At 37.8% G+C, this 288,358-nt stretch overlaps 5 protein-coding genes across 11 annotated transcripts; 2 read left to right on the top strand and 3 right to left on the bottom strand.

The window, feature by feature from the left end:
• Positions 1-16,429: 16,429 nt before the first annotated feature.
• On the bottom strand, positions 16,430-57,201 carry TTC8 (tetratricopeptide repeat domain 8). Of its 2 annotated transcripts, XM_036384582.1 has the most exons (15): positions 57,007-57,200; positions 51,096-51,125; positions 48,062-48,182; positions 43,790-43,853; positions 43,488-43,647; positions 42,007-42,096; positions 38,255-38,299; positions 31,798-31,883; positions 29,668-29,755; positions 26,059-26,169; positions 23,338-23,477; positions 21,968-22,142; positions 20,568-20,690; positions 18,674-18,757; positions 16,430-17,034 (listed from the first exon to the last, which is right to left on the bottom strand). In XM_036384582.1, the coding sequence occupies exons 1-15, from the start codon at positions 57,112-57,114 to the stop codon at positions 16,918-16,920; spliced, it is 1,542 nt and encodes a 513-aa protein (XP_036240475.1). In that variant the 5' UTR covers positions 57,115-57,200; the 3' UTR covers positions 16,430-16,917. The 2 variants fall into 2 exon arrangements, with proteins under 2 accessions (XP_036240475.1, XP_036240476.1); XM_036384583.2 differs by lacking the exon at positions 26,059-26,169 and having other exon boundaries at positions 57,007-57,201.
• Positions 57,202-68,840: 11,639 nt separating this feature from the next.
• Positions 68,841-167,034, top strand: EML5 (EMAP like 5). Of its 3 annotated transcripts, XM_054515128.1 has the most exons (42): positions 68,841-69,210; positions 88,416-88,575; positions 90,994-91,092; positions 91,655-91,723; positions 94,887-95,072; positions 102,323-102,458; positions 103,815-104,016; positions 105,111-105,248; positions 105,956-106,212; positions 108,182-108,394; positions 109,292-109,459; positions 110,774-110,880; positions 111,206-111,324; positions 116,926-117,112; positions 118,830-118,935; positions 120,200-120,293; positions 122,135-122,235; positions 122,430-122,632; positions 123,731-123,842; positions 124,757-124,884; positions 126,561-126,702; positions 128,481-128,633; positions 129,467-129,598; positions 130,876-130,964; positions 131,674-131,850; positions 132,702-132,903; positions 134,552-134,678; positions 142,015-142,093; positions 143,188-143,317; positions 144,110-144,208; positions 146,076-146,096; positions 148,950-149,123; positions 150,043-150,251; positions 151,443-151,600; positions 153,543-153,657; positions 154,144-154,332; positions 154,531-154,703; positions 155,953-156,115; positions 157,029-157,132; positions 157,507-157,660; positions 158,489-158,589; positions 158,909-167,034. In XM_054515128.1, exons 1-42 carry the CDS (start codon positions 69,014-69,016, stop codon positions 158,943-158,945), a joined length of 5,910 nt encoding a protein of 1,969 aa, XP_054371103.1. In that variant the 5' UTR covers positions 68,841-69,013; the 3' UTR covers positions 158,946-167,034. The 3 variants fall into 3 exon arrangements, with proteins under 3 accessions (XP_054371103.1, XP_054371104.1, XP_054371105.1); XM_054515129.1 differs by lacking the exon at positions 146,076-146,096; XM_054515130.1 differs by lacking the exons at positions 142,015-142,093; positions 143,188-143,317; positions 144,110-144,208; ... (10 more) ...; positions 158,489-158,589; positions 158,909-167,034 and adding an exon at positions 136,269-136,532.
• Positions 167,035-167,533: 499 nt separating this feature from the next.
• ZC3H14 (zinc finger CCCH-type containing 14) lies at positions 167,534-189,618 on the bottom strand. Of its 2 annotated transcripts, XM_036384354.1 has the most exons (17): positions 189,506-189,618; positions 188,717-188,759; positions 185,341-185,455; positions 182,304-182,344; positions 181,960-182,155; positions 181,182-181,602; positions 179,604-179,764; positions 178,428-178,528; positions 177,590-177,745; positions 176,074-176,148; positions 175,481-175,637; positions 173,720-173,943; positions 171,493-171,613; positions 170,423-170,559; positions 169,348-169,442; positions 168,387-168,493; positions 167,534-167,815 (listed from the first exon to the last, which is right to left on the bottom strand). In XM_036384354.1, exons 1-17 carry the CDS (start codon positions 189,539-189,541, stop codon positions 167,809-167,811), a joined length of 2,193 nt encoding a protein of 730 aa, XP_036240247.1. In that variant the 5' UTR covers positions 189,542-189,618; the 3' UTR covers positions 167,534-167,808. The 2 variants fall into 2 exon arrangements, with proteins under 2 accessions (XP_036240247.1, XP_036240246.1); XM_036384353.1 differs by lacking the exon at positions 167,534-167,815 and having other exon boundaries at positions 168,388-169,442.
• A 4,818-nt stretch (positions 189,619-194,436) lies between these two features.
• On the top strand, positions 194,437-238,491 carry PTPN21 (protein tyrosine phosphatase non-receptor type 21). 2 transcript variants are annotated; one of them, XM_036384344.2, is made up of 20 exons: positions 194,437-194,833; positions 198,223-198,596; positions 208,196-208,365; positions 210,982-211,079; positions 212,687-212,754; positions 213,201-213,271; positions 214,596-214,683; positions 214,886-214,974; positions 217,360-217,447; positions 218,143-218,222; positions 219,327-219,428; positions 219,962-220,022; positions 220,601-220,685; positions 222,790-224,255; positions 226,521-226,658; positions 228,304-228,525; positions 229,653-229,781; positions 230,095-230,329; positions 230,991-231,151; positions 231,972-238,491. In XM_036384344.2, the coding sequence occupies exons 2-20, from the start codon at positions 198,417-198,419 to the stop codon at positions 232,098-232,100; spliced, it is 3,660 nt and encodes a 1,219-aa protein (XP_036240237.1). In that variant the 5' UTR covers positions 194,437-194,833; positions 198,223-198,416; the 3' UTR covers positions 232,101-238,491. The 2 variants fall into 2 exon arrangements, with proteins under 2 accessions (XP_036240237.1, XP_036240238.1); XM_036384345.2 differs by lacking the exon at positions 219,327-219,428.
• An 8,188-nt stretch (positions 238,492-246,679) lies between these two features.
• Positions 246,680-280,322, bottom strand: SPATA7 (spermatogenesis associated 7). 2 transcript variants are annotated; one of them, XM_036384711.2, is made up of 12 exons: positions 280,234-280,322; positions 271,228-271,314; positions 270,453-270,545; positions 269,517-269,564; positions 261,558-261,691; positions 254,780-255,252; positions 253,680-253,746; positions 253,157-253,227; positions 252,419-252,472; positions 251,059-251,136; positions 249,620-249,677; positions 246,680-249,258 (listed from the first exon to the last, which is right to left on the bottom strand). In XM_036384711.2, the coding sequence occupies exons 1-12, from the start codon at positions 280,271-280,273 to the stop codon at positions 248,764-248,766; spliced, it is 1,698 nt and encodes a 565-aa protein (XP_036240604.1). In that variant the 5' UTR covers positions 280,274-280,322; the 3' UTR covers positions 246,680-248,763. The 2 variants fall into 2 exon arrangements, with proteins under 2 accessions (XP_036240604.1, XP_036240605.1); XM_036384712.2 differs by having other exon boundaries at positions 269,517-269,561.
• Between the last annotated feature and the right edge of the window lie 8,036 nt (positions 280,323-288,358).

The following is a 288,358-nucleotide window of genomic DNA, read 5'->3' as shown; positions in this document are numbered from 1 at the left end:
CCCAAACTGTTTCATGTTGCAGCATTCCCAGGCACTGCCATCACAGCAGAGGCTCTGCAGCAATGTCAGTCTGTGTGGGAGGGAGCAGGGGGCTGCTTTGCACTCGATGTTAATGCTTTTGCTTAAGCATAATCCAGCTGAAGGTCTTTTCAGTACAGCAGAGTTCAGTGGAGGACTAGCTGAGTGTGCTGGTTCAGAGGGCACTAATGCAATTGTGTGATTAATTCAGGTCTGCTCTCAGTGGAGATGGGCAGCAGGCACAGCCACTCCTGCAGTGCTCCCTGTGTCTCACCAGGATGACTGCTGGCCTCTGAGAGAGCCTTCAGAGCAGGCAGGAGTCACTGCCCAAGGGTAAACAGTGAATGCTATGATGACACTCAGGTTTGAAAGACAGTCACAGTGGAACAAATGAGGTAATTTCTTAATAAATATTTATTTCAAGGAAACATATTTGGCTTAATCCTTTTTCCACTAATGCTAATAAAAGTTATGCATTGACAAAAGGCACTGCAGCATTTGTAACGGATTTTGACATCTGTGATGAAAGGTTCTAAATAATAGCTAAGGATTATGTATTCCTCAGTGGGAACATGAGTTAGCCTGCTGGATAAATTAATAAACACATTGTTATGTAAGTATGGTAAAATGTTGCTGATGCTTCATGATTAAACTTGACATGCTGACAAAAGGAAGCTGAGGATTTGGTTCATTTTACTTTATTTTATTTTAAATTTTTAAAAAAATATGAATTTTCAAAATTTTGATACTTGTAAGCCTTGCTTGAAAAATCTTCAAGTAAGTTCAGTTAAAAGGCATTAAATTTCCGAATGGACACAACTATATTCAGCTCTATTTCACAGGTAGAGAAATTGAGGCATGTAGGAGATCACTGAGACTTCAATGTCGTGGGATCTGTGAACTATAGGCTGCACCCCTGGTCATTAAAAAGTACAGAAAGATATTTCATTGTTTTAATCATGCAAAAATCTCAAAATTATCTCACAAAAAGAAAGGGGCCTACCTGGTGTAAAAATGTCAGAAAGCAGATATTCTTCAGGTTTTGATGTTTAATAATTGCCAAGATTTACCATGCACTCATCGTGGTGTATCTTATATTTTACCCTAGATATCACCATGAATGCTGCAAGCATGGGAGATCCCAGGGGGCTTTTTTGGCTGTGTGGGTGGACACAGGTCCCTGGCTCAGGGGGTTTCACCATTGATCCCACCCAGCTGTGTTTGCCCTTGGACACACTGTGCAGCATTGCTGGCAGGTGCTAAAGCCTGTGCTTGCACTCCAGCCCCAGCACTGCAGCTCTGCCTAGTGCTGCTGTGATTAAGCCAAAGACCTTTCTTTCTCTCTTCTTTCATTGAGATCCCTGACCTGATCACAAGTATTTGTACAGTGGTCCTCATACTGGCACTTGAGAATCATTTAAATACCCCTCATGATCCCAACACTGAATTCTCTAGCACCTAAAAGTGATAACTGTTGATAACACATTTACCAGCATTAGATTGTGGTACATAAGAGATTGATGTTTGCTACTAAATGCTGGAGAGTCTAGTATTGAGTATTTATAACAAATCATGTTTTTCTATATTTGTAAATACTATGATATATTTATAAAAAATAAAATTAAAATTTTCATGGAAGTAGTTCTTTTACTGGGTGCAGCCTACACCACTTCAGCAAGGAAGCCCATAGCAATGACTAAGTGAAATTAGTTATCACCAACTTCCTGTGCTTTTGTCTGAGTCTGTATTGTATTTTCTGCACTTTCAGCAACTCCAATTATTCTCCTGGACTTGGACAAAGTAAAGATTAAAAGATCAGTTTTCAGTGAGTGATAGTTCCCTTCAGAGCTGAAGGGGATTTGGAGTTTGTGTTTTGTCTTTTTTTTCCTTCATTTTTCCTTCAAATTTAATGATCTGTAACTGAAAGAGTTTAGCACTCTACCTTCTGTTCTGTCCTGCTCTGCAAAGACTACCTTTGGTGTCCATGCAGTAAGCTGTCAGCCTTTTCAAAGGGTTTTTTTTGTAGAAGCTTTATACAATGCGAATGTACTTTTGTCTACAAGGTCACCTTGCAGAAGGTGACAAAAAACCAGTCACATTAGAAAAGAATGTCCTTGGGAAATAAGGTCTGTCTAGGAGTGGTGCTCAGGGATCTGCTCGTTCCCTGTCTTTCCGAACTGTTTTATCCACTTAGATGACTCATGAGGACAAGGACTGTCTCATACCTAGCACAGGCAGTGCCAGTCTCAGCTGAGTCAAGGGCTCCTCCATACTGGAGGCAATAATGTGCTGTTGGAGCCTGCTAGCTATGAAACAGCTCTGAGATCAATCAGGTGGATAACTAATCTTCCTTTTCCTCTCTTAGATACAGATAATGCAGATTCTGCCTTCCATTGCTGCTCTGGTATTAGTAGGAAGATTTATTTAATACCACAGGAAATTAAGCCAAAGATGAGACTGAAACTCATTTCAACATAGTGAAGACTTTGATACTTCTGCAAGTCTCTTATACTTAAGGCTTAAAGCACAAAGAAAGGGAGATGTCAGTGTCATGGGCTGGCACCTCCAGCTCGCACTGCATTTGCTTGGAGGTAAGGAAGTAAAAAACCGAGGGTGGGATAAAACTGAGCATTTCTGTGCTGTCTCTTTACAGGAGAGAGGGATGCCTTCCAAATGCATTTTGTCTTCATCTCACCGTTGCAATCAGTGGTGTCAAGTGTGGAAAGAGTGTCTGGCACAGCTGGAGATGCCTCCTGGAGGTCAGAGCCTGTGGGTGGCTGCAGACAGCAGCCTGGCTTTGTATTGGCATTTAAACAGGTCCTGCCTTAGGTGTGGGGTGTGAGAAACTGGACCAAAATCAGCCAAGAACAGTGATTCCCTTCTCATGGTACAGCAGCTACTGTGCAGCTTGCTTCCCTGCGTCATACCCTCTTTATTCCTTTCCAAAATGACTGCAGACAGGAAGCAATTGCTTAAGAAATATTGTCAGTAGGATAATCTCTGTGCTACTGACCTTCTCCCAGTCTTGGGAGGCCTATCGAGCCTCCTGCTCGGCCCTGCCAAGCGCGACATCAGCCTGCGTGAGATCAGTGTCTTCTCCACCCAGCCCGCGATGCTCCTCTGCCATTATCACCACTCTCCATTCCCCCCCTCCGTGTCCTCCCGTCTCCCACCCCCCGTTCCCCTGGAACCCCCATCTGGGCTCGCCCCTGTCCCGCTCCCGCTGCGCCGCTGCCGCGGGCCGGGCTCATCCCGGCGGCTCCGCGGCCTTTGGAGCGCCTGGAGCGCCGGGTGTGCGCTGGGAACATGTTCCCCTGCACGAGGCAGCGCAGCCGCAGCCTCCCGTCAACTTTTGACCCTTGCTTAGTCCTCTGCCATCCCTGGCAGAACCCAGGGCACGGTTATACGCCTGGGTTTAGTTACCGGCGTCTGGAGATGCAGGGAACAGTGTTGCAGCTCTGATTACACTTGCATGGAAGAAAAATACTCTTAAGGCAACAGCTGCTATTTTCTTTTTTCTTTTTCTTTTTTCCTAGGCTGTTTCTCTCTTTATTATTGTTATTATTATTATTTTTTTTTTAATTTGTCATTCGGTTGCTACTGAGGAGCCAGGTGTGAAAGGCTATACATACCCCTTGAGTAATACAGCATGGTGCTTCCTGAGCTGTGTGAGAAGTCCCTGTCAAGGATAAAGGCAAGGAAGAGCACAGAAACAGAGAAAGGTGGTTGCAGTCCTTTTAGGGGAGAGGATAAAAGGCAGAAGCAGCATGTCCACATGTCTAACCTGGAGATTTAATGACAGAAATGATGCCTTCCCTGAGCCCAGCAGAAGAAAAATTCCTCCCCAGCCGAAAGCTACACAGAACACTGTCCATTGCTTTGCTCCTACTAGTAAATAGATAAAAATTACTTTCCAGTGAGTTCCAGTGCAACCTTCAGTGCTTCAGTCAGTGCTTTGCTTTTCCTATTTCCAGCACTGCTGTTGTGCTGTAAACAATTTATAAGCTTCAAAGCCTTGCCTAGTAAATATTTTCTAAGAATTATTCTTTCACACAATATATTTGTAACACAATCATTTTCTTAACAGCTCCTGTCACATTATTACATCAACCTCAGTAAGTGACTCCTTTGAAAAGCTTCTCACACGAATTTGAGTAATTTCATGAAGTTTGGTGGTGCTCCTTTATCCTCCTCTCCTTGGTTCTTTCCCCTGTTTAACCAGAGCATTAATGGGGAGGCTGAAGCCCAGGTAAGGTGTCTGTCTGCTTCAATCTTTGACAGAGGATCGTGAAATCCTTCCTGCAAACAGCAGTTTGAATACATGCCCCCCCAGTAACAGAAACCTCTTCTAGCTGCTTCTTTCTTGGACTCCAGTACAGCTTCCCTTAAAAGCTGCAGCTTCTTAGCTATTGTGAGTGCTGACAAGCAAAAGTCATGAAGATGTGAACATCCCTAGTGTGTGGAAACGCAAATACCCCTTCTTGAGGGAGGCTAAACCAAGAAATGGCACCCATGCCTCTCCTCACCTGGATTTAAAGCCTAGGTGGCCACCAGTCTCTCCTGTGCTTGTGTCAGGAACAGCAAGCCACAGTTCCCTCAAACCCAGGGGTATCCTGGTGTTCCCCAGGGGCTGCCACTTGCCATCAATGAGAGAACAAGCTCAGATTTCATCTGAAGCCAAATCTACAGGATGTTTCTTGCTGTTACAGAAGACAGAAATCTCCAGATTCCCCAGAATATCACAGATCCAAACAGCTTTCTATTTACAGTTGCTTGATTTTGGAGGCGAGGCTGACTCAGGACTTTGTGTGCTTGACTTGGCAAAGCCCACCAGCTTGCACCAGCCTCAGCCTCTGAATATTTGCCTGCTTCACTTCAGACATGTATCCCTGCAATGCAGATTATAGAGAGGACACACTGTTACTTATTTCTTCTCTCCTGGAAAAATATTTTCCTTTCGTATAGTTGAATGGCATCTAAGTAAACATTTGTTGTATTTTTGTGTCATTCTGAAACACAGGTTGATTCTGCAGAAAGAGCAGCACATAGCATTCAGTGTTTGAATTGTCTATTTCACTCTATCCAGACTCCATAGCCTTAAAACAAATGTGCCACATGACAGCATAAACTCACTGTGGAGAAATAAGACTAATTCTATTTACTGAGTTGGACAAATGGTGTTTACAAAGTAATTGTTTGATTCTTTTAATTTCTTGTCATATCCTGTTCCATGTAAACTTGATATCCTATTTTTTAAAGGCACAGGTGCCACAACTTTAATGACTGTGACACAGTATCTCACTACCCTGAAAAAAAATCAACAAAAAAGTTTGAAGCTTATTGTCAGCTTTCATGAGAGAACTTGCAGATAGAGCAGGAAAGTGCAGTCAGGTTCAGGAACCTGATGAGGAATACAGAGAAATGTTAAATAAATTATTACTTATGCATTATTAAAAATAAGTCACACTTCTATAGCTCCTCTCAGATAATGAACTCAAATCCATTTATTATTCATTTTACAACTCCATGTAGGTGAAGGAATTATGCCATGTTGGTTTTATGAGCAAAGAGCTGAGACTTTGTAATGTGATGTGTTTAAAAATGATGTAATACCTGGGAATTTTCCCCAAAGGACATTCCAACAGGTAAGTGAGGTAGACAGGCTGGGTTAGTTTTTCAAGTTTTAGCATCTGTAGCTGGGACCGTGTGTCTGTCTGTCCTGGAGTTGGTTGGAGTCTGGTCCAGTGGGGTCTTCAGATTTGCTCAGTGGGGTACTGACCCAGCACCTCTAACGCCATAGGACTCCATGGGCTGTCAAACTCATCATCCTGAAACTTGGAGTTGCTAAAAAGACAAGTGCAGTGCTGTGACTGAATGCTGAGGATTCCTGTCACTGTTGTTGAAACCTGAAAAATCATAGTGCTGCACAGCAGGGGCAAAAAATGCCATAACAGAAATGCTGATTTAACTCATGGATGGGGAGCTGCAGCTGCTGAGACTGGAAGCTGTTCTGCCACGTGCTGAGGGGATGCAGAAGGATGGACTTGTCTGATCTGCTAACACGTGTCGAGGAAAGCATTCAGCTGCTGCTGAATCCAATGGAAAATTAAAATCCTACCCCAAATGATTTTCTGACATGGTATATTCCCAGAAAAAGCAATGACATTTACTGGCACACTGACAATAACATGAGCGTTGCACATAACACAACCAAGTGTTCTATCAGAGCTGAAGTCAACTGTGCAGCCCAGATTACTTCCACTTTTGTAGGCTGCACTGCAGAGTGCTGTGGGAAGCAGTATTTTGGGAAGCATAATGAGAAGATAATCTGAGCCCTGTGAATGCAGGAGAACGTGACTTGCCCTCCTTTCCCCTGCGCTGCTTGGGTTTGCAATGGCAGACATTTCCTTTTCCCAGCTTCCAGCCTTGTTTTATTTCTCATGGGCAATTGAATCAAGTTGCACTGTACCTGTGGTATCCTATGACTGTGCTCCTTATCAGGCAGTGGCAATCCTTCTGTGAAAAAACACATCTCAACTGTGACTGTGGTCACAAGGGTTTTCAGGATGAAGAAGAGACGAGAATGTTGACTCCATGATCAGAAGGCTTGATTTATTATTTTATGATATATGTTACATTAAGACTATACCAAAAGGCAATAGAAAGGAAAAGGTTTCTTCAGAAGCTAGCTAAGCTAAGAATAGAAAAGATTGAATAACAAAGATCTGTGTCTCAGACAGAGCAAGAGCCAGCTCTGCCATGAGTGGTCAAGAAATCCAAACACCCACAGGAGACCAATCATTGGTCTACCTGTTGCATTCCACAGCAGCAGATAACCATTGTTTACTTTGATTACTGAAACTGCAGCTTCTCACAAGGAAAAATCCTAAGAAAGGATTTTTCATGAAAGATGTCTGCGACACTCAGCCTTTGCTTACATCACTGCCCTGGCCCAGATGAAGGTATTCTGTGCTTGGTACCTTCTGCATCTGCTCACTGCATCACACAGGGAGCAGCAGTGAGATCCTGAAGGCAGAGAATGCTATTTTTGGTTCTGCACTTTAACTGGGAGTTTTTCTTCCTTCTCCCAAAATTGTGTTTATTATCAGATCACGTTTCAAAGAGGCAATGAATTTCTGCATTTAAAACACTTCCCCAGAAAGTAGTGGGCTTTCTTGATAAAGAGGCAGGTAGGAAGAACCTGTACTATTTTAAATCCCCCTGTCAAATTATGTTGCTTCCTTCTCATGTTGCTGCTATTTTAGCTGTTCCAGAGCTTGTTCTGCCTGTATTCAGCAGGAGGTGCATGGAAGTTGTCTCCAGCATTGGTCTGTGAGGGGCCCAGGGAGTGTCAGGGAGAAGATGATCATGATGAATGCCCACCTTCTCCTGGGGCCAGCAGGCTTCCCCCAGGAACTGAGATCCAGATGGTGACAACAGGTGATTTGCTATTCATATAGCACTAGAAAAGCTGTCAGGACTCCAGCTGCTGATGGATGAAACTCACACAAGGGGTTTTCTGACCATAAGTTATAGCTACACTAAATAAACAGTTCCCTTTCTCAAACCACTATCCTTTTCACAGGAAATTTTTTGTTAGCTCTTGTTCTGCAGCCTTCTATTGACTTGAGGGTTATATATGCTGCAAAACCTGCCCATAAAATGGATTATATGAATCACAAAACCATCAAGGTTGGAAGATACCTTCAAGGTATAACCTCACAATAACCTTGTAGTCCCTCTCAGGTTACCTGCCTCTCCTTCCAGAGGTGATACACTCTATCTCTCTGAGCTGCAGCCGAAGTTCTCTGAAGATTTAATGAATATTCTGATATTCTTCATAATCTGGTCAACAGCCAACTCTTTTCTCTGTGTGTACGTGGAAGAGCATGAAGAGAAGTCTGTGCCAAGTAATGGCCATATGAATAATTTCTTTGACACAAAACTATTTTGTTTCTTTAGAAAGTCTTGTATCCCTATGAAAGCAGAAGCTACCCAGGGAGCACATTTTCCCTCTGGGGCAGTATGCTCTTTTCCTATATTTGTTTCACAATCTTATTTACTTTATCAGGCATTTATAATCACTTCTTAGAAGTTTTCTGACTCCACCAGCAGCTATTTTGCCATCCCGCACTACATATTTTCAGAGTGAACAGTTGCCTATATTTTCTGTATTTTGTAATAAAGATATGGCAAGGAAACATTTATGCTTTTTGAATAAATAGAATGGATGTAAGATCTGAACAACAGAATGAGGCATGGGTTCAGGATTTGATTGTAGTTTGAGCAAGTGAAACATGACATTAAGATTAGAAGGGAAATGTTTGCTGAAAATAAGAAAAGGTTGCCTCAACTTTTTGGAATTACAAGATGGTATTCAAAAGAGGTATTTTTATACCCACCAGGGAGCCATACAGGGTTTATGCAGATTTGACATTTTCTTCTTTCTTCTCTATTTGTATCTGGAGCCCAGGGTGAACAACCTCCTGTGTGTTTGCTCTTGTTAAATATCTTTGTCTGGGCAGCTGTTTATTCAGGCCCTGTGAATAAATAAAATGAAGAGGACCTCCTGCACGATTCAAAAATAAATGCTATTTTCTGAACCCCGACTTGCTATTTGCGCTGTTAGCATTATCTTATTAGACAAATAAATGGCCTCATTTCCCTCCTCAAGAGCACATTAGTTTTGCACTTCCAGAAGCTGCAGCAAGTGAACTTTGCTGACATTAATGGGAGGTGACGGCAGGCGAGGGAAGATGTTGCCTTTGTCCAAGAGGAGGAGAAGCTCTGAGAGCTCAGCGCGCCTGCAGCACTCCAGCTCCATGCACAGATTTTATTCTCAGTGCTTGTGAGTGTTACTGAGGGAAATCAAGACAAAATCCTTTAGGAATTCTGTCCTGTCACCCCCTGCACATTGCCTCTCACCATTGCTTAGGGAGGATTATTCATGGGAAAACATCAGTGGTCACTGGGTGGAAGCATTGAAAAATGGGGTCAGATGACAGAAAATGCATTCATTTATAATAATTATCATAGCAGCAACAATTCCATTAGCCTTATTTTACAAGTATGGAAATGGAGACATAGAAAAGCACAATGTGCTGAAGCTGGGAGCCCTAGCTGGGCCTCAGATGTCCATCCTCCCCTTTCTAGGTCTCTATGTTAATGACTAGACCAAATTCTGTGATCCCAACATTTGATTGTTCCCTGATATTCTTTATCAAATATGACTAAAACTTGTTAGGGGAGCCTCACACAGCTCTGCAAGGTTCAGGAATCCCCACTGACCCTCAGCTGTATTTGTGCCACCTCTGGAGAAGCATCAGGCAGTTTGGATGAGTCTTCCTCCCCTGGCAGCTCAGTGGCTGTGGTTGCATCACTCAGCTCACAGGAGCCCTGTTTCACATCCCATTAGCACGTTCAAAGGCTACTGCACTGAACTCCACCCTGTACCTGTGTTTTATCTCCTGTTCCTTTTGGACAGTCCAGCACTAGGGAGGAGGGTGACAAAAAGGACACAATCACAGAGACAATATGCCACAGTGTAAGGAGACATGAGAGCTGCCAACCAGAGAGTGGAATGGCATGGAAGAAGCCCTGTGTAAGTCATACACACCAATAATATGGAATTTACTGCCCCATGGCTGTAACTCTGAACCACAGGTTGAAGCCCCAGTGCCTGTTGCTCATGCAGGTTGTAGGGGTTCCTGGCTGGGCACCTGCTCTGCTGCAGAGAACCTGCACTGTGGAGGAGATGGGGCTGGAAAGGCGCCCAGATGGCAGGTCTCATGCTTAGCAGGGGAGATTTGACAGGGCTGCTGAGAACTCAGGGAAGATTACTCTAGGCAATCTCTATCCTCATTATACATTTTAGAAACTGCAGACATTTTCAGTGTTCTGGAGTTTTCAGTGTGTTAGAACAGGAGGCAGTTGGGACAGATAGAAGTTAATGCTCCTCATGTTTACAGCTGTGGTCTTCTCAACCTCCAGAACACAGGAAAAGGACATCAGATTAAATACAGGTTATCAGGCTGAAAAATGACAATTTTCCTGTTAATCAGCATGATCAATTAAATGAAATTTAATTTGCTTTTCAAATGTATCCACAGGACAAACCCAAAGCCTCCAGATGTCAAGCCCAGACAAAATGGACTGTTCTCATTTCTCTTCAAGTAAATGGCAAATCTGAACAACTTCCAGAGTTGTTGGTAGTTGTGTTGCAAAGCTGGCCTTGGCATGGTGACAGCTCGAGCGGATGGAGATGAAGCCTGTCTGAGGAGTGCATGTCTTTGGGAAAAGCCAGGCTTTCAGTAGCTGGAAGAGGAAGAGAATATTTTGGGGTCATATTGACCAAATTGCCTGAAAACAGAACATGAAGTCACAGAGAGTGCAAGTGCAGCAAGGCAGGATGAACACATCCCGAGAGAAAAAATGAAACTAGGTCATAAAATCTGAGAAAAGAGGAGAAACCACACTTATCATTCATTAGCAATTCCCAGGTTACTTGGCATCTCAGATCAAGTGTCTGGTTCAAGGATGGATTTCACAGAGATCAGAATGGTTCCCATTTTCAGCTCAGTTTTAAAGAAAACTAAAATTAGTATTAAATTAGTTTTAAAGAAAACTCAAATGCAAGTATTACTGCAGAAACTGAAGGAATTTCTTACACTAGCTGCCACACAGCTGGGCTGTAACTCCCAGGAGAGGGGGACAGCTCTCTCCTTTCCTCAGCGGCAGCAGTGTGCCAGCCAAGGGAAGTGGCAGCCTCCAAGCCTTTGGGAGATTTGCCAAGCGTTGGGGCACCCACATCTCTTAACAACTTTATTTCAAGAGTAAGAAAAGCCTTAAAACAAGGTCCTGGGCTGTCTGTTGAGGTTTATATCATGTGTACCTTTCGCTGCTTAAGGCTTAATAAAAATCTGCCTTGAAGCTTATCCATGTAGGAGAGCAGAACTGACTGCAGCTGGGAGCACCACAGGGTGGTTGACTTCTTGCCTGGTGAGATGCACTCAGCCTGAGAGTGCTTGTGTTTCTCAGCAGCTATGAGGGGCTATTATATCTATAGTTTCTCTGCTGGAAGCAGTTTTGTCATCTAAGTAGAGATGAAAACATTAGTACAAACTCCTGAAATCAAGATTGATGAAAGAAAATTGTTCTACTATACAGGTATAATCAAGTGATGGGAAGCACATCACTGGCACCTGCTATGGATATACATGGAGAAAAGAGCATGAAAGAAGCCCTCATCTTTCTTGTATTTAGCTCCTTTGCTACTGTTAAAACAGATTTGTTATGTTTACCACATCTGATTATATGAACTCCTGAAGGGACCGAAAAGTGTTATGACCATGTCTAGAACTGACATTCAAATATCCATGGTCACGAAGACAAGGATGGCACAGCTCCCAGGAGCATGGTTCTCTGAGAATCCATTAAAGACAAATAGATTTGTGGTACACCACAAACTATTTGAAGCCTGTCAAACTACCTGCTGTGCTGCTCTGAACCTGAACTAAAGTGGGACTTCCAGAGGAGAAAGGAGAATTTATTTATAGTATGTACATCTCAGAATCCCACATAACAAGAGTGTTTGTTTTTCCTCAGGGTGCTTGAACAGACCTGCATGGGTAAAGTTTGTCTGTTTGCACATTGTTATAAATGATATTGAGTTGGAACAGAACCTAATCTTGACAAAGTTGGCTATGTTGCTATGGGATAAATTCCAAGAGGCCCAAAGGTTCCTTTTAGTATTACATAAAGATATTGTTTTCAATCTAAGTAACACTTTTCCAGCTTCCTCTAACTCTTTCTCATTCGAGAGATTTGTGCCTGAATTACCATGTTTTCCCAGAAATGACAGATATTTAGCCTGGAGGGATTTTGCTTACAACTTCTGTTACTTTACAATGTGTCGTTGGCTTAAGTTGCAGCACAGTAGCGCTCACCAAGATAAGATGATATGAAGTTACAGGTGATGATGTGACAGAGCCATAGGCTACCCCAAGAAACAACTCTCTTTTCCCTTCAGAATCACCTGCCATTACTTAGACTTTTTTCAAGAATTTTAAGTTTTGATCTAACAGGAAAGGTGTCTATTCTGGTAGTGATTTTTTTTTTCATTTTAAAGGCATTGGAGCATCTGAAGCATCAGCTTAATTAGAGTCACTTTCTAGATGGCTGAGTATGTCTAATTTTTTCCCTTAAGAGGATGTTGTATTCTGGTAGACTGTGGGAGACTTGTCACATACATAACGCCAGTGGTTTGAAAATTTGTGAACTCCGCTTGTAATTGCTTAAAAGTTCATGTTTGATAAATGCATACACATTGGCTAATAAAGATTATAAAGACTGTCAAGAGTGTGGCTGGTAAGTGTAAAGAAGATCAGTAATTTATAAGTAGCCACATTTTATTTGCTATTATATTAATTATTTTTGCTAATAGACATATACCCCTGCAAAACAGGATCTCCCATTCCACCCACACTTTCAAGTGCCATGTTTAGACTGGGGTCTAAGGTACTCTTGGAGAATTACTTCCTTCACTGTCTACAGTAACTCCCTTACTTAAAGACACAGGCTATTTGAGGATGTCTTCCACATATGCAATAATGACAGCCAGGTCTGTACTACTGAGATTTTTGATAAATGTGGTTGTCTACTTATTAGCCTACCTTCCCAGGACTTATACTGAATTTCAAATCTCACATTCATTCAGGTAGCTACCATTGAATACCTTAATAAATCAATGCTTAGTAGACAGCACGTTAAGCCTATCCATGAGACACTGCAGGACTGCAGGCAGAAGTCAGGGGCTATCAAAGTTTTTCTACTGGGCCTCCCCCATCAGTATCTCTGAAAGAACTAACAATTACATCCTTGAAAACTAGGAAAGGTATGTGCATCTGTTTGTTCTACCAATTAAAAAGACAGTCAGTGACCATATAATTTACAACACTGTAGTTTTATCTGAACCCTGAACTGTTGGTTTATGGCAATTCACAGGAATAAAAACAGTCCAGGGCTGCTTTTAAATTGGCTTTTGGGTGGTTTCTCATGCACCATTATTCCAGTCTCTTGATGGATGACCCTTGGTTACCATGACCTAAATTTATTGCTGTAAAGGATAATTAGTTAATATGTGTAATACCTTTAAAGGTGTTTGGTATTTTTAAAGTATATAGACTTAGAAAAATATGGAAATGATAGTAGTATAAAATTATACCAAAGCTCAAATGTAGAATCTTGGCAATTACTTTATAGTTATGTAAACTGAATAAGCTGAAAATGAGATGAAACTGTTGGGGTGGTCTACTTGCTGCAACCAAGCTTCCTGGCTCTTAATGACTTTGCCCTTTCCATAGTGCTGAGCAAGGTTTGCATCCTGCTGTTTCTTCTTGTGTCTCATTTCTAATGGCTTCAAGACTAATCTTTGTCCCACTATAATTGGTTTCACTGGAAATACCTGTCAAAAAGCAAGCAGGAAATGGGCGAAACTCCCACATTTTTATGGGTTTATATATTCTTATACACAAGTAACAAAATGCACTATGTGTTGGGAAGAGTTTTTTACAATGAACTCATTGACTTGAGTTCCTTTTATTTAAACATATTTTAGTCAGATATAGTATCTAAATAGGAAATCTTATTCAACTAAATCTTTATGACCTTTTAGTAAACTGAACACAAGGAGAAGGCTGTGCACTAAGCAATTGCTGTAAGTAATCAACAGAATGAAAGTACATATAGTACCTGTACAGCTCCTTCAGTTACTCAACGTAATTCAGGGTATATGTACTTGATAATTTTGCAACAAAAATTGCTTTCATGGCACATCTTCCAGATTTAACCTGTTTACAGATGCTTCTGAGCATATGCAGTTTCTGAGCACTCATTAACTCTAAAAACTCTGCTCTTCAGGGAAGCTAGTAACACCACCTTAACAGCACAGGAATTCAAATGCTACTGGAGAGTGACTGGAGATACAAGTCTGTAAATGACTTGAATACCAAATTTTCTTAGCTTTTGCTTTATTCATCTTCTAAGGCACAAAGAGAAACTTAATTTTGTTCTCATTTGCAGGGAAAGGGGCATTTTGCATTCTACACTCACTACATGCTCTCTTGTCCCCCGTGGTGGTGGGATAGCAGTTCAGTACTAATCTGTGACCCATTCTGAGCACCCACTGATTGAGGGTGTGTTAAGCCTGGAAAGAAATGAATGAGCTTGAAAGTATCCATCAGAAAGAAGACAAACATGTGGTAGGTAGTGAGAGATACTAAATACAAAATCTTTCACAAAACCTGATGCTGCTCCAGCAGGTAATGGCTACTTGAGTACAAAATATGTTTATTAGAAGCTCCTGGCTGAAAAAGCTTGACTTACGTCATACCAGAGATAAGACTGAATGATCCCAAAATCTCTCCCTCTAGCCTACAAAGAAGGGAAGCAATCAAAGCAAAAAATCCACCAGCAGTAGCAATAACAAAATTGGATAATTATCCAGTCATACACTGACTGAACTGGCACCTAATGGCAAACTGTCTCTGTCCTGTACAACTTTTGAAGCTGCTTTTTGCAGCCAAAATCATCCACAATCCTTAACTGTGAATTGTGATTCATTTCAGCCAACAGTTTTGTGGCTGTAACAGCTGTGACTATAACATCTAGCAGAAGAATGAAATTCCTTTAATAACCTAACCCTACATTATCACTTTTTAATTGGATTCATCCATTAGAAAGACCCCAGAAAGAAGGATGGTCATGAAGGATAAAACTGATGGCAACAGCCATAAACTGTATAGACCTTTCCTGCAGGAACACAGAAACTTCAAGACCCCTTACACACCTGCTTCAAGCTTCCTTCCAGGCAGCTTTGCTGTGGAACTGTCAGCACTGTAGATTAAACATTTGTGGGTTTTTTAAACTGTACTCTATTCAGAAGTGCTGTTTGCGATGCTGGGGTCAGGGCCCCGGGCCGGCGGTCCGGCTGCTTGTTGCGGCTCACAGCCAATCAACAACAACCAAACAGAAAGATTCTCCGAGCACCAACGGCCTGCTGACTCATCTGTTGCTGCACTGTGCTGCTGTACCCATTACCACGTTTGATTTCATTTGCACCGTGCTAATTGTGAGAAATATACTGTCAGACCCTTGCTTTGGGGCACGAAAGATCAACAAAGCAAATTGCTGCTGCCTTTTAGTGCAATCAAAATACAACACCTAAGATAAATTTGGAATGGCTTGCAGAAGCTGCAGAGTAGGGAGATAAAAAGGTTTTAATCCTTGTTTAGACCTTTGTAATTTTTTTTTGGGGGGGGGAGGGGAGAAGGTGAAGTTTTTTAACATCTGACCTTCATAAAGCATATTGTGTGAAGGATTCCTTAACATACATAATCCTTTTCCCTTTTTAATCCTTTTTTGACATTCAAAAATTCCCAACAGTTGTGTTTAAACCGCTAAGACAATTTTCTTTTCTGGTACTTCTCTAAGTTTAGTAATGACAGCTGGAAAGACATAAATAAGTAGATTAAAGGATGGAACTTTCCTCTAAATTCTTGCATTTTGGCAGCAAGTAAAATCTTAACTAATGAGAATTACTGGTAACTAAGATTTCCTTTTAAATAGATTGCGATGAAGTTCCCATAATATAAAATGAAAATGGACAAAATAAAATTCCATAAAAGATGCTGCATCTATTCAGCCAATAATGCTTTTGCACTTCACACCATGTGACAGCAATTAATGAGTGTTTCTGTCACCTACAGAATGCTCTGTGGGGGAACCTGTGGGTACACTTCTCTAAGCTCCCCAGCATCCACCCTCACCAGCTGCAACCGATGAAGATGAGGATGGAGGAATAACAAATCCTAAAAAATAAAAAGACTCTTAAGATTCATAAGCATGTTTAGGGTTGCCCCTTAAGCTAAAATATTCCCCTGAGATATCAGGGAAACATGAAAAGATTTCAAAGGTCTGTTTCAGGATGTGCCATTTCAGATTGCTTTAACATGTCACATTTTTTAAAGGTCTTCTAAAAAGGTCAGGTTTTGAATTCTTGCAAATTTATTCCTTTTAGCTAAAACACAAAGTATGACAGAAAGTCTTCATTTGTTGTTAGTAGTAGTAGTCCTGCAGTTAGATTGATCCAAATATTTACTTAGCAATAGTGCTTATGTGGTAGCACATGTAATCACCCCATCAATGCCTTGTTCTCAACTATTAGCTCTTAATTCTGTAAGCTTCTAAATGCCCTTCTCCCTCACTGAGATCCAGAATAAACTCCCTCCTGGGTAGAGAGGAACACATGCATTTCTGTGATTTTGTACCAGTTCTGTGGAGTCTCTCAAAATGTTAAGACTATCAACCCAGATTTTCATAGCAATAAGAATGTAATTTAACTTACACACATAAATGAGACAAACCATACAAACTGCATTTATTTAACTCATACAGTACAAGGAATATAAGAAATTTTGCTTTACATATGTATTTAAAATTCTTTTTAAGTATTTTAATTTTAAAACCTAACATTCATTTAGAAAGTATACGATCAAAAGCCAACTTGAAAACCAGTTAGGAAGTATTTTTATTCTGTTTCTTCACAGATTGTCACACGGGAATGTTTAAAATAAATTTTTTTCTGCATAAAAGCCAGAAAAAAAACCCTTTTCTGTAATCTCTTGTGTACATAGCTGCAAAGTTTTCTAGCTGCATTTGAATAAGTGTTATCTTTTAAGATGATAAGAAATTGAAACTCAATCTTTTCTTGCTACTCAAAGTAACACAAGCTTTGCCACAGGAATGCATAAAGTATAGTTCATCTACTTTGAGCTGGTGCTCTCAAAATGTGCATGGGACATTTGCTCTGGCTAGCTTCTTACATAATAAAAAATTAGCTTATCAGAGCATAGCAAAGTGCTCCTTTAACTGTTTCATGAGCTGCTGTGTATCAACATGGCCTGGAAATGCTTCTTCAGACTTCTGAGCTGCTGTGTAACTTCTCTGAAGATCTCCAACCTGTAAAAAACACACAAACTGATTTAGAAAATCCAAGCAATGCAGTGTTTGTACTCTTTGCATTCTGTGCAGTACATTTCTGGTGCTCATAAATTTTAAGCACAGCTGGCCCAAAGAGCGAACAGTCAGAGTAAGGACATTTGGAGGCAGGATTGTGTCACACTTACATCAAGGGATGAGAAAGACAGAAATGTCATTTTAATGGCTGCTTCAAGACATCAGCTTAATGTCTTGAAGCATCCATATTCCATTTCACCCAACTTCTTGGAGAATGGACAAGGCACACACCATACCCAGTGCTTGAAGTATGGAGAAATAAAAAAATAGAAGTTTTGCTTTTAAACTCCATAGAAGTGCTATTGTATAAACAAACAAAACACAACCCATCAGGCCTCTGTAAAAAAACCACTGTGATTTCCTGCTTCCTCACAGAGATGCACAACAATGTTGGAGAACTAAAGGTGCTCCTCTGTTGCTTTTAGAAGAAATTGTTCCCTACTCAGAGAACTTCATTTTTTTCCTAAATAGGCATCATTTTCTGGAAGGTTTAAAAGGAAAGCATCTCAGAAAGTGGGTTCAGCAAAAAAGAACCCAAAGATTTGGGAACACTTCTAGTAAAACTGATTACTCCTGAATGGGAAAGGAGGAGCTATGGACAGCCAGGAGGCCTTTTTTGCTTGTGCATCACTCAACACAGATCTTCAGTGTGCCAAGAATTCTCTGAAGGAGAAAAAACCAAAGTCCTGCCCAGAGCAGTCATGTTCTGTAAACCATGGCCATACACTGAATTTAAGGATTGCATTACCCCACTGCACCAACACCTGGCTGATGTGGCTGGCTGTCTTCTTCTATAACCTGTGAAGAGTCCTTTGTGTAACAAGACATTTGCAGACTAGGATTTACTCCCCAAACAGTAAGTAAGAAATGCAATTATTCAACACCCTCTTGTGTTTCACAATGAAGGGGATACACTTACAAATTAATGGGTTATTCCCTTCTTAATGTGTGCACTTCAGCATCTGTAGGAGTGGAGCTGCCCACACAACACAGATTCATAACAGAATCATGAAGGTGTAGGCACAAGCAAAGAAGCAATTTTTTTCTTGTGAAGAAACAAGAAAAAAATTTCTACAAGTTTCTCTTATTAACAGGAATGCTGGACACTGTTAACACAGTGTCTTAGACACTCTGCATGAAATAGATTATTAACACAAAAAAAATCAGAGGTTGTAAAGCTGAATAACAGATTTTCCTTTTGAGATCAGTAAGATACTATCATTAATGGATATTCTTTCTATCATTACTAGTAAATCATATGATATTATTACACTTCACATTCTGAAAAAGCTCCTGACTGCAAAGACTGTAGATGGAATTGATCATCTTTCAGGCATTTGGACAATTATAAAGTTACTTCATAGCCAGTTGGCCTCATTTTTTCTCAAAAGCAAATATTGGAATGGCTACTTTGACACACTTCTAGGTATTAAAATGAAAATGTAATTTAGCATTTTCCTTCAGTTTATGTACTCTGTATACTTTTTTCTTATCTATCTGGAAGTCTTAGTAATAACAATAAAAAACCAGCTGCCTCACCAAGGCTCAATTTTTAGATTACAAGAACAGGATAATGCATTACCTTCTCTGAGAGTATGGCAACATTGAAATGGGGCTCATACATGTGAGGTGCTAAAGATGAAGCAGTCTGCAGCAAAGCTCTTGCCTATACAGAGAAATGAAAAAAATAATATAGTGACATCTGGGAGGGAGAGTAACAAGAATCTAATGCAATATTCATAATCCTTAAAAGAAATCATCCTATGTTTACTAAGTCATTACTAAGAAAGCCATTTTCAAAAAGGTTACATCAATAGTGTAGGCATAACAGAATCAAATAACATTGAAATGAATAAAGACTTTTAGTTGAGTCAGAAAAAAAATTATTGGGACATACTAAATTAAGCAATTCAATTTTAAACCCCGAGGACAATACATAACATAAATTAAATAAAACTCAAAGTATTTAAAGAACACCCCACTGTATTTATCTGTTGTCTCTGACAGCTCTGTCTTAACCATCCCTGAAACCATAAATTTTATCATATAAATGACAGCTTTCACACTCAAACATTTAAATAAAATTAGGGGTTTTGTTCTCACTAGCAAAATAGAGGCATAAAAAGGTAAAACAAACTAAGTATCAGAGTGTATAGCTTCATGCTGTAAATCCAATGCAGAATTAAGGTCCACTTGTGAAAGATTTTACTAAAAAAACATGCAGAACTTAATGGGGAAAATTCCAAAATGTTTCAAAACAAAAGTAACTATAAACTGTGGCAAGACTGAGCTAGAAACTTATTAAAACTTCCTACATTTGAAAAATCTGAGTACATATAACAGTATTTATGAAAGATCATTGTGAAATAAAATCCAAGATAAGCAAAATGTAATCCCCTTTTTATTCTTCTGTGCATATTTTTATTGCCAAATTTATCCCAGTTTTTAATTATACACGTGATACAAGACGAAAACTGAAAATTTTAAGCTAAAAACTAAAGTAGACAGAAAGCTATTCTAATGGAAAGGCTTTGCAGTGCTAGTTATGAGCAACCAGAACTCCCACAATTGAGGGTATCCTCCACTAGGGAATCAAATGTCTAAAAATTTACTGATTATGAAACTGAAACTAAACCCAAAGTTTATCTATCACTGGAAACATCCAGTTCTAGGTTCATTTCAGTGTTTCCATGGTAATTGCTAGGTTATCTGAATAAAGTTAACTTCTGTCTAAGACAATCTGCTCTTAAAAAGGTATTTATAATTTATTTTAGCTCTATGATGTACACATGAATCCATCAAATTAGCTTGTTCTCATGAGGTCTAAAACAAGCCCACAGTAGTTCTGTCCAAAACTGCCCAAACAACAAGTATTCATTTTCCCTGCATGTGCATAAAAATGGTTGCATTTATTCCACCATGCATGTCAATTATATATCTAAGCACAATATACTCAATATACTCACACTAGGTAAGATGAACCACCAAGCTCATTGATGCAAAGGTGTTTATCAAGAACCTGTTGCTTTCTGACAAAATTCTAATGTGATCTCCTTGCTAAAAAAGCCCCAACTTTCAAGATATAACCTCATTGCTTTTTTCTGCCACCCAACAAAAGTATGTTATCTACATTTATTAACTGAATATACAGTCAGTTGTCTTTTAAGTGAAGATTTCAAAGCACAGGGGTTTGCTTTGGGTATCAATTAAAAAAAAAAAAAACATCTCAACAACTGCAAAGTTATTGGAAACCTTGCTTGTCTTTGATGATTCATTTGGATATGCCAAAGAATAAGCAGTTTAATGGGAGATGGCATGACAATACACTGAAACATGTAAAATAGTCATCCACGGTTTCTGCCTCTAACAGTAAGTTAGACATTCATATGATGCCTCCACCCCAGAGAAATGACATGTTTGTTAAATACAAAATGCTTAAATGAAGCATTCTCCTTAGGCTGGGATTCAGCACTGACCTGTTCAGTGTGACCTTTTCTCATCTCCAGCACAGCCAAGTTGTTGTAAGCTTCTGCATAGTCGTTATTGTTGACTAAGGTCAGCTTGAAACACTGGTAAGCCAGATTCAGGTCTCCTATGCCCTAAAAGAAAGACTGTGTTTTCATTTGTGAAAAGATTGGAAACTACATGCATCTGTTTTGGGTTTTGGAGTATCTTTTCACCATAGTGGAATGCAAATTACAATAAAAACATGCTGATCAGAAATCTATGTGCTTTCTTCCCAGATCCTCTCATTTTTTCTTTATTCTTTCTCTAGACAGAATCATTTCTCTCCAGAAGAAACTTCCATGCTTCAAGTGATATTCACTTCATCTAATTTAACTTTTGGATTATTAAAGTGGCATCTAAAGACTATGCTATCTGCTACTGTCTATAGCAGGGTAAGAAAAACTGAGATGTCTCCAGAGGGGAAGTCATCTTGCTTCTCTGTCTCTACACATATTTAAGTTAAGGAAGATTCACTCCTCAGATGGAGCAGCTGACTAATGCTACTGTAGTGTTAAGACTGACACTGACACAGCATTAGGTTAAACATCAAAAGTGACATGCTGAAAAATACAGGCACATCAGCTCAAATTTCAATCTTTAAGGCAGTAAAAATTACTGTGTTTATCCTAGCTGCAGTACTTGTGCAGTACAAGACACAGTTGTGTGTCTGACTCAAATGATTATCAGCAATCTTCAATCAACTGAAGACAACTCATGTTAGAAAACTCATGTCAAAAACCACATTCAGCAAACTTATTCTGGGCATGTAGCTAAAGAGAAATCCAACACAACTTCTTGCAGAACATCTGGAAAAATGGGCAAGACTGTAAGAAAATTTGTGTAGAAATTTAACAAAGTTTATCACACAACTACACAATATTTCTATAGCTGCCTTTAAGACAGAGGAAAATACCTTCTCAACTATGACCTACTTAGTGCTTTAGTATTGGCTACTTGGTGCTGAATGTGTATCTTTATGACAAGAGAATCAGTCTAATTCTCCATGTAAAACAAATAACAGTTCCTAGAAAAATATCTTTAATTCCTTTTTTTTTTTTTGGTCAGATTAGCTTGTTTTGCAGCCAAGGCCTTCAAGGGCTGGTATATGTTGTAATTTTTTTAGAATGATGGGAAGGTTAAACATAGTGGGGAGTGAGCATCTTTTAGCAGGAGAAAGCCACATTCATTCAGAGCTTTTTCTTTTGCTGCTTCTTTCCTACTGAAGTGCAAATAAACATTCCATTTGTACTAGACTTTATCGTGTACACTATCAGGTTTCATATTTCCAAGAAGGGAAATGACTCCTTCCTAGTTTTTACATTTTTTATAAATTTTACTTATTCAGAAAGATGGTTAATATTTTTCATACCACAGCCACATGTCCCAAGTTGTACCACACATCTGCTGTCTCCTCCTCATTTTCAGCCAAAAACAGTGCCCTTTCAAATGAAGATAGTGTCATATCATATTGCTGGGCATAGAAGCAACAGAGGCCCAGATTGTTAAAGAGCTGGCAGTTATAAACACCCATCTGCAGGAGCCGTCTAGATTGAAAGAAAACATTTGTTTTATTTTTTTTTTATTAATTTCAAGTAGGAGTTCTATTCTAAAAGAAAAAATTCTCTCCTCCTTTCTCCCTATTCTGAGAGGGTATAAAAACCAAGTGTTACAGTCTTACACTTGCTAGTTTCTAGAAGGACAGTGCAAGGTACTTTTTATTAGAATAACAACTGTGCAAAAGTCTGTGTAAATTAGTAATTTCTGTCTTCTTGGCTGGGTCTCATGATCTGACTTTACTGTAAGATAGAGATGTAGCAGACTTTCTCTTTCTGCTTTCCAATCCCTTGACATCAATCAAGCTGTAGTTTATTGCAGTTACTTTATATAATTCTTAAGACTTCAATTTTTTGCTTGATTTCCATCCTTCAGTACTGCTCTAATTAGTAATAGTATATTTAGAGATGAATGTGTATTAATCTTACACATAAAGCATAAATCAGATTTTGATTCACGTTGATATTGTTTAATGTGTCTTTTAAAATGGAGATGTATTATAAAAATTCTATTTATTCATATTTATAGGAATAAACAGAAATGCTATGAGGGCCAGGGAAAAAGAGGGCTGCTGCCTGCAGCATGGCTGTGATTTTCTGAACCTAAAGCACAAAAGAGCTCAAGTCCAACAGAAATGCGATGATAGTGCTCCTGCTGACTTAATCTGCTCTTAGGGAGGGAATGGCAGGCTCCTTTGCACTCTGACTGTATTGGAATAAAAATCAAGCAGCAGTGTTAACACTATCTTTTCACTGCTTTCAGAAAAACACACAGGAAGCCCAGCCTGAATTCAAGTCAGGAATTTTGTGGTCACAACACCCGGTCACTTCAGGTGGAGTAAAGGGCTCCTTGTGCCTTCTGTATGCAATTGAAGTTGAGGGTAAGATCCACTGTTCTCAAACTGCGAAAGAACTTTCCTTGTTTATTGGTTGAATGATAATCTATGTTGATACTTCTACATACTCCTCATATAATGATTACAAGTTTGTAGTGATGTACTTATCACTGTATAAAAAGATACAGAAATTGGAAACTGATTTTATGGTAATATTTGTCCAAATGCTCATTCATACTCTTGTGCCAATCTGCTGATTAATTTTTTCCCTGCATTAAAAAGATCAACACTTTATATTACTTTCTCACATATTCTGTTCCCCCTCCCTCCCTCTCCCTAAGTACAGATACCTGTAAAACCGCAGAGCTATCTCAGGCTGGTCTGAATAAAAATGGTTACTGCCAATGCATGCGATGGCTTCCACATGAGTATTGTCTTGTTTCAACACGTCCTTATAGTACTCTGCAGCTGAGGAGATATTGTTCATTTCCTATACAATTGGACAAAAATTCCAATTACTTCTACTGTTTATCACCTATTTTTAATGTGGAACTCATTAAAATGTTAATCTACAGGGTGCTTTATCTATGCCCTGTAGAGTACCCAACTGAGATTAATTATATATACTCTTAAAGTTCTCTGATTGTACCATTCAACACCACTGTCTGGCATCTTCACAAGCAACACATATATCCATGAGAGGAATGTATAATGATTTATTAGTAATATCTTTACCTGAAATTACCTCTATGCCACAGCTACAACAAGAAATTTATTTGGTTTTTATTTTTTAGAAAAAGAGACAGCCTGTTGTATTGAGTTTGGAAGTTGAAGGGGGACTACAGAGGTGGCTTCTGTGAGAAGCTTCCAGAGCTTCCTCCACATCCAACAGAGCCAATGTCAGCTGGTTCTGGAATGAACCCAGTGCTGGCCTCAAGGCTGAGCTCATCAGAGAAGGTAGTTACATCTCTGTGATAACATATAACATATTTAAAAAGGAAAACCAAGTTTTTGTACAGATATAACTGTGGCCAGGAAGAGAGGAGAAAACATGAGAGCAACAACTCTGCAGACACCAAGGTCAGTGCAGAAGGAGGGGCAGGAGGTGCTCCAGGCACCGGAGCTGAGATTCCCCTGCAGCCCGTGGTGAGGCAGCTGTGCCCCTGAATCCTGTGGAGGTCAACAGGGGAGCAGAGATGCACCTGCAGCCTGCAGAGAAGTTCAATGCAGGAGCAGATGACCCTGCTGTGGGCTGTGACCCTGTGGCAGCTCTGTGCTGGAACAGGCTCCTGGCAGGACCTGTGGCCCCAAGAGGAGAGGAGCCCACAGTGGATCAGGTTCACTGACAGGACTTGTGACCCTTGTGACCGGGGGGACCCTGCTGGAGCAGCACCACGTGCAACAGACATTTGCCCCTCCTTGCACAATGTCTTGTGGCACCCAGAACTGTGCAGTTTCCAGCATAGCAACACAGAGTAGACTGACTTCCCCACACAAGGTCTCAACTATTTTCAGTGTTTTTTAAATCAAGTCATTAATTGCTCTGAACACAAACGAGAATATAATTACATATGAAAATCTATTATGTGCCTTTGAAAACAGGAATTGTGAATTCACCAAAACTTGTACTACCTAGGATATGACAGTTAAGAAAACTGTATTGTATATAAATACATGCTTGGATGTGTGCTACTTGGAAGATGATTTAGGGTAAACTCACTGCTACAAATGACAGTGCACTGAGGGGTGCAAGGCCCTGAGAATCTATCCCCTACAAGAAAAAAAAATTAGAATATCAAACTTGCTTCTGTGTTTATATAGGAAAAATTTCTACCTGTGTGATGTAGATACAATGTGCTCCCAACAAAACTAAAGAAAAAGCCTTTATATAACCTCAGCACTGTATTTAGCTAAAAAAAAAAAAGAAAAAAAAAAAGAATTTCTTGTGATTCAAGGAAATGGTGATAAAGCAGTCCCTTTAAAAATTACGTAGTTTTTTTTAAACCAAAAACTTTCTATAACTCTTTGTACTCTCAAAAGTTAGTGACTGAGAAGAAAAGCTCTGATTAAGATGTCTGATACATATATTCCACTTGTGAGGCTATACAATGAAAGCCACCCTATGCTGCAGTGCAAATCTTTGCTAATGAAGCTATAATCCTTCATTCAAGTGTCAGTGCAAAACTCGATCCTGTCAAATATATTCTGCTCTTTAATAATTCCTTAAAGGGTTATGCAATGTTATGTATGGTTCTGCAAAATAACATCTATATTAAAAACTATTCAACAATTCAGAAAGAAAAGCCTCCAAAAATTATGCAGCTGTTTTTTTCTTGCTGAAGGGCAAAAAGGATTTAATATGAAAATGGATTAAGGCTTAGGGGTTAGATGAGAATGATGAGAACAGGACAGAATGCCAAGCATGAATATAGACACAAAAAAAAATTCATTACTTTGTTTTTAACATTTGTTCTAGAATAGCACTTGACCAATTTTAATGCAAAAACAATACAAAATCGACCGTTTGACGTGAAAATACAGAATTTTAAAATACAAAATACATGGTTACCATGCTAAAGTGAAACTACTTTATAACTAATCCTACTTAATATTACATTTACTTCCTAACTAAGAAACATTCACATTCTAACTGCTCTCAGAGCGTTAAGAGACCAATGACAACACATAGTGCTAATAAAAACAACACAGACAAATAAATTATTTTGCTGTTTAATTTTGCTGGTTGGTGACTTGAGCAGTTTTAGTATGATGAAATACATATGAACTAGCAAGGACAACATCTGGACAATTTGACTTAATATGGACTTGCTTCTGCATGCCAAGGGCAAATGGGATCTCACTGGTATGATTAATTGCTGAAACAAATAAGCCTGCAGGGCTCCCCTGACATTACCTTGTTACCTTTGTGGAAAGTTACCTGTTTTGCATTAGTGACACTGAAAATCAGCACAGTGGGTTTTTGATAACCTTAGTTATATTCAACTGTTGCCTCTTTTCTTACTCAAGCAGCTACATTTGGCCCCTATAAGGATTGCATAGTGGGTGCATACCTCATAGATTCTGGCAATTCCACAAATAAGAGTCACTTCTCCAGGAAATCGCTCTAACCCTTGCTTGAAAAGGTTCAAAGCTGTTACAGGCTGATCCAAGCGCAAATACACCTAGGCAAATAAAAAGTGTATATAGATGTCAACTGTCTGACTTTTATACAGGTTCTGCTGTTTAACAAGGGAGATAAATAAAAGGGATGACACCTCCATTTATACAGGAAACCATTAGCTGAGATGATGAATAATACCGGGAAAATAATGGAGTGAATACTGAATAAATCTGTGTAATGAAGATAAAATACGCTACTTATGATAATTAAATTTACCTAGGATTGCATGATTAATTTGAATATTACTAATTTAAAATATCTTCTTATTTATTATCATATATAATATAGTTTGACACTGAGGTGAATTAAAAAAAAAATCACCCAGTTTAATGTATTTTCAAAAACTTGGGTTTAGGCTTGAAAGAACTGGATCTTCAGGTTGATAATGCTGGCATATCAAAATGTTTTTCTTAGTTGAATAAGACTGCAATGCACAGAGCAGTGACACTTTCAAGTTTCCTTACTGCTCAACCAACCTCTCTGTCACAAACAATAAAGTCCTATGGAAAGAGGGCAGTTTTCCCTCTGTGAGTTTGGCTTCTGTGTTGATTATGAAAATGTGCAGTGTGGATAATAATTGTGTGAGAACTGGCCATTCAATATGTCCAGTGTTGATAGGGACCCCCTCAGCAGCTGTCTGAGAGTACAGCTGTAAAGCCCTCCTGCTGTGGCGTATGGTAAACACAGCTACAGCAAAGGGAAAAACCCTGCACTCATGCTTTGGGAAACTAGATGGCTACAGTGATTTCCCTATCTCCCACTGAGTGGAAAATTATTTTGTTGAAGAAATAGTATATTAATTAGTGCTAATATTTCATACTAGTAAAGAAGAGAAAGAATCTGTGACTGCTGTCCTGATACAACCTTTTTGTGATGAAACATAAAACAAATGTCAGTGTTAGCTGAACACCTGAGAAACCTCTAATTTCTGCTTTTGCCCTTAAACTTCACGGACTTCTGACTGCCAACAATTACAACTGAACATTGTTTTTTGCAATCCCATAGATATATACTGCTGTAGACACTTTCAAAGAATTCTTTTCTATGACCACTCAATGACATTCTTAATTATCAGAGAGCTGACAACTGTGAGTGTCTTCCAGAAAAGGGACTGCCATTCCAAGTTGGTCATTGGCAAAACGTTAAAACACAGGCATTTTTTACACTCATTCTGCTAATGTCACTCACATTTCCTGTATTAAGCTAGAAAATGAATGCCTTCTTGTGAAAATCTATAAAAGAGCAATGGTTTTGGAGGGCATGGTACTTAGTAGATTAGAACTGCATTAATTACATCATTAACCATGAATTATGCATCCAATTAAAAAAATGGACAGTGTGAAACTCTGCCCCTTTTTTATATTTTTATCTTTGTTTATGAAGTATGTTTTCTGAGCATTAATGACTTAAATCTGCTCTATTGCTTTATCTAGAGGCTGACTCCAAAATGCACTCACTTCAGATGCTAAAACCACACAGCCACAGTACTGTACTATGTAATTCCTATATCCAGTGTGATATCACACTATCCAACATCTCTGTAGACAGTAGAGCTGCTCTCTAGATAAATGGAAAAAAAAAATTAAAAAATAGGTGGGGCAATTTCCGTCTACTCACAGTTGCTTTGGGGAGACCTGCTCTTTAAAAGTACTACAGCTAATTATGGTTTATATGCTAAAAGGAGAATTGCCCCATTCTCTTTTTGGTCTCTCTCTTATCTCTTGTAAAAATATCCCATTTTTAGCTCTTCTAGGTCATGAAATACTTTGTAACTTCACAGCATGTCATGACTGCTTTAAAGATTCTTACTTTTTTTTCCATTCTTTTGGTCTTTTATATTTTTGCAAACTACATTTCAAGAGAGAGATAATTTTCAAGAAAATATTATTAAAAACCCAGATAGATGTTGCAATAATGAATATATACAAAAATAACTAGTATCATAGTATCAGTATATTTCCATAGAACTTTATGCAATCTTATTATTTTTTAATGGCTGCTTAACTCAAGCCTGATTTTTTTAGTTCTGTTAAATTGAGCCATATCTCTGTGCCTTACTGTATTGCCTGTCCACTGACACTGAATTATGCTGTGCAATGTTTTATACTTGAGCAAGCTGGTCTATAGAGCGGGAGGTGGAAGTACAAATGCAGCTCCTGCCTGAGCTGGTACTGATGTAGAGGGATGCAAATCTCCTGTAATGAATCACTGTTGTTAATCCAATTACTCTGCCATTTGAATAATTCTGTGCAGTTCATGGAGCGAGTCCAGAGAAGGGCCAGCAAGATGATTAGAGGGATGGAACACCTCTCGTAGGAGGAAAGGCTGAGAGAGTTCAGTCAGCCTGGAGAACAGAAGGATGTGGGGTCACCTAAGTGCAGCCTTCCAGCACTTGACAGGACCCTACAAGAAAGCTGAAGAGGGACTTTTTACAGGGACATGTAGTGACAGGACAAGGGGAATGGCTTTGACCTGAAAGATGGTATGGTTATATTAGATACTAAGAAGACATTCTTCACTATGAGGACAATGAGGCATTGGAACAGGTTGCCCAGAGAAGCTGTGGATGCCCCATCCCTGACAGTGTTCAAGGCTGGGCTGGATGGGGCTCTGAGCAACATGGTCTAGTGGAAGGCACCCCTGTCCATGGGGGAGGGAGGGGGGGATTGGAACTGGATGATCACTGGCATTCCTTCCAACCCAAACTATTTTGTGATCCTATGTAGTTTGTAAATAACTTGTGATAGAGACAGGAAAATTAATAAGCTTCAATGAACTTCAAACACAGTACTGAAGACATGTCTCTAGATAGCAATGATGATTATTTAAATACAAAACATAAATTGCTCAGGAAATGTAAAGCACATATGAATATTTGAATCATCCACTAGCAGTGATGACTTTTGGACAGGCCTGTGACAATGAGCTTATGGGGAACTGATAAAGAGCAACTGGTTTCATCTCCTTCTAGGACACACGGAAGAAAAATGCAGTTTTAGTTTCTCACAGGTCACCTTTTCTTGAATGTCTTAGAAAACATTTAGAATCAAATGTGTATCCTGGTAAAGAAGTAGTTCTGAGACTCAGCTGTACCACTTGTTCTTTTAAAGCTTTTAATGCCTTTATTTTGACAGAACATTCCCTGTTTCAAGGTCTCTGATTGCTTTCTTTAAGCTCACTTTGTTTTGATTTTGCTTGTGAAACTAGGATTTTGAGCTTTGCTCTTTATTTACAGATTTATTGCATTTGTTTCCTAGGAGACCATATATAGCCACATTGTTCTTCATACTGGAACTCAATTTTTTTAGCCACATAATCCTCATTGGAATTTAGAACAAAGAATCCAGTAACATAGAACATTTTTTAAATCTTGTTTGTGAAATCTGGGAGCTCTAAAATAATTTTGTAAACTATCGACTTCCACTGCAACGGTTAGCATGTATTGCCTCAGGCATGGAGACCACACACTTTTAAACACAATGATTTATCTGTGACTTACTTTTGCCAAGTACAAGATGGTATCAACCATGTCCTGCTGTTTAAGGGCTGACTTAAATTGCTTTTCAGCTTCACGATATAATCCCAACCTAAAGAGACAACAGATACATATAGAAGGTACTTGTTTACTGTTTTTTTTTAAGATTTCTCATAAGCTTATTAAATAATGAAGCAGTTCAAACTAAACCAAACATAAACTACCTGAAAGCACACTTTATGACCACATATTTGTGTGCACGTTAACAAAAAACATGTCATTATTTAAAGATAACAAAACAACCATCCAAAACTATATAAAAGACAAATCCATGAATTTTGGCCCCCTCTTACTCATGCAGCCTTCTAGAATGGTGAATAATGACGTACTCATATTCACAGGAATTCCTCCTGCTCTTAAAACAGACAGTAGAAAATGAGCATTTAATGTCTCAACTCTACCCAAACTGCTTCAGACCAGAATTTTCTCGCCCATGGCAAAGATCACACAGATAATCTCCACTGTGAATGAACATCACAGGAGTCTATTTCATCTCAAAGGCATTTGTTTTGTATAATTACAGTCAAATGTTTTTTACTAATCTATAAAAGCTATGTAACTACAAATTAAGAGGACCGTGCAATTTTAACAACAGAAAACGTTCTACTTTCTCATATATAAATTGCTCTTTGTTTCTGTCAGCCAAAGAGCACGTGCTTGCAGAAGAAACACAAAACACAAACAGAACAAGCCAGCTAAAATGAAGAGGCACAGCCAATGGGGACATAAGGTAGTTTGGAATCCTGGAAGCCCATGTACCTGCTTGGGTGCATTAGTCTCTATAACACGATTCATAAAAATTCTGAAAGTAATCAATGACCTCTAAGCTTATGTATTGGGTTTGCATGAGAAGGTTTTGGTAGCTGGGGGATTCAGGAACAGCTTCTATGAGAAGCTGACATGTCTCTGATGTGCAACAGAGCCAATGCCAGAGGGCTCCAAGATGGAATCACGGCTGGTCAAGGCTGAGCCCATTCATGAGAGTAGTGGTGCCTCCATAATCAGCATTAGGAATAATGTAACATGCAGGGAGAATACATTTAAGAAGGAGGAAAAAACAGTACAAGGGCAGGCAGAGAGTGGAGTAAGAATTTGTGGGAAGATCTCTACATACACCAAGGTCAGTGCAGAAGGAGGAGGAAGAGGTGCTCCAGAAGTTCCTCTGCAGCCCTTGGTGAAGACCATGGCGAGGCAGCTGTGCCCCTGCCCTGCAGCCCATGGAGGACTAAGAGGATGCAGAGATCCACCTGCAGCCTGTGAAGGAACCCATGCTGGAGCAGGTAGATGCCCAAAGAGGGCTGTGACCCCATGGGATGCCCATGCTGGAACATACTCCTGGCAAGACCTGTGGCCCCATGGAGAGATGAGTCCACACTGGAGAAGGGGCAGCAGGACTTGTGACCCTGGGGAGGACTCATACTGGAGAAGGGAAGAGTGTGAGGAGTCCTTCCCCTGAGGGAAGCAGCAGAGACAAACTGACTGCAACCTCCATTTCCTGTCCCTCTGTGTTGCTGGGAAGGGAGGAGGTAGAGAAAAGAGGGAATGGAGTTGAGCCCAGGAAGAAGGAAAGGGTGGGTAGTTGCTTTAAGAATTGCTAATATTTCTCATTATCCTATTCTGATTTGATGCTTGTGTATGGGGTGCCAGCCTTAAGCCTCATCATATTTTTAACTGGTACTTCTTGGGCAATACAATTCTGGCAGAAGTGTCTAACATGAATGTTTTATTCTGTATTATTTCATCAATCTGAAGCCCTCATTGACAGATTATTTCTCAAACTAATACTGCAACATTTATTTTATGTGATCTGTTTTAACAATAGTTCTTTGCATTTATTGACTGACTTTTCAAATAATTATTTTAAAATCCATTAACAAAGGCAAAACTGCAACTAATTCAGTTACTCACTATGGATGCCTTTATCTCAAGCAGTGGTCTCCTTGTGCATTAAAGGAGATTCAACTGTAAGCACAGCACTCTCCAACAAAACCCTTTCTGAGCTATTTCTCACTGTTCAGCATTGCCCAACACACTCAGCAGTACAGGTTCTGCACTCACAATCACTCACCACAGAAGAAATGAACAATGGCTTACCTATAGTAGCACTTTCCAATTTGGACCTTCCACCACCAGTCCTTGAACTGTGCGTACTCAGTGGCAAGGGCTGCCAAATCTAGAGCCTTCCAAAATAAACCCATCATCTTAAAATTAATATTTACACAAAGAAAACACTGTAAAGATGTTTGTAAAGAGAAAATGCTGAGCAAAAGTCCAGTTAACTTGAGGTGGAAGCACTGCTTTTTGTTTATTACTTTTACAGTTCAGTGCCTAAAATAGCTGAAAGCATTATTTGTCCCTATAAAAATAAGCAATCCAAACAGTTTCTTCTAAATCAGAGAAAACAGAAAATTAATTTGATCAGACTCCTGCAGTGCCACTTCAGAATACACTATTTGCTTAAGCACAAACACTTTTTCCAAGCTTCCCATCCTTTTTCAGTAAAAGTTGTTAAAACCAAGTAAAGTAAAGAAATAAAAGAAGAAATAAATGAGTTTGAAATACTGCATAAATTTTCATGTCATTGCTAATATCAGGTTGCCATCACTTCTGGAAACTCTCAAACATGCACAATAAGAAATATTTCTTCCTTTAAAAAGTCTATAATGTAAACAATTATTTTATTACAGGAAAAACAGAGAAATATTCTAAGAAACAGATATCTGTTGAAGATGGTGGAGGTCTAAAATCTCTTTTGTCTGGTATACTGGAAAAGCAGGTAAGCTAATCAATGTTCTCTGATCAGCCACCACAGCCAGAATCTATGGCCTTTCCTTTTTTAGCTATAATTTCAACACCTCTGGTAAAACAAATATATGTCTTTTCTGTACCATAACCTACCATAGAAACACTTGTGTTTCTTTTTTTTTTTTAATTTCATTTTATCTCAGAACATATCAAAGCCATGTTATGTTTTTTATATTTCAGGATATCAGTTTTAGCACAGAGTTTTTATAACAAAGAACCAACTTTTCTTGCCTGCTTTTTTAGGTAAACATTTTGCAGACCACAGAAATCAGGAAAAAGTTATCTATTAGGAACAATATGTAAAAGTTATGTGCACCAGTCACCCAGTAGCAGATAAACTAGTAATTCCAGGAAAAATTAATCTGAATATTGAAATGCTGTAAGAGCCCAATTTAGTGACATCTATGCCTATGCTGGGTTTCTGTTCTTTCTGCTAGCAAAATGAGTCTGCAAGCAGTCAATGGGTTTACTTCTGACATAATGAAGAAAAGCCAGTGGAGATAACTTAGACTCTCCTTTGGCTTTGTGAGAATGAAAAAGTAATTTGTTTTCTGTAGCAATTCAAGATAAGTAGTTGCATCAGTGCTGTCCCTAAGATAAAGAGACAGCTGTCATCATTCCCTGCCTCTGTGACAGGAGACAGAAAACTCAGGTAAAACTACAACTCTGAATTCATTGTTTCTTCAAGTTGGGTGGAATCCTTGAAGGCCTTAGATGGCAGCTCTTTTCTTGGTTGCCCTTTGTTTCTCAATATCTTTGCAAATTGCCCAGCAGGGCCTTTGGATGCTACAACTATAACGGGGAATAAGCTTGTATCAAGACAGAAATGGTCTGGGTACCCTTCTGGATAGATTCTTCCTTTCATGGGAAGGTACATAAGCAATTTTGTCCCAGTACTGGAAAATCTGCAAAAGTAATTGATGTTAAAACATTGGTTACTTCTGTTGCATTTACAGATGTTCAAACAATGTGGGTGACTGTCAAATACCGCACCTGCTTCTAATGCAGCAGGAGCAGCCACTTCAGAGGGGTAAGGATCAGACTGCCAATACCATGCTGCAAAGAGCTTTCCTCAGAGCTCTCTGATGGCAAGGGCTCAAGAAGGAGGACTGAGTTTCAGAAAATGATCCCTTCTGCAGCTACACATTCAGGTTTCTTTCTGGTACCCTAATTGCTTCCGATAACTATTTTATGCAAGGCTAACAATTTTGGCTGTGATTGGAAAATGGGAACTAAGACTGCTTTAGGCTTAATAGACAGTAACATCAGCAGTTTATTTGTCAGTGCAGATCCTGAACTCTTCCTGGGGTCTTCTACTAGCATCAAGAAACACAGCATGACTTCATTTTGAAGTTAGCTTTTGAAATTTAATCCTGTTTTTATATTTTCCAATTAATGAAAAAGGAAAGAAATAAGATCTTGTTTCTGATACTTTACAAGTGATTACAACAACTTCAGTCAAAAAAATCCAACCAAAGTTACAAATACTTCTTAGAAGTGTTTCCCTGAGAAGGCTTTGCGCATGCTAAGTTAAAAACTTTTGCTGGTACTACAAAAAAAAAATCTTTTGACAATGTGGCCCTTGAAATATTAGTAAATAGACTAAAATAGTCTTTTAAAAGTAAAACCTTTCAACTTGCCATGTCAATACGAACTGCTAGCATATTTAAATTTCAGTTTGCTGCAAAATTTGAGTTTTTAATTGTACAGTTTGACTACAAATCAATATTCAATCTGCACAATATGTTAATTTAAAATCAGTCTGTAAGAGCAGTAGTGATATGCCTGTCCTGCACTCCTGTGTGTTGCTGGACATTGGTGTAGTCATATTAATATCTGAAAGGGAAAAACAGGATGGATTTGGAATTGGCAGACACTGATATGCCCTTTTAAGGATTTTTGATTGCAATATGTGTATCAGTTCAAAAGGTACACTGCTTGTCCTGAAAGTTTTAATAAACTTTAGGATATAACTCATCATCTGGACATACTGATGAGCTGAAGTTGTTACTGTCTAGAGCACTCAGCATACTCAAGAATGCAGAGCCCATTTCAACAACAGTCTTAACCCTGAGAAGCTTTTCAGAACAAATTTTTTTACTTCCAGTTCTTATGTTTGTGAAAATAAAAATGTCTAAAAACCCTGATACTTGGTGGATTTTTTGTTTCTTTTTTTAAATTTTTTTTAAGAATTAAAATTAATGTAGATTCTTTAATTGTATTTAGCATGATTCTGAGTTTTTTTTTTTTGCCATTATTTCCCTTAGCTAAACTGTATTATAACTAAGACTTCCAAATTATCTACCAGCTGTAACACAGTATAAAACAGCCTGTAGGCTTGTGGCAATTTACTATTATATTACAAAATTAAATTGGTAAATGTACAGTTGTTTGACACAGTAATTTCATACAGAGTATTGTGTGCACCTAGAAATTAGATAGATGGAAACAATAGTGAGCATCTGCTGCTTCTTTCATGTGCTGTTGAATGGCTGTAATTTTCCCAGCAACAATTACTGACTTAAGTCTTATTTGTAGACAAATCAACACCAGATAGTCTATAAAATAGCTGAGGAAATGACATAAGCCATAGTCAATTTAACACAATTTATTTTGGTGAGTCTAGTCTGGATTTCTATATTTTGTAGATCTAACATAATTCCATTTCAAATAGATTTCTATCAGAGAGTATAAATACAAAGTATTGAGAAGGACTAAGGAGAAATGAGAGCTTGTGACTTCTGGCCACAAGTATATAGTGTACAATCTTTGTGCTTCCTCAGGACAAAGTGTTTTGCCATCATTACCCACCTGTGAAAAATGGCAAAATACAATGTCATGGTCTACTGAAAAAAGTAGCAGCTGAACTATTTCTGGACAAGTCTTTGAAACTGCCCTGCTCTTAGAGCATTTAGGCCCTTAAAATGGCTTTTAGAAATAGCTCAAGGAGTACAGAAAGTCAGTTATTAAGTACATGTGTTCAAAAGGAAACAAGTCAAGAACAGTAATGGATACAGAAATAGTATTTTCTTCAGACAAGTGTTTAATTTTTCATTACATAAGACAAAAGACTTTTGAATATATTTTCAAGTGCTGAAAAGCTCACTGCTTCTCTGTTCTTGCATCCCCACGATTCTGATAATTGATAGATTACAGATATATTTAGTTTTAATTTGAACCAATTTCCTCACACTATTTATCCAGTTGAATGCACACTGATTAATGGCATTTCTCAACTGAAATTGCTGAGTCTTTTTTTTTTTCCCTTTCTATATACTGGTTGAATATGAAACAGAAGATAAATAATAAAACTGCCTTTGTTTCTCAAATAATTATGCAAATGAGAACAGTACAGACTGTTCCAGTTCAGCACAGTGACAAGGAAGGGATATTGTCACTACTGCTTTGTGTTTTATTTTCAAAACTGCAGGAAGTAGTATTCTATCCATGCAGAAAGCCTAAAGTAAAGACTTTTCAAACTTAAGTCAATTTCCCAGGGTTCCATGCCTTTCAAGTGCTTTCATCTCATCTCAGGCAGAAGAGTGTTGGGTTTTAAGAAAGTCCATTATCACACAGCAGCAGGAAATACAAAGATGTGAGAGATGTCAGTGATTGTTTTAACAACTGATCAAGCAAGAGCCAGATAAACTTTAAAAAGTTAACATATGTGCTGTTTCTCTGATGAACCCTAAGTGACTAAATTATTTTCAGGGAGATGTAAGATATTGAATTTGTGAAATGCCATTGCTAGGAGAGGTGAATAAACAGTGATGCAGCCACACTTCAGCAGACATTAAAGCAGACATTAAAGTGTTTCTTTTTTTTAAGAAAAATTAATGCAGATGAGGTTCAACAGGAAGAGAGAACAGTTTGGAGAATGGAGTTAGATTGCAAATGGTGTAGAAAGCACATAAGAAAAGAGTCAGTGAAAGCAAATGAGAGAAAGCAAACTGAACAGCTAAAAAATCACTTTAGAGATATGCATTACATTATAAAGACATCTCATTCTGTGATGAGGGAATTCAATTCCCAGCAATAGTTTCTTCCAATAAGATGCAATCATTAACCAAATACTGATCTCTCTCTCATTACACAGTAATGGTGGTGATTAAGCTGACACCTCTTTGCTTGCAAGTATTTATTCAAACAGCTCAGGTGGGTAAAAAAATACACAGAACTCTTCCTGCAAGACAGTGATTTGGGATTCTCAGCAAGGATTTCAAAATACATGCAGTACAGTGCAGAAACATCTTCCAATTTTTTCTGGAGTTCTTGAAAAAATGACTCACATTATATGAATGTATGTGTAGCCTACAGACGCTGCATGTCGTTCAAGTGTAGACACATCTAGCATCGTATCAAGTGTCCCTTTTATTCTTAGTGAACTGGATTTTCAGCAACAAACATAAATTCTTAGCTACTAGTGGGCTAAAACCCAGGTACCTCCTTGATATTCAGCATTGGATTATGTAAATGTTCATTTCATTTCTCTCTGACATTTCTGACACTTGCACTTACTGTTTCAATGATATTTTGGATTAATAGTGCATTACAATTCAATCCTCTTGGAAGAATGCTATGCTATAAATTGACAGTGTACAACTTTAATCATTTGATACTAGATTAAAAAGCTTCATATAGCAGTACATTTGGAAATTATTAGGAGCTATGTCAACAACAGCAAAATATTTTTGGTGTGTGTTATTGATTAACTGGGGAGTTTAACTCCAGATCTAATTGCACACCAGCTAGTAGTGTTGCAGAAAGTTCAATAACTGTTTAGTCAACTATGCATTTATTGACATAAACTTCTTTCAGAAAAACTTGAACATTTTGATTCCATTTCAACTTGGTGCACATATCTGAGATAGCAATGAAATATACCGACACTTCATTAATTCCATACAGAGATCCTTTCCCTGGGTGAACTGCCAAAAAACCTCTGCAACAGTTATCTCTTTCTGAAAGCTTAAACAATATGTACCCAAACTTGATCTTTCCATTCAGAGCAGTAACATATGAACCACAGAAGAAAAATTTTGGATAGGTTAAGAGGGAAACTATAATTAGGAAAATATTTGAAGAATAAATGTTACAGACAATCGTATGGACAATATAATCTTTGTCTTGGTATCACCAAACACCTCAGCATTACAGATTTACATTTCTAGAAAAAGCATCCAAAACCCTACTGATATTTTATTTTTATGTAGTTTCACCAAATACATTTTCTTTTTATTCACCCAAATACATAAGCAATCATCTCAGGGGTAAAAAATGTCAAGGGATGTTCAACAATACCTGTCTTGTCAGGTATTTTCACCTTCCTCTGTTAATGGACAGTCTTTTGTAACTTATACTCAAGCCTCAGGACTCTGAACTTTCTAGGCTACCACTTCAGCTCCAATTCAGCTACCAGTTCAGCTACCACTCAGGCTCCAATAAATTCCTTTAACATGAATTCAGAGACCTTGTCATATTGATCACTGAGGGACCCAGTTTTAAGAATTAGAACATTTCGCTTCTCAAAAAAGATACCAATCCAATACCAGTATCTTGGTATTTGCCAATTTTCATTCCTGACTATCACCCCTGTAAGAAAGGATTTCTCCCTCTTAAACAATTATTAATGCTTCCCTTCCATACTTGTGATGTTCCACCTGGATCCTTAGTTTAGCAGAATACAGACATAAATAACTCAATCATACATAATAAAATCTGGAAAAGGAACATATGAGTTACTTACATTTTTTATGTCATTTTCATGGTGAAAGATATACTCAAACAATGCCTGCCAGAAGAATATTTAAAACACTGTCATATTTGAAGAGAAAAATTGATAATATTCTTTCAGAGGAATATGGAAACTTGATTATGTTAAGCAGAAATTAATTCTTTAGGAAAACAATCACATTCACACATAACAAATGCTGACATTTACATTTAAGACTCCAAGAGACAAAAACTATAGATGTGCTATATTGTTGTCACAGGAAAGCATCCTAATTCCTAATCTGTTGCAAAAGATTAGCAGAATTCTGCTTATCTTTGGTGCTTAACTTCACTTTAAAACATAAAAGGCAACTGTAACTTGAAAGTGAATATATATTTGAGAATCTGGTACAATTTTAATGACTTCTTAACTCTAAAACCAACCAGTGATCTAAAAAAAAACTTTTTGCAATGGACACTCAGGAGCTTACACAGCGGCAAACCTACTTAAATTAAACACAGGTTTATGAAGAATGGAAGCTGAACAAACTTTGCCTTTGGATAAAAAAACTTTAAGCTCTGAAATACTTTGGGATCTGTAAAGGAAGAAAATATTTTAAAAACTGTTTGTAAATTATAAATAAATGCTAATAATACTGTGCTTCTGAAACAAACCATCATAATAACAAAGCTTAAAGAAGTCACATTCATCAGCTGTGCTGTGGTTAACTGCTTATAAGGCCACAACAATTACACAGCAAAATAACTGCAGCTTTTTTTCCTCCTGTATAAAGCTAATTAAGTCATACTACCTTGTAGTTGATCTGCACTAGAATATTAGATGAGTCTATATCAGGCAATGGGGGTGGCATTTTCAGTGAATAAAATGACATTGAAAGATACTGGATAACTAAATGGAGACTGGAAGCCTCTGTTCCCAAAAATATATTATGGGTGCTAGTAACTCAAGGTTCAATTGAGTTGAACCTTGACCTTCTGCATCCAAATCCCAGGTCTTAATTGCTTCAAAAGAACAGAATATTTTTCTAAATTTGTTTAATTCATTCTAAAACACCAGGAGAAAGTATTGCCCCATGAGGAAAGAAATACAGAACAAGACCTCCTAAGGGTTTCCATGACCCTTCTGCCAGATTTTCTTAGACAAAATTCTTAAAATATTTACCTTCAGGAAACGAGAGAATTACTAATGAATTGCCATATCTTGTGAGAAAAATAAACCACAACCTACTTTTCTTCTAGTTTCAGTCAGAAAAGACTCCAAACAGATGATTAAAAGACATTAAAGGATTATAATAGTAACACATTTATAAGGAGCTTAGAATAGGTAGATAAGAAAAGAATAGACAATAAAGAAGTAGTGGAACATTTTCTCCTCTAGTTCAATAACAGAGAAGCATTTGGTAAAAGTGTGTAAATCTGAAGTGACATGAAAGATGTTTTCTTGCACGGCCAGCATGAGGAATTAACTGCTGTTATGCACAGACTCTGACCTTCAAAAGGATTTAAGTGGCTGAACATTCACTTGGATAAAAATATCTAGAGTTATCTTAGTAAGTCTATTAAAAATCCCCAAGCTGAAAAAGAGAAAACTTTCTGTTTCATACCAGAGAACAGTTGCTAACTGGGATTCACCAGAGGCTTTTTCTGGTGATAAGTGATACCTTATACATCTACTATGGTGTTTCCTGGGATAGTCTTTAACATGGTTAATGATAGTCAAAGAGAAGCCACATTTCCATATACTTCAAAATACTGGAAAACCTCAGACAGATAATCTAACTTTAAAAAAGATACAGTCAGGCTACTCTTCAAACACATAAGGAGAAAGTATGTAGGAGGTATTCATATACAAACATGAATAGACTGGCTAATTATGTGAATTCAATAGCTGCAAGGGTTATCACCTTTATGCACTGGGAGAGGTGACAGCAGAAAAGTTTTGAAACTTTAATCAGTTATTCTTAATGGAGAGGGCAGTCTGCATTCTCACCTCCTGCTTTGGCTTTAGCCTTACTGCTCTTTCTTTAAAAAAATGTTATAAATCCATGTAGCTCCAAATTTAAACTTAGATCTTACATTCTGTGTGAAATGTTAATGTCATAATGTATTAGCTTCATAATACTGACAAGTACACTTGCTGCCTATGGATGTTTTTATGACTGTTGATTTACATTTTTTGGCTTAAGCTTCTTTTCATATGAAATTGAAGGAAGACAAATCTGCCACAAAATGCTAATTAAAACCCAAAATTGTTAAAAATATGTATGTTTCTCATTCCTGAGAGCCGTTGTTGAGAATATTTCCTCTGAAAGCTAACCTACCTACTTAAATAGCATGTAGTTAGCAAGCACAATTAAAAGCTAGCTGTCTTCAAGCAGAACTAAGCCTAGTTTTTATGGATATGTCTTGTGCTTCTTAATCCTTCCCAGGTTTCTTTACATTCCCTCTGTTTTCCAGACTGTAATGGATTTATAAAAATGTGTCTGCTGGCTGATTGCCGGCAAGGACATAATTGGACAAAAAGCATGCAGCATTTTTTCAGCACTGATAATGAAATGATTTGTAACTGCCCTCAGATGTTAGTCTGGAAGTCTTTGATTACCTTACCAGACTAGAACTTACTATATTTGATACCTATTCTTCTACCTAGCTTGGCTAAGGGGCCAAGGGACAATGATGCAAGCAGTGGGGGAAGGACACAGTGCAATTACAGAGGATTTATTTCCTTTGAAAACCACACTGAAATGCAATGCCCTACATCAGTCTAGATCAGGCTTTAATAAGGAATGAAATTTCCTGGTTGCTTATGAAAAACTGTTAACCAAAGTTTTGAACTGGAAGAGCAATTTCCACCAGCACATTATCAGATACTGCCAGTTTTCTTAACAGTGTTCACCATTATGTTTCTCAAAATAGACTAAATTCATAGTGGTTTGTTCACCTTTAGGCTGAGAGCCAAATATAACTCCCTAGAGTGTGTTTGATACTTGTGCTCCCTAGAAATAATTCCTTGATACGTTGTGCAAAATGAGCTGTTGGCCTCAGCCCAACAGTTGTTTTTTATGAACACACTATGCAAAGAAAACATGTTCAACCATACAGCTAACTGGTTGTGTTGGGGAAAGATTCAACTGAAAGGCAAGATAAATCTCACAGCTTTCAACTCCCTGCCACTCGGAGCTGAAACCTCTAAGTTGGGTGGATAACCTGCAAAAACCTCTTCTATTGTCAGATAGTTTCATTGGCTGTCAATCAGATGATCTTAACTGAAAATGAAGAAGTATTCTGAACAAAAAATGGTACCTTTTACATAAAAAGTTTTAACTCATTCTACAAAGGCAAAGAAAAAATCCAAACATTGTGAACATTTTTAGGCTGGGATTGCTATCTATTTGTACACAGAACCACATTTCCAGATACTAAGGAAGGTTCTGCTGGTTTTTTGCTCCTGGCTTCTTTTTTATTCTTTTAGTTGCCCTTCATCACTCCTAGATGCACAGCTCAAAATTATTTACCAGTGGAACATTTTTTCCCATACGAATGTTTTTCCTAGATTATACTTTCACCATAACCTTTTTAGACATAGCTTCAATTTCAAGTCTGGTAAACACCGTCAAAAGGTGAGTAACACACTATTTTTCTGGAGTTAGTATCTAAACCACTGTTCATCATTGTTTTTATCCCAAATCCCATGTACAGTTACATCAGAATGACACCAGAAAACAAGAAAAAGATATCACAACACTAACTAAAATTGTTACATACCTTTGCCAGTTTGGGTTTCTGAGCATATTTCGTTAAATTCAGTCGAGACAGATTTATGAAAGGGCCATCTGGATTTGTTATCATTGAAGCCTGAGGGGAAAAAAGAAGCTTTTTAAGTGGGAAGATCCCCTACACTTTTCCTGAAGATTTTCAAAATACTATTAGTATACAAAAAACCACCAAAATTCCAAACAAAACATTTGTAGATTCACTGCTCTACTGTGCAGTACCAACTCTTCCTTTTTATTCTCTGTCAATCCCCACTATTTCCATACACTGCCTAAGCATGTAGCTTGGAAGTTGGGATCCATAACCAAAAAAATCTTCCAAGAAATACTTAGGAAGATTAGTTCTTACCTACAGTAGTGAGAGGATGACACATTTTGCAATTAATGTGATTTTAATATGTATTACATACTCATGCTGGTTGCAGTTTATTAATTTTGCCAACAGAATGGGATAAATTAGTATAAACTATTCTCCTTATCTTTTGAAGTGACAGACACTGAATGCTTATCAATTGTTTTGTTTCACTTATGGTGAAATCATATCACAGTCTTTACATGGTCTTCCATTAATATAAACTTGTCTCAAGGAGCCTGTGAATTTGGAATTTGTTGGAACCCAGGAAATTCCTCTGGCTGCCCTGGAGGACTCGAGACCCTGACAGGGGGGCTTGGAGATCTTGACACAGAGTCAAAAACACCTGTGCCTTTGATTTTAGCCCAGAGGAAAAAAAAATACTAACTTTGTATGAAGATGTACAAGCTACAAGAGTTTGAATAGAATGATAGTGAATTTATCACCGGGTGAAAATGTAGAATTTGGGGGTTTTTAGAATGGGGGTTCAGGAGGCAAGATAGAGGAATCTGGGTGCGTCCAGTCTTTCTCCTTCTTCTTAGCCTCCATCTTCTGCTGTGATGGTGGCACTTTTGGATTGGTTTAGAGTAGGGACAAACTGTCTAACATAGGTGACAGGTACTGGAAAATTATTGTACATAGTGTAAAGTAAGTACACATAGTGTAAAAAGGTAGCGCCGCCCCAAGGCAGTCAGCGTGCCTCAACCTGAGCTGCCAGACAGACCTCGGCAGGTCAGAGAAAGAATGTTATAGATAAGAAAAAATAAACAACCTTGAGAATGAAAGCCAAGGAATTCTGTCTTCTTCTTTGGTCTCGTGGCTGGGAAAAAGTGACTTTCTAACAGCTCGGGGTGATCTCAACACACCAGAGACCCCGTAAGGAAGTTATATGAATCCTGGTGAACATGTGAATTTATGTACATTTTTTTACATAACCAGACTATCAAATGCACAAGAAGTAATATTTTCAAACTCTATTTTGAAAAAATTAAAAAAATTAAAAACACTCGCTTCCTTCAAACTTGAGTTTAGAGGCATCTTTTAACTAAACTACAGTATCAGTGTGCCAGATACTGTGACCAAGAAATGCTCCACTCTGGGAAGAGAGGCAAGCAACTCACCGTGCCCGGCCTGACATAGCCCCCGGAGGCGCTGGTGATGGGCCGAGCTGTGAGAGCTGTTCGGGGCGTTCGTATCGCCTGCTCCATGGTGCTGGGCCGTCCGCTCTGCGTGCTGGGCCTCACAAACCCTGTGATGGGCCTTCCTGACTGAGTTACAGGCCTGGAGATGTCAAGTACATTATCCTTATGTTAGGTGGTATTCATTGATAGAGAATTTGAACAGTTATACCCAAAGCATTTCATTTTCAGAATGATTTGTTCATTTTGAACTCGTTACATTTAAAAAAAAAACTATCACATACCTGACAGCTGGGCTGGGGCCTCCACCTTGGCCAGTTCCAGGAAGTTTCAAAGATGTTCCTGGTCCTACAAAATAAGAGCATTTCTCACTTTACTTTGAGATATTACACCCTTGTCCAGAGGACTTCAAACATGATTGTGTTTTAGGATAAACAGTAAGCCTCAAATTTCTTTATTCAAACTGAGGGGTCAAAGAAGACAAACCCCAAATATTGCATTCTACTAATGATAATTTGAAAGACTTGCAAGAAACCTGCCAAACAATGACAGGTTTTCTTTCTTTCACCCTCTCCATTCTCTTCTCCATCCCACCTGGGGGGAGCGAATAAGTGCCTGTGTGGATGCCTACTGAGATTGACCCAAACAATTGTCAAGAACATCTTAGAAACACCACACAGTGCTAAAGGTAGAAGGTAACAGAAATGATGAGACCAGACCAACTTGAAATGGTATATTTTCTATCTGGTACCCAGACTTGAGTAAGTAAATCTAAACCTTCACCTACAGATGGAGAATGTTATCTCCTGACATTAGACCTACAATTAGACCACCTACAATTTAGAGCACTGTAGAGTGTGAACTCGTCCTTACCCAAAGGTCATCAATGAAAACACTGAACCAACTTGAGCTCAGGTGAACTGATGAAGGGTTCCCCTTTTCACATATTTCTGTTTTAACAGTGGGTCATTAAGAATTACTAGTTCCTGCAGGTAGATTTTCATTCACTGGCATTTGATTGGGCAGTTCTTCTAATCTGCTAAGCGAATGTCTATGAGATGGTTTTAAACACTCAGTTAAAAGCAATATATGAAATCTATACCTTGCAGTCTCTTTACTGCTTGTTACTATGTATAGTAATAAATGAGATTTAAGTTGACACAGACAATTACTGACAAATCACTGTTACTCATCTATGTATTTTCTATATACTTATGAACTGCTTTTATTGCAAATATTTCCAAGAACTGAAGATAAACTGATCGGTAGACAGTTTCCTTTCTTCTTTTTTTCCCAAAACAAACCATAAGCAGCCACCTGACTACAGCTGTATTTAAAGGTAAATAATACAAAAGAAAGTATTAACCATGATCTCCTTGGTAAAACCAACTAAATATGCAATTGTGCTAAAATAAATAAAAAACCCTAGGATTCTCTCTCTTTTCGCTGAACACCCTCAGGATTTCTATTGCTTACTTGCCTTCTATGGTCCTGTAAATCTTGAAGTTTTTACTCCATAACAGAAAGGGTGGACAGTTCACTCAGCAGAGTTTCTAACATGGTAACTAGGCACTCTTCAGTGAAATGAGGAAAGTTGCTTTCAACCTTTTAGACTAGCAGACAAAGAGTTCACTTTCTGAACTATTTTTAAAACTATTGCTGTAATATAAAAGAGGCAAGACATTAAAATTCCTTTTTTCAGACATGTTTTTTAATAACTACAATTGTTTTGAGTTTTTGGTGCACTGGGAGAATGCTTACCGTTCCTTTGACCTCACCCCAGGCAACTCAGTCCTTACTTGGAGAATTCCCAAGCCAACTAGCTATGAATAGATGCAAAAGGCCACAGCAGTGCATGTTGCCATTAGAAGTGTCAGAATTTAGAGTGAAATTTCAGTAGTTAGTGATGACTGCAGATGACTGCTTTAATTCCCCAGTTAATGAAACAGCTGTGATTAGTACAATGCCAATTAGTACAACTTTCTGAAAAATATGCTGTCAAGGTAACACTTTTAAACAAGATTAGAATATTACCTGAGAAAATTAATGGTGTTAATAGTCCAAAAGGAACATAGTGGATTTTTCTGTAAAACGGTGCTCTAGGACATTTTCATTAATAAACAAGATTGATGGAACATTAACACAGCAAAATTATAAGAAGAAAGATATCATTACATATGTATAACGAGGAACCACAGAAAAGTAGTTTTTTCCCATGGATCCTATACACTTTAGTAATTATTTAATAACTGACGACTGACAGCAAAGTCATAATTAAGAGAGTTTAATCTGGAAAGTAAGATAAGGGCAGATGTAAAACTGAAATGGATATGTAACTGATGCAGAAGGATTTAAACTGCTTAATAGGTGAAGTATAGACAATACCAATTGTAATATGAGAGGTGTGGCTACACAGTTTTATGTTTGGGAACTATGACTTTAGTGGAGGAGGATATCCTGAAACATCTGCCACAATGAAGACCTGAGTCAAGACCAACTATGGCTAACACACTTTAACAGCAAAAGGAAAAGCCCACAGTCAGTCAGCACCCATATTTATTAAGTCAAATGTAGAAGTGGAGTAATCACAGAACCAAAGAATGGTGGAGGTTTGAAGGGACCTCTGGAAGTCATATGGTCCCATGATGCTCAAGCAGGGACACCTGAGGACAGTTGCCCAGGACCCTATTTAGATACTTTCTGGATAGCTCTAAGGAGGTAGATTTCACATTCTCCGTGGGGAGCCTGTGCCAATTCTCAGTCACCCTCATAGTTAAAAAGAATTGTTTCTTGATGCTCAGAAGAAACCTCCCGAGCTTAAGTTTGTGCCCACTGCCTCTGATCCTGTCCCTAGACACCACTGACTCTGTCATCTTCACTCTGTTCAGTGATTTCTGTGCTTACTTTTTATGCAAACGTGTAACATTAGAACACCTCAGAGGTATAAAGAAAGTAAAATCAAGGTATGGGAAGAAAAACATGTTTTCTGCATGTGAGTGGATCATTGTCTGGTTTGGTGACTACAAAAGACAAGTGGATTAATAGAAAGGTTTAAGAAATTACTTTCAAGACTCAACTCAAAAATTAAAATATATAGCTCAGAATGAGAAGATTGTTTAGCTTATCAAAGAAAAGATCACTGAATGATTTAATGACAGATTTAACTACTTACTTGGGAAATATACTTTTGAAAATAACTTTGTATCAGGCATAAAATGTTCACAAAGAAGCAGCAGGTGGAGTTATAGTTAATAATTCCCACTAAAGATATGGCACACTGATAAAATCTATTAAATTTAATAATTTACAAAAGACTGCAGGGAGTTCTCTATCTTTGGAAAGTTCTTATACTTTCTGAAAAATTATATACTAGCTCAGGCACATCTAGCAGATTTGAAGCACAAATAGCAAAGTCTTATCTCAATGATACATAAGTGGAGGTTACACTATTGTAATAATTTTCTTTGGTTTTGAAATCTGTGACACACTATCCAGAAGGTCACCTTTTTTCAGCTTCAACATAACATGAATATATTTTTCCAGAATGCCTTATTTCTAAATAATATTCATCAAATTATTTTTCTTGGAAGATAATCTCTACCACAGGGGGCACAAAATCAAATTAAACTCCAAATTTTATTACTATGGTATTTTAAGACAGATATCCATAATTAGTTGATCACAATGTATAAACACATCTCCAGTACTGCCTGACTGTGACCGAGCATGTAATGAAAATTTTAAAAACTGGAAGAAGATAGATACGCAATTACCTACATCCAGACAGACAAGAAAAGCTTTTAACACTTCAAGTGTCAGTTTGGTCTATGTTCAGTTCTTCCCTTGAATTCCTTGACATGTTACATGGTTGAGAGCTATGCTTAATAAGTTACATAAAAACTTCCATGTGAACTGTACTAAAGAAACAGAGAAAAATATAAATACTGCCAAAAAAGTAGTGGAAGACAACTAATTATTGTCCACCTGAAAGGGAATTGATGAAGCTGAAAAATAATTGCATAGAAGAAACAATGTCAGAGCTGAAGAACTGCTTTGTGAAGGAAGAGAAAAATGAAGTAGAGAAAAGCAGAAGAAAGAAAATCAGTTCAGATAATGTTTGCAGGACATGATGCCAAAAGGTGGTATCTGACTGTTGACTGCACTACAGGCATGTGGATAAAATTCACAGTACACTGAGGGCAGATTTTTTCTCTAGTTTCCCACAATGCCTAAAGAAGCCAGAAAGGAGTAAAAGACATCAACATATTGGTGGAAAAATCAAGTGACCACTTGCATCCTCACGACATTTCCTCAAATGTAGAGGAAAAGCTGACTAAACACAATTGAGCATGGTCTGAACTCTAGTCCAACAGGCCTAAGTACTACATCAAGAACATATGGTGGATCTCAACATTGCTATAAAACAATCTAAAATGCTTTTTTTACCAATACTAAATGCTGTATCAGGTCACCTCAGTTTGTTCAATTCTAGATGACAAGAGATGGCCAAAAGAGCTCTTGTTGAATCAATGTATTTAAGTGAAAGTCAATCTTACGTGCAACTTGAGCAATGGCATTTTCATCCAGGATGATCTCTGCGATTCCTTCTTGATCCATATCAATTTCATCCACATACACCATTTCTGTCAAAGCCCGTGTTTTCAGGTTCCAGGCAGCCTGAATAAGGATAAGTAAAAAGTAAAATGTCTTCAAGACACTAAGTAAATAATCTAATCAGCAATTTTTTCATTTCTTTATTATTCACTTCACAGCTTTATTAGGCCTGAATAAGGTATTGACTTAAAACAGCTGAGTATATCCATCCATCTGATGGAGGTATAAAAGGAGACTAAGTCCTTTATTCAAAGCATCAGCTGTAAAACACTGTATAAATAAACACCCCAGGCATTTCAGATTATGAGAGCATTGAAATCCATTTTAGTGACCTGAACTGACAAATTACTACACTGTATGTCTTGGAGGATAATCTGAGCAGCGTGGAAAAGCAAGCATAACTCTAGCCTATGTGACAAGCTTTGTGTAGACTGTGAAGACACCAAATCAGTGGGGAGAAAAAGAAAACAAGAAAAATCAATAGCAGCCATATAGAAATACCAACAAAGTAAGTGCAGGTCCAACCACTTTGATAATTTGATATGCTTGTAATGTACTCATAGAACTGGTATGATATAGGAAGTCACAAGACCAATCCCTGATCTTCCATAAGATATTGAAAAGATATTTTTTTCCAGAGTAAAAATCACTGCCAAAATAATTAGATTTGCTTCCTTTCTCACACAGAGTACAGCAATCTGGTGGAAAAGCATATTAAATATTGGCTAAGGAGACCTTTCAAACTAGAAACAGACTATCTTAATAGAAATAAAGGTCAAACACATGGAAATGTTTGTTCCTTAAGTAAGAGGTATGAGAAGATCTGAAACTCAAGTTTATTTAATAATTTAAGTAATCATTTAATGAGACACTTCTCATTCACCCTGTCATTTCCTCTAGACTTTCCTTATACTTTTATGCAAAGTTGTGTCAATCAAAAAGAAAGTGTATCTAAAGATGCTGAAATATTTAACTATTCTTTTAAAAAGTGCTTTCTTCCAAGCAGAAGGAGGACGTCAGCCAGCTGATTCAACCACAATTGGAAATTTTTGTTCAAGAATGAAGAAAAGGGAATTCAGCAGGATGATCTGAATCTAGGCCAGTCATAATCCAGATCTCCTTTATTTTCTCTTAGTTTATTCTTATGTAGCAGGATGACAGCCTTTAATTAATGTTGAGATTTCTGTTAGATGTTCAACACCTTTAACAGTTTTTCATTATTCTATGAAGTATTTAGTTTGTTGAATTTTTAATACCTTGATGCTACTCTGTTCTTTTCAAAGACATGTATATCTACAGTCAACATGACCATGTCTACAAGAGGAATATTCTCCAATTAGAGCTCTTGCATAGCCAAGCACAGGCTAATTTCCTACTAGAAATAAGAAAATCTGCCTATAGTAATGATCTTTTCCTGGAAATTAGAAGTAGTAACTCCTCTACACTAATTGCTAAAACTGAGGTCAGCTCTTTACATAGGCATAAGTGTATTATCGTAATTTTTCCACTAACTACCATGTGAAAATGTGTTTTTAAAATCAACATGTCTCTTTGTCATTACTGGGCAAATATCTGTCATAAAAAATAGATTCCTTAGGCATCTCTTCCAGTGTAAAGCTCCTAGTCCAAGGCTTCACAGCCAACAAAAAATTCAAATATCATACAGTATTCCTTAATTAAACATCTGTTTGTAGATTACAGATTATCTGCTTTCTCTTTGTGGGTCTGATAATTTTGTTTTGTGATAAGCACCATGTCTGGAGCTTATGAAGATAAACTGCATTTATATGAAAAGGCATTTATAGGAAAAGAAAAGGAAAGGGGAGCTCATTTCTGATGACCCACATATTCACAACATAACAAATTTAGCTTGCTTAACTCATAATCAGAAAATTTACAATACCTAATAGCAATTAAAGAGGTACAGAAATGTGATGCAGTATATAAGTATACAGTATACAGCATGTAAGTCTAAACTCCAGAAAGAGAAGTGACATAGTGTTTTTCACTCAGTTTTTGAGAAGTTTGTAACTGAATCAAGTATTTTCTTCTTGTTCCTGAAAAGTCCAAAAACCAAATTAAAAATATAGACTTTGTTTTCTCTGAACATGGTAACATATTTTTTCAAGAGCTTCTATTCCCCAATAATCCTTTCTATTATAATAAATTTTATTCCATACACAATGAAAACCCCAGAACACATCTACATTGTGAAGGGCAATAATTACACTCAAAAAGATATCCAGCAGTGTTTCAGTGAAACCATTCTCCATGTAAACAACTTGCATGAATTCATGGAGTAAAGACCTGTAAAATATGTTATGGAGCTGTATTTAAAAATGCCATTTCACATTGCATTTAGTCTCTTCTGACTGTAGGCTGGAACCAAAAGATGCCATCACCTGCCCAATACTATTCTTGCCATTGCAATAATCTAGAGCTAATGTGGGCAGAGGGAAAATTAATTAATTACTCTCAGTCTTCTATCACTTATGCAAATCATCATCATGCACCTACAAGGCTTCTAGACTCTGCACAAGGTAAGCAGTGAGCCTGAGCTGCAAGAGCAGGAAGAGCATGGGCAGGGGCCCACCATTCCATGCATTAAATAAAACATGAAAGTGAGTCCTAAGAGCACAAACATTGTTCTGTCTGTGAATACATGTTGTTTTCTTCCTAATCTCATCTGCAGATGAAGGTCATTCAGCTCAAGGTAGATTCAATTTAGCTTTTAGAAAGCACTGAACTGCTGAAAAAAGATATAGGAAAAATATGAGAGAAATAAAATTCTATCAAATATAAAAGCTGCCTGTTCAAAATATCAAAAATCTTCCCCTCATCAAAAGTAATGCCTTACAATACCAAAAAAAATTTCATGCTATTGAGGACATAACTACAAAGCAAGTATTATTCAGTGTATCAGAAAAGCTTCCCAATGATTGTATCTCATGATTGAATTTATGGAAAGAACTTTACCTGAAACACAGTATATTCAGAATCAAGCTCCTGAAAAGAGAGAAAATAGAAACTAAGGAATGGAAATGCCAAACAATAAAAACAACAACACGAATGTGCTTATACTCTGTGACGACCTCATTTTGCACTAAAATTTTCTCTCTGACACATATATCCAAATTTTCATTTTATTACATTATCTCAACTTACACACATTATGAAGGCAATCAATGTTTTGCACAATGAAAGTAAATTTGCAGTAAGTGTATCTTTCTAATACCTTTGCTTTCTTGCTTCTCCTGATCTAGCCAAATCTTAGATTAACATGCAAGCATTATGAAGCTGAAAAATGACAGATTAAAAGAAAATGAACTTGGAAGACATATGCACATCTCCTAAAAATTAACTGGATTATCACACCATGGTCTTTAGAATGTCTACTTAATAAAATCCATTTTTGCACACTTTTTTAGCTGCTGCTGGTGATCACAATGATACCACTCAAGAAGACAAAAGAAAAATCCATGGCTTTTTCATGGTACTTTTATGATGAAAATGATGTATTCATTGCACTTGGACAGTAATATTGCAAGTGGAATAAATGTCAAATTAACAGCCTATTGCACTACCCAAAAAAAACCAAAAGAAAAGCTACCAGATGAAGTTTGCTGTAAGTGAAAAAGCTGGAACTTGCATCTACTTGAAAACTTCTAGTAAAATTGAGTAAATACTGATAGGAAATAATGTAGGTTTATTACAAATTAATGTGTAATTATCATATTTACGTAATATTTAAACTACCTCACTTCCAGGGACTGTGGATGAGTTTTTCCTGATGTATTACTTTAGCTTTGGACAAGGAAGGTAGGAAATGAATGTTACTTTCTCTAAATCACTATTAGTCTTTTGTAGTGCCAGATCATTTCTGCTCCTAGAGGTAGTGAAAAATTTCTTGCATATCTGGCATTGTGTAAATCTATCACAGTTAAACCAACTGTATCGGACTGAATACACAATCTTCAAGTAATTCAGACTATAAAGGGACTTCTGAAGGTCTCTAGTCCAAAGCCCTCAAAGCCAGGTCAGCTATGAGGTCAGCTAAGGTTGTTCAGTATCTTATCCAATTGGATCTTGAAAACTTGCAAGGATGGAGGCTGCACAGTGCCACTGGGCAACCTGTTCACTGCTGACTATCCTTATAGAGAAATGCTTTTCTCCATACCAAGCCAAAGCCTCCTTCACTTCCCTGCACCATTGCAAGTGGTCCCTGGCTCCATTTTCTTGAGAACCTCCTTGTATGTATCAGTATCAGAAGGCTGCTATTAGAGCACACCAATGTCTTCTCCCAGCTCTAGCACTGCCCTGCTGCTGTTTGCTTTGCAGCCAAGACACAGAGCTGAGTTCTGTCCCACCAGGAGAATGGCAATGTCACGATCACCCCTCTGCAGTATGAGGCATGGTCTACTTCTTTCAATTTGAACCTTTTTACTCAGTAAATTATATGACAGCAGGGACCCAGAATACTGGTGAAGGACATCTTCCTTCTCTAGTGTACTGGAATTTGTGGCCTTTAAAGGATTGTATTTGGAGCCAAAAAGTTGTTCACTTGTGTTAGAATGCCTAACACATCTTACACATTGAGTATTCTATGGAACTGAACATTAATTCAGGGATTAATCTCAGTTTACTGTGATGTACCTGGGCCTGACTAAGGCACTGAAACTGGCTTTGCATTTCAGTTGAATGATTAAATGAACTACTACAACTCTTTTATGTATAGCAGTTTTTTTCCTAAAAAACCAAACTATTCAGCTTTCTAAGTAATAAAGGACATTGAGATATTTCAGCTTACATTTTGTTCATCCCATTGTGTCTGAGTATTACAGCACATATGAAGATGGTTTTAAGAACAGTAGGACGTCTTCCATACCATATGTGCTACAGTAACTAATGAGGAGAAGTTTGGAATATTATGTCAACACTGATACAAAAATGCCTTGATGTTACAGATGTGTATCTTACTTTAGGCATTGTTCATTACTTTAAAAAATAATTTAAAAATCAAACGAATTTGCTTATGTAGGAGCACTTATATTACTATAAAATTCAGAAATTTCATCCCTCATGATTTTGGCAAAAAAGTAGAGTTGATCAATAATACTAAAACCATTGCACTCTCATAATTGTAGGTGAGAGTATGCATTGTTCATACATACTAATACATTGTTTCAGTTTTTGATAATAAATACCTTTAGATTTTAAATAACTCTCAAGCAGGTAACGGGATCCTCAGATTAAACAAAAGTATGGAATAACAAAAATTACATTAGAATATAACATATTTTAACATGGGTGGATCCAGCAGTTGCTACACATGCAAGTAATCCACAGGAACTAGATTTTGAGAGGATTAACAAATAGCATTGCCCTGAAAGCTTGTCTCTCAAAACAAAAGCTCAAATTTATTATTCATTTACACATATAAAGCTCCCTTGAAAGTCAAAAGATTGTAAAACTAATGAAGGAACTATTTAATCCAGATCCCTAAATCCACTGAGGGCACTTTAATATTAATATACAAAGTCAGTTTATGTGAATATCAAGAATACTTAGAATAATTAAGTTTTTTGACGCTTATAGCCTGGAAGAGGGAATATTTCACATACCTTATATTATAATAAGGCTTCACTCTACAATTAGTTTTAGGTGAATACAATTTAATACATGCAAAATATTAAAATCATTATATTCTGAAAATGCTCTTCAAATGATTAAGAGCAGAAACACAGAAAAAACCCCAAACCTTTATCCAGGAACAATGACGTCACTCGAATTGTTACTATTTTCATGCATAAACTCACAGTCTCTTGCACCATTAAGTGATTTCAGTTGAAGATGCTTTTTTAAATCATGTTCAATGCCCATAAACATATCCATGATAACTTTATTATGACCTTAAAAAAACAAGTATGCAAATTATAGCAGCTGAAAATTCAATGTGGGAGAAGAAAGGACGAATGAACAAAAGCAAATCCTCATAGAAGACCATTAATTAAGTTAAAGGTAGAACATCTACTATATGTCAATTATATCAGGCAATTTTTTTCTACTGTCAAACTAGAGCAGGCCTGATACATGGGTTCTGTTTATTGCCTTGAATCCTACATATGGAACACAAAGAGTAATCAGATTAGGTGACTAATCAGGATGATCAACAGAGACAGTCCTGGATTGTATTTCCTCTAGGTCATGCTATTACTATAAACACAGAAGACAAGGTCTGTTTGCTTACAATAGGAAATAATTAAACTGAACACCAGTATTTTACATGTTTCTATGACCAAATGCCAGTCACACAAAATACAATTTTTATTTATCCTAAGATAACATAGAAGTGAATTCCACCAACACCATTTATATTTCTAATTATTAAATGAAGAAATGCACAGGACATTTTATAGAAAAAAAAATTCAATCTTCCATAAGATGTAACCCAGTAGCAGCTAATTATTCTTCTATCACAATGTTATTTTCTAAGACATCTTCAGGAAAACTTCATTGATTTTAAAACATTTCAATTTTGCTGTTGTGCCCTTTAAGAATTCAAGATTTATAATGGCACAGTATTTGATACTGCTATGTAAGAAAATTTCTGATTCATGCCTAGTTAGCTAAAAGGTCAACAAAGAAGTTTAAAAACCTCCTAGGGCTTACTGCATCTGGTTACAGGGTTCAAAGAGAGTTCTGCACCAATTAAGACAGCCTCTAAATGTATGAACATGTGACTATTGACTAGATCATCACTAAACTTATTTTTAAGATCTTTATATCATCATTTGCCATGTTCTTAAAGGAGAACTTCTCGTCATTATACTTGTGATCCAAACATATCCCAAATACTAAGCCATATGTACAGGAAGTGGTAAATCAAGACATAGGTCAAGATATACTGGTCAAGAAAATTCCTTACTACATTTTCAAGTGTGGTGGCAAAAATGCACCTACTTCTAAGGCTATTGTAAAAAGCTGGTTTCAGCAGCCCATAGCTCTAGGACACTGCTGCAGATGCAATGGAGCAGGAGTGGGGCTGTCACTTAGCAGATGAGCTGGGAAAAAAGTGCAGGCTTTCACACAGGAAAGGCCATCTCTTTCAGGCATGAAAACACTCTCCAGCTGGGCAATGTTGGTCTTTTCCTTTACTCGCCTGCTGTTACATTACATGTCTTAAAAGGGAGAAGGCCAGTTGCCTGAGCATGAAAAAGCCCTGAGCTGTAAGAGTCACTGTTTAACTCAACCTGGGCATGTCTTTAAAGGACAGCAGCTCCTGTAGCTGAAATTATATCCTAATGCACTCTGTTCAAAGAAGTGAGTCCCTGAACAGTGACAGAGGCGACTGTTCCTACAAGATCCCTCTTTCCCTGGCTGCAGAGGTTGGGAAGCACATGCTTAGCAGAATATGGGACAAGGGGATAAGAACAGATGGCACGGTGATTAAAGCTGTTGAGTATTCCTCATGCTGCACAGCAGCTCACTTAATCCAAACTTTCTGCAAGTGTTGTCATTTGTCTGTCTGCTTTCCTGGTGCCCACCATGCCATACAATACCATTTTATACTTGAGCTTAAGCACAGAGTAGAAATGCAGTTGTCTTTACATTCCCATGTTGAGATCATAGCTTGAAAAATGTTTTACTCATTAAAAACTTCATAAATTAAGAGCAGTGGAAGCATCATGATCTTTACAACTTTTATTTACTGTTATCTGTGCTATTTCAAGAGTTTCTTTCACAAATCAAGTGCTGTCCTTCCATATGCAAAGATCACATATATAAAGACCCAATAATGTATATACATATAAAAAATACAGCACTAGCATGGAACAATGCTCGTCCCATACTAGCAATACTGAGCCCCATTTAGGGGTCAGGAATAATGTTCTTGGAATACTTTCTCCACTAAAAATGTCTCTGCTGATGGCTCCTTGGTGGTGCCTTACAGTATAAAACATAAAAAAAAGAATCTTTTCAATATCTATCCTAAATCAGTTCAAACAATTACTGTGCTTTATATTTACATTATTGTGTGACCATGCAGCTTTCTTTAAAAACTTGTCCTTTGTGATAAAAAGAACTGCATTCAAGATTCTTAAAACATCTGTCTATAGGATGCTTTGAGACTTACGAATTTACTGTAAAGTGTTTAAGACTGTTCATTTACTGTTTTTAAAATATGGCAAAGAAAATGTTTACATCCTTGTAAATATTAATCCAGAAGCAACTTTCCCAAATCCTTTACTCTTAGAGAAGGGTGGGATAATATGTAGGTATTGAAAAACATGTCCTACATTTCCAGAGACTCTGCAGCTGGAAAAAGAGCAGAGAGAAGTAAGCAAATGCCTCCTGTCCCAAGATAGGGCTCGTAGGTGAGCTGAGCTAAAAATGGTATCTCTTAATCTTATGTGATTTGGTCAATACAGCAGCCATGATATCTAAACATCAGTATAAAATCAACAGGAACATCCCTAGCAGACCTGATTTTTAACCTCAGCTGTTCTCCCTTTAACTCCCCAAAATCTTGAGTGCGGTAAAGTTCTCGTTTGGAAGAGCCTGGCCCGGCAGCAGTCACGGCAGCTCTCCGGCACTACCGGCAGCACCGCTGCTCCCTCCCAGCGCTGGGGCCGGGCCGGGGGGGCTCCCCCGGGGCGTGTCTGAGGAGGAGCCGCAGCGCCGGCTCCGGGAGAGGGGGCGCGGAGAGGCGGCGCTGCCCGGCCTCCTGCTCGGGGAGCTCGGCGCGGCCCAGCGCTCGCTGCCGGGCTGCACCCGGCCCCTCCGGCGGCTGCAGCAGGCACAGCGGGCTCCCGGGGTGCCGAGGCAGCCGGGACGCGGCCGCTGCCGCCCCTCACCGCCGCCTCCCGCCGCGGCCCGGCCCCGCTACCTGCTCGCCGAGCGGCCTCTCCAGCAGCTGCGAGCAGACATCCGCGCACTCCCGGAACTTCCTCCGCCTGAAGTAGCTCCAGGCCTGGAACAGCGGCTCCAGCCCCATCTCGCCGGCAGGAGCACCGCGGGAGCTCCGGCCGGGCCCCGGCGCCGAGCGGGGCCGCGTTGCCGCCGAGCGGGGCCGCGCTGGTGCCGCCGCGGAGCCGCCGGGCCCCGCCTCGGCCGGCTGGGGCGGAGCGCCGGGGCCGCGGGGGAGGCGGCTCTGGGCGGCCAACGGGGCCCTGCCGGTCCCGGCCGGCTGCCCTGCGAGCCCAGGCACGGAGCTGCGCCCCGCTCTTGGCGGCCAACGGGGCCCTGCCGAGCCCGGCCGGCTGCCCTGCGAGCCCGGGCACGGAGCTGCGCCCCGCTCTTGGCGGCCAACGGGGCCCTGCCGAGCCCGGCCGGCTGCCCTGCGAGCCCGGGCACGGAGCTCTTGGCCGAGCCCCTCCCTGGCAGCGCCTCTCGTGCGCTTATTACATTGGTGACTGAAAGTAGAGTTTGATCTGTGATAGTGGCATCAGTAGACTTCCGATAACCAACTATTCTTGGCTGTTGTCATTTTCTGTCCTGTTATCTAGAGGAGTTAGAATAAATGCCTAAGCAATAATAATACAGTCCATTAATCTATATTTGGGTAAAATGTCCTTTAGAGCCATGGAGCCCTGGTTGAGAAACGTACAGATTGCTGTGAACAAGTTTTCAGTCTTGCAGACTATCAGTTCCTTTAGTTCATTAGTTTTTGCAAGGATATTATCAGACTGAGATATTTAGAGGTTTAAAAGTTAGAATACAATTGCTCCTAGGTTATAGGTACTATAAAATGGTGATTGCAACCATCAACTGAAGTAAAATTAAAAATGCCTAGGGATGCTTGGACCAGTAATGGCATTTGTGGTGTGAAAATCTTTGAGGGATGAACACTAACAATATTGCTAAAATCATATTGTTGCCATTTAAAGAGATCATTCTGGTTTTATTGCTTTTGCCTCACCTAAACTACCAATTTGTCCAAGATGCATGAAATTAATACCTAGGCTAGCAAGATCAATGTCAGGTATAAAGAGAAGTGGCAGTCCCAGGACTATCACTTATTCAAATATGGGACTAAGTGGCTTGAACTGAAGTAGTAGTTACAGAGAGCTTTGCTTTGGTTGTCCTGTGAACAGTGCACAGGTCTGTTGGGTCTGCCTGGCAAGGCTTTGGGTGAGAGCCCATGCGAGTGGTTTCTGTGACAAGCTGCTGGGAGCTTCCCCTATGTCCAGTTGGCCAAGGCCAATGATGGTAGCACCTCTGGGATAACAATTCAAAAAGGGGAGAAAAAGCCTGCACAACTGCAGCTCAAGACAGGACTGAGAATATGTCAAACAGCTATGAAGTCATCAAGGTCAGTGAAGAAGAAGGGGAACCAGTGCTGCAGACACCAGAGCAGGGATCCTGCAGCCTGTGTGTGGTGAAGACCCTGGTGAGGCACCTGTGCCCCTGCAGCCCTTGGGGGACCACGGGGGAGCAGAGGATGCTTGAAGGAAGCAGGTGCTGCTCAAAGGAAGCTGTGAGCCTGTGGAAACATCACAGTCTTCCAATGTCAGATGGGTAGATACTGCTGTGTAGCTTCTCAGCAAAAGGATGGTTCTGCAGCAATTTTTGTTGGTTATGCTGCTGGGAAGGGTATTCATTGCACTTAGTGATCAAGCTGAACTAACGTTGTCCTGTGGTAGTAATTAGATCAAGATGCATCTTCAGCTTTGTACAATGAGATTTTGCAGTGTTGCAAATGACAGGAAAATCAATTTTCCTTCTTTCCAACCACCCCCTGCAAGGGGTTTTTGTTCTCTATTTGGTTGCAGATAAGGCGTTTTTTTTCAGTTTCTACATGATATATGAAGCCAGAAAAGGTATTGGCACACAGGTCATCCTATGCATATAATCTCTGAAGTCTTTTTCACTGGTAATACTGCTTTTCACTTCTTATATGTGGTGGAATATTCTGAGCTTTCTAATATGGGGATTCTCATTTATATTGATCATTGAAATCCCCAAATTTGAACTTCTAACTAGTATTTTCTCCAAATAATAATCTCTGTTGGTGGCCACAATCCACTTCTCTAACTTACTAAAATCCTGGAATACAACACAGAGAGTCCCTGTGGCTGTCTTTGTGTTCTTTGTAGATCCCTGTATGTCAGTCCCCCTCCAGTGTAACTGCATGGAAGCTAAAGAGCCAGGAATTATATCCAGGTCCTTCTGGAACAAGCTGCTCCAGTGTGGGCCCCCCATGGGGTCACAAGTCCTAACATGAACCCGTTCCAGCTTCTCTCTCCATGAGGCCACAGGTACTGCAAGGAGCCTGTTCCATCACAGGTTTGCCACGTGGCTGGAAGTGTTATCTATCACAACATAGCTTTTCAGTGGCTAATTTTGTGGGATGTTCAACAAAATTAATTTGGGGAATTACACTTGAGATGCACCTGATTAGTAGGAGAAGAACAAATTGTAATTTTTCTGTCTAACATTGACAGAAAAGAAAATCAGAATTTGGTAATAGCAGCATCTGGGAGAGATTGTCTAGGTGGAAAAATGTTTTGCCATGCAAAATGTTACAAGTTCAAAATCTGTTACAAATCTGATTGTGTGATATTATGAAAGATGGAATTTGCCTGGCTTTAGTGCAATATAGGCTCCTCTGCATTTTTTTACCAAAAGTTTTGTAGTCTAGTGGTTAGTCCTTTCCATTACCTTAGATAAAAATGCTTAATTGATCATAACAGTCAAATGTTCTCCAACTGTAATGAATTCCTCCATGTTTACTGAGTCAGTGCTATATTGGGACAATGATGGGTATGTGACATAAGTACACAAATCACCAGGGTTTATTAAAGAAAAGTCATGTGCTTGTCTTGTATAACTATGCACATTCATTGTATTAGAGGTGACCTGACCTTGGCTGGGATGTTTGGAGTGACTGTTGTCATCCTCTGTGAATGGACAGGAAATTTAGTGGTGCTGCTTTATTTGCAGCTTGAGTATTGTGATGGTATCACTGTCACATACATAATTTGAACCTCGGCTTCATTTATTTGAACCAAGAACAAAAAATTCAGAAATCAGAAGTAAGGGTCAGTTCCTCTTCTGTTATTTATTCTTAATTTGAAAACTAGTTGTCTCTGAGATAGGCTGCAATAAAAACTCTCACTATAGTTATTTATAGATGAAAATATCAGGGAGCTCTACTGAACAGAACGAGTTATTATTTATCTTTATTCAGAAAACACATGGGTTTGTATAATTGCTTTTTTAAAAACATAGGTTTTGTGACAACTATAACTGTGTATGGGATTTTAGTGATGTCTCAGTTTACTGTTCAATACTTTGTCACGATTAAATGTTGCTTAGAGATTTAAATCTGCTTCACATTTTCACCTTTTATTTGAATAGTTTTTTCCTTTTTTCCAAGAAGGACACTTTAAACTGATACTGAATACTGGCTCTGAATGGATAGATGTCTTTAATGTTTTTCATCTTTATACACTCCTCTAGAATAAATGATTGTGATGCCTAAAATGCTTTGCATTTTCCAGATGTTTTATAACTTTTCTTTACCAGTCTCTTAATATTTAAACTCTGAGTTTAAATGTATCTCATGTATCATGAGATACATGAATTAGCTTCTTACAAAGTATGTACAGAAGAGAGTAGGACAGGGCCCATCAACACTTAATATACCTTTCATTTTAAAAACATAGCTGCTATGGGTTGACTTTTGTCTCCCATGACTGTAAGTCTCCCATGGGAGTCCTCTGTGCACCAATCAATCATACTTGTTTCTTGAATAAGTAATGATAGCACTCAGCCTTATCTCTCCTCATGAATGCACATTCTTACAATAAAACCAGAAACAGAACCTAAAAATAGATCCTAAAATTCAGTTGGTATCTTGAAATTTCTTAGGCAGCTCTGAGGAGAAATGTCTTGTATCCCTTAGTAGCTAACTCATTTAGATGCAGGCTACTGCTTCTGTGAGTTACTCATCTCTCTTGAGATATAAGATTACAAAACAAAGATGTAGTTTGCAGCTCAATACAATTAACAAGGGCTTGAAAAAAAATATTGAAGTTGTGACACATCTACCTGCAGATTGCCTCAGCTGGAAATGTCTTGCTCACCTTTGAGTAAGAGTTGGTACATTGAAAGTTGACATGCAAAAAAGGTTCATTCTGATGAATCAGATACCTTTGGTATCAGGGGAATTGAGAACAACAGAGCATAGAGCAGGTTTTATTTTGTGTTCTTTGAAGGACCCCAAACAGGACTACAGATCAAGCCATGCCCGGGGAAGGCACACAGATGTTGCAGAAGGGCACAAAGAGGAAGTTCCCTCTATATGTGCTGTTTTCAGCAGGACTTTGACATCTGAAGCTGAGTTCACATATTTGCTTGTAGAACCCATTTCTTGCTGACTGTAGAAAATTAGGAGATGTCATGCAAATGAAATTGCATTAAGAGTAGAGTTTTGTTCTGATGCATGGATTCACTCTCTGGGAAAGTAATTTGTAGTAACAGCTTCAGTTTTCATTCTGTGGCCAGCCAAGAGAACGACATGCATCAATAGCAATTATTGCAATCATAAATAAGAATTCTGCTGTTTCTTTCTTACCATACATGATAACCTAATCATGGTTACCATGGTCTGGCTGAAAAAGGACCATCCAGCAGTTGATAACAGAAATGAGGTGGCAAGAATGTTCAGGTCCTAAACATCAACCTTCCTTCACAGGACTTTATGTTTGTCCTCTGTTATTTATACATTGACTGAACCCAGTCTTTTAATCACACCTACACCTCCTTCAGTGTACAGGATGAATGGGATGCTTTTCAAGTGAGATTATTACCTTTCTTTTTATCTGTAGTGCTTCATATGAGGCACTATTTCTTGTCTGATGCAGATGCTCTGTATGCTGTGCTGAATATAGATTGGTGTTCATAACACTAGAAGAAATCAATGCAGCTATAAAAACCCAAACAGTGGCCTATGAAAAAGGCTGGCCTGTTATTTTCATTGAAAGATAGGCTGCAAAAAATTGCAAAGGATCCACTGATTAACTGGATGTTGAGATTAAAAATACTTGGACTTTACTATTTTTCTCCCTCTTCAAGTTTAGAGCACCTAGACTAACACACTTATTTGCAGTGGATCCCAAATATCGAAGTAGGAAACCTGGCAATAATACCAACTTAGGAGTCATACCTGGAAATCTTGATATAAATATTTTGGCTATACATATCTGTATATATAAATGCAGAGGGGAGAGAATACGGATCTCCTGTTGCTCAACCTACTGTATTAACTACAAAGCCATTCCAGCATCATCATTTGTTATATACCTGTTAGCTCCCACGAAAAAAAAAAAAAGAGAGAGAGAAAAAAATTAGGTGCCCTACAAATCTACTTTCTTCCTTTTAGGAGTCTTAGTCTGATTTATTATTTATTTAACATTTTTAGAGCAAAAATGTGGGGAAAAGATCTATTTTGAGGATGAGTGGAGTTTTATGAAGAGTGACTGGTTTATAAAGCCTTTATATAGGCTTGTGCACAGTGGGTTATGCTAGAAAATTGTATCATGTAACAGTTTATGGCCCCTATTTTCTTTCACAATTGGAAGCACTTGGAAAGAACTATTTGCTGTCCTAAAAGTAGGTTTACTTTACTTCAGTTGGCAGACTGACAGAATTGCAGAGTGACTCTATTCCAGTCCTTAACTGATCTGTTCCAGAGCTTAGCTAAATTTGGTAGTATGAAGTCACAAAATGAAATTAATTAATTCAAGGTCTGCATTCCACTGCTTAATAGTATTATGTTACTTTTTAAGTTTCTTGCCATTATGAGTGTTAACACTGTTACTTTATTTAATGTTTAAATATTTTATTTCCTTCAGTTCTTTGAAAGTTTGTATCATTGCTAGTAAATTATGTCATATTTGATAAACCTGCAGTATTGTATGTTGATGCTATGTAGATGCTATACACCCTTATGGTTAAGATGTTTCATGATTTCTTTTGACAGCTAAGCTTTTTGAGACCTTTTGCAAAGTCAGTACTGTGCACTGTATTTTGAAAACCTTGTCAACTACTGTGTAAAAGGAGGTCAGCTTGACCCCACAATTTTAATCTCATAATTATCATCAGCTAGCTGAAATTTTGGTTAATTCTCCAAACAATATTAACAACATGTTTTGGGGTTGATCTTCCTACACTATCCTAGTTGTAAAGAAAGGATTTAAAACAGGTATAAAAATTATGATTGTGGGCAAAGGTGTTGCTTCACATTGGTTTTGATCATATCATAAAATGGAGCCTAAGATAGCTTACTTTAAAGTAAATTGCATTCTATATTTAGTCATTAGTCAACAGTTGAAATTGATTTTAAGAGTTCAGAATCAGATTTTTATCATAAGTCTATTGATAGAAAATGCCATGGGATTGATTTAACTACCATCCCTTTATGTGCTGCATTTAAACCTTGTGCTGCATGTAAACCTTTAAACCTTGTTGAGGTTGTCCTGTGTTATGTAAAATGCTGATCTTGATACGAGTTCTTCTAATCACCTAGATGAATAATTTCAGTACACACATGATTTTACCTAAAATGCACACTGAAGAAAGCTGTTTAGACCCAAGCTGTGTGTATGTTGATTAGACCCATGGTGTGTAAACACAGTGTCATTTCTGAAACAAACTAAGTGCTCCACTGAGGGGCATCAGGATGCATCTTGGTGTCAGTTTGTTGGCAGTCAGAAACACAGTGGTTTTTTCATTATCTGCAGACTAAAAAGAAATTTCAGCTGATGTTGTTCACTGATGTACTTGCATCACTTCCAAATATCCAGCAATTATTGCTTTCTAATTGTGGATTAATTTAATTTCAATAATAGATCTATCTATCTTATCATCTCTCTTAATATCTATCTTATTCATCCCTTTGCCAGACCTAAGTTGGGAAACCATTACCTGATGACATTTCTAAATAAATTTTCTGTGAATAAATGTGTTATGGCCTTGGTTGCTGTCTGTATTCTGACATGTTCATTGTATTTTCAAAAGGTTGCCTAACATGAATGTTTTCCAAATTAATACAATTATTATAATTATCAAGGTGTAATTAAACTTGCAGAAACAGAAAAAATAATGTCTGTAATATTTAAGTTTATACACATATAATTACTATATTTTAATGTCGACCATTATATAGAGTTCATCATTCAGTACCAAAAGAAAACATGTATTTGTAGTTAACAAGTTTATAACAGAACTTGTTTTTAAAATGGTTACAGAATTGGATGATGCTTCGACATAGCACATGATTTTAAAAAGCAGTTGCATTTTTCTCTTCAAAGCACACTAGCTGTACCATTTTGAAATTGTCAGAATTTTGGAAGTACAGTATAATGTACTCATGGCTTATTGCTCTCTAGCTCATCATTTTCCAGCACCTTGTTATAAAGAATCCTCCTTATGTGATCACACCCTGTACATGCTGCCATCCTGTATTTCCCAGACTCTTTTATGTTGAGACGAGATGTGAAGAAATTAGTAACTTTTTCTGTGCCATTTTCTTATCCTTTTTTCATTCCCTTGCTTTTTGGTGATGCAGTAGACCTACTGATTATGTCAAGCCTTCTTGTTTCTAATGTTATTCTTACAAAAAAATCTCTGTTGTTAATTTAATAAAATATCTTAGTTCTTTAAAAAGTTTTAATCATTTACATCTAGTATGTTGCTGACATGCTATAAAATACCTCATTGAACTTTCATTTTTCTGAAGGGGAATTAACTCATCTAGTGTTTGAGTGTGTGATGCTGTCTTTTTTCGTCAACTTCTTTTTCTTATCCAACAGTAAACAGGCCTTTGTGATCCTACATGTTTGCTTTAGTGCTGTTAAATGGTAGCAGGTAATTCTTATTACTCTCTCTTAAGCAGGTTTCTTAGTTTTGCAGAATATTGTTTTCAGACATTGTGTTCCCATAATAGACTGGGACCTTTTAATCCCCAAGAATGTTGAAATTAATGTTGTCACTGTTGTTCATCGCTTTCATATTCTATAATTACTACTTGAACCAGCTACTCTGTATTACTTAGGACTTAACAGAGAATAATCCCTCATCTTGTGTGCTCTGGAATTAGCCGTTCCAAGAGCATTTGTTTAAGAAATCACTTCTCTAAGCCTTGTTACATTTAGCAGAACATGAAATACCTTGTAAATATATTTGCAATATGCTAAGAAGTATGTTTTCTTATAGGTATGCACTGTGAGACATAAAAATGCTACTTATGGGATTTCATTTAGGAAGGTGGTGTACCTGTGTCACCGTATACTAATGAAACATCATTTGCAGTGATGTATATGTAGGAATATATAGAGCATAATAGGAAAGATATAAACCCCACCACAGGCAGATAAGGCAAAACAGTCTAACTCTTGTGAAGAAGAATAACAAATGTCTTATTTATCTAAAAGGTCATTTGTTTCCCAGTACAGCAATAGTGGCAATAAGGCATACCTGACCCTGCCATTGGTTCAGCCGTCAGACCATGGTGTTGATAACACCCAGGTCGTGGGCTTAAACCCTGTATGAGCCATCCATATAAGAGCTGGACTCGGTGACCCTTGTGGGTGCCTTCCAACGCAGAATACTCTGTGCGACCTGTGACATTTGCTTTCCCCGCGAGCCCCGCCCGGCCCGGCGCGTTTGTTCTGCCAGCCACGATCAGCACCTCGGACAGCGCCGTGCCCGTCCCGCCGGCTCGGCCGCGCGTCCCGGGCTGCGGGGAGCGAGCGGGGGATGCTCCCTGCCCCGGAACAGCTCGGAAAGGTCTGGCCGTGCTCAGTTTCTGCATCTGCCGAGAAGGAGGAACGGCAGGGCTTGGTGTCTGAGTGCTGGGGTAAATGTGCAACGCATACAAGAATGCCACACTTATGGAGGGATGCTGTGGGGCCTTGTGGCTTCCAAAGCATTGAGTGACCACTGTGAGTGAGTGATATGGGTGGAGACATCCAGAGGCCAAGGGAATGATGTGTATCCGAGCGGGAATGCTGGACAGAGCAAAGAGAGAGGAAGAGGTTATTACACTACGCTGCTTCCCATTCCTGTCAAGAATAGATGCCAAGTGTGTAAAATTCCACTTGCACCCCTTGTGCATCAGCATAAGGTTAATAACCTACGACAATCAATAGTTTTCCTCTTGTAATTTTCTCTCAGGCATTGTCCCATTTTAGAGATGGTAGTAAATTCCTGAAAAATCTAAAGAAAATGCTGGCTGTTAGTGTGAAGCATGTGATGTGCAGCTGTTACCCTCCTCACACTGCGTGTATGTAGTTTTTCTGAGTACTGATGTGGGTTCTTCTGTTCACTACACAAAATATGATCTGCAGCTTCCAGTTAGAGATAATGTTGTTACATATTAAATTTTCTTCCTGATTGCTGTTTTTTTTCCTCTCTCTTCAGTTTTAGTTTTGGAACAGGTGACTGAAAACAGCCTATTTACTTTCCCCTACCAAATACTCTCTTGTTCTAATTTCTGAGTTGCAAGTAAGATAATAAGATTAACAAATTTAGTTTCACTGAAGCTAATACTGCACATTAGTACTTAGGAATCTCAGGAAATTCAGAATTTCACTTGAAGTAATACTCTAAGAAAAATATGTATTTATAGATTAGAAGAAAGTAAAGACCATAACTGTAATTACGGGTTTTGTACATTCATGTTTAAATATTTGTTATATAGGCAGTAAATAGAAAAGGAATATATTCTTAATTTATACCATAAAAATACTCCCACTTTCAAATGAGCTTTTGCAACATCAGAAGGAAAATATATCAGATGCCTATGTCTGCTGATAATCAATCCAATTTCCAGAATGAGATTAGGCATCATTATAGACTTTTCCTCTAAGCACCTTTCCCATGGGATAGCAACAGAGAGCAGCCATGCAGAGTTAACATCTGATTAGAAAGAATAATACATTTTCCTGTTCTAAGACAAGCTAGTTGGGAATTGTCCAGTCCATTTCTCTGGCTACTTACCCCTCCTGAAACTTCCAGAGAAACTATGACTCCCCAAGTTCCAAGGTGCTCCAGCTGTTTAGGAAGCAAATAGAAGGAGAAAAAACTGCTTATGGTTTTCTGCAAATAAGATTTGCTTTAGTTAATATATATTTTTGTCCTGGTTAGGGATTAAAGTAATTTTCTTTAATTTGTAAAATTGTATGTTTTGTGGAAGGGTAAGTTTCCTTGGGTGTAAGTTTCAGGCTACATGAATTTCTCTGCAAATTTCTCTTCCACGCTGTGTTGTTTTCATTAAACATGTGGGACTGAAAGCTGCATCTGAGCCTGACGTCACAAACACTGTCTCTGTAAGAGCTTGAGAAAAATGTTGTCTCTCAGTGAAAATATGTTAATATAAAGGAAATTGACTGGAATGCTTAAATGTATGCATTTTTACAAAGGAATTATTTTTTTCTAAAACAATGAAAGGACTAATAAAATATTAAGTTTGTGCAAGAAAGATTTAAGAGAAAAAACTCCCTCTAATTAAAATGAAAATAAGGCAGCACAGAAAAATGTCTCCAGTGCAAACTGACTAGTTAAGAGTAAATATTTTGTGGGAGAACAGTCAATATGAGCAATAATATTGTAGAAGAGCAGAAGAAGATAAAGAAACGTAGATTTAGAAATAAATCCTAATAAACTAAATACATTTGCTAAGCCAAATCTGTGCTGAAAGTAATAGGGAAAAGACCTGGTTTATTTTAAATTGTCAAACCAGACAGTTACTCAGGAGCTTTTAGAACAGAATACAACTCTATAGCACAAAGCTGTTCGCATGATCGTGTACTGTACATTTATTTAGCCAGCACGGTACTCTATAGAGTGACAAAGCTGGGGGAGCACGTTTTCCTGACCAAAACTCTGGACGTGGCGAGGGGGTTCCCCGGCGCTGCTGCCTCATGCGGCACGGAGAAGTCGCTTCCACGTCCGTAAGGTCGGAAAGTGGTGACTTTGCCATGTCAAACGCTTTGAGAACTGAGGCTGAAAAGTTCTGTATGGGGAAATTAGGGCTTGAATGGGAAGTCATTTTTGTGCGGTGCATGACTCAGGCGGTGGGCTGCAAGGGTTAACTAATCGTCATTAAAAATTACAGTTGACATTTTCTTCTCGGATGGCAGGGAGCTGGCGTGCCGCCGGTGCCCAGTGAGAGCGGGGGGTGGCTTGCACGCACGGCCGACAAGGGGCTGGGACTCTTCCAGCCCCAGGGGCTGCCGAGAGCCGGCGGCGGTGCGCCGGGGGAAAGACAAGGGACGGACATGTTCCTCGGAGGGGCAGTAAAAATAAAAAAACCCCTCAGCTTGGGGAAAGGGGAGAAGACAGAGCCGCGCTTGAGAAGGGAAAAAAGAAAAAAAAAAAAAAAAGAAAAGGTAAATATAGGAAAGCCCCGCGACACGCCACAGCGCGCCGTGGTGAAGCGCGCTCCCGTCCGCCCGCTCGTTGCCATCGCTCGGTGGCCGGTCCCCGCTCTGTCCCCGCTCGGTCCCCGCTCGGTCCCCGCTGGGTCCCCGCGCCCCCCGCCGCCCGCCGGGCCCGCCCGGCCGCTGACGGCGCCGCCCTCGGCGCAGGCGCATCCGGGGCGCGGGGGGGCCGGAGCGGCGCCGCGCCCTCGCTCCGCGTCCCGGGCGGTGTCTCAGCGCAGCCATGTCTGGCGGCGCGGGGCGGCGAGGCGCGCTCGGGCGGCGGCGCCCTCTGTGAGGCGGCGGCGGCGGCGGCGGACGAGCGGCGGCGGCGGGCATCCATGTCGGCGGGCAGGGATTAGCGCGGCGGGCACCCAGCCGAGCGGAGGGGGCGGCCGGCCCGTCGCCCCCTTCCCGCGGGGTCTCCGGCGGGAGCGAGCCGTACCCGGCTGGCGGGGGCGGGTGGACATGGCTGACCGGAGCGCGCCGAGCTGCCACCTGCGGCTGGAGTGGGTCTACGGCTACCGGGGTCATCAGTGCCGCAACAACCTCTACTACACGGCCGCCAAAGAGATCGTCTACTTCGTGGCGGGGGTCGGCGTGGTCTACAGCCCCCGGGAGCACCGGCAGAAATTCTACCTGGGGCACCAGGACGACATCATCAGGTACCGCTGGCGCCGCGCGCCCCCGGGCCGCATCCCGCCGCGGGCTCCGACCCGCTCCGGCCGTCCCGGCCCCACAGCCCGGCTCGTCCCCCGCTCGCTCCTCCCTTCCCCCGGGAGCGGGGCGCGAGTGTCCCCCGGTGCCGTCCCGGGCAGCGCCGGTGGTGCGCGTCCCGCCGGTGCTGTGGGGATCCGGGGGTCGGAGCGAAATACATCAAGGACAATCAGCGCTTCCTCACCGCCCCCCCCGCCCGGGCTTCGCCGTGGGTAGAAACAGCCTGGAAATGGCTTTTAGCTGTCGGATTTAATCAGCCGTGTTGTGTGGCCCCCGCTGCCGCCGGTGTGCGGTGCCGAAACTCGTACGGGCGCCTGTGCCCGGCGCGGCAGCCCGAGGGTCGCCGCTCGGTCCCCGGCCGCCCCTGAATGTCAAAGGGCCGGCGGGAGGAGAAGCATTAATCGCGTGTGTTCCCGGAGCGCTTGGGCTGCGGAGGAGGTTAATCTGTAGCAGGTAGACCTTTGTCTGGTGTTTAAAAGGCGACGATTACATGGGGAATTAGTGGCCTGCCTGTAACTCACGCAACTTTTAGGGTAATCTAAAAAGAACAGCCTTTCTGGAGAAGTTGCGGCTTCTTCTGTAGCTCAGTAGTCCATTTGGCAGGGAATGTTACCAGGTGCTGAGTCCATTAAAAAAATTAATTACAAACTGATGTTGCAAAAGAAGTGTGCTGGTATGATTTCTTATATCGTTCCACTCCAAGGATGCTTTTGTAAGCCTAGTGGTGTTGTGAGATCAGTAAGAGAATTTGAGGAGTATGAAGGGCAGATGTGAGCCTGAGTCATCAATCTTTTCCCTTACAGTAGGTGTCATTGCAGATGGATTTTAAATTCTTATTTCCTTTGGTCTTCCTATTGGGGTAAGAGCTAGCAGTAGATACTTTTGTAGGTCTTTTGTATGTTTAAGAGCACAAAATTTGTTTTTATGATGCTTAGTGCTCCCAGGCGTACCTCTGTATGTGTTACTCATGAGTAACAGGTATTGCCTGTAGAGAGCAGAATAGATGCTATGTCTTTCATTTAAGCTTTTAGACACGCAATAAAACTTGGTCACTATGGCCACTTTTTTCCTTTGTTTAAATCTTTTGGAAGGAATTTAAATAGCTCTGAAGTATGGCTGTGAATGTTCCTGAGAAGGGTGTCACTTCCATAGTATATTTCTCCTTGCTACTAAATATGTGAAGAAAACGTTGTCAATGTACCACAGTAGAGTGTCATACTAGGGGTGTTGAGTCAGGAGTTTGAATCACTATTATTTGCATTGCTTAATATTTTAACATTCTCAGTTTAATCCAGGAAAAACTGTTTTCTTAAGAACTGCTAGCCACCTGTGATGTCAGGTGCTGCAGGAAATCCAGATCTGCACCTTGCTATTGTGCTAGGGGAGCGGTGGCTCCCGCTCGTTCTGAGGTCGCGACATTTAATACCATCTATTCAGCAGTGCTTCCGAGTGACACTGTTTGTTTCAGTAGCACTTCTTATAGCAGAAGAATTAAATGGTTTGAGCTACAACCGGACAAGTTTTTTGTTTGCATGTGGTAACAGTTTCTTGCTCAGTCTCTCTCAGTTTTGGTACAGTGTGCTACATTTGGCTAAAATGTGACAGAATTCTTTAGAATAGTACTAAACAAAAAAACCCTACAGAACCCAACAAACAAACAAAAATCTGCTGTAAGTCAGCTAACTGGAGAGAAAGTGTGTGTGGTTTGTGTAAGTACTTTGATTTGAATGATACCATGGCCCATTCAAATATAGCAGCTTCTTCTGCTCTGAATTGTATTGATGCGAGAATATAATTCTAAGTATGATAAGTATGCAGTTAGAATTTTGCATGGTTCTTAAATGCAAAAGCTATACAGAAATATTAGTATGCATAAAGAGGAATGCTTGGTTTAAAAGCAGTGTGGCTATTTCTAATAGTACGATTACTTGGTACTTTCTCTAAAATGCAACGTGGTACCATTTAAATGCCATCTCACACTTTTGCTGACTAAACTTGAGTATCTAAACATGTTAGTTCTTAATATTTAAAGGAGACATAGGAAGGTCAAATATTAAAAAGGCAACAACAAAACCCAAAGCCCAAAAAGCAGGTGCAAAAATTGGATTATGTAATATAGTAATCGGTGTTACTAAATTTTCTCTCTGAAGATAAACTCAACTGTTGTACTGGAAAAGAATGAATGTATTTTGTGCTTTAGCAGTCTCAGCAAGAACTGTGCATGCTGAGATATTTGGGATTTTTTAGTGAAAGCAATGGGAGGATTAAGTGTCTTTTTACAAGTATGGGATCTAATTTGTGAAAGCAGTTCTGGAGTCTGAAAATCTTATGTATTTAAAGAATCAAACTTTCATGAGCCTAGCTCCATAGCTACAGGGACTAAGCATAAATATTGCTCACTACATGGTGATATTATTAGTACTTTTCATTATGAGAACTTTCATGTTGTTATCATTCTTTGGATGACATTGTAATTGTAAACATCAATCAGGAGAGAGGAACTGTAGTTCTTAAGTCAGAGACCATTTCTTTATTAGTAGAAAACAATATTGGAGTAATGGACAGTCATAGGACATTTTCCATTGGAAATTTCTAACACTAGCATTTAGTTTTTGTTCTGCTTTGAGGTTTTACCTGCTTTGTTAATGAAACTCTGTAAACCTGCTGTAATATTTTTATATGATTAGGTGTTTTAACGTGATTTGTTTTCAGTATGAGTGTCTAATCTTAATTTTAATCATGGTGTCCACACCCCAAACTCCTCAGCCTCAGTTAACTGTATAGTAAAAGTAAGAAAGCTCTCTTTCAGTGTTTTGTCCCTCAGATCTATTGAAAACTCTTTTGGACTAAAAGAGGATAATGAGGATCATTTCAAACATCTTTTATTAGTCTGTTTTGGTGGTTTGTTTAGGTTTTTTTGGGTTTTTTTTTTTGGGTTTTTTTTGTTGTTGTTTTTTTTTTTTAATTTGAACAATCTCGGTTGTAGTCCATTTTTAAAAGTACTTTTCTTGCTTGCTGGTGAGCTTTTGCTTTTTATGAATTTTTTTTTTATCTCATCTGAGAATTATTTTCCAGAAATCAACTCACTATTCTGGAGGATACAGTTACATGTTTTCAATCTTACTTGTCTCCCATTACTTATTCATTTGCATATTTTTATGGTTGAGGTCGAGGAATGTATGCAAACACTTGTGGAAAGTATCAGCTGCAGAAATGCTTTGGAAATTTGCCTCTTTCAGGAGTGCAGTTAACTGAGTTTCTTATATTTTCAGGAGTAAATAAGGAGAAAAATCTTGTACATGAAATCTCAGGTGACTGGCTTTGATCTGTTGCCAGCAGCATAACTTGGATGTCTCCTGTGTTTGTGGAAAAGTTCCCCTGTCCAACCATGGCTGTGTATGTGTAGGAGATACTAAAACTGAATGAAAATGCAAGCTATTCCTACAAAGCTACTGGTTTCAAGTGTGTGTTCTTAGGATTTCATGCATCACCAGACAAGCTTGTGATCTGTAGAATGGTTTGCTTTCTGGTAGCTGAGGAAGAAACTGTGTCTTGTTGTTCAGGTTAGATCTTAACTTTGTTCTCTCCAGAATTTTATTAGTTTAGAGGATCATAGGGTTTTTAATGTTGGCTGATCTTCCCATTTCAGAGACACTTAGCGGGATTGTATTTAAATCTGACCTGAATCAAGATTTCAAAAGATGCCCCCTCAGAGTTTTAACTTGTCAGACTGTAAAACTCATGCTCACGTTGAGGCTCCTTATTTGTCTGGGCTAGCCAAAACATATTTATGAATTTTATTTTTTTTGATATGAGAAGATTGAAAATCCTGAATTTATCCACCTTTTTAAATGGCAATCTACTGGCAAAAGCCTTTGATGTCACTAGGACAATTGTCTATGCTGATGTGCTCCAAGGAGACCACTGACATGCTCCAAGGTGACTTGTAGAATAATTTTTCCTTTTGGTGTATTTTTTTGCTCCTTCCCTTCCTTCCCTTCCTCTTTCCTGTGACCATCTTTTTTTTTTTTTCTTCAAAGTACTGGAATTTTACTGGGAATTAACTTTTCATGTGACATTGATGAAAAATAATTGAAATAATAAACCAAATAATTGAAAAATAAAACCAAAACATAAGGTTAAACCAGTGCATCTTTTTGAGAGCTTTAGTAGACTTGGGAAAATTTTATATTCTGCTTTCCATGATTCTTGATTTCAAACTTTAGCACTTATTTGTAATTCTCCTTTTGCACCATTACCTTTATGCTGACACAAAACCACACAACTGTGCCAGTCACAGAAAGAAGAATTATGTTTCTCTGTCAGAAGGAAACAAATGAGGAAGAGTTGTTATCTGTCCTACTTTTTTAATATCCATTATGTGAGCTGGCTGGCAAATAATAGTGCTTTTGTATATTCTTCCTAGAACTTAATCACTGTGACTGCTTGATTAAGATGTTTGTGATACATTTAGGTTTTATTGCTTAAGGTAGTTGCTGGCACATTTTATGCTAGTAAGAACTCTTGAATCTCTGCTGATAATGGCATTTATGGCTCTGCTGTTGAGCAACTCTAGGCTGTGTCTAAGTCAATTTCCCTTCTTGTCTGAAGTCTGTATATTTTTCCTTGTCTTGGACTAAGTTGGGGGAAAGAAATCATCCATCATTTGCCCCAGGACACATGCTATGTTCTGCTTTTAGGGCAAACATAAAATATTATTCAGAAAACATTGAAATTCTTTACTATTAGGAGTTCTAGTACCAGAAACTAACCAATACCATGCTACAAAGGCAGAGGAGAAATAAATGCTTGTACTTTCTGTTTAGTTAAAACTTGGTCATTTTCCCCTTTGTGCCCTCTGTATCCAAGACTGTAGAGAGGTAAATTGCATGTTTACAGAGAGCAGAGCTATATGCAAGACAGGTGGAAAGAATGGCAAAGCATTTGTCTCTGTTCTCACAGAGACAGGCTTTAGCTGATTCCAACAAATTAATTTGCTTGTCTAAATCATGGCTTTTCTTAGGACAATTTTTCTTGTTGCTGTGAACTCTAGGGATTACCTGAACTTTGTTTCCCAAGGAATAAAAATAAGCAGCCAAACCTCTGGCCACTAAACTGAGATCTTTTCAGGCACTTGATTTGAGACTGTCATCTTTTTATATTTCAAATTTCAACTTAATCTCCTTCCTGAGATACTATGATTTTGTTTTTGTATTCCAAGGCAAAATAAACCATTTATTTTAGTGTCAACAACATTTCTTAGCTTCTAGTGAGAATCAAACCCACTAACATCATCTCTTCTCTCTGGTGTTAGTGCTGTCTGCCAACTCTGATTTATCTATTTATTGCCACACTCTGAGTATTATTCCAACCATCAGCATCTAAGGAATTGTTGGACTCTGTGAGCTGCTTTCTAAGACTGCTCCTAGATAATGGTCTCTGGGAGGCAGGTCCAGCCTTCCTCTGTGTGCCTGTCAGCTGTGCTTTGCAAGCAGAAATTCTAGCAGTGCAGTGATTAGTCACATCCTAGTTTTGAATGGCAACAGATCTGTTCTTCCCCCTCTCTTTTCATTAACTATGCAATGTTATGACTTTGGATGACCTGCTGTTGGACTTTTTTGTAAAGATACTCAGTATTTCTACCACCTCATTGTATCATTCTGCCTCTCTTTGATCCCTTTTCATTAGATGCTAGTAATAAAATAAAATTAAAAAAAAACCAAACAAACAAAAAACCAAAACAGACAATTTTCTCAGAAAAAGAGCCAAACATGTTTCACAAGAACATAGAGGAAAGTTATTTTCTTTCCATATTTTGTGTTCCCCCAGTAGTCTGACACCTTAAGAGTTCTCAAAAACCTCAACAAACAGTTGGAGCAATTGAATGTTGGGGTATCTGCTGTCAGGTTTATTGTCTTGTTCTTGTCTGGAATAAATGGTGTATGTTTCTGACCTAACTCCAGATGACAGTCAAGCACAAATGTTAAGGAATGGATACTAAGCACAGCTATAGAATTTTGTCAGGTGAAATTGTATTAATTGGTTTGGCAGCAGATCTGTGAATTTTCACTAGGAATTTCATGATTAGTAACAGAATGAATACTAGGTTGCCACATAAGGAAAAATTTCTAATTATCATTTCTAATTATCATAAAATATCTAAATATCATCATAGCCATCAAAGGAGGCCAGTCATCCCCCATTGTAGCCTCTAATAACTGGAGAAAAACAGGAATAAAATCCATTTTATAGTTATGCTTCAAATGTGAAATGGATCATGCATAGAAACACCTCAAAATGTAGCTTGTCTAATACTTAGGAAACATACAAGGTGCATGCAACCTGGATTATTAGGTATGGTGTTGGGAAGCCAGTCTTTGTTCCCAAGTCCCAAGGAAGGTCCTTGGTAGGAGTATTTCCCTTGACTCAGTGCTGGTGAGGCTGCCCCTGGAGTATTGCAAACATAACTTAAAACATAACTACTGGGTGCCATTCTGGGCTCCTCAGGACAAGAGACATGAGGAACTACTAAAGAGGCTCCACTGAAGGGCCACAAAGATGATTAAGAATCTTGGCCATCCCTCCTGATGAAAGGCTGAGAGAGCTGGGACCATTTGGTGCAGAGAGGAGCAGGCTCAGAGTGCATCTGATCCATGCATATAATAAATAGCTGAAGTGAAAGTGTGAAGAAGATAGGTGGATCCAAGCTCTTTTCACTGGTGCTCAGTGACAAGTCAAGTGACTTTCCAACCAAAAATAAATCCTATAGGCCCATGCTGAACAGTAGGAGTTTCCAGAATTGGCAGTTCAGTTTGAAAGCTTCAGTGTTTTTACTACAAACATGATTTATTACTTTCTTCTTTTTACATAAAAATAATTTTATGTAAATCTAGTTAAGGAAATAATTTTTCAGATTATTTTTTTCTTGAAGAAAATTAGATATGAACTATAGATCATGTATTGGTATGCAATAGAATGCTTACTGTGGAATGAAATACTTTAACAGTATTTTCTGTAAAATGGGCGGGCTTTGGGGTGTGTGCTGGTAGGTTCCTGCTGAAATGTGGCACCTGGGCTTCATTCTCCATTTGCACATGATGAGGAAACCACGTTCTTGCTTCAAAGGATGAAAGCAATGTAATGCTGAAGTCATGTGATGTACCATTCTGAGAGGTCAAATACAGGCACCCAAATCACTTGAGCAGGTTAAATCACCAAGCTATTGTACTTTGTTAATAAGCCATTAAGGCATTTTTCTTTTCTGAATGTATTTTGAGGATGATTTCTCTTTTTCCCAGAAAGTTTATATTTCCAGCTGAAAATCATATATTCTCCTTAGCTTACTCTTTGGACCTATGTATTGTCTTTTATTTTGTTTATACTAAAGATAACTCAAAAAATTAACTCACCATCTCCAGATATCTTTGTGAGCATACTCAGTTTATTTCCCTCCATGAAAGAAGTCATGACTTAAAACCTAAATTGTGTCATAATTAAACTAACCAGTCCCCCTATAAGCCTCTAGCTTCGGTATCTTTTGTCTATCAGTCAAAATGGTATTTCTTACAGCAGAAGCAATTGCTAGGACAAGGTGAGATGATTACCCTGCTCACTGTTTTATACTGTGGTTCACAAAGTCCCAGTTAAGCTCTTTCCAGCTTTTCTTGCTAAGTGGTCTCAAATGGTCAAATATTTAAAAGTCTGAAGGGAAGATTTGGGTGCATATCTTAAACAGATCAGGGGGAGAAATGAAAGACAAAATTATGTGCCTTCTGCCTCTGGAAAACCAAGTTTTCTCAGTAGTTCTAGACCTGTTCTGGAACATGTTATACTGTCTGAAAGATGTTTTTTGAGGTATTTAGTATTGAAACTTCATTAATTTTTTTTTCTTTAAAAATATTTTTCTTGGATTTAGTTTGATAAAATGAAAATATTTTAGGAATACAGAATAAAAACATTCCTGGATTCAATTTGAAGTGAGGCTAGAATAAGCCTGTTGTTTAATACACTTGCATACCATTGAAAACTTTACTTTTCCTAATTAAAACTACAGTAATAGAAATACCAAAAATATCCAGCCAGAACTGGACATTTAAAACATACTAGAAGTTGATTAAAGTAGATCAACACAGCAAGGAGCAAGGCATAGGAGCTTGCTTTCATGCATTGTGCTTTTCATAGCCAGCAGTCACATCACCTTCTGATCTGATTCTGTCAGCGCTCACAGGCAAGGTCAGGTCAGGTCAATACTCAAATGGGGAAATGTCTTGGTGCTGTAGAAAATGCTTCTCTGGATTTGGTACTTGGGTCTTTTTCTCAGAACTATTGCAACAACATGAGGCTCTAGGACAATGTCTGAGAAGAACAGGAAATGTACCCAAAAGCTTAATAATGTTTGATTCCTAAAAATTTTGGAGTATTTCTGCAGAAATGTTGAGGTCTGCCCTAATCTTTTAGGGCAGTAACTTAGCATGTTTCAATAATTTTGAGCTGTTGATTTTTTTATCCCTCTTTAATTTTTTTTAGATTGAAAACCATAGTGTACATGTTCTGTATGACATATCAAAAATTGGTTTAGACTTTACTGTAATTAATAACACAAACATTGTAGGCTTTTAAAAAAAGATGTGCTTGAAACAGAACCTGAAATAATTGCAAAAAGATGTTTCTAGTTTTATGTCATCTACATTTTGGGGTTTTTGAAGTTTAAGCTGACACTGACATTAAGCTAAAATATCCATAGAATTTAGTTGTACCTTTTATAATATATCAAGGGGGTTTTTTTACTTCAAGATGTAGTTTACCTGATTTTTCAAAATACTATTACACAACTTGCAGAATTGTATTTGTGATTTAGGACAGCACTTTTGTTTAGCATCAATGACTTTAAAGGGAAAATAGTGTATTATTCATAAAAGTGGCAAAGGTATCTAATCTGTACTGATAAAGTTTAGGCATATGCTCACATTAAAATTTAGATTTGTTAAGATACACTTAAATTATAATGCTGTTATGTTATGATCAAGGAAATTGGTTTAGTCACAATATATTTTTTAGACTTGACATAAACTATTGGTTTTGCTACATTCACATGGTAAGCAAAGCTACTGGGCACTTGAAATACCTTGAAAAGAAAAATAAAGCTGTAATTTTCCTTGAACTTAGGTAGCAGAGTGTGAAAGCTGCCATAACCATCTTAATAATTTTGTTGAATGTTTGACCTAGTTGGTGTTGAATGTTCTCTTCAAAATACATGTAGTGAAGCTACTTTGCCCAATGAGATTCTGGTGTCTCATCTGGTGTGGTATGAATTTCCCCTGGTGTAACAGTGAAGCACCTTCCAGAATGTTATAGATACATACAAATCACCTTCATTAGGGCACAGATTGCTCTGATTACTCCACTGGCTACAAAAGACTTCCACTTCTACAAGAAATACCCAGTATCACTATTTGCATTGCTGTTAGCTATTACATAGTAAGAGTAGTAGCTGGTAGCTATTACTATAGTAATAGGCTTTGAAAATGCAGTGCTTGGTTTGCACAAAAAAGGTCAGAATCAGCCAAGATTGCCTTAACTCTAGGTAGCAAAACCTATGATTGAATTTTTAAGCCTATCTTTTATATTGCAAAAGATAGAATCCACAAAGGATTATTGTGTGTGCACCATCTGATAACACCACTGCTACTCTGCATTTAAAGCAGGATGTCTTTGTGAGACCACTTCAGTTAGAAAAGCAGTGTTCCTTGTTATTTTACCTAGCTGCTAGAGGATACCTGCATCATTAAATCTCCAAAGAAATACTATAGCTTTTCTTCAGAGTAGCTGTCCTCAGCCTAGTTGTCAAAGACTTTCCTTTAACTGGGAATTCTCATCACTGTTGGGAGGCTTCCTGCTGGACTTCTTTTGAATAAGTTCCTTAAGATGGTGCCTGATGCTTATTTTTCTATGAAAGCCCTGGGTATTCAGATATTACTTCAGAAAATACAGTGAACAATCCTTCCAACCATTTTTCATAGGTTTCTAATTTAATTTCACTGCTTGATCTTCCAAGCTTTTTCAGAGGAATTCCTTTGTAGTGCCTATTGCTTTGGGCTGCAGACAGGATGGATCAAGACTCATAACTGTATGCAAAGGTCAGTTTGATTACTTTGCCTTAAAAGCACATGTCATTTTAGCAAAAAGCCTCAAAAATTCCACAAAAATCACCAAAAAGTCATTCAAAACTAAATCTTCTAGTCTAACAGCAATGTCCAACTTCTAATTGCTCAGATATTCATGGGGTCATCTTTGATAAATATTTTTAGAGGCTCCTTTTTTGGGATTTGAATTCAAGAATTGGAAGAAATGTGTCCAGAGTGAGTAAATGGAGAGAATAACATGAGTGTGAACAAAATGATCAGCTCTAGAGGTGCCTGCAGTAGTGCTTCCACTGATGGTTTAGCCAGCTTGGTGACAGGTTACATTTAGGGAACTCTTGCATTTGCCGTGTGTTGACTATAGAAAGTATTACACCTTAAACTTCCTTTAGCTTTATATGAAGTATATTGATAAGATATTTGGATATTTGGCATGAAATTACATGCAAATAAATGCTTGATTCAGGGGAAAAGTTCAAGTGAAAGAAAAGAAACTAAACTGAGGCAAAGGACCAGACCTAATAATAAAGAAAATGTGTCCAAAAGCTGAAAATTATGTTTAGAAATTGCTCATAGTTACATTAAAGTCATTGTGTTCTCACAATGTTCATACATTTCACTCCTGATTATTGAATGTATTTTTTACTTTACCCCAACTGAGAATGAAATTTGTAGATATGACATATTTTTAAAACAATGTTCTCAAAGAGTGTTTTGCTGCTTTGATTCTTTCTATTTATGTGGTACGTTTCTTGTGACTAAATCTAGTTGGATATTTTAAAAATAACAGTGACCCTTCAATTTTCTGAACCATAGGGTAACTTCAAGAACAAAGCTCCTGTAAATGTCAGACTATGATAAAGGTGCACACAAATATTATATATACATGCCACTGGGGGAAAAACCCCAAAATGTATTAAAATATAAAAATCACTTTAAAGGAACTATGCATTTTAGTTGTGGTGGTGAGATGTCTCTATTTTATCAAGACAGCCTGCATGCCGAATGAGTGGATTAATTCTATGTTTTGGTTAGCTGACAGCAGTATAAACCTTCTCCTGACTTTTAGAACTGTGCTAATCCCTGTTCCCTGTTTATAATCCCTCTACAAGAGCAAGCAAGGTGAATGATGCTTTATCTTAGATCAAGACAAGGCATCTGACAGCATTTGGAAATTGCCTGAAGATTTATTGTGGTGAGTGTGACATTTTAAGGGAAAAAGCCTTCTGGAGTACTTAAGGAAATAAAAGAAATATTTGAAGAACCGGTAAATGTTTGGTTTGGGTTTTTTTTTTTAGATCAAGGTTGCACATTAGATGATATTTGTGTTTTTTTGTTACAGGTTACTCTTTTGTTTACTCTTTTTTCAGTTGCTGTTACTTCTGCCATAGAAATTAATACCACAAAAAATGAATTGCCCTTGAAACATTATTCAGTATTAATTTGTAAATAATCATGATTTTGTCTTTTGCAGGTTACAACATGTTTATGAGTATTACATTATGTTGCATTCCTCATTAGGATTAGTCAATGGATCAGTATTCTTGAGATAAACATCATTTTTAGCAGAAGATTTGTATTTTCTTGAGAGTGTTGCACCTGAATGCTCTTTATCCATCTTCTCCTTTTTATTGGTTTTCAGTAATTAGGTTTGTGACACTACATGGGTGACATCTTTCATTGCCTACCAACTACACATTGACTTCTGAGTCCCTTTAATAATCTCTAGTTTTCCTATGCATCTTTCCTGTTTTATTTATGGTTCTGGTACCTGTGGGGATTTTGTTTGTTTTAGGAGATGGTGTTCTGTGTAAATACTTTTGTGGCCTCTATAGCATATTTATAGGTTTTTTTTTCCTAAACAAGAGATCAGATGTTATCCCAATTTTAAGTGGTATCCTGGTTCCTTTCACTTTTCTGGTGCAAAGTTAGATGCTGGGATGTCAATTTGTGACGAGTGTTAGAGATATCCTTGACTTTTTTCTGTAGGAAAACACCTCTGTCAAACACCTGCAGGACACCTGTAGGCCTGATATACTCAAGAACTGGAGAAATCTGGTGTATCTGCAGTGTCCAGGGCTGGCAAGACAGTGTTTTCTTCTGCTCTAAAGCTTCTTTGGTTGGTAATGAAGCACAGAATGAATGTTGTGCTTATCTCAGCTTTTTTCAATAGCAGCTCTGCCACTGCTGTCTTCCCACCACTTCTTACATTAAGCCAACTGCTAATTCTGTCAGGATAATCTTTCTGTATTAAAGAAGAACTTTTCAAAAATTGTCACTAGTTGTTCTGTGACTCCACTCAAATATTCAGATGGTAACTTCTTGCACATTGGGAAATTTTCATCAATATTTCGTTTTCTCCCATAGGAGAAAAGACTGAATTGCTGTTTAATATACTTCTTCAGAAATATGAAAGAAAATGGTACATTCTGTGATATTTTTTTCTGTGTGATACTAGAAGATCTAGTATAAGTTTTAAAAGTAATAGATGGAAGGTTAATCTAGTGGTTAAAAACTGTTCTAAATCTTGTAGAGAAGAAACAAATTGTAATGACTGGGTAAAGGGGTGCTCAGAGGGTTTTAGTAGAAAAATTTATATGTCAAGCAAGTTTATTTAGTTAAATGATGGTCAGAAGCATCCAAAATAACCTTCCTTTAAAAAGTAACTTTTGAAATAGTCTTGGCTAAAAAATTTGGAGTAAATGCTTCTTTGACCTTAAATAATTTAGTCTTTAGATTTCTAACTCAGCAATGGAATGTCTTTGTGCACTGAAAAATGAGTAATTTTGATTATGTTAAGAACTTTTGCCATGTAGTTTCAGTTTCTAGACTGTATTTCATTACTAAATTTATTTGAAATTAATTCTGTTTATATTTTATAGACATGTTTGTCTCAGTTTCCCCATTATTAAGTGGGTATGGCATGATAATTTTTAGTAGTTTGTTATCAGCTGGGTAGAATGAGAAACAGAGGTTTCCACTTTAATTTTAAACTGGTTTTTTTTTTTGTTTTTTTTTTTTTTAATCTGTGATTATTTAGTAGCTTTGTATGCTTTTCACTACATGTGTTCAGGAGCAAAGGACTGCTTTCTAACTTTGTGGCTGACAAATTCTAACCAAACCATTTACTAGTACTTCCTGATTTGTTAAGGGGTCTCTTTTGGGTCCTCAGATCTGGTGACCCAAAGGAGCTGAACAGCTGCACTGCCTCCTAAGCTCCTGACAGCTGATTGCTCTGTCTTCTCTCCACAGATCTTGCACTTCTGGTTTCCTATTTCCTTTTTTTTCCTCTCTCTCTCTCTTTTTTATTTTTTTTTCCCTTGCTGCTAGTTCTAGGGGAGTCATGTTTGACACTTCATTTGTAATAATGGTTTAAATAATTGGTCAAGTCTGTGCATTGTCGTGTTAGGAAAGAAGGTGGTTGGATTTTTTTTTTAGGTTGGATTCTTACTTATCATCAGGGTCCAGTATGTCCCATTATTGTACCACCAGTTCTTTAATATGAATGGCTATTAAAGAATAGCAGGACATTATCTCAACAAATTTATCTCCAAATGAATCTGGAGTATATGATATTTCTAACTTTCATGTGAGAAGATTTTTTAGCTAGGAACATGTAAGTAATTTTGCTATCTTCTTTTTCAAGAGGCATATTAGAAAAGAATTTTCTTCCTCAGATTATGAAAACCTGGTGATTAAATTGTCACAATCATGTAGAATTTGTAAAAATCCAGCAACCCCACTCAGTCAAAGCATGAGTTCTCCTATTGGCATTGGCAAAATCATTCATATTTGAAAAGAAGGGGAGTATCTTTATTTTTATCAGTTTTCTAGAGATGATGACTTACTAGAAAGCTGAAGCCAATCCCTTCTTCAGCAGTGGAGGATATGACAATGCAAGACAAAAATGGACATTTTCATATAGCATATAGTTCCCAGAATATTTTACTCAGTTCTCATATTTGATGATTTGGGAACTTTGCATCAGTGTTGCTTTAGTCACTCTCTGACTTTTTCCTTCTCTTTGAAGTACATCTCGTTTTTTATTTTTGCCCCCTCCTTGGAGTTCAGGAACAAATAGAAGCCCAATGCAATCTTTAGGAGTCTCTGGGTTTAAATATTTCTTGTTAATCTAAAACCATTCAGATCCAATAGGAGAAAAATATGGATTGTAGTGAGATAAACTGCAGCTGGGAATGACCAATGTACAGTTTGAGTTCACTGTCCCTGTCTCCACTTCAGCCTCTCTTACTTAGAAGTTGGATGCTTGTGCAATTTAAGGAAGATTCAGAAAGCTCTATTTGACATTATTGGCTCTGGGGCAATAACTGTATGGAAGGCTGGTAGTGGTGCTCCATGATGAGCACTGCTTTGTTTGGTCTATGGAAAATAAGCGTGTTCTGACTTGATCTGTTTAAACTTTGATGAGAGATGTTTGCTGATTGCAGCTCTTTCTGCTTTAAGATTTTAAATAGTATGACAGAAATGGTTTGTAGCTTCCCCTGTTATTCTTTCTGGAAAATATGGGTAAAGTACAGCAAATAAGAAAATATTCTCAAGTGTATGTAAAATGTCTGTAAACATACCATGAATATATTTGGCTTTATTTAAGCGTAGAAACAATTTCACACTTGAAATTAACTCTTAATTAAGAGATGTCTGAGATGCTGTTATTTTACTGCAGTATTCTTTTGTGCATTTTTACTGGTGCCCTAGTTTTATGAAGCTCAGGAGTAGTCACATGAATATATTCTTGGATTTTCATCCAATATTGTTGCTAAGGAAACATCATCTTTAATACTGTATCCTTGTCTGCAGCTTGTCTGTATTAATCAATGCCTGCTAATGCTCAGCACAAACCAAGGAAAGATGAAAAAGAATCTTAATTTCTTTTATTATCAAGTAATTTATTATTGACTATTCTCCTTCAGGATCCCCTGCCCCTTCAAACCTACACAAATTGGAGGGTCTTGTCCATGTCTCTAGTCTCATTCCATGCAGACACAACATGGACAGGTTTTATTTTTTTTCATTGGCTGCCATTAGTATTTAATATAATAATCTAACATTGGTCTTGCACAGTGCATGGATCTGGTCAAAATGTTGGGGAATGATTACATGTTGCTCTGAAAGGGAGAAAGAACCTTTCCTGAATGCATTAAAAAGAGGAGCTTGAATGTACTAAAGTGAGAAACACATCCCTTTCAGTAGGCTGTTAAAACTCTACTACTGCATTTCAGCTCAGTTTGAGTATCTGGCTAGGAAAAGACCTGTCATTCAGACACAGTGGTGGAAACCTCAGCTCACTACAAGTCCAGCTACTTGGTTTGTTGCAATAGTGACAGACAAGATTTTTTTCATTTTCTATTTCTGAACTCTTCTGAGAAGTGCCAACTTCTAGAGTCAATTTAAAAATTCACTTGACTTAGCAGTTTGTTAGCTTAATACCTGCTTTTTTCGTTATAAAGTTTGCCTTTTGGATGTGTTCTTACATATGTTACATGTTACTACATTAGATCTAAGATCTGTTGTGGAAGAGCCCAGGTCAGAAAGGCCAGAGGCAAACAAGAAGGCCTGAGGAATTTCTCATTAGGAATATCTGTTTCCTTTTCTGGACAAGCAGCAGTATCTTGTTCATCAGCTTAGTCATCCTTCAAGGACAAGGAAAGAAATCAAGCTCCAGTTTACAGTCTAGCAGTGTGGGCTAGAGGCAAGCACAGTTCCAGCAGTCTAACCTGGAGAGGTCATACCAGCTCTCATCACCAGGATAGTAAAGGGAATTCTCTCCTTCTGACTGCTGTAAAGGGAATATGTGAGCTTTTCTTCTGAGTGCAGACTTTCTTATGCCACTAAGCAATCTCTTCCTTCTCCCTAAGAAAGAAAATGCAAGAGAATATTTGTGGGGGAGGGTACCTAAGCCCGCAAGTCCCACACTAAGAGATTTGAAAGCTGCCTTTGGAGCTGAACCACACCCATACTTTTCTGCCTCATCTCAGGAACTGAATGGATGAATGGCAAGCAGCTATTGCAGATACCATCCCAACAGTTGTATGATTTTGACACCTCAGTAGAGGTGTGCTGAAGGTTATACCCAGAGTACCCAGAGAGAGCTCAAACTCATTGTTTGATCCTGTTAACTGCATCACACCACAAGTTCCTCTGGTCTGTGTATGGAAAGTATTTATTGTGATTTGTTTCTGGGCATCCATTCCAGTTAAGCTCTTTCTGTCTGCACTAGGAAGCCATTTAAAGTGTTTGGCTCAGGGCAGTTCTAGCAGTGAACGTTCTCAAGTATGTGACTGGTATTGATGCTTCTACTCTAGAGGTTAGAACAAGATACTGTATTTTTGTATTGTTTACTATGCTTATAGGGATTGCTTGATCACTCACAGTCCAATGAAAGAACTGAAAAGAGTCACCATATTGTGTAAAATTGGAGTCTAATCCTTGACTTTTCATAAGGACCCGAAATTTTCAAATTCATAATTCTGCATGGTTCCCCATGGGATTAATAATAGCCAAGACTTGATTATTAAGGAAAAACATTGTCTTATCATTCATGTCTAATATCAAAATGTAAATATATGTTTAGTGTTCATTACAGAAATAGTCCCTTGACTTTTTCCATGCTTCTCTTTTTGATCTGCTCTGACAGCCTGTGAGATAGAATACCTACAGGTAATACTTTAAGTTTTCCTTCACTCCTTGGTCTCTAAGAAAAGACATGGAAAGGTATTTTTAAATAGGTGTTTCTTCAGCCACTTCTAACAGCTTTCCTAAATAGTTTCCCTGAAACTCACCATATTTGCATTTTTTTAAGAGCTTGCTGTCTCAAAATATTTATTGTACATTTATTTTCCTCTTCTTTCAATGAATGTCTAGAAAAGTTATTAGCAGTTTACTATATCCCATATCAAGGCAGAGTTTGAGCTCAGTTGTTTAAGCCAGTATTTTGTATTGTGATGTAGAAAGAACAAATATTGTGATACTGCTATTAGTTGTTATTTGCCATTTGTTAATTAGAAATAGAGGAAACCATCTCTGTATTCACCTAATATTCTTTGAATTAAATTAGTTGGAATGCTTGGGCTGAGGACAATGTTCTCCTTTCCCTTGGTAGTGCCTTTAGTGTTGTCCCTTCCCTCTCTGATGCATTGCGTTTCTCTAAAGACTCTTGAGTTTCAGTTAAAAACATACAGAACTGATATTTGGTTCCTGTAAATTGTTTTGCAAGGTGTGATGTGGGGGTGCTTTTGCATGTATGTGTGTCCATACACATACAGTGAGTGTTTTGTTGTATTGTGGTGTGGTTTTTGCTTGTCTGAAAATGCACTATGCACTTGTAGCACAGATCAGCACAGGATTGAAGAGGTGGGGAATCAGACATGAGACTCTGGGGTTTTTCCTATTTTCCTCTTAGTTTCTGTCTCTTTTTTCTTGCTTATTCTTTTCACTTCCTTTTCCAAATTTCTTTATTGTCCATTTGGTCTAATTGCCCCCTTTCTGTGGTGCCATTCTAAAAAAATAGATATTTTGGATGCAGCATTTTTTTCTCCCTCCAGATGTTTTTCCTTTGTCCTGTGAGTTCACCATCTGCCTTTGTGTGCTCTGGGAGATGTGCAGGTGTTAGGCAGGATTAGGTGGCAGAACTGAATTGAAATGTGATTAAGTTTTGCTGCCAGCTCCTTTCTGCAACGTTTTTAATTGTGAAGTTGCTCTGTCAAATAAACAACTCTGGAAGTGTTGTAAAGCAAAGTGGGGAAATATTGGTTACTTTATCCTGGTGCTGAGGGTAACGGAGTAGCCAAGAGTAGAAACTCCCATAGTAAAATGGAAAGGTTCAGGGCTTTTTACCTTTTCACCTTTGAAGTTAGGCATTCTGCTCAGTTTTGCACGTGGAATTCATCAAGCAGTATCAACAAACTGACCTGCTATTTTAAAACAGAAAAAATATGGAAGTGTATTGTGTACTGTAGTTTAACTTCATTAAATATTAAGCATCTTCTAATGTGGTTTCCTCTTGCTCTTTCTGTATATAGAAAATGTGTACATCTTTTGAATCAGAAGATTTTTCTGGTAATTGCCTGGTTAGCTTTAACCTTGCTGTTTTTGTTTATATTTATAACTTCCCTTGTCTCCACCCTTTGAACTTTATTTATCAAAACGTGTGTTCAAGTTAAAGATCATCTTACATTTGCAAAGTGCTCAACCTTTCTCCTTCCCAAATAATTTTGAGAAGATAAATATACTTACATGTGTTGTTAGTGATTCTGTCCACCAGTCTCTCAAGATCATTCATTACCCTGGCATTCATCAGGCTAGGAAATTTTTTAGCCAAATTAAACAGCCAGCTTTGGAAATTATGTCTTCCTGACTTCTGTGTGGTGTTTCTACATCATTCTGGACTGCTGTACCTAGTATATTTGGAGTGTGATCAAGTAGTTTGTTTGGGTTTCTGTTAGAATATATTCTTACTTTTCTGAGTCCTCAGACCTCGTGTTCTCCCATACAGCTTGCTGGCATAAATAAAACAAAGAAATATCTTGCTGACTAGAATGTTTTCAAAAACTGTGTGGAATAAAGAACTTCTGGAGATGTGCATCTCTCTCCATTGATGATTGATGTGTAGATAGTTAAACACCAACTTCTGTTTTCCATTGTTTGTGTTTTTGAATTTTAAGAAATATAGAGAAAGGAAAAGAGGTATTTCTCTCAGTGCATGAAAATCTGACCAAACTTAGGAAACACTTTTGGAACAGAGGATTATTGACTATTTTGCAACTAATTTAAATGTAGAAGGCTTTTGAAGGCTAAATTCAAGAAAGATGTTGGAATGTACTATACTTAGAATTTCACAGCTACTGTGGAATCTGTGATACAAAATGACTTTTTATTATCTAGTATCCATAGGAAAATATTGTAAAAGAACTTTTAAGGAAAAAAAAAATAATGCAACTAACTAGGCAAATACCAAAGTTTCATGCAGAAATATTTTTATCTCTTTTTTTTGGCAGCCTTGCTTTGCACCCCGAACGTGTGTTGGTGGCAACAGGTCAAGTTGGGAAGGAACCATACATCTGTGTGTGGGATTCATACACTGTGCAAACTGTATCTGTCCTGAAAGACGTTCACACACATGGCATAGCTTGCTTGGCCTTTGATTTAGATGGTCAGGTATGTCATTAACATTCTTTTTTCAACACTTGAATAAATTGTTTATCTATTAGAAATCTTGTTGCCTAGTTTTTCTTTAAAAAAGACAGTGTATTGTCTCAGGCTCTATCTCCTTATTCTCAAGTTGAGGAAGATCAATTTGTATTACTAATGAATGCCAAATATTTATATTTGGCCAGAAAATTATAACTTCAAAAGCTTTTTGAATGGAGATGAGGTGGTAGGGAGGTTCTTGTGGTCTGTGGGCCACAGTTCAGAGTTAGACCAAATAACTGGAGACAGTGGCCCTCCCCTGTGCAGGGACATGGCTTGTGCCCAGGGCGATGGTAGCCCTGTTGTGTGTCTCACCTTGGACTCCTTCAGGCAGTGTCCCCTTCTCTTTCATGCATTTTGCATTCACTGGTGGCTCTCCATGTTTTGATTGTTTGTTCAGACTTATGTATCCTGTATCTGAGAGTCAAGAAAAAGGTTTCATTGGATTAGAATTTTTTTGCTTTTAAACATTTTCTGAGTAGTAAATTGGTTCTCAGAGCTGATACCTATAATGGAGATTGTTTCTACCAGACACTAGCTCCTCTGAGTAAAGAGGCTTTCTTGACTGATGTATTGGAAATGGAAAATTTAATGGTTATATTTACATGTTAGGTAGCAGATGAAAAGGTATTAGCTGAGAAAATCCTTTCTGGAGGTGTGCTTTCCTGGTCTATGAAACACTTTTTTCCTTCCCACTCAGCCTTGCAATGTGATACTCAGATTTAGCTGTATCCTCAGCTCCTTTTGCTTGCTAAAAAGGTCAGTGTCTGTTAGTTACTGCTGTTCCCTCAAGTGAGGATGTACTGTAGAGACAGACTAGTTGCTGTCCTGAAGAGAATATCAAATGCAGTTGCATTGAACACAAGAGGAAAGCCCACCTGTGACTTGTTTCTGTTACAACATGATGTAATTATTGTAGAAAAGTTCTGAATCTGTTGAAATGACCTCTCACTTTAGGCAGTCAGCTTTTTTCTAGAACATCATTTCTACTTCAAAGCAATATATTTTCTCTACATTGTTCTTGTTGTGTAAACTTGTGTTACTCCCTCACTTGAATGGCCTTCTTAATTTAAGGTCAAGATACATCAAATTAGGATTGAAATACACTGATTTTTCAAAGATGGAATAGAAAGGTTAGATTTTGTTACTCATGCTACAGGAAGCATGAGTAGAAATTGTATTTAACTTGTTAATTTTTTCTTCTCATAATCTTGGAGTTTTTCAGACAGTAAAGGAATTATGTTATTTAGATTAGGTTTCTTTGTAATCTTTGGGAACAAAGATTACAATTGAAGGTTGGAGTTTGGTTTTGCTTTTATAACTCACTTAGATAATCTATGTAGAAATTGAAGCTAAATTTGTCTTTAATGAATGTAAGTATTAACTGCTGAACAGTGAAAAAAGCTTTGCCCTAAAGATTTGAAAAAAATTCATTTATCAACATCAAGATGGCACAATTCATGCAAAAATGGTACAAAAATATGCATTTTCTTTAAAAATTGAGCCAAATCACTCAGCGTTTTTTTTTTTTTTTTTTAATAATTCAATCCTGTTAGTCTTTCTGTTGAGAATTTCTGTAGGATAAATAGCATTTTGACTGGTTAACAAATACCATAAAAGTGGCTAATTTAGTCAATCATTTGTGTCAAGAAATCTGTACAAGGTGTCTTCACAGTCAGGACAAGCCAGGCTGCAAAGCACAGGAAGATCTCAAAATTTTATTTTTATTTATTTTTTTGGAATAATCTTTTTGTTCATCCTAGTTTTACAGTGTAAATGGCTTCAAGCTCTTTCTGAATAATAAAGACTTTATGAAATTATATTTGGGGCCTTTTTAATTCTGATTTGAGAAAGGATTTGGAAAGAAATATTTACTCATATGTGTTTTGAAGAATCAAGCAAAAGACTTAAAGCGTTTAATTGTTTGTGATCTTTTGTTTGTTTTCAAGAAGATTGAAGAAAATATTTGTTTCTTTGTATCTCTTGACTTATAAAATATATCCTAAATTCTGCAAGTTACATGTAATTTAAGGTAAACACATACAGTTTCATTAAGGTCGGTGATTATTTCTTTTTTGCAAATGTCTCCTGACCACAGCTTGCCCTGTGTGCTATATATAATTATATAGATATGTATTAAACTTTATAGATCAGAAATATGTTGTTATCTAAGAAGATCTTTATGGTCATGATCTTGTACCTGAAAAGATGTATCTGTGTAAGTTTTGGTGTAAGATACAGCTTATATTTTCTTCTATATCAAAATGGAGCTATTGCTTCTATCTCAAATATGTTACACATTTTGTGCAACTCATTCAAAAGAATGACTTTAGATTTCATTAATATATTGAGATATTTTTATTTGTTTGATTTGGACACTTCTAGCGTTTGGTCTCAGTTGGTTTGGATTCGAAAAACACAGTTTGTGTATGGGACTGGAGAAAAGGAAAATTGTTATCAATGGCTCCTGGTCATACAGACAGAGTAAGTACAACTAAATAGTCTGGGCATCAGTGTCATTTCAGCTTGTTAAACCATGTCTGTATGTAGGTACTAGACCTATGTCTGAGCAAAACCCATTTTGTTTTAGAAACTGAATTTGCCTAAAAGGTTGATATGCATAAAGATGTGAAGATATTTAAGATGTGTGCATTTATTTCTGGAATAACTCAATATTTATTTGTATATGGTTTGTTGAGACTGAAAACATGTAGGAGAAGTGCATAATTAATGTACTTCTTAGACCCTAATCCCCATATGGGAAATCAAAATGCAAATAATTGCTTAATTTTTTTAGTCTATAAATGAACCTTAATGTTGTTTTATCATGTGTTTTAATTACTCTAGGGGAAAAAAAGCCAGAACTATATTTGGTATATATTGAAATTTCAGTATGGAATGAGAGGATAAAAAAGTCTTTCCAATAGATGCATTTAAAGCATTTCAGACTCCTGTTAATTTGCTAGAAGTTTTACTGTTTTAACTGTCCTGTGCTAGAAAGACCATCTCTGCTGACTGCTGACATCCTTTGGTTTTTTTTGTGCAGATATTTGATATTTCTTGGGATTTATACCAGCCAAACAAGCTCGTCAGCTGTGGTGTAAAACACATCAAGGTAATGAAATAACTCTTCATTTATAAAATATTTAAGCTGCAGTAATATATGCTCTATAAAATGCATAAAAATAGAATCTAAAAGGAATATAGAATGATAATATGGAAGGTGTTGTGTAAGAACAATATTAGTTCTTAGAACTGCAATCATGAATCACACCTGACTACACTAGATATGTTAAAAGATCTGTCTAGTGAAAAACAGACCCTCCCTGCTCAAAGACTTCATGCCCTGGCAGAAGCAGTGTAGTAGGAATGAAACAGTTGTCAGTAGCATTGTATGTAATGCCTGTAATATAATTTAAAATTTAGGTTCTCTAAAACATGCTGTTTGAAATCCAGAGTAGTGTAAGACAGGATGCACACGTTTAAGGTGACTCCAGGTACTCACGTTTCTGGATCTTGGACAATGAATGAATTGCTGCACTACAGAGGTGAAATTAATTGAAAAACCATTCAGTGAAAAAAAAACATTCAGGGGAAACAGTGAAAGAGAAAGGAAGAGAAGCAGCATTTTCCTTTCTTTTAATTCTTTTCCCTGCTTGTATTCATACCTTTGTCATTTGGAGCATTCTGTATCTGTTACAGGATTCATAATTTGAACAATTGATGTATTTTTCAAGCATGCTCTGTTTGATCCTGTAGCAAATTTTGTGCAGAAAGAACTTTTTTTTTTCAGCAGGGTTATCAATGATTAGGAACTGTGTTTCACTTTGGTCAAAAGTCGCTGTCTTCTCCCATGCACGGTTTTCTGTGTTACCACATCACAGCAGTAGATGGCAGCTTGAAAGTTCTGTATTGCTGCTGTGTGGAGGTTCCCATGGTGGGAAAAATGTGTTGCTTTTTATACAATGAACTTGTAGAGTAATATGTATTAGTGGCCTACTGGAAAAAGTCTTAAATCTGTTGGCTGGATTGCATAAGTCTGATTTGGCATGCAGGTGTTTAGCATGTCAGTTAGAGAATTCCATTAACTTGTTTAAAAATGATCTTTTTTTTCTACTTCTCTTAAAGGACCTTTCTGCCAATAGTAAGCTAATATTTGCCAGCAGTGATTTAGTATATTTAGGATGGCTTTATGATGTCAAAACATATCTATTTAGATAAGCAAAAGTTTGAGCAAATTTTAAAGCTCTACAAAGCCTTTCTAAATAGAAACATTATTTTAAAAATAACTACTGTTTCCTCTGGGAAACCAGTATGGAAAATCAGAATTATAGAGGTATTTAGGCATTTGGATCAGGCAAGAGATTGTTGTTGATGTGTGTTTTTTTTAAACCACACCTTCTTGTTCTTTCAGATATCAAGAATTACTTTCAAGTTTTTAATACAATTGTATTTTTTCTCAGATATTTTATGCAACTTGTAATAGTACTTGATCAAATTATGTAGATAATTCCATGTGAGCTGATGTTGAGGAATTACTTTTGTTAGATCCATCATCCACTTTCACATTGGAGCTAGGTGTTTGATTTATGCAGTGACCGTGTAGTTGCAGCCTTCTCAAGCAACAACATGGTCTATGCCTTGAAATCTGTACTTAAGTTAAAAAATATACTGTCATGGTTTCACCCCAGCCAGCAGCTAAGCCCCAACCAGCTGCTCACTTACTCCACCACTAGCAGGACTAGGGAGAGAATTGAAGAGTAAAAGCTGGAAAACTCGTGGGTTGAGGTAAAGACAGTTTAATAGAGAGAGCAAAACCTGCACATGCAAGCAAAACTCATGAAGGACTTAATTCACTGCTTCCCAGGGACAGGCAGGTGTTCAGCCATCTCCACAAGAGCACACATAAGTAACTTGGGAAGATAAACTCCATCCCCTCAAATACTCCCCCCACTTCTTCCTCTCACTTTGTTCTAAGCATGATGCCATTTGATCTGGAATATCCCTTTGGTCAGTTTGGGTCACCTCTCCCAGCTGTGTCTCTACCCAACCTCCCATGCATCCCCAGCTTCCTCACCAGTGTTGCAGTAGGTGAGCAAAAGACCCCTGGCTGTGCAAGCCCTGCTGAGCAATAACAAAACCATCTCTGTCTTATCAACACTGTGTTCAGCCAAATCCAAGAGACAGCTCCATATCAGCCATTGTGAAAAAAATTAACTATCCCAGCCCAAACCAGTACAACTAGTTAAGATACTGGGATTTGTCTAATCAGTACTGGTAATTTCTGCTTATTTCTGAATTACAGTATTGCAGATACAAAAATCTATTCATGGTAACTTCTTACATTATCCCATAATTATTGAAGTCTGCTTAGATTTTTGAATTGATTATTGGTAACAGAGTGTCTTGCTGTGAAATACAGTTCCCTAAACACATATGCAAGAAACTCTATACGCTGAGACAATGGAAGAATAACCTGCCAGCAGTGCTGCTTTCATGTTTTACATTGGATTACTTCAGCAGCTTCACTTTCCAGTGCACATTTACATGTGTGGACAGGAGGGTTTGAAAGCAAGTGCTTCTTGTTTGCAGAGATCTCAGAAACTACAGTGTTTATCTGGAGACTTAGTTGGCAAGTATTGTGCTCTCACAAGAGACTTTGCATGTCTTTAGTTCAGGATCCATTGGTACATGTTGGGTGACCTAGGAGGGAATTCACCCTTGTGTGATTGCTGCAATTAAACACAAATGATTTATTAGAAAGTTCTTAAAAATCTCTGCCTCAGATGGCTACTCCGTGTGATCCATGGTTCTTGTGAGAAATACATCTGCAAAAAAACCAACTGCCTTCAAACAGAGCAAATAGAGTTTCATCAGAATTCTGCATGCTTAGATGGTATCTTTAAATGTATAAAGTAACATAAACTACAAATACACCATTTTCAGTGTAAAAGTCTTACATCAAAGAAAGATAATTCTATTATGAAATACTTTTCAAAAATAACTGAAAATACAACTGACTCACAAATTATTATTTGAAAGAATTTTAGTTTAATAGCATACTGATATCCCAAAATTCCTTCCCAACTACTCTGTTATGATGATTTATGTTATGGAAAGATAAAGTTGGTTAATAACATAAAACACTGTTAACCTGGAGAACTAAGGCATGGAAAATGGTGATGTCTTTTGCAGGCAAGGTGCTTCTCTTTCAGATCTGCATATGAAATTATAAGGTGTTAGCAAAATAGCCATTTCTAAATCACTTCATGTTGCAGTTCTGGAGCTTGTGTGGCAATTCCTTGACACCAAAACGTGGTGTCTTTGGCAAGACTGGTGATCTCCAGACTATCCTGTGCCTGGCCTGTGCAAGGGACGAGGTGACGTATTCGGGGGCCCTGAATGGAGATATTTATGTGTGGAAGGGAATCAACCTCGTCAGGACAATACAGGGAGCCCATGCTGTAAGTGTCCCTTTCTAAATTAATGCTGAATGTTAAATAGATTTCTGGAAAGCCAGAAAGAGCAATGTGAAGTCACCTTGTCTGTGTTCCTAAATGGTTTCAGTGATACTCAGGATGTCATACTGGAATATTTTTTTAGAACAGTATACAGATTTGGAAAGTGAAGACATGTCAGTGAAAGTTTAACAAAAATTTTCCAAAGTGCTTGGTAATATCTTCTTTTAATTGAAATGTTTAATATGAATATAAAGTGATTATAATTTTGCTATGTAGGTTTTAATTACATTTTCCATGTTATTTTAAAGCATATGGGTTTGTGATTAAAATAGGCAGCAAAAAACCCACTTTTTGGTTTGCTGTCTGATTTGTGCATACTAAACTGTGAAAATCCTCGTTACCTCTCATTTGGTAATAGGCAGTATTTGAATTCTAATTGTGCAAGTATCACTTAAAAACAAAGCCAACCAGGTTCTGTTTGGTTTAACCTATGAAGCATGGAACTGCTAAGGTCACTTTGTGAAGCTATGTGATTTGCTGGTTGAATGTTAATTTTTGTTTTGAAAAGCATTGTACCTTCTTGATAATATTTGAAGTTCCAATCTTAGCAATTTAACATGGTGTGAAAAAACAAGCATATGAGTTCTGATATTGCAGCTTCAAAATTCTAGATAAAAATTATTAACAGTCAATGATTCTTGCTTGTAAGAATGTGTTTGTTTTAACTGGCCTGTTGGGCTGGGTGGCCTGATGTTTGTAACTGAAGTAGAAGAGTCACTCTTTGATTTAATCAGGTGGGGTGGAGGGGATGAAGGGATGAATGTTATGTGTGTGGGAGGGGTCACAGTCAGTTGTGGTAAGCAGACTCTTGGTTTACCAAAGATTTTAAAATACACATTGAAGATGACTGCAGCTTGTTGAATGAACTAATAATTCAAAAGTGATTGGAATGCTTATTCTGTCAGTTGTATAATGACACTGTCTCTGGTTATGAGCAAAGATAAATTATGAAGAACATCTGTGTGTGAAACATATCCCAGACTATATTTTGCATTTGAGATTTATTTATATACATAGAAGTGTATGTATATATAAATAAAAAAAAAATACAGATCAACATACACAAGCATACTGTCCTGTATGCATCTGTAGAAATATAAAATGTATTCAAGGGGGACCAAATTATGAATCAGGAAGTATGAGGGAGTATTTACAGTGTGGAGTTATTCTTGCTCTATAGCTTCAGATCTGGTTTCAGTCTTCATAGTAGGTGTTCAATAGTGTTCTGTTCTCTTCTGTGTTTTCCTGAGATGATTGGCCATTGCGTATGCAGATCTCAATTCCCAGAGGAAAAAGTGTACTTAGTCTCCTGTTGAAAACTGATGCCAAAATATTCTCCCATCCTGTTGGTGCTGTAGGAGACAGCTGTCCTGCATATTAACATACTTGTTACTTGGACTATTTAGACTTGCAACAGTTTATTTCACAGAATAATGCATTGCTTTTCAATTGTTTAAGTATGAAATGACAACTGATAAACATAAGATGATGAGAGCTTGTTGCTCCATTCCATTATGTGCTGTGTCAATTCTGACTTGACCATAAGATCAAATTTGAAGTGCAGTGACATCCTTATCTTCAGTAACATCAATGGGCAGAGCTCAGGTGACCTTGGAGCAGGTCTCATCTAGCCTTCTATTTTTGGCTCTGTCATCTAGGCTCAATGGAATTGTACTTTGCAGTACTGAAAATTAAATAGGAATACTAGTTCATGTCTTTGAAATTCATTTTTACAAGAGTTTAGAATCACTACAAATTTCACCGATTTCAGGGGAAAAAAACCCAATAAAATATGGAAACTTCTTTCCAACAAAATGAAGCCTTGTTTTTCAATTAAAAATTACCTTAAAGGATAATATTGACTACTCTAAGCCCAACATATGGAAACTTGGAATGACAGTATCTCTTCAACCATACTAAAATATTATAATGATATTTTGTGGCTACTTAATTTAATAAATTAATATACTTAATTTTATAAATTATAAATTATGTCCTTCTTGCCCAAAGGAAATGCAAGTGCAAACTACAAGATTTATGGTATATGTCTATTGTTGAAGGGACAGTGTGCACTGTAGTAGGGAATTGATACAAATTTCTCTTCAGTGTGCTAGTGTTGGAATTGTTATCCCTGCATACCTGTTCATCATCCTGCATCATGAGTCCTCAACAGATGTGACATATACTGTAATCTTATTGAAGAAGATGTCTCATTATTTGCATAAATACCATTCTTTTCTTGCAGCGTCACCAGCAGATATCTGAGAAACTGGAAAACAGTTTCTAAAGCATGTTAGTGATGTGGAGAAATAGTCCAGCCCCAGATTTATTATTTATTATTAAGACATTTTCTGCATTAATACAGAAAACCTGTTCTTTTCAAAGGTTGGTTCTCTTTGTTGTGGTTGCCTTAGCTGAAAGAACATTTTTCACTTTAAGAATAATTCAATGTGAAAAATAAGGCATGGTCTCCAAGTATGAGCAACCAAGGAAACAGCAACTTTTAAAACTAACAAGCAAAATAAGAATTCTTAATTCAGACAGATTATCTGTTTTCTGTCATAGCAATACTAACAGAGAGGAAAGTAGAGTTTCCTGAAGATTTCCATCTGAATTTGAGTAGAAACAAAATGTTGAAAGCACATAAGTTAAGAGTTGAAAGGGGATTAGGGAGTTCACTTAAAATAGATATAGGAATGAAAAGTTGGAAAATATGTAAATGAGCAGGATTTAGGAGTAAAGACACAGAATTCATGTGCAGGGAACAATGGATAACAATGGGAAACTTCAATTCTAGATTTGCCTCCTAAACAATAATCTTATTAATGAAAATTTTAATGGAGAGAAAGGAAACAATAACATGAAAGCATGTGTAAATTCACTGGCAATGGTAATACTCCATGAGGTTATTTGTAGGTGATGGATCTGGCTCTGGAAAGTTAATAAATACCTTGACTACTAAAAAAAAAAATTAATAGTTGTCTCATTTGTGTACCAGTGTAAAAACAAATTATAGAATCTTCCACTTACCACCTTATATGTTCTAAATTCAAGGTAGTCCATAGCTATTAAGATATATACAAGATGTTACTTGGATATTAAAATTGTATGCTTAGTTAAAACGCTCTATGTTTTAAAGATTCTTGTGTGCTATGCTTTTGCCTTGCATAGTTAATGTACATAAGATGCTTTCTCAGGAGATGAATAATTAATTTTGAGATAGTCTTTCAGAGGTACACATTAAAGTTGTGCGGATTGATGTCAGAAACTGAGGTTAAATAACAAGCTTGAGGTTAAATAACAGGCACTCTGTTAAAACCATTGCACGCCTATGTCAGTGTGCTGGATACTAATTAAATATAAATGGAAACAATATAATGAACTTAAATGAATGGTTTTAAACTGGTATCATGTACCAACATCACGACCATTAAGTCATGCAGTATTTTCTTCTGCTGCTTAGACTAGTCATTGGTTTCAAAGGAAACTGTCCACTTCTTTTAGCCAATGGGATATATATCTTATATGTATCTTAATGGGAGGTATATGGACCACTATTTTATTTTTTTATAGTAATATGCACATTTTTGAGCTCTTTTCTGGATGATTTGTTAGACAGGAAGATCACATTTCACAGCAGTGTCTCTCCTCTGTAAATTCACTGACACCTATCTTAAATGTTTGCAATCTGTTTCCTTACTGGGAGAGACTCAGGGTGAGTGCCCAACATGGGTGTTGCTTTACATTTCTGTGTCCTGCAGTGTACCTAGGAGTAAAAAGGAGGCACTGGAGTTGTTTCTGTGTTGGTGTAGTGTCTCTGTTCTCCATGTTGCTCAATTGAAGTCAGTTGCTCCTAAGTTTCCGTATGATCTTCCAAGCTTGGTCCTAGTTATAGCTAGCTGCAGTCATCATGTGTTTTAGGAATTGCATAGTCAGAATGGTGGATTTTATACAAACAATCGCCTTTAGATAAACTGACACTTGATTTTTGCAAGATAGGTCCAGCAGCAGTAAAAAACCATAAACTGCTTCAATATTGGAAACTTCTTGGATTCAAGTAGTGGCTAAGTATTCTTGCAGGAGGAATCATCTTTGTCAAATTCTTCTTGTACTTCTCCAGCTTTCAACTATAATTTCTGGTAGATCTGGGCATTTATTTTTTATTTGCTTTCATTCAACTAATTTTTTTTCTTAAATTTGAGGGAACACAGGTGTGATACCAGCTGGTTATGTTGGAAAAACAGTAAATAGCATTCTGAGAAAATGTTGCTGGATTTGAGATATTATTTCCAGAATTTTCACATTCATTAGGAAGTGTAATGAAGAATTTGTAAAAGAAGAATGCAGTCTGTATGCCAAGCTTCATAAGTTTCAAGATGGATGTCTTTGATTTACACCTTTTATTTTCATTCAGAAGCACAGTCTTTGTGGCTCACATTCAATTGGATCTAACAAAGTCAGTGCAATTGTTTGCCTTTCATTACTGCTAGAGGATTTTTAAACATCAAGAATCAAATTATGTTGATTACAATTTCAGGCTGAAGGATTAAAGGAGCACGAAGACTCCAAAGTTGATTTGCATTAACAATCTTGTCAGTTTTTAAAAGGAAGGATTTAGTGGAGGGTTTACTGGCCAGCTACTCCAGTAAAGAATCTGTCTTTTCCCCTTTAAGTGTGAGCCTAACAATTATATGAAATGTAGCAAAGCTCAGCTTTTTCCATTAGATGCTTACAGTCCCCATTAATGAGGGGCATTTTTATAGTTTTCATCTCGTTCTCTTATTCCAGTGGCACAAAGACTGCAATGAGAGTGTCCTATTGCATTTCAAGAGATTGAGCAAGCACATCTGCCAAATCTCCTTGACAACCACTATGTCCTTTTCAAGATAAGGATATTCTGTGGAATGGAAAACAGATTAATGCCGGATCCACTTGATCTTATCTTCAGAGCATTCCGCCAGCTCCCACATTGCCAGATGTCTGATTGTTTTTTTAATACTGACTAATTAAATAATGGATTTTGGAAAGAGTTAATTAGAGAAAAGAAAATAATTCTATTATCAAGATTGCATTCCAAAAAGAGCTTTAAAAGACTTGGACAGAATTCAGCATAAGGTACAAAATGAGCTGAAATTCCTCTAGACTTATATTTATTCCATGGCACCTAGAATCATAGAATCACTAAGGCTGGAAAAGGCCTCCAAGATTAGAGTCCAATTGTTAACCTGGCACTGCTATGTTCAACCTTAAACCCTACCCACAAGTGCCACATTCCACCTGTTTTTGAACACTTCTAGGGATTATCCCTCTAGGACTTCCCTGGGCAGCCTTTTCCAATACCTGGCAACCTTTTAGTGACAAAATGCTTACTAGTATCTGATCTAAGCCTTCTCTGGTGCAACTTGAGGCCATTTCACTCATCCTGTCACTTGTTACCTGGAAGAAGAGACCAAACCACACCTGGCTACAGCCTCCTATCAGGCAGTTGTAGGGAGTGATAAGGTCTCCCCTGAGCCTCCTTTTCTCCAGGCTAAACACCCCCAGCTCCCTCAGCTGCTCCTCATGACACTTCTGCTCACAATAGTAAAAGTTAATGCAGTAAAACAGATAGACACACATGGAGAAATACACTTTGTGCTGTATTTTCAAAAATCTCTAGGCTCCTAAAGAAACAGATGACTTTCAAGATGTTAGAGATAATGAGAGTTAGACTTCTAATCTGCTTATGACTTAAAAATTCCACTACATTTCTGTTTATACACGTACTGCTCCTGAACTTGTGGTTTGTCATAAAAGTCTCTTTCTTGAGAATGGACATGACATGCCAAAAAATTTGAAGTTCTGTCATCCAAGTCTTTCAGATTTCATTGTCATTTGATATCAGAGTAGGCTTCTTTTTTTGGTGAAAGCTGAAAGATTTCTTTTTTTGTAACATGAAAAAATTTTATCCTTGTTACCTGATGCTAGAGAAGCAAACACAATCCATATTTCACTATAAGTCCATTGTGATATTTTTCTTAGTTGTAATTTAAGAAGAAAAAGCGTGTCTGTAGGAGATAATAGTCATGAATACCCCAGAATTCTTACAAGTCACATTGTATCCAATTTGTTCTGTGAGTGTACAGCTCTTTTTTCCCCCAAAAGTCAATCTCTCCTTTGCAGACTGCTTTGATCTTTGCAGTTAATGGACTTCATTACTATAAAATCTGGACTCTCTCTTAAGAACTGTTGGAACTTTACTTCTTTACAAAACTGAAATTTCAGACCAATATTTTAGAAGATATGTGTATATTATTGGCTGGTCTACTTCCTTTTGGACAGGAATTGAAACAGATTTTCTCTTCCATTGTTTCTAATGCTGTCTTGTTTACTTTTGTCGTAGCTGAATATTACATACTTAAAATAAATATAAAGTAATTTTTAAAATTCTCATAGGCTTATCAGATAAAGTTGCCCTTTCAGTAGCTTTGCTTACTGAAATGTATGAGTTATTTCTGAAAATAAGGCTAGTGAGATGTGTAGGTAATTAAAAAAAACCCAATAGTGTGTATGCCATTTAGCTATGTATCATGTTAAATCAAATATAGTGGCTATGTGGCTATAGTATCTTTATTTTAATACTGCATGCATCATCTTTGCCTCTTTGTTATCCTGAAGAAAATGTGTCAAGTGGATTGAAGAAAATGGGTTAGGTTTGGTTTCCTGATGTTTGCCTTTAAAATAAGAATTTATATTAAGTTTTCAACGGTGTAGCATGATCATTGTTTTTCTTAAGTTTTATTTCTAAACTTAAATTTTAAATCAATCATCCTTGGTTTAAAAAATAAAAAAATCCCAGATTTTTTTTTGCATTGTTGTATAGCAGCTGAGTACTAGCAACAAAGGCCCTAAAGCAATCCTAATAGAGATCATGGGAAATCTTCATGCTGACATTTATCAGAGTTGGACCAGGTCCTAAGGCAAGAGAATATGAAACTAAGCTCTTCCTAGGGATGAGAAGCAGCATCACCATGATCATCAGAAGGAAAACATTCCTGCAGCAATTCACTTTCTGTTTATCACTTGTGGTTAATTCTGCTTGTTTTGAGTTTCTTTCTGTTTCTGACTTTCTCATATTTGAAGCTTGTCTTAGTTGCACACTGGTTTTCTCCAATCTGTGTATGTTGTTAAAAGTAACTTTCTTCTCTCTTTAGGCAGGAATTTTCAGCATGAATGCGTGTGAAGAGGGGTTTGCCACTGGTGGCAGGGATGGCTGTGTTCGCTTGTGGGACTTAAATTTTAAACCAATAACTGTGATTGATCTCAGGGAAACAGACCAGGGGTATAAAGGTAAAGATAAGTTTGTTGCTGTCAATATACCAATAAGATAGGAAATTTATCAGTGTTTTGAACAAGAAAAGACTTTAAAACCCAAAGTGTTGTTTTATGTATGTTACCATGAACTATTTGCTAGAATTAGAATAGATCGTGCCCACTAGTATGAAGGCCACAGTTACTTTTACAAACAGTACATATGATAATGATGTAGACACAGATTTAATTTTTAATGCATATTGTTTCTAGAGCACGGCAGTTTTTAACAAGGAACAGTAATGATTTAAGAGAACTTGAGACAGTGAGATCTACAGTGCAAAACCATGGAGTACAACAATTTCATTTGCTAGTTATCCAAATATCCTTTAAAACTATTTGGATGTTATCTACAGTTTTGTGAAACTTAGAACACTGCTTACTTGTGAATATGACTTCAGTTTCAGTTCATGTCATGCTAAAACTTTACATAGAGTGTTTCAGATACAGTTGCTCAGTTGCTGTAATGATTTAGGATAAGAATACAAACATGTACTGAAGCACTAGTGTCACTTACAATATTGCTTTTGTTGGCATTTGGTTTTCTTCACCCCCAGTCACTTTTGTTATTTTCTAATATCTTGCCAAGAATTTGAAAATGTGTTAGAATGTCTGATAGCAATGAGATACTCAGGTCAATACTTATCTGATTACAAGTGAAGTCTTTGTACGGTATATTTGACATGGCATTCCCACCAAGATTGTGAAGTATTGCAACAAGATGGAGCACATTTAATTTTAAATATGCCCTGCAGTAGAGTGGATCTGTTTTAAATTTAAATTTACTCAGCTGCTGCTTCTCAATTTTGATGCGTGTAGCTGAAAGCTGTTTCATTCATTTTCATTCTTTCAGACTTGTTCTCACCTCCAGTTGCCTCCTTTACTTCTGAGGTAACAGACTCTTACCATAAACTTTTGGCTTGTCAAATGCCCATGGCAGAGCAAGCAGTTTTAAAAAAATCTTATATTGAATAAAATGAGTTTTCTGACTCTTTTCCCTTCACTCTTTTTTTTTTAATATATACTTCTGAGGATTGTCTCTATGACCTGTCCTCTTGCTCATTTTCTTAATTGTATTTTCTGCTACTTCACTGTCTTACATCTTGGTATAGCTGATATATATCCTCCAAGTTGTCATGAAAAAGTTTATGTTCCAAGGGCAAGTATGCCACTATCTATGAAACAGATAAAAAGAGTAAAATAAGTAAATCCAGGAATAAGAGAAGGGATATGGACATTTCTTGACATTTTCTTGCTTTTGTGCTTTGTCTTTTGCTACTTTACTCGTTTTACAAGTTCTGAGGATGTATCTCTCAGTAACAATCTCTTCTACAGGTCTCTCTGTAAGAAGTGTTTGCTGGAGAGGAGACCATATACTCGTTGGGACACAAGACAGTGAAATTTTTGAAATTGTGGTGCATGAGCGCAACAAGCCTTTCCTGCTAATGCAGGGGCATTGTGAAGGAGAGCTCTGGGCTCTGGCTGTCCACCCTACAAAACCCCTGGCCATGACTGGAAGCGATGATCGATCTGTCAGGTTAATTTTTTTTCTTATTTAAACTGCATACAGTTTTAGGCAATCAACACATTTTGTTGGTAGCCTAATTGAAATGTATCCATTTTAAAGTTAGTAAAATGTGGCATTGATGTACTCCTACAGTTAAGTTGCCCAGGAAATGAGTGATCTTCAGTAATAAAATACAGTGGAAGTATGTATTTCCCAAAACCCCCCATATATGAAATTTGAAAACATTTTGTTTGAGCTAACACTGAGCACTCAGAGACAAGAATCCTTTAAGTCTTTCCTTTTCAGGAGTTATGTTAAGCATGCACAGCTTGCAATGAAAAAAATATGGGATAAAAACTTACACATTTAACTCTTACCATATTTACTTTTCCAAATGCTGCAAATTAACTTTTAATGTGTGAATTTCCTCAAACCCAGTCCATGCATTGTAAACAGAATATAAATGCTCAAAAAGTGCACCAAATTACTCCCTCCTACATGTTCATCTCTATTTTTTTTTGCTCAAAATTGCCTTTTGTTTCTTATAAGTTAAATGTGTTGGCATTTTTGCTGAATATCTTGAGTGCAACACAGTTAAACAAATCAGTAATTCAATTATTAATATTATTATTACTCTCAAATTCCAGATATGATTGTAAATAATAGATGTAATCTACCTTGTTATAAAAACTCACATATTTGAATATTATTGGTTATAAGGAGTTATCAATAATGAATTCATAATAGGAAAAGTTGTTTATACTCATCAAAGTCTCTAATTGTTATTTAATATTTCTGACAAAAATGATTAGCAAAATAATGGAATTTTTGTAGGAGTGGTCTAAAAGCATGTATTGTCATATGCTATAATTTTTTTATATTCAGAAAATCAAAATTAATCTATCCCCACATTTTCATATTAGAGATATTCCTGCCTTTTAAAATATTAGAATATTTCTTACTGTATGCATAATTCACACTTAGGTTTTAGATTTTCCTTGTGGAAAATTATTTTAAAATAGGGACACTGCCATGTCCAGCATTGTGCAGAAATGGAGGGCTTCATCTTCTCTCTGACAAAGCTGCACACCCATTTTACATGAGAAATAATGACTTTGTTTTAGAATCTGGAGTTTAATAGACCATGCTCTGATTGCCCGGTGCAACATGGAGGAGCCCATTCGCTGTGCCGCCGTCAGCACCGACGGAATCCATCTTGCTCTTGGCATGAAGGATGGCTCTTTCACCGTGCTTAGAGTCAGGTATGGTACAAAACTTAAATATAGATATGTTATTAATGTTTTGATCTCTTGTGGCCATGCACGTGGTCACTTGTGTTTTTGTTTTAAATTGTTGAGAGTATTCAGATTTTTTAAATGTGTGCTACGTATGTTCATGTTGTTCTATAACAACCCATTTGAAAAAGTATACTGGTCTATTTGCAGGGAATGGCAGTGTTCTAGGAAATGTTTTACTTTAGGTTTTATATTTATGAATTATCCTTGAACTACTAAGAAATAAATTTTCATTACTTTGTAAATTGTTTCTACGTGTTGGAATTCTGCTGTCAGCACATCATGCATACAAAACAAGTAGTGCCTTGTGCTGCTGTGATCCCACAGTTTTAAAGGGAAAATGAGATTTGTGTCTCATGTCAGTGAAGTTTTCTTCCATGGGTCAATAAAGATCTCATAATTTACTTGATGAAATTTTCTTGTGAACCCAGCTCGAACAGTTCCTTTTGTTCCCTGTCCTACAGCCCAGTGAAGCACCTTCTTGTCTCACTGTTTCCTTCGTTTTTTTTCCCCATGAAGCCCTAACCAACTCTAAAAACAGCAGTGTTGTGGTTGCACACAGGACAGTTAGGTTCAATATATAATTTCACAATCTTGTTCGTTTTTTAGACTGGGAACTTGACAGTATGATGAGGCTCTTCTCTACTTATGACATGCTTTCTTTCATACTACAGAGATATGACTGAGGTTGTTCATATCAAAGACAGGAAAGAAGCTATTCATGAACTCAAATATTCTCCAGATGGGAATTTCTTAGCTGTTGGCTCCAATGACAGCTCTGTGGATATATATGGTGTTGTTCAGCGATATAAGAAAGTTGGGGAATGTATTGGATCCTTAAGCTTCATCACACATATGGATTGGTCTTCAGACAGTAAATACTTACAGACCAATGATGGCAATGGAAAGAGACTTTTTTACAGAATGCCAGGTAAGGTTCTGGGTTGCCTTCATGCTATTTGTTACTTATAACAGAAATAACATATAGTCGTTTTGTAAAAAAAAAAAAAAACAAATGTAAATCCTGGTTCAAAGCACGGGGTATAGATGAAAGATTTTGTATGTTCATAAGATTATTTGCCACATTTGAGTAAGTGCAGCATTTTTCTGTCAAAGTTCCTGAAATACTTTTATCCTTATGTGTTTAGTCTTTTTTCCAATGTATATTTTTATACTAGAGATGCTACCTTATAATTTATTTTATTTCTCGAAAATAAATTTTTGCTCCCACTTTTTTAGAAGAATTAAAATGCAGCATTTAAATTAAATTTTGCAATAGCTTAATAGCTTTGTTCTTATAGAGCTTGGATAATAAATAAATTATTATTTTATTGCACTGAATGGTTTTTAAAGTGTGTGGACTAATAGGTATGTTGCAGCTCAGAAGAGGCATTTGGTTGTCTAAAACTATGCAGCAGACTGAGGAATTCAACTTAAAAGAGCTTTTACAGTGAGGAACTTTGTGATAACCCTATTATTGCAAGTGTTTTCAAAACAGTTTTCTTGAAAACTTGACTGAAGCGTCCCACAGTCTTGAAATAATTTCTGTTAAGGTAGTTCCCTCTGTAGAGGACATGCACATAGTGCTACCTCAAAGCTTGAAATTGAAGTAGTCCTTTTTAGAATATGCCAGTGGCAGTATTTATCACAACCTTTTACTTCTGTCTGTTGCATACACTCTTTACATAATATTCTGTATTCTTTCCACTCATCTTTGTAGTATTTTTATTTGTAGTAACTGTGTATTATCACCACTTTTTATCTCGTCCCTTCATTCTTATACAGATTTATAAGGATTTATGCTTTGCTCTGTACATTATTCGCAGATTCTTGGAGCTTTTTATGATTCTCTGCTGAAACATTCCATTCATTCTATGCCCAACTTTGATTCTGTGCATTGAATGCAGCAGAAGATGTGTAAGAAAAGATTGTGAGAATTTAATTAAACAGTAACAAATAGACACAGAATGAGCAATTTGAAGTTGTAAGACAGCTTTCAACCTGGAGTTTCTTCATGTGTTAGAATGTGGGATTGTGAAACCTTGTTTATGAAAAAAAGTTTATCAAAGTCAGTGGAGTTGGAGGAATCTCCCATACATTTCAAAGTAGTGATCAAATTGTGTAACACTTGAAATTCCACAATGAATTAAGGAACTCAGAGTTGTCTGGCACAAGACCTGCAGGACTTAGTTATGGATATAAACAGTATTGTTGATCATAGTTTACATGGGTTAGTGATTGAAAGGCTGAGAAGTGGATTGCTGTCCTGCTCACCTTCTGCAGGTGTGTTCAGTCTGACACACAGCTTTCACCTTTGCTTTCACTGTTCCTGCATTGCTCCAGCCCTTGGCTTCTGGCCTTTCCAGAACACACAGAACACACTATTTAATGGGCCTTTGGTCTGACTCAGTTCCTCACCTCTTACCTTGTGAGACTGGATCAATTTCACTACATATAGAGCTGGTGTGAAATAATGGAACAAGGATCTAAGCACAAAATAGGTGGTTTTAGTAATTTGTAGTGGCCAGATGTGAGTTTTTCAGTTCTTGCTCTAAATAATCCAAGTTTCTACAATCATTCAGCAACAGAATTTTTTATGAACTTTATCTTAGAATGATTGCATGTATAAACACTTAAAAAATAACACAGCCTCAAGCAGATACCAAGAAATAATAAAAACTATAAAGTACCAAACCTGTGATCTTCTGTTAAATAGTCTTGAGAAGTCTTCTTACTGATACTGTTGGTCATAATAGGCAATACTAGATCAGGGCCATTTCAGAAGTCAGTTTTTAATTCTGTTGTACTTGGTTTCAATTTTTAGAGAGTTTTTAAAAATGTTGCATTCTTTAAAATTGCGTGAGCTAATATTGAGAAACGGCTCTTTATTTTTTGCTTAGGTGGGAAAGAAGTAACAAACAAGGAGGAATTGAAAGGCATTCAGTGGGCATCATGGACCTGTGTTTCTGGCCTTGAAGTTAATGGAATCTGGCCCAAATATTCTGATATAAATGATATAAATTCTGTGGATGCGAATTTTATTGGTCAAGTTATGGTTACAGCTGATGATTACGGAATAGTAAAGCTCTTTCGGTACCCATGTCTAAGAAAAGGTAGTGCCTTTTAAATTCAATTATATGCATATTTTAAAATTGTGACTATTCAAGAAAAATGTACTAGAAGACTGGAAAATGAAATGGTTTTTCAATATAACTTTTTTCAAAAAGAGTTCAACAAAATGTGGGAATACCAGTCTTTAAAAACAATACCCAAAACATTAATTTAAATACATAAAGGTTGAAGACATATCCCAAGACCTATCCATGCAGTTGTAGCCAGCATTAAAATTGAATGGTGTGGAGAATTAAGTTCTTCAAACAGCTCTGAAACAACGAAGCCTTCCTGATCTAAAAAGATTGCTTATAATGGAGTGCTGTTAGGAACTTCATTTCAGTAACTCATCCAATGACTGTGTTGTGGTTATGTAGCCATGAAAACGTTGACTGGATGTCGCTGTACTACTACTACCAGTTCTACTGCTAAACGTGGGAGGAGATGAATTGTCAGAAATGCTTAGCACTGACATTGTACATTGGGAACTTGTGCTACAAGCATGTATATGGGGGTGTTTTCATAGACTTAAATATACATGATTTAAATAACTGTATTTTTTTCAAAGTAGAAGTAATAATTTTACTTTGTAAAAAGTAAAATAAAATTATTACAGTGAAATTTTTTAAATCTCTGGTACACCTCATACGGCATTATCATATGTCTTCAGTTCTTGTGTTTGACTTGATTAAGTTATTATATTTTGGAACCTAAACTAAAAAATGTATCTTATACACACATTAAAATTTGTGAAAACTGCAAAAAAATGTTGCTATTGATTAAAATACCAGTGTTTATTAAACACTACTTTTTCTATGGGTTCTTTAATATGATTTTATGGGGTGATTCTGAAACATTTATTTCACAAATATTGAGGGATATTTTTATTCTTGTTCTAGGAGCAAAGTTTAAAAAATATCTTGGTCATTCTGCTCATGTCACAAACGTCAGATGGTCACACGATCACCAGTGGGTTGTCTCCATCGGGGGAGCTGATCACTCTGTCTTTCAGTGGAAGTTTGTTCCCGACCGCAAGCTGAAGGACACTCTTCATATAGCACCCCAAGGTAAGGAAATAACTGAAAGAAACACCGTAAAAGGGTGGAAGGCAGGGAGGCTAAAAGAGAAATAAAATTCTTTGGTGATGGTATTGAAATGAATATTCAAAATTGAGAGTCTGCTCAATTACAACAGTTGTTGTTCTTTAAACTTTGGAGGTGCCTGAAGCACCTGATAGAGTTGTCTGATATTTGCCAGTACCCTGTGGTCCTGGTTTGGCATTAATTGATCTTTGGTGAGGATTTAAAAAATCTGTGCACTGGCATTTGGCCAATGGTCAAAGCATCACACCTGTGTGTTCAGGCTAGCAAGGGTAGGAAAAACCTTCACTGCTGTGACTCTTTTACAAAGAAAAATTTTAGAAGTTCAAACATAGGATTTTCTGAATTCTGTATATATATATATCACCCTTTACTAAATTGGCAACAACTGCATGCTCAGGTGTCACTGGAAAAATACGGTTTTATACTAATTGTTTAAAATTTTGAAGTATTTAGATGATAGTGTAAGTATTATAGCTGATTTTTTTTTTTAAGCAGAATATAGATGTTTAGTGTTTGGGAAAAAATGAAGATCGTGTTTCTACTAGTGACTAATTAAACAGTTATTCTCATGAGGTTCCTAAAATCAAAACAGTTAACTGAGTGCCTCCCTTGGAAATTCCTAAAGGAATTCAGAGAATCATCTGGGGAAATGAGACTATAGTTACAATAAAATAGGCTGTTTCACCATTTAATTGCTCAGATCAGATGAATATGTATCAGTGTATATTTAGCATACAGGTAAATACATACAGATGCAGTTCTGAACTTCTCAGTGAAAAATGCACAAGGAAACAATAATAGGCTCTTCCTACATGTCGAACTTTGTGTCTACCCTTTTTCTCTGCAGTCACAATAAATCTTTCCTCTTTCTTCCTATCTATAATTTTTTCCCTCCCCCTAACCTATTTGAAGAATTTCTACTTGCATCAGTGGCTCACTTTAACATAAGTTTCTCCTTGGACCCTTTGTTAATTTTGTGCAAGTCTTAGTTTCTGCTTTATACTGATTATTTAATTATCTTCTTTTTCCTTTCCTCCTACATTAAAGCTCATGAAATTATTTTAGTTAATGAAAGCTAACTCACTCCAGCACCCAAAATTATTGTATTTATGGCTTATTTCCTATGTAGCAGCAGAATTGTTCCGGTCAATTATTAGCATGTTATGTTGTAGCTGATAAGCATTGATAATCAAATCAGAAACTTTAGGCTGTTAGCTTAAACTTTCTGGCTTGTAGTTTAGGTTACTTAATTTTTTATTTCTGTTTTCTTGGTGACAGAGAGTCTGGTTGATTCTAATAGTGATGAATCAGATTCAGATCAGTCTGATGTTCCAGAGCTGGACTCTGAAATTGAGCAAGAGACACAGATCACCTATCGTCGACAGGTAAAGATTTTAGTTTTCATGGCAGTTGGAAGCTTCCTAGTGTTTATGTTGGTCATTTATGAAGACTGTTGAAATCTCAGGACTGAGGAGATGGCACGAGAACTGACCAAAACCTTTAGAAGTTTTCTTACCTCATGCATTCAAAAGAACAAGCTTATTAAAATAGAATGATTAATTAATAATTACAACTAAGATATTAATTGTAACAGAGAGAAAAATTATTACTTGTAATCCTAGAATGCAATTTACAACCAAGTTGCACTATAGAGTCACCAGCTATAGGTATTGGAGGGTTTTTTTCAGTTATATATGCTTTTTCTTAAAGGTTTACAAAGAAGATCTACCTCAACTTAAAGAGCAATGCAAAGAAAAAAGAAAAAGTGCAGCTTCTAAGAGACGTGAGCGAGCCCCAGGGAACAGTATAAGACTACATTTTGTTCATGGGTATGCAAACTAGCATTCTTTAAAATATACAAGCAGACTGTTTGATTTTATAGACTGGTGTTTATAATTTAATAATATGATTAAAGACTTTTATGCCTGTTGCTTTATGATTTACTGTTTTTATTTATATCTATAGAAATAAATTTACACAAAATAAATAGAAAGCTTTCATGCCAGCATACTAATTCTACACATGAATTCTGAAGTGATTTTGAACTCAAACTTTAGCTGGTACTTGTTGCTTGAATACAAGTGACTAAATAAAGTATTCAGTAATCTCACCCATACTTTTCACTATCTGGAAAGCAGTAGTTCTCTTTGATGTATGATTTTGATAGCTAGAACAGAAACTTCGTGTAGTTGAAGATGACTGGGTTCTGGACAGTGGTATTTCTAGCAGTGATTTATTTAAAAAAAAAGTATAAACTGTTTGTACCTAGTTTGAAACAACTTACATGTTCCTTTCTTAATTTAGGAATTAAATGTAATTCTTACTAGGTCTTGTAAGTTTGTTAAAAATGAGTTTATTCTTTTTTTGGTGCTATTTTGAGATGCAGAATGACTTTTGGATGCATCCTTGAAATCTTACAGTTTCATCTTTAGTATTAGTAGCTTTTCATAATTCTTCATAAGTGAAGAATTTTTTATCAGAAAAAAGAAGTGGTATTTTAAGCAAACTGTTACTAGATGTTACTACATTAGAATAATGATCAGAAATATAAATTCTCTTGATATAAAGCAAAACCAAAACCTTTATTCAAGTAAGACGTTGCAAGTCAAGTTTTCCTTTCGAAAGATACCTCTTTGCAGGAAAACAGGCTTCTTTTCAGATCTAACTAAATGCAGGGAGAAGTTACTGATACTGCCTTTATAATGGCACTTAAACAATTGTAGTAGGTTCCACATGCAATGCTTAATAAATTAATTGGCTAAGAATAGTTAATATTCAAATCAGAAACTTTGTCTGCAGAAGACATATAGTAGCTTTGAAAATTATGACAGCTGGGAAGCTTGGTACAGAGCTGGGATTTTTTATTTCTCTTTTTGGTGCTCCCAAATTCTCAGTTGAAGATTTTTATATCTGTATAGAGAATGCATTAAGGTGGGTAGCTGCTGTATGTAGTCTCTAAAAGTTGGTCTAAGGATAAAACCAAATGATCCTGAAGAAGATGTAGCACAAGCAAGGGCCCTGGATCTTTGGTATTATTGTTATTTCCTTCACAACAGAAGTGAAGCTTGACCAGAATATCCAGGAATGACCAGAAGTAGAATGTCCTGTTGAGTTCTGTCTGGTTACCCTATGGGCATCAAGAAAACTAATGAAGAATCCATGCTGAACAACAGATTTTTCTCAATGTCCAGGCTGTTAACTTTAAAGTGACCCACATCCAAGTGAGTAATAGGCATATTCTCTGATTCAGGAAGTCTGCTTTGCTTCATCTTTCTTTAGCTGCAATGGAAATGTCTTGGATGTTCCTTGAAAATGTAAGAAGTGGTGCTTTTTTTTTTAATTAGGGGAATCAGAAGCGCTGTTTCCTTTCTTTGTTTTTGAGCTTGTTGGTGTTGTGTTTTGAATTTGTCAACTGCCGTGAATGACAAACTTTTAAAAATCTCTTGATAACTTGTAAGAAACCTCTTAAACCTCTGGTTACTTCCTGTTTTGGAAGGTAATAAAATTCAGAGTATGTGAGCCACATTCTGACTAACATGGATGAGGAAAGGACTTCTATTAAGAGGTTCAGTTGTGTCTTTCTCTAAGAGATCTGATTCAGTCATGATCAGAAACACTTTGTTAAATTGGTGTACAAATTTGGCCTCTTTTTGATTATTCCTGTATGGTGGCTCAGAAACATGAACTATTCAGAAGAACCTTTTTCTTGGACTCCATGCTTATTATGCTTTCTTTTTGCTGGCAGGAAATAAAGATGCACATGTAATACTCACGTCCCGTATTCTCTCAGAGCGATGCTGTTGATTTCACAAGAATGATTTTTTTATATTTTTGAATATTCATAGAATCATAGAATTATTTTTCATTATTCAAAGTATTTAAGCACAATCTAGTTTAAATTTCAGGATATTCAATAAACTAACCTTACCATAAGATCAAATTTGGTAGCAGTTTCAAGATGACATGGGAATGCTCTGTAAGGAGAGCCTTATAACATCTTGCATGGATTCCTACAAATACCTGCAAATAGCATCTGAAGGGAATAGCCTGTGAGTGGGTCCTCTTGAGAAAACTACTGCTAGGCAGAATATTTTTTTTAAAAAATTAGGTCTCCACCTTTGTACTAAAGACTCTGTTCTCAGTCATGTTCATTTTGATATTTGATTCTTCTAGAGATTTTGAGGGAGGATTGGACTACATGTGGAAGCTTCCCACATATATTTTGAGGAGTAACATGCAAATTTTGAAACTCTTACAGCATTAGACAAGCAATGGACCTTGACTCTTTTCCCAGAGAGGACACTACTTGTGAAGTTGCCTGTTAGCTGGATATAGATGTGTAACTTTCAGATGTGGGTAGGGTTCAGCTTCAGGTTACAGAATTCACAGTGATGTTCCCAAAAGGAAATGGTTTTATGTGTATATCTAAACTTCCATCACAGTCATTGGAGATTCAGTCAGTAATCAGTGGAGCACAAGGAGTGATTTGGCTCAGGTAAAATGCAATACTGGTGGTTGGCCAGCTGAGCAGCCCTGCAGGTCCAACTGACTCTTGACTACAACAGTGTTGATTAAAATGTAGGAGTTAATGTATCTAACAAACCTGTGAGCACCTATGTTTACATGTCTGAATCTCAAATTGAATGCAGCCCCTGCTATTCATGACTTTGGTAATAGCAATTTCTTTTCCCTGTGTAGCACTTAGGAAGCTACATCTTCTGATAGTTACTGTATCATTAACTTGAATCAATCCTAGATAATTAACTATGGCATTCTTATTTTTATTGTGCCCTGTTATATATTATTCAGTAACAACAATACAGAGCTTGCTTTCATTATTATTTAATTTATCGTTGCTAATAAAGATGCCTTGTAAATTTCTTTGGTTTGTTTTCTGCATGTGAATAAATTATTTCTCTTAATGCTTTTTCAGAGATTAGCTAGTAATCTCAATTCTAAATTGGGTTAATAATATGGAGATGTAAGTATTTTGGAACAGTGTAGAATATTCTTAGGGAATGATCTTCTACATTGCAGTATGCTTTTCATTGCTGTTTAACCTAGTCCCATCACTTTCCCTCTGGTAAAAAGTACCTTTATTTTCAAGGAGTTAGTAAACTGACCCAAATGTATTTAATATGGTGACAAAGAGTCTTTGTTGGCACTAGTTAAATTTTGGCAAAATATGTTGTATTTTAATTGTAAACGATTGTACTAATTTTTGTAATAACTAGAGGAATTTAACTAAGATTAACTTCTATCACAAGAAGTTATGAAAAATAAGAACTATTTTCCTGCATCCTAGATACATTTTGGATATTTTGAGTAGTCCTGTGATACATGGCAGTAACGTACTCAGTTCCATTAGGTTTAATTTAGGGTATATAGGCAATTGTTCTGATGAGCTGGGAAAATTCTGAGTTTCTGGGTTGTGTGTAGGAGGACCTGAAACCCTTTTGCTGTCTTCACACTTACTTTTATAGGTGACTGCTAAGCTTGCAAGAAATTCCTCAATGTCCAGTATTTCTTTCAGCATGCATATTTTCATAGATGTTGGTTTTTGTTGTTTGTTTGTGTTTTTAATATTTTCTTTAGGGTGAATATTTGGCCTTTTTTTTTAATTACTTTGTGCTCACAAAGAAAATCTAGTATGTTTAGCAGTGCACAGTGCAGAGTGAAGCACAGGAAAATGATGTCTGAGCAATAATAGGTTCGGGTATATTTTTTGGCATTGTGCCTGCCTTTATAATCCCTGCCCCTCACTGAGTGTTGTCATGTACTTAAAATGGTGATGTTGCATACTATGATAGGTTTTTTTGTTTCCTTTTTTCATAGTTACTGTAGGTCATTGTATATTCTGTTCCTTAGAAACCTAGTGGCTGTATATCTAAGAAGGCTGCAAGCAGACAGCACTCTGGGTTAGGCAGAAATCAGCTTCCCAACATCTGCATATGCTGCTGTGGGAGGAGGCTGTTAGTGAAGGATGAGGGTGGAGGGAGAACAAAACAGGACTGAAGAGCCTGCAGTTGTATTCTGAGTCTAGGTGGTTGGTCACTTTGAGAAGAGCAGGGAGACATAGCTGAGCCTCAGATCAAATGTGAGGAGAGATTCTGCTAGAGACCTTGAAGGGACAGTAACTCAGCAGCCACTGAAAAGTTGCTGGACTAGGACCAAATCAGAAGTTAAGAGTCTGCTTGTGAATACCAGTCTAAACAGTGAGTTGAAGGGAGCCCTATTTAAATGCTTTATTTCTCTGCTATCACAGTTTTCACCGGTTTAAGAAGTTCACTTCTCTTTTTTTGTGATCTAATGAGACCCAGCTTTGGACTTCACAGTATGGCAGACAGTACAAAGCTGGGAGGAGAGGCTGACAGACCCAATGGCTGTGCTGCCATCTGGAGGGACCTGGGCAGGTTAGAACTGGGCAGGGAGGAATTTCATGATGAATATTGTATTTCAGGAACTTGCATCCTATTTTGGAATTCTCATTCCAAAATGAAATGCAAGTTCATGAAACACAATATTCTTCTTCTGGGGAGCAGTTGGCCTGGATTGTCTGCTGGTCTGTTTAAAAACTTTGTGTGGTGATCTTAGTAATTTTTTCTCTAATCACATACAATGACATAAATACCATTTTGTGTATTGTGGGTGAGCCAACGGAAATGTATTATGTTCAAATCTGTTCCAAGTATGTGCTCTGCTGTTTTCCAGTGATGCACAGATCTAGTGTTTACAAACATGGATTTGGGGTGTTTGGAATATTCATTAAACTGAAGTTGGTCAGCTGCCTTACAGATTCATTACTTCCCCAGTGCATATGGTTGCACTGTGTACATAAGGAAAGATGGATGTAACTTCATGGTCTTAGTCACACCTAGGAAGAAATGAGTGTACAGAGATAGTGTATACAGACCTTAGTTGGGAATTGGCCTACTCATGCCAGTTCCTGTATCACTACGAGAGCACAAAGTTCAGAAAAAGAAACTGTTCTATAAAAAAAGGCATTTTTTTCTCTTATCAAGTTTCCAGAAATGGTCGTGTTTTGCTGCCTGATTTATGAGCAGTAGAAAATAGCCAAAACTAATACGTTGGACATTCTTTACTTAACTACATGTTGCACGCCCAACTTCTCCATGTGGTTTGAAAAAATTGTTAGCTATTACTTTCTCTTGTAAACTAGCTGTGGAAAGTAACAATCAAGTGCCACTTTTAAACTAGTGCTTCTAGTACTGATGTCTGAGTAGTAAATTAGATTGATAAATTGATGTTCCTTTAAGAATGGGAAGTATATTCATAATTTTAAAACCCCAAAACAGGAATTGGTAAGTAACGGTGAGTTTTACACGCACAAAATTCGCCAGCATGACTTGATGTCAGTTTCAGTATAGATGTTTATGGCTTTGGTGGACAAACGTTTTTTGTTGCCTCAGTTACAGGGGTTATGACTGCCGGAGCAATCTGTTCTACACGCAGACGGGTGAGATCGTGTACCACGTGGCGGCAGTGGGGGTGGTGTACAACCGGCAGCAGAACACGCAGCGCTTCTACCTGGGCCACGACGACGACATCCTCTGCCTTGCCATCCACCCCCTCAAGGACTACGTGGCAACAGGCCAGGTGGGATTCGTCTTTGTCCGCAATAACAATCTGGAGTTGTTACTACTGAATTTAGAAAGGTCTTGGGGAAAGAGCATCCAGTGTACATTTATTCAGATGAAGGACTGCATTTCTGTTGCAGATGGAATAGTGGTAAAAAATTGACACAGAAGTGTTTTTTACATTTATTTGTATCATGGTAAGAGTATAGTCTCCATAGTTTTTCTGAATATCATTTAAAACTAAGAATAGATTAATATTTTTTATTTGGCATTATGTTGCAGCTTCTTGACAAAAGGTAGAGGAAATGTGCAGATAAAATATATTTTTTTAACATCTGCTTTGTGAAGTTATCTATATTAGCATTGCATTCATTTACTATTTTACAGTATGAAGTGAGCAGTTGTTGTTACAGTCTGGCATTCCATTTAATGCATTATGTTTTTCATCATCACCTATACACAAACTGTGTACTGATTGTGCATACCACAAAGGAGTGTATGTTGCTTGAATTCATTTTATAATACTAATAATAGTTAATTTTATCTTTTGCTAGATATTTTGGATAAATTATTTTCACTCATGTTTTCAAACAAACAATTCTTCTGGTAAATATTTATACACTAGGATTTGAAGGTTTGAGCTGATATTTCATGGTTTTTTATTTATGCTTATCATTTTTATCATTGTTGCTCTTGTTATTGTATAATAAATTGGAAAATATATGAACTAAATTTTTTACTAAAAATAAACTTTTGTTTCTTATGCTCCTGATTTCTATAAAAATGTTGAGATTAACGTAACTCTGTGGGTCAGTTAAGAAATTAGCCCTAAATATAAGAATTGAGTTGATTTAGTTTTGGAGTAATAAAGGCTGTGAATAAAAATGTCCCTGAATTTACAATAACTTCTGCTGTCAGCAGAAAGATACACTCCATTATATACTACTTTATACATACACATTGCATATTGTTGTATACTATGTTACACGAGGAAACTATTAAAATTACAGGAGGTAAAGCAGTAATCAAATTCCTCATAACACCCTGGTTCAGAGCTCCCTGATAGTGGATGTTCTGAAAAGCTTTACGATGTTAAGTTTGTGAAAAAAACAGAAATAGATCCTAGTTTTTTTCTGAGACTTAAATTAAAGAGAGTTTTGTTCTGGTTTTGCAACCCTTTTATTTGTGCAGTGTGGTGCAAAACCCTTGGTATTGCAAATAATCTTTAAAGTGCTGGCCAATAGTGCTTTTGTGCATAGTTGAAAATTATGAGTTATATTGCATTTCTTACCAGGTTTGTTGCCTACACTACTGCATTTCTGTGCCACAGGTGTCAGTGTATTAGAATCTGCCTTGTAATGACAGCAGGGAGCAGCAGAAGTCACCTTGATTTCTGAAACGTAGAGAAGCTGACATACTAGCAATAAAAATAGCCTTTTATTTTTAGACAGGGAATGATTGATGAAAAATTGATGGAGTAAATATGCTACAGTGCAATCAATGAAGAGCTTTTTTTCTCCCCCCCATAGGAGGACTTTAGTTAATTGTGAATAATGTGCCTAAGTCAGCTGGGAAATGGTCTTTGGGAAGCAGCAAAAGGAATAATATTCTACTAGCCAGACAACAGTAATACTAGGCAAATTCTATCACTGTAATTTTTCTTCAAATACTTTTTAAACAACTGTGTGAAATAACTGAGAAATGAAAAAAATGGCTATGAATATGTATACTTTCAGGTTGGTCGAGATTCCTCAATACACATTTGGGATACAGAAACAATAAAGCCACTCTCAGTATTAAAGGGCTATCACCAGTATGGTGTTTGTGCTGTTGATTTTTCAGGTAATAAGTATTTATTTATTTATTTATTTATTTATTTATTTACACTTTCCCTTTTCTGTGTGAAGATACAAGATAATCAGTTCTACTGAGAAACTGGGGGTTCCTTTACATTGCAAATTTTGTATTGAAAATGTTCTCAAGTGTTCAATGTCAAATGAGAGTTGCTGTGTTATAATGAACATTCATTAGGAAAACCTCCTTTGGAGTCTTGCACATAGGAAATGCAAGAACAGCTACTGTCCTGTTTAACAGCTGAACTGAGCACTTCAGAATTTCTTTTGGTTGTATGAGGCAGGTGTACAGATCTGGAGTGTTGTGTCTGCTTTACAGCTGTGTAAGAAGCTTTTTTGAGCAAATTGATCAGGTGTGCAATTTTTTCTTCTTTAAATGAAATCCTGAAAGCCATGTGGAAAGCACACTGATACATTCAGGAAGTCCAGTCAGGGAGTTCTGTACAGAAACACAGGCTCTGTCTCCACTTGAAACTAACAGAAGAATATCAGTTAAATCCCTTGAGATTTTTACACCCCCTACATTGAATTCCTGTACCAATATTCAATTTCCTCTGCTCCGCTAGCTTCTATTCATTCTTTAATTGTTTGGATTTCTTGGATAAAATCTCTGAACTCACAGCAACAATGTGTGATCACAAAGATGAATGGTTTGAGGTTTTTGATGCTTCTTACTTTGGTTTATCCTTTTTCGAGATATGAGTCTCATTTCTCAAATTCTGGCATGGACATATAGCAATTCCAAAAATGGATACCTGTCAGAAAGTCATTGATCTAGAGTGAGCACAAACAGCTTGTTTATTGTAAGTTTATGTGGAATATGTGTCAAAACTTTTCCAAGACTTCATAGTACTACTAAGTTTAAGGGCATTTCACAAATTTGATGGTATGGCTTCAGTGCTTTCCTGTTCAGAAATGAACAGAGATTTTCAGAGTGAACATGAAATTTTCACAAGAACAACCTGTAGTGAATGTTTTTGTGCAACTATGTCAACAGCTAACAGAACAAGGGATTTAATATCAACAGAGAGTTTCTAAGTTCTAATTTGAGACAGGATAATTTAAAGTGCTACGCTTCATCCAAGTTTAAAAGCAAATGGATAAAAAAACATGCCTCTAAAAACATCATCTGCTTATTTACTTGTTTGTAAATTCTTATTATATTTGTGAAGTTATAATATTTTTAATATGGTTTCTTATTATTGCAACATAGTTATCTATCTACTCTCTTAATAATAAATGTATTATTCTAGCGGATGGGAAACGATTGGCTTCTGTTGGCATAGATGATAATCACACTATTGTACTCTGGGACTGGAAAAAAGGAGAAAAGCTTTCAGCAGTAAGGTAGGAATTTAACTATGTTTTAAACTCTGTACCTAGATTTACTATCAAATGTCAGTAAGAAAAATATATTCATTAAAAAATAAGAGTTCTCTAATAAATTAGCACTTTCTATTACATACGTGATGCAGGCAATAACATTTATGTAATGTTAAAAACTTTCTGTGGAAGAAGTAAATGAAGGTCTGATAGTCAACAAGAACTATTACAGTGGCTGCTCACCTGGTGAGGAAAGATGGCACAGGAGACATTGCTGTGTTCTGAAATATTTTCTTTAAAACTCTATGCATTTGTGTTTGCCCTCTTAAAGGTGGTGATATATGGCATGTTCAGATCTTTTTCTTCAGAGGTCACACCTTTCTTGAAATAGCCATTTGCAGTTGTTTTGCAAAGGTCTTTTTTCTTCAGGGTTCTTTCCATTTTCTTTCTGGATCCGGACCAGCCTAACCTAGCTTTGAAGTCAGCTCTGTTTTGAACAGGAAATTGGTCTAAGTAACATCCAAAGGTTAAATATTTCAAAAGTTTCTTTGTGTCTGCCCAGATTATTTAATACATGTTTTTTAAATTGTTTTAATCTACAAGATAGGATCCTATTTCTAAGTTTGAGTAATGTTATTTAAACCTTCGACTTTTTCTTTTCTCCTAAGGATCTATTGCTTTAAATAAAGCAGTCGTGTGAGTGGGTTTTGTCCCATTCTGTCTGGATCCAGTGCTTATACTCTAAACGTTGTTCTAGGTAGATTTTAAAAAGATGTATTACTCTCTGCAGTACAGCTAAAAAAGTGTCAACTTCCCTTTCATCCATTATTGCTCTTTAATTTAATTGACACTCATTTTATTTTTAAACACATGTTGAATTTCTTATCCACTGAAGAAAGAAAATTCTGAATAGATGATGTAGATAAAGAAGGATATTCCATTCCCAGTTACTTGTCAAAAGCCCAGGCAGCTTGGCTTCTCTGAAGATATTTTTCTGCCTTTCACCTAATTTTTTTTTCAATTCTCCCACCCACAAATTGTAAGAATTGATTAGAATTTTTGAGAGCAGCATCTGTACTTTGAAGATGACTGTGAGTTTGGAAAGAAACTGTTTAATGCATTCAGCCACTAGTTCATCTAGTGGTCTGAAAGGACAGGAAATAAAAGATTATTGCCCCTTTTGAACAAGGAGCAAAAATCAGGGATTGGGTGCTCTTCTGCATTTTAAGTAAAGAAAAACAATCTATAAGCATTGCTTTGCATAGATGGCAAACATAGTTGAAAGCTGCTTTTCAAAATGTGGGACTGAAGCAAAGCATTAGTTTTATAGAAGCTTAGTAAGAAATCTAAAACATAAGAGGTCTTAATGTTTTTAGAACGAACTGTAATTTCCATCAAAGATGTAATAGCAGCGCAATTTTTTTTCTAAAAAAACCAGAAAAAAATCAGCTAAATGGTGAATGACAATGGCAGTTTGTTTCCAAGATAAACAAACTTAAAATAAGATTTTTAACTTCACTCCTTTAAGTATCATTATGAGCTGTCAAAGATCTAAATTCCTTATACCCAAACTTAATGCAAATACATTTTCTTTTGCAAAGAAAATGCCTCCTTGTGCCTCTTTGAAGTAACATAATTACTCATCTGCCTAGGAAACTGAAAAGTAATGAAAATAGAACAGGACACAGTATGTTGCTTCTTTAGTTTTCTACTTCCTAATTATAAACTATTAGTAATGATTTGAAAGTAAATATTAGCAAGATAGAGCAGGTATACATAAAAATAAAACAAAAAACTGCTCCCAACCCTATTTAAAAATATTAAGAGTTACACTTATGTTTAAATGATTTTGCTTTGCATTTCAGGGGAAGCAAAGATAAGATTTTTGTTGTTAAGATTAATCCTTACATGCCTGATAAATTGATTACAGTTGGAATTAAACACATGAAATTCTGGCGGAGAGCAGGTAAGAACACTTTTCAGAATTAGAACATATTCTGTTACCAACAGTATAACTATTTACTATAGTATTAAATCTCATTTTTTTGGGGAGCATGGTTGCACTAAAAGAAAAGGACTTGTTGCTGTGGGTATGGTTATATAGTTCTTGTACTATAGTTCCAAGCAGATGTCTAATGACTTGTTTTTGGTCTGAACCAGGAGGAGGACTAATTGGGAGAAAGGGCTGCATAGGTGCATTGGGAAGAACTGACACAATGATGTGTGCAGTGTATGGCTGGACAGAAGAGATGGCGTTCTCGGGAACCTCCACGGGGGATGTGTGTATTTGGAGAGATGTGTTTCTCATAAAAACTGTCAAAGCACATGATGGTCCTGTGTTCAGCATGCACGCATTGGAAAAAGTAAATAAACTGCTCATTGCTTTTTTTTATGTCTGGACAAAGAGTCTATGATAAAGCCAAACCTTTCCCACACCCAGGAATCCATGTCCTTATTTTCATTACAGAAAAGCCTTGCGTGGTCCAGATTCAAAGTAGTGTTTTATGCAGTAGTGCAAAATAGTGTTTATGCAGTTTCTTATTATGTAGCATGCTGTTTCTCAAACCCTTGTGGCCAGTGACATCGTAGTAATTTTCATAAGCTCTTACTAAATAATAGCAGGAATTGATTTAAGCATCAGTATGTTCAATGGAATATGTGAGCTTGTGAGAGAGATTATGCTTGTACTATTTTGTAGTGTAATTACTGTCTACCAATAGATAAATTCAGTCTGTAAATCATTAAGTACTTTCTCCAGATTCTTGGCTTCTTTTTAGCCCAGGAAAGCCTTTAAGCATGTACTTAAATATGGATGAGTGTTCCAGTTAGATTATTTTTTGTCTTTAATGTTATGTGTCTTTAATGTTATGTTGGTGTTTTGCTGTGTTAGACCACGTCACTCCACCTCCCAATATTTGCATTTCAGAAAAGTAGCATTGGACAACACATGTTATTCATACTACAAGAGCTGAGTGCTCCAAGGGAAAGAACTAATGATTTCAGTATTAACCATACCTGTTGCTTTGTTAAATACCTGTATATAGTTTTTAAAGACAGGATGGCACAAATGTGCATATATTTTAAAAATATAAGCATTAATCAAATTTTTGCAGTACTAAGTCTTGTTTCGAGTAATAAGAAGAAATGCCAAAGGGATATGGAGGCTAAATATCAGGGAAAAACACTATAATATGTTGGTTCTTATTTTTCTAGAATGGTAGAAGCATACAGGTTAGAACTTCTAAGTCCAGTCCGGTGTACATGCACTGTACAGAACTGTGCTGCCTTCATCAGGAAGAGAAATCACTCATTCTGTTGCTCCTGTTCCTTTCATCTCTAACATCTGTAGCTCTGTGCATTAAAGTGTTGTATAGTCCATTTCAGTATTGGCAGAAATCACTGAAAAAGTAAGGAAATATAATAATCAAATATAACCAGTGATCTTTATTTCTTTTCCCCAGGGGTTTGTCACTGGAGGAAAGGATGGGGTAGTGGCTCTCTGGGATGATACCTTTGAACGCTGTCTCAAAACCTATGCCATCAAAAGGGCTGCTCTGGCTCCTGGATCCAAAGGTAACACAGACCTTATCCTATGTTTTGTTCTATTTTTAAAGTACTTTCTTCAGAAATCTTTGCAAAATTGCTTTCCAGGTAAGAGGCAATCCACATTTGACGTTATGAATACTAAAATAAATTTTTTAAAGCTTCATTGATTCTACGTAAGTAATTTTTCTGTTGGGAGTAGAGTTGTGTGTTGTAGGGTCAGTTTGCACATTTGGTGGGTACAGGTCATAATATTTAGTTTACTATTAGCCTAAATTAATTGGTCTAGCTGTAAGTTTCTTATCATCCAGGTGTTTCTTGCTTTGTTTTGTTTTTATTAAAGTGGGAAGCAAAAACCCTCTTATATTCCTGATCATTCTGATCTTGCCTTATCTTTTTTGTTTCCGAGAAAGGAAGGAATTCAGAATTATGCTTAGTTTTGCAAGGTATTAGTAGCTAATTTTCTGTAAATGCATATGTCTTTTGAAATAATTAAAGAACATTTTCATTCCTATTTTTCCCATTTCTACCACTTATTCTTGATCTTAATACTAATTTACAGTTCCCTGTGTTTTCATTCTGGATAGTTTTTTCTCTTCCATCTCTTTTCCTTAAAATTATGTTCGCTAGGTTCTAAAGTAGATGATTTGAGGATTTGTGTCTCATTCTCATACCTTGTTTACAAGAAGCTAGAATTGGAGGTACCATAATTGGAGGCAAATAGTGTTATAATTGATAACTAACATGCACAGAGTCAGGCCTATTAAACTTCTTGATGTATTGCTGATCCCTCACAAATTAATCCAGACATTGTTTTGTGCAAGAACATTTTCTACAGTAAGAGAGTAGATTTTTCTACAGTGAGAATGTAATGTGCATAAGTGTGAAAAATCCTCTTTAAGGTATAATTAAGAATCCTATCTTCTAACATTTTAATGTTCTAGGTCTCCTCTTAGAAGATAATCCTTCTATACGTGCCATATCATTAGGACATGGTCATATTCTAGTGGGCACAAAGAATGGTGAAATATTGGAGGTGGATAAGAGTGGACCAATAACTCTGCTGGTTCAGGTATGTGTTAAATAGCAGTCAAATATGTCATACCACTAGCATGATTTTATTTCTCAAGTAAAGACTTGTGCAATAAGAAGCACTTTACTAATGAAGTTAGTGAGTTACTATCACTTTTAGTTAGACTAGACCAGTATGACTCCTTAATGAGCAAGATAGAACATAGAATTTCATTAATAGTTTGTTCAATGGGTTTATCCTTCCAAACAGACCAAGATCATAGATCTGTTTTGGAAAAATAAGAAAAGTGTCTGAAATGGTAGATCTTCCTCCAAATTCCTTATTAACTTTTCTTGAGTGCTAAATAAAAGTTGTCTCCTTGTCATTTGTTTTGAGATTTTACTTGTAATTATGTAAAAATAACTTGTCATACCAAACAACTGCATTTTTAAAAGATTGACTACTAAACAGATTTTTACATTGCATCAATGTATTTTTTTTTTCATAGTTAAGTAAAAATCTCTGGACTCTCTCCTTTCTGAGTGGCCAGTGCAATACATGAAGAACTGTATTTTTTAAAAGAAAATGTTAGAACCTAAGATAAAGAAAAAAACTTGTTCAGAATAGTTTGGGTTGGAAGGGACCTTTAAAGATCATCTTGTCCAAGCCCCCTGCAGTAAGCAAGGACATTTTCAAATAGATCAGATTGTTCAGAGCCCCATCCAATCTGACATTGGGTGTTTCTGGGGATGGGGCATCTGCAACATCTCTGGGCAAGCACTTCCAGTTTTACTGCCCTCGTTATAAAAAATTTCTTTCTTCTATCTAGTCTGAATCTAACCTCTTCTACTTTAAACCCATTACCTCTTGTCCTGTCACCTTACTAAACCTAACTAAAAAGTGGTTTAGTATTATTTCTCATAAGCCCCCTTTAAGAGGCTGCAACAAGACCTCCCTTCTCTAGACTGAGCACCCCCTCCTCTCTCAGCCTGACTTCATAAGAGAGGTGCTCCAGCCCTTCCACCCTTTCTGTGGCCCTCTTCTGGAGCCATTCCAACAGGTCCATGTTCTCCTGTGCTGAGGACTCCAGAGACAGACACAGTACTGGAGTCTGACCAGAGTGGGTTAGAAGGGCAGAATCACCTCCCTTGAGCTGCTGCTCAGTTTCTTTTAATGCAGCCTGGGATACAGTTTGCTTTCTGGGTTGCAAGTGCACAGTGCCAGCTCATGTCCTGTTTGTTGCCCACCAAAACCTCAAAGTTCTCGTCAGGGCTGCTCTAAGTCCATTCTCTGCCCAGCCTGTGTTTGTGCTTGGGATTGCCCTGACCCACATGCAGGACCTTGCACTTGGCCCTGTTGGGCTCCATGGCACGGGTCCCCCTGCCAGCCTGCCCAGGCCCCCCTGGATGGGATGCCCTCCCTGCAGCCTGCTGGGCACCCCACTCACTCACCCCACAACACCCACATAGTGCCATCTGCACACCTGCTGAGGGTGCACTCAGTCCCACTGTCCGTGACATTGACATGTGTGTGAGGATTATTTTGCAGAAGCCTTCTGTAATACAAATTACTATAGTTTTGCACAAGTAGCAGAGTGAATTTTTTCAGGCATTCTATGGTTTTATTCAGATATTTATTATCCTCTAAATAATGCATATTCTTTCTCTCTTTTTTTTTTTTAACTTTCATATTTCAATTTAAATTAAAAAGAAATCCAATTCATTGTGTTTTTTCAGGGTCACATGGAGGGGGAAGTTTGGGGTCTAGCTACTCATCCTCATTTACCTATTTGTGCCACTGTAAGTGATGACAAAACCTTAAGAATATGGGATTTATCTCCTAGCCATTGTATGTTAGCTGTTCGCAAATTGAAAAAGGGTAAGATGCTTAGTATGAAAAAATATTTACTGATGCAATTGAAATTTACAAGCATTATCAATGTTTTGAAAGCAGGACTTGAGAGCAGAATAAATTCCTTTCTTTGCTCAAATTATTTTATTAATGCTATGTTCACTAGTTATGTAGCCCTTAAGCTAATGAATCTGCACAAAAAATTCTGTGTAGTGCTGTTCTGAAGATTATTTGCAATTGCAATTATTTAAGTCAGTGAATTAACAACAAAATTGAGTCAATTACATAAATGCTATGTTGCTATGTTGCTTATAATATTCCAAGGCTTTTTTTGAGACTTTGAATCTAGAATTTTTTGGAAGAAATGTTTGGAATAAATGTTTGTAATTTTCTTTGTGAATGTTTGAAGGATCTGGAATGTCAAGAAAAGAGAAATCATAAAATTTTTACTTGTTGTTTAGGTTATAAATAAATTCTATTTTGACAGATGGAAAATCTGTTTTAAGTGACATCATATAAGGTGATTTTTTTCAGGATTAGATGAGACTGGCCCTGACAAGCTTGTAACTCTATTTATGCTTTGCTAGATAAAAGAATACAGTGGGCTTTATCTGTTTGGCATTCAGCAATGCAGTTTGATTCAAACATAATGGGAAGCTTAATTGAAGATTATTTAGATTGACAAAGTAAATGTAGAAGAGTTACAAGCTCACATAAGCAGGGATTAAACAAGAAAGTTTCTAGTGGGTGAGCTCTGCTCAAGTCTTAAAGCTGCTATTTCTTAATATGTTTAAGAGTACTTTTGGCAAAAAAAAGTCTCTGATGACTATTTGCTGATGAGACACATTTTGAGATATTTTGGCAATCTTAAAAAGTTCATGTGTACTGTACAGAAAAAGATCTATGCTTCTGCAGACTGAGTAATGGAATTGAAATAAAACTTGTTAATGATAAAAGGCAGATCCAGTGACTGTAAGAAAAATGTCTGTGTAGGTCAGGAGTAACTCAAAGAGCAGAAGGCTCAGGATGTTGTTGAATGCAGGGTGACAATGACATGTGATAGTGAGGTATTTTCCCCAAGATATAAAGCAGTATTCATGTAAATTACAAGACAAAAATCAGGATATTTTTGATGTGCATTTCTCATCTGTGTTCAGCTGAATACAATTAAACTAAAAGTTGAGAATGGAGGAAGGAACCACAGGATAATGAATGCAAAACCTTGTAATGAAGCCATCTAAGTAAAACATTGCTGTCTACAGTTTATTCAGGTGAACAAGTAGTAGGGGAAAATATGTATGTTAACAGAAAATTCTGGCATGAAAATAAATCTATATAGGTTGACCATACATAAACCTAAATTGGAAATGAAACTGTTTTTCAAACAACACTGGCATGTTTCTTGGAGGGATTCTATGACTTAGTGTCTTATTGTTTGTGAGGGCAAATGACTGAGTTCTGTGAATCCAGAGGGTCTTTTCCAGCTCCTTATCAGAGCAAATCGTAACAAACAGCAGCACCAGATACAAGGAAGGAGATCAAGTTAGAAATATACAGACAACAGTGATTAATCTGTATTACTAATGTAGAACAGATATCAATTAATATGCAAATTCTAACATTCTGGGCCTGTGTACCTGTTTGAATGCTGTCACAGCTTGGAAATTATGTTGGCAGCATCTGGAAAACTTCCTTGGAAGTTTTCTAGGATAAGAATAGCTTTCCTTTACTAATGGAAAGATAGATCTGAAAGAAGGATAATGCACTGTAAATGTATCTGAATGCAATTTCTTTATTTCTCATAGGAGGCAGATGTTGCTGCTTTTCTCCTGATGGAAAAGCATTAGCTGTTGGTCTCAATGATGGAAGTTTTTTGATAGTTAATGCAGATACCCTGGAGGATTTGGTCTCTTTCCAGCACAGGAAAGATGTTATTTCAGAAATCAGATTTTCTCCTGGTGAGTGATTTCTTTTTTAAATGAAAATTTTATTACCAAGGTTGTTCAAGTAAGATTTATCACATTTAAGAGATAAAAGTAGTGAAGATTTGTAGTATTTTTTGATGTAAAAAATAGGTCAGTAAAACTAATACTAACATTTTAAAAAATAAGACCACGGTGTGAAGTCCTGTGTTGCTTGTTTAAGGATGAGATTATTGGAATAGGTTTGCCTATAGTAACCTCCTGAGTACAACAGCCAGTTTGAAATTGTGAATATTCAGCAGCTCCCCAGGATTACTCTTTATGACCTGCATAAGTTTGGCACATCACTGATGTTAGTCTTATCTAATAAGAATACTTGAAACTGATGTGTCAGAAACATCTTGCAACTTTTTTTTCTTTTTTTTCCCCCTTTAGCACTCTCAGTGAGACTAGGTTTTTTTTCCCAACATTATAGCTCATATTTTAGGGACTCAAAATGCATAGCCTACTTTAATTAAAATTCTCATCTGTTGGAGAAATTTGATGCAAATACTGATACCAATTCCCCTACAACATTACTTTCTGGTTCCCTAAGGCTTATCATTGTCTGAATTAAATTGTCTGAACCATAAATACTTAAAATTTCAGCAAATGGTTTTTACTGTTTGAAAATGTAATGATACATAGTTTTATGTTTCATGCTGATTATGTGATATGAAAATCAGTTTGTCAGAGAATATGTGTAGATTAGTAAGCTGATGTCGAAGACTTCAAAGTTGCATATGGCTAAATTCCAGATTTTACTTGTGTTTAATATGAAGAGCACTAAAATTTTTTGAAAATATTTTGTGTTTACTGATGTGTTTTAGGGGCTGGAAAGTACTTAGCTGTGGCATCCTGTGACAACTTTGTAGATATTTACAATGTAATGAGCAGTAAAAGAGTAGGAATCTGCAAGGGAGCCTCCAGCTATATCACACACATGGACTGGGACATAAGAGGTAAGAATCATTCATTGTAAACATGTACTGGAAGACTGATTACATTATAGACTAATAAAGTACATGTATAGTATGGATTTGTGGTATCACTGGCAGATTTGATTTTTCAGCTTATGAGTATGCTCTCACAGCATCTGAATAAATATTAAACCCATGATTTTTTCTGCCACATACATATTTAGAAGTTGTGCAATTTGAAGTAAAATGGTTTGTCTCTATAGATTGGTTTGTTTGGATTTTTAAAAAATCTTTCCTGTTTATCATTTGACTTCACAAGGGCACTTAGAACAAGGGAGAAGGGCCTTAAGCTGAAGGAGGGTATGTTTAGATTAGATATTAGGAAGAAATTCGTTACTGTAAGTGTGCTGAGGCACTGGAAATGGCTGCTCAGAGAGGTTGTGGATGCCCCATCCCTGAAGGTAGTCAAGGCCAGGCTGGATGGGTCTCTGAGCAACCTGGTCTAGTGGCAGGGGGTGGAACTAGATGGTCTCTAAGGTCCCGTCCAACCCCAAACATTCTATGATTCTATGTTTCTACTCCTTTAATAATATACTGTACAATGGGCTTGTATGTGCAGCTCGGGAATACACATCCTTGTCACACATAGCAGAAAGACTGGATTTCCTGTGTTCCAGGTTATTAATATATGATTAATGAAAATACTAAATTTAGTCCTGCTTCATTAAAAAGCAAGGCTGTGCAATTGGGTGATCTATTTGTTCATGTTCTTATTCCTCTACATAATAACTTCTGAAACAGTCTGATTGATTTTGAAAGAGTGTTGTAAGTTAGCTTCCTGTGAGGACTTTGAAAAGAAGAGGACAGAAACATTGGTGAGAATTCCCCTCAGAAATGAAGTTGTATAAAGGTGTAAAGAAGTCAGCTGCTTGGGATCAGCTGCTGGCCAGGCAACATCTGTGCTTCTCCATCCCAACAGCATCAACAGTCAGTAATCATAAGCAAGCTTTGAATTACACCCAGTACTTTTTGTCTACCATCTGATGGGACAGCCATAATAAGGAGAGAAAAGTGATGCATTAGTACAATTTTCAAAGAGAGGAGAAAGGGTTGTGAATTTAAGAGGTCAAAGGACTTAGATTTCTTTAGAAGACCATACTTCCAGATCCATTATTTATGTATGCAGTTTTTTCTCATAGAAACAAATAATTGATGCAATGCTGTTAGCAATAAAAAATTCAAACCAACCTCTCTTTTTTCCTTCTGTAAAATGGAATCTTCTATGTTAACATACAATATCTATATCATATGTTTTATAGGAAAACTTTTGCAAGTCAACACTGGTGCTAAAGAGCAGCTGTTTTTTGAAGCCCCTCGGGGGAAAAAACAGACTATCCCAAGTTTGGAGGTGAGGAACTGTACTGCCTTCTTCACTTGCTTTCAAATTAGAGTTATGATGCAGCCATAAGAGGGAATGATGTATAAAACTGTAATTTTAAACTTTTAAAGTAATATAAAATGTAGAGGATTTCACATTTTTCTCTTCTATTAAGAAACAGACATTTGGCTGATTTAGTAATGAAAATCTCACTAGTCTTCTGTGTGCCTCTTCTGGTGCCTGAACACCTATGAAAACCTATTGCAGATTACTTAACCCTAACCTTGCTGTGGAAAACCTCATGCTTGTCTTTATAGAACAATGAAATACAGTTTACATAATACATATAGGCAGGAGTAGTATACTGTACTTCTTTTGTTTTCTCAGATAGAGAGTATTGTCATAGGGCAGAGAGCAAAAATGTATAATTTCCAAATTATATTTTCCATGGTATTGAAAGGCAGTGTTGGAAAACATAATTTGTTTCCTTTAGCCTGAAAGGGCAGCTAAGGTAAAAATTTTCAAAATACTACTTTAAGTTTTGGAATTGAAAGTTCATAGAGGTAAAATTACAGGTCTCAAATGAAATTCTGGATGGTAATAAGATAAATGATTAATATATTAAAATATACCTTTTAGATGTGAAATGTCTTTCAGTGCAAGGAATTGTTCTTGAAATTGGATATGGAAGAAAAATGCCAAAGAAATATTCTCTGTCTCAAATGTGTTGGTTTTGTAGGTGGAAAAGATTGGCTGGGCATCATGGACAAGTGTTTTGGGCTCTTGCTGTGAAGGGATCTGGCCAATAATTGGTGAAGTCACAGATGTAACTGCTTCATGCCTCACTAGTGATAGTAAAGTATTAGCCACAGGAGATGATTTTGGATTTGTGAAACTGTTTCGATACCCTGCTAAAGTAAGTATTTTTCAGCTGTTTATGGAAAGTATTTATTAACAAATCTGCCTTTTCAAAACTGTGAAAATTCGTCACTCAGAAGAAAGTAATGCTTTTATATTGTTCTCATTTTGATCAAAGAAAGCATTTAGTATTACATTGCAGTTTGCAGTGCATTAAACTTCCAATGTGTAAGAATGATCATTCCAGGTCAGACTGTAGAGCCATCTCATGCAGTGTCCTGCTGCTGACTGTGGCAAATGAATAGGAACAACTTTAAGAATGAGAATGCTTTGGAAGACAAGGAACTTGTATTTTTCACCTACATTGCATTCTTGATTTTAAGGACCTTGACTCTGTCCAATATTAGTAATTTTTTTCTAAGATGAAGACCTTTAATAGTATTTAATCACACATCATAGAAAAGCCATTCCAGAAGCACACTGTATTTTTACTGCTCTTCAAGTACCTCTAGTTTTCCTATATGTTTGGTGGTAAACATGTCTTCAATTTTGACATGTTACCATGCTGAGGATGGTAACAGTGCACAAGTACTGACTCAAAATATTCTATGTGAATTTTATTCCAACTCAGTTAGATTATTGTCTTTCTTAGAAAAAATGATCCAGTGTTTATTGCTGGAATCTGTTTATAGACTAACTCTTTCATGCTTGATATGAAGATAAAGTTAACATGTAATGAAGTTGCTATAGGAGGCGCACTTGGCAAATTGTGTGTTAAAATCATATGAAATACATAACAGCTGAAGCATGAACTGTAAAGAAGTTAGGTGATGTCATTGTGCTGGCAATTTCAGTTTTTTCTAGCAGACTGGGTAAATTTGATCTTTGCCTTCTTTTTCTCCTTGTCAGGGAAAGTTTGGAAAATTTAAGAGGTATGTTGCTCACAGCACCCATGTGACAAATGTGCGTTGGACCTACGATGACAGTTTGTTGGTCACTGTTGGGGGAGCTGACACCTCCCTGATGCTGTGGACTTATGAGATGGAAGGACATCGGGACAGCAGGCAGTGTGACAGTGAGGAGTCTGATCTAGATTCTGAAGAAGATGGAGGTCAGTAAGAATTCATACAAGTAACTGAATTATGCTATTTCAAGAAGACTTTATTAATGGAAAACTGAAAATTTAGAAATAATTTATGGATTGTTTCTATCTTAAGTAGCAAATACTCTTCAAAAATGTTAAATGAAATTTGGTTTTGGGGAAAGGACTGATAAACTGCTGTGGAGAAAATTATAATGAACTGTTTGAGTTACTGCTTTGAGTCAGAGTACATAAAGGGACTCTTGATATCTTCTAAATGAAAAATATTAAGTATCAATTATACATAGCTACCCAAAAATCTATGTTTAAAATCATCACAGTTGGAATTCGGTCACTAATTCTTGAAATCTGTATGATGTGAGATCATAGTTATCTTGATGTTGTAGCATCTGCTTCCATAGCATGGAAGCATAGGACACTGAAGTAGACTGATGTTTATGTACCTATTTCAAGGTCACAATATCAGTAGTTACAAAGTGTTAATTCTATTTTCTAGCATTAACTTCTGCTGGTCTTTCCATACTTATGTTTTCTTTTTCATGTTATAATTCCAAGGGTTTATGGCCTCCAGACTTGTTTTCTCCCAAGTGTATTTTCTCCTCCTTGTCAATTCCTCAGTGTTCAGGAATTTTTAAACTATCACTGCTACTCGTTAAATAGTTCTGTGCAATGAATTAACTTCAGCTGTCACTAAAACATGCTAAATGACCAAAGAAATACATTAAATATTAAAGACATATTAAACATTCATTGGAAAAGAATTTTAATCACTGTATTTCTTCTTAAAAGTACTGAAGAATACACAAAGTAACTTAATTGCCCATGGGAGGATGTCAGCCTTTAACTTTCTTAGTCAAAAATTGCAATCTTCAGACTTTCTGTTCAGCCTCTGCTTGAGACTTGTTAGAACATCTTAGCCCTATAATCTCCCCAAGGCTCTGCTGCTTTACACAGAACCCTCTTAAGCTGTGGGTTCAAAAGTACTCTAAAAGAGAGCGAGGTGTGTGAAGATTTACAAGAAAAGACATTGACATCTTTATCCTCAGAAGTTTCTCTAGGTCAGGTCCTATTCATTTCAGTTAGAGTTAAGAAGTATTCACCATCACATTGTTGGCATTGGTAGTTTTGATCTTTGAAAAAACAAAATAATAGAGAGTAAGTAACAGCCCTGTCACAGCTTAGCTTTTCCAACATGTTTATTTTACTATAGTAAACAACATCTTGGTGTGCCTTGCTGGCCCTAAGCATTGTGTAGGAACCTTGGGCAGACCTGTAGATTTCATGGTAGTGGATGGATCCTGAAATTGAGAACAACCAGGCACTGAATCTTACAGGTTTTAAGAGCAGATGCCAGGTAGTGAGGCTCTTTGTTAGTGGTTGTAGTTAAGGCCAACCAAGCAGAAATGGAGCTTTTAAAGTCCCTTGACTCATTAATAATTTTTTTTCCACAAAGATGTTGTAGGGAATTCTTTTTCTTTGAATTTGTTTTATTAACAATGTTCATGATTCCCAGCGACTTTCTTTCTACTGTGTATCTATGTTACTAATAATCCATGCTATAATTGTTTTTGTAATCTAATACATTGTTGAAATTAAGATTAAATGGTTGTTCTTGTACCTTATTTTGGTTTGATATTCTTCCCTCTGGTTTTGTTAGGTTATGACAGTGATGTGACAAGGGAAAATGAAATTAATTACACCATCAAAGCCTTATCAACAAACATTAGACCAATGTTTGGAATTAAGCCTCATCTGCAACAAAAGGAGCCAACCTTAGATGAAAGGTAATTACTTAATTACAATTCTAGCCAAGAAATCAACCTGAAAAGACAATAGTAGAACAAAATTATATTGGAATATATGATTCTTAACTTAAAAGGATATGTATAAAAAGAATCTAAATACCTCTTTAAAGAAAAAAAGAAAGGTGACCCAAAGGACTAGGCTGTACTTATTTTCAGAGAGCACAAAAAACTAAAAACTATGTATGCATATTTTTATGTTTGGGGAGTTCCTTGAGATGATTGAGTTATTTGCTGGTGTTTAATAATATGTTTTTTCTGAAACTGAAATACTGACTGGTAGTTAGTGATGGCATTATAGGCATGAGCCTGTACAATTGTTTTTGTGAAGGACAGCTCTCAGGTTTTTGGTTCTGCCAACAAACTGCTCTGATGAATTCAGCTCTAATTGCTCCTTGCATTGCTTCAGTCTCTACATAATTTCTAGTTTTCTTTGAAAAATTCTGTCCACAGTGGTTCTGCAGTTTTTGTTGATGCATCTTGGAAAATAGAGTTGGTTGCTTGGCAGCGTTAGTTTTAGATCTTGGTTCACTGTTATATGCTTTAGAAGAGAATAGGATGGGGAGTAGATTAAAATAAACCCCGAAAATAAAGTAGATGCAAAATAACAGAAACAATTTATAACATCTAGAACATGATCTGTTCTAGAATCTGCAGCTGAGCTGAAAGTTGTTTGTTGTCCACTAAGTTGATGTGGACAGTCTATGTGAGGGAAAAGGAAGGAGGAATTCCTAATACAGCATTTGGGGAAGATATATTTATATATATATATTTCCCCACTTCCCCTAATACAGAATGGGGAAGTGGGGAAAACAGTGGGGTACAACAGGGCTGTGAGGATCTGGGGAAATGGAAGGGTAGGAAGTTTTGCATAATACATATAGGCAAGGAATTCCAATACATATAGGAATGTGAGGAGTTCTGTGGTAATGCTCAAGCCTCTTTCCACAGTGAAGCTGGGCAGGTCTGTGATACCCTTGTTGAGAAATGCATTGTGACTTTGGTGGGAGTTTCATATCATCTTTTGTTTTTAAGTTGTGTTGCTGTAAGAGAGAGTGTATAAAGCTGTGGTTCCCTGTCTTCAATTTATGAGAAATGGTCTTTCTCTTTTTAATTAGCTGTACTTGATGTGGAAATCAAAAAGTAATAATGTGCATGGCATGAAAGCTTTGATTAAAGATTTTTTTTTTCTTTTTAATGAAACTGTAAGACTCTTGTGTTCCTTTCAAAAGCTGTTTCTGGAAGCTGAGTGAATTGTGTTTTTCAGTTTCAGATAAATTACTAAGAGAATTAATTCTGTAGTAAGGTAATTAAATTGTGATTCAGAATCAAAAAAAGATAACGAAAAAATTCCATTACCTGCACTGTTGAAAAGTTTGGGGCCCTAAAACTTCAAAGACTTTTTTTTGTGAAGAATAAAACCAGGCTGTGGTTACTGTATGGATTTTGACTTCTGTTCTGATGTTAATATTGTATAAGATTGGTAAATGTTTTAGAAATGTTTTAGTTTACTGTCATAGATACTAATTTTTATTTTATTTTTATTACTCTCTATTTTTGCTTCCTATGAAGGCAGGGGGTAGTAAGGTAAGTTCATGTACATGAAGTCCAGGACTAAATGGATTTTAATAACTTCAGCTGCTTGGAAAAGTAGTTACAATTTGCAACAGAAGTGAGGGATTTACCTCTTTACTATTAAATAGTAGCATGTTAATAGGTACAAAAGGGTTAAGGGACAAAACACAAGTGCAGCTCTCACTCTGAGCTGACGTGAGTGAACACTGGAGTGTTCTGGAGGAGGTGATCAAAGCTCATCCTCCTTTCCTCAATACTTTGGGGGGGGCTAAGGAACAGCTTGACTTCCCTGTCTGAGCCAGAGATCTTGCCCAGGTGTTTGTGGGTGTCTGCAGCACACACGTAGAGGTCAGGCTGGAGCAGTGCAGTGAGCACATTGCACTCTGTGAGCAGCACCCTGCTGGAGCTGATGGAGCTTCAGGGGGGCAGGGACCACTGCTGCCTTGGCTGCAGCATTTTGCCAATGCACCTGTGCTGCTTGAGGGTCTGAGCTGCTGGGTCCACCTCCTGCTCATGCAGCAGTCTCTGGTGTAGGGTGCCTGCATAGGCTATGAACTTCTGCACCTGCTCTGTTTACAGTATGTGCACATGCAAAAACATGCTGTTAAATTATGGCAGCACAACAAATCCTTCAGACTTGTAGCCTTCCACCCTTCAGACTTGCAGACTGAGCTGCCTCCATGACTGGAACTCCAGATTTCTTTCAGATTCAGTTGGTCTAAGGTTTGCTTGCAGTGTTAAATGCCAGCTCTGCTAATGATATAGTATTCTCTAGCAGGGAAATTACCATGCTATATCATTGAAATTGCAGTACTTATTTTAGCTTCTGCTGGAAATACAAAATGGCACTGCTGTGAGGCAGCACTTAGGTTGGTAATTTGAATTATTTATCATTTCTGAATAATAATGTTTATAGGTAATATTTTTATGTGAAAAGATGTGTGCTGTGTGTCTAATTTGGTTGTGAAATAACATTATGGATACTCAGCAGCACAAAACACATTTGAAAACTGTTTCTATCCTTTACTAAGAGTTCTTTCCTAGTATGTTTTTGTGCTAGGTAAATTACTCAGAAAAAAGTCTATCGTGGTTGATTTTGAAAATGCTTCTGACTCTGCTACTCCCTGAATTGCACAGCACTGAAGGTTGGGAGATGCCTCTGGAGAATAATGCTCCATTCTTACTCTGTTCTTATACTGCCTGAAGCTGGCTATTTGTGGTTGTGAGAGGGGCAGTGCTGTGATTAATGTACCTTACAGACAAATGGCTGTACCAAGAGATCTCAAAATTAAATAACCAGGAATTTCAGTTACAATTTTTCACTGTTTTACTGTGAAAAATATCTGGAGGTATTTTAATTTGAAGAATTGCATGCTATTGACTGCAAAGCCTGTTCAAGCTACATTTGGATTTTATTGTGGGAAAGGTTTAGCTGTTTCCTATGTGAATAACTAGTGCATCAGTCTTGTACTGAAAAATAAAGTTAAAAGTAAGTAGAAGACATCCAGTAAAATCCATTGTTTTCTGTATGGGAAAAAATCAGTCTGTAAACTGATGAGTTGTTAACGTTGTGTTCTTAATTTTCAAGATTTTTTTTTCCTAAATTATTCCTTAAATTATTTTGCTTAACTTATAAGTGAGAAAAACTACCTAGTGTTCACCTAGTGAAGTTGTTTAGTGGCTCTTAAAAAAAGAGCTTCTCAAACCAGTGGAAGTGTACCAGCTAATCAAACTCATGTAAAGCACCCATGCATACTACAGGTATTAGGAAATAATCTGTGCATGCCCACATGCCTTAATTATTAATGAGGGGTTTTGGCTAGCCAAATAATAGGAGTATTCCATCATACATGACTGAGGAAACCTATCCAGTGCAAAGTATCTTCAATTAACATAAACTGAATTAAATAGTCATGAAAAAATACTACGTATAGTAGTGCTCAGAACCCCACACATTCTGGTTAGCTGAGATAATTTTATTTTAGTATAAATTAATGTATTTTTGTGACTAAACTTGGACATCTGTCTTTAATAACGAGTTGACTTTTCCATCCATCAGCTTATTTCAGGAAGTTAAACCTGCACAGCCTTTCTTTGAGTTATTCAGGTGTTGTGTTTGCTGACTCTGAGCACTTGGTATAGTTCAGAGGGGTTTTTTTTTTCTGCTTCTGCTTTTTTTCTCTATTTACAGCAGAGTTCTCCCAAAGAATTATATTCTCATGCCAACACACGTTCATAATTCCCATTTAAGTGAATGGGAGTTTTATAAAAATAATAGATTTATATAGTCTATGAAGTGACTCATCCCCTTGTAAAAAGGAGTATACAAACCAGGAGGTCAGCAATAATTATCTATACGAATAATTCACTGGCACCTAACTTTTAGCCAAACTTGTATAAGTAATCCTTTTCTCTTTCCCGTCTGCTGCTGAAAAGAGGTTCCAGGTAATGCTTTTATTTTCCTATCTAATCCATCTTTTACTGCCACCTCCCATTCTCCTTAAAAAGCCATCTGTCATGTTGGGTGCCATATCATGCACCTGTCACTCCTCAGAATATTGCTGTATGAAAAATCTGAAATTTATATATATGCACTGTAGTTCTGTTTCGTACAATGAGCTAGATGCTGTTTTACAATATGAAAACTCCCAACTCCATGAACTATCACTTTCCAGTGTTTCACAAGTAGTATTCTTCAGTAATAAATACAAAGATTAGCACTTTTTCCAGCCCCCTAGTGGACAGCTGTTTTATATGTGATTTGACAGTCTCACCTGATGTGCTAAGGTTTATATGTTACTGAATTATTTGAGCATCAGATTCCCTGTATCTGCATTAGTGAGTTTAAAATGGCTCTTACTGCTCACAGAGCACATGAAATAATTATAAGTAATTTTTTGTCCAGAAGCAGTACTTAAAAACTACCAGCCTTCATTATCTTCTAATGGAAACCAGACCTGTGTGAAGTTTCACAAATGACTTTGAAGAACTTGCCAAGAGTAAATGGAAAGAAGTCCTCCTTACTATTAAAATTCACTGTGTACTTTATGCTTCCCAACACCTTTTGGGGAGGGCAGAGCAAGATGCTTCATGCTGAAGAGTAGTGCAAAATCAATTGCTAAGTTCTCTGCAAGTCCCCCTAAGTATGAAGTGCAATTTTGGTGCTCCACACAGGAAGGGACTTTTTTTCTTTTGTACCAACTACTGTTATTTGCTCTATCAAATAGTGCCCAAAATAATACTTGTATTTTTAAAACAGAAATAAATATTGTAAATCACACTGTTATAAATTACCACAGAACTAAAAGAATTGGTGGTAATTTACATATGCTATATAACAGAAAATCATTCCTTGTTCTGTTAGTAACTTTAGATACTCAGTAACAATGAGCAAAATATGGAATGAAATACATCCTGCAAAAATGGGTAGTAATATTTAAGCTATGTCTAAAACTGTGAACAAGGTAAATTTTTGTTTCAGAAACTACTTCAAAATGCTTGTACTTGATATTTATGTTTTCATAACAAGAAACATTAAAATACATATACCAAATAGCTTTAATTTTTGAAAATAAAGTGGCAATATTGAGGTATTTATTTCCCTTATGATAGATGGCTGGAATTCTCTTTCCCCATGCTAAAACTGACCCTATCCATATATGAATTCACCCCAACATGTGTGAACATGCTCTCTTTTCCATCTTTTCCACGCAGTTTTTGAGCATGCAGCAAGTTATGCATACAGGTATATGACCACTCTGTGTTGTATATGCCATTAGTCACTTTGCTGCACATTACACAGCAAATTAAAAATATTTTCAGCTCTCACACATTCAAAAAATGACTTGGAAAATGTATTCTCATATCCTTCAGCATTCCTGAAATTTTTAAATCCTGAAGTTGTTATCTTGAAACTTAATTGGGAAGAGAGTCCGTATGTGCTTGTAATTTGCATTAGAGTTCCACTGCTCTGGATCAATACAGAATTAGCCTTTCCTGGACAGATACTTGGAGAAATTGTTTAGGTGACTTGTGAGACAATGCAGCTGAGTGAAAGTTCTCAGGTTTTCCTGACCAATGCACCTTCACTTTATTTACTTAAGGATGATATCAACCTGTGTTTATTTGTATTTGTAGAGCCTTTAAGTATAGATGGTCTTCTCAAGCAGTTGTAAAATGTGAGATTGTTTTATCTCTTCTCCCTTTCTAACACAAGGGATTTACAGACAGCAAATGTTTAAAAAATGCCACATTTTAGAACCAAGCAGCAGAGAAATATTCAGTTCCAGTAAAGTAAACCTCTGTAAGAATCATGTCCTTTCAGTTTTTACTGCTTTCACCAAACTTCAAATATATTCTTCTGCTATATTTAATTTTTCTCCATTTTTCCACCTACAACTCACTTTTCCCTCTGTGTTTCAGGGACAGAAGTTAATTAGGGCCAGGATAGGAGAAGAGGAGAGATATGAGGTTTGAGTCCTCTGTGTCAAATATGAGGCTGACAAGTGAAAGAAGGGCTTTTTATGATGTGTTTTGGTAATTTCTAGAGGAATAGTAATTAGACTGTTGCAGAATTGTCCATGACAAATGAGATATTGAAACATAAGTCTTTTGAAGCATCTGGAGTGATCTCTTTTGTTCTAAAGTTAGGCAGGAACAATGAAAAAATAAATCCAAGAAAATCATATTTTATTTGAATAACTGAAAAAATGCTTTTCACCTGTCCTTCAAACTACACAGTGTACAAACAAATCATGTTCTATCATTCTGAGAAAATACAGTCATTATTTTGAATCAAAGTCATCACTCAAGAGCAGAGATGAAAATAGAAGTACTTCACATAAAAAGGAATATGAAAGCAACCTGTTGCTTCATGTTTGATATTACTATATCACACTGCCTACTGGATAAATAATCTGGATATCACTGAATTTATACATAGAATTTATTGTAAAATGAATTGTTCCTCTTAAAGATCAAGCTTAAAGGACTGTTACGACAGACACAAATGCTGTATCTATGGAATCAATAATCAATGCTCCTGCAAATTTCTAGGAATAATTGTGAATATTCAATAAATAAAGCTTATTTGTTTGTATTTCTTTGTATAGGTAGAGTTGAATGTAATGTGAGAGATGTTATGGATACTTGTTCAACATATCTAATTGAGAGTTCCTAATTAAATCTGGGCTATTCAGAACAGTGGAACATAGGTTGTGGCTGTTACTCCTGCGTTTGCGTGGTCTTGGTTTTCTTTCACATAAGCTTTGATCAATATCACATTTCAGTTGATGTAGGAGTGGATGGGCAGGTGTATCTGGAGTTCTTTACAAACTATTACAAAAACAGGAAAACTGAGGGGTCTGCTGAAGGCATGTGGGAACAGGCATTATTAGATTAATCAGGTAAGCCTCTCTTCAGTAAAATTGCTGCAGAGAAAATGAAAGTACCTTAAAAACATAGCTTGAAAAAGCAAAGAAGATTTTAAAAGTGCTCAGTCATTTTAAAACAAGATTTTGCATTAACCCCATGGATTGTTGAAGAGTTAGAGAACCTAGCATGTTCAACAAAGGATTTTTAGGTTTTGTCCCTCTCCTTTGACAGAGGTCTTTATTTTGAAGATGAGCATGAGTTGAGTAGGACAGGCTGTAAGGTTTCCCAAAGCCTTGGCAGGTTGGAAGGTTACTGTTAGCATGGAATGGGTGACGGACAGCCTTCTCTTATTCACAGTTCTTTGTTTCAGACCTCCAGTTAGTAGGGCATTGCCACAGCCGGAGAAACTGCAGACAAATAATGTGGGGAAAAAAAAGAGACCCATAGAGGTAAGAACAATGGGGCTTTTCTCTTCTTCCTTTAGGATTTTGTTTAGCCAGAAACTGACACACCTATGAACACGTTAAATGATTGTTTTATTCTAAATATAGCAAAGGTGGAAATACTGAATAGTAGGTAAAGAGTAGAAAAAGTGGGAGAAAATTTTTTCTTGTGAATAAAAACGAGACTATTTTTCTTTTTCTTGCTAATGAAATGGAGTATAACTCAATTCTTAGTAATCATGAGACCTTAGAACTGGCTGTAGAAAGCAGGATGCCTTGTATAGATAACTGGATTGTTAAAGGGTGTATTGTTGCTAATAAAACTAAGCAATAAATATTATTAAATAAATATTGTTGCTAATAAAACTAACTTTTTTTTTAATTCCAATCTTCTTAGAATTTATTTTAAAACTTCCATTTAAATTCATCATTATAAGAGTTTTAAGAATAATTTAAAAATTCTATTAATGATGAGTTTGGCTTCAGCACCTGTTTTTTCATTACATGGCAATTGCAAATAAACATACCAATTTTTGATTAATCTGAAGTGAAAATTTCATCTAACCTTGGAAAATTTACCATTCTTTACCAACCCAGGTATTGTTGATTCTGCAAAATATTGTAGCATAGTAAACAGCTTTTAGACATCAGCACTCTAGAAGTTTTAAGCTGTAATTTGGGTTTCTAGATGCTGGCTGCAATTAAATTGTGGACCAGTGTTTGTCATTATTTGTTTCTTAGTGTCTTCTGCATTAAAAGAACTTTATTCTTCACTGCATTTTATTTACTTATGTTCATGTGTATGAGTATCTCTTTCAGTGTATCTATATATATGTCTGTGTGTACTCTATGCACATTCTGCAGCATCCCCCTGAGAGGTGAAAAGGGTGACACAGCTGTGTGTGACAAGAATGAGCAGCTCTGTAAACTGACAGGGAAGGCACCAGCCCAGTTTCTGTTGCTTTGAATGTCACTTACTTCATAAGGAGATAATTAAAAAAATTAAATCCTACAGAAGAATGTGAAATTCATAACTGCTTTAAGAAATTCATAACTGCTTTAAGGTTTGGTAAATCTACTGATGTGAATATCTCTTTTAGGACCTAATTTTGGAGCTGGTATTTGGGTACCGAGGCAAGGACTGCAGAAACAACGTGCACTATTTGAATGATGGTGCTGATGTAATTTATCACACTGCATCTGTTGGCATCTTGTATAATGTGGCAACAGGTAGGAGAAAACCCACTGGAGGGAAAAGGTTTCTTCACACTCATGGAGTTACAGTTTATAAAGTAATTAATATCCTTTAAGTATTGTAAAAGTATGTGAAAAAAATATTATTTGTTCCTAAAATTTCAGTCTGTAGAGAATATTCATAATAGCTATATAAACAAACAAGTGTACTGAGATGCTCCTGGAGGCTGAGCTTTAAGGAAGTAAAGATTTGGTTTTTTTGGTATTAGCTTTCTGAAATTTGCGTGTTGAAATGATCACGGAAACGAAAAGAGCTGAACAATGTAATTGTTATTTACATTACAGAATTGTAATTACAATTAAATAACAATGTAATTAAATAACAATGTAATTGTTATTTACATTACAGAATTGTAATTAATTCTGTAATGTAATGAATAATTGTAATTTTTTTTTTCTAAGAACAAGTTAACATTTTGATTTGGTTTACTTTTCAGTCATCTGTATCATGTATATTCTTTCACAATAACCCAGTTTAGATAACTTGGACCTTTAAAAAAGTACACAATGCCATTTGGAGATATTTAAGCAACTTCATGTGCAAAACTTGAGGGAAATGTCTGGAGTTACTGAGGGCTGTGTGTTGAAGTTCAAATAAATAATGTGGAGTTTCTTTTTTCTGGTCTTAAGCTTCAAAATGCAACATGACCATAATGATGTTTTCTAACAAATACTATGAAATTTTCAAACATTGGCCACGTCTATGTGTGTATAAATGTTTTAATTAAAGTTGAACTAGGGTTTGATTTATTTTTTTCTTACTTTTAGGCTCTCAGTCATTTTACCAGGAACACAATGATGATATTTTGTGCCTCACTGTGAATCAGCACCCCAAGTTTACCAACATAGTGGCAACTGGCCAAGTAGGTATGTTTGTATTTTTGTAAAAAGAATTAACAGCATGCAATCAGGACCTTGTAAATTCATGATAAATCATAAAATATTTGATTATGCTATCTCCGTTTGTATGAGTGTTACTCAGTTACCTGTCCTCTTTATATGTTCCTTTGAGTGTAATTGAATAAAGTTGACAAAAAATATTGAGGCATGAAAGATTAAACTTATCTTTTGCTTGGAGTATTATCAAAACTATTTTTTCAGAAATCTTAAGCCCCATTAAATTAGTCTGGTTGTATTGAACTATCAGTGTTAGACTGATATTGAACTATTGTGTTAGACCTTCTGAAGAGTCACTGCCCTTCCAAAGAAGCTGAATAGAGCTAACCTTCATTTCTTAAAATACATGTCAGTCTTATTAGGTTTTACCTCATCAGATAGTTTTATAATACCTACTTGGTGGTTGGATATGTTATAGTTGTAATCTTAAAGGCAGAACCAAAACCCTAATGGGGTTCCCTACAGATAAACTGAGATATAGGGGGAAAATGTACATATATTTCATAGTGGCATAAAGGTCTATGAACTAATCAGGTTAAAAAAAAAAAAAGAAAAAAACCCCCCACATTTTGCATTGGCATAGCTGGTAGAAATTGCTGTTTCTAGATTTTGTAGAAGTGATTTTTGTAGCCCTACAATCTGGTTGTAGTTTTCGTATCTTCCATTGGTTCTCAGCAGATTCAAACCCACATTATTTTCTTCAGGGCATAGAATACAAAAAAAAACCCTTATTTGATTTCAGCCAAAATAACTTTTTATTTCCTTTAGGTTTGTTTTAGAAGTTTTATATAAATAAAATCAGTTCTGCAGAGTTTATTACCTGCTTTCCTGTGTCTATTGGATTTTTAGATGCCTGTCTCATTAAAATTGACTCATTGATAGTAGTAGCCTCTTAGCTAAAATAGCTTTCTTTCCTGGTGAGTTTCTTGCCTCACATCATTTAAAACAAATTTTTAATGGAGATTATTTAAATGGAAAAAATCATCATCAGATATTTGTCTATGGTTTGAACATTTGCAGAATTACAAACCTTTTATTGCCTTTAAGAATTTGCTTTTTCATCATATTTCTTAATCTGTCCCTGTTTGCCTTTCTGTAGTGGAGGAATGTGAAAATTTTTCTTCTACAGTGTTCATCTTACCTGAGACAAAATACAGGACTTAATCCTTTTTTAATTTTCATAATCATTTCTACATCAATTAGCAGTAGGACAATTATTAACTGTTTTGTAATGTGGATTAAGGCATACCAATCAGAGGCAGGTGACACTTAGAAATGACATATACTTTTAAGCCGAAAATTAAAAATAAGCTGGAAGTGAGATATCTTAAAACAGCACTTATTTTCTGATTTTGAAGGGATGTTGAGGAGTGTATATACTCTATAAAGAACTGCTGCTACTTTTCCTATTCATATGGTTGGCACAAATTGTGTCACCATCATGATTTAAAAAGATTTATTGAATCTTCAGGTACTCACATACTACTTCTTAACATTTTTTCTCACTTATTTTTTAAAAATATCAATGACATGAAAAAATATGTTTTTCATTTATTTTGGCTGAGAGCGACCTAACATACACCAAAACTAGATTTTTGTGTTGTAGTTTGAAATAGAAATCAAAAGATATTCAATATATTCAATCTATGATTTATTTCTGATGTGACCTCCTTTTATCAGTAATTACTCATCTTTAACAGCAGTACTGGTGCTGCTGCAATGCAAAAAGATGACATCAAGGTGTGTGTTAAGAAATTACACTGAATGTGGCATATATTTTCTTTAGCACTTATCTTATTTCTGATCTAATTATTTTTCTGCTGCTTTTCCATTACAGGAGACTCAGCAGATATGTCAGGTAAGGGAAACAAAATTTTAACATCTTCAGGTATAGTTAGTCTATCTGGTAGCCATCTGCAGCTTTATAGAGGCATAAGTGATGTGAATTCATTTTTAGTTTATTAAACCCCGTGTATCAGTCATATTACTGTCAGCACTGAATAGAAGTCAAAACAGCTCAGCATACTGTAAATATAGAAAAATTACAAATGTTAGAACACACTTAAAAACTACTCTTGTTGAAGCATATTCCCTTCGTGCTGCTTAGTGATTAGTGAGTTCTAATACATACTGCTGCTGTAGCGTTCCTGGGTATGCTTGCCAGTTTTGTAGGCATATTGGGGCTGACAACATTTGGTTTAGTCCTTCAATTGAATGTAATTTTAAACATGCATTTCTAAAGTAAATTCTACTGAGGAGGCCTAGGTGACTGAGTGAAAAAACAAATCACCTTTCACATTTATGTACAATTGTCATGCAGTTTATTACCATTGATCCAAAATGCTTTTTATGATGTCAGTTTAATTTTTCCTCTATCATTTTGGGTCTTTGACATTTTGACGGTCTTGACTGAGATATTTTTTATTAATATTTTTTTTTCAACTGTAATTGCAAAAACTCATCACCATCATGTGCGAATGAGTTCATTGTTGAGTAGCCATAATTGTCTTGTGAAGAATCTTCAGAGATGCATAAATGTGGTCATGTGTAATAGAAAGTGTAATAATCTTCATGTGGATCTAAAGCTTGTTCTGTAAGAACAAATGTATATTGACATCTTTAATGTGTGTTGACTTCTCTTAAATATGGTAAATGGTGCTTGCTCTAAGGATGGCAGGAAGAGTATAGGTACCTTTTCCCACACTTCTAGCCTGTATTATAAAAAAGCAATGATGATATGGATATTTATATGGAAGAACATCTATAGTACTGTATAGAGTGGCTGGACACTTTCCCTGTCTCACGTGCCTTCTTCCTACTGCAACTTCAGTTTGAGCTTGTGTATATTACCAAATTCTGTTGATGCTGCCTGAAACGAGCACTCTTGAATTTTTTCTTCTTTCTAGAACCATTAGTCTGGAATCCAAGCTGCTGCCTGCTTTCATTAGAAAGTTGAATAGTTTTACTTAAAATTTATTGATGGCTTTTGGCATCCTTGCCAACAATTTTTGCTTTTCTATTTCAGATTTTCAGTCTTCTACAGTGACGCAGGTGTTCTTGTAGCAGTAATGTTTGTACTAGGCTGGAATGGCAATTAAAGTTTCCTAATGATTTGGTGTAGATTTGGTCCACCTTACTAAAGATTTTTTCTGTCCTGCCAGCCCACGCTAGCTTTATCTAACTGCTCCCAGAAGGAGATGATGGCTTAGAACATCTCTCTTGTGAAAGTGTTGAGTATACAGGCAGGATTCAGTTTCAGGACAGAGACTTTCAGAAGGACTCCATCACATGGAAAGACCTCAGAGTTCATGTTCTCTGTCTTGCAGATCTTGCTCTGAATGATTTTGTCAGTTCTTATTCAGGAAAACTAGGGGAGAGATTCTGTTTGCCACCCAAAAGAAAACTTTTGGCCAAGGTTATAGAGCATGTGCACTATTCAAGGGTAATGCAGAACTTTACCAAGAGGAGGGTTGAAGTGTGAAAACAGTTCAGAGCCATAATAAAACTTTCCCTTCCCTCAGTTTCCCATAAGAACAGCAAAGAGTTTGCTGACAATTCTTGGGAAGTGCTAGTTGCTGTCAACTCCTGCCCTTTCTGTTTTAATGGCATAGCCATTAAATGATCCTGCTGTGGTACCTCTCAAAAGGTAATGCTAACATCTTGTTGCTGACATGAGAGGAAATTCAACTGGGAAATAAAAGAAATGAGGAAGTATGTTCTAAAGACTGTTTCAGAACAGCTGTGGAATTGTGCTTAAAAACTGAGTTTCATGTGGCTGAAATTTTGCCTAAGTCCCTGTGCCTACTGTTTCCCATCACATGCATGCCTTTGAGGGCCTAGATTTATCTATTAGAAACATGAAGCATGAACCTGAAAGAGAATTTAGTTTGTGTGAGTCTGGATCTGTGACAAAAGCCAGTAACCTTAGGACTCTGCAGTCAAATTTATTAGAGATCAGAAGTGAAGAATTTTGAGAATCTTACTGTGCTGGAAATGCCTTAGATGCTGCTCAGAGATTGTAAACTATATATGGATGGCAAGATCTTTTGAGCAGGCATTGCATTTGGGGAAAAAACAGCTGTCATCATGTTAGAGATAATCACATACATTAGTAGCATGGAAAGACATTATTTCCTGCAGAGAGCTCGCAGTCTAAACAATGCAGACGCAATACCGTAGTTCTATGTCGGTAAGCGAGCTGACAATTTGGCTCATGCTCTCCTAAGAGGACAAGCCTTTCAGACAGGTGGCCATTTTGTAGAAAGGAGATTTTGGCCCTGCACTGTAAACTGATTTCTCTGTAGCCATCAGTTGTCCAAAAGCCCCATGGAGAGGTTACATTCTTGATGAGCAGCTTTATTTATGAAGGTTTTTGAGTTAGCATGCTGCTCTATGTTTTAATAAGAGCAAAACAGGAGACGACAACTCTTGCTTTTAGAACTTCTGCTGTGCTACACAGGTCCCATAGCAAGTTAAGTAACAAATTAACACCTCCGGTAATGGAATGTGGCCAGCTTGTTCATCCTACCTAATGATCCTGTTTGTCATAAATTGTTTTCCAAATGGAGGCCAAAATCTCTTTTTTTTCCTTTATTTTCCCCCATCTGATCACAGCAATTTTGTCTTATAAAAAAGCATTAACTGCTTCAATAAGGAAATCATTACACATTTTCAAAATGACTACTAATGGCATGTTTTTCTATTTGTGTAGCTACAGCTCCTTCTATTCACGTGTGGGATGCAATGAACAAGCAGACGCTGTCGGTGCTGCGGTGCTACCATTCCAAGGGCGTTTGCTCCGTCAGTTTCAGTGCCACTGGCAAACTGCTGCTGTCCGTAGGGCTGGATCCTGAACACACCATTACCATTTGGAAGTGGCAGGAAGGTAGGAAAGAGACTGGTTTTGCAGAGGGTGTTTACATTGTTAGAGATATGTTGGCTCGAGTCAAGAGCAAGTGTAACTTTAAAGCATCAGCTGATTAAAAATTATTAAATAAATGCTGTGCACTATGCTCTGTACAACGAGATCTAAAATAGATTTGTTTACCCATTCTAGTGACTGCTGAATATATCTCCTTTGAAACTATTGTGTAAAGGTCAAGCTAGTTCACTGATTTCCAGTAAGAATAATGTAGGGATTTCTTTTCTTAAAAACTGTCATTATTATTATTATTATTATTATTATTATTATTATTATTATTATTATTACTATTTTATTCTTCTCTAAAGTCTGATTACTGACTAGGTTGTCATACTCCTGAAATTATTCCCAAAAGTTGCAAATTGCAGAAATAGGGTGCCAGGATAACTCCTCTATGCATCTTATATAATTGTTGCCCTAAGCTATGCTACATGTTTTCAGATCAGCTTTGATCTGTATTTCTGATTTAGGCTAAAGAGATTTGAGCTCCTTTCCTTGTCTCCTTTCTGCCTGACAAAGGCATGCCCAGATTATGGATCTGATTCTCTGAGTCTCTCCTCTCTCTTTGGGGATTGCTGTTGATAACTAGTGACTCTCAGAATTTTAAATATCAGCTATTAAGTTAATAACAAATGGTCTTTCATAGCTTGTCTGAGATCCTGTGGGGATGGATACAATGTCCATCTTATACAATCTAAGCTAGGATGAAGGATGTGTGGTCAGAACATGCCTGTGTTCATCTTAAGGGTTGATGCACATTCAGAATGGCAGCTAAGGATCCCAACTGAGGAATCTTCATATGGGTCAAAATTATTTTAATATTTTTAACCAGAAATATGTCTTTTTCTCAGCAAAGTCAAAATGTCCATTTTCTTTCTGCCAGGTGCCAAAATTGCCAGCCGAGCTGGTCATAACCAGCGTATATTTGTAGCAGAATTCAGGCCAGATTCAGATACACAGTTTGTTTCTGTGGGAGTAAAACATGTAAGGTTCTGGACACTGGCTGGAAGAGCTCTCCTCAGTAAAAAAGGGCTGCTGAGCTCCATAGAAGATGCCCGCATGCAGACGATGCTGTCTGTAGCTTTTGGAGCGGTATGTACTTCAACAAACCACCTGAAAATGCATGAAACCAAACTTTTTTTACCCTTCTGCCTTTATTCAGTTCAGTGAGACTTTTATAACCTGGTTAATGAGTGTATAAATTATTTTACTAAACTCAGTTTAACATTACTAATACTTACCTGCTAGTTAGAACTAGTACCAGCTTTCTTTATAAGTAGAAAAGACTATGGGTTTGTATGTTTTCTGGAAAAAAACCACAGATGCCTTGAACTGATAACAAACTACTTTAACTTTAAAACAAAACTGAGTCTAGAGTGCAAGAACCAAACAGTAGAAATGAGGCTGATTTTATGCCCACCTGAAAGTGATGGTTTTGTCATTTGTATGTGCTACTGCTCATGGGTGATCAGAGAGCAGCGCTGTCCTGGGGCATTCATTAATGTCAGATGCTGTAAGGCAACTGCATTAGGGGTTTCTTTTGCTTTGGGGGTTTTTGGACATGTGCAGGCCATCTTGCTAAGTTCCACAGCACTGCTGGGTCTGGAGTTGCTCTGCATGAGCAGTACTCATATCTTCAGCTGGGCAGAAAGGCACAGATTCCTTTTGTGAAGTGGTCCTCTGCTTTGATTGTCTGTATTTCTGTCCTGTTTGACCATCTGACTGTTTGGTCCAGAGTCAAGTTACGCTAATTTTGATTTTTGAAACTCTAACTGGGCTGTGGTTGCCTTTTTTTGCTACAGTATCTCTTTTACACAGTGGTGTCTCTCTGATTTATATGAAGGTCTTACAAAACACTAAGATATTTTCCAAATGCTAACTGTTATTGATGCCCAACCCAGGTATTAGTCAGAGGTTTGGGAAACCTCTGTAAACTTTCTTAGGAAGAGACAGGTTCTTAGTGTGAGAATCAGGCTCTATGCTGTGTGGCCTGAAGTTTGGTGTGAGGCTTGAGGATGCAGAGCTTCCAGGGGTTTTGTGAAAAGCTGTGCAAAGTGAATAAAGCCAAACCTTGGGTGTTTTCCATATTTCTGTAGGGAGTAGCTCTGGGAGTTCTCTTCTTGATTTTGTCTCAGAAGAAGCTTGTTCAGCTCCACAGTTTCCTCTTCTGCAGCAGCAAACAAAAGCAATTTAGCCTCTAAATGCAAATGGTGTTTATTTCTGAATGTTTTTCTTCCTACCTTACTCAGAATCAGATGATGAGTATGTTTTTCCCCTTTTCAGAATAACTTGACATTTACAGGTACTATCAGTGGAGATGTTTGTGTTTGGAAGGATCATGTGTTGATACGAATTGTGGCCAAGGCTCACAATGGACCTGTGTTCACCATGTACACCACACTAAGGGATGGCTTGATTGTTACAGGAGGCAAAGAAAGGCCGTGAGTCTTCTTTTTTCTTTTTTTTCTGCATGCATGTTTTCTCTTTAAAAGTGGTTTGGATTCATCCCATTGACACTGTTTGGGACATTAAAGGTAGAAGAGTAGTCCCTTTCAGATTCCTGATAGGTATTAAGAAAAGAGCAGTCACCCACATCCAAAGTGGAGGTAATCCCATATGAGCTTCACCTGGCTATTTCCCCCATTTATTATAAGAGAAAGCATTTAGTCTGAAATTTAGAATCATAGAATGGTTAGATTTTCTAGATTTTCTTATTGATTTTCTAGCTCCAACACCCATTTAGCTTTAAGCACCAAAAAGTTACCTAGTCCTTGTGGGTTACTTCTTTCACTGAAGATGTCCTGAGGTTGTTAAGCCAAGGGATTTGCACAGTTGGGATTGAATATATGAATCATAATTTTTATAACAATATGATGCATAACTTCTTTCAAAGGAAAGAACTGCTTAGTTATGATGGCAGAGGCAAGCTGTCTTCTCTCAAATCTAAGCTACTGCAAGATTCTTTGTTGCTGTACAGCAAGATCCTGGGGTTGCAAGCAAAATGTCTCCTCAAGCATTTTAATTTTTTTGATGCCTTCCTAGTGATCAGAAAATGCTTCAGCTGTAATACAGTCCATCTGATGACATGATAGTGCCACATTTGGCAGGACACAGGCCACTTATATTTTCAGACCGAACTGAAAACTTATTTACTTCTGTGCCTGAAATATTTCCTTCTACTATTTATTAATGTTGTTGTGATTTTATTTGGAGGGTGTTCTCTCCACCACTTAGCTTCAGAGGCTTTTAATCATTGGTATTTGACCTGAAACAAATAGTATTGAATAACAATAAGAACCCAGAATTCATCTCCTGTGGGAAAATACAGTATTGACAGTATGAAAAACAAATTTTCATTTAGGAAGACTGTATGCTTTTTTCTGCCTTAGTTGCAGCTCACCAGCCTTGTTTTGGTAAAATCTTCTTGCTGAGTATAATGATCAATCATATGTCAAAACAGTGCTAGTGGGAAGCAAAGAATATATTATTGCAAGGAGTATCAATTTATAATTTATTATTATTATTATTATTATTATTATTATTATTATTATTATTATTATTAATAATAATAATAATAATAATAATAATAATAATCAGTAATTGTGATTAAACATTCGGAAGTTCTCTGTAAGATTATTCAGTAATCAAAGCTGTAACACAGGCAGCTCGATATTGTGGAACATTGTTTTTTTGTTTCTGTTAGGGGAGATTGAAGACAGATAGGACATGTCCCAGCTCAACTAGAGATGCCAGATTTATCCCTGTTTCAATAAACATTATCTTTTTTTTAGAAACATTTTTTTTTCAATGTGTTCTATTCTGAAATACCAGGGGATTTTTTTGCAAGTGGGAGGGAAATACTTAGTGTTTGCATAATTAATAACTATTAGTTGTGTGGTTTTTCTGCTGTATCTGTAAGTTATTTTACAGTAGTGAAAATAGTGACATTTTCACAGAAATGAAAATAATCTGTCATTTATTTCACAGAAGTAAAATACATACCTTTTCTGTTTCTCTCAACTCTAATTTGAAAATCTCTGCCTGTCTGACTATTAAGATGGTGGTTTGCCTGCTTAACTGTTCTTCTGACAAGACAGATTCCCTCAGAGCTGCTCATTCAGACTAAGCTCAGCAGCACCCATCTTTCAACTTGTTCTGTAAAGTAGAACAGGGAGGACTTGGAATCAGTTTGTCTTGCTGGGCTGTGAAGCTCAGCATGTTAATATCAACTGCTCAGGCAAACAGAATCTTTTAACAATTTAAAACATACTAAAATGCCTCATTTTTGTAGTGCAGTACATTAAATAATATAGTTCTTTCATCCATGACTTGACCTTTTTGTGGCAGCTGTTGTACTCATGGTTCTTCCTGATGTCTTCACAGTTCAAAGGAAGGAGGAGCAGTCAAGCTGTGGGACCAGGAGCTGAAACGATGTCGTGCCTTCAGACTAGAGACAGGACAAATGACAGACTGCGTTCGCTCTGTTTGCAGGGGCAAGGTAAACAAAGCTGCCTGGCTAGAAAATACAGCTCATCATTTGGGGTTGATTTCTGAATATCACATAGATTAGTTCTGCTTTCTCTTCTAGCTAGTATTTGAAATGAAAGGCTAAGCTAGAAGGTGTCTACCACTGGTATTGTGGCGGAAAAACATCTACTTAGTGAGACCTCAGTCTTTCTTAGGATAATATTACATATATATTTTTATTGAAGACTAATTAAGGATTAATTTTCTATTTTCTTTCACACTTTGATATCAAATATCAAATGACAAGCAGTAACTCAGCCAGCATCATGCTATCTACAGAGCTATGTACTTTAATAACTCAGAGGAGTTTAAAAAATAAATTTTCTTTGATTATTTGATAATATGACTTAAGCAAACTTTCTTGACAGTACTGTAGCTCTTCATGATATTTTAATTACTGTTCATCATGAGAGGTTAATGTATTTTATCAGAGATAATTCTTTCACTATTGTTTAAGGGCAAAATTCTTGTTGGGACAAGAAATGCTGAAATAATTGAAGTTGGAGAGAAAAATGCTGCATGTAACATTCTAATTAATGGTCATATGGATGGACCCATCTGGGGCCTAGCAACACATCCATCCAGAGACTTTTTCCTTTCTGCTGCAGAAGATGGCACAGTAAGACTCTGGGATATTGCTGAAAAGGTAGGTGTTAGAGAATACTTGTTTAGAGAAAAAAAATAGGCTTGTGATGGTGTTGCAGACTTGAAACTTGTTTTTTATTGTACTCTGAAAATAACCCATGTAATGCTGTTAGCATGTTAACAAGCTATTAGCATAAGATGCTTTTAAAATATGGACAAATAGTAACAGTTACTATTCTGGGTTTTTATTTCTTCACAGAAGATGCTGAACAAAGTCAGCTTAGGACATGCAGCTCGTACTGTTTGTTACAGCCCAGAAGGTGATATGGTAGCTATTGGCATGAAAAATGGAGAATTTATTATCCTGCTTGTCACCTCTCTAAAAATTTGGGGGAAGAAAAGGGACAGAAGATCAGCAATTCAAGATATCAGGTCAGAAAATGTTATTGCTGGTCTATTGTAGTATGCTAGAAATCTCTAATATTTTGCTTTTTAAAAATACAACTCTGTGTTCTGGGAAACATTGCAATGATATTTCAGAGAGCTGGAATCAATGAGTGAATTGTGGAGTTTGTGGGATTATACCAGGAATAAAAAAGAAAGAGGAGGAGGTACATGGAGATAAGAGATAGCATCAGTCAAAACAACAAGGGGTGTGGACCCCAGTGAGGAGTGGTGCTCCCCAGGGGTGGTGGGCACTGTTGGACATCTTGGTGGCAGCAGGGACAGGGGGATGGAGTCCCTCAGCAGGTTTGCCAGTGACACTGTGAGGGTGTGGTGGGATCCACATGCTTGAGGGAAGGGACTCCTAGGAGGTAAAATGAGATCAGACACTTAGAGATGAAGACTGGATTGTGGAGATGATGGAAATGCCAGTCTGTCAGTTTGCACCTTGTTGTGTTTGTTAGACAGGAGTTAGAAGTAAAATTCTGCTTCTGTTTCCTGCGTGGAGGAACAGGCTGGTTCTTGTATGAGATAAATTGGTTATAATCAGCTAAGGAAGGTTTTGGAGAGCAAATATAAGCAAAGAGAGACCTTGCAGAAGAGCTCTGCTAGGAGTCAGGGGTTTGCTGGAGTTGGAAAGCTGTCCCAAGCTATGTTTCAGAGAGAATAGAAATAAAGAGACTTCCCCAGTAACACAGAAGTGGCTGTGAGGGATTTGTTCAGCTCAGGAAGCTACTGAGTTTCAAGACTAGAAAAAAAACTGGAAGAAAGAAACCAGTGTGCAAAGATACACTGGGGAAACAAAAGGTTGGATTTACATCTTTTTATGCAGTACATTTCATCTAGAAGTTCTGGCTTCGCTTCAGTTGGAGCACTTCAGTTTTCCATTTTTTAACCTTGTAAGTATAGCATAAGGGAGTCAGAGTGTCATCAGGGAGGATGCCACAAGTTGTTAGACCATGAGGGGGTCATGAAATCAGATCATGAACAGAGTTATTCAAGAGATGTTACAGTTCACTTATATGTGTAATCTGTACCAAAATTATTGCTACTTTCTGCTGGATATGCATTCCCGAAAAATTTAATTTCAAAAGTTATTTTGCTTAGCAGACTGAATACTCTGCATCCCTCTAGTTCTGGATAGCAGACACTTGAAATGCAAATTTCTGCACTTCTCAAATATTATAATCTGTTGTAAGTGCCAGCCTGTTCTCATGAAACCCTTTTATCTGTTCAGGTTTAGCCCAGATTCTCGTTACCTGGCAGTTGGCTCCAGTGAGAATGCAGTGGATTTTTATGATCTGACTCTGGGTCCCACACTAAATCGAATCAGCTATTGCAAGGATATCCCAAGTTTTGTGATCCAGATGGACTTCTCTGCTGATAGCTCTTATCTCCAGGTATCAGTCATTAATGGTTCAAGGTACTGAATGGGAAACATACCTGTGACAGATACTCTGCAAGTATTCTCCTTTGACAGCTTCTAAGTTTTGTAGCTAAGTGTTGGAGTATATTGCTGACATCAGACTTACTTGTTGTAGTGGTAAGTGGATGCCTCTAGTTTTGAACAGTTTTCCAGGAGATCAAATACAGAAAATAAGCAAAGAAATGAGAGAGAGATTTCAGACCTCCTGTGATGTGCCTCCCTGCTTTTTTACCTCTGATGCTGATGGGCTATCTTACAAGAGAAAGGACTACAGTCTGTCATTCTGCAGAGCCTGGGGATCTATAAATTCTTTGTCTCTCTGACCAGCATGATGGCATTATAGGTCTTTTTAGTGCTAGACTTTGTGGAGCAGCACCAAAGTCATGGTGTTGAAACTGCCAACTATAGGAGGGCTGAAGACATTTCTTAAAATAAACAAAGTAAATATAATATGCTTTCTATATTTTATTTGCATCTGAAAGGAGAAATAAGCTTCTTTCATTAGCAAATCAATATTTACTCTCATTATCAAATCAATATTAGCCCAAGAGGAACACCTTTGTGTCAGTTTTAATGATAGAAATTTATTTTGCTTTACTTGTATATACTAATGCACTAACACATACACGCAGAATGTGAGTTGTTTCAGTTATTTTTTACTAATTAGACATTTAAATGTTAAGACCTCTCATGCTTTCTCACTATTGCTTTATGCTTGTATAGATTTTTGAGAATTTTCAACTCATTGACTAAGTTTTCTTGATAGCTGTTACTCTATGGAGTAAAAAGTAACTGTCACAAAAATGCTTTTCAAAGCCCTCTGGAATTATATTTTCATCTTTTGAAGCAAGTTAATGTATTGTAAATTTTCTGTGGTCAACTCAAAGGTCTCTACGGGGTCTTACAAAAGGCAAGTGTATGAAGTGCCTTCAGGAAAGCAGCTTGTGGACCAGGCTGTGATTGACAGAATAACATGGGCTACTTGGACAAGGTAAATGATTCATGTATTTACACCTGTTAGAACACCTGGAACTTCCAGGAGAAGCACCTACTATTTAAAAGTCTATTTAATCCCTTCAGTCAGATATTTTCTTTTAACACACCGATCTGCTCTGGCAGCAGCTTCCCCTAAATGCAGCACAGCAAAAGGCAGTACAGAGCAGCATCCTTCAGTACACTGGGGGCAATTATGGAATTATTCCAAAATTAATTACAGAATAAAAGCTATGTAAGGTATGCATGTGTGAAAATAAAATGTAAACATTGCATTTTTATAGAACCAGCTAGAATATGAGATCTGATTTCTATACCAGACTCTTGTTTTTGCAGTGGTTTTCAAAGTAATTTCTTGGTCTTCTATTTCAGTGTCCTTGGGGATGAAGTAATTGGAATCTGGTCCAGGCATGCTGAAAAAGCTGATGTGAACTGTGCTTGTGTCTCTCACTCGGGAATCAATCTCGTAACAGGCGATGATTTTGGCATGGTCAAACTGTTTGACTTTCCATGTCCTGAAAAATTTGTAAGAACTTGTTTTTGCATGGTTACAACAAGTACTGTTGATATTAGGATCTTGTCTTGTTTCTCTAGAAGACATATGATGGAAATATTTTCTTCTCTAAATTTGTAGCTTTTTAGTACCTCCTTATCTCCATAGTCTCATGGCATGCTCCACATCAGAGTTTCCCCACCATTTTGTGCAGAAGCTCTTGCTATAACCTCTTGAAGGTGTTGATATTGTCTGCCAGTCTGCTTTAGCATAGTGCCTGCCTAATGAAAAATCTCAAAGCCCGTAGTAATTTCCACATCTCTGATCCATTTGATAGATGAGGAAGATAGATGGTGATTTTAGTCCCATCTGTGGATCTTCATGTATGAAGAGTTTACAGATTTTTCACTAACACTGTTAAATTGTTTCACTGCTTTTTATAATTTTAATTTATAATGGTTTTTAAATTTGTTTTCACTGTTAATTTTCAGGATTTGAGACTGCCCAGGGTAAACTGCTCACACAATTGCAATGAAAATAATTGGTGTTCAGTGTCAGGAATTTTACACAAACCTTGAAGTTAGTCATGTGACAAGATGTATTTAATATTTTTTTGTTAGCTTGAGCATTCTTTCCAATTTGCAATTGCTCTCTTATTGGCTGACAACTTAATCTGCATTGCAGCTCAATAGTAGTTCTCCTTCAGGAGATCTTTCACATATGATAAACTGTATAACTTTTGAACATTATAAGTATGTGGTGCAATAAAAAGGTAGATGAAAACTTCATGCCTGTTCTGATTTAGGAGGATACAGAATATTTAGACTCTCTCATTCTGTTGTTGTTTGGGGTTTTTTCCAGGCAAAACACAAACGATTTTTAGGTCACTCTGCCCACTTAACGAATATTCGATTCACAAGTGGAGACAGATACGTGGTCAGTGCTGGAGGGGACGACTGCAGGTAGGTGTTCCTGCCGTGGCTGCCACAATCTGCACAGCACTGCACATGGCCAGTCCACAGCAGTGCAAGGCTAAGTTCAGCCTTCAGCCTTTTGTCCATGTGCTTGCTTTCCTGTTCATACATAGAGAAAAACGTATTTGTGACAAAATAATATCCCAAATGTTAATATGAACAGCTAATATTTAATAAGTTCAAATGTTCACGTGAATATTCAGAACATCATACTTTTGATAGGAATTTATTTTAGCTGTGTCAGCCATTTCTTTTAACAACAGTGATTTTTCTATATCTCATATTTAATATCTTTTTGAAAACACAGCTTATTTGTTTGGAAGTGTGTGCATATGCCTCATTGAGAGAGACATGGAGACTTGCAAAGAGGAAACTGCATGAAGTACCAGGCATGAAACACCCAGGATTGCAATGTGACATTCTGCTGTGCCCTGCATGCGTAAGAAATGACCCAAGACACAGAGCAGTCTGTCTCTGACAGACAGGACCTGGAGTCTGCCAGAAGGATGGACACACTGAGGCTGCTAGTTTTGCTTCAGTGTCAGATAATCTGGGTTTGTATTCCACTCACTGCCAGATGTTGAAAACAAAATATGTGGATGAAAGGAAAAAGTGAATTGTTAATCAATGTACAGTTTCACAGCAAGTTCTTGGGGTTTTAATCAAGAGATGCTATTTCTGACCTAGTGCTGTACATTGATCTATTTTCAGCATGAATGTTTTTCCTTTAAGTTTTGAGATCTAAATAGCATAGATAAAAAGAGTATTCCATATTTTATTACTGAGAGAGACCATATATTAACTCTTAAATATATAGTATTTTAATAAATGTTTAATTATTATAATAGAAATTATATTTCTATGGCTGGTCAAAAGGAAACATCATATCTGATGAAGCAGAAAATAATAGAGTTGATTCCTTGTGACTGAAATATTTCTGTATTTAGAGGCCTGGGTCACAGTCATGTCTGGTGAAAGCCGTTGGATATGCATGATCTTCATGGCTAATTTAGTGTTTTTGTTGCACTTAAACATTAAATTAGTTCTATGAGCAAAAATAGATTTGCTCACTTTGCGAGTGCCTTGCCCACTACCTAAAAGTCTAACTCCAATTTTTGCCTTGTGAATAAAAGTATTCTCAGTGGAAGAGAGATTATTGCTGTGTTACTTGACTGGGCTGTGAGCCTCTCTGCTGGAAATGAGGACCAGGGTGAGGATTTTGTAGTCTTTTTGTCGATAAAGTTTGGGATGTCAGCAGTGGCAAAAATAGAATTTCAGAGCAATATGAATTGATTTTATTTTCTCAGCATCATAGGGGAGATTCAGAGAGAACTTTCTGAGCATTATATTTTATACATTTGAACTTTTAATAGAGTTAGGACTAGCTGGGAGATGTCTCTATTCAGATTTCTCTTCTGACTGTGAAAATGTCCAATCATCTGCTTCTTTGAATGGACCTGCTGTCACCTCGAGCATTTATTCTATCCTGCAATGTAACTGAGATTCTGAGTTGGAAAAACATTTCAGTGATAATAAAATCCTGAACAAAGCTGTGTTTTGGGTACAAGTGAGGAAGGTTTCATCAGCTGTTTGTCTAAATCATGCCATAGAGAAACATTACAGATAGTTAATTTTCATGCAATATAGCAGGGATCAAAAATCACTAATTGTCAGCACTGCTTCCATTGTGGCATTCTGCTGTGCACAGAAAGCTCTCTTTCTGTGTAAGCCAGCATTGCTTTGACAGTGGCACTTGTTTAGGTCAGTCAAGAGGCTTTGGTCTTTTTCATCTCTTGCATTTTCTTATGCCAGATGAAAAAGAATTAAACCTCATTTCTTCTTGTAATCATCTTGTGTGCATGTTGGTTACAGAAGGAATGGGAGGGATTTCAGGTAGAAGAGAAGGAGGAGAAAAGTTACAGAGCCAAACTTTTGTGCTCTCCTTGTTATGTGCTATACAAAACTAGTTACCCAACTGTCTTAGCTAATATATTTTATATATCAATCTATAGTGAATATTTATTTTAAAGAAGTTGATGAACTAAACAGTTATCAGGTTTCTCAGCATGCTGGTTCTTAGCAAAGTCTTGCCAGTCATGCAGCTGCTATTCTACAGGAGCAAAAACTCTGAGGGTTTGGTCATGAGTGTACAAGGAGATTTTGGCAGTAATGTTTTTGAGTTTAGGGGAATTGCATATGAGAATTGTGATTCGACCTGATGTATCTCATAACCTTGTTTCCTGTCTGTCTGTTGTATGTGAAAATTAGTCTCTGGTGTTTATGTCTTCTCTTTACTAGAGAAATTCTTTGCAGCGTGCTCTTTTATGGCTGTGATTCTATCCCTTATTAAACACATCTGTGCAGGACTTTCAGACTTGAAGTAAGATTTGTCCTGCCTCTACTTTAAAGTTGCCTTTTGTTGGATCAAGATGGATGACTTTTAAGAGCTCACTCATAGTCTGTCCTACTCAGACTGCCAGATCAAAGTCCAGATTTTTCTGTCTCTGAGTTTTCCCCACAAAACCCTAGGCTCTGGGAGCTCTTCTGTAGGCCTTCCCCCAGTGAAGGAGCTATGTGGATCAAGAGGGTTTGTTCCTCCAATCCCTGTCACTGATCCTCTTCTCCTCCCTCCCCCTATGTCCTTCATGAATGCTGTGCCTCTCCACTGATAATTTGTCCATTGGTGCTTTTCCCCTGAGGAATCCCAAAGGCCACACCAGAGCTGAAGGATGAGCAGAAAGGGGTGGAAGGGGCTGAGGGCTGCAGCCTCCAGGTCTCCCTGCTTCTTCACTCTCTTCCAAACCTCACTGCTGCTGTAAAGGGCTGGCATGGAGCTGGAAGCTGGGGAGCTCTTTAAAAACTAAACTGCCAGCATTGTTCCTCCTCCTCCTGCAGCCTGTATTGGTAGCCAGTGTTTTCCCTGGTGAAACTGCTCTGTGGTTTGCCAAGTAAAAATGGGGGCAGCCAGCTGGGAATGATCACAAATGGTGAGGAGAAGAGTGAGCAGAGGCTCAGTCGCAGTTTGGAGCATAATGTAGCTGTGATTCTCTGCTGAAGGGAAGAGCTGGCTGCAGCATGGCCCAAGCTGGCAGCTTTATGGTGTTTTTGGTCTTTTTGTCTGTGATGGTGCTTGCTACTGTGCCTCATTTGCTGTTTACATTAAATGCTACTGTAGTAACTTGCTAATTGTTGCCACCCATGCTTGAAGCATGTGTACATGGGAACAGGCTGCCTGTTCTGATAGGCCCTGGAGCTCGAGGCTGGATGCTCCACAGAGAAGTCAGAGGAGGACAGAACCCTGTAGGATAGGTCAGGGAAGAAGCTGGAATGTGGAGGGACCAGTGACAGCCTTTCATCTGGAAGCATCAGAGAGAATGGAGAGCAGGAGGGCTTTGCCTGAAGCTGGAGAAAACCTCTTCTGCACCAGGGAAGGGGAAGCAAAAGGTCTTTGTATAATTTAATAACTTACAGTGGGTGATTCTTTACTGTAGCTTGTCTTTTTGGTTAGCAGCAAACATGTATCTTTGGGATCTTTAGTCAGCAATATTTTTGGTAATAAAAGAAATTAACTGGAGAACTGAATAAAAATAACATTTCAGTTAATAAAATAAATATGCACTTGAAAGCTAATAAACATAATTAGGAAAAAAAATGGGAATAAGGAAAATCCAGCTCCTAGGAGCAAGGAAATCTAAAAAATAAACACATTTAGAACTGAAAGTTGCCATAGTGCAGTCAGGTTAATGCTAACCTGCACTTGTGCCATCAGAAAGCAGGTCCAGCAGGTGAGGCATCTCCTCAGTCTAAAACAAGGCCAAAAGAAAGGACTTCAGTACCAAGAGCAGGACTTTGATAGCATTCAGGAGTGGCTTAGTTTAAAACCATGATCCAGTTCTCTCAGCTGCTGCCTGCAGCACCTGACCCCACTGTTTGGGCTGAGGGAAAGTTTGCCAAGAGACCCAGTGCCCCTGAGCCACCCTGAGCACGGCCATGCAGCACCTCCCCTGCCTCAGGATCCCACCCAGCCTGGGCTGGATGTGCTGGGCAAGGTGTAAGAGTGTCACCAGCAAAGGATCTTGGCTTCAAATTACAGCATTTAATTGGGCAAGGTGGCATGTTCCCTGTTTCATTATCAGTGTCAGTGACCAGCCTTAATCCTGAAAGTGTTTGTTTTTAATAATTCTGTTAACATAAGCTATAGAGATGTCATCTTGTCAATGTTTTGGACAAAGACTAGCATCCTGTAGACACTAAAGAAAGGGAAGTAAGACTGCAAATCACAAAATGAATTGCCACATCAGTGATGTAAACACCCCTAGTTGCATTGCATTTGTGTGCTTTTTTGTTCTGAGTGGTTTTTTTATGCTTCCTTGCAACCGGATCTGTTTTTCTAAAATTTTTAGCAGCATTTGATTTCTCCTCATGTGGATAGATCCATGTGCTTGCCAAAGCCTGCTGTCATTCTTCATGCCATTCACTGTTGGGTGATTACACCAAGCCCATTTATTTTGTTGGTCCTGCCTTCTGCTCTTCACTTAGCTTTGACTTCAGACTTAAACTCTATATATCTCCTTTTAGAAATACAAACAGAATAGTTTGTATTAGTTTGTATTATGCATATTATTGTCTAATATGCATAAAAGCCACAATAGGCTTCCTTGCCAAAATCATTTGCATCTAAGAAGTATTAGCTGGTTTTCTCAGTCTATTTGATGCTAGAACAGGTGAACACATCATACTTTTCTCAATTTACTATCAGTAAACCCGTCACAACCTTGATACCTTGATCTGTTTTTTTTGTTAAGTGTGAAATCAGCAATCCAACTCATTCACTACTTCTTTGGAAAGGAAGTGGAAAAAAAGCACGGAATGTGTGTTCTCTTCTCCACCCTTCTGTTTAAAACAAAACAACAAAAGGCATAAGGTCTTAGCATGACAACGGTAGGCAATTCTTCTAATTTCCATAATGCTTTTAATTTCCTCTGCTTTTTGGAATTATGGAACATAGAGTGGAAGAAGCAGTAACAGGAAACCAGTAAACAAACATGGAGAAAAGGCAGAAGAAAGGAAAGCAGAGAAAGGAGCACTCAAAAATAGGCAAAGGCAAAAGATGAAAGAAGTGACATGGGTGGTGGTGAGTGGCAAACATCTTGTTTCAAGTGGGAAGCATTCAGTGGCTGCTTGGGAAGTGTAAGGACTGGAGAGCAGCAGAGTGCTCAAGGAAAGGCTGCAGGGAATTTTGGTTGCTCTGTTTTTGGGAAAGATGCAGCTACTCCCACTCCCATACCTGTGGGACACCTGTTCAGAGCTGAGGTGAAGCAGCAAAGCACAGGTTACCCACAGCTGCAGTGGATACAGTGGAACAAAGAAAGTGCTATAAAGACAGAAGTGCTCTGTAGTACTGAGAGCTCAGGCAAAAGAGTTGAAGGATGTGTTTTAAAAGGCTACTTATCTTTCTACCTAAACCAAACCTGGATTGTTTTAATAGGCCTCTTCTGGAAACGTTATTCAAACAAAAAAATATTAAACCAAAGAAACATTATACTTCAGAAAACTCTTCTTAACCAAGCTGTTGCAATTACTGCCTCTCATTTCTTTCCTGTTCAGCAGTTCTTGATTCAGTTCCCAGGCATTCACAACAGTTAAGATGACAGACATGAAGGCTGTGAGCTCTACATTTAACTCAAGGTGTGACAGCCAGAGGAATCTGCAGAGGGTGGTTCAGATCCTACCTGAGCCAAATTTTCCTTCAGTGGTTCCATGCCATGGGCATTCAAATATAGAGTTAGTCCGGTGAATGTAATTAGAGCCGACAAATACATCTGAGTATATAAATTGGTATCTATCAGAGAAATAAATCAGCATAAAATTTTATTTTATCCCATAGTAAACCATTACTAAAAAAGGAAATAATTATGGCAAGCTTCATGTAAAAAACAATCCAAGCCCACTATAGGTGCTGGTTAGACAACAGGACTTGTAGCAACTCTTTGTAAGAAACACAAAATTTGTGCATGAATAGCAGGACTGATCCTTCTCCGCTTGCAAGAGGGCAGTTGTGTTTGGGACATGAGAGGCAGGATGTTCCTATTGCTTGGTATGTTTGGGTTTCTCTTCCAGAAGCCATCATAGGTATTTCCTTAGTTTCTATTGCTGTTTGTGGGATACCTTCAAGACCCTACAAAGTGATTTTGCCCTTTGCAGCACATATCTTGCTTAGTTTGGGCACTGATGTCATGTGAGAGCTTATTGAAAAACAGAAAGAAACCAAAACTTCAAATGTTGTTTGTTTTTTAATGCAATCCCCCAAAGTATTGTCATGTTCCAGTGATGTGATCTGTATGACTCACACTGTTTGTAAAGGAAAGCAGGTTGTATCCACTTAACTACTAAGTGGCACCCACATAATGGGTGTGTGAAACCAGAGGATTAAGGCCAGTTGTGCTTTAGCAGTTTTCTAAGCTGAAGGGACAATTGCCACTGTCCCACTGTGTGTGGTGCTCATAAAGCTGGTGCTGCCTTCAGCTACTCTCAGTGGGGCTGAGGAAGAAGATGAGGCCATAAGAATAAAATGTAAATTATTGTAACTAAGCATTGCATTGGTGGGTTCTGAAAAAGGGCTGTAGTAGAGGGGTATTTTAGTTTCAGTCCTCTGCAGGATTGTAAGCCTTTAGGGTAAAAAAGGACATGTTTATGTAATAGTCTCCATTATTCCTTCATTAGCTTTGGCTCTTACTACTCTGCCTCCTTCCCACAGAAGCCCCTGTCCCAGCTCCCTCCTCCCAGCCACCAAATAAGTTTATTTTTCCAATGTAGTGGCTGAGAAGGCCAACTTTAACCACAGATTTGCTGGTGGTTGTTTGTAATGACTAAAGCCAATCCTAAGCATTCTGTTGCTGAAAATTAATTTTCTATTAACTTAATTGCAAATTCTTGAGACGGGGGAGAAGGGGGGATCCATTAGATCCATTCCATGGATCTCTCCATGCAATGGAGCTGGAAGTGGTACTGCCATAACACCATGATTTTTTCAACCACCAGTTGCACCCAGGACATGTGTGACACTGCATTCTTTTGGAATCCAGTAAATATCCTTTCTAAAGGAACTCCAGGCATGAACACAGACACACACTGCATGAAATAAAAATGGTTTCCTGTACTTTTGTGAAACGTTGGTGCTGTTGGGTAGTACTTCACACATTTCTGGTCTGTTTTTCCTTTTCTTGCTACTATGTACCCTGGTGTTGTGATTTCAGGTGCAAAATAGCTGGATTATTTTTTTAAGCAGTATTTGGTAATTAGCTTAATTTCTGCTTTTTAGTTCAGTTATAGGTATACAGAATAAAGTAATGGAAAAGCTGCATTACTGATTTGTGAAGCAAGTTAAAGCATTTTTAATGTAAAATTCCATATTAGAATACACTCCAGCCCAAAATGATAACTAACTTGAAAATGTAACAAACTAAGTAAATGCATTAGAACTATTTAATTTTTTTCAAAATGCAGGTTTAGCTTTGTAGCTTGGTTTGTTCACTGTTTTTAGCAGAGGAAAAGCTTTTCTCACACTGAACACTGTGGGTTGGTGACAGCCCAGCACAGCAGTGGAAATGCAGCAATGGAGATGGTCCTGGTCTTCTGCTGCCCTTACAAATTCTTGTCTCCTCATCTCACATGGAAAATAACTTCATGGTGGCAGCTATTTCTGCAAGGGACAGCCAATGAAGGCATTGGGAAGTTCTGTAGAAAAATAATGTTCTTTGCAGTCTTTCATCTGGAAACCCATTCCAGCAGTGCTCTGTGCAACACCAGAGCACATCCTCTCCTCTCCTCTCCAGCCCCCTGTCAGGTCACCTTACAAAAATGTTTTACTGTAGTTCTTTAAGCTTAAAATGCAGTTGTCTGTTCAGATTTGTTGTTTCATTATGGAGTATGTCAGATAATCCCTCTTGCTTTAACAAGAAAAAAAAAATTTAAAAAAAGGTATTTTAAACTAGGTCATATATTATATGGATCATGGGTTTAAGTGTACTCCATTTTGGTTTCCACCATGAACATCTAATTCCTGTAACAATGTTGTATGTTTATTTAAAGTATATATATATATATATATATAAATTAAATGTCAGATTTTTGCATTAATTAAGATTTTTTAAAATTTGAATATGAACTTTGAGTACTTTATTTAAAAAAAATTAAAAATACTTTTCCTGGAGTGTTAAGTTTCGGAATTCAAGACTATATTTGTCAAATTTAAGTTTAAAATATGTAGCTATCATTGTTTTCTGATATTGAATGTAAATATTTGTAAAAAGATATTCTTTTGTATATTTTTGTGAAAATGTAGTTCCCCAAAATATAAAAAACGGTTTAATAAAAAAGTGCATTTATGTTACTGTTCAACACTTTCTATCATTTTAATATCACTGAACTGTATTTATGGGCATGTGTGTGCATTATTTTTCTAGAAGGAGAAAACCACAGTATGCTCAGAAGGAAAAAAGAATTCCTTAGAAGTCCAGTGGTACTTTCTTTCTTCTGGGTATAAATGGAGACATCTCAGAGTATCTATTTTCAAGTGAAGTGGCAATTCATAGGCTTTTTAAGTGGAGAACAGTATCAGTAATTCTTTAATTGTTCTGGCTTATGAAGCTGCTTGTTTCCCTTGTCTTTTTTTCCCCAATTTAAAGAGCAGAAGGACTGTGACAACCACTGCACTGAACAACACCCAAAAGACAAAGCACTTGTCTTTACCCAGTCCCTGGGTGCTGGGACAGCAGTGCAGCCATGTGCACTGTACCAAACACTTGCACAAAAAGTACTTCCAGTACAATCCCAACACAGGAATAAGCTTTCTAAGTGCTTCTGCTGCCATACTTTATTCTTCAACACAACAACCATTAAACAAGGAACATTACACAAACAGAACACAAAATGTGCTTTGAAGGTTTTTAATGGAACTTAAAAGTAAAACTTTTCTTACACAGATGTTTTTTTCTTACAGCGTAAAAAAAATGTAAAATTGTCCAAACTTACAAACTTGGAAAATTAGAGACATTTCAAGTATGCAATCAACCTCGTTTTATGAAAACAATGTATATTCCAAGTCCAAATGTATGAGTCTTTCCTAGCATCCTGTGTCCTGGTGGTTCATCCTCCTGTCCTCTACTGTCCAGAGGAGGCAAAGCTCAGTCCCAGGCCGTACCATATTCATTCACTGAGGAGGAAAAAAAACCAATTCCGTAAGAAGCAATTCTGCCCCACCCCTGTAATGGTTAAAACCTTTGCAGAGGGGATTGGACCATTAAATCACATGAGCCTTATGGCAGGCCCATAGCTGCAGCTTTGGGAAGTCTGCTACTGGTTCATGAAATCACAGGTAGCTGACAGGAAGGAGCTGCTCTGCCAGAAACACTCCAAGAAAACAGCTGAACCTATTGTGGAAAAGACATCTTAGACATAAGATAAAACAATGGTAAAAGGATCTTCAGCTTTATTCAAATACAACTCAGAAAACACCACCTGTCCAGGTGAGGATTCCAGTGACTGCTCTGTCCCAGCTGCAGGGCACCTGTTTATCAGGCTTGCATCACATTAGTTAATGTTTATACAACTACTACCCATCAACAGCACAGATTGTCTTCAAAAGAAAGCTGCCCATAAGGGGGATGTTTCTTCATACATCTTTGCTGTTCCTCACACACATATTACTTCTGTGAGTAAAACTACATTAGTAATGTCATAACATACCTTTTATTTTTCTTGGTTAGGTTTAGAGTATTTCTCACCTGGCTTGAGTTCGAGTCCATTTCAAGGCATGGCGTGGAGGTACAGCAACAGTGGGATGGTAGAAAGTGCAGTCTGGTCTTGTACACTGTGTATTAAACCTACAATGCTAAAACCAAAAGTATTTCAGAGGAGGCTGCTCAGTGCTGGCTGCCTGAACTCCTGAACATGCTGAGCTGTACTGTGACCCTGATATTGCTGTGTGACACTTCTCACCTGCAATTGAGCCAACACCTGCCTCCACCAGTGCAATCAGCTCAACCCAGTGACAAAAAATCCTTTTCAAGATGTACCAACTATGAATTTCATGCTCCAAAACTGCCACTGCACTGACTGGTGGAGACTCCTTTGCTTGCAACAGTTTACAGAGTTCAGCTTAAATTGATCTCTGTGTACAAGTTGGGAGCATGACACAGCATCACCTGAGGGGGGAGAAAAGCCAGAGTATCTGGCTAATAGTATCTGAGCATGGGTATTTTGGCATTATTAGGGCTGGAAAAAGCACTACACTTCCTGGCATTAGATGCAGGGACACAATTCTATACAAGTACCCAAGTAATAGACTCCTGTAGTAACAGATTACATTAATAAATTTTAGGGTAACTGGGCAATCTTTAAAGTTTTTTGTATTTTACAGCATATCTGAAGAAGGAAGAGTCAAGAGTCTTGAGACATATTCCTTCCCAAAAGGCTCCTCTCTGCCCCCAGCATCCTGGCTGGGTATATTTTGAAGAGATATGTCCTGTTTGTAGCTCCCCAGCAGCATTTGGTAGTAAGATAACTTGAAAGTATAATTTTCCAAATTCCTTAAATCACTGCTTTTGTGTATTCTCCTTATAAGGCAAAGTCAAAATGTGAACAGTAAAAGATAAAAGTGTTAAATCCTATTAACATTTCCTGTCCCAAAGTAGCATGTTTTAAGTCTCTTTCTAGAATGGAAGGAAGATAGGAGATATATCTTACTTTTGGGTGGTAAAATGGACACTCCATTTTCTTACAAGCTGGAAAAAACTTGCACAGCGGACTACTGGAGGGTATGGACAGTGTGGGCAGGGGTGCTAACAGTAGAAACAAAAAGAACAGGAAGTGAGTCTGGACCAGAATAAATTGCCTTTTCAAGACAGCTCTGCACAACCTTAAATATATCAATCTTTCTGCTAAAAATTCCATTTTATAATACACCAAAATTCAGCAAGAAATAAAAACAGCATTTCCCAATGCAGTTAGTAGATCCTAGAGTAAAACAAGGCTATCAGGTAATCATTTAATTTGGTTCTTCCCCATCACAGAGATTCCGGTAGGCAGAGAATCTCAGATGTTAAACTTGGACAGCAGGAAGCCTGTTAGAGTTTCAGCTGACCAAACAGAGAAGCACAGGCACTGCACTTTCCAGGAATATGGAGGAGCTGCTGGAAGTGATACAGGAGACAAGCACATTGTACTTGGTTTCTGGCAAGGTAACAAAACTGCATGAACTGACTAGGGGCTAAATTACTTCCAAAAGATCATGCAGTAAAGGTCCTGCACCTCGGCATGGTTCAAAGGCTCAACACCAACCCATATCAAACACAGCTACTGTCTTCAGCAAGTAACCTCACCCCAAAAGTCATCTCATCACTACACCAACTTCACTCCTACACTGACATTAAAGAAAAAATGTTCAAAGGCAGGGGCCTCTGTTTTCAGTGTGTATCACAGGCCCTTGGTACAAGATATGTCCAATTTAAGGAAAAAAATCTGAGCAAAACTGCAGTGCTGGCTAATCCCTTCAGAGAAACAGACAAGTTGTGCAAGTCACCACTTTGGCCTTGCACAGCCTTTATAGGGACTCCTGTGTAAGAGCATTGGAGGATTTTTCTGGTAACAGTTTTTGCAGTAACACTGGATTATTATTCTTCAACTTGCATTAAGAATTGTAAAAAAATTAGGTCAACTCAAGCAAAAAAATATTTTTTCATCACTGTCAGTTTCTGTTTCCAGAAATACTGTTGTTCCTTTAGCACTATCATTGAAAGCTCAGAAAACAAGATGTGCCCACCTGGTTTAGGAGATGGATGGGGGATTCGTCGACTGGCGTGAGTGTAAGGACAGTCTGGCTTAGTGCACTTTGCATCGTATTTACAGTTTGGATGGATGAACAGACATTTATCAGCAAATCTGCAGTTAGGAAAAACTCTGAGGGAAAAGAAATTGAGTTAAAAGCTCATACTTGGAGCAAAATCCCGAGGCATCTGTTGCACACAGAAGCAAGAGTATCACAGAAAGCCAGAGGTGCAGCAGGGCTGGGGCATGTCTTGATTCCCTCCCAAGTGGGGAACACAGTCTAGTGCATGAGCTGTGCACCCACACAGCTGCACTCAGCTGCTCTTCCTGCATACCCCACCTCCATGCAGTGAACAACTGAACCACCTCACTCTCAGGACAGTTTGGTCCCAAACTCCTTGGTGCAAGCCAGGACATGTCCCTCCTACTGTGTGGCAGAGTGACAAAGGCAATGTGAAATCAGACCTTCCCCAGAGAGGGGTGCAGTGTTCCCTAGTAACATGGTTTTCTCTGAAGAGTTTTATTTTGAATTTAGTTACACCAGATTTTATAAGATAATTCAAATGTGCAGGCTAACTGAAATTACCCAATCTGGTAAAGAGTTACCTCAAAACAGGCACTGTTTTCCTGGACTGTTGCTGCTTATGGAAGAGAAGTCAAAGGCACAGGGCACGTTCAAGAGTTTGCCTTCTCTTTCAAATTTAAACCCACAATCACTGCATTACTATGTAACAATAACCTAACCTTCAAAAGCACTGTAACAGCTGGCAGAAGAGGGCCTATTCTTTTAAGATGCTAATTCCTGCATCTTCAAGCAACTCAGGGACACCAGCCTGTACTCTAAACTAAAGCTTTCTTCTGCAAGGGTGCAGCAGCCATCCCAGTGTTCTGACACTTGGGAGAGGGACAGAAAACAGAAGGAATAACAGTGTGATAATCTAGCTCTGATCCTGCCCTGACAGGTTTGTTCTGCCTTGGAATATTTACTGGCACAGAGCAGAAGTTTGCAGCATTGGAATGAAAATCAAAATAGCATGTCAAGTGGATGAGCTCTGTACTACTCACTTGCAAGGTAGTGTGGGGTGATGGTACACACATTCATCTCCATTTTTACAGGCAGGCCAGTACTTGCAGCGGTCCAGCACCTTCTCCTGCTTTTGTAGCATACTTAAGTCTTCCATTTCCACTGGATGGTAAGAAAGAAGAAAAAAAACAACCCCAAGCTGGGACCTTTATGATTCTATATGCAACTTGGTGTAAACAATCTAGCATGATCAAAATTCACTGTACTTCTATTCTCTCTTAATCAAAAAAATCATGACAGTAAGAGTTTATGTACGTCATATTTTCCAAAGAAAATTTCCAAAACCATAAAGTGGAAAGTCATAATACTAGACTTTTGGCAGCTTAATCATAAAATATCAAATTTGCACTGTTTACAAGCAAAATAAATCAGTTTTCTTTTTCAATCTGAACTGATTTAAAGATTTGGACAGACAAGGCAATGATCCCAAGTGAACCTGAGTTATGACTGTTCTGCTGAGCCATGAGTTAATTATAGCCTTGTTTCTTTCTCCAAGGTATTTTTTACTCTAGAAATTTATTTCAAGAGATGAAAGTTAAAAATCAATTTTTATGATAATCAGATTTATTATTATGGGAGCATATACTGAAGAAGAACCACTTTATGTAATTTGTTAAGACACTTCAGTTACCTGAACCCAGACTCTATTCCAAAAAGTATTTGAAGAAATTCTAAGCTGAAACATTCCACACCTTCACTATCCTTACAAAAACATGAGACTTTGACTTTCTTCTATTTAAATTGCTTAGAAAACCTTATTCTCCAAATTCAAACAATTGTACATATGTTGCTGTTGTCTTATTTCCCCAATCTGCCTAAACCTTTGGCTTTTCAAAGTTTTCCAGCACTGCCTAGATTTCCTTCTCTGATCCCATTGATGACACAAATTGCTCCAGCTTCATTCCATCCTTAGCCTCATTTATGCCTTCTCCTTGCAACCCACCAAAGCCAAATAATGCCATCCTGCTATAGGACCACACTGGCCTGTACAGATCACTTCCACATGGATCTGATTGTGTGTGAGCTTCAGTCCCATCCCTGCAAATTCACTGGAATCCTCAACAGAGCTAGGACTGTGCTGGCAACTCTCCTCTACCAACCAGCTTTGGTGAGGAGTCTGAAGCTACACACAGCAAAGCATGGATTTGCAAGGAAGTACTCTAACAATTGTTTCTCTGTGCTAGTGAAGTGCATGAATACACAACATTCCCTTAATCTTTAAGGCTGCCTTAATCTTCTGCAGCCAGGGAAATGAAAGGACATGGACTTAGAAGACTTTTTGCTATGGTGCTCTCATAATTGCATTACACATTTACAGCTGGATCCATGCAATTTAAGGGTTCTCAGCACAGCCCTCAGGCATGTGCTCAACAAGCCTATGACAAAACAGTAACCTCTGTGGTTTTCATCACCATGTCAGCATTCTAAACAATTCAAACGTGGCTCAGCAAGCAACTTCTCATGTTATTCAAAAGAAATACAGAAAGAGAATATAGAAACCTTCACGTAAAATCACACACTGTTAAGTTCTGCTTTCAGGTGCTAGCCACTGGACTCTACCAACACCTTACACTACCAGGCTTCCTTCTGGTGTCACAACCCTTGACAGAAACATTAATACCACCTGACACATTTTTAAAGGTTCAAGGCATGTCAGTGTGTTAACTGTAACATCACCTGTCAATCAGCACAGGGACAAATTATAACAGGTCAACCAGAAGGGCAGATTTCTGGCAATGAAGACCAACTACATTTGCAAAAAACAAAACAAAATAAAACAAAACAAAACAAAAAACCCCAAAACGACAACAAAAAAGACAACCCCACAAAAAAAAACCAAAACCAAAAACAAAACAAAAAAAAAAACCAACCACAAAAAAACCAACCCAACCAGAAAAAAAAACAGAACAAAAAAACCCCCAAAAACTCAAAAAAAGCCAAACAAACAAAAAAAAACCTACCTAAAAAAACCCAACCAAATTTTACCAAATACTAAGATGTGTGGAGAACTACCATGTGCCATATTGTTCTAGTATTCCAAGACAAAGGCTTCTGAAGATATGGTCCCACTGAACTCCCAGATTTCATTTGCCTAAAGAATGCTCTAATTTGAAGAATAAACACCACCACTTGGATTTCTTAAGAATGATATATCCAGGAGGTGTAGCCATGCTCAAGCAGCACAGCAAGGTTGGTCAGTATAATTACCATCACAGTTCTCCAGCTGCCTGGTTACAATCTGCATCTGCTGTGCTCGAAGACCTTTCAATCCTCTGCCAGCACACATGTGCTGGGTAACTGGCTTCAACCCTTCCATTAGACACATCTCTTCCTCCTCCTGATCAGAGAGGTATCCTGGTGGACTGGGCACGCCATCCAGTGTCACAATGAACTTGGGACTAGCAGGCTTCTCTGGCTGTGCGAGCTGGTCTCTATTAAACAAAGAAATGTAGTAAATTTACATTTTCTGACTCAAGAGGTTTGAGTGAATGTGAGCTGTGGTAGTGAGTGAAAGTAGTACAAGCTTATCAATGTCAGTAGTAGTCAAGCAGTAACAGACCTTCTTTTAGCAATTACTGGTAATACACTCCAGTTAGCAGTTAGACTTCTAGTCTCCCTGAAGCACTAATAAGAACCACAGCTCTAGGTACAAGTTCAGTTTGCTGCATTCTGCTCAACAGACAGATCCAAAAGCTCATTTACAAACAGTCAATCCTGTGGAATTTGCAGTTTTGAGGCAGAAAAAGAGAGTAAATATCATTCTTGGAATTACAAGCCTTTTAACACATCAAACGCGTGTCTCCTCAAAATTACTGAAAAGCACATTATGAAACAAGTGGTGTAAAAGTCTTTAGAACTAGGATGAGAGAATTGCAATACTGATACTAAGAACTTTGACACTCAGCCAGACTAAAAGGTCAGACACTAATAGCCTAGTGTCCTGTATCTGACAGTAGTCAGCATGGATAAGAAGGAGCATTAAAACAGGGAACATATACATTTTCTCCAGCCTTTCACCATCCCATCCATTTCACCTGAGGGATTTCCTGAATGACAAGCGATTCTAAGTATTAGAGAACTGTGGAGCTCTCATCTTAGACAAACAGCATTGGGATAAACTTTGCTTCCATATGAAGTGAGGCTAAAAGCAGCTACACTGTAGAATGCCTTTAAGACGACAGAAACCAGAACATGAAAAACACCATGAGCTAAAACTTTCAGACTGAAGGAGTCAGAAACCGACCTATTCACATGCAAAAATTTACCTCTCTCCTATAGCACAGTCACAGCTTTCAACTGTAATATTGCCAGGTTATCCTTTTGGGTTTGTTTGCTCAGTGTTAGTTTTGTTTTCAATTAACACAGGCTGCTGAAAGCCACTCACAGAAAGGAAACACCAGCAGATTCTCAAGCACAGCAGCCCAGGTGATGAAGTTTGTCATGCTGTTCAGAGTAGCTTTAACTTGTAACAGGTAGGACTATTTGTTACCTGGAACTTCGTTTGAAGCTGACATGAACTTTAAGCTTCTCCTGGTCAAACTCTCCAGTAAGGAGCCTTAAATCATTGTCCAGGATTCACCACACTCAATACTATGTTAAAAGATTTTTCTTAAGAAATGTAATCCAAGGGTGAAACAGGTATAAAACTAAAGGCAATTTAAGCAAAATGGTTACTTGACTAAGATTTCAGAAATCAGAACAGAAGAGCAGTACTTTCAGTTCCTTCTTTCTTGCAAATCAAAGACTTGCTCAAGCTACAGTTGACCCTACGATTATTTTCCTAGAGAAGGATTCCTGTGAGGCTTTTTGCCCCTGCTTTTTTTCTTCTGCTACTCAAAGTCAGTCCATTTTGCATGATTTCACACCTCCTGACTGAACTGACAAAGCACAAGTCTGACCAAATGGCTCCATCTAAACCACAAACAAGCAATTTGACTAGCAACCCTCCTAAATGCAGTAGCTTTTCACCGTGTCTGTATCAGACGTCCTGAGTGAACTCGCACTGCCTCTGTGCCCTTCTTCCCCAGTTGCTGATTCTGTGGCACCATCTCCTCTGACAACCTGGGCTTCTTCAGGATGAACGAGCGAGTATCTGAGTGCACCAGAGACTCTGGGTCACAGTAATCTGCATTGGGAGAAAAATTACATAGAAAAGAGTAAAATAAGGTGGCAGTTGTACTCTTATAGCATATTTCTAATATCAATTTACATGGTCACTAAGCTAACCTTACTTTGTTTTAATTTCTTCCTAGTAGTTTCCAGCAAACATTTTTACTTTCCTGTTAATTCCACAGGGGTGGATCCACAGAAGCCATAAGCCATATTAGGTCAGATCAGGAAATTTTGTAAGTGGAATGGCTATACTGAAACAGCATTGAACAACTCCCCTCCCCCTCCAAATCTCTCATCCTCTGAACAGCTACTAATGTAATGCATTCATTCCTTAGAGATGTAGAAACTAGATAATTGTAGAAATCAGTATAATTAATTGAAAAGGAGTATCTTAACATTCACTGGCCAGTAATACTAGATGTCAAGAAAAAAAGATCACAAGACTTAACCCTGAGACACTTGCAAGGCATCTTCAATCATAGGATCAATCTGAAGCCGACAAGAGAGCTCCTTTTGTGCAATTCCTAAAAAAACAGCAATAAAAAGCATATTTAACAGCATGTCAACATGAAACTATAGATTAGAGAACTGAGGCACAATCTCTTAATTCTTTTGATTAAAAAAATCAACAACAAAAACATTCACACTTTTAACATTTTTAAAAGCCATTCTCATTATTATGAACCCTTTTCCCATTGTTTCAGGAACAGTAACATGGCAAAATCTAAGTACTGTAGGACACTACTCGTTCCCATAATCGCTGCTCAGTACAAATGAGGTCTGTGGGCACAGCAACTGATGAAGGCCAAGTTCCTCCTCCTCATTTGTAGAGGAGTTGGCCATTCAGAGAACACACACAGAGGAAAGCAAGTAGCAAGGGACTCCTTTACAATCTTCTTAAAAGAGCTGAAGCAAATCAGAGCAGCACTGTTCTACATTTGAGATATGCCTTAAAAATTTATTTTTGCTTTCTGTACATTTCCTAAGCAAGCTGTCATTTCCATTTCAATGGTAAAAGAGTGAAAATACTAAGCATAATTATTTTCTGTGCATTAATTCAAAGGCTGATAAAGCTATTTCTCACATACTTTAGGGTGGCAGAAAGATTCCAAATACATCTATATTAGGAATAAGCAACTGCAAAAATCTTTTTAAAATAATGATGTTTACCATTCCTTTACAATGATTATAGGATGATGTAACAAAAATCTTACTCAAAACCTAATTTAATTCATTATCCAAATATCTAAACACTTAGCAAGTATAAACTAAGTACTTGTTATAGACATATTTTTTCTTCTGCCTTACTTCTATGATTCCCTGTGACTAACAATCCCCCATCCTCTGTAAGAAAACCATGCTGAAAAGGCACTTTGACTACCTTTAAATATTATGCCCTTTAGGAGATTCAAAAGAGAAGTAAAAACCAAAGCTGACACAGTTAGCCTGGTATCAGCTGTCCTGTAAGAGCAAATAGAGTATTCTTATATTTAAACTGAAAAATAAAACACTATAACCATTTGTGTGGAAACCATGTGTTGGAAGAATCTTTTAATACTTCATATGCTGGAAAATTGTTCTAAATACTCTAGAGTATCTTTACTCTCACTTAAGCTTTGTGACAGAATTACTCCTACAAGATACTAAGGAAAATATGCAAAAGATGGGGAAAAGAGAAGGAATCCAAATGTAAGTGCTTATGCAAAATTATTGTTCAGTGACACGCCACAGAGCTGTAACATTCTTTGCTTACTGATTCATTCCTCTGAGGTTGTCTGTGTGTGTGTTTGGATACATGGATCTATCTGACAGCCATGCTTTTGAAAGCTGCATGGTCTTCAGGGCAGTTCTGTGTGCAACTTCTGATGCAGACTTAAAAATTAAAAGCATTCCTTTCCTTTTCTCTGCTCAGCTTGTACAATGATATTCCCTAGTATAAATTCTTGAAAAATATTATCAGATGACCTTGAATTTCTTCAACTGTCTGCTCCTTTGACTCTTCTACGTGAAGCTGAGAACTCAGAACAGGCAGTCTGCTTTGCACATGAATTACTTCTAACTGTGATTCTTCTGGGCTAATTCGAGTTCTTGGTGCAACTGGAACAGTCTGTTTCTGTGGAACTTTAAATAGAGAAACAATGGCAAATCATTTACATACTACCCAATCACACAATAGTACTGTTTTTAGATATATTGTGCTAAAATAATTCTCACAAATTCCTACACACACACAAAAAATCCCAAGCGCCTATCTCCACAAAAAGCACCTTTAGCTATCTGTGAAATTCTTATTGTTCAAGTGTATTTGTGCATGTGCACAGAGCACTCTGAGTGGCACCTCAGAACTCCTACTTGTAGGACAGAACAGCATGAGAAGGATTAGAGTGACAACAGCAAACTACTCATTCATCCACTTCTACATATAATTAACGTGGTACTTTCTGACAGTTTTGAAATCACTTTTAATTCCATCTTTCATATAAATAGTCATGGATCATCAATATGTCTCTTCATAGGATGCTAGCTACCCTTTGCTGAAGTGCTTGCAAATAGAATAGAACAAAAAAATGGCAGCAGATTCATAGAATCACTTAGGTTCAAAAAGATCCTCTCCCGCATTTATGTTTTCATAATTCATCACTGAACATCAATGCAATGAAACAAGACACAGTAAATCCCTCAAGTATAACTGACTTGCTATTTAGCATTCAGACTTCTCTCTAAGCGCTTTCTTTAGCTTGGATTTATACAAGAGAATTTGGAAATATCACAGATTAACACAAGCAAAATCAATGCTAGTTACCAGTGGAATAATTGGTTGTTTTTGTAACTGATTCCTGTGCTTCAGAGATTGCTTTCAGTATTAAATTCTTATTGGCCTGCTTTGAAGGCGGCAACGAAGGTCTAAAGGAAATAAAAAAAAAATTAATCGGACACGGATTGCACAGCAACAGTATCCACGTTAAAGACAGTTATTTCAACAGGAAAAATATTAACAGAAATCATCTACAATTATTTTATCCAAAACAGTTTTCAGTTAATCTATTCTCTCAGTGGATGGGGATCCACAAAACACTCTAAAAAATGGAAGCCCAGATGTCTGATTTCACCTCTCAAGCTGCTGTAAAGCCATGCTACATATGAAAGGCACTCTCTGCCATTAATTTTTTCCCACCTCTGCCCACCACTTATCTCTTGCTATGTTTGTGCTGGCACCAATAATTATGCAGCCATCCTGAGAAATATGATCCAGCTGCATAATTAGAATGACTCTATCAAAAACATATTATTTGAAAAAAGAGGCTTTCTGCTTGTCTTTAAAATCAACAATAAGGAAGCTTAAATCAGACCAATGTGCTGTGGTACTGAAGATAAATTAAACACAGTATATTAGCTTACAATAAATCTTATACAGCTATCACTGTAGGTCAGTAGAACCATCCCTTCTCTAGTTTATATGTTCTTACACTATGGTTAAAAATCACATACAAAAGGTATGCATTTTGGCTAATGCCTGACATTTGGATAGAATTAGGGAGCAGAAAAAAGGGAAAAACCTCTGAAGACTGTTTGAAAAGTTGAAATCACCTTAAAGAACAAGTGATAACTGGTTTGAAAACAATTCCTGAAAATAAATCAAATTACTGAAAAATTATTTTACCATAATAAATACCTGGTCTGAAACATGTCAACATTCCTGTTCTTTTGCCTGTAAGCTTCACCCAAATAATGTAAAAATTCACACTGCATTGCATCTTACATGCAAAAATGAAAAGAGGTTACAAAATCAAAGGCAAAAGGGTGGCATAAATAGGCATCTCATCCACAGAGTTGTGAGACAGTACAAAAAAATATTAAAATTATTTACTAAATTTTGTCTGTCAATTTTTGAAAGTGTAAACTGATTTTCCCCACTTCCAAAGTTTTCATTCATTATATTAAATTCTTGAAAACACAGAAACACTGAGATCTTCAGTACCTTCTCTCTGGCTTTGCAGGTACAGACACACTGCTGGAGATGCTTCCTGTTCGCAATCCATAGTCTTCCTCTTCCTCTTCATCTTCTCCATCATTACAGAACTTTTTCACTTTGACTACCGAGCTTACAACAGGCAGCCGTCTCTTCCTGGAGCTTTCCTCCTACAACGCACAGAGCAGGCAAAACAGCTCATTTAGCATAAACCAGCAAAGAAAGCACTGCAATTCCACCCGGAGCCAGGAGATGGAGTACTTCCATTCCAGTTGGACAAGTGACTGCTCTGGGTAATATGAAAATCAGACACATTTACACTGAAACATGTCACTGGAAATGTTACTGTAAACAACACTAAGGAAAAAATAAGAAAAAAATCTCTCAAGTACAGAAAAATTATCCAACACCTACAGAAAACCAGGGTTTTCCAAATAAATTTATATTATTCATCTGATGAGTATGGTGAAAGACTGAAAGAGAAAAGTGCAATCAGTAAAAATTAATTTCTTCCTCTGTATCAACTCTAATTTCAGACAGGTGTAACGATTCATTTTAAGCAAGAAAACTACATATTTCAAAGGATGCTAATTGTTACACACAGTCAGAATGGTCCAGTTTAGATAGTGCAAGGTCCCTGTTGTTTCTTCTGGACATTATTCATGCAACAGTAACAGAAGAAAGTATCACAAGACCTTTTTTGAACATTTCCAAGAAGAGATGTTCCTGACATTCATCAGTGATTTATGTACATTAAATAAATCATTATATCCTCATTTGCACTTCTCCATTCTCAAAAACTAAGACACCAGAATGTATCTTTGTAAAGCATTCTAGATTTCCAAGTAGAATTCATTATCCTTTATACAGAATTAAGTAGTGGCAAAGACAGAGAACTTTATGAGCTGCAATAAACATAGATGCACTTGCAATACAAGGTTTGTAAAATCATTACAACATTAGTAGCCCTAACTATCTTCATTCCTCTCAAAAAAGGCTCTTCATTCACATGGATAGTCTATCAGCTAGGACTACCACCCTGCCTGGCTTAGCTTGGCCTCCAAAGTACTTAGGGCAGCAATCATCTTTTAGTTTGTCCTTGTCCAACATCCATCCCAAAGAATTCTTAACTGACATGGTTCTAAAGAGAATAGTAATAATAATCCACATCATCATCAATGTATCTGGACTAATAAACAGTATGCCAAAATCCTGATTTACAAGACTGTGTAAAGCTGGGGGTATACATAGCACTTAGGGAAAATCATGCTGATTCAATGATTTTATGATCAGAATTATCATTTCTGATTCATCATATGCAGCTCAATAATGTGCTAACCTGTTAGTCCAAGTCAATATGACATGAAGATGAACACGGTAATTAACCCAGAAATGCAGCAAGCTCTCAGATAATGATGTCAAATTATGCAATCTGTTTTTACCAGTGGACTCAAAGGATGCAATCTCAAACCTACCGGTACCAGTGACAGAAGTCTTTTGATTTCTCTGAGGTCAAGATTTTACTGAAGCATACAAAGCAATTTAGGTTCCTAACAAGACTTTTGCAATAGTTTAGGTTGTACCAACCTCACTGCCCACTTTATCAGCACCGAGTTTGGAGGTGGGTCTGTGACCTTCTGCTAAGCTGCCAAATGCTTCTGGATTGCACAGCTGGCCTGTTTCCAAAGACCTGCAGCCTTGTGTGTCTAACTGGCGGCTCCCCTGCAGGCTGCCCTGCTGTGACAATCTGGGCACGTGAACGCTGCCATCTGCACTCCTGACAGCTGGGGGCCGGTAGATCTCGGCCGAGGGACGAGAGGAACCGTAAGTTACAGTCACAATGGGTTTCTTCCGTGACAAAGGATTCTCCTGCACAAAGTTTAGGTCTTCATCAATTAGATCATCTGGTTCAGGTTTAATGTCAATTACAGCTTCAGAAGGTGACAATTCCCTCAAAGGCTTGACCGTAGACGTTAAGCGGGATGCAGAACCATCTTCACAAGACTGCCTGATAAAAAAAGAAATCACCAACTATTATCTGCAAGTCAAGTCCTGGAAAATGAGATTTGTCTTTTAATCAAAGCCAGGAGGGAAGAATCATTAAGGTATTACTGTTTATACAAATTTAACACACTGATATTTTTCAGTTTGGTTAATTAATCTAAACCCTAATCTAATCTTTGAGCTACATTGCTTAAAGAACTGAATTCTGGTTTAATGTTTTTTTGTACAACAAATTGTAGCACTGCTTTACTCTTCAAAAGTACTTGTATCTTTCTAAGTGTCTGTACTCTTTAGAATGGCTATTACACTCACACAACTACTGATGTCTGAAGGTGCATTAGGAAGTAGCCAGCAGCCTCACCTGGAAGCAGTGTTCCTCTGCTCCTGTGAGCTGGTTGAAACTCTGGAATCATTTCTTTCAGTCCGAGTGCTTGACACTGCAAGAGGGGGCAAGATATCCTCCCGCCTTCTCTCGTCACTCACACATGAACTGCTTTTGCTGGAAGGCAGGCTGCTCTCAAAGATATTAGATTCTGAAGATTTTACACTGGTTGGTTCTGTGGAGACAGGTACTTTTCACTTTTACATTAAACCACATAAATAAAAAAATAACGAAACAGACAAGATATTTTTACAACTCAGACGTATAATACTACACAGAAAAAATAAGCCTCCCTTCACTCAAAATTTAATTTTCTTACTTACCAGTAGTCACGGAGCGCAGCTTATCCAAAACACCATGGAGCCTGAAATAGACAGCAGACAGGGAAGGAAGCAAAGGAGAAAAAGGAGAATTAAAAAACTCTAACTTACATTCAGACTGATGAAGACAGAGATATCTGTCTAGAGATGGATAGAAACTGATCATGTTTTGGAAACTCACTGCCTTTCCACCCTTAAGACTTCACTTTCCATCAACCACAGTATGTTTAACCTCAAAAGGGAGGCTTGAAGTACCTTGCCTCCAATATGTCTTGCACATGCAGGCAGAGTATTCACCACATCATCTGCTTTTGGCATTTAGTTGGTTTACATATTCAAAGCCAGCACTATCCACCTTTCACTACAATCAATGGAGTTAAGTATCAAAAAGATTTATTCAAAAAACCTAAGTTAGTAGCCTAAAGCATAGCCTAAAATTTTACTTTGTATATGAAACTTTAATTACACAGTAGAGTTAAACATAATTGAAAATACAAACTCAAACAGTTTATAACTGTTATATATATATATAGTATGTAAGATTCTCAGGATTCTCCCACCATGCTTTGTATATACCAACAATACTCTCTGAGATGTGCTGGTGAGCAAAAATATCTCAGCAAAGTACCAAATCTGCCCTTTGCTTGTGAAAAAGGCACTAAGCTGAAGTAACACAAAAAAATATGTGGCTTTAATACAATAAGGCTGTTCAAAAATAAACAGATATTACAGTGAGAAGAAAGAAAAAAATCCCTATACTTAAACTCATATCTTACTTGGAATTCAAACCTGATAATGGGCAAGTCCATAATTTTGGATGAATATTTGAAATGAGCTAAGGGACAAGAACATATTGCCATATTGCAAAGACTGCATGTGGGTATAATGAAGGCTCATAGTTGTTCTCCTTGTGAGCTTTCACTAGAACACTTGTCAGCTGAGCTCTGGAGATGCAGATCAGTTTTCACACTGACCTCAGAATATCTGATCTGACACTTGGTTCAGAGTAAGAAGTGGTGGCCAACCAGCAGGATTGCCAGGTTTGTCACAATTGCTGCGAAACTTTTGCCAGAAGGCCCAAAATTACCAGCTACAGAGACAAACCAAGGAAGGCAGATCTTGCTGAGTACTGCATTTCACCAACATTTAAGAATATATACATTCTGAGTTGCCTTTAGAAGAAGTAAAAGCATATAAAACTCACAGCTACAATGCTATGTAACACTTTTCCACCAGTTCCCTTATAGCTTATTCACAGGTTTCATCTTGTCTTCTTTTCCATCCTTCTTTTAACCAATACCTACTTTGGCACCTGATAGAGCACTCTTAACACAGAGTTTGTACTTTATATATATACATATATATATATATATATATATATATATATATATATATATATATATATATATATATATATATATATAAAATGAGAATACTGACTTAGGGTTAAAACAGTCACTATGTTTAAAATTTAAGCAGGTGTCAAAACCAGCTGGTGGTATATGTGCATGTAGCCAATACATCATTTAAAAATTTAAATATAATATATAAAATGATCTTGATTTCTTTGATGAAATTTGCTTTCTCTACATATTTATTATTTTTTCATTTCATTTACAAAGCCCTGAAAGTGTTTTCTGCTACACTATTTTTTACTGTATATCAGGATTCAGTGAAAACCGTAGTACAGGAGCTACATCCTCATTCACTTGTAAACTTCACTGATCTGATTCCCAAAACTACTATAAGAAAGACAATTGCATGATTTCCTGATACACTGAATCCCAAAAGCTTCACCTAGGCAGGCCACAAAAGGTAGCAAAGAAGTGCCAGTGCAGTTTTCAAAAAAAAGGTCCATGCTTAATTCTACTCCTCTATTATATTTTTGACAAATGCCAGGAGAAAAATGAAACCAGTCTAAGTAAAATCAAACTATATCCACACAAGTTACATTATCACCTGGAAATCCATCAGTTTAAATAGCTAATACAGTGAATTGTAATAGCTGGAACTATTTTTCTTTTTTTGTCAGTATTTACGATTTCATAACATAGCCAACTTCTAAAATATTTCTCTCTGCTATTCAATAACATAAAAGCTCATAGGAAGCAATTACATAGAAGAAATATTGGAACAGAATGTAATGTCAGTATGAATATGTCAAAGAAAGCAAACTGAAAAAGAGAAAAAAATTGTAGTATTTTTCTCATCTACACGAAACAAAATAATGATCTTTAAAGCTCTATTAGGTAGGAGATTCAGAAATAAGATTAACTTGAACAAATACATAACTCTGAAAAAAACAAAATCTCTACAGTCAAATGTCTGAAATGTGGATTTACTTACAGGTTTCTACTGTAAAACAAATTCAGTATTAGAAAATGCATAAGAAATATAATGCCTAAATTTGTCATGCAGCATGGAATAAATGAATCTACATTGTCAGGAGCTGACAGCAGAATTGAAGTGTTGCTAACTTGTCCTGTTCACAGTAATTCTGAAGTTCTACTTTTGATTTTTGGAGTTGGGTTGTGGTAATAAATAAATAGCCTGAGAGGTGGGAATACCTAAGCATTTGGTGCTAAGCCTTGTCAAAGACAGTACACAGAATTAGATCCACTGCTCATCTGCCCTGATATAGTAATTCCCATGCACAGCAACCTGAAGCACTGTTAGCATAAAAGCAAACAGATTGGTCCTTCACATCTAACTGCAGTGAACAACGCTCTCATGCTCACAGGGGCTTTTGCAGGAATAATTTCAACATACAGCCCCCACTTATCTGAGCACTTTATTTACTAATCTGACTGGCTTATAAACAAATATGTCCTCCAGCCCTTTGCCATCTAAATACCACCTCAAAAGCCTAATTGCTGACAGACTAAAACTAATGTACTTATTAGACATGCAAAGTAGAAGTTTTTATTAATACAAATTACATAATGGGAAGATAAATAACTTTTTAAAATGTCAGGTGTGACTTATAGAAAGCAGTCCTGCACTACTGATAAGAAGTGTGACAAGCAGCTTGCAAACATACCAGACAGTAAACCTGACAGTATTGTTTCCAAGGAAAAGGGAAAGGTCTTCTGTCATCTGCTCTTGACTCTTCTTATTGGCCACCATAACCATAATATAATCAGGGAGCTCTTCGTCTAATAGAAAGAGAAATATGTTGTTTTAAAGTATAATACATCATGGAAGACATAGCAAACATCTTTAAACAAGTAACCATTTTCTTTCTGTTTTACTATAAAGACTGTGCAGGCAGAGGATTAGGGAAGCAAATTAACAAGACTTCCATTTCCTATGAGATTCAATACAAGTCTCATCTACAAGCAAGGAATAAAAGATCCTCAACTTCACAAGAGCATAAGCTGAAGATCAGTGTATTTAAAAAGGGAGTAAACAGAATGGAAAGAAGAACAAAATAAAAGAAAGCCACTCCACTGCCTCTATCCTTTTTCTTGAATACCAGCAAACATCTACAATATTAATCACCTCAAATATTGCCAAATACAGCACCTTATCCTTGTTACATTTCCTTTGGTTACAGAAATGAAACAAATAAATATCCATTTCTGATATGTGTATTGAATAAATCAAAACTGTATTAACTTCCAGATTTTCTACCTACAAAAATAAAACAAATCCCAGCAACTTCACAACTGAATTTCTACTCTGTAATGCATGCAATTTCAAACACTGTGAGAAATCCCTTACCTTGCATACAAGGCACTCCTCAAAATGCACAGGAAGGTGCTTAGACCCCAACATTACCACATTAAGGGTTTGGGGAGTTTGGTGTTTGGCATTTCACTTTGGCCTAGCTCTGGCCTCTGCTGAAGGACTGACTGCCCCAATTGTTGCTCAAAGGCATTAGTTGTGCTTCTTGAGCACTGACTTCAATTTAGTTTAATCAAACATCTCATGCTCTCCAATCCCACTCCATGGCATCACGTGATCATAACAATAGTAAGTGCAAACAGCTGGGAAATACCTCAAATTATGAATCTGAATCAAGGTACTGATACAGCTGTGCTTATTCAATCAAGCTAAGACAGAACACAACACTAAAAAGACCTAAAAAATGAAAAATACAAATCAAAATCCAAATGAAAGGAATTGCCTTTCTTCTACACCTATGTACACTGTAAATAATTTATCTCCCCCCTAGACTACAAAAATACAATTCACACATTGAACCTGCACTACCACTACTCAACGGGCTGAACATAACCCATTCCAAGCTTAAACCCTCACTTCTTTTTGGTGGCTTTTTGTTTGTTTCGGTTTTTGTTGTTGCTGCTTTGTGTTTGGGTTTCTTTTTCACTGCAAGCTACAAGCTGCGCAAGATGAACCAATGTTCAGAGCTAGGACCTTGGAATGAATTTTATTTATTGGCCAAGCTACTTTTAAACATAATAAGCTCTTCAGGTGGTTCAACACATGATAAAGTAAAGAAGATATTTTAAGTACAGATAAAAGCATAAGTTAGCACAATTACCTGTAACAGTATGATAGAAGAAGGAGGTTACTACTTAGTAAGTTACTACTTTCTCAGTAACTGTAGAAACTTAGTAACTTAGTTGGCTTATGCCAACTTAAACTGAATATGGAACTACAGCCTTTTGAAAAATTTCCTAGCTGATGAATAATTAACTTACTTCATCTTGCTTTAAATATATGAATATTTCTTTTGTAAGCTCTACACAACAAGTTACTTTCAAGACATCTTCTTGTAGAAGAGTTTTCAAGAGAAAAGAATTAGCAGCTACAGAAAGAAACAAAAGCGTGGTTCTTGTGCAGAAGCTCAAATAATGGAGAACCAACTTTTTACTGGTTACCTGAAAGAAGACATGGAGAGTTTTTGAAAAAGATTACTTTAAAAGTTGTCCAAAATACTCTAGTCAAGAAAAGAAACCTGAAAAATCACAGAAATTTGGAAACAGTGGTTTAAAAAGAAAAAAGACACCAAGGCAAGACAGACTTAGCAATAAAGAATACAAAGTTATTTAAAGAAGTTCAGAAGCTGACTGAGAAGAAACTGCAGACATTGTCTGCTGATCCAGAGAATACAGGAAACCTGTCCTCTGAATACAGAGACAGAAGGCAAACAAAGAAAGAACAGTCATAGCTGGAATCAAAGATGGCTAGTATTCTACCAGTATCTCAGTATTAGAGACAAGAAAGACTTTTATTTCAGAAATACAGAAGAAAGAAAAGAATCAAGGACTGAGAAACTGAAACCTGGAATAATGATAAAATCCCAACCAACCAAACAACAAAAAATGAGTTACTTAAAAAGACAAAGCTTTGAGATGGTGAAAAAGATGATTTTACAATTAAAAAGTTCTAAACATGGTTCCTAGGCACCAACTGAGTTCAAAATATCAGCTCATAGGTAACTCTCTTCTAGGGAGCCAATACATTTTTCCATAAATACAATGCCTCCCTTAAAATAAGAAATAAGATGAATTTGGACTCAAACAAACTTTGAACTTGGCCCTGCAACTCACAGGACCACTAAATTATGCTTTCAATTCCTTTTCTTCACCTGAAATCCAAGAAGCATCACAGACAACAACCATGCAGTTTCAGGACTGAGGTATTTTGTTTCCAACAGAATGCTGTGTTAAGTTACCAACTTCTACTGCTGCAGAAAAGAGCTGCTCTGAAGTGCAACACCCATTTCTTCCCGGGTTCAGAAAAAACAAACAAACAAACCCGTAAGACCACAGATGTTCACATGGCTCACCCCTCCTGCCAGAAACCAAAATAAAATCTTCCCCTGCCTCTAAGATTCAGATACATGTATTTCATCATTATTAGCTCAACACAGCTCTTTCATTTTAAAGGTTTGTTCCACATAATGTTTCTGACCTGGCCTTTTAAATTCCTAAGCCACTCACTCATCTTTGTCCTCTCTCCTAATTTCGACAGATGCCTCACACTGAATTCAAGAGCTGTTAAAAATATGCCTAAGAAAGACTGATTCCTTCTCAGAGTGGCCACAGCTACCTGCTGCTGTATTTCCAAGGCTCTTGCTTTATATAATGTTTGTCCTAATGCTTCAACGAAATTTCCTTAGATATTCACATCATGGTTTAATTTCTTTCAAATCCCTTGCCACCATTTCTTATGGGGAAGACTATTAGATTGACTTCTTAGTTGGTTTTTTTTAGTTCTTCATATACTGATGTCCACATACTGCTTCCTCTTATGCTTACTATAATATTTTGTGAAGTATGTATCTTTCTTTCTTACTAGTTCAGCACTTCAGGTGTTTCTTCTCATGCTTAAGGCTTCTGTATGCAATAACACAGGTAACAGTAAGTTCCATTATCTAAGCTGGGTTTTTTCCTACATAATAAAAATGATCTAGAGAAGATTGCTGAACACATGGCAAAACTTACCAACATAAGCCCCCAGCTCCTGTAACTTTCCTTTTATAGCACCCTAAAAAATAATGAAATATTATTTAAGGGATGGATCAACAAAGTATTTCTAACTGCAAAGAGGTGGGAGCCTTAGCAAAGTTTCTCTCATTTACTGTTTGAGCAGATTGATTTAACATGTTAAACTTTTCCTATTCTCTACGCTCAGGATAGGAACGTTTTAACAGCGAGGGGCTGACAGCAGAGTAACGGAATCTCACTCTCTCTACCGTACAGACCAGTGCCTGCGCTACCATCCAACCTCCAAGTCCCAGCTGCCCTTTTTTAAGCAGAGACCACTCGGACTCATAAGGTGCAAAGAAAACGAATTTAAGATGATCTGATAAAAGGTGATTCCCAGCTCAGCAGGGAAACAGAAACCTGCCGGGATTTCCAAACTGTGACCGCCGAGTGGGAGCGGCTGATAAGCCCTGCCGGTACCGGGGGCTCCCACCCCGGCGCGCCCCCAGGGCAGCCCCGGGGCCGGGCGGGCTCTGCAGGGCGACAGTGGCAGCCGCGGGACACCGACGGCACCGGGCAGCTGTCCGTAGGGGGACAGGGGTGCCCCCACTCCGCTTCCCACAAAAACGACTCTCCTGCTCCCGCCCTCCCCGGGGAGTCCCGAGGCCGAAGGACCCCGCGGCCGGCAGCCGTGACGGGGGGGCCGGCCGGAGCCCGGTGCCTCAGCCGCCGGCTGGGCCTGCCCCCACACGCGGGCCCGGCCTCCTGCCGCGGGCGGAGGGAGCGACCCGGCTGCTTCTATCTCACCCGGATCTTGCGGCTGATCTCGGTGCCGATCTCCATGGCCGCGCCGAACCTCCTGCGGCCCGTCCCGGCCCGTCCCCCGCGGCCCCGGGCCCGGCTCCCACCGCAGCCCGCGCGGGTACCGAGCGCCGCTCGGGCTCTGCGCGCGGCCTCCGCCGGCACCGCCCCCTGCCGGGCGGCGGCCGCAGCGCGGCGGGACCCCGGGGCCGAGGAGGGAGCGGCGGGCGGAGCCGGGGCTGAGGGGGCGCAGGGCCTGCTCCGGGCTGCCCCACAGGGAACGGCGTAACTCTGAATGCCAGAACAACAACTGCGGGGTTATTCCAATATTAATGCTCTTTCTCGGGAATTACACAAATTGAATACTCTGTTATCTGTTAAAAAAACAAATAAATTATGGTATAGCTATACAAAAAGTATTCAAGTAACTCTTAATGTCACACTACAGCTACATAGGTTTTCTGGTGCCCACCACAACCTCTTATCACCTCCTTTCCCCATCGAGGCAGGAGAGAGAAAATAAAACAAAAAGCCTCATGTGTTGAGATCAAGAACAGGAGACCTCACTCACTGATTACTGTCATGGATAAAACAGAGTTGGGGAAATTAGTTTAATTAACAATCAAATCAGAGTAGGATAATGAGAAATAAACCCAAGTCTTAAAACACTTTTCCGGCACCCCTTCCTTCTTCCTGAGTTTAATTTTATTTCGGATTCCCTGCCTGTCTCCCTCCAATACCAGGGAACGGGAATGGGGATTTGGATCAGTTCATCCCCTGTTTTCTCTGGCGCTGTTTGCTTCTCCCTGCTCCCAGCAGAAACATCTGCCACACAGACTGCATACTCACTGCTGCAGTGTGAATCCTCTTCATGGGCTGCAGTTCCTCACAAATGGCCTCGCCACGGGTCCCTGTCCCACAGGTACAGTCAGTCTGTCCTTCAGGAACAGGCTGCCCCCACAGGGTCACTGGTCCCAGTGGCAAACCTGCTCCAGCGTGGGCTCATCTCTCCCAAGACCATGGGTCCTGCCGGGAGCCAGCTCGGGCTTCCCACACATCCACAGCCTCCAGGCATCCATGTGCTCCTGCATGGGGTCTTCTGCGGCTGCAGGTGCATCTCTGCTCCCCTGTTGACCTCCATAAGATTCAGGGCCACAGCTGCCTCACCATGGTCTTCACCACGGGCTGCAGGGGAATCTTGGCTCCGGTGCCTGGAGCAGCTCCTGCCCCTCCTTCTGCACTGACCTTGGCTCTGCAGAGCTGTTCCTATTGCATATTGTCATTCCTGTCTCGGGCTGAAATTTTCTTGTGCACAATAACTCTTCTACCCTTCTTACAAATGTCACCCCAGAGGCGCTACCAGGGCCACTGATGGGCTTGGCCTTGGCCAGTGGAGGGTCCATCCTGGAGCTGGCTGGCTTTTTCCTTAACAGACATGGAGGAAGCTTCCAGCAGCTTCTCACAGAAGTCAGCCCTGTAGCCCCTCCACTGCCAAAACCGGCCACACACACCCGGCACAAACATCTACACCCACTACAAGCATCCCTTACTGCTACAAGGGATTAGTTGCAGAGGGGGGAAGAATGATGTGATGACAAGCCTACAAGTAAGCAAAAAAGAAGTAATGTTTGAGGCAAACAATTTATCTTTTGCACCAATGCCCTGGATTCACTTCAGCTGGTTTAATGAGTAGTCATATTATAGAAAGCCCAGCCTAGAGATAAAGGGTCTTTTCAAGTAATGCCACTGATTAAAATAAACTCCAGGCATTGTAGTTAACAGCTGTATTAATCCCTTTCTGTATCACTGTTCCTAATATAAATCAAACATCATACAGACATAGCTTACACTAATTATTGCTAATGATCTGAGCTGTTTGCCTGACTCCACTGATGTTACAGCAAGAGAGAACCAATAACAAATCAGTTTAACTACACCATTCCATTTTAACCTTTAAGAGACGCATTTTGCTTTCTTAGATTACAAAGATTTCAATTATGTTGTACTGTGTTGTAGTATTGGAAAAAGAAAAATAATTATTGCAGTACAGAAACAAGAATTAAGTTTATTTAATCAGTAAAGGACTTACTCTACAAAAAGCTACTGTGTTTGAGGAAAGTTTCCTTTGCAACTAATAGGAGGAGCTCATTTCTTCAAGTTCAGCACTATGTTCTGTGTAGGAAAACTGCCTGTTTTCTTCTAATAGGAAAATTCTATAACCTTAATTAGTTACTTAATAGAACATGTTCAACACTTTACAGTGCCTTCTAAGTAAAAATGAATCTTGTACACATGAAATTGCAGGCTTCAAGCATGTAATAGACATATGGTATGGTCATTTTTCTAGCACTCCTCTCTACTACCATCAAAAATATATAATGATGCATAAAGACCCAACCATCTCTTGCTTTCTCACAAATAAGAAATAGAATGATGAAAAAACAGGAAGGCTTCAGAACCAAAACATGATGAATAAAGTGAATTTCTTTAGAGAACAGCTTTCAGATTTAGAATTAGAGGTATTCTGACTTTTCAGTTCATGACATTACTATTTTTCATGGTGTAAATTAAGATATTTTCCACATGACTTCTTCATTGTTTCAGCACTGTGGGAAAACCCCTTTAACTAGCAGTTTCCGGGTTATCCTGCCTGTGTTTTTATCACAAATGGGTAACTTTCCACTAGGCTGAGGAGTATATACTTGCATACCACTTTTCTGCCTGGAGGCTGCCTGATTCTGCTTCCTGTTTGGCTTGCTTCCAACTTTCTGTTTTACCTTTAGTCAATACAAAGACCAGATGGAGAGTTCCTGTGGAATTGAAATAAGGTGAATATTTGCATCAAACTTCCACCTATCGCCTGATACATTCAGGCTGCAATCACATATTTGAACCAAGATAAAAAAACCAAACCAACCCTCCAAAAACCTGTCTCAGAAGGGAGGATGTCTTCCTTTTTCTGAGAAAAAAAAAAGTAGCAGGCCATCTTCAACCCAGTGGACAGAAACTTTCCCTTGTACCTATAGAACAAAGGGTGCAAAATTCAGCTCTGGGATATTATTCATTTCCTCACATAAACTTCCAAAACAGAATAAAGAGTACAGCAAAGATGAGGTCAAGAACCATGAGTGTTGTGAGTATTGGCCGGGACTTAAAGGGGGAAGCAGAAGCTCAGTACTGTGCCCTTAGGTAATCACTCTACATCTTACTGATGTATCTTTTCCAGAGTCCATCACATGTTCATGGATGCCTTTGTCTCTGTCCCTTTTATTAGAGTTGATAGTTGGAGCAAAGCAGGTAATACAGAGGTGGTGAGATAAAAAAAAATGAGGTGGGGCAATATGGAGAAAGTGTGGAAAACCACAAAGTTTTGCCACAAACTGGGGTTATAAGAAGGAAAAAGCAGAAGAAAAATAATTATTTGTGAATACAAATGTGATGAGCTTCAAAAGGAGATGTAAGCTGCAAAGGAACATATTGACAATGTCATAGCTGTCTCTTTTAAGATGAGGTGTTGTCTTTAATGAAGAAGAAAATAAGGAGAATGCAGCAAGAACTAACTATGGAAAGCAAGGAGAGTCTAATAAATGCAATTTCTAGGCAGGCGATCAGGCAGGAAAAGGGTGTGATGAAGAATTAGAATAGGAAATGTGGCAGAAATGAGAATTGACACTTTGTTTCCAGTATGAATAGTTTAGAAATAGGAGGGGTTGCCTCTGTAAACCTGAATTTTCATGACTTGGATTTTTCATACATTGTATCAGTCAGTTTTCTCCAGTAAATAACTGCAGTTCTGTTCTCTAGCAGACACCTTTAACAAAGATTATTTATTTAGGCTAGTTCGAGGTTAGTTTATTTTACTCAACAGAAGATTCCCCCAACTAATGGCTTATATATTGCTTATGGACTGCTCACCATAATTATGGCTGATGTATGGAGGGGAATAAAAAAGAGATACTCTGATCTCAGGGAAGATGATTGTGTCTAGGAGGGATAACTCAGAAGAATTCATTCTAGTACAAAATTACCTACATATTTCAGCTGAGATTAGTGTCCTCGTGAGCAACTTGCTATTTGCATAGTTGACCTGCAGGTTAGACCTGCTCAGACAGTAGCATGTTTGTGCACTTCACATTACCAAAACACTTTCTAGGTTTTACAGTTATTAGTCAGCGTTCACATACTCACTTACCTTTTTCCTCATCTCTGACTGGTTCCAAATTTGTATAAATTTTTACCCAGTTCACTCAATGTGGAGAGCCAATATTCCAAATTGCACGCAACAATTGTTGATTTCACATGCACACAAGCACATGGAGGTCTTCATATACTTGTGAGACTGGAGCACAGCCCCTCTTGTGGTGTTTGTATTAGTTAAACACTATAAATAGTCCTGAATTTATATGCATTTAAAGCTTGCTAAGACAGCTGTTCTTAAGGGTATAATTTCTACTGACACCTTTGGGAGTTTTTAAGTCCAGACAGACTGAAAGATCAGCCTTTAGTTTGCATTTTTTTTTTCTGTGTATCTCACTAACAGCTGAAACTTTGCAAGGACATAAATGTATATGCATAGGTCATTTGGTAAAGCACATAGGGATTAAACCTTGAAAATTTTTCCAAGCTGCATGAAAATAACACCCACAGAATTTTGGTAAGACATTTGCCTTAATTGGAAAGGCTTAAAATAAATGATCATATGATTAAAAAAAGCAAGGATTGCCTGCTATTTGTTGTAACCCCTATTTCTGTAGCGCCCCTGTAGCCAGAGAAGCAGCTGTTCATTGCTGACATTCTCCCTGCCAGGCATTCCAACTCTCTGAGGTAATGGGCTACAAGCATACGGGCCTTCGCTTTAATTCTTTCAGCGTATCCTTCCGCATGGTTAGAGCGAGGGGAACGCCTCCAGGAAAAGAAATTAAATGCACACACACAGAGGCACCCAGGGACGGCCGATTCGAAAATATTTCTGAGAACGCAATTTGCGCTCATGCGGCACAGCGTCACATGAAAGAAGCCGCCTGAAGAGCCGGCTGGCACAGGTTTATTTTGTTGTAGTATTTTCTTCCACCCCCCCAGCTCTTTACCCAGTGGAATGATATCCAGAGCAAGTTTTTTGAGACAGGAAGTGAGGAATGTTTTCACTATGAGTGATCTGAGAAGAAGGTGGGTTAGCCGAGCTAGCAGCTGTTTCGGACGGGAGGAACACAGTAAGTCAGTTCCCGAGGAATACAGATGAGATGGCTCCGGCAGAAGAAGCCTTGGAGCGCTGGGGTTTTTTTTCGGCTACACGTATGTGAAAGGAGACCCGGTGTCTTTGGATCGCGGTGCAAGGTAAGGGGAAAACAGCGGGCACAGTAAACACATAGCGGGCGATCTTCTCTGCTGTGTACTGTAAGGCTGTAGAGTTTCAACCACTTACTTTTTGAAAAGTAAATGGTTGAAATTGGTTGTGGGACTGTGCTTCTGGAGGTGAGCTAAGTCTGAGATATGCACTTACTGCTGCTCTCTCCGAGAGTCCGAGAGTCATGTCAAAGATTAACTGGTAAAACAAAGAGAGGGTGGAGTATTTTGATTACTTTTTTGGCTCCCAAATATCTGTGAAATAAAAATATATGTATTTCAAGAATGTGAAGTAATAGGAACCCTTTTTCACCACGATATACTGCAGTTTTATTTCGATTACTGTCATTTATGCAGGCTATTTAAAAAAAATTGTAAAGTCAAATGGTAATAATTGAGGGGGGAGTAGGAGGTGAAGGTAAAGGAGGAAGATATCACAGTGCTCAGTAATCACACATTAGTCATGGCCATGTTGCTGAAATTCTAATATAGCATTTTTGAAGCTACAGGTTGCTGTTGAAGTATAAAGGTACAAAGTTTGGCCAGTAAAGACATTATTAGCTGTTGCACGAAAATTCCAGGCTTGGTAAATAAAAGCTTGTTATTGTAAAGGTCATCAGTTGGCTTTGTAACTCCTGGCAGTATGTAACCATGAGTTTTTTGCTAAAGTAGCTTAAAACAATGCAGGTAGGTCTGAATTTAAAGTAATGCAGCAGGCAAATTTGAGAGCACCTAGGACTGCAGAATGCACAGCTGCTGAATAAAAGCAGCACAGCTATGTTTGCAAGAACTACACATGGCTAGCAGTAGAAGGTACTGAATGATACCCCATTTGTTTGTTATTCAGCAAACTTGTCTTAGTTCTACAATATTATATGTTAGGAATCTTTTTTTAATTGGTCTTTGGTGACGTGGTCTGGAAGTCAATTACTTGAGTTTTTCTTGTTATAGATGGGTTTCAGAAGTCATGAAGATTATGTCAGGCATACAAAAATGAAATAATTTAGGGTAAATGCTCAGTGGAGCATTCAGTGTAAACAACAGATCATAACCTGGAGAATGTTCCTGGCTGGCACATTGTGCTCTAAACTTCCTTCCTATGTTTGCATTGCTACCTGTTTGCATAGTGAAATAACTGAAAGTCTGAGGCTGCCTCATGTCAGCATTAGATGGTTTGGAAATTTCACTTGTCAGGTTAGCCTCTGGTTAGTGATTTTTGTTTTGGGTTTTTTCCCCAAATACTCTTAGAATACGTTTCTAACCCTTGATATGGACATAGAAGATTGAAAGTCTTTCACACTCAGTGGTACTCCATAAAACCTGAGATTTTCTGCACTTCTGCATTTCTGACTGTAGCTTTCAGAGAGGAGTAAATTGGTTTCTCTCATTGCTGTAGCACCAAAGAAGACACCTAACTGTGCAAAGAATGTATTGGAAAATGGACCTCGAGGACAGGAGCTAAGGTCAGCCAGCTAAAAGTTACTCTGTCAGGAATAAACCCAGTGCAAGATTCTGCTGGCAGTGGACAGGGAACTAAAAGCTTCTGTCTGTAGAGCATTCCCTGCATGCTGTTCAAGCAGGGCTGGATTTGGAGGATCAAAGTGCAGAGGGAGTAATAATGTGAGGATTCCCTCTGTAATCCTAAATTTTTCAGGGAAACCTGTTGCTATCTGTTGTTTCTTCTACAGCTACACCCAAAACCGAATTTGTTGGTGTTTGGGTGGGGTAGTTTTCTCATTCAGCTGAGATTTTAGGTGGTATCTGTTGATGATAATGATAGAATTGCTTCAAGATTATCACAAACGAGGTCATGAAATATGCTTCTGGTCATTCTTTGGAGTAGGGTTGCAAAGATGTCATTGAGAAAAAAACACTGTGCTCTCTCCTTTTTCTCCCCATTGTAGGCCTTTAATATCTTTCCACCTTCCTTTCTTCTTTGCAGTGCTGCTGGCTGGGGAGTAGGGAGTCTGATATGGGGTTTTTAGCCTAAAGAGTTTGTGGTTATGTTGGATAAGTTTCTAGGTGGGTATATGAATGTCCGAGGAGAATGTGGTATCTGTGTGTTTGCAGCTATTCCTTTGAGTTTAAAAGCAGGTGTGCTAGGAAGACTACTTCTTCTTGTTCCTCCATTCCAAAGAAACACATACCCGCACGTTCCTCCTGTCTGGTCATCCTAAGAGTCCTCAGAAATCAAATTGTGCCTTTTAATATACGCTACTAATACATGCCAGCCTGGAAAAACAATAAAAATCAAGAAGCAAAGTAGGCGTTTGTTTTCATTCCCGTTCCGTCGGGGCGGCGCTGCCGCTGGAGGAGCAGGGGCAGAGCTCCTGCCCGCGGCCGGAGGCAGCAGCGCGGCGGGGCCGAGCGGCGCTGCCCGGCCCGGGCGCGGCTCCGGGGGCGCTCCCGCCGCCGCCCCGCACGCCCAGCCCAGGCAGAGCCGCCTCGCCGAGGGAATGGCATCCCTGACCCGGGGCAGCGGCGTGCAACGGGGGCATCGCTAAGGAGCCTTCCAGCCCAGACCTTTCCGTCACTCTGTGACAAATTTCACAGACTGGGCGGCGTGCGCTAAGAAAACACTTGGAAAAGGAGGAAGGCAAAGCATGGAATAGAGTTGACAGGAGAAGAGGCGTGAAGGTGCTTGCAAAAAGCGGGGAGATGGGTGGCTACCTGTAGTCTGGGTAAGAGTATGTTTTTCAAGGAAGAATTAGAAAATAAATGGTCCTCAGAATTTGCATATTCTCTTGGTGAGGCAAAGCATAACCTGAAGCATCATACAGCAGTTTAGCATGAGGAATAATGGTACGACTTGCTGTAATCCATGGAAGATTAAAGGAATTGCACTTTAATTGTCTGGTAAGGTGTGAGTTTTAAGGCCTCCCTTGCCTTTTTTTTTTCCCCTTTATCATTTATGGGGCTTGGTTTTGTGTTTACTCCAACAGCAGATAGTGGCTGAGGCTGCACAACGCTCTGAAAAACAAGCCAGGTTGCTGGATTTGCTCGTAAAGAAAATGTCTTTGTTCAGTATTACAAATACCTTAGGCAACTCAGATTTCATAAACATATTTTATTTAAATACCAATTCAGTTTATAAATACTTATTTTAAGACACTGCAGTCACACATGATTAAGATTCATTATTCACTTGTGAGTTTAAAAAAAAGAAATCAACTTGCCAAAACCCAATGTCATTGTGGAAAAACCTGAAACTCTGGAACTTATTTCATTATTTGAATACATAACAGCCCTGCATTTTGGAAAGGTAGACTGATTATTTAGATTTAGAAAAAAATATACATGTTATGTTTCCCATGTTACCATTCCCTTTTCAGTCAAAGTATTTCTGATTCTTGTACTACTTCTCTTTCATTCCTTACTAGGACTCCAGTGGATGTCTCTTCTCCTTGTCTCTTGGTGGAAAACTTGCTTGGCTTTAATGGATACTGCTGCTGCTGGTTGATCTCTGGAGACTTTACAGCTCCTTACCTTTTGAGAGGAGGTGCCTTCTCACCGCCTCTCAAGGTCTCAGTGGTAGTAGCTCTTTATCACTAACCATCTCTGGGGGAAAAAGAAGATGCCTCTACCTTTTGGGTTAAAATTGAAACGAACTCGACGTTACACAGTATCCAGCAAGAGTTGCTTGGTGGCTCGTATCCAGCTGCTCAACAATGAATTTGTGGAGTTCACACTGTCAGTGGAAAGCACAGGCCAGGAAAGTCTGGAAGCAGTGGCTCAGAGGCTTGAATTGCGGGAGGTAAGTGAGTTGTCAAGTGAAGGCGTAACTTTAGTTTTTGGTGCTCAATGACCTATGTGGTAACTCCTTGCCATGTAGGGTGATCAGCTGATCAGCTACTGGAGCAGCTGTCCTGTGTTCCCCTTGTTTCTTCACCTTCTGGTCTTTATGGGGACTTGGATTGCTCCTAAACAGTTGTTAAAGTTGTTACAGAGTTTAGGGAATGTTCAAGGGGAGGAAATGTGAGAAGTATCAGTGAATAAAAGCTTAGAATGCAGCAAAAAAAAGGGCAACTGTTTTTTAAACATGACATTGATGAAAATTCTACTTGAAAAAACCCACAAAGGAAGAAAATAATTTCTACCTAAGCAACATGATTGAAAACTACAACAAGACTTGAGTCATAAGACAGCTTTTTATTTGTGTGTATTTTTTTTTTCTGATGGATTAGTGCTGTAGAAAGAATCTAAAGCACAAAATGTGATAAGTGTACCAGTTACCAACTGTTTGTCTTGCTTGTTTAAATACCACAAATATATTGGCAGACACTGTCTTGGAGTTCATACACAGTCATATAGATTGAGCGCTGGCCTAATGGCAAGATAGTTTGTGCTAGTTGAATATGTAAATATCTGTTCAACCTGTTTTCCGCCCAAAATCTCCATACTTGGTATTTTGAAGGATATTTTTGGAACTGAAATTTACTCTTCCACACATTTAGTGATTATTTCTACACCTTCTGTGTTGAGTGAATTCCTTCTGAAATGCTAAGCTTTGAAATGTTCATAGAAATCTACTTAGATGACCAACATATGAACCAATGTCATTATTTTATAAAATTTTTGAGCACAGGTGGTTTGAAGGCAGTATTTGAATGCTCTCAGTTCTGGGTGAACTGACATTTCCCCCTAGAGTCTGAAAGGTTTCGTTTAGTTGATTTTGGAGTCATTGAACTACGACAGCATGTGCACTTCTGGTGGGCAGGAGAGAAAACTGGTGATACAAGTCTAGAGTTGCTAATATTGTTCTGAAAAATACCCTTTTGTTCTGTTATGTAGTCTGCCATAGAATGACCTTTTGATTATGGAATTCAAATACAGGATGAAAGCCCTGGACTTAGGTAACCAAAATATGAGTAATTGTGAAAATTTTTAGTAATAAATATTTGCATTTATAACTATAATCTTTTGAAATATTATCTTTTTATTGTCAAGAAATGGCAACTGTTGGTAACTTTGCTCAAATATTGAGCAAATATATTTAGAACTCAGTCCTGCAAACATTTATTACTTTAGAAAGCATGCATTACTGTAGGATTCCTCAGTGGGAAATGTTATAAATAGTCATTTGTTTTCAAAAATGCTTTTTATTCTTTCTGTAGAAGAATAATAAGAAATGAAATAGACGTGAAGCCATAAGAGTTTGTTTATTATGGTTGTTTTCAATTGCAATATGCATTCTTGTAGAGTCTCCAAGTGTTTTTTTAGTGTACAGTTATTTTGGAAAATGCAGCTCTTTGCAAGGGTATGTCTTCTTTTTTAAATCTTTCTCCTTGTAACAAAAGGAGAATCTAGCTATGCTTGTAGCCTTAGTGTTTACTTAGAACACATCAGATATCGTATATTTAGAATTCAATTATTGTTGGGTGAATGGAGTTTGTCAATTTTATCTGTCTACTTTCAGATGTAACTTCTTAGTCACAGAAAGTATGGAAGTTTTGCTGTTTGCAAAATGCAAAGGCTTTGTCTTCCTGAATGATGACTACTAGCTTCTATTGAACCAGTCACAGAGTGCTGGAAATGCAGTTTTTTCAGCTATTCTTCATTTTCTTGTTCTTTGGAAGCACTCCTAAATATATTTTTAAAAACAAACACACACACACACACACACACACAAAAAAAAAGATAGCAAGAGATGCAATTCCCTCAATTAAGGATCATATATCAGAATAAGGGAGTTGACAGTACACTATTGAACTCTGAGCAGATTCCTTCAGTCATGCATTCTTGCATGGATTATTTTGGCAGGAAAATGTTTTGCAATAAAAAGGAATGGAAAATAGGGATATAAATTACTTTCCAGAGCTTGCATTCAAAAAAAGTTGTTCTGCCTTTAAATAGTCAGATTTGCCAAGCAGATACTGGATCACTCCTGATGGCTTGCTTAGTAGAAAGTTTTCAGAAAGAAAAATGTGTTCAGCACTTTCCTTAAACCTGCAAAAACAACTTTAGTCTTTGATGCAGTAAAATACAAAGTATTTCTGTAAGAAGTTGCCTATTTTTAGTTCACTGAGCAGCCTTAAAGTATGAAGTTGAATTCTAAGTGTTCAACATGAAAGTATGACTGTTTATTTAAATACTGAGACTGGGGACCATTCTCACATCCAAGGTATCAGTTTCAGATTACTGTATATGGCCTCCACAGCTAGGACAAGCAGTTCCAAAGCATCTTCAAAACAGTTTACTGCATGTGGCATTAGGGGAATCTCTACCATTTTTTACACATTGAGTGGTAACATTTGTAAATACCTCTTTCTCTCTGGTGTAGTTTGGAATTACTGAATTTGGACAGTTGAACTGAACTATTTTTAATGGTGTGCCATCTTTTAAGATATTTGTTTTAACAGATCATTATGTAAATGAGTAACCTTCAAATTATGCATTGCATGGCTAAACACTGTTTTTCTTTTCATTTTCCAATTAGTACTTCTCAATTTCCAAGTTGTGTACTAGTATGGACACATAGTTAGCATTTAGGAAGATTTACATATGTTGACAATTTTATTTTTTTTACGTAATGGTAAACTTTATAGAAAAGTGAAATGAATTCATTAAACTGAGTATCTTCTGGTATTCCTAGAATGTGACTCATCAGGCATGAGTATGTAATCCAGCTCTCTTAAACTGAGGAACTGGGGAAAGAAGCCAAAGGGAATAGTGAACATAAGTTACTTACCTTTGTAGAACAGTCTGTCTTCTATCCCCTGGGAGAACTATAACCAAACATGATTTATGCAAAAAGGTGGTACAGAAAACCATTCTGGAATCACAAGTTTTGAAAAACTGCTGAGTTCTCTACTGGTTAACTACCTTAAAAAGTATGTACAACAGTGCTAATCTTGCATCTAAGGCATGAATATGCAAATGAAATCCTTGAAAATATAGAGATTTTTAAAACATTGTAATATAGCTACAATGTACATTAGTACATTAGCTAGGTTTGGCAGGAGATGTTATAACTGGTGTCTTTCTCTTGTTAATTTTTTGTTATTGTTGTTGTTTTGTAAACAGCACAGCACTTCTAAACCAGAGAGAAGGGGCAAATTCTGATACTGTGTACAAGCAGAGTCTGACTTAACTGCAGATATGTGGTAGAGTGCAAAAATAAGAACCAATGGCAGGGAACTTCTGTGGAGTGTATGTGTTGTGCATATGGAAGTTCCTGTGTTTGTTTTGGATATGCAGAGGAAAAGGAACCAAGGTTATCTGGATCCTGAATAACTTCAAAGTTCTGAAACAGTGCTTCGGAAATGCTTGAACTATGCTGTAAAACTTTGCTCTGAATTCTAAAACATCAGTTCTCTTTTGGAGAAAACACAAAAAGATACCTTTAATTCATTGTGGTGGTTTCTTAAATGTGTTTTGCATATGAAAAGAGTGCCTTTAAAATCAGACCAAGTGCAACCATAAATATTTTTATGTCTGTATGTATCAGTAACCATATTGACTGACAAATGAGAGTTGGGCCACGCCATGACAGAGGGATCATGAACACAATTATGTTTATGTCTTGTATCAAAGTCTGACAACATTTTAGATGATGCTTGTAGAAATAGGAGGAGAAGCAGTGCTTGTAGTTGAACTTCTGTGATTGCCTCTCTCAACCAAATTTTCCTGATAATTAGGAAAGGAGAAATTGACATGGGGGAATGCATATAAGAATGCCATTCTTCCATGTGTAATCTGATTAGTTTAAAAGATGCTGCTTTATTGAAAAGCAAATTTGAATCATCTAAAATAAAGACTAATTATAAGAGTGTGATAATTGTAATTTAGGAACCAAGATAAACTGAAGGACAGAGCAGTTAGGCAAAAATCAGTAGCTGCCTCAGTTCAATTATTGTTCTTCCTTCCTCTGACTAAAAGAACATATACATTCTGGTAAAGGGTTTGCAGTCAGTCATATACTGAGCAGCACAAAATGAAGGTTTTACCATGAAAACAATAGTGGCAATTAGGAAGCCCTGCCCCTGATTTCTTTAGCATTTTTATAAAGTTAAGTCAGAATTTGAATATGCCACTTAATTGCATTTTGTTTACCATCATGTCAGTGGATTGCTGTACAGTTTTATACCAATTTTGACAGAAGAGGTTTTCTTTCTTCTGAAGCAAAGGCATTAGGTTATTGTTTAGTATTTTTAGACTTTGAAATTTTTCCCTTTCGTAAAGCAATCAGAACTTAAGCCTCTGGTGAATGGGAACATGATACTTCTAATATTACTGATGTGTAAGGTGAAGTCAAAAGCAGTTATGTGAGTTCATCCTTCTCAGAGCCTTGAACAGTGGTGGGAAAAAGTAACATGATTTTTTCAAAAAAGTATATTTATGCATTTCTGAGTCATGTTGATAACTGACCTATCTCTGCCAGAGGTTAAAATATAACTTGGACATAATATTTTCTGTGCAATATGAAGGTATGGCTCTTTAGCTTGTAAATTAGTCAGCTTACCTTTGTCAAATGTCCTGATGAGTAGAATCTTCCTTGCTTGTTAGAAGATTGTTTATTCAAGATAGTTGAAGGATATGAAACATAGTGTATTGTGATTTGTACAGTGTTTCATTAGAATAAATTAGAATGCATCAGATTACCTTGCAACATATTGATTTGCTTGTTTATTTCTTATCCCTTCTGTTTTGCTTTAAACTATAGTTGGTAATTAATTTGTTTAAATAGCATTTGTGAAATCCATATTAGAGTAGTTAGGGGAAAATAATTGTGTGAATGTTGGGAAAAAAACATTTCCATTATGAAAGAACTAAGATTTAAGAATAAATTGTCTCTTTGTTCATACAACTATTCTGCTAAATATTCCCTCCTGCAGCTACAGTTGAAGATCTTGTCAGTGCTGGAACAACAAAAAAAGTGTAGACAAAAGTACCTACACTAAATAGCTTCAATATGGGGGAAAGGGAGGGATTTTTGTCAGTGATCCTCCTATTTCTGCAAGAAGAATTGGTCATGGTGGTAAATAGAGAAGTGCTACTTTCTGCTTGGTGGCTGCTACATGATGGGAGTCACAGAGGTTTTTTTCTCCACCTCTTCCAGGAAATCTTGGATATTGTACACTGGCCAGTCCAGGCTGCTCCAAGTCCTTTCTCAGGTAGAGATTGGGATGTTTTGTGGAGGAGGTTGTCTGTTGTGATAAGAATGGAGTTTCTGGAGAATTTTTGAGGCCCGTTGTCTCCTTCTGTATCTCTTAACAGTGAGCGTAGGGAAAAACTTTTATTTGGTATCTGCCAGTTGTGCTTAGTACAAGATTATTGACCCAGTCCTCCTGCATGTGGTTTATTTCAACTGTGCTGTCCTGATAGCAGGAGCTGTTCTGTATCCAAGCATATAATAAAGCTAGATGTGGTGGAGCCCTTGGGCTAACTGGGATTTTATGAGTTTGACTGCAGTGCTTATCCTTCAATAAGAAAAGGTGTTTTCAGCATTCTGATCCGGGAAGTCTTACAGTTTGTAAAAGAGGTAAAGCCAGTGTAAAAGAGGAAAAGCCTGGAAATATATTTTGACTGCATTTGTCTACTATTGTTTTATCTTTTCTGATTTTTTTCCTCAGATCTTAGGATGGGAATTCCTCAGGTACCCTTGAGGCAGGTAGCCAAATGCATTAATTAGAAGGCACTGTATTAACCAGTCTCTTGGTAATCTATGACATATTTTGTAAGATTTATAGCACAGGATATGGACATAACCTGGAAAATATATTATTAAATATGTAAGGTTGAAGTAAATTTTGAACACTGCTATGCCTCAGGGGACCTCCAAGGATTGCGTGGTCCTACCTGTGCTCAGGAGGATCAGCTGCTTCAGGGGTTGCCTGGGTTTACCACCCAGGTGCCTCCAAGGATAGAGATTTGACACCTCTTTGGGCTATCTGTTCCAGTGTTTGGCTAGTCTTGTTGTGAAATTTTTTTCCTGATCTATTGGAATTTCCCACTGTGCACTTTGTCCCCAGTGCTTCTCATACTTGCCATGATTACTTCCAAGGAGACTCTGGCTCTACTTCTCTGTTGTGTCCTGCTCTTAGGCAGCTTAAGTCCACAGTAAGATTTTACTTTGTCTCTTCTAAGGCTGATCAGCCCCACTTCTCTGACTTTCACTGTACATCATGCCAGAGGATCTAGTGTCATCACCTGCAGTAATGGAGTTTTGTGGCACTCAAACCTGCAGAAACTCCTCTGCTTAGCTTGGGAATTCTGGGTGACCTCAGTGATGAAGTCACTCCCTCCAGCTTGTGGGCTGGGAATACTGTGTGGGGCTTTTGGTACTTTTGTGTTCTTGATAGCTCTTGAAATTTTATGCAAAAATATTTACTGTCTCTGGTGTCAGAAAGCAAGTTAGGTAGAAATTAACTGTGCAGAAATTATATGTTCCTTTTATTTCTGTTTGATTTTCTTCAGAGGGGTTGGGTCATGAATAAGTCACTAAAATAAACAAACCTCAAAGTAGTGTTAATCTTAACAGCTTAACATATTTTAAGAATTATGTCATGGCATTCTTTTTAGCACTGGATGTTGTCCTGAGCTGCTAATAATAAAATGTTTTAGCAATGAATAAAAGTGGGTTCTATTTTAATCAGTGCGAATATTCCAGGGTGCATAAGCTCCTCTGAAAACTCACAGGATCAAATTCTGCCCTTGAAGTGAAATGAAAGGTTTGCATAGAAGTTAGAAGACCAACTTTGGTCTGTAGTATTTTGCATGGCTTAACGATATGCTGGATTCCAGAGGATATTTTAAAATGTGGAACATTTTTCTTAGTCTGTTATGCCAGTAACTGCTCAGTTGTGTGTAGGCAAGAAAAAGTGGTTAGTGTGTCCAAGAAATAGATCTACTCAAGTCATCATCATGCCTTAAAAAATAGTCTATACATTCAGTTTGAATTCAGGGTGTAGAACCAGGAGTATTTTTACATCAGAGAGTTTGTAACAGTGGCAATGTTTGTGGTCTCTTCTCCTCACCTTTGTTATACATTTGTGCTTCTGTGAGGTTTAAGTACACCAAGGCTGCAAGTGAGTTTATTCAAACAATTGCTGTACTTGTTTTTGGGTGTATTTTCAGTTGGTTTACAAATGTGTTTGTGTGATATCATCTATACAAGTCTTTCAGCTGTAGCTCTTACCCTTTGCTTTCAGTCTCTGCCATGGCCATTGCCCTTGCCCAGAACGTTGTGGTTCCACATTTTAGTGCTCAGTCCGAGGCTGATGTGGTTGTCCTGTCAGAGAATTGGGCTGGGTCAGAGCAGAATGTCAGCATCCTGGCCTAACTTTGGCTCCTGTGACTGGATGCATGCTGTTAACAGTCTTGGGATGAAAGAGAAACACACCTTTTTACACACATTCCTTTCCTTACTCAGTCTGCAGGAAGGATTAAGGAGGAGTCAGTCATTCAGTACATTCTATCCTTTTTAGCATGTGATATTGCAGTGAACATGATGTTTCTTTTGTAATGGTGTTTCTGTGGTTCTAGTGTTGGGGTTTTTTCCCTAGCATCTTATGGAATTGAAGATACTGTCTTCATAATATCCCTGTGGGGTGGTGGTGGTCATCTATTGATTGGGGGATTGAAGAATAGAAATAAAATGTCGTTTCAGGTATCAGCAAACTTTGTGTGCTTGGACTGGGAAATAACAAATGTGTTGTTTATATTATTTATATTCAGAGCCATATTTCTTTTAGTAGGAGTAGGCATTCATGTGTGACAGGAAATCTAAGGGAAGTGGGGAAAGCAAATGGAAAATGACGTGGGACAGCAGTAGGGCAAAGCAAGGCTCCTCTGGGGACCTGGTAGGAGGCTCCCAGGGGATGCTGAAGGACAAAAGAGCACAGGACAGCTTCCCAGCAAAAGCTGAGCTCATTAAAGCATATGCATGGCTCACTGCATGAGCAGGAAAAGGAGCAGATAGAGCAGAGCAGGAAGATATCTTGCCTGAGTGGGCCACTCCTGACCAAGCCAAAACACAACACAGAGTGTGCACTGTAACAGACCACCTAGAGAGGCTGAGGGATGGCACCCCTGGAAGGTCAAAATCCCACTGGACAGCATCTTGAGCGACACAAACTCATTTTTATTAGATCCTCTCCCAGAAGGAGTCTGGATCAGAGTATTTTTCTCTTGCTCCACAGTATGGTTCTAAATCCATACTGCAGAGTCACCCCAAAAAAATTTAATTTCTCCACTATGTTTATATTGACTAAAATCTGATCCCACAATACTTATTTAGCTCAGTTCTGGACCAGCAAACAGATATGGACTGGAAAATATTCATATCATTATCATAGCAAAACTAGATATCATAATTATGATATCATCATAAAACTATCATAATTAGAAGTGTTTTAACCAAAGGAGAGAGATAAATGTTAAGAATTACCAATTAGATCTGTAGGTATTTACATGAAAATTCTCCAAGTCCTTCCTACATAAATTTTAATGTATTTAGAAATTGTAGAACTGCCAACACCTTTAATCCAATATTTTTCCTTACATATTTTCAGACATTTTTAAGTTACACAAAATAAAGTTTTTAAGGATGGAGTTTTATAAAGCAGAGGGAATATTTATCATGATTTCTCTAAATCAATAATTTCCGTCAACTAGTCATGGAAAAATTGTCTCCCTAGTAAAAAAAGTATTTACTGTTGTTTTCTCAAAAGCTCTAGCATTTTGATATTGTGGAGGACAGATTTGAAATTCATTGGGGAGCTACAGCTTTTAGTAGAAGAAGGCCACTTCAGTACATTCCTGCAAAAACTCGCCCATATACACATTTGAAAATTTTTATACACACATCTTAGTTTCCAGTCTAAACAGGATGATGAGTCCACTCATGGGGTTCCAGATTTTCTTTACAGCTCTGACAGGCTGACTGTGTGTGCAACAACCACAGCATGGGTGTCCTGTGCTCTTTTGTCCTTCAGCATCCCCTGGGAGCCTCCTACCAGGTCCCCAGAGGAGCCTTGCTTTGCCCTACTGCTGTCCCATGCCATTTTCCATTTGCCTTCCCCACTTCCCTTAGATTTCCTGTCACACATGAATGTCTACTGCTAGCATCTGTGAATGGCCACAACAGAGTTATGAGTTATGAACTGTTTCCAAATAAAGAGTAGTTCTGGTGCTGTTTTAGGTGGGGGACCTTATGTACCTGGGTTGGTTATCTGGAGGTAATGTCTGCTTTTTATGGTAAATGTCTCTGCAGTTCCCTGACGTTTTCAATAATCCATAGCCTTACTCAGTGCTTTAAAACATTTATTTCTAAGTAGCAAGACTTTCATCCAGTATATTTTATCTAATATCATAATATTAACTTTTTTTCATCATTAAACACCTCTTTTTCAGATTACATATTTCAGTCTCTGGTATTATAATAAGCAGAATCAGCGCAGATGGGTAGATTTGGACAAGCCTCTGAAAAAGCAGCTGGACAAATATGCCATGGAGCCAACTGTGTATTTTGGAGTAGTGTTCTATGTGCCTACTGTTTCTCAGCTTCAGCAGGAGATTACCAGGTAAACCTCATAGTATAAACTTCTATGTGTTTTATAAATTTGCTCTCAACATTCTGAAATGTATAGTTTATTTAAGAGTTGTCTGCTTTCCACTCCCCTACCTTTATAGAAATGAAAACTATTTTAGATAGAATTTATGTTCAAACTGTATGCTAATTTATCTTTGGAATAATTAAAGTATGTGATAAACTAAGCAAGCAACTATTTTTTTTTTTTTGTGATCTTAGGAATCTGCTCAAACCTGTTTTAAGTAAAAGGCTTACCTGCATGGTCAGACTTTTAATTTAGTCCCTTCATTGACTTTTGAATTTGTTTTGAATTTGCTCGACTTTTTAATTTGTTTGTTGTTTTTGTTTTTTGTTTTGAAGATCCATATGTTGCTTTCATGGACATCTATCCTGCCCAAAGCACTTGCAGATTTTATTAAGCTATGCTTTCTTTGTTTTGCTTTCAGTACTTTCTGTTCTTTTCCTACAGTACATTGGCACTACAGGCTACTTTGGCTTCTGATTCTTTCTTTTTTTTTTTTTTTTTTTGGGTGTATCACTGAGCCATAAATATGGATATTAGTTCTGGTGTTATGTGTATGTTTCTTCTGTGAAACCGGGGAACATCACATAATTGCTGCTGACTGCAGAGGGAAAAGTAAAATTGAGCATAAATACCTGTTATTCCTATGGGCCTGTACATTGGCTTCTAATAGCTTAATGTGTATAGTTCTGATTTAATGATTATTTTTAATTGGCAATTGGGTACAAAACCCCATAGCTGGATTATAGACACGTATTGTTTTATCAAAAATACGTGCTTGTATTAACTAAATCATTTAAGCTAAAAACCTTTAAGTTGGCCCTGTTTTGAATGGGGAGTTGAAGCAGATGATCGCTCAGAGGTCCTTTTCATCTTAATTTATTCTGTGGTTACATGAAACTGTCTCTGTTCCTAAAATACCTTTCCTGCTAATTGTGATGAGAAAGCTTTTCAGGGTCACCAGGTGCAGACCTCTTGGTGCAGACACTGGTGCTGTTGTTACTGCTCAATGCTTGACAGCTTTCGTTTTTGGGTTTATGTGTAATTGCTGATTTATTTTTTTTTTAACTCCAAAGTTTTGTGCTATTTCTTGGTAATTTTAGGGGCTCAAAAATCTCTGGTTCAGATTCTGTGTTGTTGTACATTACAGTGAGATCGAGGTGTTGCATTGGGAAGCTAAATTGCCTGAAAAACCTTAAATAGTCTTCTCTGGCATTTATTTAAAGAATATGGTGTTTATACTGGAGCTTTAACAAAAATCTGGCAGTGTGCTACCTGGTAGAAAGCAGGAATTTATGTGCCAGTCTTATGTTTGTGTCCTAGAGCATGGTACTTACTTTGATAGTAAGTGTCTGGGTTAGTCTCGGAAATCTATGGATTTTTTCATGCCTGTTTGATATAAATGAGATTGAACATGTTCAAGCAAATTTTATGTTTAATGTACACCAGGAAATGTTATAGCTAAAAAGAGATGTGCTCTGTTAAGGTAGTATTAAAATTCTTTATCTACAAATTTACTTTTAATAGCAGTTGTATGGAAAGAGCTTACCTTCTGCTTCTTGACTTGGAAGACGCATTCCCCAAATGCCTTGGGCTTTTTCTTTTCCATTTTTTGAAGGTCACAGTTTAGTACCAGCTGTTGTTGTGTGTGTTGTATAGGAATGTTATTTACTGCCAGATGATATACTGGGTTTTTGTAGTAGGTTGCCCAAGAGTTTAAACAATATTTTTAAATTATCCATGTATTATAACAGGGCAGTAACAGTGATGGAAGAGAGCTGTCCATTAACATGAGTAAAATTTATGTGGAGTTTACCTGACCTTTCTAATCACTGAATGGATTACAGCACGTACTTCCATGTTCTCACTATTAATAACCTTACTTCACCAGAGTTAACATACAATATGAGGAAGAACTTTTTAAAACTAGACTTACAGAAGACAAATGTCCTCTGTGGCCAAGTTGGTATAGATGTACTGGCAATTTTGACGTGTTTGGGGCTCCAGATAAAATGTCCTGTGAGTGGCAGAAAGAGGCAGAAGAATTCAGGCACATAGTGGCTCAGACTGTGGACAAACAGTACGGGTAGTAGTGGCTGCATGTATGAGAGATGATGCAGGAAAAACATAGATTAAAAGAAAAAAAGGGTGCCTTGAAAGTGAGAACAAAATGTACTCAGAAGTTGTAATGCAGATGAAAATCCCTACTGGGATTGAGGGAATGTACATTGTTAGATCTATTGGAAGAGAATGCAGCAACCTAGCAGCAGTTTACTGAATGTTTTAAAGAGACAATAACAAAAATTTTAAGGAAGGAAGAGGAAAAAAAAGAGAAGAGGGTTTGGTAGTAGATAGAAATTGTAGAGGTTCTTTAAGATCACTGATTCTAGAATGATATGTGAAGGTTAAGGGAGGCAGGACTTTTAAAAGGCCTTGAAGTAGTGGGTCCAAATGATAAGGAAGACTACCCTCTACTCTAACTGGGGAATGCAGAGAGGAATTGGAAATGCAGGCATAGTCTTCTACTTTCTCTTAAAAATTAAGAAGCCCATGTTAGCTTTTTCTTTTTTTTTTTTTTCCCTGTAGGTATCAGTATTACTTGCAATTAAAGAAAGATATCTTGGAGGGCAACATTCCTTGCACACTGGAACAAGCAATACATCTGGCTGGTTTGGCTGTTCAGGGTAAGTAAGAACTAGTACCAACTAGCTAATGTTGCATTAGAAGCTTTAGGGATATATTTTCTATTGCCTGTTTTCTTATGTCACTCAAGAGATTAATTTCATTAAGTTATGAAAGGGGTTTGCTCCTTAGGACTTTGCCATATGGGCTGAGGAGAGCAGCAGTTGGATCAGTGGCCCTGAACTTGCTTCTCTGCAGTCCTCAGAGGTGTACCTGGGCATCTAACATGTAGTTTCAGGAGCTGGATTTGAATTAGGCATTGGAGTTCATTTGGGGGAAAAGGCTTCAGTTGTCTGCCTACACCAACAGACCCTTCCTCTGTTTCTGTTAACGAAGACTCTTTGTTCTGACATATCTTCATAAATAAGCAACTTTGAATGTACTTGTATTTCTACTTTTTATCCAAAATTTCCTATCACATAAGAATATTTCAAGTTAGTGTGCAAGACTGTTAGCAGTTCTTGTGTTCAAATCACTCTGAAAACACATTTCTATGATTCCTGTGTGAAAAGGAGCTTCATTTTTCCTAGCTTGGGTCAGATGGGATGGAGTCTACACTAGTCCTGAGGCTGTCTGCACTGATCATGTTTTGTGTTCCCTGCTTGTCTGATGCTAAATCTCTCAAAAGTTTGTAATGGCCAACAGCTGTGTTTAGTGTGTTTGTATACTGTTATTTGTATATCATTCACAGTGAATGCCACTTCAGTACATCTAACAGCAATTGTAAAACTGCCAAAATTGAACAGGACTTAAAATCACTGGCAGTATATACAACATATACACAAAGATATTTTTTAAAATTTATTTAGTTATATACATTGGTTGTATCACAATAAAGATGGTGATTATGTTTTCTTGAAAATGTGGTTACCAGTGGAGTAGGATAAATGGTTTTAATACCTTGTTTATATAACAGTGAATCTGTTTAATCCAAGCCAGGTTCTAATGGCCTTCAACTGAAAAAATCTTGCTGTGTTATTTGTATGTATTTGGACAGTGTAAAGCAGTCTCTCTGCTCAGTGAGTTGTTTATAGAAATCTTTCAATATAACCATCTTTCCAGATGGAAAATATTAATCCTTTTAGCTTTCACCTTCATTTCTTACTCTTGTATAAGAGATGAAGTGTATATGTTGATAACACAGTGAAAAAAACCTCAAAAAAAGCACAGGTTCTAAATTGATATGCTCCAATGACTGAAGTAGCTTATACCAGGTAGGTCAGTAATGTTAGCTGGTGAATGAGGAGAAGCAGTGCTTGCTGTTTCAAGAATGATCTGTATTTTAAATCAGTACAATAGGTTAATTCTAAACACTGCCTAGTGTGTCAGAGGTGCTCCCTTTTCATAGCAATAACTTCTATATGAAGTGTTTTATCATTTCTTATTCCACAAGGAGTGTTATCAATCATTCTGAACAAAGTAAAAAGATGGGAGTTTTTGACCTTTTCTCTTTATAAACATGATTGGTTGGTTTGTTCTGTTGTTTTGCTTTATGATTGTAGTTCAGTAGGATGGCAGTTTGCTACTTGGAGATCCTGCTGCAATTAATTGGGTTTTGAATAATTTTGTTAAAAGTGTTTGAATTCAAGATTTTTTTTTTATTTTTTAGCGGACTTTGGAGACTATGATCAGTATGAATCTCAGGAGTTTCTACAAAGATTTGCTTTGTTTCCAGTGGTAAGTACTTTCTTTAAAATGGTGCATTTAAATTACTAAATTGACAAATTTAAATCCTTCTTAAAATTGGTAAATGCAGATAATTTTTAGGAAACCTCCATGATCCATTTTTCTTACTGCTCCCTAGGCTGTCAAATTTAAGTAAAGGTTTTCTTTGAGATTGGAGTGAGATATGACATCTTATATTACACAGAAACAAAGATGTAGTAAGATCTTCTCAATTTTATTTTATATTTTACTGAAAAGAAGGTTGAGGTACAAATGGGAGAGTGAGTAAAACCACTTCAAAACAGTGTTTATGCTTTTGGGGTTTATTTGTGCATATTACAGCATCTAAGCTCCAAGGCTAGAATCAAGGGTTGATTTGCACGTCTAAAGAAACTATAACCATTTGATTTTGTAGATTTTTTTTGCATTTCATTCCACAAATGCTATTTTACCTTAAGGGTTGGCTACAAGAAGAAAAAATATTGGAAGAAGCAACACAGAAAGTTGCCTTGCTACACCAGAAGTACAGGTAACATGTCTAAAGCTCTTCAATGCTTAATTTCAGTCTTCAGTAGCTTCTGTAGCTCAGAAAGTTGGGAATCTTGAAATGCAGTTGGACTAATTTCACTTCCCATTTAAATGAGTTTTTTCTCTGATACATCTGTATTAAAGTTACAAGAGGTTTTGCTGAATGAAAATGAAAAACATAACAGAATATTTAGTAAAATAAATTAGAGGATTCAGCTTGAAAAGAATACGGGACACAATTAAATAGTGTGACTTCACCTGTATCATATTTCTGACTCTTGTTCATGTGAAATTCTGACCCCAGTAAGGATGTTTCTTGATAAACAACATTGGGAGGTATTAAAGGCAGGAGAAATGCAGAGACAGTGACTGTGCCAGAATGCTTATGATCTTAGGTAGAAGGGGGCTAAGGTGCCATAGTCCAGGACAAAAGAAAGTTGTGTTCTCTGTATCAGTTCATTAGTGAAAAATGTTTGTGACTGTGTGAGTAATACTGAATATTTCTCCCTGTATTCTTTTAAAACAATGGTTTGAAAATTGTAGTTGCACTTATGTTTAAAATGTGCTTGTAACAATATTGCATGGTTCAGGTTCAGCAAAGAAAACTTAATCTTCATGATGTTAGGAAAAAGTGAAGAAGTTGGGAGATTTATGATTGAAAGAGTATTGAGAGACATAACAATGAGCATTACAGGATTTTTCAGGTAGAAATTTCTTTTATGAGGTAACTGAGGTATGTGGGGGGGTAGGTAAACACAAGCTTTTAAGCCCTCTGGTACTGCTGCAAATCTGTGAGAAAGCTGTCTTTGTCAGTTGGTCTAATTATAAAGAATTCTACCTTTACCTACAGGTCTTTTCCTCATGCTTTCAAAGTATTACAGTAAAATAGTCAGCATTTAGAAGATGAAGCTGTCTTTTCTGAAATGTAAAGTGCCAGACTTCTTATTTCCCCTACAGCAATATAGAAGACATTCATGTCTTGAAAATGTGTGCCTCTGGTAAAGTGAGGAAACATGGAGACAGTGCTGGATTTGATCAAGAGTATGATAATTGTCTGCCATTAGTAGAGATGGTAATATTAACTAGTAGTCTTTGTTGCCATTTACCCCTAAAGATGCCAGAGAGAAAGAAGTTATTAGAATTGAAGCGTTGATTCTGAGGCTGAGCCAAATGCATCAGCTGTTGGTACAGATAGAAACAGCACGATCTGATGGTTGCCTGGGTGTCCTGGGGATGCTTCTCAAGCTTTGACAGTGTCCTTCAGAGTAAAACAAAGATGATTTTTTCTTAGTGGCAGTATTAGCTGATTATTGGTTTATTTGTAGAGGCCTTACTCCTCCTGATGCAGAAATGTTATATATGCAAGAAGTGGAAAGAATGGAGGGCTATGGTGAAGAGACCTATCCTGCCAAGGTAAATGATGTTTTGATCTTTGTCTAATTGCCCTTTTCTCCCTGTTTAGAGTGCTTACTTCCTGCCAAAAGTAAATAAAACCCAAACCCCAAATCACCCGTTATTTTCTGCTCCAGAATTAATAAAAGCAGTTGTTTCTTAGGTAACTTAGCTTTTGAAGACTTTTTTCTCTACTTGCATAATTTTTTGCAACTTTTTACAGGACAGTCAAGGAAGTGACATATTCATTGGAGCATGTCTTGATGGTATCTTTGTGAAACACAAAAATGGTCGTCCTCCTGTTGTGTTTAGGTTAGTATTGTTCTTTCATAAATATCGTAGTGAACTTCACATTTTAAGTCTGTTTCTCACAAGCATCAATGACTCTTAGATATTATGTGTATTGATGCATTTGATAAACCTGAACATAGTCTCATAGTCATCATGCTACAGTGAATACTGAAGCCAGTGAGAATTTTTCCATGAAGTAACTTCTAAATGAATCTCTTTAAGACAGATTAATTCTAAGACATAAATATTTAATATACAGTTGCATTGCAAAATATTTATTGAATCAAAAAGGAGAAATTCTCTGCACATAGGGCATCTTAAATTCTGAGATTGTCACATCAATTCATATACAAATATTCACTTGTGAAATTGTCCAGAAGTTCTTTTCATATATTATATGTGGAGAGTTTCACAATAATGTTTTATTATTTTGGACTCATACATTGTTTTAGTTTATTATTGAATGTTCTTATAAATTGTAGACAGAGCTCTGACTTACCTAAACACTTAAAATTCAGTCTTCACAAGAAATGGATTCCCACTGACTCTAAGATTTGTTGCTTGGGCATCTTTGGGCAGAATTCAGAATAAATTGAAAAAAAAAATTGAGATTTTTTATAAAATGAGTCTTGACAATTTAGTTTTTATTAAAGCAAGAAAGGGTTTATTCTTAGTGAACTTTAATCTTCTAGGATTGAATTTTTGACTGAATATGAACAGAAATATTGAAATCCTATGGTCCAGCAGTTACTGAAACTTCACTGCTGGTGATTTTCTGCGATTAGAGAAAGTAGGCAGCTTTGCTTCTTTCTGTCACTAGTTTTGTTTAGCAGGATTTAGAAATTCACTACTGCTAAATGTCCTTCAGAAAAATTTCTATCTCAGCTGTGATAGGAGAGCTGATGCTGAGCTCTTTTTAATTGTCTGCTCTGCTTTCCTACAGCACTGAACAACAATTGTACTTACCAAATGCACAGGGAGAGGAATAAAGCTTTGTACATGCATTTCACATAAATTCTCAAGGAATTGTGTATGCAGTGTCTGTAAACATAGGAAAATAGTTGCACATTGGAAGCATCAGAAAGTATTTATTTTCCAATTTCAGGATCTACTTTTCTGCTCTTTTGCTTGTTAGTTGCATGACTATGGGCAATTCCATCATGGGTAGCAATATCATGTTATTTGGGTGGCAATAAAGCACAGACAAAGGACCCATTAGTATGATTTACAAAGACTGGATTATGCTTGAGATTGGTTCAGGTAATTTCATCGTTGTGCCCACAAAGGCTTATGAACCAAGGCCTTAAATTTGAGGGATTTTTGTTCTACATCAGAATGGAGACATTAATGTTTCTCTACCTCATATATACATGAGGCAATAGCTATGGAAAATGCTAACAGACACCTCTGTGTAATGAAAGTGGGAGTCATGTAAACACTTTTAGAGACAGCCCGATATGCAGGTCATGCTTTTTCCATGTGTTTGTGTACTGCAGAATATTCTTTTAATAAATCTGTGATACAGGCTTTATGTACACTAACATAATACTAATGGTTCAAGCTAAATTTGCATTTAAAAAGAAGAAGAATAAATATATTTTATGCAATCTAAATTTTTTTCTTCTGTCAATGTATAAGAGTTCTAGAAAATATGCATAATAATGCCTTAAAGGCTTTGTTTAGTATAGGTTTAATTTTTTTTTCCCCTGGAATGTAGGGTTTGCTTTCAAGCAGATTGGACATTATAATTTACTGATGACTAAATTTGTCTAAATTTGATTTTTTTTTGCAATAATTGGAAGAATTTCAAATGGAAGACAAGTAATAATCTTACTGTACACACTACATCTTACCAAGAGTTAGTCACATACATGTTTTCTTTTCAGCAGCCATTAATGGTATGGAAGTGATGGTCTACAACTTGTTCAGATAGATTAATGAACTTTTTCACAGAATCATAAAATAGTATTTAAGAAAATCATAGACTTTTAGGATATACTGTCTTGAGAGGGACCCATCAGGACCATGGAGTCCAACTCGTGGCCCTGCACAGGACACCCCAGGAATCACTCTGTTTTCCTAGAGCATTGCCCAAATGCTTCTTGAACTCTGTCAGGCTGCTGCTGTGTCCACTGCCCTGGGGAGCCTGTTCAGTGCCCAACCACCCTCTGGGTGAAACACTTTTTCCTGATATCCAGCTTAAACCTCCCCTGACTCAGCTTCAGGGCATTCCCTCAGTCCAGTCACTGGTCCAAGGATGGAAGAGATCAGTGTCTGCCCCTCCTCGTCCCCTCATGAGGATGTTCTTTATCCACATTCTTGATGGTGGTTCTGGTTTGCAGTTGCATTTTTTGAGGTTTGAAAATCAGAGCTTGTCCAGTCATATCCTGTCCCTTTTGTCTGCAGGTGGCATGATATTGCCAACATGTCCCACAATAAATCCTTTTTCGCATTAGAACTGGCAAACAAAGAAGAGACAATTCAGTTCCAAACTGTGAGTACATTTTTATTTTTTTCACTAAGTCATCAGTAAAAAAAAATAAAAATTAAGACTGGTAATTTAACTCAAAGGTTAAAACCTACTATCTATATATTTAGCAGCTTTGAGCTGTATGAGTGAGTCAAATGTAATACAACTGTCTTTGGCCAGCTTTCCATGGGAAGGCATTAAAAATTGGGCCTTTTATGTTGAGTACATTGAAGTGTCTGGTTACGTGGTCATAAAAATTTTCATCCATTCCAGTAAAATTTCTAACATGCTTTTTTGACTTGAGTCAGTGGCAATTAAAGATAAATATAGCCTTAGAGCTTTGCTGATGTGGGCCATGGCATTCCTTGCAGAATTCATTTTATTCAGCATCTACCAGTTGCTTTTGTCAAAAGGCAGCTGTTGGCAATCCTATGTCAATCTTAACTGTAATTGTGTTAGTGTTACAGCTGATAAGTGTCTGGAGCAAAAGGCTTCTACTTTCAAATTTCATAAGTCTAAGAAAATTGTTAGACTAGAGTGTATATTTGGGTCTGCAAAGTAGAGTTTTAGGGAAAATCTGGTGACATTAATAAAGTTACATTAAAATTAAGTTGGCCAATGGTAATTTAATCTTAAAAATTTCAGTGGCTTTTCTGAAAGCAACTGAAGGGTATGAATGTTTGACTTAATGCAAATATTGGGTTTTGTTTTTTTGGCAGGAAGATATGGAAACAGCAAAATATGTGTGGAGGATGTGTGTGGCTAGACACAAATTTTACAGACTAAATAAATGCAGCCTGTAAGTAGAATACATGAGCAGAACTCTTGGTGCCCTTGCAGCTTCCATTGGGAAGTGAAATCTCCCACTCCCTCTGTAAAGTCTTTACTGTCCTTTTTAGACTACTTGGGTTAATTTTCTTAATATTTTTTGAGAAAATAGTTACCACCAGTTTTTGAAATACATCCTGATTTATAACAGAAGACAATATTAAGTGCTGAAATCTTACATGAGTAATAATGTTTGGCCTTTGCTTCTGGATCACAGTGCTGTGAGAGACTTCAGTTGCTTTGGTGTCTAATATTGCTATGGCTTGTGAGCTGCTAGAGCAGCAGGGTTTTGGGCTGTGTTTGGGTGAACTGCCCTGAAAGGACACTAGAGGCTTTAAAAGGGCGGGCAGTGTATGTGAAGCACTCCTGAAATGTGCTGGATTGACAGCTAAGAGGTATGTGGTTCTTTAGATATCCATGGAATCTGTATAGCTCAAGTAGCACCAGTGCAAAGCAAATTTAATACAATTCATCAAATCAAATTTAAATGGGCTGGCCTCCAACTTGTAAATCAATGGCTGGAATTTGAGCTACTTTACGGGAGCAGCTTTCCTTCAGTTAAGTTTCTTCAGTCAAATAGTCGAGAATTAGACACAGTGAAAAGTCTATCATTGGAAAAGCATGGTTCCCATGTGTTTCACTCCTCTTCATACATGGGAAGATAGATGTTTGACATCTGCTGAGGCCAGTGGAAAGATAATCAAGTATAATGCTAATTTATTTGAGAAGTAACATAAATTTGAAATAGAGTAAACCTCATACCTCAAAGCTTGTAAACTTGTCTGTCTTTTGAGAGTGATAAGAAGCATTGCTAGAAATAGTATGTTCATGGGACTTGTGCATTTCTATCTAAATAACATCAGATCTGTAGTTCTATATTAAATGTCTGTCTCTAGGATTACTTATTGTAACCACAATGTGGTTTTATGTCAGGTTAAGTCCTCAAAAAAACTTTTCTGGTTATTTCTTCTCTTAAGATTTCTTGTCATCTGGTCCTTAGCTGAAAACTGTCTTTTGCATGCCTGTATCAGCTTCAGGGTTTTTTTTTCTAAATCTGTACATACCTTGTCTTTAGAGACTCCTTGGACTCTCCACCTGAGGAGGGCTCTCAGAAATCTTCCCTCATTCTTTCCCTTCCACGCTTTCCAATCCTTTCTCGTCCTTCACTTCCCAAAGGGTGAGCTTAAAAAGATCTTTCTCACTAAAAAATACCTGTTCCTGCATTTGAATCGTGCTGTATTTTGACCTGTCTTGCTATGAGATGCAGAGCACAGGGTGGAGGGAAAAGGAACTTAAGACTTCTGAACTTTATGTCCTGGAGCCAATCCAACAAATTATGAAAATTAATTCCATTAGGTTTAATGTTAGAACATACAAATGCTAATGCATTATGGTAATGATATACAGATGCTGTAACATCTGTAATGTTACAGTCCCCAAACAGTTTTGTGTCTGACTTTTAGAACAGGCAACTTGTAGAACAGATTAACTGAGATATTTTTGATCTTGGGTTTTTGATTTTGCTTTCTGATGGTGGCTAATACACAGAGCTCTTTCCTATTGAGGCTTGTGTGGAAGACCAACACATCCCTGGCTCCCAGAAATGTGATTTAAGAGTGATTTTTAATTGAATTTGGGAATGCTTTCTGATTTTTGAATAGGTCTTGCTATTGTTAAGAATAATTTCTTATCATTAAATTCCTTCTGTAGACAAACTCAGCCAGTTACAGTGAATCCTGTTAGAAGGCGATCTTCATCCAGGATGTCCATGGTGAGGAAAGCAAATAGATTTATGTTTGCATTTTTATGGACTTCAGTTGACTTTGTATCAAATATTACTTCCCTTCAGTGAAATGAAATGAGCAGTGAAAAAGATGAGTCTAGTATGTGAGGAACTGTTTCTGACTTGTAGGAAGAGCTGCAATGTAATATCTCAATAGTGAAATTAAAACAGTTGCAATAAAAATATTTTAAACACTTCTGGTATCAATTTGAACACTGTCTTTAGGAGACTCTCCTAGATGTCAGATGGCAAGATACAGTCTTGGGTTGGTGGAGTGTAATTTCAAGGTTTTGTTCCTAGTTTTTAAATTATTTTTGTATGACCTCAAAGGAGAAACTTACATTGCAGATTTAAAGAAATAGTTTAAGACTGAGGCTTTGTATGTGTTTATTTTTAGTATATATAATATAATAATATAATATGTAAATTATTACTATGTGTATAGTATTATATATAATATTATGTAAATACACAGTGGTATACATTATATATTAAAAAAACTTCAATAATTCTTTTAAAAATTAATAATCAGTTTTTAAGTAACAGTAAGATATTTGCTTTCTTAGCCTAAGCCTCAGCCTTATATGATGCCTCCACCACCTCAGCTGCATTACAATGGTCATTTTAGTGAACCATATGCAACTTCCCAAGGTAAGTTCATTAAATCCATGGCCACGCTACACAATTTTAGAAGGTAAAAACTTAATTTATATGTGTAGCTACTTTAGCTATAGCTGAATAAATTAATAGGTGAACATGGGGTTGGTTTGTACTAGAGCAGTCACTGAAGTGCTTGCTGCTACTCTAGACACATAGGCTAATGTGAAATACAGTCACAGAATCACAGAATTGTTTAGGCTGGAAGGGACCTGTAGGATTACCAAGTCCAGCCATCAACACAGCACTCTCAAATCCATCACTAAACCATGTCCCCAGGTGCCACATCTACAGGTGCCCTGTTAAATACCTCCAGGGATGGTGACTCTACCTCTTCCCTGGACAAGCCTGTTCCAATGCTTCACCACTCTTTCCAAGAAGAAATTTCCTAATATCCAATCTAAACCTCCCCTGATGCAACTTCCCTGAGGCCATTCTTCTTGTCCTGCCGCTTGTTACCTGGGAGGACAAACACACCTCAGTGCAACCTCCTTTCAGATAGTTGTAGAGAGCAGTAAGGTTCTCCCTGAGCCTCTTTTTCTCCAGGCTAAACAATCCCAGTTTCCTCCACTGTTCCTCCTCCATGTCCTCTCCTACGGGAGTAGAGCAATTCTAGTAGGATAGCATCTACAGCAGCTGTAGACTGAGGTGTCTTGTGTGAGTTTAAGCTGACCATTGCTTTTTTTGGTCCTTGTATCAAACTGGTATGTTATGGCATTGTGAGATCCTTGTCAATATTGGTCTTAATACCTGCAAAGAGATTGCTCCAAGACAATTCACACAACTAAAAAAAAAATTAAAAAATATTAAATCCAGAATGCAGGAAGAGAGACATTTGTCTAAGTTTGCTAGATTACAAGGTGTTGAGGAATTCAAAGGCTAAAGAAGTTTGCAGGTTATGGACTTGGTATATATTTGATTGAAACAAAGAAAGAAAAAACCCCAAGCAAACCCTATATAATATTCTCAAGCAATGTAGACTCCTTATCTTAGCACTTTACAGTGGAGTCATGGCTGCTTGCTCTCATTATTTTGATTGTTACACATTGTGTCTTTAATTAACAAAGTTGCTGCCCTGAAGGGCTGAATCTAATCTTTTGCAAAGTCTCCTCAAGTTTGATAGGAACCTTCCAGACCTACAAATCTGCTGGATAAATAATAATCTAAAAGGCCAGCTCACTGGGAAGGGAATAAGCACATTTTCTATCAAAACAGAGTTACACAGATCTGAATGAAATACAGGTATTCAGCTACATTCAGAATGTAACTGAATTCTTTGCAGTTTAGTGTTGTAAGTATTGCTGGGTACTTGCTACAACAAGTGTCCAATTTTTGAACATTTTTTTCATAAAACAATTTTTGGTTTTCAGCAAATTCATTAACATAAGTGTGGCAATTATTTTGGTGAACCCAAACAGTTAAATAATGAAGGCATCTACAACAATAACTGAATCTGGAGACTGGCAAATTGTACATCCAATGAAGTAGTAATTAAAATGACTAAATATGTCTTGGATGTCTTCAAAATTTCTGGAGGAAAGTTAGTTTGGGTTTTTTTGAGGTCTTGTGCTATACCTACATACATTCTGAAGGAGTAGAAGAGAGAAGAGCAAGAGGTTTTGTCTGTTTTTTATGGGGTTGTTTTTAGGTTGTTGGTGGTATTTTTGTTTTAGTTTGGTTTTTTGTTGTGTTTTTTTTTTCTTTCTTTCTTTGCTGTTCATTAGTGCAAATCCTAGTGTAGACATTAATTTTTCAGTGGTATGGCTTAAGATTGATATGAACTTTGTTTATTTTGGACTGAACTTAGGAAGCTTATCCTAAAGAGAAGAAAGTAATTCATAAACAGATGGTGTTTTTCCATAGGGATTTACATGATTGAAATAAATATAATACGTTATTCTGATGTATATGCCTTGGGTATCAACAGCAACAGAAAAGCTGGGATTTTGGTTTGGTTTTTTTTCCTTTACATTTCAATACATAGCTAAAAATAACTGAGGTTTTAAAAATCTCAAACATTGCCTTTGCTACATCTTAATAGAGGATAACTTTGTTTGATGTCCTGGACATAAAGATTGTTCTTACACTTTGCTTTCAGATAACCTCTTTGTGAGCAATCAGAACGGATACTACTGTCACTCTCAGACTAGCTTGGATAGAGCCCCTCACGACTACAGTGGTCGGATCCGCAATGGGAGTGTCTATAGTGCACACAGCACAAACTCCTTGAACAATCCACAGCATTACTTGCAGCCATCCCCCATGTCCTCTAACCCAAGCATTACTGGAAGTGATGTGCTCAGAACTGACTATGTCCCATCACACAGACACAGCGCACTAATACCACCTTCTTACCGTCCCACGCCAGACTATGAGACTGTGATGAGACAGCTCAACAGGGGGATGGTGCACACAGACAGGCAGAGTCATTCAATGAGAAATCTTAACATCAGCAACACATATGCCTACAGCAGGCCTGATGCCTTAGTTTACAGTCAGCCTGAAATTCGAGAGCATGCCCACTTTGCTGCCCCACAGTCCAACCATTATCCATTTAACCTGAACTACAGCTTCCATAGCCAATCCCCCTACCCCTATCCTGCTGAAAAGCGCCCAGTTGTTGGGGCAGTCAGTGTGCCTGAGCTGACAAATGTGCAGCTCCAGTCTCAGGATTACCCAGCACCCAACATAATGAAGACTCAAGTCTATCGACCGCCTCCGCCGTACCCGTACCCCAGGCCTGCAAACAGTACTCCAGACCTTTCCCGGCACATCTACATCAGCAGCAGCAACCCAGATCTCATCACCAGGCGAGTGCACCACTCTGTGCAGACGTTCCAGGAGGACAGCCTGCCCGTGGCTCATTCCCTTCAGGAGGTCAGTGAACCTCTGACATCGGCACGCCACGCTCAGCTGCAGAAAAGGAACAGTATTGAAATAGCAGGCTTGACTCCCAGCTTTGAAGGAATAAGAATTAAAGAGAGGACCATGTCAGCTTCTGCAGCAGATGTGGCTCTTCCAAGAGTTATCTCAGAAGGATCACAGCCCAACATTCTGATGGAGAGAACGAAGCAAAAAGAAGGTGAGCAAGAAGAATGCGTGAACTGTGATCACAAGAAAACCCTGTCAGATGCCACTATGCTGATTCACAGTAGTGAGGAAGAAGAAGAATTTGAAGAAGAGAATAAGGCCAGTACAAGTCTTTCTCCTCTCCCTGAAGATCAAACCCAACTTTCATCTGTTATGGGAGGTTATTCTCATGATTCAGTACTAAACTACCCTTATAGCTCTGTTGCTTCATCTGCTGGCCCTTTGCATATCCTTGAGCCTAAATTACATATCACAGAGGCAGAAAAGAGAATGAAAGATATGAGTCCTGTTCATTTACTAGTAGAAAGCCAGGTACAGAGAAGAGGGGAAGGACTGCTTACTCCATCTATGTCAGAATCTGATCTTACAACATCAGGGAGATACAGAGTAAGGAAAGATTCAATAAAGAAGAGACCCGTGTCCGATCTTTTGTCTGGGAAGAAGAATATTGTGGAAGGCCTTCCCCCTCTAGGTGTAAGTGGATACTATTTGTCTTGTTTTGAGTTGTCTGTAGCAGTTGATTGTTGTTTTCGTTTGAGGTTTGGGGTTCTTTTAGTCAGTCTGAGATGCTTTTAAAACATTTGAATTAAGGCTACCTTAAGCTTGACCTTTATATTTCTATGTTTCCCTGGTTAACTTTGCTTAGCTGTCTTTTATCCCCTTATCAGCCATGTCTGAGTTCTGTTTGCTTTGTCCACTCACACAAATCCCGCTGTGCAGTCTCCATCCATCTGAAAACCTAACCTGGCTAGGAACTTTAGAAGAGCTAATTTAAAATAAGTTCTAGATCCCTATTCTGCCGTACTTCTTATCTGGAGCAGAAGCAACTCTTCCTGTTCAACTTTCTTATCTTCCTCTCACTGAAAAATGATATGTAGCTGAAAAATGTTTACTTTTAAAAAAAATGTTTACCTGCTTCTTCTGACCTAAGAGGGAACCTGACACCTTAAGGAATAAATTCTTTCATTGCATTTTCTTCTTTACTTCATGCCTTCCTTTTTCATATCCTCTCCCTTTTGCCTTCTCTTCAACCTGTTTTTACCCCACTGAAGGTATTTCTTACTTGCCATATCTCTTTCTCCTACTCCAATCTCAGGACACTGTAAATAGTGAAAAACTGCAAGTTTCACCTTTTCCGTAATTCCCACCTCATAGAAACATCAGGGTCTGTGTGGAATGCACAATTTCACTGGCACTCCTTAGTGCCCGCTTTGCTTTAAAATTTTGTTCAGTTTTATGCAGTTTGTGGAAGATTTCAGATGCTAATAGAGGAAGACCATTTTATATTATTATTTTGCCTTTTAAATTTGATTGATACCTGAGTTAGTGTCAAATAGTTTTCTACACAAACTGGACTGCAGGGGAGCTGCTATATAAATTGTACTGCTGTGGTAATAGCAGATATTGCAAAAACTAACCTGTGCAAAAGCTATGTATTGAAATAGTTACTACTCTCATAAGTTTTTGTCTGTCAGCTAGACATGGAGCTAAACACAATGAAATGAACCTCCATCAGCTTGTATGTTTTTCTACATTTTTTTTCTCCTGTTTTTTAATGTGGCTGTAAGGAAAAAAAGGGATAGCATCGTCCTTGTGTTCACATTTAGATAGTTACTTAGTATTTGTTTTCCAAAATATACATTTTCAGACAGTAATGTGTCTACCAAAATCATACTCTGCTTTTCCTTTTGACAGTTACGTAGTTATGGCATGTTCCTGTCTACCTTTAAATTAAATCAATGTTAGAACTTTTTCATTGCAAGTGTTTGTAACATAGTTTCTGCTTCAGAAACATTTAAGTGTTGTTGCATAATACAGAACATTACCTTTCTGTATTCACAATGGAGATGAATATCCTAGTTACAAAGCTGGCCCCAACCAATGCTTGCACATTTTGCTTTTCAATGAAGTTTTATTGTTGTGTTTGTGTTCACTTCACTTTTAAATGCAGTCTCATCCTGTTAGGTTTGTCTTCCTATTTCTTACCACCATTTAACTTGTGAAAACATTATCATACAAGCAGCACATGTGCTCATATTTTCTGTGTATTTTTGTTAACAATTAAACTTAGCAATGGCAGGAATGATGAAGTTTCCTCTTACCCATTTTAAAAGAATAATTTGAATTCAGTCCTTCATAGAAATCCCCCTTTGATATTTTTCACCAAATAATGAATGGTAATTCTGTAATTTAGATTCGTGGCCCAGTCCAGGACTCAAATCTGTCTGCAGTTCTATGTTCATGTTTTGTATGTCAAGTTTGTTGCAAAACATTTGACATCTTAACATTTGTTAAGATATTTACGAATTTCTTAAAGGTATATGTTCATTGCCTGATTGTAGGGAAGAAAAGTGCCTGCAAACTGAAGAATCTAGTAAGGAATCATTGTTATGTATTTTTGGGTTTGGGAAATGTTCCCAGGTCTGTTCAAGAATGTTAAGTATCTGCAGTTGCCACCTCACACCCTCAGTGGTGAGCTTTGTAGAGAACAATATTTGTCATTCTCATGCAGTTTCATTAACCTGTCTGGAATGAAGACAGACCTGTGTTGTGTCCTCGGAGGAATGTAGTCCCACCACCCTAATCTCTCACTGCAGGGCTTATCAAAGAAAAAGGTCAGAGCTGTTCACAGAAGAGGCCAGAGAAGTATCTTTTGCTTAGCTGAACTCATCTGGTTTCTGCTTTATAACTTCATCATATATTTAAGAATATTTACAAGTTTTAGCTTTTCTTTTGCAGGGTATGAAAAAGAATAAAAATGATGCAAAAAAAATGGGGCCTCTGAAGCTAGCTGCCCTAAATGGACTGGCATTGACTAGGATGCCTCTGCCAGATGAGGGGAAGGAAGAATCAACGAGAGCAACAAATGATGAACGAGTATGTTGAAGTTTTTTAATGCTTGATTTACAATAGCAATTTTTCAAAATTACATGCTTATGAATGCTACATTTTACTGACTGTAAAATGCTTCATATTAAGGCAACTCAAATGTTGAGAAGAGAAACAAAATAAAAAGATTCCAGGTTGACAAGTCATTGCTAAAGTATTGGGTGTAATTCAGATTTTTCTTTAAGATGACAGTGATTCAACTATAGTTTACCCTTTGAATATACAGGAAATGAATTAACTAGTACCTGCTCATATATTTTTGTGCAACTCATCCTGCTTTCTCTCTTAATTTGGGTTTTCCAGGGTGAAAAGGTGTGAAATTTAAAATTCTGAGTGTGAGATTGATTTTATTTGCAATTATTAGTACTTCACATGGTATTTAGAGTAAGTTTTGCAGTCGAGTAAGAGTTGTAGTTTTGCAGTTAAATTGCATCTCCGGAATACAACTTATGCAGATTGAATTTATCTGTTTTGTTCAGGTAGAGCCCAAAAGATATAGATAGAACTTGTTTGTTGTACTGAAATTTTAAACTCAGTAGAGGATGTCAGATCAATGAGAGGACATCAATTTCTAGAATTTGAGGATCATTCTTTGAGAAACATAAGACTCCATCAGCTTGTGTCAGGATAAAAAAATGTAAAAGTAAAAACTAGTCAAAAAATGCTCAGCTTCATGCGATTGTCAGTTTAAATATGCGAGTTTAGCCTAAAGATAATAAATGAGTTTCTGCAGTTGATGTATTGTTGTGCAAATTGCATATGAGGGAAGTTTACACCTTCCTCTGTAACATTTGGCATACTTACTTGATATAAGACACTTCTATGACCTGATACCACAGAGCAGTTGCTGTAAGAATCTGGGGACATGTGACATAGATGAAATTTTCTGGCTGAAATCTTACATATTATTCCTCCTTATTGTTGGCAGAGAGATGCAGAAATTCCAGAAGTGTCTTATGATTTAGAAACAACTTGGCTTTGAAAGAATAAAGGGGAGGAGGGAGTAGTTTATTAAATAAAAAAGATTGAATTATACTATTAGAAAAAAATTCTGGGTTTATACTTTAACTGCAGCAAGTTTCTAAGGCAGCTTTCCTGCCTTAGAAACTTGCTGCAGTTAAAGTGTAAATCCAGATTTTTTTCTAATAGTTTTCCTCCATCCAAAAAACTAAGTTTGTGAGGTTTTTTATTATTATTTTTGCGTTTATTATAACGTTAAAAGAGACATTTACAATGATGTCACCTAGCTGCTATATTGAGCAGGTGGATCAAAGGTATTTGAAGCACTATGCAGTATGGTATAGTTGTCTGGTTGGCCAATTTTTTTTTCCCCAGATGGGCTGTCTTTACAGAAACTATGAAGTAATTTTTCCTTTACCAGCAGTATCCAAATAAATCTTTGTGACCTAGTGAAGTATAACAGGCTGCTTAGTTTTCACTTGAACAAAATTCCTGCCGGTTAGGGTTGCCTCTAATTTATTCTGGTATGCTTGTGGAAACATTAATAGCTGGAAAAGCATTGCAGAAGTATGGAGGAGAAGAAAATACGTCCATTTTACACTTCATGAGTTCTCTGTATAAACAAACTCCCCTCAGAGTGTGACCTTGCATGGCTGTGTGTCCTGTGTTGCAGTGCAGAGCCCTGGAGCAGCGGCTGGAGCAGGGCATGGTGTTCACGGAGTACGAGCGCATCCAGAAGAAAAGGCTGCTGGATGGGGAGTGCTCCATAGCCCGGCTGCCGGAGAACGCCGAGAGGAACCGCTTCCAGGACGTCCTTCCCTATGATGATACCAGGGTGGAGCTGGTCCCAACCAAAGAAAACAACACAGGTTACATCAACGCATCCCATATCAAGGTGAGAGAAATGCTCTCGGAGAAAAATTTCCCAGTTCATGTGCAACTGAAAATGCATTTGCCTATCAGTTTTTGGTTTGGTGAGATCAGTGACAATCCCTTCATCTCTCTCTCTTTCTTTTCTTCTCCAGGGTTTCTTTGGGGAAAGCAGGAACCTGTTTTCCTAATCACCTAGAATAATAGAGGATTAATAATTGGAGGGATCTTCTGCATTTTGATTCTGTGTTGATTTGATCTACTGTTGCTTTTCTGTGTTTCCTCTCTGGGGATTGCTGCTAAAAGAAGGCATGTCCCTTCTGCCCAGAGCTAAGGAGCAAATAGGTTTAAAGCAAACTGGGATCCTCTGCAATGACTGTGATATTTTTGAGCTGCGTTGTTTCTTCCTTTTCTGTACTCTCAGACTATCCACTATGGGCAGTAGGCTTGCTCCTAGCTTAAGATTTTTTGGATGGTTAGAGCCAGAGCCAGGGGGAAACTGGCTTTTTCAAAGCCTTCAGCTGATCTCTTTCTCCATCCTTAACTCTTTAAGCTCTGTTTAAAAGAATTTGAAGGGTGTTTTCAAGAACCTTGAAGGAAGTTCATTTTTCAGTATATTTATCTGCTCTAAGTGCAACTACAGTTGTTTTCTATGAAAAGAGTTGAGATTGTCAAAGCAGCACTTGTGTTGCTGTCTTTTTTTAATAAATCTGTTTGTATACTGACATGGCATCATAGTTTCTCTGCTTCATTCACAAATGTTGACCCTTCTCAAGCAAGATAATATTTTTTCAGGAAATAACAACTAGTACAGTAATAATATTTACAGCACCAGAGCAGAAAGCTTCTCTAAACCTGAATTTGCTAAAATACCTTAAATTCACAAAGGAGAAATACAATTTTGTTTTCTCAGTTTGACATGAAGCTTGTGATATAAAATACATTTATTTAGCTATGAACCTGTACAATTCTGGCTCTTCTGCATCTAATGTGACAAGATGCAGCTAAAAAATAGGGCAGATATAACTCACAATGGGCTTCTACTTCTGTGGTGTTGCAATTTTTTTCATTTTGTGCATCTTGAAATGGCTGACGTTAGAACTGGGGAGAGGGTTTTCAATAATTACTAATCTAATGTCTTTGTTTTTACAGATCTCTGTTGGTGGCATAGAGTGGGATTACATTGCCACGCAGGGCCCTTTGCAAAACACATGTCAGGATTTCTGGCAGATGATCTGGGAACAAGGGATTGCCATCATCGCTATGGTGACGGCAGAGGAAGTGAGTATAAATTGAGTCAGGTTTCTCCCAGAAATTCCACAATTGTTTTTTTATAATCTGTTAGAGGAGGGGGATGTTTTTTTCCACCAACTAGATGGATTGAAGATAAGTTTCTAGTGTCCTCTTTCTGTCTTGATTCCTTTGGCAGAAAAATGAATTTGCAAACTCTTTCTGCTGGAAAGTTGGTTTTCCCAGTAAGAGGCCGTAACATGTTAGTACTGCTTAGGGGAGGAGAAATGCAGTTGTTACTACAGGAACATTATTTGTATGAATGTTCTTAGGTTTCTTGCTAAGCAAGTGTTCTGCTTTTCAGGAAAGTGGGAGAGAAAAAAGCTTCAGATACTGGCCACGTCTTGGTTCAAGACACAACACTGTGACATATGGAAGATTTAAGATTACCACGCGATTCCGCACCGACTCAGGCTGCTACGCCACGACAGGTTTGAAGATTAAACATCTTCTCACAGGACAGGAGAGAACAGTTTGGCATTTGCAGTATACTGACTGGCCAGAGCATGGCTGTCCAGAAGATTTAAAGGGATTTTTATGTAAGTTGTATTTAATAGCTTTGTTTTTGGGTGTGGTTTGTGGTGTTCTATTAATACCTTCTGAAATGGCTGCTATATATGAAGTAACTTTGGACAAGTATGCCAAGCATTCCATTGTAAAAGGCTTCTTCACACAAGCAAGAGATACTGAATTATATTTTTTTCAGGAATATACCAGTTTATTAAAGTGACTCCTTCTGTCTAAAGCAAATAATTTACCAGAAGTCCATATAGAATAAAACATAATTGCACTGCATACTACGCATTTGAGTATGTTGCAGCAGTAGTTGTCTTTAATAGGAATAGGAGAACAAGGCAAGGAAATCCTTACAAAAGCTAGATGATCCTTGTAGATCTGTATTGCTATGGTTGGGGTATGACTTCTGCATCTAATGTGACAAGAATGCAGCTAAAAAATGGGGCAGATATAACTCACAATGGGCTTCTACTTCTGTGGTGTTGCAGTCTTTTTTCATTTTATGCATCTTCAAATTGCTGATGATAGAACTGGGGGGAAGGTTTGTGATTTGTACAATGTATCCTGTTTCTATGGCATGTCCATTGTTAAATTACTACTTTCTGGGGGTCATACAGCATAATAGCATAGCTTATGTGGCTTCATCTCCTGAATGACTGATTTGTGTCCTGTTGAACGTGGCAGCGTACCTGGAGGAGATCCAGTCGGTGCGGCGCCACACCAACAGCACGGCAGAGCCCAGGAGCCCCAATCCGCCGCTGCTGGTGCACTGCAGCGCGGGCGTGGGACGCACTGGGGTGGTCATTCTGGCAGAGATCATGATCGCCTGCTTGGAACACAACGAGGTGAGCTCCTCTTCTTCCTTGTGCTTCAAATCATGTTAGGGACTGGAAGGGGCAATAACCTGCCTAGAATGTGTTATGGCTGTTCATCTTGAGCAGCTGTTGGGAGAGGCCTTACTACTGTGCTTGAAATGGCTCTTGGGAATTCAACAGAAGTTAATAATCTTCTAGAGCTGCCCACATGCACACCAGGCACTGGAATGCTCATTTGGATTTTTGACTCCCTAAGCTGTTGAGTCATTGAGTGGAGCAAGGTATGCCCTAGGCCACTGAGAATATTTCATGATTTCATCCTGATTCTACTGCTCCTTGCCTTTATTAGAATCGATAATATTCAAGAACATGCTTTGTAGCCAGTCTCTGTACTTGTTACTATTTTGTTCCTAAGTGCAGTGTATTTGTAGTATCAGTAGAGGACAATGTGGTAGTTTAATAGAATAAAATCAGTCCTATCAACTTTTAGCCAGAAGTGGATGGCTGTAAAATGTTCATTAATAATACAATATGTCAACTGAAACTCAACAAACTTATTTCATTGTGCATCCCTCTCCTAACACTGTAACAGACTTTTTCAGCTATTAGATTTGTGGAGACCAATACCCCATGAGATAGGTACCTTTACCATTATGCATATTTCCCAGATGGTCAGTGGTGTAGTGCAGTCCATACTGCAGGCAGGGGCAATGAATTGTCAGAGCTGAAATCAGAACAGCTGCCTCTGTCCTTAGATCACTAAGATACTGCTCTGAACCTCCTGCTGGGAACAGGCAAGCCAGTTTTCTTGCTCACCAGTCACTTGTAATATTTTGTTCCTTTCTTGCAGATGCTGGACATCCCACGAGTGCTGGATATGTTGAGGCAGCAGAGGATGATGATGGTGCAGACTCTTTCGCAGTACACTTTCGTCTATGGAGTTCTCATTCAATTCCTCAAAAGTTCTAGACTCATCTAACCCCTGCCACTTCCTAAGAGACTCTGCAAGAGTTTACAGAAAGAAAATTGGAGTTGTCCAGACCTGGTCTCACAGGTGTTTTCCTCATTTGATGAATCCCAGAGTTACCATTTGGGGCTGCCATGGGACTGTTAAATGCAAATCAGTGTAACAGTCCCTGCACAGCAGGATCTTTGCTGGTCTGAATTCTTCCCACGTTCAGCCACTGTCACATTAAGGAATGATTTTACTTGTACTGGTCTGCAGTACTTGCACACGTTCTTTAGAGTGGTGTTACTCTGAGCAAAATAAGTATCTTATGGAATAGAGGTATATAGTACAATTTTACTGACATTATGTTTTGAAACATAATTGTTGACTGTGCAAAAGCTAAAATCTGTAGCTGCAGATGTGGTTAGAAATCTGCCCCTTGGGAAAGTCAAGGTCTTATGCAGTTTGATTCTGCTTTCAATTTTATATTTAGAACAATACATCTATATTTTTAAAAATTAACATTTGGTTTCCTCTGGCTTACTTAGCAAAATTAGCAGCTCTTAAATATTTTAAGCTGTTGCTTTAAGAACAGTTATTTTTATATTCAGGATTTTTAAATTTAAAAGAAAACGAACCACCACAACAGAAAACTTTTAAACATAGCAATATTTTCAGAGGGGAAGACTGACAATGTTTGAACCAACTTTTCAAAAATCATGCAGAAAGTCCTAGGGAAGCCTTTGGTAGTTAGCTGTAGTGCCATGTAATAGAATAGACAAGTGAAAGATGATGGTAACTGTTGATAACTTTCATTTGAGAGGAGGTATGTTTACCTGCAATGGGCAGGGGAAAAATATTTTAAGTATCTGTGAGGTTATTGGAAACAAATGGTTGAGAGAAAGTACATATTCAGTATTATTCATATATTTAGAGGACAGTTTGATTTTACTGGCTGAAATCAAAGTGGATGCAAATGTTTTAAGCACTTTTTTTGCTCTGTTATTTATGTAGCTAAATATAGAGACTATAATCATGCATTGTTTCATTTGGTAATATACCATTACTAACCTGTTATTTTAAGAAGAGCTTTTTAAGTTGATGAAGAGAGAGAACCAAAATGGGAGTAGGAAGGTGCAGAGTGGTGAAGTGGAAATGATTGTCTGAAAGCGTAATGGAGGAGGTGTGGCAGCTATGATTGCTGGTTTACACAGTGCAAAGATGACCTTAAAAAAAGTTAATGTTCCAGCCAAGAAAGCCAGTAAAGCACTGGAAGTTTCTGTAGAATCCTCCAGATTATTTTGTTAGTGCTAGAGCAAATTTTGCTAATGCTGTGCAGCGTTGCACTGAAGAACATTTGAGAAAGTGCAGAAAAAGAGCTCTTAGAGGAAGCACTGGAGATGGGGGTAATTTAGTAGCTGTGTAAGTGGCTGAGTCAGTGGCTGTGCATGGACCTGAAGTAGGCAGGTACAACCTACTGGTCAAATGATGATATCCCTAAATAATCCTCTGTGGTTTTCCGTGGGGACAGCGTGGTTTTAGCTGCCTTTCCAAGTGTTTTGAGATGCTGAGTTGAAAATCCCTATTCCAAATTGAGCTATAATTTTTGATATCTGGTTTAATTAAAAAAAAAAACCAAAACTGTATAGCAGACCAGTCTGCAGGCATGGTTAAGTGTACATTTCCCTTGATACCTGCTTAGTGAAATGAAATGGAACTAAAAGTAAGGTTTATTAGTGCTGAAATTGTTATTTTTCTGAGCTCTAACAAGGGTTTGGAAACTATTAACTCCCTTCAAAACAATAGCTGTGTCCCAGAACACGAATTAAGAATTATAAATAGGTTGCCTCAGTTTCCTTTGTAATAAGCTGCTTCCATGAAGTTAAACATATGGTCCAAATGGCATTGAGATAATATATCATTTTATACAAAAGATATTTCTTTTAGGTACACAGTATTGATCTGATGCTTTCAGGTCTGCTTGAAAGCAGTCTGATTTGTTGTACTCTCAGTATAAGTTAGATGGAATATTTCAGACTAGGGAAAAGAAAAGTTCTTATATAAAATGCCTAGGAATTGTTAATTGCCAAACATAAAACAGGAAGTCCAGAGGAAACCAGTTGCTGAAGACAGATTCTTTATACATACAACTTGCAAACATACCAATCTGACATATCTGTGTTGACAGAAGTATTAAAAGAAGCAAACATACTTAGCTATGTTTATCATGCTCAGTTTTAAAAACATTGTTAATTTTTGCCACAGTTCACTTCTGTCTGCAGAAATGTTATTGAATGGGAGGGCAGGCTCTAAAATGTAGCTTGTACCATTTCAATTTCTTAACTTTGCACTGTGATTTTCATAACCTGATGGATGCAGTTTTAATGTCATGATGGACAAGCAGAACCTCAAGCAGCAGTTTCTGAGACAGAACATCAGCTATGAGGCATGAAAAGGAACAGTAATAACAAGCAATTTAATCCAGTATCTATGGGATTATCTGAGGTGGGTGAGGAAATGTGTGTCTTTTAGCTTATTTTTCTGTTTAGCTAAAAGAAGTTGTGTTCACTTTTAGAGGTGGTTCTGCTCAAATCTTGTAGTCACAGTCTTGGTTTTTTCAGTGTATCACTGCTACCTCCTCCCCTTCAGCTTCCAGTTCTGTCCATCAGCAGTCTGTTTTTGCAGTGATAGACTTGACCTGATTAGACTTGACTCTATGTGAGTTTTTCTACTGAATACCGTAGGATTGCTTTTGTTTGTAAGCATATGGCTCCAAGTGGGCATTGAAAATGAGCAGTTTCTCTTCTAGATACCAAATGAAATTAAACTTCACAACCTTCTTAAAAAAATATTTTTTAAACCAGTGTTTAGATTTTCAGTTAACTTATAAAAGACAATTCAGATTTTAGCACTTTTGTTCTGAGCCTTGAAAAGGGATGCATTTTTACATGTAGTTGTGCTGGGTGCTTCATGAAGTTCTGGATGTTATAACAATATCCACTGTCCAAATCCAGCCACAGTGTGAGTCAGAGGTGGATTTATTTGTCAAAGACTTAAAATTTCTCTAAAAGCCTGTCCAATTTTGCCAAATGTGTATCTGTTTTTATGGGGATGAAATCAGATGATTATGCAAGATTTGAACAATTTGTTTAGTAAGAAAAGTTGTATGAAGAATTCTTGGCAAAGATGATGCTGATCTCTAGGGATGTCAGAGCTCTCAGGGACAAATAAAGGTGCTATATACTGTCAAGAGACAGATTTGATGGTCTTTTGTTGACTAGATAGAAGATGCTTTCTAGGATCAAATTATATGAAGAGACAGGAGAAGAACATACAAACTGTAGTAAGGACATCTGCATATTTTGTTTCTTTCTTGGTTGCTCTGATGAGAGAATTTTTTTTGGCCGGTGAATCTTTGTAGTCTTGGGCTAAAACCTGTTCTCTAAGAAGCAAAAGTCAGAGCCCTGTCCATTACAAAGATGTCACTGACTTAGCTGGGAAGGCTTTAGGCTGCAGTCCCTCCTGGCCCTGTTTGGTGAGGGAGGAGCTCTGAGGTGCACAGGGGAGTTTTGCTCAGCCTCTGCAGCCTGCACAGCAGTGCTCCCCTTTTCTGCTGCCCCCCAGGAAGAGCAGGAAAAGTTTTATGCCTTATATTTCACTCATTGGAAAACCTTTCACACAAGGTGCAGGATGCTACAGTTTATATGTAGAAATACATTTAATTCAAAGAAGGTGACCAAGGCAGTGTTCCTGTATTTCTATGGATGAAAAGCTGCTCTAAGTTATCACCAACATTTAGAAAAAAAGTCAAATTACAGTAATAACAAATAAAAGTAAAATAAATTTTTACTAAAGTGGAAAAGATTCTTGACATTTTACATTTGGCTTCTCTTGTAAGCCTGTGTATCTCTTTTTGAAGTGGGCAACACTTGGAGCAATTTTCTCCAGAATGGCTCCTTAAAATGTAATAAGTAAGACTGAGGCTTGCTGCTCCAGCTGCTGCTGCATGTTTTGTGTTGGAGCAGCTGTTAAAGTTGAGTGGCTCATAGATTTCAATGGCTTCTGGACCAAACTTGGAAACTGCAGGGTTGTTTATCATAGCTGTGTAATGAAACCTCAGTTTTAATATCAATAGCATTACTAAATCCCTGGAATTTAAAAGCGGTGAACCCATCACTCTATTTCAATAGTTCAAACTATCAATTTGAAAGAATCAATGCTTCAGTTGCTAAGAACTCAGTGCTTTAGTGTTTAGGGTTGGGTTTTTTTCTGATAGTGCAAAGTTGTGGAAAGCCAGAGTCCAGCCCTGCAAGATGCAAAATTCCTGCAGTTCTTCATGATACTGTAGGAATTAACGTGGGCTTACTGCCAATGAAAGCTTGAGCCCTTGAAGCATGAATATGCACCTCTGCTTTAAATTCAAATACAGATTACAAGAATTAACCAAAAGAATGCAGCAGGAATGTGCATACAGGAAACTACAGCATTCAAAGGAAAAGTAGATGAGAGTTCAAAAGAAATTCTCTTGTGCAAGTACAAAATTTTGGACGTAGAGAGTGAGGATTTGAGGAGTGGCAGAAGGCATTTGGAGGAGGATTTGGAATGTTTTGTATCCAAAGTAGAGCTGCTAGCAGGGTTTGAGTCATATGGTATGTTTTTCATGGCATGGTAGGGTAAATGAATGTAGTCATAGGTGTTATTTTTACTGGCTTTTTAAAATGTGATTTTTTTTAAACTCCAAATACTTTTTCAGAGGCTCTGTTATTTTTACATATCTTCCTTTCCAAATGTATTGAATGCAATCTGTCAGCTTAATTTCTGTTTACTTATTAAAGGTCAGATTTTTCAAACTACAGTCTCTGGTTTTACAGATACAAATTGCAGGGGGAATAGGCATACTTGCAATTTTGCAGTGATAATTTCTAATGGATGCAGGTGAGATGATTCAAAATTCTAACTATGTTTTGAATGAAGCCAGGTGTTTACAGGTGGTGTGAGTTGCACCAAGTTAAGGCTGGGCTAACAATGAGACTCTTGTCATGTGGAATTTACCACGTACTTAGAAGCTCTGTTGCAGTGCAGCATTTGCAACACAGTGACATTAAAACAGTGTAACACTGTGCTAAGATAAGGGAAAAAAATCTTAAACTGCTTTTGCAAATGTGTCTGTGAAAGGAGAAGCTAAAGAAAAAAAAAATCTTAGTACAATCTTGCCTGGGACCGGCAAGACTTGGTGCACTCTGCTGGCATCACATGTCACTTTAAGGTCTAACTGGGCTGAAAAAAAAGGATTTGTTAACTTCAATGAGCATTTCAAAAAATGGTTGCTAAATAGCCTTTGGTTCTATTCTTTGCTATTTTCCACATCGTGCTGTGTTTGATGGTGAAGAATAACCTACAGGGTGTTTGTTTTGTTGAAGTGTATTCTTCAGCTTTACTTAGGGAATGAAGATAGAAATCAAATGTAAAGAATCTAATGAACAGAGTTTACAACAGATCCAGCCTGTGGCAAGTCAAAGAGCAAAACTGCAGATACTGTAATGTTCTTTGATTCAGATATGCAGCAATCAAAACTACCAAATTATTAATTTTATGAGCAGTTTCAGAAGGTGCCTAACTTCTATAAAGGGAATTAAATGCTGTTTTTCCATTTGGAAATATTTAGGTGAAATTAGGAGGCTTTCTTTTAATATACTTTAAAGACATTGCAAATGCCATTAATTTTTAGAATGGTAGGAAATTTGATGGAGAAAACCCCTGTAAAATCCTCCAGTCTGTCACCTTGCTAATGCTGGATAATTCTGACAGACAAGGTGTGTATGCTCTTTACAAAGATACTTGCTTAAGTTGCTTTGAAATACCCAACTTATCTGTCCTCTTTGTGGCTTTTCCGGGGGCACTTGGATGGAAATTTAGGAGGCTTTACCTGGCAAATCAGCAAGTATGTACACTCCTGCACACTGCTGAAATCTCTTCATTCATTAAAAGCAAACAGGTGTTTGAAATCCTGTCAGCAGTTTTGTAGGGTTGAGTCCTTCATGTCAGAGGAACACAGGATCTGGCTCCATTTCCTTCAGTTTTCACTTGAGCCAGTATGCAAGGATTTAAATGGGACTTTGTTTAAAAGTAGCAAACATGAAGTATTATTTTCTAGTACTAAGCTAGTGGTTAACATGTCTGTTTTTTGCTGTCTTGCCACCAATACTGTAAAAATGTATAATCAAACCAGCTTTAATTCTTGTAAAACTGAAATTGGTTTGTAAAACAATGTATAAATTGTGTTTCATAGACAAAAAAGCTTGTATTACTGAATGTAATATATGTGAAATGAATATATTATAGTCTATTTTTGCCATGGAAATAAATATTTGAAGCAATTATGAGTTTTTATAGTTCCATTATTAAAGGAAAAATCCAAGAACTTACTGTTCATGTGTAATCCTAAGCTGCATCTTTGCCTTCAGTTCACAAAGGTGTGATCCCTCTTCTAACATGCTGCAAGTACTGGGTATAAAATTTGTGTCAAGTATTAATAGGTGTCATCTTTGTGGCAGGAAAATCTTGTGCCTGCTGCTTTGTCATATTTTTTATTTCCCAACGTTTTGCATTTTCTAAAGCTGTTTTTGGTACTGAACTTCCAGTTTCCCTCTAACATTTAAGTGTAGGAGGGATTAAAAGCCTTTGAAAGTTGGAGAACCCTTTCCAAAAGCATGTGAGAGAAGAAACAGTTGATTGTATGCTTACTATAATTGGAGTTGCTGCCAACAACAAACACTGAAGTTATTTTCATTCTAGAATTAGCATTGAGTTAAAAAGGGAGGTGATGCAGCAGCTTGCTCTACACACCTGGTGCAGCATGAATGAGGTTTTGTGAGGTGAATACAAGAATTGCACACTGGACATTATAGCTTCACACTGGACAAGTGCATATCCTTTGTCTTTGCTTTGTTTGGAGCATTGTCCACCTAGTTCCATCTAAAACAATCAGGCTTTTAACTAAATTATGTCTTCTAGGTGCACTCAGTTTGAAGGCATTAATCAGCTTAAGGTAAGACAGTTACAAACCATAGATACATCTGTACTTGTCAGAGCAGTTCCAAGTCCTGGGGAATGTCCTGTGTGATGCTCATTGTAAGGAAAGCTCTTTTATCAGACATGGATTCAAAACCAGAAGAGGAAAGCTCTTTTATCAGACATGGATTCAAAACCAGAAGAGGAAAATGAGACTACCTGGGACATGAGGCTCATGGTGAAGCATTCAACAGTTTTTATCACACTTATTTATACTGGTTTTAAACCTCTGGCAAAGGTATCTTCAGAAACCTAAATTTCCTCTAAATTCAAATGGTTTTAAACTGCAGTTGTTATTTCCCAGCCACTGTAAAATCCCCATTAGGGACTTTTGGTAGTCAGAGTTGGTTGACAGGGACACGACTTGATGCTTGGATTTGGCACATCTGGCACTTCAGGAGCTTTCTTGGGCAAGAGCTCCAGGACTTGGTACATGAGAAACTTCGGGGAGCTGATGAGAGAAGTTTCTAGCTCACCCGGAAGAGCAATAGGAATCTAAATGACAGGTATCAAATGCAGTAGCTTTGATGCACTGCAAAAAAGCTCAGTCTACCCAAAATAAGGAGCATTGCTGAGTGTATGTACTCCCTGCAGTCAGAGCAAATTTGTCCTTAGTGCCATGGTGTTAGGAGGGCTGCCATGGTGAGTTTAGCATTTTCAGTGCATATATGCCATCAAGCTGGAAGTACAATGCTCCATTTGAGCCTGTTTTCAGGACAAAAGGTCAGCCTTATCCCTCTGCACAGTGCTGGTGTTCAAATAATGACAAATAAGCAGAGCTGAGAGTAATGGACATTCTGGAAATGCTTTACAAATACTACAGGTCGAATTTTCTGGTATTTGGGAAGGTAACTTTGGCCACGGGCTGGCCCAGCCTACCACTCACCTGCCCCTCAGTGCTGTTACTGGAGCGTGCCTGGGACTGCACCACGGGTGTCTCATGGCAGGGCTGTGCTCTCACCTCCAGCTGCTTCCTCAGGTACAGGGAGGAACAAGGAGCTGGCTGGGGAGATGTGCCCAAGAATCCTTTGGGGAGATCAGATAGCACCATAAAGTGAATTGAACAGAGACTCTAAGATGTTCAAATACTGAGGAGGAGCCATGGAGAAACACACCCTATGGAAACCCAAAGCAAGGGCCTTTAAAGACTGATGCTTAGGCTGAAACTCCCTGTATAAGGCTGTAGTAGTTTGACAAGAAATGTGTTTTTTAAGATGCTGTGTTTTTGGCTAATAGATATTCAGACTTTAATATTAGCATTTAACTTGACTATTGAGACATAGATACGCCTCTGAGAACACGGAGTTAAAAGCAGAGCTCTCTTCTGGGAGGGTCTTCTTGGGTTTCCGGCGGGAAAGAGTTCGGGTCTCTCTCCCGGCCCAGCTGCTGGCTGGGCAGGGGGAGGGGAAAGCTATGAGGCTGAGAGAGGTAGGCCTGAGCTTCGGGGTGGAAGGGTGGAAGAGAGACACAGAGAGAGAGAGAGACACCGGGAGCTATCGGGCAGCCCCCCCTGAGAGACACAGAGAGAGAGAGAGAGAAAGAGCCGCTGCCTGGGACTGTAACTTTGAGACTTGATAAACATGGGCTTGCGCCGGCAGCACGGCTGGGACGGAGAAGAAGGGGGGGTTCAGCCGGCTGCTTGTAGGAGCTTTTAACTCTTTTTTAGAGAATGAGAACTTTACAGATCATTGACTTTTCCTGGAAGATAGAGTAGAAAATGAAGAAAGAAATAGGCCAGTGTGAGAGAAGTCTGGGCGAGTGAGAGATAGTAAAAAAATAGAGAAAAATCTTAGTGGGAAGAGATGATAGAGTAGTTTTTGCTAGACTCTTTTTGTATAGCCATGGACAGAACCATGTTCCTTGTGATACAGAGACTGCATTCTAGGGGGAGGCAATGGCCTCAAGACCAAGAGAGTTCAGTGTTAGTGCCCCTCGGCCCCAGGGGGTGAAAAAATATGGGGGGGACAGGTGTCCCAAAAGGAGAGATTGTGGAGACAGGTGTCCCAAAGGAGAAACTGTGCCTTTTTTAGATCAGGACAGAGCATCCTTAAAAGACAACCCTAGAAGCAGTTCTTGTCCGTGTTCAGTGGTGAGAGCACTAGACATAGAAAAGAAGAAGTCACAACGGCAGATGTACTCCGGGCGGTGCCACGAGTGACACAGAAACACACGAAGCTTCGACTGTGTTTCCAGGAGAAGCCCATAGTACAAGAAAGACTCCTCTCCTCTTGATGAACTGAAGATTAATTGTCTAAAAAGTGATGCTGGACCGAAAATTAGTGATTTGAAGAACAATGTATTGTGTTAGAAATTTGGTGGGGGGAGGAGGAAATGCATTTGTGAAGTTTTCATTTTCCCTGTATGTGTGTGTTCCTTTTTATTTGTAGTTGTAGAGTAGTTAATAAAGTTCTAGTTCTTTTCTTTCCTAAGTAAGAGCCTGCTTTGCTTATTCCTGGTCACATCTCACAGCAGAAACCAGGGAGAAAGTATCTTCATGGGGGCACTGGCATTGTGCCAGTGTCAAACCATGACATTTTTGGTTCCCTGACCGGGAATCGAATTTTGGGAGAATGATAAGATAAAGTTAAGAGTAAAGCTGTGAGATAAGACCAAAGAAAAATAAGAACAAAGCATGTATTGAGTTAAAGTAGATGCATAGTAAAATCTAGAGATGAAAGTTTTCTTGTTTTGTAGAAGTGTAAAAGTGTTTTGTAATTTTGTTAATAATTTTAGAAAGTGTGTTCTCAGAAGCGAAGGGTGGAATGTAGTAGTTTGACAAGAAATGTGTTTTTTAAGATGCTGTGTTTTTGGCCAATAGATATTCAGACTTTAATATTAGCATTTAACCTGACCATTGAGACATAGACACGCCTCTGAGAACACGGAGTTAAAAGCAGAGCTCTCCCCTGGGAGGGTCCTCTTGGGTTTCCGGCGGGAAAGAGTTCGGGTCTCTCCCCCGGCCCAGCTGCTGGCTGGGCAGGGGGAGGGGAAAGCCATGAGGCCGAGAGAGGTAGGCCTGAGCCCCGGGGTGGAAGGGTGGAAGAGAGACACAGAGAGAGAGAGAGACACCGGGAGCCATCGGGCAGCCCCCCCTGAGAGACACAGAGAGAGAGAGAGAGAAAGAGCTGCTGCCTGGGACTGTAACCTTGAGACTTGATAAACATGGGCCTGCGCCGGCAGCACGGCTGGGACGGAGAAGAAGGGGGGGTTCAGCCGGCCGCTTGTAGGAGCTTTTAACCCCTTTTTAGAGAATGAGAACTTTACAGATCATTGACTTCTCCTGGAAGATAGAGTAGAAAATGAAGAAAGAAATAGGCCAGTGTGAGAGAAGTCTGGGCGAGTGAGAGATAGTAAAAAAATAGAGAAAAATCCTAGTGGGAAGAGATGATAGAGTAGTTTTTGCTAGACTCTTTTTGTATAGCCATGGACAGAACCATGTTCCTTGTGATACAGAGACTGCATTCTAGGGGGAGGCAATGGCCTCAAGACCAAGAGAGTTCAGTGTTAGTGCCCCTCGGCCCCAGGGGGTGAAAAAATATGGGGGGGACAGGTGTCCCAAAAGGAGAGATTGTGGAGACAGGTGTCCCAAAGGAGAAACTGTGCCTTTTTTAGATCAAGACAGAGCATCCTTAAAAGACAACCCTAAAAGCAGTTCTTGTCCGTGTTCAGTGGTGAAAGCACTAGACATAGAAAAGAAGAAGTCACAACGGCAGATGTACTCCGGGCGGTGCCACGAGTGACACAGAAACACACGAAGCTTCGACTGTGTTTCCAGGAGAAGCCCATAGTACAAGAAAGACTCCTCTCCTCTTGATGAACTGAAGATTAATTGTCTAAAAAGTGATGCTGAACCGAAAATTAGTGATTTGAAGAACAATGTATTGTGTTAGAAATTTAGTGGGGGGAGGAGGAAATGCATTTGTGAAGTTTTCATTTTCCCTGTATGTGTGTGTTCCTTTTTATTTGTAGTTGTAGAGTAGTTAATAAAGTTCTAGTTCTTTTCTTTCCTAAGTAAGAGCCTGCTTTACTTATTCCTGGTCACATCTCACAGCAGAAACCAGGGAGAAAGTATCTTCATGGGGGCACTGGCATTGTGCCAGTGTCAAACCATGACAAAGGCTAAAGGCTGTCAGGGTGGGATGGGAGTAGCCATTATGCAAGCTTGTGTCTGGGGAAGGGAAAACCAAGATGAAAGCTTCAGGAGCTCTTCTGTCTTTCTCTTAGAATCCACTGTTATCTTAGATGGTTGTGCCCAGCTTTTGGGAAGCCTCAGAGCCAGCTTCCAAACCTGTGCTATCTGTGTGATCTCAGGTTTCACTTGTGTCAAACATTGGGAAAAAGCAGCGTGCCAAATGCCTCTGAGCTGAATTTCTGATTGGAGAGGCTACACCTCTGAGGTCCTGCAAGGAATTCTCAGGCTGACAGGAGAGCTGATGGCCTTTAACACGTTGCTTCACTTCTTTGGCATGTGAGCATGCTTATGAGTGAGAGAAATGGATACTGGGAAGAGCTGGGGTCACCTCATAGTTGTGTTACTCAGCTGGAACCAGTCTCTGGCTGCTGTGAGATGTAAGGTATGCTGCAGCCCTCACACAGATACTGTAAGGGGAGTCCTACAGGCTTGCTGAATTCTTGGGATAACTGCAGAGAGCTCTGCACCTCGTGCTACAGATCACGCTGCCTGTTCCCTACGAGAATGGGACAGCACAGCTCTGTTGCCTGCCAGCCTGAGGCTCTGCTGGAGTCTCTCACTCAGGTTTCAGAGGCCTCCCTACTCCATTTATGTAGCCTTTCCTTGCCCTTCTCAAGGTCCAATTTCATTCCCCCAGTGTGGGAGGGCTGGAAGGATTGCAGGGGAACCTGTGTGTGCTAAAGCCTGTGATCTGCAAGAGCAGCAGGGGCACAGCAGCAGCCTGTGTTGGGAAGTCTGGCATTCCTCCAGCCTCAAACATGGTGTTGGGTTGCGAGCCTGCACTTTTTGCAGGCCAGTGTCACGGCTTCAAAGATGAATGCAAGTGAAGTTTTGTGTGTTGTCACCTGGCTGTCAGGTACACCTCCTGGCCTTTGCTGTCAGCTAGAATTAGCTTAGTGGGTGAGCTAAAAGGTACCATTAGGAACCCAGCTATTCTGGAGACTTTCTACAGAGAACAGAAAGTCCCATGCACAGTACTTCATCCTTAATTTTGGTACCCTTCAATTGAAATAACAATTCTTGTTGCTGCTCCTCAGCTGCCTGACACGCTGGAGTCCTCCTAGGCTTTAAAATGGAGATAAGCTATGGGTGGGTGTTCTACAACTCAGATGATTTGTTGAGCTAGTTGCAACTGCTGTTTCTTCTTTTTCCCTTCCCAGTGATGCTTTATCCCTGTGACATGCTCAACTTCCCCTGGCCCATGACCTGCTACAGGTTTTGTAACTGGATCCCTTGACTGGCCGTGACCCATGCTGGGGCAGTGGCTGGGGCAGATTAATTTACTGCTCACCTGTTTGTATATGACTTGCTTTACTACTGGAATAAAAACTGAAGGTGGTTGTTTCTGAATGAAGCAGATTTCACTAAAGGAAACAGGAAGATTGGACTGCTTGTATCTGGTTTGGTTGTTTTGGAGAGTGAGAAATGATTTTTGTTAAAATCACTGGTTGCTGTTCTGTTCCTTGTAATCTGTGTACATACCAGGTGTCAGCTCTTGAGAACAGCAGGGTAAGTGCCTGGGAAGGGCCAGAGAAAAAATGATGCCTTTGGAACATCTCACAGCTGTAGTGCCCTCCACTTGCTTATCAATGTATACTCCTGTCTTGGGTGGTCAAAAATTAGTGGGATACTGATGTGGACCTTGAGTTCCAATTTTGTATTTTTTCCCCTTTGCATAAATATTTAGGTCTCAAATACAAGTGCTATGATACAAAGGTGGTATCATGCATTATGTATACATAGGAAGGTAAAATACATTTGAAGGCCAATGTTGTTAACAAGTGGCACCTAAATCTCTACATTGCACCTGTACTCTAGCCAGTAATAGGTCTCACTTTAAAAGATGGAATCAGTAACAATTTCCCTTTTGCCAATCCTTTCTTCCTGTCTTCTCTTTAACATTCATTCTCCATTGCTATTTCTACTTATTCCAGGCTGTGGCCTGGAGCTGCTGCCTGTCCCAGGTACTCAGACACCAGAAGAGTAGTCATGCACTAAAGGACATTACTAAAACATCTTGTTGGTTAGAAACTGTGCTGTCACCACAATGGAACAGCCTGCCTTAGAGGCTACAAATGAAACTCCTGGGACTAATTTTTATTTATGCTGATGTTCTAGTTCTCTTACTCACAAACGTTGCACAAAACATTGCTGAGGAAACAAGTAGCCCTTCTTTCCCCATTGTCCAATGGAGCCATTTGTACTTGAATCATGAAATGCTGTCAGTTGATCTGCATCCTTCTTACAACTACTCTTGCATAGCTATAAATTATAAAGTGTATAGAAATGCAGAGAAACAAAATTGTGAGGTCATTCTGCAGCTAAGCCTAAATGAAAACTCTATAGGAGCTGTAAACACTGGGTGGATCAAGCATAAAAGGATGGCTCAAAGCTGGTTTTCTGGTCAGCCCTAAGACATGTGAGCACCTTTATTCTTTGATCCTGCTAATCTTTACTTCAAATGACCAAAAGCCCTACTTTGCTTTGTAAATAAACAGAATCCTACCTTTGAAACAAACAGTACTGATGACAAAACTGTAGCTTTAAAGATAAGAGGCCATTTTGTTACAGCAAAGTAACACTAGCAGGCTTTTGTCTATCTGAAAAACATTGATGTTATGATGTATCTACTCATGGCCCAAATGAATCTGGGCAGAAAAAAATCTTTACACTGCAGATCACTGCTGCTGACTGCTCCCAAGCTTGTTAAACCTGAAGGATTCAGGTATGTAAGGGTGTGTCACTGCCTTGTTCTGCTACTGCTTGTGCCAAGACTTGAGTATAACACAAAGTAAAATGCGACGAGAGAAAAAAATTCAAACCCAACCAACTAAAACCCTCAGAAAAAATCCCCAAGCCTTGCAGTGTTGATTAATCTTATCAGTGATGTGGGCCAGGCTTGCATATCAGGGTCTTTAAACAACTTATGTTTTAAGCACTATCTTAAAAGTAAATGTGAATAGAAGAGAGAAAGTTTTAAATCCAAGGCAGCCTGAATTTTCTCTTGGATTTGCAGATAAACTGATTTTATATAGGTAACATCTATCTAGAATGATTTTTCCCCACTCTTATAGGAGTGCCTCTACAATGAGAGAAACCAGTTCTGTGGAAGTGGACTCACTGCTCCAGTTGCTGGATATGGGGGTGTGTAATTCTTAGGTTCTTTAACAGACATTTCACTGTGGATCCAACAAACGTTCACACTTACAGTTTAGGAAGGCAGGTGCTTTCTTTGTGAAAGGTCTCTCTTAATCAATTTATTTCTTCTTTTAAGTTGCTGTTACCCAGAAAAAAAGTTACCCAGAAAAAAATGTCATTGATGTTGAGACAGTTCATCAACAGGAAATATGGTCAAGGTTTTTATTTGTTTTTATGTTACTTGTATTACAGGAAATCAGTATGTCATTACTAGTGCCTTTCTGTGATTTTCCTACAGTATTTTTGCATTTACAGAAATTGAATGTGAAATTCTTACTAATCTTTAATCAGACTCATGCAGACCAGAAGCCAAAGTTTGCTGAGTGACATTTTTTACAATGTACAACTCACAAGTGTAGAGATAGGAAGGGAAAAAAACTCTAAATTCCTATTATTGACCAAGAATGGAGAACTTGGAATGGAGGGCCTGAAGAATGGGTGAAGTCCTGGCTGAGGAGCAAAGAGGCTTTATACTTTTATGCATCAAACCATGCTCTTTAGTTTTTGAACCAGTCCCTGTGGGACAGAATTCTTTGTAAAGTAGAAACAAGTTTCCTAGGGCATCCTTTCTGTTCAGGTCCCTTGGGTAAGGAATAGAGAGGGAGTTCCCTTGAGGATGGGAGGAGGTCTGTGATCACTTGTGATTGAGGACAAACCCTCCCTGCACTGTACTGACTCAGCCCTGTGGTCACATCTTTGCAACAAGACAGGCTCTGATGGGGGGATGTAGAAGTCCTCACATTATCTCACCTGCTTTTCAGTGAGCCAGAGCACTCGTGCTGCAGGCCAGGCTTACAAGGCAGCCAGCTGAGTGTGGCAGATGAAAGGCTGGTGCCCATCTGCCCAGCCACATGTACCTGGCTAAAATAAACTCTGTCTCCTGTAATTGTCAACAAGTGCAATTTATTATTGTGGACAAGGCACCCAGGAAAGTGCCTTTTGCTTTCTTTGGGAATTGTGCTCTGCACTGCAGTGCTGTGATTATGCCAGACGTTTTTCTCTGACTGCCTTCCTTTAGCTGTTTTTTGAAATTTCTTTTTTGTCTAAAAGTTTATGCTTCATAAGTGAAGCAGTGGTCTGTGTCTGTTGGAGCTCCTTTAAGCTGCAATGGGTCATCTGGCTGATGGAGTCACAGACTTTGGTTGAGGCACAGGGGAGGCAGGTGGTGGCAGTTGTTATATGTAAGAACTGGTACAGCTTGGGCTTGTCTTTGGAGGAAGAAGGTTAGAAACTGATCCTAGGAGATATCAGAGGACAGGCTTTATCCAGGTTCCTAAGACTTCTCCTAGTTCCTCACCTACAGCAAGACAATGTAACTTGCCAGCATTTCCTCAGAACCTGTTAAACTCATTCTGCAGCAACAGGAATGTCAGGCAATAGCTGTACTCTGATTAAACAATGACATTGGGGTTGATTTCGTGCAATGCATGTACAAAGCTTAATTTAAACTTAAACTAGAAAATACACCACCACTTTTCCATTTGCTGTACAAGGTGCCTGATGTGTTTTCTTCTACACAGCTCTAGTCAACAAACAGTAAGCAATTCAATCATTTTCCAAAACCAAAGCTTGATGCAGAATGCTATGCCATGGCTGTCATCAGTGCAAGAAATTGAACTTAGCAGTTGCATTCAAGTAAAGAACTAAAAATATCAAAAAAATGCAGTCATTAATCTACATAGATCTGTTAAAATTTGGATTTTCTTCTTGTGAAATAGTTTGATTTTTCATTGATGGGCTTCTGCAAATGGTAACATAGCACACTGCATGGTGGAACTGCTTGTCCATTCTGGAAGAGGACATAGTTTGATGTTAAGTTTATGTTAAGTTGTTGAATTCTTCCAGACTACAACAACTCAGATCTTTATAGCAGGATCATAAATGTACTATCAATTAATTTATTTAAATCAATAAATATTTCATAACTTTTTATTACAGCTCTAAAAAATATAAATCTAGTTTTAATATTCTCAAGTTTGTTTTGAGTTATACAATTATAGGCAAAATACAAAAAATTCTTCTGATAACTGACCCTTAACTGACCCTTTATCCTTTAAGATCTAATTTACATAGAGATTAATGCCCAATTAATAGTATCCTGCTACAGAGATCTTAGCAGTATTTAAACAGAAATAACTGAAAATAAACCTAACAATTTACTGTTGGTTGACAAATGGCAGTTCACCACAGAAGGAGCTCTATCCCTGTTTAACAGGTAAGTGTTGGTTACAGTTATGAATAGTTAGGTGAAATGTGAAGGGCCTCTGCAAAGTTTTCATCAAGTTCATCAAGCTCCTTATTGACGTCAAAATCAATGTCACAAACAAACAAATTTGAAGCTGCCTCACAGGTGGGTGAAGTGTCTGGGTGTTCTTCAAATACCACACCACAGAAATCAGACTCTTTCCCAGCACCCATAATTTCAGTGGTATCTTCTGAGAAGTCCTCCTTGCCCCGTGTCTCCCTTGACCTTTTGCACCGGGACAGTGATCCACATTGGCTTGGTTTCGTTAATGACAAGTCCCTGGTCTCAAGGAATTCTTCATTTTTTGTAGCTTTCCTCAGCCTGTGACCTTTACTGGCAAACTCGAGCTCTTCTGTTGTATCACACTTCCGCTGCTCCAGTGGGCCCGAGGCCTCCTGATCTGCATGGATTGGCTCAGTGTCGCTGTCCTGGTCGCAGCCAAGGTCTGATTTCAGCACATCCAACATCTGACGCATTTTGCCCTAAGGGGTGAAGGAGGAAAAGGGTGACACTGCTCCAGCCCCATGGCACCTGAGCACCGCTCACACAGGGCTTAACTGACAGAAGGAAAGGGAGGCTGCTTGCAATCAAGTGACTAAATGAAACACTGAGTGTCACCAAACTGAATTGACTGTTGTCCATTCTTTGTCACAGTACCTGTGACTCCTAATCTGCTGTGATCCATGAGTGAGCAGATCTCATTCATGGAGAGAGAGAGGCTCCCCACTGAGTATTCTGAATATTCTGGTTACCTTTACCCTCCAATATACCTGTGCCTTTGCCCTGCTCTTTGGAAATGTCACCTAAACCATATGCAGAGACTACTGTAAGGGCAGCACATACCTCATCAAGGCGGTTCTTATTTTCTTCTATATGGCACTTAAACAGTTGCTCCAGAACCCTATAAATAAAAAATCAAATTATTTCACAGGAGGAAAACCAACTTTTAACAGACGTACATAACCTAATGACAGTATGTTTTCATTTCCATTTCTTAGCTGAATGGCACCTCTAAGACTGTTTCAATTCCTCTGTCACAAAGAGGGCTACCTGTAGTCAGCAACCCACTGGACACGTGCTCAGCAGGCAGGCTTGGCTTTGGGCAGCACATGGCAATTGTGGGGTGACTTGTTGTACAGCTATGTGTGTGTTTGACCTGGTGTGCCTATGTGCTCCAATCCAGTGGCGATTCTACTGGCATGTTGAAGTATCCAAAATCTCTTGGATGCACCATAGTGGCTGCTATACACAAGAATAAATAAAGAGAAGGAATAAAATCCAGCGTCAGTAAAAAGAAAAAAATCCAGAGAAAAATACTCAGTCCCGAGAGCTCTCTTCCATTTCTTAGGCTGAATGAGAAAAAAGATTCTGTAAAGAAAGTGTTCTGTGACAACTAAAGTACACAGTCACTGGAACAGAATTCTAGAAAGTCAAGTGAATTTAACCTAGCTTACATCTGAAAGTATAATAAAAATGTGTAAGAAGGGTTCTGGTGGAAGAAAAAATTACTGTAAAAGAGCCAGAGGTAGACTGCTTTCAAAATTTCTTGAAGATTAATTTTTTTACTTGGTGTATTTAGTATTCTTATTGACAGCCTTGACATAAGAAGAAAAAAATAAGAGCACATAGAATAGCAAAAGCAGCTGGGAACATTATCAACCCAAAGCAAGATCAGAATATATGAAATTAGACTGCCTTGAATGCAGATTTTCAAAAATGGTTTAAGATTCTGTATATATATTCTGTGTATGTATAGAAATACTGCAATGGTTTTTTTGCATAAATTGAGAGTTCTTTACTAGAAAGAACCAGTATCATATTGAAAAAAAAGTTCTGATTTAGCAGTTGGTGAACTTTTATCTGCAAGAGAATGTAACCCTTGCAACTCATGTTGAAGACTGAATTCATACTGGAACTGGAAGGACAGAAGGGGGACAAAGGACCTGTTGTGTAAAAGACTAGTAACTCAGTTTATTTAACAAAACAGATGTTGCAGACTAAAATGAGTTCTTAGTATTTTTCCACCTAGGGTTCCAGGTCAGTTTTTAACAGAAGCTTTTATCTCATGGTACATAGCAGCAGATCAAAGTTGATGACCCAAAGGTATTTCCTAGTTCCTCTTTCTTACATAAAGCAAAAAAGAAGAGGAAACAAAACAAAAGCAAGGGCTAACTGTGTATATGTGTGTATAAAGACATTATTACTAATCACTACTTCCCTTACTTAGGGAGTCCATGGGTTTCTGACATAGCATTGCAAAATTGGAAACAACTGTAACCTACCTGTTAGAAAATATGCCAAGTCTAAGAATTTCATTTGTTACTTCTTCAATGAAAGTTAAATACAAAAGCTCCTCTTCTCTGCAGGGAGAATAGAAATCCCAATGTTAAATGCTCTACCATAGAAACACATATGACACATTTTAGTAGGTTTAATCACCTTCACTGGAAAGAAGATTTTATAGTTCTTACATCAGCAGTTATGTTTCATAAAAGGTAAGGCTATCATGACAAGCTAGACATTTGTTCAATCTGGATAATAAAAAACTGCAAAATATGAGACTGTTAGCAAGGTGGTCATAGTGCTTTGCCTTTATGCTAACTTTCTGCTGGAGAATAAATTAGCAGAGAGATCCCAAGTGAGGGAATCAGTGAATCTTGGCAAGAGTTCAGAACCTGCACTGCCCTCAAGAAAGGGGAGCTAACTGGGAAAAAAGTGAACAATTGCAGTTTGATGCTCTGGGTATAGGCTTCCAAAGGAGCTTCTAGAGAATTTTCTCTGAAAACTGCAGCTGAAAATTGCTGGTCCTAAATGGAAGCCGAAAAGGATATAACTGCTTATTTGCAGCATCCACTCATTTCAACATATCTCCTTGATGGATAAAATCTTAGTGTGAGATGTGACTTTCACCTCTTATCTCTATTTTAGTACCTCTAAAAGAGTTGTTGATGCCAATTACTCTAAATTGGACCCTTAAAAAGTCTGGAGTTCTGCTTGAAAGACAACAGGAAAGAAAACCCCCAAAGAAAATATTTCAGTTTCTCTTTCACAGCATCTTTCTAAATCTCCCAAAGCATCCAATCAAACTCTACTGAGTCATTCTCCAGTCTTAATAAACAGAAAATAAAAAATGGAATACATTTTGCATGATTTTCATTATATAAAATTTGTTATTGTGCCTAAAGATTATAATTTTGGTTCCCTCTATAGTCAAGGAAGTTACCTACAGCTGGTATTTGAGACCTTTATTATAAGCCTTAAGTTAGGCATACACAAGGCTGTCCTAAAGCACAAAGAATTAAATGACTTTTCCAAGGCCATTTGATGAAGCTTTACAGTGTTTCTGAATATAACTCAAAACTCTACTAATTTTCATCAAATTTCAGTGCAGAAATGTGGTAAGAATGCCTTTTAATTTGGTGCTTCATTTGCCAATATTTGCTTCAGAGATTACAGACCTAAAAAGAAATGGAAAAAAACTATAGGCACTGTACAATCTTCTGAAGATAAAATAAATTGTCTTTGCTTTTTGATTCACATAAATTTTTAAAGTATTTTATTTTTCAAATTCATCAGTTTTGAGGAAAGCCTTCTAGTTTGATGTTGTAAAAGAGAAGAAAAAAGGTTTAAAAGCATACTTACTCAGCATCATCACTTCTCTCTGGTGAAGACTTCTGAGGACACCATGATGTCTCTCTAATCAGAGGGCAAGAAAAAAAACAACATTCTAAACACCTTTTATACTACCTTACATGTAATTTTCTTCTGGAGCCATGGAGTGCCATTATATGATGCTCTTTCACAAAAAAACCCACCATAACACCCCTAAACCCTGCTCCAGGAGCAAAATCCCCTGCTGGCACTGAAACCTGAAAGACTTCAAGAGTATTACACCACTTCCCTCGATGCAGTGCTCAGAAGACCTTGGTGCTACTTCAGATGCTATTCAATCTCTGTTATCTGTAAGAATGCTTTTTTAACTCAGAGTACATTTTTTTCCTCAGATAAAAATGCCTTTGTATGAAAAGGCCAGAGAGCAAATCAGCGAGTCATGCGTGACACTTAGGTCAGCAATGAGGAGAATCAGCTCGGAGCCCTTGGGCTCTGGCCTACTAACAACTGTATTAATGTCTCATCAGTCAATTCTGACAAAAATACTCATATTTTTCAGAGCTCTCTTTCTTAATTGGCTTCCCAGTGGAACTTATCACAAGAAAAGAATGAATTTTGAAGTTGGAAAAGGCCATTGATATAAAAAACCCAATAAAAGTTCTGTGAGAAGAAGACACAAAGAGAAATGCTAGTGAAGACTTATGGCCTAAGGTCCAGCTGTATAGAAAGGAACATTTCAAATATTCCCTCCTGCTGTAAATCAGGCACCTTGGGATGGAGAGTTGAAAATCATCTACTCCTCTCTCAGGCTCATCGAAAGTATATCTTTTATCTTCAGCCTACAACACAGAAACAAAAATCTTTATTATTAGTGCAAATATACAGCAAATTTCACCATTAAAATGAATCTAATAACTCTCTGCGATTAAGCAGCCCTAGAAATTCCATATCTTTTCTGAGACACTCTGGGTAAACAGACAAATGGGACACCTGCTGCTGGAAAGTCATGTAGCAATTATCTATGGCCTTAACAGATATTTGATAGTGCACTTATAGAAACAATAAAAAAAATAAAATTAAAGACATCTCTTCATGGGTCTCAGTGTTTTTTCTTATAGTTTCCACTCAGTATTCTGAAATTCTCTCTGCTCTATGGAACTAACTCATGTCATGGCAATAGAGAGAAGAACAGCTAAATCAGCTGCTCACTGCTGTGGCAGTGACGAATTGCATTACCCCACAGTGATGGTGGTGGGAAGAGTACCCAGATGACTGACAGATGCATCATTACCTTTGATTTGATCTTCTGCTTTTCACCCGTAACTTTTCTCACAGGCACTTTGTCTTCAGGTGGAAAGCTACAAAATTTAGAGAGGTATTAGATTCCCAAGTAGACTACTTTCAAAAAATGTAGGATGAGAATAGCAGTGCCACTGTGGAAATGTCTTATTGGCCTCAACAGAATGTAGTAACAAACAGTTCAGAAAATTTCTGCCAGACAGGTGATCCAAAATAATTTTTTAGCTGCATATTAGCAGTGGATAACTGAACTATTCAAAATAATTGTTCAGAATTAAGAATGGAGATGATCCTGAAATTAAAAGTGCACCAGGAAAATAGACAACCCACAGATAGAAAATCTACAGTTGCAATACAGAGCCAAAGATATCATAATTCCAGTCTTAGGAAATTCCTAATTTATTCTATGACAAAACTGGAGTTGGACATGCAGGCATGGAGGGCACAGAAGGGAAAAAACTTCACTTTACACGGTAGTATCAGTAGAAACAAAATCAGAACTGTTCAACTTGCTAAGAAGTTCAATGCAAGAGGACACTAATTTTGTTTCAAGTATTTTATACATAGTATATATCTGTATATAATTTAATTTAAAGGTATTTAAAAAAATGAAGAGCTGCAATCAAGAATTAAAAAAAGATGTTTGCATGATGCATTAATTAACAGACTGGAAAGCACGAGATTACAGAGGCAATAGTGGGAACTACTTGCATTCTTATATTGGTTAATTCTTTACAAGACAGAACTATACATCAGAGAGCATAGGGAAGAGAGAGGGAATGATTAGTCCCAGCAGATGTGAGATTCCAAAGTTTGAATTTAGTAGCACTTTGTATCCAATCTGTATAAATTAAAACAGTTGTTCCAGAAAGAAGACAGGAAAATACGCCAGTGAAAAAAGGAAAATCACATTCTTTTCTGGCTTTTGCTAAGGTGTATCTAGAATAATTAGTCTAGTTGTAAGTTCTAGTAATCAGTATAATTATTTTGGTTTTATACAAATGTAATGAGAGCAAAACATCTCGCCTTTATGAAGATGTTATGATAACATCTAAATTCCAGAGCTTCAAAATAAAGCTTCACTCTCTGTACCTGGTCATATCAGTCTGTGTTTGAGCTTCCACAAGCTGTGATTTGCGGTGATTTCTCCTCCTCCTTTGAGCAGGAGTGTAAAACCTGTACTCTGACAGGAAAGGTTTAGCATCTGATATTAATGTGCGTGGAGTGAAAGGCTTTCGGCTCTTGGTGAAGCATTCCGAGTGCCTCTCTAGAAGGTCCCCGCCGATGGCCTGGGAGTGGTGTCCTTGGCACCCCTGGGAACAACCAACAACGCTGCCAAAACTCTCGATGGAGCGGCTGCGGGGCAGCACAGAGCGCCTGCCCGCTGCCCGTGACACGCACACACTGGGGTACGACGCCCCGGCCGTGTTCCGAGAGCGTTTCCTGGTGCATTTCCCTGCACCGCAGTGAACCAAGCAATCCTCGCCGTGAGAAGATGCTGCTCCTGATAGGTACTGTGCCTGCCCAGCAGAGGGTGAGACACCATCTTCTGCTTCCGAGAGACTCTAGAAAAAATAAAACAACATTTGATTGCTTTGTAAGTTACCTGCTTTGCTTATGATGGTACTCCCAGATATTACTGGGAGCTATCCAGTTGGAAACTGGGAGTTACCAACTTAGAGCCTCAGTGCTAACAGATTTTAAAACCTAGTCACTGGAAATAAGAGAGTAATAAGGAAATGGTTTACTTCAGTAGCAAAACATTGGTGCTCTGTTACAGAATATTGATGGCTACATCAAACCAAGAGTTTAATCAATAAATTTTTAGATGTCAAGAAATCATTCCACTGAGTCAAATAATTTGGAACAGTTCAAATATTCCCCCCCCTTGTTCATACCACCTGGGCAATCTAAGGCAGACATTACCGAAAATTATCCCATGCTGAAAAATTCAAGATTATTCCGGAATTGTATTATGACACTGTGACAAAGACAAATAAGACAGAAACACAACTAAATTCAAGTGATATTTTAAGGTGGAGTTTTTGGTTGGTTTGGTCATTTTTTGTTTGTTTTGTTAAATTAGAATGAACAATTAAATAGAAATTTTATTTCAGTCATAGAGTTTTGAAAAACTTGCAATATCAAAGCATAAATACCTGGATAGGTAATTTTGCTTTACAATGTGTCTAAAACACCTTATGGAAACAGATGTTGTATGTTATTTTCCTACCTAGGATACAGCCACCCACCGAATATTCTGTCAATCAGTGAAAATCATGTATGACATTTTACAGTCTCCATGGGCAAGCATGCTGCAGAACTGGAAGATTAAACCAGAAGCCTATCAGCAAAGAAAATTTTGTATGAACCAATTTATTGCATCCACACATATAACTATTTATGAAATTCAACAACTGTGTGATGCAGAAGAGATGACTCCCACTGTGTGTACTCTAACTATCTAGCACCACAACTCCCAGAGACAGGGCTTACAGTGCAACAGTGAGAGAGACAAGCTGAGGATAGTGTAATTCTGGAAAAATCTCACTGCTGTGCCATGCAATCAGCAAGGCAAAACAACAGCTGAATTATAAAATCTGAGAAAAACCAATTCAAAGCCTACAGCTAACTTTCTAAAATTACTATCATACTTTCCTAACACTAGGGCAGTTCATATAGGTCCACATCATCAGCAATAAATTGTTGTAAGATTTTAAGAGAATGTATACAAGTAGAGGTGTTTCCAAAGAAGAAAATTAAATTTCTAAGCCATTTGAGGTTTTTAACAAACTTGAAGTTCAGTTCAGATAGGCTAACACAGAAATTAACTTGTCCATGTACCTCCACCACCTAACAAGAAACAGGAAGAAAAGGAGACACCAGTACAGACCATAAGCTCTGCAGTGACAAAAGGAAGAAAAGGAAGATGATTTCCATATGTGTTTCATTCATTTCTATTATACTTCTATCAGCCAAATAAAAACTATTAAGCAGAAGCATTACATTACTGAAGTTACTGAAGGAACATGTGCCCTATGGGAAGCCTGAGAAAGGGTGGATGCAGTATGGTGTGACCTGTACATGTGCTGTGACACATTTATTTATGACATACAACCATAATGCCAATTGAGAAGATTCACAGATTCACCAAGTAGCCTACCCTGATCTCACAATTAAGCTATGTGGAAACTACTTTGAGGAAGTAAGACTGAAATACAGATCCAGTGCATTTCCAATAGGGCTGCATTGCCTGAGCACAATATAAACCTTGAGAAAATCCTCAAGAATACTTCACTTTTTGAAAATAATCAGCTGATTAAGATTTGGATTGAAGGCTGGATGTGTGATTTTCCCCACCAGGAAGTGACAAATGGACTGAATGCCAACAAAAGTCACAAAAACAACTGTAAAATAAAGTGCCTGTGGGGATTCTGCAAGATAATCAATACTTGTCCTGAGACTTCTGAAGTCTCCTACTGGGGTGAGCATGGAGAGAAAAAAAACCCAATGACCAAAACTAGAATCTTTATACATTTATTGAAAATTCATGACATTCTAACCTATAAATAGATAGTGTAAGGTAGTAATATATTACTAGCAAACCAGTAAGACATAGTGTAGTATATTAACCTATATAATTGGTAGCATAGCTTGTAAAGTTTCTATTCTAACATTCAACCCTAAAAAAGGTGTTTTTAAAAATTCTTAGCAATAGACTCTTACTGCATAAATGCTCCAGTTTCTCATAATTCTGCTACTGTTATTGCTTAGAATCTACACTATTTCATTTTTTTCTTTTCAAACACAATATTTTAAATTAAAGCTGAATTATGATGAATATACATTTTGTAGCATGCAGTAAATGCTATTTACAAGAATAATAAAAATGCAGGTATTTCATTGTGAAAATTAAGTCACAGATCACACTACCATCATACCATATATTTCCTTCATAATTTTCTCTCACATCAGTAGATCTATCTAAATTATTCCAGTATCCCTAAATATCCAGTTGCTGGTGCCTAATGCAAAGAAGTTTTCTTTTACTTAGCTGAGGCAAAATAAGCTCTTCTTGATGGTGTCCCATGTGAGTGAACTGCATTTTACTACTACAGCATAATTAAATGCTGAACTGATAACATGCAGTTACAATGCCAAACAAATGCCTGTGTTAGCAAGCAGAATAATGAGGCTTACCAGTGTGATTGTTTGCATATAAAGTGGTTGCAGTGGTAGCTCAGCACTATAGAAAACAGATAAGACTGGAAAGTTTCAGCATCCACCTATATAGATAAAAACTAATTCCATACCCTTCAGTGTATATTCTAAACAGCTTAATTCTTGTAAATGCTTTACTCTCAGTGACTAAAGCAGTTTCATTGAGCTGCAATATAAATTGTATTGTAGAAGCATTTGTCAGCATATGAGGACTGGTTCCCCGCATTATGCAAAATAATTATTAAGACAAGAAATGAAGTTATATCAGCCAATTATTTATCTAGACCTCATGAAAATGAAATGCTCTGTTCCTCAGAAGCAGTTAAGTTGATACAAAACAAGACAAAATCACAAGGTTGACATGGAAATATCCTAAATTTAAGCACTCCTTATGTATGAGGAAGCTTAGGGCAGTTATCTTCTTCTCCTTCTAAAACATTTCATAAGTGAACAGACCAATTAGCTCACTCGTGACTAGAGAGAATTTCAACCCAAAGCTGCATCTGTGCCAGCTGTGAGATGTACTCCTCCAAATACTGAGAAAAGAATGTCTTTCAAAGCCCTTATCCTGAGGCAAAACTTTACCACTCAAACAGGGAGAAGTACACTCCAAGTAGACAAAGAAACAATATCATGAACAAGGAACAATGTCACTTCAAAAGATTTTAAGGAGTGTCAGAGATTGCTGTTTGTCTGAAATTTGTCTCTTTTTCAGAAAATTATCCTGCAAAAAAAATGTAAGCAAGCGTGCTCACTTCCTGCTCTGTTTTCTATTCAAAACATCAGATGTTTAAGTAGGAAACAAAAAAAGACAAAAAACATGTCTACAAATAGGAAGCTTATTAAAATATATTATTAGTTCTATTCTTCAAATAAAATTTTAAAGAAATTCCAGTATAGTAACTGAACTTTAGCTGTTAGAACTATCAAGAACTATAACTAATGTAATTTGGAGTAAAAAATCTTGACTTATATCTTGCTTATCAATATATGTTTCTATTCTGTTAATTCAACCAAGTACAATCTGTTTTGAAAGATACAAATCTACTCAATGATACATTTCAGCTCCTTAAAAAAGTTTCATAAAGTATGTATTTATGCTTTGATTTTATTAGTCACAAAACTGGGGTAAACTGAGCAGTACTTTGCAACAAGGATGTAGAGAAAGGACCTCTGAATTTTCATGGACTCTGTGGAAGAGAAAATTCAGTAAAAAGAGATCAAAGCATGCTGCTGTCATCTGATGGGCAAAAGTAGTAACACAGAGAAAGAGTCCAGATTTCACTATAAATTACTTTTAATTTCTACAAGAAGTTTAGTTTTCCAGCTCAAAAGCCACTAATTTATCAGCTGCCTTATAAAAAACCAAACCTTGAAAAGAAAGGTTGCTAAATACTTTTTCACATAAAAGGTCCAATGCAGCTCTCACTGGGGTCACTGAAATTACAGTAAGATTAGTTTAATCTTGAAATTAACTTGTTCTTGTATGAAAAGGTCTTCCAGTAGAATAGTTCATCTACCATTATAAAATGAGATCAAAGAGATGCCTTATGAACTGCACTGTCAGGATACAAAAGCTGTGAATTTGCAATAAATGAGTGTATGATTCTTTTAACTTGAGAAAGCCATTTAAATATTGCTCTAAATCAGCTGAGCACCTGCTCTCTGCTGTCTGGATAGAGCAAAACTCTCCTATAGGAAGTGACAAGCTGCCTTTAGAGAAAATTCATACAAATATGTGAACAAATTGGACCTTCTATAAATATATTCAGTTTGTATCCTGGTACCACTATTTTTCAAAACTATGGTCCTGGTACACTCTTTCATTTTGTGCATGTGTGTGTGGGTGTCAATTCTTTAATGTACTAAGTTCCTACTTTTATCAAATACTGTGATGTTATCAAGAAGGGGTATTACTGAGTGTGCATTAATTCAAAGAACCAGCACAAGAGGTGATTGTCACTATGAAGCCTAAAAGGAAATTTGAATGTTCCTAATGAAAATAACTTTCTTTGATGCTCAGAAGGTTCTTCTGCTTTGTTTAGTCACTGACATCTCCCATTATGACAGAACTAATTTAAGCACAATACATGTTCAGACTGCTGGTATCATAAGAGTGTAATAAATTTTTAAATATAAAGCATTTCAGTAGGCATTTCACATAGCCACATGTGTGTTGCATACAAAATTAACAAGAGACTAGAACCAGTTAATGGTGTTTCCCAATCTATATTTCATATGCACAAGCAGATAGCCACAACTTTCATTCTTTAGAAAAAAAAATCTCAAAAAAAAGGCTGAAAGGGATCTTGAAAGGTCAAGGCAAAGGCACACTTCAAATAGTTAAAAGAGAAAATTTAACCTCCTATGAAGCAGCCTTCCTTCAACTTCCTTCAACACTTTTGGCATGGATTAATTTATTTTAAAAAATTCATTAGCAGCCAGAAATGCCTATTAATAGGATTACTTCACCACAAGATATGAAATACCAAGTCTTGTTTAAATCAGAGCTTTTACTCATGGCCAGCTCAATTCAGGTAGAATTTTAGAAAATCTTGTTTTGAAAAACAAGGGGAAAAAGCTGCACTTTGTTATAGTGTGTCCTTTCATTTTAAAGCTGGGAGTTCATGCAGTATTTAGAGACACAGGTTACTTGGTTTTGCAATGAAACAATTTAAGGAACTTTGCCTGCCCCAAGTTTGCAAAAAAATAACATGGAAGAACAAAAACAGTATTAATAAAAAATAAAATTTAGATTTTAAATATCACATTTCCTCCCTTTTGTTATTCATGCCTGTGCTTTCATCCATAACTAGGAGCCATGTATTGAATTTCAAAGCATTATTTCTCTGCACTGCAATAAGGTCACACTCTGGCTGCCTGGTACAAAAATCAGTCACACAGAAAGAAACTGATGCTGTTTGCTGTACTACTTGGAAATGTCCTCTAGCTTTACAGATATTTAAACAATGTATGAAGCTTATGCTGTTAGAATCACAGAGTTAAGTCATTATTCTATTTCAAGATGCAATTGCTCATTTACAGTGATGAACGATGTAATTTATTGGGCTATTTACATATTTATTTATTAGTTAGAAATATACACCACATATCTTGATGAAATGCCAGCCAAACTAAGTGAGCCTATGCATATAAGCAGAATATATACATACAGAATGGTATATTTTGGTCTTGAAAGCATTATTTCTGCTTTGAAGAAATGTAACTGAATGATTTAATATACTGTTAGATAAAAATGTGTTATCAACTAGGACTTCTCATTAAGAAAAAAAAATGAAGATTCCTGATACTTCTGCTTGGAAGGGTAGAGGTAACAGAGCTCTGCCTTAGGAAATGTTACAAAGCTCTGGAGTGACAGAGGACAGGAATTTCAGTTGAGGTGAAAGCAAGAGAATTCATGGGAAATTAGAGCTTGTATTTACTGCAAGCACTCTTCATCCAGATACCTGACATCTTTGTCAGAAGGTCAAGACATGCATTCAGTGTTGGGCACATGCCAGGAAGATCCTTGTCTACTTTCTGCTGCTTGAAAGATGCCAGCCCTCACCTCACAGCTGCACAGTGATCAGCTGTTACTATGGGAGGCAAGCATATGATAGGATCCACTAAACAGAATTAAAATACATACCTTTCTAGAAGAGGATGGCAGAGCCCTTCCTCTGTCTCTTGGACGGGATGGAGAGACAGCTTTACACACACTTAACTTCTCTCTACACCTGGCTATCTTCTTTTTCAGTTTCTCTCTTCTTTGCTGGTCAGCAACTTAGGGAAGAGACAAAGTTGGTCAGATCCAAACTGAAATATTCTTTGTTTTCTTAAGTGATTTGAAAACACTGTAACTGAATCCCTAAGTGATTTGAAAACACTGAAACACTGTAGTGGTTTCCAATTGCTCAGTAAAGTCAGACTATTGAGATACATTCCACTTCCAGCACACAGCAGTTATAAAATTTATGTCTATTCTTAAAAGAAAAATTATTAAGAGTATACTGGTAGCTGAAGCTGTGCCTTAACTTTCCTTTAATTTTCTTACCTCACAACAAACACCAGCATACAAGACTTCCAAGATCAGGATTGCTAACAGAGCATTTTGCTCAAAAAGTTACAAGCTTTCTATCAGTTTTTTACAACTAGAACTCCTTTGACTCTACTCTCATCCAGTACTTCACAAAAACCTCTCTGTTTATTGGTAGCAAATCTGACATGTAAAAAATCCACAAATCTGACATGTAAAAAATTCCAACATGGAATTTCCTAAATACAGAAATCCTGGGCAGAACAAGCAAATTTTTCTTAAGAACGCAAAAAAAAATGAAGGCTCTGAGAGGGCTACTGTCAGATGAGAGTGGGGCATTTTCATCAGTCCACACTGGTCTGCAGTCCCAGACCTCCCCTGCAGTGCGGAAAGTTGAGTCAGGTGTCTATGTCATCAGATAAAGTAGCCCAAAGGACAGGTAAATTTTCTGTGTATGAGTTTGCCATCAGTCACCTAAATCTTATACAATACAGTCCAAAGTTTTGGCAGATTATGAGCAGCCAGGTTTCACAGATGAAACACAAAATTATTTAGGTTGGAGAAAACCTCGAAGAGTGAGTCCAACCTTTGACCAATCACCACCTCACCAACTGAATCACAGCACCAAGTGCCGCATCGAGTTGTTTCTTAAACACTTCCAGAGGTGGTGACTCCACCACCTTCCTGGGCAGGCCATTCCTATACTTGACAACCCCTTTCCATGTAGAAATTCTTCCTGATGTCCAACCCAAATCTCCCCTGGCATGGCTTAAGACTGTGTCCTCTTATCCTGTTGCTGGTTGCCTGGCAGAAGAGGCTGACCATCACCTGGCTAGAGCCTCCTTTCAGGCACTTGTAGAGAGTGACAAGGTTTCTCCTGAGCCTCCTTTTCTCCAGGCTAAGCACCCCCAGCTCCCTCACACACTCCTCACAGGACTTGTTCTCCAGACCCCTCACCAGCCTTGTTGCCCTTGTCTGGATACACTCCAGCACCTCGATGTCTTGACGTGAGGGCCCAGAACTGGACAAAATACTCAAAATTTGAAAAGCTGAAAAATCAAAATGAGGCTGATGAAAAAGTTAATAATTTCATTTCCCAAATAGGGAAAAATTAAGCAAACACACTTTTGAAGTCTGTATACCAAATGAAAATTTTCTCATTCACTTAACACATATCCAAGTGTGTGAATAATTTGTTTGATAGAGACAGACAAAGGCCTTTGAGGATTTCTTCTCTAGTTTCATAATATATTTATATCATACTCTGGGAGACCCCAATCTGCACATGCACTACTATATTTAATGCATGGAAATGTAAAAAACTTCAGGGATTGGTGTGGTACATTCTTTTACACAGCTGAGACCTATAGTAATCTGAGGATGTTTAATCAACCTTTAAACTGCATTCATCTGTGTACACTACATACATATTACTCTCCAGGAAATATTTAAGTAAGTGCATTCATTGCATTTAAACATTTTAGTCCCCTTTAAAGATGGAATTTAATCTTTCAGATGTGAAATCTTTGCTCTCATTGCTCAGGAAACTCCCTCTTTCTTTTAATTCTTACAATTGGTGTGTAAAATATAGAGTAATTTCTTTTATGGCTGCTGATTTATCCATCATATGCTATTAAAGTACTTCCAATATGAGACTGCTTAAATTACTGCGAAAGAATTAGCTGAAGTTAACAAATGCTACATTATACAACTCTGAATTAAAAACATACATTTTAACAGAATGATAAAATATACTGTACCATTAAATAATTAAAACTGAATGTTTTTCTTTCTATACTGAGTTATTGTGTCTGTTCTAAATTAGCATTATTTCTAATTGTGTTTGTCTTAAAAGTTACAGGGAAGCACTGAAAAATTAGCTACAGATTAGACATTTCATATGTTTGAGATAAATAATTACTTATTCTGGGCCAATACAGCGTGTCTAAGTGTGCACATCCATGGAGGCTATAAAAACTCACATCTTGCCTACTGCTCAGGTAAAATGGTGATGGCTGATTGAACAAATATCTAGAGAAACAATGGGTGAATGAGAACCCTACAAAGCAAAAATGCAATACATACAGAAGTATGGGTAAGGGTGAGTAGGTGTCTGAAACAGCAAATCCTTACACTCAGGTGCTTAGGTGAAAAGTGGGTTTGTCTACAACAATACAAGCTTTAACATTGTACTGCATGTTCCACCTGCACACCATGGCTTAACAGGAGTGTCTGGGCAAAGTGCAAAGCAGTGTGAATATTACGGCAAAGCAGAATTCCCATGTTGTCCTTATTCTGCTCTTCACAGGAGAAACTCTGAAATTTGACATACATGAATGCCTTTACTATTGGCATTCAAAGCTGTTAAAAAACCTCCTCCAGGACTGGGGCTGTGACTTTTCACTCAAAGCATGGCTCATGCCGAAGAATAAAGAACAGTAAGGAGTCCAGCGAAGACTATCTTGGGCTATCAGAATGACCCTCTGGGACTACCATCACCTGCATGGGAAATGTGGAGTCCTTGTCTCACACCTGCCATACAGTGAGCTTAGCTCAACTAATCCATTAAGTGTGCTCCAAAACCCATGAAGTCACTCATGTACTGAAAGGCAGCACAGACATGCAAAACAGAATGTCAGAAAACTCCAGTAATATACACCTTATTGCCAAATCAGGAGTTTTCAGGCTAGATCTGTGGTAAAAGCTAGGAATTTTGAAACCAGCAATGTAAGAGATAGAGAAATCCTTCTAAAAAGAGTTAGTGTAGATGTAAACAGCTGGAGGTAAGTTAGGATAGCTCCGAGGCAGTCAGCAAATAACACAAATGCAGAAACAGGCACGCTGTCCTACCTCTCCTTAGCTCATGTCCTTTACCCATGCAAGGACTGGAGAATCCAGTCTTATGCTTTGACTTCAGCCAGATAGAAAGCTTGCCTGGAACTCTGAGGCAGTAATCACAGCATTACAACTGAGAGGAGCTGAAGATACTTAAGGCTGTCATACATAACCACTTGTGTTGTAGTGCAAATATATTAAACACAGAAAGAAAGAGACCAGCATTCAAGAGACATCCAATTTCAGAAGAGAGATTTAGCTTTTAATTGAAAACACTGCTCACTCTTTAAGTGAGTTTTATCTTCTGTTTCAAACCCATTACAGATATAAAGCTTCTTTAGCTTTCAGTGAGGTCCATAAATTATATATGAAAGAAGTGCCCTTGGCATACTGTCATAGACTAGTAGAAAGTAAACATAAACTGCATTTGTTAACAGATACTTAAAACAGTTTCACTGCAAGTAGTTTTTATTTGAACATTGGCTCCAGGAACATGTCACATATGCAGAGTTAAATATGGGAAAAGTACATAATAGTACATATCTCGTGACAAATAAATGAAAAAAAAAAGTAAACCACTGGGTTACTTTTAATCTTTTTAAAAGGGGAAAACAAAATGTGCAGCAATAAAATAATACAGTTTGTAAATCCAAATAATGAGTCCCTTTAAAAGTCTTATTAGAGCTTTAAAGATTAATTGTATCTCGTTAACTACTGTGCTCAAAGCCCACAGATTCATAGTATAGTAAGAGAAAAAGTATTAGAATATAAACTATTTAGTGATCAGATAAATTCAGTCTGTGAACCTAGATTCCATACCTTATGGCATGCACTCCATGAATCCATTCTCTTAATTTTGTTGTTAGTGAAAGGGAGCATAAGAAAGACTGAATTTCAGATGTTAAACTGTAGCACTCCTCAAAAAGAGGTACCTGTAAGACACTGATCAATCTGTCACTTTTGCCTAGGCAAATACTCTTCCCAGAGTACACCACACTTCAAAGCAGAGATCACATCACTTTATCTCCCTTTTAGAATACTCCCTCTATAGGCTTAAGTATTTTTGCTGTAAGTCTAGACTGCAGCAGCATTTCAAGATATGTTTAAAGTTATAAAACAAATGTCATAAATCTGGAAGAAACAAACTAATCATATATATCACAGTCCTAGTCAGTTTAAAAGCTCTGCACTTAGAAGGACAGTATGATCTGGAATGCCAGTGGTTGTTCTTTGCTCTGGATTTCCAGTTGCTAGATTTATCACATTACAAAACAGTTTGCAGTTAAACTTCAAGTTATTTCATTTTTGATGTAAATAATTGATGGCAACAATGAAATATAAAGTAAGATTTAAATTGAGTTCAGCTTACAGAACAATGTATCTCAAAGGAATTACCCAACACTCAGAACTTCTCTACTGTCTTTTTATATAAGCTGTTTTTGCAATAACACACTTGGAGTTATTGTTTCCCTTTTGAATTCTTTTTTAGACAAATCATACAAACACCATCTCAGCTGAGCTTGAAGTAACTAGTGACCATAACTAAAGTGTCCAGTGTATCAGTTGGTGATATTACTTCTGCAAGCAAGCTCTTCCTTCTCTAAGAATTTTTACTATCAGTTTCCTAGCTCTACATGAACTTCCAGTACATCATAATTTAAGCACCTGGGGTGAGATCTTATCAAATATAAACTGAATTTTGCCATTAGATATGAAGTTCAGGTCCCTTATAAGTCTAACTCTAAATTCTTTAACATAAAAATTTTAATTTTCATAACTCTTAAGAGATGATTTTTTAGTCCTTCTTTACATCTGATATTAGTAGCACTGTTTCATCAAACAAGGGAGGAATCACCATAAAAAAGAATGACAAAGTATTCATTAAGGGTTTGATAGTAAAGCCTTGCTTGTATCAAATACAAAGTAACAGCTGGGTAAATTAGAATAAAGATAAGGGACACATTTTCAGTAATAATGATGAATAATTACTGAAACATCTACAAAAGGAAATTATGTTTTTTCTATTTCTTGACCTTTACAAGTCAAGACTGCAGGCTTTTCTTGTTTATGTGCTTTATTTACCACATTCAATATGGCTGTTTAGTTCCATTTTAGAACAACTGTATTGAACTTTTGGTTTGCTTAACTCATGATGTCAGTCTTGATGATCCAAAGTCTTTTCATAACTACAAGTTGTGAAAAATGTATTTTTGATGTACATATCTAAAATTAATTACCTCATAAAAAACCCCAACACCTTTTATTATAGAAGAAACTTTACAGTAAATAACTACTGGGGAAAAAAGTAAAATCACTACAGTTAAAAGTACAGATTCATTAAAAATTTTTTCTGTAAGTTTTCCTTCTCACTAAATTTCAGACTTGAAAAATATATTAGAACACCTTTCCAAAGACATAACACAGGCATTAGAATTACCTGAGTGTTTGAATTTAAAGACATTATTTTAGTTGCTTATAATTTTCATTTTCAGACATACATACTTAAGGACAAGATTTAACAGAAAAAAAAAGAGGGTGATTTTGTGAAAGCTTCCTGTAAAATGGCAGCAACAACAAAACATGTAAAACAGCTTTTCATAGATCTCTGCTTTTTCATAATGTAAAGTGTAAACAGATATATGTGTTCATGGGAAAAATAAGATTTAAATACAGAATTACGTAACAATATGTATTTCTTGATATTTTTGCTAGAACTTAACCCCTTTAAAGGGTAGAAAACCAACATTACTATCAGTCTGAATTGTTGCCTCTCCCTTTCTCTCACTGCCCTCTCTCCAAGAATTCAAGTTCCACCAGGCTAGAATAGATCTATGGTGGGTAACTTCTCAGAATATTTGTTTTCCTTCTTCTTCTCCCCCTGCCCCAGTATCAAAGAGACCTGCATTCCTAAGCACACTAATCACTGAGTTCAAGCTGTACTATGAATATGCCTTGTGGAAAAACCTCTAAACATATGGATTGAAAAGTTAGTACTGTTAGAAACCAGGCATGTGTAGCAGCAGCTGTCTTACTTGGCATAGCCTTTGTCAAGTTTTCTGGCACAAGTTTCACAACCACAGGCTTCTAATGGCCACTGGTATCAATCAACATGCTTGGACTAATTCTGAACATAGAAGTTTCACATTTCCAGAAGTTTCACATTCTAACAACTATTTTAAGTCAGTAAGCCTGATCTAATACACAGGAACATGCTCACTGCTAGCCCAGGGGCATGGCACCTTGCCTGCTTTGCTGCCAGCTAAGATACCAGGAAAAGAACAGTGGAAACTAAATCCACTTTAAGGACAGAACACATTCAGTTGGCCAGGGAGAATGCCAACTACAGTATCATGTTTAATTCTTAAACGGTAATGACTGATTCATGGCAACAACCCCAAAGGGAAATACTCACCTGCTATTCTAGCAGTACATGAAGCACATTTTCAGGAGGTATTTTTTAACACTATCTGCAGGAATTCTGTTTTGTAACTCTATGCTATTAATAAATCTTATAATTTTGAACTAAATTTGCCCCCTTGCCCAAATCTTGAAATAGAGGGGGAACAGAAACTTTATTTGGAATGCAATAACTACACAAAGAATACAAAGGGAAAAAAGTAATAATAAGCTTCAGTTGAAACAATGACATGCTACTGAGAGAACTACTCACAGTGAACTACTGTGAGAATAAAGGTGCAAACCCCTCATCCTCAGTGACACTAGAGATACTACTGATATTCAACTATATTGAAGTTAAAATTGTGCCTGGATAAATCACATATCTCATCTTGAGCAAGAAAGAAGAAATTGTTTTGAAAGTATTCTAAAACCCCTCTTCCATTACTTTTCTTCCTCAGCATATTTGCAACATTCTTCCTGTCTGAGCTATTGGCTATCATCTCCATGTAATCTGTTTCACAAAACAACAGAGGAAGAAAAATGATTCTCCAGTGGTTTACCAGAGACTCTACAAACGGTACCTTGCACTGAGCTCAACACCTGAACATGTCACACTTGATGAACAATGCATAGAACTGCAGGGAAAAAATGCAGTCACTCTAATTTTAGGTACAAAATAAAATTGAAATAATTTTAAACTTCATTATAAAAACCTAGAATTTATAAGGATAGTGCAGAAACTGAAAAAGATATGCCTGGGTAGTCTTAACTTTAAATACCAAGAAGTCAGTGAGACCAAAAATGATGAATTTGAAAGTAGGTGTTTCCCATGGAATTATCTCTTTGATAACTGCAAAAATTACAGCCTAAATGGCAGAGTTTCTTATCTTATTATTTGTAAAGGAATCTTGGTCAGATGGAACAGCATATAAAGTAAAGCAGGTCAGAAAAAAAGCTACCAGTTACATGCACACATTGAGCAGTGAGAGAAATCCTCAAAGGCTTTTGTTAAGAAAGGTCCAGGATTTTGCTATGCATTTGTACCATATACTTAAGATTATCCTATCTCTTGCAGTTGAGACACTTTTGCCATTGACAAATGAAGTGTCCTGCTAAGCACAGCTAATCCCTGACAGCCCAGATCCATCTCTCCAGCATTCCATTGATGCAGATTCATGGTATCTCCAAGTAGCTGAAGAAGGATGTGAAAACTGAATAAACAAGCAGATACATGAATGCTCACTTAAGGGTTCTATGCTATTGTTACTCTTCACTGGCTCTTTTGCCAAGTTAGTTTTATAGCATCATTTGCACAATCAACATAGAACAAATACTTACGTTTGATGCTGGCCAACCTACTTTTGGGCAATGAAGAGTCTACAGCTGCTGAAAATAAGAAAAACACCAAATGCGAGTGACTCAATATTTACTTAGTATATGTGATAGCTAGAAAAATGGAGTAATAAACGAATACAGAACAAAGACTAATTTAATTCTTTATTTTAAAATATGCTAGTTACTGTGTACCTAAAGTCTTAGGTTGTCATTAATATGGTCACAGGATTTGAGATGAAGCTCTCTGGGTAAAACACATATTTAAAGGAAAAATCATCACTTAAATGAAGACTCCTTTCAAAAGGTTTCTGTACATTTTGTTCTGATAGCATTTACCTGCATCCCTGAGGATTCTGAGTATGTCATGAGACGTAACATTGTTAGTATTGTATTTGTGAGCATGGACTCTGTCAGTAACATGATTTTCTCATTTGCAAACACACAAGGCAATTTTCACATCCTTAGAACTCACTATTACTATTCATTGCAAGTTGAACAAAAGATTATGAAGTTTTTGAAATAAAAATAATAAAAGAAAGACATCGTGATCTGAGTTTAAGTAGAAATGTTCTGCCTTCATTCATAAAATAATTTCTATATGTTTGCTGTTATGACTATCACTATGACCTTCAGTTCAGCCTATTATTTCATAATTCATTATTTCATCAAAAGCAGAATGAAGTCAATACAGCACAAAGTGCTCTAAAATTAAGGTAGAATCTTTGGTAACATTTAAGGAAAATGCTTTCATACAAGACTTCCCATCTCAATAATACAGAAGTATTATTAAGTAGAAGCCACATCTCCTTGCTGACACATGTATGGGTAAGAAAAATCAATTTTCTACAATCCAATTCATCCCTTCTTGGTATGAGGCTATTCTGAGAGATTGAGAGAAATTTAGGGGGAGACAGTTCATTCATACATGCACATTTTTACCTTTGGCTGAAAGAACTCTGTTATAATGAACCACCATGTGATCTCTGATCAGGTATTGGCTAGCTAGATTTCGAGAGGAGCCAATGCAGAAAGCTGTAAGATTAAAATACATTGGAACATTAGAAAGGCAAGCAAAAGAATACTACAATTTTAAACAGTTATTAACTGCAATTCAAAGTCACAAACTTTAAGACACTGTTTAATTTTGCTCAAAGGCAGTATTTTTTTTACCAGTTACTATCACTTGAAATCATCCTGTCTCCTTTTTCTTTCCCCAATGAGCCATTAATTCAATAAATAGCTGCAAAAGTAGCTGAAATTGTACTACGAATATGTTAACATGGAAACTTCTTGTTCTTCACTCTATGTTCTTTTGAGAAAAAAAAGGTGTCTGAGGTATCAGTATAGCACAGAATCACAAACTAGCCCAGGTAAACTACTGTCTCTAAAGGAACACGTTTAACCTCAGGGGTTCTTTAATCTGGTAAACATATATATATATATATATATATGTATATAAAAGTATATTACAGCTAACAGAGATGGGAGATCTTTATATATTTGTTCATCTTGCTACCAATTTGTAGCAGCAGTAAAGTCAAGGCAAAACTAACTCCTTGAAAGTATTTTCAGTAAAGCATACTAAATATAAGTACTATTAAACTTCTTCAAATAAGCTTGATACAGAAGTTTAAAGAAAAAATTAAGCACAAAATCAATGAATTCACATAAAAGGAACCAAGTTGATCTTCTGATGAAAGTACACGTTACTTACCATTACTTTTATTACTTAAGTGTCCTTTAAATGGACTTGCTGGACCACATCTGGGAATGACAAGAGCTGAGCATTCATTCATCTTAACTAAACATGAAACAAAAATCAAAGTTAGAGAAAAATCCCCACACATATTTTTATAGACAAGATAAAGTCTTTCTCCAAAGAATGCAGGAATGAAGATGATGTTGAAGAAGATCCATTAGAACCAATCATTTTATAATCACTGAACTACAAGTGTAGTTAAATAATTTAATCAAACACCGAGATACAATGATAGTGCTCTCAGTGGTTCAGTGAGCTGAACAGCAGAACAGACCATGAGAACACTTTAGTCTGAACTTAACACTGGTCATGAAACTGTACAGAGATACAGTCACAATTCTGTTTCTATGCTAACCTCCAATTTGTTTCAAAGTTCATGGCACTTTGATAAGAGTGGGAACTCCATAGACAAGTGGAGATGTCAACAAAACTTAAGCAACCAGTTGTTCTGGAAAATGAGAGAATGTGGATTAAAAGATCTGCATCTCCTCTTTGAAAACCTGTGGCTGTCATGCAACCTAAGATTTAAAAACTGGCTATAGAACAAATTTGTTTTAGAACAAATTTGGACAGGAGATATGCTAGGACTACAAATACTAGTGTATACAGAGCACTGCTTTAAGGCATTCAAGGTATATAAAATGTAAACCAAAACAAACAGGATTTTTTTAACAGGGTAAATATACCAAACACTCTTACTTAACATTAATTCTAAAACTGTACAGACAAGTTCTACAAATTTAATACTATTAACTATCAAGGCCCATGTGGTCTTCCCATCCCCATCGTACTTCTCAGCTGTCAGTTCAAGAGTCTGCAACCACCATGCAGGTGAAGTGGGTAACTCAACTGCTCTACTGCTCCTGTTGACCTCTGGCTTTGTCCCTTTCAGCCCATGAAGAAGCACACTGGACCTACCCAGTATGAGCAGGAATCTCCTCCCAGTGACCTCAGCTGGTGATAAAGGCTGTTTACCTTTACAAACTGACCAGGGGTGCAGGGAGCCATGGTGACAGCCATGCCACACATGGTAACAGCTCCTCATTCCACCTCTCACAGCTTACCTCCTGCATGCCCAGCACTGGCTGTCCAGGGCTTCTTTTTCATTTCCCACTGTTATATAACGACTGCTCAAGTACTATTGCTATTACATATATAACTACCATAGTATATAACTCTATTTTTAAGTTCAACAGCACGTTGCATAAGATGGTTAACATGGTGTCTTAAATATTAATAGTAGAGATTGCAGCAAAACAAACCATTCGTTTAATGATGTTTTAACATTATTTACGCAAGGTCTTACAAAAAAGCCATACTGTACTAAATTTTGAATGACTATCATTAGTATAGGAGGCCATAAAAAATATCTTAAGAAAAAATAATAAAATTAAAATAATTTTCCCCTGTTGTGACATAACAATAAATCTGGATCAATAAATTCAACCTTTCTTACAAAGCTCAGAAAATACCAGGGCAATCTTGAATTACTTTCATACTTTGAAAAGCCAGCTTTTATACAGTACAGGCTTCTGTGGATTTACAGTATTAGCTGTGGTGTTTGCAACAACAGCACTCTCACTCCTTTTGCTGTGAAGCTGCCAGATCAGCAGTTGAAAAAGGACAATGAAAAGAAAGAAGAAAATGCTCTTGGAGATTTTTTCAACACTATGCTGCAATTGTTTTAACTTTATACTGTTATCTTTAAAGCCAAAGGACAACACTCCTGCTCATCTGTACCAATTTCAAATGGCTCATTCCCCTCATGGCAACTCTTCCTTATCTCAGTTTGTGATTTAAACTGAGATACATATGAACAAACAATAAATTATTTTTTAAATATTAAAATTCCAAATATACGTTTATTAGATTTATTAGATTCAGGATGTTTCTATAATGACTGCAAACCTTTTCCAATAAAGCATTTCTTTCCTGTTAAAATATTTTATTTCTCTACCATACATTACTACATACAAGTGGTGTCCACAGTCTAGCTGGATCCACCCTGAAACCCATGACTTCCAGAATTTACAACATGCAGGTGTTGGAAGAATGCAAGTCTTTGGGAGGACTTGAATGTTAGATTATAAATTTTAGTTCATAGAATTTTCTCTAGTGACAAAGACCTGCATGCATATATACCTGCAATCTGGATTACAGCAGACAACTGAGAACCAGAGGTGTTTCATTCACAATTGCTCAAATAACCTAAATATTCTTCTGTTTTCTTGCTTCAGAGCTAGGCTATAATTCCAGAGGGAAGAATCTGTGGTATTGTTAGGTAAATGCTTACAGTACCACTGACTCACCCTTACGATCTGACAGAATCCTAGAAGATCAAGTGTGATCACGTTAAAAAAAGGGACACGGCTCTCTCTACAATTGATTCTCTTTAAGTAAGCTAAATTACTTTGTCCTACATTAAACACCATCAGGGACACTCAGAAACCCGTTGCTTTTTCTGTCTCCAGCTGGAGACACAACTATTCAGCACTGCAGGAAGACTGGACTTTACAAGGTTCACTTGCTTTGCATCACCAGCAGATGGCACAGCGGAAATTCTACAGGAAAAACTGGCTGCTGGCTTAGTCCTTTACAATTCATTTGTACCCGGGGAAGGAGCAGGGAGGAAAAAAGGAGTCGGCATCAGTACTTCACAGGCGAAAAAAAACTGTCAAAAAGCGTCAGTCGGGAAAATAAAGAACATTTCTATGCCCTCTACTTGGACTGTGGACATACAGACAGCACAGAAATCACTCTTATCATGAAAACACATGTTGCTAATGTCAGAGAGAAGAAACTGGAGAATTTGGTATGTGCAGGCTCCTTCTACCTTACTGAAGGTAGAAAGTGCTAAAGGTCAAAAGTTTCACAACTATCATTTCAGGCTGTCTTTTGACTTGAACGGGTATTTATTTGGATTCCAGCTGTGTTTTCAGTTATTTGCACAATAGCAGAAACAAATTGATGGCTTAGATATGTGAAGAGAATTTTAAAGGAGAAGGTGGGATTTTCAGTAATTTACAGCTAATCAAATACAAACCAAACAATGAGAGAATAACTACGAAAATATCTTTGATATGTGACACATGTAACTATCTGATCTAAATGTAAATTTCCTTATAGACGTAAGTGGACTGTCCTTACTGAATATAAAATCAGGATTTTCAAACTGAGTGTTCTCCTAAAGTACAGACAGCAAACAAATTAAATACTTCTAAAAATTTATTTGTTCTTCTATAACACTAAGCAACAAGGAAGAAAAAACTAAAAAAGCTTTCTCTAAAATTTTTTCCAGCTGGTATCTAACATAAGCATTAACTACATCATTCCAAAGAAAATGAAAAATATTTTGTTTGAATTCTATTTTTATTTTAATTTAATTGCATCCTATCTTGATTTCTGATTTTACAGTATTAAAACTTATAGAAATTGATGGTTTACTTTGTTTCCTGGTTGTTAGTGGATAGGCAGAATTTATAGAAATGATTTTTCTACAAAGCCATTTCAGATTTGGAATGTGAATATATACTGGAAAGAAGCCCAGTCTTTCATTACCATGTTCTCCCAGAAAAGATTTTAAACACAAGTATTAGACTTACTATTTTTATAACAAGTATGTACTTCAGTCATAGCAAATGAAAATTAAATAAATAAATCAATCTATCACGCTACCCTTACCCATCAAGACTTGCTACTTTAAAGATAATCCATAAAAATACAGACACCTCAGGGAGGATATTGGATATAGGCATCTAAATCCAGCACTACAAGACATCAAACCTTAACTAGAGACCTGTGAACACTGTAATTTCCAAAAGACAGCTCCCAGACCTTAGCCTGGGTTCAAACAACCCTCAGCCCCAGGTGGATTTAGACCTCAGGTCTCCCCAGCTGTTCCAGAAGAATATGCTTATCACTGTCAATATTGACCCTCCTGTGCAGCAGTTTGGTTTTGGGGGCTCCAGGATTCTTGCATTCCTAGCTCTATAGTGGCTTCCTCTCAGCTGGCAATGCAAAACACCTCTGCCTCTAACAGACTAGAATTGCATCGTTTGCAAGAGATTTGGGCATTTGATCCCTCTGAGCCTGATAAAGACCCAAGCTGTCAAATGCTTTGCAAAGACTCTGGCCACTGCAGTGATTTATAAAGGTTTGCTATTCTTGCTTTTACTGCCTACACTTTTTCTTCCTTTTTTCCTTCCCTAATATCGCAATGCTATAAAACCAGAAAGAGTTAAAGAGACACCTTTGCACAAGTGGATAATTCAGGCAACAACATGCAGATGGTTTGTGCTGTGAATTTCATACACGTCAAGGATGTCTGCCATTACCACCCTTATTCTACCAACCAGTTCTATGACCTCTTCAGTGGGCTTCCTGCTATGAATCAACTCTTCTAACTCTATACAACTAACAGTACACAACACTAATGCTGTACACGTGCTGAGGAAAGAACAAAACTGGTTTAAATAATCTCTGTGAAATCCGAAATGACTTCAAGCAGTGATGGAAACTCGTTTAAGCATCTTATCCAATATGTCTGACAAGGTCATACTTGAAAGAACTGAATTATAACCTGAAATACATGTTCCTTACCTTTTGAGGTAGAGAACTAGGAGAATTTTCAAACCAGAGTATCCATTCTTTATGCTACAGAAATTTTTGTATAAACGAATACAACACAGAAATACACAGAGGAAAGATGATAGCTCAGAGTACATTAAAAGATTAACCTAGTTATGAAAATCCACACTGGATTTAAACTTTATTTAAATAAGAAACTCATTTTTTCTATTTTTAACTGTTTTCCCTTCACATTAGCACAATATACTCAAAACACCCCCATATTCTATTAGTACTACTAATGAGGCCAGGTCTCCTATTCATGTAGCTTACATCTTTGTACCATCCCCCCTAAACTCCTTCCAATATCCCCAGTTTGCTGCCTCTTCCTTACCTGTGGCCATTCCTCCCCTCAAACACTCCCTACTTGCTCAGCTGTGGCTGACCAGGTGCTAAAGAAACTACAACTGCTCATCTAGTTTAAGCTTCTCTGGTTGCTTATCCTTGGCTGCCTAGTTCTTACCCTCTACTTACATATCTGGGAATGAACAGAGAACAGAATGAGTTTCTCTACAAAATGTGTATTAATTTGTTGGGTTTTCTCCTACCAGCCACTGGGTAATACTAATGCTCCTAGTTCTTACTCACTGATGGGTGAAGCTGGCAAACAGCTGCAGAACTGGATAGACAAAAAGGCCAGCAGAGAGCAGTGACTCACTCACAGACTCCTTCTCTAGGTGAAGGACACAGGGGCAAACATGGCAAGTCTCCACTACTTTTCTGCAACACCTATGCAATCATGAGAGGCCTTCAAACATGGCTTTAGATTTAGCCACTTACTGAATGCAGATACTGCTCCATTTTATTTGAAAGTTACAGTGAGGCAAAACAAGCATGTCATAATCACATTTCTCATATTTTCTTTCCTGTTCATCCAAGTGAAACAAAAGCCTCTTGGACCCTTTTCTGGTTTCACTGAAAACAAAACTCTTATCAATCTTGGGAGTATAAAGTCTCATATGTGAAGCCATCTTTAAAATAATCACATTTAAGAATTCACCAGCAGAAAGGATAGTCATTATTATCCAAACTTCTAAAGCAAACTCAAAGAATAGAGACCCAGGAAATCACACGACTCCAATTTTGAAATAAAGTCCCCAATTTTCCATCTGAATTTTGCATGGGATCATTTGTGTCACAGGCAAAATATGATAAAAATTATACACCCCCTGATCAGCACTATACATAACCTCCTAAGCCATTAATTAGATGGGTGCTATTTATACACTTACTATGCTGGATTACACGAAAGCTCTTCTTTACATATACTCTCAATGCCTAACAGTTAGGTCTCTCAGACCTTTAGAATTAATAATCTTACAGTATTCTGCATTAATTAAAACCCTGCTACCAAAATTGTATTTCAGTTTCAAGAGTCAAGCCCTCCTCTAAAAAATTTAAGGAACTTAATGAAATAATACAGTAGCCTTGAGTCATATCTGATTACATAACTCTGGAAAAATAATTGTTAAAATTTTTCTAGCTATAGGCTTCAGCAAGGGACATTCTGGATGTAAACTATTGCTCTATTCATACTCCAAAAGCAGAAACAAACAGCTGTGTGTGTCAGTAGCACCTTTTGTGATATGGAGTGCAGGCAAAAGAAAATGAATTTACGTCAGTTTGCTACAACTACCTGGAAGGAGGCTGTGATGAGGTGGGTATCAGACTCTTCACCCAATCACAATTTATAATTTATTGAGTGAAGGTTTTAGTTTGGTAAATTACAGTAAATTTGATAAAAAGTTAAGAACACTGAATAACACTTCCCAATTTCAGTTAAAATTATTATGATTCAAATAAAACTTGTAAATGTCCTTCCTTCTTTGAAGACATAACTAGATAATTTTCCATCTTTCTTGTTGGCCAAAGAAAATTTCAGCTTCTAAAAACTGGTGCTTCCAAACAAATAAGTTAGTAAATTCAATTAAACACCCTTTCAGCTCTAGTCAGATTAATGCAAGGACTTCCTACAATGCAGGAAAATTTGAAATAAGATGATGTTGTCTATAAACATGTGAAGCATTTAAATTTTGTTTTAAAATTCTGGAAGCCTGTGCAAATTGCCTAAACCTACCAGCAGCCTCCATGCAGCAGTAAGGATGAGTCCTCCACTCACCCCCACTTTACGCTGTAAGATAAAAGTGGCCCAATGTGTGTCATTGATTGACAGTAAGTGCACGATGCTGTCAGGTACTGCTGTCCCTGAACACATACCTGAACAGCTATGGGCATTAAACAGCCCAAAGCAGATGACTGGATTTAAGCAACAAAGCTGGTTTAAAATTACAGTATTCAGATTATTTGAGGTCATACTACAAATCTGTGAGTATATTAACTGGCTCCTGAAAATACAACAGTAAATAACTTCAAGGTTTATACCTGGAATTAGGGAAAAATATAGCAGATTAATTCTTTGGTGTTTCTAGGAGGGTAAAAAAAATCTCAGCCTTATTTGAACTTTGACAAGACCTACAGGAAAATCCTATATACTCTGATATATTAAATTTATATATATTTTCTCAGTATTCTCACTAGACAAAACAAGGACTGATGCAAACAAGTGCTAAATTTTGTTTTTTTCTTTAAAATGATGAGGCTAAGACTGAACAAGAAACTTTGAATGGCATACAACCAGGACATGGAATAGTGTATCCTACTTTCTCTGTATTAACATTTTAGATACAGCTCTTCTGAGAAACCATAAATATGATGTGTTCTCCTCCTTTCATGAACTGCAAGCAATCCAGTGGCTGTTCTGCCAAATTTGTTCAGGCACAGAGATTTCCAGCTCAGCTCAGCGTATTAGTCTCTCTGCCTGTGCTAATCCTTGCTCTCTGTAAGGAGCCTGAGAACCCCCACACTGGACTGCTCGGCCACACAATTCTGTCTCCATTGTAACCTCCTGTGCAGACTAGCAATGGCTCCCCAATTTAACAGACACACAGTAATTCTTCCCTACTTTTGAACTTTTTTTGCTAAACAGAAGTCATTCAAGTAAAGCTTGCGGCAACCTGAATGAAATTTAGATCTTGACTCCTACTTATTCCCTTTTTATGGTCAACAATTGGCATGCTTTCTGATTGTCTATAAAGTATTCTGACAAACATAAGAGTAGTCAGAAAAAGGACGTATTTGTCATCAAACTTCCTTCACACTACATAAGAAAGCATAAAAATTGGGTGTACAAGATACTAGTTTTTGCTCTGAATTTCATATTCCCATATAGTATTAGAATTTATGTTCAAACTGTACTTTGATATCAGACATCTTCTGAAGTGGCATCTCTCACTATCTCCAAAGATTGGAACTGACACTGAGATGCAACACAACAGCCTAAGGTTATTCAAATGGCTCTGATTTTATGCTGCGATGTATGATCTTGACATTACAATGCAGCACTGAATAACTCCTACCCTTGTTTTACATTATGCATGTAATCAAGTTTATACCTGAAAATATTTTAGGTATTTTCCAAAAGCCACAGTTGGCTCATGCAAGCATTTTCGCATGTTTGCATCTTTTTTTATCATGAATGACAAGTGCCCCTAGGATTATTCATAGGAACAGGGTACCAAAGCAGCCCACGGATGGCTAAATGTGAGTAAGGAACCACTTTATAAGACCTTTAAAATTTCTGAGTCTTTTATTTTTTAACTACACTTGCATTAAAATCCCACCAAACCAAAATACTTTGATCTACAGCTAAACGCCGTGGGATGTTGTGCACACAGGGTACAATCCATTATAACCCATGAATAACAGCTTTGCAGAAGACGAAAGTTGACTAAGAAAAGAAGCTGGCACAGAAATCCCGGCAGCTTGAAGCGCTGCCCCAGCAGCACTCGATGCCGGTCCTGTAAGGAGGCACCGTGCGGTGACGGCCGCAGGACGCCCAGTTCCAGGCCCCGACTCTCGGAGGATCACAGCCGGTCCCGGGCCGTACGCGTTCCCTTCCAGAGCCGCGGCACTCGGCTCCTTCCCCCGCCGCCCCGCCGGCTCCCCGCGCGGCACGGCCGGGCCGGCACCGCTCGGGGCGGCCGCGAGGGCAGGAGCGAGGCGCGATCCCCCCGAGCCCCGCTGCTCGGGCGGCCCCCGAGCTCCGTGAACCCCCGCGGGCTCCTTGCCGGCTCCTGCCCGTTCACACACGCCAGCGGGGAAGGCGGAGGCGCCGCCTGCCCCCAGCCCCTGGGCGAGACGAGCCGCGCCCCGCACCCCCACGGCCGGCAGGGACGGAGGAGGCCGGAAGGCAACGCGTCCCCCGGGCTGCAGCCGCCGCCCGACCGCGGCCAGCGCTCCCCGCTCCTCCCGCAGCCGCCACCGAGCCCCCCGCACCTTGGCTCCGCCTGCTGCCGCCATGCATCCTCAGCCCCATGCTCCCGGCCGGGCCCGAGGGGGCGGCGCCGGCCGGGCTCGGCGGCTGCGGCGGTTCGTCCCGCGGCGCGGGCGGGCGGGGCTCGCCGGGGCCTGCTCGGCGTTGCCATGGCGGCGGGCGCGCGGCGGGCGGCACGGGGCCCTGGGCCGGGCCGGGGCGGGGCCGCGGGGCCTCGGGCCCGAAACGCGCTGCAGGCGGGGAGGTGCTGTCCCCGTCCGTAACGGGCCCTCATGACCTAAGCCTTTTCCTTGTAACTTGACGGGAAGTTGAAGAGTAATGAATGCCCGGGAGAAATTTAGGGCAATCTGCTGATATTTGAGGGAACGAGTGACAAAACGAGAGCCTAGAGCGTTGCCAGTGCGTTACACTGAAGAAATTAATCTCAATGTCTGAAAACGAACTGCACCTTAAAAATGAACCACAAAATAACCTTTTGAAAAAGCAGCTTTTGATCCTATCACTGATTAATGTGTGCGTGCCGATGTGCTAGATTTGAACTTTGTGAAGAAGCAATAGGGTGATATTTACAGTTTGTCTGACAGGTTGCTATTTTCTCTAATCTGTCACAAACATGTTTAATGAAAAATCCTTTCCTTCGGATTTTTTTCTCCTGAGAAGCTCAGAGGCCTCAGGAACAAAATGTAAACAATGGTTATCTGCTGCTGTAGAATGCAACAGGTGCATCTGTGATTGATCTCATGTGGTTGTTTCTAATTAATGGCCAATCACAGTCCAGCTGTCCGGACTGTCTCAGTCAGTCACAAGCCTTTGTTATCATTCCTTTTCTATTCTTAGCTAGCCTTCTGATGAAATTCTTTCTTCTACTCTTCTAGTATAGTTTTAATATAATAAATATCATAAAATAATAAATCAAGCCTTCTGAAACATGGAGTCAGATCCTCGTCTCTTCTCTCATCCTGGGACCCCTGCAAACACCACCACACTGATCGGGGAAATCTCTGAGGGTTTTTGTGCTTCTTGTGTGAAGATTTTTCTCACTGACTGGCCAGGAGTACTGCAGTCCGTTCCACGGCCTAACACATCACAAAATCACATTGTCCCAGATGGAGGGACATTCCCCTTCACTATCTAGAAATGAGTATTAATTATAGGCTAAATACAGTGTTTTATATTATTTGCTACACTTCCTTACATGCTAGAAAAATTCGTTTGAATGTAGCTCAAAATCATAGCAAAATCAAGGGGATGTTATTTGAAAACAACTTTTCTTCCTTATTTCTGCCTCAGTCAATGCTCCCACTTGGTCACACAAGCATACATGCTGGATGAAATCAATAGTTTATCTTCCCCAGTACTTTGTGTAGACTCTACCAAATACTTCAAAAAACTCTTCAGTAGTATTCTGACTATTGAATGTTGTGAAGTCCCTTTTAATTTTAGGTATACCAATTATGAAGTACTCCTTTGATGTAGTCTTAGTTTCTGTGATTCATGTTGTAGTTATCATTTTGGCAGTTGGTTTTCTGTTAAATCATCCTTAAATGTAGTTGGTGTCAAATTTGTCTGGGAGAGGTCAGGGAAGAAATATATGCCTTGGAAACTCACTGATACTCCATCTTCTGGTGGCCCTCTGTCTTTCTGACTGCTTTTTATATAAAAGCATCAGTTGCTGTGGCATTTCAACTACTGTCAACCATAAGGTCACAAGCACCTTACCTTCTTGTCAAATCAAAATAATTGTATAGCATTTTGTCATTTTGCTTTATGTCTCTTGGATTTGAGGTCAATGTCTTGGAAAATATCTACCAGGAAAAATCTACAAAACAAAAAAAACATAATCCAAGAGTTTGTGTGTGGGTTTTGTTTGTTTGTTAGCTTTTTTTCATTTTTTTTGTTGTTTTATTTTTTGTTTTGTTTTATTTTGTTTAGTTTTGCCGTTTTTTTCTCCGAAGCAGATTGTGTGAGAAATTCAAGATTTGGGGAAAGGGCTTCAGGAAATTATTTACCAGTGTTCTTGTGTTTCAGAGCCTCTGGTTTATACTTTGATCCAATTCAGATTGTTAAATCTGTAGATTTTAAAGGCAGAGTTAGTCTTTAAACAGTTTCCATTTCAGATACCTGAAGATACTGGAGAGAATAAAAGTAAGTGTACAAGATTCTCATCTCTATGTGGTTGGCTGTAATACTCTCTACTACAGAGATCATGACACAGAAAACACTTGTCTCTGCTTTTTCAAAAACAAAACAAAAAATACCCAAAAAATAAACCTCTTTATAGTTCTTTCTAGACTTTTTAAAGACTTTTTTGTTTGTTTCTTTTTCTGAATATCAGTTTCCCAATTACTCAGTTTGTAGTACTCAACATACAGTGTTAGGCTGTTCTGTACAAACCCCTATGGCAGATTTCTCATAGTCTCTTCCTTATTGCTCCTATGCTTTTTTCCACCACATAGATAATTAAAACACATAAATGTAAGTAGGCATTTTTAGAAATATTCCCCTGGTTTCTAGGCAACGCTGAGGGAATGTAGAGATTTCCATTTGTTCCCTTTTAGTCAGCAGTCACAGCATCATAGAGTTAAACTGCTCTGAAATTTTTGACCACCAGTAGCAACACATCCCAAAGCTTTGTGTATTTCTAATTGGTCTCACTTATGGGCCTGAGGTGGCTTTTGGCCTCCTTTGGTCTGTGAGAGTATATATATTTTGAATGTAATTAAAAAGTAATGCAATTTTATAATGGTGTGCACATTAAGTCCCATCACATGCATTAAACAACAACAACAACAGCAAAAAAGCCTTAACAAAAATGCAATCAGTTCTGGATTTTGGTCTGCTCAAAAAAGTAAAAAAATAAGTTACACAGATCACTGCAGAGATCTTACCATTGTTAAAGAGTAACATGTCAAAACCTATAAGATTTGTCCTTTCCCAATCTGAAAACAGGAAACATGGTAATCACTGTTGTTGTCTGTCAGCTGCAGGAATTTTCCCCTTTTCCTTAGGATGCATTACAACAGAACATGGTTTTAAAATGTGCCTTCACTGGGAGGGAAGGAAATCACCAGGAATATGAGAATCACATTTGCAAGTGTAGGTGGGCATCTGTCCCCACCCTGGCATGGACTTAGGGAACAATTGCCTTCTTTTCTATTACTTCTGCCCTCTGTATCACCCAGTGTAGACACCTAACTGCTGTAAAAATATACAGTTCATATATTCAGCAACAAACCAACACAGAGATAATTATGTCCAAAAAAAAGGAAATGCCCCATAAGATGTCCACTTTTGCATGCTTAGCTCAGACACGTTTCCATTCCTCTGAAAAAGATGGTGTGTCTGGCAGGACCTCAAACAGTTACCTGCTTACTTGGGACAGAGATCTGTTCATAATATCACAACTTTGCTTTTGTAGGATTTGGCTCTCTTGGAAAAATAGTTTGCATGCACCCTGGTAAATTAATCTGCAGTTCTTTGTAGAGTCCTCCTCTTTCAAGCCATCAATTTTTATGCTTGCTTTTCCTTACAGCAGTCAAGTGAGCATACATATGCAGGCAGGAAACAGCCCAACAACCAGATCCCCACACTCTATTCACAGAGTATTCTAGAACAGTCCTAAATTCATCACAATATGTACTTGATCATGGAAATAAGTCTCCTGGCTGTACTTGAGTATTTATTTGGCATAAGTGCCCTATCTCAGTGCAGATTGTCACCTGCCTGTGGCTCTGTGTGTCAGTGTTCCAAATCCCTCATTGCAGCTCTCAGAGGGCTGTCACTGAGTTGCAGCAATTCCCACCTGGCACATTCAGGCCATCAACCTTGAAGTCTGTTCCCCTACAACTATGTGGAAATAAAAACATTTACCTGAAAGATTAGAGGACATGGTACCTTCTAAATGCATTTAAACAGACTGGCTGAGCAGTTTTCTTTTGCTACCTACTTAGGAAATTCTTGTGTTGAAACAACTGAAGTAGCTTTCAGACAGCTGGTATGAGGGGAAAAAAGGATTTAATGACTACTGAAATATGTTGTTTGCTTGTTTTGGTTTGTTTTGGATTTTTTTAAAGAATTACTTTTCTAGGAGGAATGGTAGGTTCTTTTCTGCCTTGTGTTTGCTGCATGTTCTTTGGTAATGTGGTTCTGTAATTTATTTAAAATCATGTACAGTCTTGAAATATCATTGCAGCTTTCTAAATGATGGAGAGTTATGTGTTTTGGCAGGGCTGCAGACTCCTTTGCTTTCTTCATGGCAATGCATTTAGTTGTTCTGTTGTTGTCTGTATGTGGCAGCAGTAGTCATAGATTGTTGCAAAGCTAGGGCTCCAGTGGGAAAGATGATGCAAAAAAACTTCAGAGGAGATGATCCATATCTTAAAAACTATAGTTTTTAATACCTTGTGACTTAGAATGCAATAAGGGAGCTAGCCTAAAATAAGAGGGCACCATAGGAATATATAATGTTATAAATTTTCTATGAACACCGTATTAAACTTCCATAAAATTTATCAGCTTAGAATGAAAAGTCTCCCCTGCAGCATTTATAGAATAAGTGCTACAAAAACCCCTTCAGGAAGCTGTTGTGCAGATGTGCACTATACAACTATTCTTTCTCTTTAGATCTATACAGAGTTTTATAATGCATCTATACTATCATACAAGTCTATTTTTAGATGTGTCAAGGAAGAAACCTGTATAAATTGTATGAGATATTATTCTCAGCTGTAATGTAATATCTAGTAGCTGGGTGACTCAGGATCTGCTTATATTTCTCCTTATATTGTGTCATTTTCTGTTTGTCTGCTGTTCCCATGCAAGTTTGCAGATGGAAGGCTTCTAGGTGAAAAGCTGTCCTTTAGTAGGGCTGACTGCTGAGGGCCATTCTTTTCTCATTAGTTTAATTGAACTGTTAGGTATTAAAGAATGTAGACTGGAATAACTAATGGAATTTTAAAGGGAAAAAAGCCCTTTATGGGCTTTATGTGATAACTCTGTTATGTCTTATGTCTAGATCATAAGAACTTCTGTATTATCTAACTGATTTACCTACTGTAATACATAAAATTCTTACTCATACTAATTAACAAGAAACAGGATGATTTTTAAAAAAAATATTTTGATGAAGATGAGAATCTTATGACCCAGATTAGACATATATATATGTCTAATATATAACTCCAGTAAATTCAGGGAAGCTATTCCTGCTTAGGCTGGATGGATCATCTATGTCTATCTAGCCCATCTCAGGCAGACAGAAGGATGGCATTATGGCATTTTGTGTGGCCCCTCCACTTTCTGCTACAGCATGCTCAGGCTTACATGGCAACGTATTAGTCCATGCACATTCTTGAATAAATGGGATCCTTTGTGCTAAAGAAAGTTCTTCCAGCTTTGTCAAGGTCAAAAAGAGAAATTCTCAAGGGTATCTTTAGAATTTTCTACAAAAGGAGACGCAGATATACTATGATTTTGCAAAGCCCTTTGATACATTTTCAGTATCTGCATGAGCGTGAAAAACAGTTTTACTAGAGATGGACTTAAATTCCTGCTCAGAAGACTGTGGGGGTATTATTTATCCTTAAAAAGGTACTGTAGTATTTACACATTAACTTCATTAAATCCTGTGTGTTTATACAAACTGGAAGATGAAGGAAACAGGTTGGGAAAATAGCTGGCATGTGAAGTTTCATAAGTAATAGCAATTTTGGTCATATTAACCTCTTCTAATTATGTGTGAAAAAAAGCAAGAAAATAGCCAAGAAAATGGCCAGAATCAAAATGCAGTGTGTGGAGTTTAAGTATTGCAATGAAATAGTTTGAGTAATTTTTCTGTGGAATAATTTCATTAATACTTAGGAAAAAATCTTTGGAAGAATTACTGTAAGTACTTTTTGTTATATTCTTTAGACTCCCTTTCATCTAAAAGTTATCTTCCAAGGAAACATCTACTACACACTAAACTTACATGTTTTTACTGACATCATAAAATTTCAGGAATTTCAGTGTTCCGATTCAGACAGAACCTGAAATGTACTGGTTTAAAATTTGATATACACCCTTTTTTGCCCCCTCTGTCCATTAACATGTTAAATGTATCAGAAAAGAAAGGAGCTTCAGTTTGATGGATGTTTCACAGGCCCAAGGGCCAGGATGCTCAGGGTCTATTTATAGCTTTGTCAGTGACACGTGTGACCTTGTGTAGAGCAATTTGGGTGTCTCAGTAGGTTGCAGTCCAAATCACCTTAATTCATAGTTGGTAGTAAAAATGGAAGCATTTAGAGTTAGTGCATTTGTCTGCATTTTTGATACATGCCTTTTTGCACTATGCTTATGATCAATAGGAACAGAAATTACATCTACCCTTTGAATAATAAATATCAGAACTGCAGATTACATTATATGGATGAGACCTTAACACAGAATAATATTTATCCCTAAGATAATGTCACAGAAGCCAGTAGGGCCTGTTATTTTTAATATTAAAGATTAATATCTGTAGTGGAGTCTAGCAATTCCACATAAGACTAGAAGAAGTTGAATTTAGTCTGAGTAAGCATATCAGTTTTACAATACAGAAAGAAAGAAAAACACAATTAGGATGGAAAGTCTTTTGTGTTATAATGGTTTATTTAATAAAAGACATCATCATGTAAGTCTCTTCCATAAGCTGTTTAATCTCTGTCTTGAAAGTTGCATGTATTTCTTCTTGCAGCCCTCTTTAAAAGTTTGCTCAAAAATTCAGTTCCATAGAGGAATACAAAACCTTTATATTCCTGATCAGTCTATATGCAGTTAATGTTGTGTATTAGTCTCAGGTGGAATTAGTCTCATGCTCTTCTGTTCACTTTTCAGAAGTTAGCATTCCCATTCCCCCAGTCCATGTTTTCCTTCATATGTTCTAGTAAGATCTGTGCTAGAAATTTCAACCTGGTTGAAATAAATTTTATTTTCTAAACTTTCCATGCTCATTTAATATTCCTGTGTCTCATTCTTCCTGTGTCATCTGCTTTTCATAACGACAGTTCTTCTTTCTCATCCAAGGCATGCCTCTGCACTTAATGCTGCTAATACCAATTGTTTTCTAATTTGTACCACACAAATCTGCAGTATTAGTAAGTACTCTTCAAATTATAATATATATTGGCAATACCTTTCAGTTTCTGTAATTCCCACACCCCATAATTTGCACAACTAGCTATTTTACAGAATATACTATGATAGTATTAAAAGTTTTTCAGGATTGGTTTTCCAGGATCATCACTAATAACGTCAATCCTTGTAGTTTACCTATCAAGAAAACATCTTTGTCTCCCTTTTAGGTAAGTGCATCTAAAAACCTCTCAGGTTCTATGGGTTTTATTACATTTAGTGATTACTTCTGCAAGTCCTTTATTTTTGCTTTCTTTAAAACATATCCTTGAAGAGTACTGAGGTCAAACCAGCAGGCCTCTCCCTACCTGGATAATTTTCCTCCTTTCTAAACTATATTGTGTTCAGAGTTTTCCTGCTATTTAGCATCCCCTTGAGCTTGGTTGCTTTGTTTGGGCAAACCATGTTTCTCTCCCAAGTTTTCTCTTTTCAGTTTGTTCAGAACTATGGAAGGATTTCTGGAGAATCTTCATTGTGTTATGAAACTTGATAATCTTGCTATGTCTGATAGATAAGGACATAGCCCTTCATCTGTGAAGGGCTAAGACACCTGACAACTGTAAGGCAACAAACTCTTCAGTAAGTACCCAGTGCATTATACATTAATACCATGGATTAGAAAATATTAGGAGGTTCTTTCTACCTCGGTGAAAGTTACGGGAAAAGAATTTCTGTTCACTTTACTGCAGATGTAGTAATTTCATTCTAAACAATGTGTTCTAATCACACCTCATAAGAAAAGGAGTTTAAGAGATGGCAATTTTAGACACAAGTTTCTTGACTGATTAAAGCTTAATGCAAGTTTTAAGTAGCCCTAGTTATTCTTGGTCTTAGTGACATTAGCAATTTTTGAGGTGGAATAAAATGTCTGAGAAGGAAGATAACATATGAAACAAAGCACTCATGATCAAAATAAAATGGAATTGAATGCAAGGCTCCTTGTAAGACTTTAAAGCCTATAAAAATGTTTGAGTT

This window comes from Molothrus ater, chromosome 6 (genome assembly GCF_012460135.2).
Source record: "Molothrus ater isolate BHLD 08-10-18 breed brown headed cowbird chromosome 6, BPBGC_Mater_1.1, whole genome shotgun sequence".
NCBI classification, from domain to species: Eukaryota; Metazoa; Chordata; class Aves; order Passeriformes; family Icteridae; genus Molothrus; species Molothrus ater.
The sequence above is the reverse complement of the archived record's forward strand: the minus strand, read 5'-3'. Positions and strand labels throughout refer to the sequence as shown.

Excerpts from the sequence above, each read along its gene's own strand:
- TTC8 (XM_036384582.1), bottom strand. The coding sequence starts at position 57,114 with ATGGGGCTGGAGCCGCTGTTCCAGGCCTGGAGCTACTTCAGGCGGAGG. Across the intron at positions 51,126-57,006 it reads AGAGGCCGCTCGGCGAGCAG|GAGCTTGATTCTGAATATAC; the intron begins GTAGCGGGGCCG and ends CTCTCTTTTCAG. Across the intron at positions 31,884-38,254 it reads ATGAAAATGACATAAAAAAT|GCTCTAGATTTGGCAGCCCT; the intron begins GTAAGTAACTCA and ends TTATTTTGGAAG.
- EML5 (XM_054515128.1), top strand. The coding sequence starts at position 69,014 with ATGGCTGACCGGAGCGCGCCGAGCTGCCACCTGCGGCTGGAGTGGGTC. Across the intron at positions 142,094-143,187 it reads AAAAAAAGAGACCCATAGAG|GACCTAATTTTGGAGCTGGT; the intron begins GTAAGAACAATG and ends TATCTCTTTTAG. Across the intron at positions 157,661-158,488 it reads TTCCATGTCCTGAAAAATTT|GCAAAACACAAACGATTTTT; the intron begins GTAAGAACTTGT and ends GGTTTTTTCCAG.
- ZC3H14 (XM_036384353.1), bottom strand. The coding sequence starts at position 189,541 with ATGGAGATCGGCACCGAGATCAGCCGCAAGATCCGG. Across the intron at positions 182,156-182,303 it reads GCTGCGCTCCGTGACTACTG|AACCAACCAGTGTAAAATCT; the intron begins GTAAGTAAGAAA and ends CTGTCTCCACAG. Across the intron at positions 178,529-179,603 it reads CCTGCAAAGCCAGAGAGAAG|ACCTTCGTTGCCGCCTTCAA; the intron begins GTACTGAAGATC and ends TATTTCCTTTAG.
- PTPN21 (XM_036384344.2), top strand. The coding sequence starts at position 198,417 with ATGCCTCTACCTTTTGGGTTAAAATTGAAACGAACTCGACGTTACACA. Across the intron at positions 208,366-210,981 it reads CTTCAGCAGGAGATTACCAG|GTATCAGTATTACTTGCAAT; the intron begins GTAAACCTCATA and ends TTTTCCCTGTAG. Across the intron at positions 214,684-214,885 it reads AAGAGACCTATCCTGCCAAG|GACAGTCAAGGAAGTGACAT; the intron begins GTAAATGATGTT and ends AACTTTTTACAG.
- SPATA7 (XM_036384711.2), bottom strand. The coding sequence starts at position 280,273 with ATGGGGCTGAGGATGCATGGCGGCAGCAGGCGGAGCCAAG. Across the intron at positions 270,546-271,227 it reads CTTAAGTAATAAAAGTAATG|CTTTCTGCATTGGCTCCTCT; the intron begins GTAAGTAACGTG and ends TTAATCTTACAG. Across the intron at positions 253,228-253,679 it reads AGCAGAAGATCAAATCAAAG|GCTGAAGATAAAAGATATAC; the intron begins GTAATGATGCAT and ends TCTGTGTTGTAG.